At 43.0% G+C, this 288,358-nt stretch overlaps 1 protein-coding gene and 2 long non-coding RNA genes across 7 annotated transcripts; 2 read left to right on the plus strand and 1 right to left on the minus strand.

Annotated features, from left to right (window-relative positions):
* Positions 1–84,233: 84,233 nt before the first annotated feature.
* Positions 84,234–176,916, minus strand: Klf7 (KLF transcription factor 7). 3 transcript variants are annotated; one of them, XM_039084860.2, is made up of 5 exons: positions 176,788–176,916; positions 176,339–176,578; positions 134,634–135,264; positions 96,943–97,066; positions 84,234–90,535 (listed from the first exon to the last, which is right to left on the minus strand). In XM_039084860.2, exons 2-5 carry the CDS (start codon positions 176,438–176,440, stop codon positions 90,484–90,486), a joined length of 909 nt encoding a protein of 302 aa, XP_038940788.1. In that variant the 5' UTR covers positions 176,441–176,578; positions 176,788–176,916; the 3' UTR covers positions 84,234–90,483. The 3 variants fall into 3 exon arrangements, with proteins under 3 accessions (XP_038940788.1, XP_063123454.1, NP_001386610.1); XM_063267384.1 differs by having other exon boundaries at positions 134,637–135,264; positions 176,788–176,914; NM_001399681.1 differs by having other exon boundaries at positions 89,885–90,535; positions 134,637–135,264; positions 176,339–176,805.
* Positions 176,911–236,463, plus strand: LOC103690543 (uncharacterized). 2 transcript variants are annotated; one of them, XR_010054801.1, is made up of 2 exons: positions 176,911–177,077; positions 232,937–236,463. It is a non-coding gene; the product is annotated as an uncharacterized LOC103690543 (long non-coding RNA). The 2 variants fall into 2 exon arrangements; XR_010054800.1 differs by lacking the exon at positions 176,911–177,077 and adding an exon at positions 198,450–208,304.
* A 6,106-nt stretch (positions 236,464–242,569) lies between these two features.
* On the plus strand, positions 242,570–247,219 carry LOC120094693 (uncharacterized). Of its 2 annotated transcripts, XR_010054802.1 has the most exons (3): positions 242,570–243,483; positions 244,031–244,166; positions 247,047–247,219. It is a non-coding gene; the product is annotated as an uncharacterized LOC120094693 (long non-coding RNA). The 2 variants fall into 2 exon arrangements; XR_005489166.2 differs by having other exon boundaries at positions 244,031–247,219.
* Positions 247,220–288,358: the final 41,139 nt, after the last annotated feature.

Consider the following 288,358-nt stretch of genomic DNA (forward strand, 5'->3'; position numbering starts at 1 on the left):
ATTAGCCCAAATGCTTGAATTACCCTAGATGCCTAGAACAAATGAAACTCAAGATGGATGATCAAAATGTGAATGCTTCACTCCTTCTCTAAAAGGGGAACAAGAATACCCTTGGCAGGGACTAGAGAGGCAAAGATTAAAACAAAGACAGAAGGAACACCCATTCAGAGCCTGCCCCACATGTGGCCCATACATATACAGCCACCCAATTAGACAAGATGGATGAAGCAAAGAAGTGCAGGCCGACAGGAGCCAGATGTAGATCTCTCCTGAGACACAGCCAGAATACAGCAAATACAGAGGCGAATGCCAGCAGCAAACCACTGAACTGAGAATAGGACCCCCGTTGAAGGAATCAGAGAAAGAACTGGAAGAGCTTGAAGGGGCTCGAGCCCCCATATGTACAACAATGCCAAGCAACCAGAGCTTCCAGGGACTAAGCCACTACCTAAAGACTATACATGGACTGACCCTGGACTCTGACCTCATAGGTAGCAATGAATATCCAAGTAAGAGCACAAGTGGAAGGGGAAGCCCTGGGTCCTGCTAAGACTGAACGTGATTGTTGGGGGGAGGGCGGCAATGGGGGGAGGGTGGGGAGGGGAACACCCATAAAAAAGGGGAGGGGGAGGGTTTGGGGGATGTTGGCCCAGAAACCGGGAAAGGGAATAACACTCGAAATGTAAATAAGAAATACTCAAGTTAATAATAATAAAAAAAAGTAAGCAATTAAATGGAATAGAAGGTGCGGTGACCTCAGGATTTCTCCCTCCATTTGGATGGTGTATCCATCTTCACAAGTGGGGAGAGGGCTGCTGGTCTCAGAACTTAAACAAGTCAGTGTATCCTGACAGGTGGGGAAGAATTTTATGACTGGACTGCATTTTTACCAGAATGCCTCAGTCTGAGTCTCCCTCCTTAGAATAAAACTGCCATTTTCTCTCTGGTGTTTGGAGATTGCTCTACATACATCCGAGAGTTTCTGTGGTTAAAGCTCTGACGGGCTCTGCAAGACCAGCTCTCTTGTGTTTATCTGTGTTATCCCTGCCAGGATTCTGTACCAGATTGTGCCCCACACCTCCCTCATCCTGTGGTACTTGACAAGGGACAGGGTTGCTCTTTACTCTGAATATCCCTTGCTCTCCGTTCTAGGCTTTGTACCATACTCCTGCTTCTGTCTGCAAAGCCTGCTCTACCCCAGTCCTCTTCTTCATAGCACTGTGTACAGCTTCTGGTTGTGCTTTCATAGTTCAGAACTGCAGGCTTTCAAAATGCCGCTAATGAGAACACTTCCCTGGCCTGGCAGATGTGGCAGGAACCAGTGGTGGCTTGGTTTGGCTTGACTGTTTCTTTTTAGAGATATTATCAACTGGGTTCATTTCTTGTTTGCTTTAGCTCTTTCTTTTACAAGATTAGGACTTATTATTCTTGCATTCTAACATTTTTATTTATCTAATCTCACAGACACAGCTTCTAATCTGCCATTTTCTCAGAAATCAATCTTTCATTTTTCCTTCCCATCCTCCCCAAAAAAGAAGAGTTGAAAAAGTCAGATCCAAAATAATCAATACAACCAAAAATGAATAACAACCATAAAGATGTAGGAGAGTTAAAGAATTCTGTGCACGATGTATCAGCTCATGAGTTTAACTCCACAACAACAGCTGATCAGGTAGGGACCCTGGAGAAGACGAAGAAGAAAGATGCACTAGGATTAGGTGGTTTCATGTCCTAAATGGCAGATCCCCCAAGGCTCTGGAGAACACCAACATACTTGAAAATGGTTTAAGTGTGTGTGTGTGCGTGCGTGTGTGTGTGTGTGTGTGTGTGTGTGTGTGTGTGTGTGTGTGTGTGTGTGTGATATGTTGTTGCAGAGATTAGCCTGGAAAGATTGACTAAAGTCAAATATTTGTAAAGGAAAAGGGAGTCCAAAAAGTTAAATTATATACTTTGCATACATAAACTGAGTAAGATATGAGTTGAACCAGTGCTCATAAAAATTAAAAACAAAGAAAGAGAGATCATTAAAAAGGTTGAATGTGGCATCCATTTGAAAATGGAGATGTGAAAGAGGCCGATGTCAATAGGATCAAGGGACTTTCATCTCTGCCTGGGAAAATATTCAAGTGCATAACTGGCCTTATGAGCGCATGGAGGCCAGAAGGAGAGCAAATTGTAAGCACGAGGAGCTCTTTGACTTGAGACAGGAAGTAAGAAGCTCAGAATTATCCAGGGGAGGTGCCAGTTGCTTTTCCTTTAGAAAAAAATCACATGTCAAGGTCATAAGTGACTTTCATTTAAACCTCATTTTCCAAATTTTATTCAATGTAGAGACTTGGCAAAAACCTTTAAAAAAAACTGTAACAACTACAGTCACCACCAGCTTCCTCTTTCCCTCACGCTATTTACCCTATGACATTTACTTTATAATTAGGCTTGCCAGTCTATCACTTTAAAGGTTGACTATTTTCTCTAAGGCTGTTACTGAAAAGATTTGTTTAGGAGAGAATTCTTATTTGAAATAAATCCTTACCTTGAAGCACAGCATATAAGTCAGAAAATACGGCTGTCCTGTCTGATTTGGGTAGGAGGCTGGATGGTGACTGTAGGGTAACCCACCTTCCTTCATTTTTTCTTGCAAGCCTGGGGACTTCACACTCACTCACCGTGTGTTGTGTGGACAGAGCACTGGTCTTAGCTTATAGTGTGTTGAATTCTTAGCTGTTCAAAAAAAAAAAAAGGTTCCTAGGTAATTTGGTGATCTTGACACCAAATTCCTTCTTCTATAGATAGTTTGAGTAGATTTCAGAGTATAAATAACCTGGAAAACTTGTAAAAGCACTGATTCTTGGCCACATCAATAGGTCAGTGGTGAAGTCTGGATTTTGTGTGTTTGACAAGCTCCTAAGAGATCCTGATGTTGGTGGTCCCTAGACTCCTAAACATCAAGTACCAAGAAGCTAGATCAATGAATGTCCACATTAGCAGGCATCAGACTGACCTGGAAGGTTTGTTCAAATGTATGACACCCCATCTCAAAAGTTCTTAGGCCAAGCCAAAACAATTTCCAAGGACTATGGTGTTGGAACTGGAGAAACAGACTCATAATTAGGAAAAAGCTGCCACTAGTTGTGCAGAGAAACATTTATAATTTATGTATTTGTTGAGTAAAAAAGGGATGAAATACAAGGAAAAAAGACTCTTAGAATCTAGCCCAAAATAAAGAAAAGAATACAACATAATGATAAATGCTGAAATCAAGGCCAACTGTAACTGAGGCAAGCCACTGACTCACCCGGAGTGGACTGGGGTGGGGAGGGACATAGAGAGGGAGTCTCTTTGTTCTGTTAAAACATCAGCAGAATTTAAAAGTGGCCCGAGTGCCAGAGTGACCTTTGATCATGCAAGAATTCAGAGTTTGGGATTCTGTTAATAGCCTTGGGCTCCTTGTTCAAAATTATATATATATGACATAGGCTGTATGATATGTTATAGATTTTTTATTGTTATAGGTATATAATATATTATTTTACACACACACACACACACACACACACACACACACACACACTACATTGTAATTTCAAATATCCTGAAGTAAGTAGAATGGGACGAGTTTAGAGTCCGAGGCTTTGTCAGTAGAGCTTGGGAAGTTGAGCCTAGAATTACTCTTCTTCTCCCCAGAGACTTAGAGTTTAATCCAGAAAGACATGGTTGTCTTTGGCTCTTTGCTTCTGATAAAAATCAAGTAACTGCTGATAGAATCAAGTCACCCATTAGAGGCAGAAATCTTCACACCCCTGCTCTTATTACAGTCGGTTTCTTAAGACCAGCATTGGGAAATGTTCCCTCTTCTAAAGACCTACAAATACAACTGGATAGGGTTTTTTTGGAAATAATGATTTGGAACCCAAAATATCTTGGTTTAAACAGAAAAAGAAAAGTGAACTTGGTTCATTTAAATAAAATAAGCCTAGAGGAAATTCCAGGCCAGAAGGATCCACAGATTCTAGAGATCTTATAAGGGTTTAGCAGGTTCTTATATTTAATCTTGCAATGGCTTTTTTTCCGCTGAAGGTTAACGCTATCTAACCATGTTCTTTCTTTGTGGAGGCCACCCCTTCAGCTCATCTTCAATATGACCTAGGGAAGAAGGTGATTCTTTTCCCCTGTTACAAATACAGTCCTCAAAGATGAACTGCACTGTCTTCCTGGATTTTGAATCTGCAACTGCTCTAGTCTTGGTCACAGGCTCACTCACAGACCAGCTCTCTAAACCACAGACTGAGACAGGAAATGATGTCAGGGCGTTCATATGGGAAGAAGAGTAAGAATATGCTGGCCAATCAAAAGTCAACCGAAGAAGAACAGGGCTTCCCATGCCTTTCCACACTTCCAGAGTCAGAATGCCACACTTTTCTCAAAGGAAAAGAGCTAATTTGCTTCTCCTTGTGGGCTGAGCATACATCCAAAATCAGAGTCCCCTAAAGGAAAGACAGAATCCTCTGCTCATGGTGTACCCTGACACATATTCTTCAAGTAACTGTTTCATGGACCACGTTTGTGGGAGATGCTTTCAAGAAGTGTAAAGAACAAAATGCTAAGAGAATTTTTGCCTCAAACAGCATTGGAGGACATTAAGCCAATTAAGGCTTGTAAAAGACGTATGCACGTGTGCATACGCACATAGAATAGAATGCTCTTCTAGCAAATGGGTCCCGAGAGACCAAACTCATGTCATCAGCCTTGATAGCAAACACCTCCATCAGCTGGCCCATCTTCTGGACTCGTAAAAGTACTTTCACTGATGCTGATGTTTCAAAGCAGAGCTATTGAAATACTTTGGACCACCCGTTCATTTCCAGAATAATGACTAATAATAGGACACTCTCAGGTCACTGAGACACTTACCATCTTCCCCTGCGGTGACGTATCTTTCTGTCTCTGATAGAATTTTTCAGTGACTGGTATTACCAATATTCCTCTCTTTTAACTCCTAGTCTTTCATCACTCTGTTATTCTGGAATCCAAACGGTATCACTGAAAAGGCTTTTGCCCCTCAGGAAAGACAAGGAATGCAAAGCTGGGGCATAAAGGAAAATGACCAAGTGCAAATAAAAGCATCTGCACACAAATCACAGAAGTCTCTTCTACATCCCTGCCCACTCAGCTTCCGCACACACATCGACATTAATTCTTCACAATTAATTAATTGTCATGAGAAAGATATAACATATCTTTCTCCTGTAAAAACCTCTATTGGTCTCTTCCCCGTTGTTGCCTCTGCTGGAATTTTCCCATAGGTATCTCTGGTGTTCTGCAAGCTAGCTATCCACTCCTTTCTGTAAGCTGGGGTCTCTGTATCACACAGGCACGTTTAGTATAAAGCAAGAGTGGGTTATCGTTGCTCCTTAAATGTTATTTCAGAGAAAGAGGGAACAAAAAGACACAATAAGTAGACTAGTTGTTTGAAGTTATCCAAATAAATCCCAGCCAAAGAGGACGAAAGTCAGAAGTCATAATCCAACCAGAAAGCATTAGGTGGCCTGGGGCTACTCATCTCTTTTTCAGACTGATATCTTCAAATCTTCACCAGCTTCTTACTGGAGGATGACCTTCAGAGGTTAGCCATGACACAGGTCACCATCCACTGAAATTATGGTTGGCAGACACCAGTAATCTTGCTCTGGGTTGAGGTCCAAAATGCTGCACCAATCACTAACTAAACTGTCTTTTAGTTTCCTAAAATAGAAAATAGATTATCCATCCCTGGGCAGGCAAAGTTTCCAGTGTGTTCAGTCACACGCTGTTTCTCCACTTGCCTTTGTTATCTCTCTGCAAATCCATTTATCCTCAAAGGTCACTTTGAAATGTCATCTCATTCCCTTCTGTGTGTCTTCCTCTGGTTTCTGAGGGGAACTGCCTCCCCACTGCTCCTCTTGAGTATGGCACCGAGGTGTCTTTAGTCCTTTAGGAGGTCATTGTCCTTATCATCTAAGTCAAATACAGTATGACAAGACCCTTCCCCCAGCTATGACTCAGAAGTGGCTATGAATCTTAAATCATTTGGTGTGCGTCAACATCAACATCTCGGAAGATAAAATGGTGTGTGTGTGTGTGTGTGTGTGTGTGTGTGTGTGTGTGTGTGTGTGTAAAAATACCATGTGAATTTGAGACTAACATGTCCTTCATTTTCTGGTAGAGAGACAAAAATAAGTCTCAAGGACACTCTGAAATGGCTGAGAAGGAAGGGAAGCTGGAGGGGGACAACTGCTTCTTCAGAAGCTCAAACCAGGAAATATCTGCATGACCCCATGGTCTCCTTCAACAGATTATCTGGGGAAGACAAAAGGCTTCCTTCCAGGAATTGATAATAAAGATGCAAAGAACCAAAAGCTAGAAAAAGCATCCATTAGGAAGCTGGGTCCAGAGGAACAGGTTCAATCCTTGAATAAATCCCAGTACCTGTGCTTCACTGCTATTTTAATGTAGACCTTGTAATTCATCTCATACTTTTTATCGTTCCTAGAGTTTCCTGGGAGAGCTGTGGGCTATCGGCACTACACTGTCAGAATAGGCTGCCTCTGATCCCCCTGCCATGAAGGAGGAGAGCTGTGTTCCCAAAAAAAGCTTTCATTAGGGTTTCTCTCCAGGGATGGAGACAAAGGACACATCCAAACAGGTGCCACCACAAGGCCCTGCTTCTGCTTTGTTTGTCTGCAGCCGGGCGGAAGCCAGGTGTTATCAGAGCTTTTCAGATGTGCACCTCTGACAAAACCCAACATTTCTAAAGGATGAAAATGTGACTGCTTTAATATGAGGCCAGAAAAGAGTCAGAGAAATGCTCTGGCCACTCTTGGGTGCTACCAAAAGCAGAGCTCCATTCTTATTTGCAAATATTCCCCTGGCCTCTTCCTCCTGAGGCCATACAAGCAAGAGACCCCAGAGCTAAACCCAGGCTATCGCTGAGAACGATAGCTGCAAAGGGCATCTTTAATTAAATGTCGTTCCAGTTTGGGAAAGGTTGCCATGTGGTGCCTTAGATCATTACGATTATTTATTTATTTGGGCGAGCTTGACACACGTGTCACAGCATGTATGTGGAGGTCATAGGGCAGCCTGTGGAAGCTGATTCTCCCCTACTACATGGATTCCAAGGATTAAACTTTCAGAACATCAGGCTTGGCAGCAAACACCTTTACCTGCTGAGCCTTCTCGCCAGCCTGCCTTTTTAAATAATAGGGAAAATGTGAATGTATTTCTCTAGAGAAAGAATAATTTTCAGGTTTTCATCTTTTTTCAAAGGATCTATAACCTTCCTTCCAAAAGGCAGAAACTAATGACTCAAAGGGACACTAGTTGAATTTAAGCAATTTACCTAATTAGCTGAGTTTAATTCAGTAAATGAGAATATTTTGTCTTTGTGTAAGAAATCATTTTTTGCTGTTGTTATTTCCAGGAACATTGTTGATAGAGAAATCTGTCATCCCATTGTTTTTCTACCAACACAAGCAAGACTTTCTCAAATGCATTCATTCTTTTGGGCCAATTCAAGTCTCTAACCCTCCATAATTCTTAAAGCTGCTTTTCAGAAAGGACAGCTGGCCTTCTGATGTGAGTTCAAGCAGAAACCTTTGATATCCAACTATTCTTCAGTTCTTTCTGAAAGCAGATCATTGTTTATCCCAACACTCACATAAGGTGGACTCTCCATACACAATTGCTCTAAGGACCAATGGACTCAGGGTTGTTTCCACTTTGGTGCTCTCTGCCTGTGTATAGCTTCTGCGTTGTGTCCCCTATCTTATCTTGTGTAAATAAGGTTGGCGCCTCTTCCGGAGATCCCCAGGGTTGAATTCTACTGGTACCAGGTTCTCATTACAGTAATCGGCGTCTGTTACCCGCCTCGGGACCAGCAGGCAAACATGATGATAACAACTCCCCACACCAGCGGCCTCCCCGACCTAGTTACTTATTTTTAATTAAGATGGCTATGCAACACCTTCCCATCTCCTTCAGGGATTGCTGTGTTCCAGTTTGAAAGGGACTGAAAAAGATGGCTCTGTGCACCCAAATCTTTGCTTCTAAAGACAGGAGGCCATGTTTTCCGGTTGGTGGTATTGGAGGAGGCATAAAGCAGGTGTTTTCCAGGAGGTGGCAGTGCGCTCTAAGGCAGGCTGGGCCTGCCTCCTGTATCACCCGAAGAAGATTGTAATTGAGACACAGCATTGTAACGCATTCCAACCCACACAGCTGTGAGTGTCACCTCAGGAAGCTTCTTCTGAGTTTCAAAGTCACAGTAACCTGGGTAGGGAGATGGATGCATGGGGGGCACAAGGCAAAAGTGGGAGGATGCTCGGGGAGGCAAATCAGGGACACTTGGCTTTGTTGTGAGCGGAGTTTCAATATCGAAGAGCCATGGGCCACCCTGATACATATTTACGACTGTTCCCAGGCTCACCTCTGAAGACCAATAAAAGGAAGCTGAAGGGCTTTTGTGTTGTCTGCATCTTAATTCAGGTTTACAAGAAATATTCCATTACCCTAATTCAGAAATCAAGCATCCTTCCTTTATAAATGAAATGTCTCCTTGTCAGGAGGGGTGAAGTGTATGGTGAACCTGTCTCTCCCTGAGAGGTGTGTGTGTTGGGGAGGGGCACGGGTGATGAGAGGAGAAAGAACTTTGACTACTAGGTACCTGTCGTTCCAGGTGCCCGTCACTGACATCTCAGGACCAATCCAGGGAGAGCGGACCGAGGAAGGTAGGAGAGGACTTTTCCTAGCTTTGGTCTATTGGTGGAGGTTCTGGTTTTCACACATGCAGTGGTAAGAATGAATGAGTCAGGGGCACTGAGATGTGGGATGTGTTCACAGAGAGGGAGGTTGACTTCTTCTCTTCAAGTCTCTTGTGTTTGTTTGTGTATTTGTTGACTTATTGCTCTTTGAACCTTGTCTGAGACCCTGATGTGACAGAGAGAACAATGAGGTCCATTAGATGAGTTACTTGAGAAATCTATACAGCAAAATTAATATTTAAAGAGAAAGAGCTTAGCCTTTCTTTACCAGTGCTCAAACATATCCAGAGACTACATTGTTCTAATTGAGTTCTGTCTTCTCTGACCCTCTCCCATGGGAAACTTGTTCTGTGCTCACTGAAGAGATCATCTGGAAAACTTTCCCTACCACATACTTATATTTAGTTCTAAGAATAATCCAGTTTACAATGCACAAAGTGCCATTCGTATGCTGTACCCATAGCACTTGAAAGATGACTACCTTTTCATTGGCATCTATTGTTTTATTTTGTATGTATGCTTACATGTGTGTGAGCACGTACATGTAAGTCTATGTGGGTTCATGCAGAGAGACAAGGCTAATGTTGGGAGTCTTCCTCAAATGCTGCACCTTAATTACTGAGGCAAGTTTTCTCAGTTAAGCCCAGAGCTCACCTCTATGGATAGTCTGGCTAACTAGCTGGCACCAAAGAGTCTATCTCCACATTTCAAATGTGAGCATTCCCAATAGGCTGCCATACCTGCCAGGCAAATGTTTTTAAAGTCAGAAAACAAAGCAGATTAACATGCAATTAAGAGAAGAAAATTGGTTTTGAAGGCTAGGTGATGTCCTTTCAACACTCTACTATCAAGAGGCCAATCTTTATTAGGTGGAAATCAGACTGCATTCTGGGTAAGAAGGAAGGTGCACTCAGTTTTCAAAGCACGAGAAACAACCAAATATAGAACATGACTGTGGGGTTGTAGCAACTCAAAAAACAAAACAAAACACCACCACCAACAAAAAAAAACAAAAACAAAAACAAAACAAAACAAAAAAACCTACCAACAATCAACTCAGAGGAAGCAGAACATTCCCGGATAGGTGGACATTTACTGTATAGTCTCCCACAGAAGGCAGGTGAAACATGAAGACTCCACTGAGTAGCACATACCACAGAATAGTCAGAACACTAAAAGAACAGTGATCAGAAACACTACAATACAAATTATGGAAGAAAATGATTGGGTAACCCTTGAACGTTGTGGTGTGGTAACAAAGCCAGATGAGCAAGGTAAATTGATAGATGATAGGTCACAAAGGAAAGCATGCTAGCTCTAGTCAGCCTACACAACACAAGCACCCTAAAGAGTACACAGGCAGAGCGGTAGGACAACAACCAGACTAATGTGACAGAGACAAGCATCACAGTAAGAAGGATGCAATATCCAACTTCAGTGATTTCTTGTTTTATTCATCTGTGTTTACCTCTTATAAGGTTTATAAATCCCCTTGTAATTAAATTATTTTCCAAAAATGGCTTTATATTTAAGTCCTAATTCAAGAAATGAAACATGTGCCTGATGCTCAAATATCCCAGGTAGTTCCTATTGACCATCTGGCAGGCATGTGATATCATTAGCTATATTTAAACTCATAAATATCAGCCAAGAAGATTGAGGAGGTGCCAGGATGATACAAATTATTCATGGAAAATGGTGTCCCATTGTCCAGAAAGGGCACAAACCTGAAAAGCATCTCATTCAAAGTCAATTTGTACATGTGACAATGTCCCTTCTCTCCATCACAGAGAGAAACCTCAAGTGTGGGAATCCCAGATAATACAACTTCAGTGTGTGAACAAGCCTAAAGCTTTTAAATGCTTGGGTTTTGAGATGGGATTCAGTTTTGCAGAGCGGCACGGGATGCTGGTGCATGGATGCTAGGACACTTTTAGATCAAATGATCACTCACCTTGGTCTCTCTGTGCTTCCTGTTGGATATCTGTGTACTGTATTTACTTCCAGATCTGTAGGAAGCATTTCCCTGTTGCTTTCTTAGCTTCAAAACATAGGACAATGGGCAGGATCTGATTTCATTTTGTCTCAAACCTTAGTACTTTAGCAGTGGAGCAACATGTGGTGAAACATCATAAACTTGGGTCTTTAGTTTGTAGGCAAAAGAGGCTAATGAGGTAGTCACAGAATAGGGAGAGTTTCTAGATATTACTTCTTTCCCTACTAAAGGAAGAATGGAATCACAGGGCTTAGCACATACAGGAAGCAGGAACTGAGGTGACAATGAGTAACTCTCATCATTTCTTATGTCCTTGTAGTGACTATTCTGAGGATAAAAATCTAGAGAAGGAGAAATTGATTCTACCTGAGTCATGTGCTTGGTGGTACCTAGGCAGTAAGATCTCCCAGTAAAAGTGTCGATAGTCCCTGTAGCTTATAGTCAGGACATCTGAGAATACATTCAATTAGGAAGAAGCATGGAAATTAGGCTACTGTTAGAAAGGAAAGATGGGTGGGGAGAATCCAAAATTCAACACACACACACACACACACACACACACACACACATACATGCATGAAAGCATTCACATATACACGTGCACACACACAGAGTGCTCAGACATACAATGATCAGACAAACATATACATACATGCACACACAGACACAGATACACATATACATATAGAGTTCTCAGACAAACATAGGCACACATACATGTTCACACACACATGTACACACATGTATATACACATCATACACACAACATGCTGAGACATACCTAGACACTCAGATATGTTCAAACATACATACATGCACAGATATGTACACAGTCCACACATCACCCTCTCCACACAAAGAGTTCTCAGATACACAGACAAACATGCATGTATACACAGAGCTATATACATACTCCACACATTCTCTCTCTCTCTCTCTCTCTCTTTTTCTCACAAACACACACACACACACACACACACACACACACATCCACAGAGAATGCTTGGACACAAATATATATGTACACAGAACCCTGACACATGTGCTCAGGCATACATAAGTGTGTATACACATATAACACTCAGACACACACCGAGTGCTCAGACATAAACACATATACACACAGTACTTAGACACACACAGAGAGTGCTTAGGCATACATGTACATATATACACACAGCACTCACACACATAAGTGCTCAAACATACATATGTGTGTGTGTTTACACACAACACTGAGACACACAGAGTGCTCAGACACACACAGACATAAACCCAATGTACACATAATACTCAGACACCCACTCACATAGTGCTCAGACACACAGCACTCAAACATATACAAGTTATCATACACACATATGCACACACACATATAGCTCTCATATACACACAGAGTACTCAGCCACCAACATGTATACACAGGCACACAAGCTGGTCAGAAACATACATTCGTGAATACATATATATACGCACACACACAGACACAGACACACATGTGTACTGCCACCATCATATAAAACATATAAAAGAAGCAGAGGATAAAAGAATGAGGGAACCCAGAGCTCCCTCCATTCTTGCAACTGTAGCTGAAAGACTCCCACAAGCAGAAGACCCACTGGCTTGGTTCACCTTCTGGAAAGTTAATATGATGACATCAAATTTAAAGACCTCCTAAAATTTAGGAGAATGAATCCCACAATTTCCTTCATATTTTTTCCTGTTTTTTTAAGAAGTCTCACTATGTAGCCCAAGATTGCCTTGAACTCACACTTTTCCTACCTGAATGTCCTTTATATTGAGATCACAAGGGTATGCCTCCAACACTGGTTGCTTCCAGGAATTCTGGATAATCAATATCCCGTATAACTTAAACATCAACCCTGACTATTTACTGCCATCAAAATCCTGTCTTGGAAGACATTGGTCTATCCCAAATCTACATAACATCTGACCAGAAGGTCTAATGATCTGTCCTGCTTCTCACTTGTGTAATTGGGTGTGCATGAAGCTAGCAGTGTGGGCAGGCTGTACATCACCCCAGCTAGAAAGTGTAAGAGACACTGTAAGTTAACTCTGCCTTTCTGTGGGATCTTGCCATCTCATGGGGAGATGAGCCCTCTGTCAGCAAGGGTCCCTGAATGTGGAAGGACAACTTCCTTGCCAACCCTGCTGAAGTTGTTGACTTAAGCCACACCAATCTGGATTCTGTCCATTTTCTCAGTCTAACTTAGCTGAGCCTTGCTAATACAGCTAATACAGCTGTTTTCTGTTGTTCTGACATTAGACGCATAGCTAGTGTATTGTTCCTTTACCCCCTCCAAAAAAACACTCCTACCTAGAATTATGGTGTGCTATGTTTAGAAAAGATTCCAAAGCTCATGGATTTGACCGGGCAGCAGTGGAGACTCAGCAAATGAGCAAAATTGATATAACAGCCAACCTTCCCAATTATCTAAACCAACCACATTTTAAGGCAAGAAATTATTTAGCTCTATTCCTACTGGAATTACAGGCACACGTTCAAATGCAGATGCTTCAACTTACACATAATGAGATCATCTTCAGATATTAGAACCCTTTTTGTAAAACGGAGGTAATGTTTTTTTTTTTCCCAGTCTTGCAAGATGGCTGTGAGAATTTGAGATATCGAATGTATGTCACCATGGAACTTAAGCTGTAGGTTCTTATGTTCAGCCCATGGATCTTAGTTTTGCTGCAAAATTTTGGTGGACTCATGGTACTTCCCGAGATAGGAGGCCAGTTTCTTAGGGAGGAGTCTATTCTATCACATATGGCCTCCCTAATCTCCCTCTCCCTCTCTCTCTTCCTCTCCCTCCCTCTCTCTCTTCCTCTCCCTCTCTCTCTCTCTTCCTCTCCCTCCCTCTCTCAATCTCTCTCTCTCTCTCTCTCTCTCTCTCTCTCTCTCTCTCTCTCTCTCTCTCTCTCTCTCTCTCTCTCTCCTCTCTTTCTTCCCCAGTTGTACTTCTTTCGAACAAGTTTTTGACAATTTCCTACATTTGTAATGGTCATGTACTGTGAAGAAATTCACACCTGTGACCCTCTTTTTTTTTTTTTAATCTCCCACTCCTACAAACCCTGTTCCTTTTTCCAATCACCATTCCCATACTCTCTTTATTTTTGCGTGCAGGTCTTGTGCAGGTGGCCATAACTGCTGAATGTTCATCTTTACCTCAGCCATGCTATATCCAGAAGACAGTAGCTCATAGCACTTCACACTTTCAAGCTCTCACAATTGTTCCACAATTGTTCATGATGTTCCTTAGGTTTTGAAGGGGATAGCATAGATGTCTCACTTATAGCTAGGAACTCAGCAGTCATTTTTTCCAACACTTTGATGAGCTTTTGTATTAATTGTCATTCATTGTAAGTAGAAGCTTCCCTGGACAAAGTGGATAGAAGTGTGGATCTAAAGTCATAAAATGAAATATTTACCAGATACTTCAACTATATATCCATTTCACCGTGACATCCCAAGCCATAGGCTTTTGTAATATTTACAATATCAAGTAGATATTTCTTTGTGTGGAGCAGGTCAAGAATCTAATTATAAAGTAGTTGGCTACATCAAAACAAGCATGCCACTGTCGCACCGGAGAGAACATTTGCACCAGGGTAGATCCACCAGAATCATAGATCACAGGATCCCTAGACCCATCAGTATCGTCAGTCACAGGATCAATAGCTAGATGAGAAAGACTTTTCTTTTTAATCTTTTTTTTTTATTAACTTGAGTATTTCTTATATACATTTCGAGTATTATTCCCTTTCCCGGTATCCGGGCAAACATCCCCCTCCCCCCTCCCCTTCCTTATGGGTGTTCCCCTCCCAACCCTCCCCCCATTGCCGCCCTCCCCCCATAGACTAGTTCACTGGGGGTTCAGTCTTAGCACGACCCAGGGCTTCCCCTTCCACTGGTGCTCTTACTAGGATATTCATTGCTACCTATGAGGTCAGAGTCCAGGGTCAGTCCATGTATAGTCTTTAGGTAGTGGCTTAGTCCCTGGAAGCTCTGGTTGCTTGGCATTGTTGTACATATGGGGTCTCGAGCCCCTTCAAGCTCTTCCAGTTCTTTCTCTGATTCCTTCAATAGGGGACCTATTCTCAGTTCAGTGGTTTGCTGCTGGCATTCGCCTCTGTATTTGCTGTATTCTGGCTGTGTCTCTCAGGAGCGATCTACATCCGGCTCCTGTCGGTCTGCACTTCTTTACTTCATCCATCTTGTCTAATTGGGTGGCTGTATATGTATGGGCCACATGTGGGGCAGGCTCTGAATGGGTGTTCCTTCAGTCTCTGTTTTAATCTTTGCCTCTCTCTTCCCTGCCAAGGGTATTCTTGTTCCCCTTTTAGAGAAGGAGTGAAGCATTCACATTTTGATCATCCGTCTTGAGTTTCATTTGTTCTAGGCATCTAGGGTAATTCAAGCATTTGGGCTAATAGCCACTTATCAATGAGTGCATACCATGTATGTCTTTCTGTGATTGGGTTAGCTCACTCAGGATGATGTTTTCCAGTTTCAACCATTTGCCTACGAATTTCATAAAGTCGTTGTTTTTGATAGCTGAGTAATATTCCATTGTGTAGATGTACCACATTTTCTGTATCCATTCCTCTGTTGAAGGGCATCTGGGTTCTTTCCAGCTTCTGGCTATTATAAATAAGGCTGCAATGAACATAGTGGAGTACGTGTCTTTTTTATATGTTGGGGCATCTTTTGGGTATATGCCCAAGAGAGGTATAGCTGGATCCTCAGGCAGTTCAATGTCCAATTTTCTGAGGATCCTCCAGACTGATTTCCAGAATGGTTGTACCAGTTTGCAATCCCACCAACAATGGAGGAGTGTTCCTCTTTCTCCACATCCTCGCCAGCATCTGTTGTCCCCTGAGTTTTTGATCTTAGCCATTCTCACTGGTGTGAGGTGAAATCTCAGGGTTGTTTTGATTTGCATTTCCCTTATGACTAAAGATGTTGAACATTTCTTTAGGTGTTTCTCAGCCATTCGGCATTCCTCAGCTGTGAATTCTTTGTTTAGCTCTGAACCCCGTTTTTTAATAGGGTTATTTGTTTCCCTGCGGTCTAACTTCTTGAGTTCTTTGTATATTTTGGATATAAGGCCTCTATCTGTTGTAGGATTGGTAAAGATCTTTTCCCAATCTGTTGGTTGCCGTTTTGTCCTAACCACAGTGTCCTTTGCCTTACAGAAGCTTTGCAGTTTTATGAGATCCCATTTGTCGATTCTTGATCTTAGAGCATAAGCCATTGGTGTTTTGTTTAGGAAATTTTTTCCAGTGCCCATGTGTTCCAGATGCTTCCCTAGTTTTTCTTCTATTAGTTTGAGTGTGTCTGGTTTGATGTGGAGGTCCTTGATCCACTTGGACTTAAGCTTTGTACAGGGTGATAAGCATGGATCGATCTGCATTCTTCTACATGTTGCCCTCCAGTTGAACCAGCACCATTTGCTGAAAATGCTATATTTTTTCCATTGGATGGTTTTGGCTCCTTTGTCAAAAATCAAGTGACCATAGGTATGTGGGTTCATTTCTGGGTCTTCAATTCTATTCCATTGGTCTATCTGTCTGTCTCTGTACCAATACCATGCAGTTTTTATCACTATTGCTCTGTAATACTGCTTGAGTTCAGGGATAGTGATTCCCCCTGAAGTCCTTTTATTGTTGAGGATAGCTTTAGCTATCCTGGGTTTTTTATTATTCCAGATGAATTTGCAAATTGTTCTGTCTAACTCTTTGAAGAATTGGATTGGTATTTTGATGGGGATTGCATTGAATCTGTAGATTGCTTTTGGTAAAATGGCCATTTTTACTATATTAATCCTGCCAATCCATGAGCATGGGAGATCTTTCCATCTTCTGAGGTCTTCTTCAATTTCCTTCTTCAGTGTCTTGAAGTTCTTATTGTACAGATCTTTTACTTGCTTTGTTAAAGTCACACCGAGGTACTTTATATTATTTGGGTCTATTATGAAGGGTGCCGTTTCCCTAATTTCTTTCTCGGCTTGTTTCTCTTTTGTATAGAGGAAGGCAACTGATTTATTTGAGTTAATTTTATACCCAGCCACTTTGCTGAAGTTGTTTATCAGCTTTAGTAGTTCTCTGGTGGAATTTTTGGGATCACTTAAATATCCCAGCAACCCACATAGCACCTCTTCACACTATGAAAACTGGCCAATGGGGAGGAGGCTTTTAGCTTTGTTCTAAGAAAGCTCTGTCTAGTCTCCATTCTACACCATCTATATCTGGTAAGCAGATATAGAAGGTTCTCTCCCTTAAGCAGCAACAACCAATGTCATTTCTTCTCTCATATGACAACTTACCAAATGCCAGAACACAGCTACTCCATGGCTTCTAGACATCTCTCTTCAGACACTTTTGGGTTTGTTTCTCTAAAAATGTATTTCCAGGCAATTCATCCAACTATGGCCTTTATTTTCAAATCTCTGTCAGTGTTCCTTAGCAACAAGTAGGTGTGCCATGAACAGGCAGTCTTGAGTTTATGTATCTTTGGATCTACCCTTTAAGTTACAGTTTATATATAAATATATAAACTCATCTATATGAACTCAGTATATGACTCCTTCACACTCTATACATCCTATTGTGACCTGGATACCATATTGGAACGTGGAATACCCTACCATATGCAGCTGAAATGATAAAACCTTTATTAGGAGCCAAATCATAGAATAATCAGCTTGTGAAATCCCCAGATTTTGTTTTTGTAGCTAACTATTGTCAAGTCATGTTTCTTTTGAGCTATTATTACCAATTCAATGTTAATCTAGTTAGAGAGTCATTATTAATCTGGTTACATACAATCTTATTGCTTAGGGCACTAAGTCTACTAAAGTCTTTCAGTGCCCTTGTTCTGTCCCCTGTCGCATTAGCTATTTCTTCCAGTTGAACTGTCAGTGGGAAGCAGTGATCCCCATGCTGCCTCCATCATTGGCCAACATGATGGCTAAAGGAGAGGTGAAAATCAACCTCCAGGGTGGTAAGAATCCACATATACTCCTTGGGCATGTTGTGTTCATTACTGTGGTGGGCCCTCATTAGATATTTGGAGAACTATCTCTACTCTTTGATATGACATTGAAAGGTTTTGTCTCTAGGATATGGTTTTACACACATGAATCCTAAAGATTTGCTTCTTGACTAAAATTGATTGGTTCAAAATATCCTTGGGAAAACTGAATCAATCAAAATATTCCTTCTCCTGAACAAAAAGTTGGGATGCTGGAGTCCAGTCTAGTCTCCTGAGTGAAAGAAAGAGGGAGTATTTATAATGTTCAAGAATACCGAATTTACAATTCTTCTCTACCAAAGCCTAGAGAATAGAGAAAGAACCTTGAAAGAGGCACAGAGAAGAGTCTGTGTAAATGGATGGCCTTAGTCCTCTGTGGCATCCTCATCCTTTGTAACACAGCCTCTATTTTATATTAAGTCACATTGGTGGAAATGATGATGACCTGAAGACAGAAAGCCCAAATTAATTCAAGTACTTTCTCATTTTCATAACCCCTTGGTTCATCAAAGCCACCTTGAACCAAGGTGACTCCTGCCTAACTCATGCTCCATCTGTTTATTAGTTTGTGGTTTACTCCAGTCTACCCAGAGGACTCTGTTTTAAGTCGGGTGTTTGTAGAACTTAAAGCAATGCTTTTCTTGAGGAGATGCTTATTCAAGAAGTTGTCATGGAAGAGAAAATGAAGAGGAAAAGAAATACAAATAAGAAAGTAAAGTGTTAGGTGGTCTCAAGTTGGTCTTAAGTACAGGAGGATCTAGAAATAAACCACATTATACATTGGTTTTAGAATAAAGAGAAAGGGATGGAATTTTGTGTCCCAGTTTTATGGCCAGGGCAGAGAGTGGGGCTAGGCAAGGTACTTCACATCAGCCTGTAGCTATTCCCTAGAGAAATGGTGAGGCTTTAAGTTGTGACTAGCATCTGGGGAAGGGCTTTGAAGCCAGATAAAGGTTGTGAATGGAGTACCAAGATGGTCAACACCACAGTTATTTATTATAATTATAATGCTGCCTTCTTTACTCTCTTCAAGGACAGAGACTAACAAACCTCTCAAAACACACAGGACCTGATAAATACCAGTTATCCTTTTGTCACTGTATCTGTCTTTGTTAGTGTTTTAGTGCTGTGAAGAGACACCATGACCATAGCAACTCTTATAATTGGGGCTGGCTTACAGTTCAGAGGTTTAGTCCATTATTATCATGGCAAGAAACATGGCAACACACAGGCAGACATGGGGCTGGAGAAGGAGCTGAGAGTTCTACAACTTGATCCACAGGCAGCAGGAGACTGTGGGCCAGACTGGGTGGAGTTTGAGCATATGAGACCTAAAGCCCACCCCCTCAGTGACATACTTTTTCCAACAAGGCTACACCTACTTCACAAAAGGCTACACCATCTAATACTGCATTGCCTATGGTCCAAGCATGTAACACATGAGTCTATGGGTTATTCAAACCACACAGCATCAATCTTTATGTCACTCTGTAAAAATGATGAAGATGAGAGACATCTATGTAAAACAGGGGTAGCTGATGGTTTCTGCCATGCTTCTGTACCTTAGAGTGGGGACCTCTGACTTTGTTGCCTTTATCTGTTTCTCCTTCTTCCATGATGACAGAATGCTTGATTTCCCATTGGAGAAAGCCCTGATTCCTGGCACAGATGCCATTCTACTCCAGGACTTAATCCTATTGCTTCCAGATGTCCATGTTTCCACACCTACACGAATTGCCTTTAGAGTGAACACATGATCCAGTTTGGAACAATAAATGCAGGGAGACTCTCCCTAGGGGGGGTTGGTGAAAAGTTCTTCCTTGGTCTTATTAAGGATTGGGAAAGATTCCCGTTCTTCCTCGCCCACTCTCTCCCTCCCCCTTCCCTTCTCTCTTCTCACTGGCATTGGTGATAACAGAGCTGTGAAGCCATTTCTGGAACCTGAGCTAGAGAGCAGTCTTGGAAGAAAGATATGACATCTCAATAGACAAAAGGCCCTCATAGCCATGTTGCCCCCTCAGAATATGGTGGATCTCTGCCTTCAGCCATATCTAAAGTCATAGTCTCTTGAGTCCAACTGTGTGTGAATCAAAATTCCACTATTTGCCTTAGCCATTTCAAATAAGGCTTTGTTTTTTGAAACATAAACTATCCTAAGTGATAGACTACAGGGAGTGGGAGGAGGAATGGATTACAGTCTGGGAATGTCACCACCCACTTGTTTTTGGCAAACTTTCATGTGCAAACCCTCCCCTAGAGTCCTGCAATTTGTTCACATTTTAAAACAGGAACAGACAATACAGCATCCATGATAATGACTCGTGCAGCATCCTGACCTGACTGTGAGTGCCTTCTCTTCCACTGGGTGTGTCTGACTTAAGAATTTTGTGTGTAGCACATTGGCCCCTGCAGTCATACTGGCTTCATTTGGAAGGCCTCCAATTGCCAGCACAGCTTTTTGTAGAAACATCTCCAAGACACACGAAGAAAATGACTTCTTCTTCTTCTTCTTCTTCTTCTTCTTCTTCTTCTTCTTCTTCTTCTTCTTCTTCTTCTTCTTCTTCTTCTTCTTCTTCCTCTTCCTCTTCCTCTTCCTCTTCCTCTTCCTCTTCCTCTTCCTCTTCTTCTTCTTCTTCCTCTCTCTCTCTCTCTCTCTCTCTCTCTCTCTCTCTCTCTCTCTCTCTCTGTGCGTATTCCTTCTTAAGTTTATATTAAAAAAAAAGTTTTGTTGAAACAGCATTTACATCCTTCTGAACACCTTTGGAAATAATCAAAGGACTGAAGATAGCTTAGGTGTTACTTAAGAGTCATTTTATAATCTCTCTCTCTCTCTCTCTCTCTCTCTCTCTCTCTCTCACACACACACACACACACACACACACACACACACGTCTAAGAACTGACTTAGGAAGGGGCTGAATGCAAAACCTCATCCTGGCCATGCATAAGACCCAGGAACCCGTCAATCAGCTTATCTTCATCTTCTTTCTTTCCCACAATTTTTCCTGAGCTCTCTTGTGAGAGGGCTGTGGAATTTGCCCACTCATGGAGGTTATTGTGCTCCTAGATGGATCTTTTAGAAATAATAATCTCAGTTATTATCATGGTTAGCTCTCTCTCTTTGTTTCTTTTCTTCATTTACAGTGCCTAATGCCATCTTTGACCAGATGGAGAATGCAATTAAAATAAATATAATGTAATATAAAAATAAAACAGAACATATTGCTTTTGCAGGGCAATCTGGGCCCAAGATTTTCTGCAGTGGAAATTACTGGCTAAATAAACCTATCTCCTCATTGACACAAAGCTGCGAGAAGAGGCAGGTTTCAACAAAAAAGAGAAAGAAAATGTGATTATTTCCTAAATCAAGGCAAGAGAAGTTTTGCCCAAATGGAAAATTATTGAAGTAGAAAGGTTTTTCCTTTCTATCTTTATATAAACATCATCAGAAAAGTCAATACCACAATGCAGTGCTACAGGGAGTGAAAATAAATGGATGGGGTCATCTCGAAGAAGCTTCCAGTTTAGTCGTGCGGAATCCACATTGGTGCAAAGGAACCGGAGCTGCACTCCAGGTGACCTTGAATAAGGAGATATCACAACTGTATTCTGGCTATGTGGTACCCTGTGCCCCTCCCTGTGTTGCCACATCTGAAATTCAGTCTCGCCAGCAGACATTTCCAAAAGAGAACAGATGGACTATGGCCGCTAACACTCAGTCGTTATAGGTATTATCTCAGTAAAGGTATACAAGCAACACACACTCAGATGTGCAAACATGAGGATTGTTGGAAGGATCCATGCTTTTTTCTCTTACTTAGAACGTGACAGTCCTGCACTCTTGGAAGACGGGAACAGAGACTTGAAACCTAGGACCCACAGAGTCCCAGCAAGGCTTCGTGTGGCTGTGAGTCATTGGCTTCTACCTCTTTCCAGGCACCACCTCTCTCTTTCTCTCATTTCACAGTAGTCTCTTTTCACGAGGTGACCTTAAAAGAATGTCATTTCCCCAGAGGGAGATTCTTAAAACACTGATTATCACCCCAGATTCAACATCCTGACAGGCTCTAAGATTGAGCCAGCTATCCATCTCTGACCTGTAAAGGAATTATCTGTTATTGCAAGTACAGTTTCAAGAATTCACCCATTTGAGTGGGTGGGTCATTCTCAGAAAAGGCACATCTAGCCTGGCATGGTGGTACACACCTTTAATCCCAGCACTCAGGCAGAAGCTGGTGGCTCCTGGTGAATTCCAATTCAGCCTGCTCTACATAGCAAGCTCCTGCACAGCTAGAACTCCATAGAGAGGCAGGGAGAGAGAGAGAGAGAGAGAGAGAGAGAGAGAGAGAGAGAGAGAGAGAGAGAGAGAGAGATCAAAAGTTCTCCCATTATGAATTTGTTCCAATTAATTAAAGATATTTCAATTTTCTCACTTATAATCACTTCTGTGATTACAAACCATAAACTGTATTTTCATTCTTTTCTTCATGACGTATCTGTTCCTCCTTTCTAAAACTTGAAGGCATGGCTGATAGAAGCAGATCAGAAAGCTTATATCCTGGGGTGGGAGTGGGGGATCTTCTGATAATATTTATTCTTTTAAACTCTTTCTCTTTGAAGGCTATGCACATACCAAAAGTTGATAGAGACAAGGTTTACCTAAAGGATTTCTGATTGTGGATAAACAAAGAAGCTTGAAAAAGGTTGAAAGGCCATCTTAGACCTGTTGCATGCCAAGAGGAATATCTGCAGTGTTCTTTGAAAGCAGAATAAATAATCATGCCACAAAGAAGCCTGATTCAAAGGCACTCAGGAATATCTGTTGATACTCTGGTCACACGATTTTCTTTTCTTTTCTTTTTTTTTTTTTTTTTTTTTTGCTTCTGTTGAATATTTTGAGTGCTAATATGAGGAATTAGAATAATCTATTTCATTAACATTTAATAAGGGTAAATCATTTTGTGAAATATAAAGTTAACCATTTAATCTTTGGGTTCATCTCATGGGTTGAGTATTATTAATACTTTGCAGGCAGAAACATTAAAGTCGAAGGGAAGTTACGTGGCCAGCCATAGACACACAGCTAGTGAGCCTGTGAGTACAGTTACCCAGCTCTGTCCACCACTGGAAGTGTGTCCTCATGTGGCTATTTCTGTATTAAATTCAGATCTATTGTACTTGGTTTGATGGCTGCAGCTCACGGAAAGAACAGCAGATGCACACAGGATCTTACCTACGTAGTGATTTGAGCTCCAATCTTTGGGAAATCTATCTACCTTTGTGAAGCCATTTTCCTCACTGCTGATAAGGGCACCAAACATAAGTATCTTTCCAAACTACGGAAGCGATTGAGAAGCTTTATAGAGAGAACCCCATAGGTTTAATTTTCTCTACACTCGGCCACCAGTCATCAGAGCAATGCATCTGACCAATGCAACAGAGTAAGATATTGTTTCCCTTGACATCCAAAGACAGCTTGGAAATGTCGACAAAAGTTCAGGTGACGTAGAAGGGGAAAGTTAGCTCTATTTTTAATGGCTGGCATTTTGGCTCACAATTGACTCATCTCTCTCCCACTGCCAGCTCCTACTCCCTGCCTGCCTCACTCTACCCTCTTTCGGCAGCCAGAAGCTGATTCGGGGTCACCTTCCGATTAGATCCCAGAGTCTTCCCCAGCCAAAGCATACCAGCATCTTATGAAGAACATACGGCTCTTGACTGTGTGCTCTTGACTGCGCTGTCACCCGGTACTGGCTCTGGCCTTCAGATGCCCTATCTGTAAGATGACAGGGGTGAAGAAAAATATCTGCTGGGCTCTTTCCAGTTTTAATGCTCATCGCCCAGAGTGAGAAAAGACAACACTTCTCAAGGTTTACCCAGTCTACTCATCCAAGCCTTTCCATGGCATTTTTTGGCAGAGAGAACACTAAAAAGGTTGTCTGCGCACCCCAGTCTCTCCTGCTTTCTAGGGCTGACAGATGCGAGGTTAATACTCAGTGAGAGCTGCAAAGTCAGGAAGAACACAGCCACTGAGACCCACTTCCCACGTGCTTTGCACATTCCAATGTGACATTTGGTGGCTTATTCTGCATGCTTTACTCAGTTCTACTCTAAAAAGACATGTACTTTAAGGGGCTCCTCATTCCGAATACTTGAACAAAGCAAGACCCACATGTTCTGCGGCTCCAGGTATGAGAGACTTTTAGATCTTGCAAGCTGGAGTGCCTGTGGGTGGGCAGTCGGCAGCTGATTTTGATGTAGCCTCTGTCCTCATTACGCACCAGGGATCAGAGGACACAACCTGGCCAGCACTTGGAGTTTTCAGTGCAGATTGTTGAGATTCCAGCTTTATTACTTACTTGCCGTCTGATCCTGGGCAATGTTTGAACCCCAGTGTGCCTCACTTCCTTGCCTGCAACAGGAGGATAACATGCATTTCTGCTTTGTAGGGTGGCGGTTAGAATTAGATGGCATTGCCCACATAAAATACTTAACAGGGCGCCTTATTCATACAAGCATTTAAAACATGGTGGTTGATATCATTATTCCTCCAAATATTTGTTCACCTACACACAGCAAATTCAAGAAAAAAAATCAGTTTTGGTTGTAAAACACAAAGGCCAATATCCCTATTACATAAACAAAACAATTATGGTTTTTCCATTCCTTTGAGTTCTCAAGCAAAACCATGGGTATAAAATTCAGAGCAGAGCCAAATTGAATTTCCAGGAAAGTGATATCTAAGAAGCTTTTAAGCAAGGGAGAGGTCTGTTGGCTCAAAGGCATAAACACATCTTGCTCTTGGAAACAGGATAGGAGCAGATAGCATGGCTGGCCTCTGACCACTTTAGAGAACTTCCACCTGCATGGAGACAGAGGCACTGGTCAAATTTAGCTCCATTCCATGTCTTTGCTCTCTGCTTCTTTACCTCTTTCTTCAATGATATTTCTGCATCCCCAGAAGGAGCGTGGGGGAAACTGGGTGCTGTTGCAGAATGAGGCAATGATGGAGAATGCAACAGTGAGCCAATCATTTTCATATCATAGGCATTCTATGTAGGTGCAAGAATGTTTGCCCATGTACAGCGGCCACCGATATAAGTAGCTATTAGAATCAGACAGACAACAAACCCGAAGCAAATGGATCTCAGTGACTGTTGCCACACACATCCATTGCACTGTATCTCCTTGGTTTATAAAAGAAGTACAAAGTACAGAACTTTAGGTCAAATATTTTAATCAGTGGAAATTTGTCCAAAAATATTGAAACACCATAGAATCCAAGTCTCATGGGCACTGGCTGTAACAAGGGCTTGGGGCTTGCAGGTAAGATTGGCTTTAGAGAGCTAGAGGGAAAGGAGGCTTAGAGGTTAAAAGCATTGACTGCCCTTCCAGTGTTCTGTAGTTCAATTCCCAGCAACCACATGGTGGCTCACAACCATCTGTAATGGGATCTGATGCCCTCTTCTGGTGTGTCTAAAGATACATAAAATAAATTTTAAAAAAAATTTAGGGGCTGGGGATTTAGCTCAGTGGTAGAGCGCTTACCTAGGAAGCGCAAGGCCCTGGGTTCGGTCCCCAGCTCCGAAAAAAAGAACAAAAAAAAAAAATTAAAAAATTGGATGTGGAGAAATCAGGAAAGGAGACGCAGTGGCAGACTTTGATATTTCTGGCTTTCAAACTTATGCTTTCTAGAGAATAACTGATACGGAACTGGCTCACGTCCAAAGCAGGATAACCACAATAAACATATAGAAGGCATCTGTTTCCAGGCATTAAATAGTCAGTGAGAGGATCCTAGACAGGAGGGAAACTACAGGATTTACAGCTAGATGAATGAAACTTTCCTTCCACAATGAAAGAAGTTGGATCCCAAGTGGAAGTGTTGTCTTGCTGAATTAAAGGGGTCCAGGAGAGAGCTTTAAGTTGCACATGTGTCACACACTGTCATTCATTGGATAGGGTATCAGCAATGAGAGACTTCCAAAAGGTGATGCCCTGAAATCTGTTTCAGGGTTTGTCATTGATACTTGGTAGGCTGCGCTAGCATTTTTCATGGCAGGATTTAACAGAGTTCAGGAAACGGGTAGGTGCTCTGGGTCTGAGACCTAAAAGGAAAAGACAAGAAGGAGCTCTACTAGGAAATCCTGGCGCTTTGGCGCACCTAGAAAGAACTCACAGACAGCAGATGACCAAGTGGCGGCAGGCTCTTGCTCCCATCTTTATAAAGCAGTGTGTGCTAATGGAACAGGGAGAGGTGGCACAGACGGTGTCTGGAACACAGCAGGAAAGTATCCGCAGAACACTGGTCACCCATTGTGGTGTTAACTTGAGTGGAGTTAGACAGCTGTGGTCCCTTGGGAAAGTCATCCACCTGTCAAACTTTTTGAGTGTTGATTTTACATAATAAAAAATTTAAAGTGCTTGTACACATAGATTAAAGTAGATAAGACAAAAGAAAGGAAGAAAAAAGGAAGGGAAAAAAAAAGAAAGAAGAGAAGGAAACAAGAACTCGCAGGGTAATTGGGCTTCCAAGCTGAGAACCCGAAAAGGCCTCACTTAGGGAATAAAGAGTTCATCCTAGAAAAAGACCACACTGTAAGACTAAGGTCAAAACTAAAATACACAAAACTAAAATAGTTGTCTTAAGTCAATTAGTTATCAATCAAGAGCCAATAATCAATAATTGATAATCCTGATGGAACTTTATGTGTTCTCTACTTACTTGACTGTTTCTCAGAGTGAAATTCAATACACTTGCAAGATGATATACTCTGGTTTCTACAGCCTGTTGTTTACAAGGTCCACCAGGCAAATGAAAATTAATAGATGTTGGAAGAGAAAGGAAACATGACTGGAAAATGATAATCAGCTTAGACAAGGGAGACAGGGGCATGAAAGCTGTCATAGCCATGCTCTGAGACAGGCAAGAAAAGGTGGTCACAACGAGTGTGCTGTTGGAAAAGATCATCAGACAGGAGGAACCTGTAAAAACAATGATGGAACTCTTCGTGAAAGCACAGCGGGAAACGAAATTTTCACCATAGTATGGCTGAACAGCACATTGGAAACTGTAGGAGAAAGACTGACTACGAAGCCGGGTCAAGAGATAACTTGGAAAACAGGAGAAAGATGTGTGAAGGTTTGTGGTTGGAGGGCATCATGTAGTCCATAAGGTAAGTGTAAAGAAAAGAGGAGGAGGAAGAAAAAGTGTACATGAAGAGTTAATACCAAAGTTACCCCAATTTGTACAAATAGGTCAGTAAGCCTAAGAAGCTTGACAAACTGAAGAATCACAAACACCATATGAGCTAATTTGTAAGTGGGCCCTTCAAAAGAGCTGTGTGCTTAGAAGCTGAGTCCACAACTATGACTCCCAGAGACAGGAGATAATTGAGGGCGATATCACTGTTTGGACACTGGATTACACTCTGGGATTCTATGATACAATATGTGACTTTAAAACAACACATTATAGAGCTCAGAAGAGAGGAACTTGAATTTATTCACCATGAAGCAGTCAAGAAACCTTAAGGTTAGTGGATCTGCCAATCGCCTTGGACTAATAACTAGTCAGGATATACGTGAATCAAAGAAATTACATTGTACCTCATAAATATGTATACTTATTATGACAGTAAAAATAAATTAATACATAGATACATTAAAAATCTTTTAAAATGCCAGGGGAAGGGGTTGGGGATTTAGCTCAGTGGTAGAGCGCTTGCCTAGCAAGCACAAGGCCCTGGGTTCAGTCCCCAGATCCGAAAAAAAGAAAAGAAAAAAAAATGCCAGGGGAAGAAAAGAAGATGTTAAAATTCAATAGAAAAATGAAAGGGGAAGATAGTATATTTCTTGCCAGAAACTGCTTGGGTAAAAAGATAATGCGAGGTCATCTTTAAACTGCTCAAAACAAGTTAAATGATGCTTTCCGTGAAGTCTGTACACTGCGAAAATGTCATTTTAAAAACAGGGTCTGGAGTACATGTTCTTAGACAAGTGAACTTGAGAGAATGCCAACATATGGACACTCGAACTAATGATAAAGAACTCCTTTCCCAATCTGAATGAAGCAATGACTGCCAAAACCTGTATCTATAGAAAGAAGGGAGAAAATATAAATTACATGTGGTATGAATTATAAAATATAATTTTCACTTAACTTGGTTGTAGGCAGCAAACTCAAAACAGAAACGAGCCTTTTGACTTTCATTATTGGGGAAGATATAATGGGTATAGAGGCAACAGCAGAAAAGTGTGATTAAAGCAGACTGTTATTGTTATGGCACTCACAAATCTTATGTGAGAAGTAGAATATTAATTTTAAATAGTTATGATGAACTAAGGATACATCTTCGGGAAAGGAATCCTCCAAGCTGAGATCATGGATGAAAGTGATGGTATCACATAATAACCTGTTAAAGCAATCTTTCCTGTCTGGACTTTAAGGCCCACATTCACAGTCATTTGTAGCCATGCATGTGCGTCTAACAGCCAGCGTCCCCTTAGGGGAGGACACGGGCTGTTTTTCTCTCTCTGAGTTTGGGTTCTCTCACTTAAGCCCGGGTAGCAAAAGGATACATTGAGAGGAAAGCCTGGAGGAGAGCCTGAGGGAAGTTCCATTGGGGGTGTGTGTGTGTGTGTGGAGTGGGGGATGGGGGATGGGGAAGATGAGGAAGAACAATTGTCAATTCATGTTGTTGAAAAATGCCATAATGATTTTTAATACCCTGCATGCTAATTTTAAAAATGAATGATTTTTTTAAATGCAAATTATCGGTCTGTTCGCAGACTTATTAGATCGGTAGCTCTGGGTAATAGAGCCACCGACTTTGATTTAAGATGGCTTAGGGTGGCTTCAGAATCACTGGCTTAGAGCAACAATAAACAACCCCAGAACTGATGAAGACATATTTTTAAATGACAGTAATAAGGAAGCTAAGAGGCAAAAATAAAATAAAATAAAATAAAAACGGCATAGCTTAGACAGGAAAATCTGCCAAAAGACCATAGTTATTAGACACTCGCGGGTCAATATCAGCAAGTTAAATTCCATGAAACATAAAAAACTATATTGTGATTTAGCCCAGGAATACTGGGGGGAAAAACAAGCAATGTAAGGGCACATTATACAAAAAGAGAATAAATGTGCTCACTAGAGGTAGGAAAATATTTGACAAAATTCAACATCCATTTGTTATAAGTATTTTCAGGAAGCTAAAAATACAGGGCAATTTGTCTCAACTCAGTGAGCGAAGCCGACGGAAACTCAGTTTCTATAGCAATCGGCAGTGAATGAAGGAGCGATGCAGTCTCACCACTCACAGTGAAATCGCCCTGGAAACCTTAAAACAAGGAAAAGAAGCACAAAGGCTGCGGAAAGGAAGAAAACCAAAGTAACTTCATTCATATATGCACATGATTATGCATAAGATGTTCGATATATTTCTATAAACTAGTGGAAAACAAAAACAAAAATATTAAACAGCTGTGACGGCTTCAAAACCCACCAAGGATGCAAAAGTTAATATAATTAAAATTATACTAGAAAATGAGTGATATTTGTCTGATGGTAAGTTTATACCATGTCAGAAAAAAACACTATTACTAAGTTAATTCCTCACAAATTTCTAGGGGTGCTACACAAAGTCAGTCAGAATCCTGGCTGACTTTTCTGTGTGAAAACCAACATCTTATACAATGACAGAGACCGGTCTTGGGAGAAAGCACTTTTGAGAAATGTGGGATGCTTTTGCCTGCTACACAGGTGTAATACTCAACAAGTGGGGCTGTTGTCGGGCTCTACAAAGGAGGAGCCAGGCACAAGGAAACCCAGGAACAGACACAGACAGTCAACTGATTGTTCTTTTATGATGTAACAAGGAAAGGATCTTTTAAACAACGAAAAACCAAAATACTATGAACTTTGCTCTCAACATGCAAAAGAATTATTCAAAACAGCCTGTGTATTCAAAGGAAAGGGCTCAGGCTACCTGGCTCTAAAAGAAAACGAAAAATAATCAGAGTTTGAGGGCTGGCTAAGATTTTTTGAGACAAAGCTCAAAAGTACTACTCAGAAAAATAATCTCAAAATGGAAATGCTCAAACCTGTATTTTTCTCTTTCTCAAGATATACGATTGAGTCAATGGAGAGAGAAAGCTCAGAAAACATACACTAGTTTTATTTGACAAAGTTCAAATTCATAATTTAAAAAATAACTTCAACGAAGTCACAACTAAAAGATGACTGAATTTTAAAATAGATTTAAAACAGGTATTGCGTGAAAGGAGATGCTGGATGGTAGCCAACAAGAATGTGGAAAGTGATTAAGACCCTTAGCATAAAGTTAAGGCTCTAAGGAAATGTCCAGTACTCTGGAAATGCTCTCGGTCTGGACTAGGGTGTCGTCTATATGAGTGTACAATCTGACAAAATTTGTCTCACTTTCTACCCAGGACTTATAGCTCGCTGTGGGTAGATTTCACAACACTTTAAATATGTACACACAGCCTGTCCTTTTCTTGCTGGCTTGTAGCTATCTGGATATTTGCTCTTGAGAGTCAATTTGCCTAAGCTGTTGGTCATTTGGTGGTTTGTTTTATCTTTCCCCCAACTCTCTCTTGCATTCATCACTGCAAACAGTCTTTTGGATTTGGGAGAAACTGTCCTTCCATTAGTTTGAAGATAGCTGGGGAGCATGGGAGGGTGGAAAGGAACAGTTTAGTTCAATTGAGGCGAATATAGCATTGGAAGAGGGGGAATTCATGGGACACCAACTGAGCAGGACTGATTAGACTGCTGATGTAGAGGAGGACACAGAGAGGGAGTAACAGGGAAGTCATTCTGGGCTCTCACTGCAGAGAAGGCAGAGCCTAACAAGCTGTCACTCATATTAAGGATCGCGCTGACTCTTTTATAACAAAAGATAGGTTAACGAAAAGTAAGAGCAGACTCGCATAATCAAAACTTTATGACAATGGAGCTTTCAGAGATGAAGAGACAATGATCCTGAGAAAACTGGCAATTTTTATGCTTAGGTTCAATGGTCAGCTGTGTGGGAATGTCAGTGTGCAAGGAGAACATGATTTAATGGTGGCAGGCTGGGAGGGAAATCCAGGAAGTCTTGTTCATTTGGGGTTCTTTTTCTTGGCCATTGGTATAGCATTCCTTCCATGGAATTCCTACTTCCATTCCTACTCCTATGGAGTAGGGCTCTCTGCAGCAAGAGTCTTTGAGAACAGAGAGTAACTTCTCTGAGGTCTCTAACTTCCTGATTGAAAGAAGAGTTCTATTGTTCGGGTCTCTGCCTTGGAGAAGCAGAATTCTGGTTCCTATGATGGGTAGGGAAAGGATGGATGGGAGACAGACAGGGAAAGCCGGAGAAACCATTCTATTTACTCCATTGAAAGTACTCCAAACCAGCCCCGACCTAATTATTCTGTATTGTGTGGACTGGTTTCTTGTTTTTTAGACTATGTTGTGCTCTGGGGGGCTCCGCTTCACAAGCAGCTTTTGATTCCTTCTTTTTTATTAGATTTTTAAATTTACATTTCAAATGTTATCCCCTTTCCGGATCCCTGTCCATAAACCCCATCCCATACCCCCTTCTTCTATGAGGGCGTTCCCTCAACCACCCCTTCCCACCTCCCCACCCTGACATTCTCCTATACTGGGGCATCCAGCCTTGGCAGGACCAAGGGCTTCTCCTCCCATTGGTGCCCAACAAGGCCATCCTCTACTACATATGCAGCTAGAGCTGTGGGTCTGTCCATGTGTACTCTTTGGATGGTGGTTTAGTCTCTGGGAGTTCTGGTGGGTTGGTATTGTTGTTCTTATGGGGTTGCAAACCCCGTTAGCTCCTTCAATCCTTTCTCTAGCTCCTCCAATGGGGACCCCACTCTCAATTCAATGGTTGGCTGTGAGCATTCGCCTCTGTATTTGTCATGCTCCAGCAGAGCCTCTCAGGAGACAGCTATATCAGGCTCCTGTCAGTATGCACTTTTTGGCATCAGCAATATTGTCTGGGTTTGGTGGCTGTATATGGGCTGGATCCCCAGGTGGGACAGTCTCTGGATGGCCTTTCCTTCAGTCTCTGCTCCAAACTTTGTCTCTGTATTTCATTCTATGAATATTTTTGTTCCCCCTTTTAAGAAGGACTGAAGCATTGCATTTTAGTCATCCTTCTTCTTGAGCTTCATGTAGTCTGTGGATTGTATCTTGGGTAATTAGAGCTTTTGGGCTAATATCCACTTATCAGTAAGTGCATAACATGTGTGGTTTTGTTTGTTTGTTTGTTTGTTTTGTGATTGGGTTACCTCACTCAGAATGATATTTTCTAGATTCCTTTTTTAAGAACGGATGAGGATAACTCTGTACCTTGCTGTACACGTGAATGACACCATTTATCTGGTACCACCCATAAGGTGTATGTGTTATCTGAGAGTTAATATCAGTAATTAAAATTTAAATAAAAGGTGTGTCTGTCTCAGTCAGCACTCTCAAGGAAAACAGGTCACTCTGGCCAATTGATGACATAAAACTGAGGTATCTTGTGAATTTCCAAGTGTTCAGTAAATTCTGACATGGAGGATAGACACAAGCATGTCATCTAAGTTTCCGACATAGCATGCTCACAATAGTCAACATGACAAAGAGCATCCTCGGGGGTCTGTTATGTTCCAACACTGTCTTAAGTGAAAAACTGAAAGACAATCTTCATTAATCAGGGAATGACATCCAAGAAGGATGGATTAGGGCAGGGAAGGGTACAGGTAATGGCTGACCAAAGGTGATGAGTTCTTTTGTGCGCAAATGGACTCAAAGCACCTAAGTGAACCCAGAAAGGGAGTTAAGGTGGACATTGTTGAATAACATCCAGAGCACTGAATCTAATTTCTGTTCTGTAGGAGAAACTTGGGTTGGTTCCTGTATATCCCCTCCCCCCTTTTTTTCAAACTCATCCACAAAATCAGCTCATTTCCTCTGACCCTACCTTTAAATTCTTTCAAAGTAATTTCAAAGTGCCTAAACAGTAACTTGGTTTGTATTTCGAAACTGGCCATACCTAAACACAGGTCAAACTCCATCATGCCTGGCCATGGTGGGATAAAAGAGCCTGTGTGTTTGTGGTTAGGCTGACCTAAATTCTAATCTTTGATCTGCCATTTGGAAATCTTCTTGTCTTTTATCAGTGTTGTGAGATATTATGTCATAGAGAACTCAAAATTAACCCCAAATGCTTAACATGTAATCTACATCGGTAGCCTGGTTTTCACATAATGAAGGGAGTGAGTTTCACCAGCTAAGCATGGTGAAATCATGAATGAAACAGCAGACCCTGGACTCTGTTTCCCTCCTCACTCTCCCCAAAGCCCAGGACTTCTTTTTTCATCATCATATCCGCTCTCAGGAGAGGATGTGACATCAGTCCATGGTGTCTCTTTGTTAAGGAGTTTACATCATCCTCCTCTTTGTCTGCCCCCGGGGACTTCACATTCCAGACCTGTGTAACATCAGAAAGAACGCACTGGTTCTGGTTGCAGGCTTTGTGAGCTTGTGAGAGGGTGGCTGGTGCATGGAAGGGCCCTTCCTGGGGCCAATGAAATCCTACGCATTTACCACTCGTCTACCTTCTTCTGGGCCTCTCATCCTGCGGCTGAAAGCAAAGGACACTGTCTCATCACATCCAGTGTTCATGGGTCCTCTACCAGTTCTCTGGGCTTCTTTCTCCCTTCCTCCTTGACAAACTTCCTCCTCCCCCAAGCTATGTGGATTTATTTTGTTATTAGTAATAGTAATTCTCCAAAAGAGACAAATGGGGGGGTGGGGAGCATTTGTCTTTTATTTACTATTCTTTAGGTTAAATGACCACAGGTTAATTAAATTGAGAAGTGTCCCTCCAGGGATATACAAGGTCCCTGGTGGTCCAAAAAGGTAATAAAACCATGGTGAAACTGAAAGCATTTATTGCATGCTGCTTTAGTCTCCACAGCAGGCAGCATCGGCCAAATACAAATTTAGTTAATTATTGGGTGATTCAGAACAGGTTTTCTGGGAATTTAATTATCAAAATGGTCTGTATGGTAGTCCTATTGCTGTGGGGCAAATAACTTGGAGTTGTCCAAGGGCCAGTAGCCTCATGTCCTGACTAAGCACATCCACCCAAAAAAGAGAACGTGGAACAAAGAATTCTGCTGTGCTTTTATCAAAGAAAATGTCTATCACAGCAGCAACTTCTCTTAGAAGTGTGTGTGTGTCCCCGTTTTCTTTATTCCTTCTCCTCTCTCCCATTAATTCATTAATTTTGTAAGTCTCTACCAGAGTCTTAAATTCTCCCAAACAATAGGGTAGACATCCCCAGCATCCGAGCAGCAATGAAATCAATAAAGACTTTGGAGGGAGGCAAGAAGAATGGTACGTGGTAATAGCAATTATTCACTGCAAGCAGCCTAACCCATTTTTAATTTAATTTGGAGTGCCATTATTTCAGGATTCCAAACGCTAAGGTCATTTTAATCATGCAGATCCCGTCTTATTGAATAGTGGCAGAGAATTACTTTGTGTGTGTGTGTGTGTGTGTGTGTGTGTGTGTGTGTGTGTGTGTGTGTGTGACCCTGAGTTTGCAAGGACATGCTGGGCAAACAGCCAAGGTGCTATGTGCTCAATAATAATAATAATCTATACTTGACGTTAACGTGATGGCTGTTAGTCGGTGACGATTCTGATAGGAGGAGTACCTCCTCTTCAGACCCCGTAGCCATTTGAATTAGTACTTTGGTGAATGAGGAACATCACTAAATAAACTGTCTCTCTTGTATGGTACGAAATACAACCTAAGACAAACAACAGAAAAAAAAGCTATGAAGTAATTAAATGTACAATGGAGAGGGGAACAAAGGATGATGAAGGTCTAGGGAGAGAAATTTTAAAAGTTTGATTTTGCAATGAAAGAGAAATATCTTTGCTGGAGAGCTGGCCTCGGGTGCATGATGAGCAAAAACCTATTTTGCTTTCGCTGGAAAAAGGAAGAAGCTGGAGGTCTACCTGGTATAAAAAAGATGAATAGAGATTTTAATCTTCATACTCTGTTCTCTTCCCAGATAGCTGTAATGGCTTAAATTCGCACAACATGCCAAGATGTTCACAAGCTTTTGCATATATCAGCATTATTTAATTTTTTTTGCCACAAAGCCTGAAATACACATTTCCCTCCTTCTATAGATGCTTTTTTTCTCCAAAGAAATGTGTTTAAAAAGAAATGTGTAATCTGTTCTCAGATATCAAAAACACACAGCAGGAATGAAGTGCTCCCCTTTCCATCCTGTATCAGATGTTTTCAACAACTGTGGAGACACTTTGTTTGGTGATGCAAATAGTCTGTTTTAATAAAGAATTGGAAGGGGAAGTCGCTCAGAGTCACTGTCCTGGCTTAGTGTACACACAGCTCTCAGTTCAATCCCCGGAATAAGGCAAAGCAGAAAAAAGGAGGCGAAAGCACGGGGCCCACGCATCATGGCTTAAGCTGGTAATTCTTGCATTTGGGAAGCTGATGAAAGAGAGTCTACCTCCAGTCCAAGGCCAGCCTGGGCTACAGACTACCACCCTGTCTTCAACAAGACAAAGGAGTGCAATCTCAGCCTTCTGCGTTCGATGTGTCATGACTTAAATGGCTTTCAGGGTTCTCGGAAGAGACTGCTCTACCAAGTCACTCACCTCCTCTGTAGAGGGCTGCAAGTATTTAAGTAAGTTTTAAAGGCTTGCCTCGTTCCAATGGACCCAGGTGGAAAATGGACTCTTTCCAAAGGTTTTGACAAGGAGCTGCAGGAGGATGGGGATGCCCAACTAGTGGATACTGTGTCTATGCTGCTTGGCTCAGTCTCTGAACATGTTGAAAATGGATTGCTGTGTGACATTGAAAGGCCCTATCTGTCTTTCCTAAAAAGCCTCTTCTAGAAAGTGTAGGCTTGTCATTCTGGTCACTATCTCATGTGACAAAATAGTCAAGATTAAGAAAACAGAACTAGTAGTACTAATTGGCAGGAAGACATACACAAGGTGATTAAAAAAAAAAACTAGTGCAAAAACATTAATTCCTCCAATTTGCCTCCTAGGGAATGAAGACACAAGATGATCAATAATTCAAATGCCCCAGCAAAATGAGAACATATTATTGACCCTGAAGAACACAAAGGTTAATTTATTTGGAAAAATCACCTCTTACCACCTGCTCTGGATAAAGAAATTACATTAAACCTCATGAGAAAAATGGTTACCTCCCTCCCACATCATCTCAACATTTGTTGTGTATTAGAAAGGAGTTCCTTTCCAGTGAAACTGATAGAGAGATGTTTAAGTCACGATCCTTACATGTCTTACTGTGTATGTCTTAGTTTATCCTTAAGAGAAGCCATGGGGACCGAGAATATTGCTAAATATAGACAATAACAAGCACATTTTAGAGGGCATACAGACTTTCTGGGGGACTGTTTGTCTATCTTTTTACTGGTTGTGGTTTGCAAATTTGGGAGATTTAAATCATACAGCATTAATTATGAAGTTGGTTAATGGAGAAGCCTAAAAGGCTAATTCATCTACCATTGTAGCTTCTATTCTGTATCTCCACCTGAGATTGGTTTTCAAAGGAATTACTATGTTTTATCCAATTTATAAATGCTATGACATTTTTTCAAACTATTCCCAACAATTCAAATAAAAGAGTACTAAATTTAAGTAATGATTCATAAACATTGGATCTGAAATACGATCATGGACTCATTAACAAACATTTTGGTTTCTTCTTCAAATCTATTTTAGAATGATACACAATATGGTGGATTTTTTTCTTTTTATGATTACCCAAAATTCATCAGGTAATAAATCTTCTTTGGGTAATAGAATCAAATTTCCTTTCAGGAAGTGCACCTCCCCTGTGTATGTGAACTCTGTTGAGGTTTATACATGGAGCTATTTCTTGTTTGCTGGACAAATGTTAAGAACTGCACCAGGTCAGCTGAACTTTCCTCTCTGTATGCTTGAGCAGGCTGCTCGCCTATCCTAGCAGAGCTTGGTGAGAGCCTAGGCACACCTTTAAATAAAGCAAATGCATTCTAGACTAGTCACCTCTTTTATTGTCCTTAGATCTTTTTCTTGGCGTTTCCTTCACTTCTCTGCACCAACCCTGCCATCTCCCTCCCAGCCTTTATACATCTCTCCATCCTTTATAGTTCTCACTTTGGATACGTCAAATCCAGTCCTGATTTTCTTTATTTTTTATTGGATATTTTAAGCATTTACATTTCAAATGTTATCCTCTTTCCCCTGTGTCTCATCCCCTATCCCCCTTCCCCCTGCTTCTATGAAGATGCTCCCACTCCCACCTCAACCCCCTGGCATTCCCCTATCCTGGGGAAATGAGCCTTAACAGAACCAAGGGCTTCTCCTCCTATTGATGCCAGACAATGCCATCCTCTGCTACATATGCAGCTAGAGCCATGGGTCCCTCCATGTGTACTCATTGGTTTAGTCTCTGGGAGCTCTTGAGGGCAGGGGTCTTGTTGGTTGATATTGTTTTTCTTCCTATGGTATTGCAAACAACCCCCTTCAGCTCCTTCAGTTCTTTCTCTAACTCCTCCATTGGGGTCGCTGTGATCAGTCCGATGGTTAGCTGTAACCATCATCTGTATCAGTAAGGCTCTGGCACAGCCTCTCAGGAGACATCCATATCAGACTCCTGTCAGCAAGCACTTCTTGGCATTAGCAATAGCGACTGGATTTGGTGGCTGCATGTGGGATGAATACCCAGGTGGGGCAGTCACTGGATGACATTTTCTTCAGTCTCTGCTCCACTCTTTGTCCCTATATTTCCTCCCATGAGAATTTTGTTCTCCCTTCTAAGAAGGTCTGAAACATCCATGTTTTGGTCTTCCTTCTTCTCAAGCTTCGTATGATCTGTGAATTGTATCTTGAGTAATCCGAGCTTTTGGGCTAATATCCACTTATCAGTGAGTGCATACCATGTGTGTTCTTTTGTGATTGGGTTACCTCACTCAGGATGATATATTCTGGTTCCATCCATTTACCTAAGAATTTCATGTAGTCATTGTTTTTAATAGCCGAGTAGTACTCCATTGTGTAGATGTGCCACATTTTCTGTATCCATTCCTCTGTTGAAGGACATCTTGGTTCTTTCCAGCTTCTGGCTGTTATAATTAAGGTTTCTATGAACATAGTGGAGCATGTGCCTTTGTTATATGTTGGAGAATATTCTGGGTGTATGTGCAGGAGTGGTATAGCTGGGTCCTCAGGTAGTACCATGTCCAATTTTCTGAGGAACCTCCAGACTGATTTTCAGAGTGGTTCTACCAGCTTGCAATCTCACCAACAATGGAGGAGTAGTCCTGATTCTTGAAGCCAAGAGTTCTGAATTTCTGATTTAAAGACTCTAAAATGAACTGGAAGTGTTCTGATCAAGGCTTGAGGGGAAAAATGGCAAGGGATGCAAGGGACTAAATACTTCAGCTGTTGATTCCATTTTTCCTTTGTATTGTTTTAAGAAGCATTCAAGGTAGAAAATAAACACGGTCATGGAATCTCTCAACTAGTCCCACAGCCTCTTGAAGAAGGTGTCAATGTTTAACCCTCTCCGGTATTTACCTTTTTGTGTTCTGTACCCTGGATGGCAGTCTCCCAGCCAATCCTGTTGTTAAAAGATTAGTCATGGTTATCACACCAAAAATGAAGCCTTGCTCATATTTCTAATTGACATCTTCTTTTGGTGTCTCCCTTAGAAATGAAACCCGGAAATTATGAACGAAATAAATCTTTAATCCTGTATCATCCCATGACAATTCCTTAGCTTTGCAGACCCAAAATCTGTTTTCAAATTAGATGTTTTATTAGCTTTAATGTAGTTTCTAACCTGATTAAGACTCTAGGCTGCATTTTGTAATTTGGGTTCATTCATAATTTTACTCTTCCATAAATTATTGTATGAATAACAGCTGGAGAAGATCATCCTGTCTGCTCTGTTCTGAGAACTGAGATCAGAACAGCAAGTTAACACAGGCTTTCTCCTTTGCTTAGCACATAATCTTCTTGAGCCACATGGTGGTTGAAGCCTCAAGGAAGGCAAAGGAGAAAGGCAGTTGATATTTATTAAACATAAACTCTGCCAAGCACTATGCTAGGAATGTATCATACTTATCTTAAAAGAAATAAATTAATGTCTTGAGATGTTAAATAATTTTTATTTACCACACATTTATTGAAAATTAACTATGTACCAAAAACTGGGCTAGGCCCTAGAAATACAAGGATGACTAAGCTGTTACAATAAATGGCAGAGCTATGAATTAAAGCCAAGCACAGTTATTCATAAAGCTCAGACTATACTAATTAATATGTCTCTCTCAGTGTATCTCCTCTACCAAGTTTCACCTTTCTTGCCTTAAAGACAAGACTGGCAATTCAAAGTGTTTATTTCTCCAAATGTCTTACTAAGCACCAAGGCAAAGGATTCTTTATCCATACTTGTTGTTATTGGTTAATTTTAAATTAGTAGAATTTTAAAGAAAAAATAGTTAGATTTGCACTGGATTTTTTAACAGACTGTAAGTAGGAAACATATAATACAACATCATTGTATCAACCAGCTTTTTGTCACTGTAACAGAATACTTGAGATAAATAATTTAACAGGGGCCAGAGATTTTAGTTCATAGTTGCTCTCCCCCTCTGTTGTGGTTTAGTAAAAAGACAGGATAGAGTGGTAAAGAAAGTGTCATGAAGCAAAGCTAGTCACGTCATAGTGGCTAGGAAGGATAGAAAGAGCAGGAAACAGAGACTATGCTTCTGAAGGACATATCCTCAGTGACATATGGCCCTCAACGAAACTGGCTTCTTACAGTTCCTTTCATCTCCCAGAAGTCTGCTTAGCAATGAGTCTATCAACAGATCGATCTATTGATGAATTTGAAGCCTTCATGACCGAACCATCTCTGAACACTGCTACACTGGGGACCAAGCTTTCAACAAATGAGTCTTCGGGGGAATATCCGGATCTAAACCATCGTAATAATCGTGTGCGTGCGTGTGTGTGTGTGTGTTCATTTCAAAAGATAGACATAAAGCGCATTAACCTGGTTGGAGGACTGTGACAGTGGTATTATAAAGAGGGATGCCAAGATGAAATAAAGTGGGAAACATGTTAGGAAGGATGAAGACGACAAAGAAGGAAGGAAGCAAGAGGAAGGAGAGAACATCACTTAACTGTTGCTATTATAATACCACCTAATACGTTTTAGAATTTCAGTAGTTTACAGAATTAAATGTCTATTCCTACCACATGTGTGGGCCATCTTGGAACTGGCTTAGGCAGACTGAGAACATAGTCACAAACTACAGATGGGTTCAGACGTGTACCATGTTTCTCCTTCTTAGCCCAGAAGAAGCTTACACACGTATGCTTCTGTGCTGAACAGGAGCTCAATGGATGAACCCAACTATGATAATGGAATGATATTAATGTCCCATACAAAGCAGTTCTATGGCCAGCCTCAAAGTAAAGTGACTAGAGGAATGTCTGTCCACCAGAACACTATGGCATGAGTGTGGATATATAATATATATCACTACAGGAAATATTTGTCACCAATACCTTCATGTACAATAACAGTAGGTAGATATCTGTATGTGATAAAGATACAGATATAGATATACGCATAGAGCTGTAAAAGTAAGGAGAAAGTACAGAAGTGCATGCTGACAAAAAATAATAAAGTGAGGACAATGATTAAGCAATCTTGCACATCTAAATTCCAAAAGGAAACAAGAATAAACAGTAGGAACAAAAGGGAACCATTAGTAGGCAGAAAGAGTGTCACTGTGAATAATTTTAATTAGCCACTTCCATACTTATTATAGGGAACAGAGTACAAAAATAACATAGTTCCCTCTTTATCTGAAGCTCATCAATGTATAGTGTTTTTGGTTTTGTTCTAAACAAAGGTAAGGGAAACCCACTATGTGTGCAACGACATGACGTGTTTCTCCTCTAAGTAATATTCCAACATGGTCAATAATGTCAAAGTGTTAAGCTCTACAATAAAGTGGTGTGGGACCTAGTCTGGCTCTGTGCTGTGTGATACTTTTTTTCCCTTTTCTCAATGTTTTAATTTTTAATTAGAATATAATTACATTATTTCCTTTTCCATTTCCTCTCTGTAATCCTCCCATGTCCTCACTTACTCTCTTTCAAAGTTATGGCATATATATATATATATATATATATATATATATATATATATATATATATATATATATGCATGCCTGAGTCTTTCAGTGTTGCTTATATGTATATGATTTCAGGACAGAGCACTTGTTATTGTATAACAAATTAGGAGCTCATCCCAGGGACAGATGCATTCCTCTCTTAGGAATCATTGGTTGCCTGTTGTTCTTTGTCTAGGGCTGGGAGCCTTTGAGACTTCCACCTTCCTTGTTAGCATATTTACTGGTTTCATCATTGTTGGAGTCTTATTGAGGCAGCCAAATTACTACAATATCATGGGTATAGCGTCCCTGTCATTTATGGGCAACACATTCTCATGCCAAACTTCCCAGTCTGCTGTCTCTTGATATCTTTCCAGCCCCTTCTTCCTTAATGTTTCTTGAGCCATAGGTGAAGGAGTTGTGATCTAGACATATCAATTGGAGCTAGGCATCCCACAAACCAGTTGGTTTTTTGTATGTCCAACTATAGTTTTCTGTATTTAGAATGCAGTTAGAAATTACACAATTCTAGTAAAGAATTAATTGCAAGCTCTCCAGTAAGATTCATAAGTTCATAGCTCTGGGTAGATGGCTAGGTTTCCATTATAAGATATGATTCCCCACCTGTGTAGTAGACCTTAAGTTTAAATTATACAGCTGTTGGTTTCTCCCAAGACATAAGTGCCCCTATTGTACCTTTAGGTACATCTTGCTGTGCTTGCTATTGTGTGTCATGAGCATCATATCTAGGTAGAACTGTTGATTTGGGAGCTTGCATAGCACCTTATGGTCATGAAAGACAATCCTCAGGACGGAGGCTCTAGGGTCAGATCCAGGTCACAACCTTTGAGTTCTGTGTCTGAAGTATATGGTGTCTTCAGCAATTCACCAATAGGGGCTTACCTTCAACCTCTGTTGAGTAAGGTAACCCAGACCCAGAAAGATAGATATCACATGTTCCCTCTCTTCTGAGATTTCTAGCTCCAAATCTTCCAATGTGAGTACACAACCTGGAGTAAACAAACAAACAAAGCCCAGGAAAGTAAGAATAGGACCGTAGGAGGAGGGGAGCCCTAGAGAGGTGAATAGCAAAATGCTAGTGATATGAACAGGAAGGACATAGGGAAAATTGAGAGGGGGCTTTAATGAGAAGTGGAGAGGGAAATCAACACATAGAGAGGGGGGGAGGAGGGATGAATAACACTAAGGATATTTGGGAAAACCTTAAAGAAACATACCATTTTATATTTGCCTAAACGTACATATAACACATATAACTACGTGTGTCTACATTTAGACATAGCTGAAATAAAGTTACGGCATCTGGGATGACAGTGTTTCCCCGAAGACCATCTGACCGAAATACAACACCAGGCATGAGTCGCCCCATTTCATGATGTTGGTTGAATGTCTGAGGGACCCCCAAACAATATAGACTGTTATTGTTGCCTTTACGCTGTGCTACTTAATGTGCTAAAGCCATCCCTTCCGTACTAGAAGTATAAGTAACATAGCAGAAGAAAATTCACACAAGAAATTTGCATGGGAGCTGTTTATGGAAATGTACAAGTGAAAAAAATGTAGCTCAGAGCACATCCATACAAAAGACTTTCATTTATCCATAGGCAAATGGGCAGAGTATTAGGGACATATCTTAACAGAACAATGTGGAACCAATCTCTAAAACACACAGGAACTTTGTAGGCAAGTAAGAAAATAACAGGAAACCCCAACTACAACAACAACAACAACAACAACAGGTAAAGAACAGGAAGAGGCAACAACAGGTAAAGAACAGGAAGAGGCAACAACAGGTAAAGAACAGGAAGAGGCAACTGACAGATAGGGAAACTGAAGTAACTAGCATGCACTCATTTATCAAAAGATACATTATAATCTGAGAATTGCAAGGCTGGTCTGTTTCTTTTACAAAATGAGGTACCGTTATTACAAAATGCACCCACTTGATTGATCAAAATCAGAGAGTGCTGCTGATAGGAATGGGGGGAAATTTTCATCTTCACTGATGGTGAGTTATAAATTGGTGAAAGCATCCTGTAGAACATTTAGTGAAATGAAATATGAGTACACTCTCATGGCTCAGAAATTCTCTAAGGAGAGTATGTTCTAGAGACTTCTCAGAGCCACCAGGAAGCAAGCCCAGAGGGGATTGTTGCGACATTATCAAAGTACCACAAGAGCAGAAGCAACTAAGCATCTACCAGAGAAGCTGGTTCTCTAGATAGCCACTAGCACGGTGAATGTGTGACATGTGCTACTAGGAAGAGTCGGAGACACTCTATACATGCTGCTCCAGCCTGCAAGACTCAGACACAGCACACAGGAGTTCACTGACAAATGTACAGATGTCAAAAGTATGATTGGGGATAAAAAGTAAAAAAGAGAGAGAGAGAAAGATTTCTAGCAACACCTTATCTCTTCATAACTGTGTGTGTGTGTGTGTCTCTGTGTGTGTGTCTCTGTGTGTGTCTCTGCATGCGCGAATGTGTGTGAGAGAGAGAAGAGGAGAGAGAGAGAGAGAGAGAGAGAGAGAGAGAGAGAGAGAGAGAGAGAGAGAATGGGTGTTTATGTATATATGTGAGTTGAGTGTGTGTGACTGAGTGTGTATGTGAGTGCATGTGTGTGAATGTATAAGAGTGAGTATGTGAGTATGTGTGAGAATGTGTGTGTGTGAATGTGTGTGTGTGTGTATGTGTGTGTGTAGGTGTGTGTGTAGGTCAAAGCAAAATGTTAGATAACATCATTCTCCACCCTTTTTGAGACAGTCTCTTGAACCTAAAGCTCCCTGCTTCAGCTAGTCTTCGTAGCCAGCAGACTTCTGGGATCTCCTGACCCTCTTCCCCCAATGTATTGGCTATGGACATCCATTCCAATGCCATGTTTTCTGTGAGGTCTGGGGATCTGAATTCAGGTCTTGCTTTCCCAGCAAGGGCTCTTTCCCGCTGAGCCGTCTCCCAAATCCCTATGTTCAAAACTTTACAAAACACTAAACAACAAGTATACACCTTATTATACAAATGAAATAAATGCACGGGCAGTGAATTAGAAAGATCTGTGAAGCATTATTAATGGAACTGCCAGAGGGTATTGATCAACAGAGAAATGGGTTTCAATGTCAAGAGCCCTGATAGCCTTATGGCTCCCAGATAAAGGTACAATTTTGGAAAGTTGTGGCACCTTTGTGAGATAGAGCCTTGCTCTGAAAAAGGGAAGGCTATTAGAGGGATTCTTGAAGTTGTATAGCCCGCCCAGTTCCTAGCCACTGTGTTCAGACTAAGGACACAATGTCACAAGCGCCTTCCTCCACAGTTGCTTTCACAGCTACAGCTGTTCTTGCTATCATGGTTTCCATGCCACGGCGAACCAAACTCCAGACTATGAGCCAAAATCATCCTTCCCTAAAGTCGCTTTCATCAGACTCTATGCCACGCCAACGAGAACAATTACTAATACAGTAACCAGAAAAAAGCAGAGCCCTCAGAGGACAGTGGCGTCCCATGAACTGTGGCTACCAGGTATTTATACTGATAAACAACAGCGCTGTCCCTCAAACAATTCTTTCTACAGCTTCAAAAGGTGTTCCAATTAGAAACTTTGTTTTTGAGTTCCCAAAGAAGTGCAGCAACAGTGGGTAGGCAAGATTCAAGGAGAACAAGGTCATTTATAGATTTTCCTTGACTCGTTGTTTGTTTCTGTGCAGTAGTAGGACAGCATCGATGCAGAAAGATATTCTATTGGTTCTAACAAGTCTGCTGCAGATGAGTGCACAACGGCATTTATGTACGAGAAATTGTTTCCTCTTCGTTCCCATTCAGCGGCCATGATCTAAGGATTAAACACTCTATCAAATAACTCCGTTTCTGGCCAGATAGTTGATTGCCAGGAAATGAGCAGCTTAAAAACATTCCTACACAAGCCAGGCAGCTCCAGATCTCTCTCCATCTCCTTTTTAAAGTAATAGAGATATTAAGAAGGCCGTGAACCTTCAGCAAGTAGTAAGTTCGGGCGGAACATCGGAGGCAGCACCTCAACTAATTGTAATAAGGCGTTTTCCTACTGGTTAGGGGCAATGGGCTTACAGGTCCCTCTTTATTTTAAACCTGTCACTATGTTGCTTGTTAATAAATATGAATAGGACTGGTTGTGCAAAGTCATGCTGTGAAGAGGTGATCTTCCAAGCAGAGATCCAGCAGAGATGATATCTAAGGTTCTGAAGTTTGGGGTTCTCTCTGTGTCTCTCTGTCTCTGTCTCTGTCTCTGTCTCTCTGTCTCTCTCTGTGTCTCTGTCTCTGTCTCTGTCTCTCTCTCTCTCTGTCTCTCCAGTGTTAGAGAGTTAACTGAGGGTCCCAAACAGGCTAACTACCTTTGAGGAACCCCCTAACCCTCTGCTCTGCAGTCCTAACACAGAGCGCAAGGAGACACGCACATCTGGCTCTCTTCTGTTTAAAGTACGGGTGCCAGCTCTTTGCCACTAGATGTATATTTAGCATATTGGAAGGAAAACCACAAACAAGAATTTTACATAGGAGTTAATCTGATAATTACATGGATATCTGAAAGCCAGACAGGAAAGGGTAATGAAAGCAATATAATTAAATAACTTGGATAAGGCAGAAAAACTGAAGGAGAGAACTGGAGAACCAGGGCTAGGCTATATCAAAGAAGGGATTCAAAGAGAACGTTGATAAGGGATCACATTCCCTTTCAAAAGACTGACGGGAGTTAATCCCTAAGCGTCCCTTAACCCAGTGCTCAGGTTCAGATAGAATCAGATTCTCACTGAAAAAAGAACAGAAAGAAGTTATGTTGGCCCACTCCCAGGTCAATCCATCCAGTTCCAGGGGCTTGGGAACAGAGATAAACCACAAGAAATTGGGACTCCCTAAGAATGCTATTCTATGAACATCAATTACGTTCAGTTAACTGGTGTCAATGTAGCATTTCTACTTGCCAAACCCTTCTAAGATATTTCAAAGGCCAGGAAAATGAAGCTTTGGGAGAGCAAGCATCATTTCCTGGAGGTCCCAGATGGTGAGGTTGAGGGGTTAAGTGAGTCGCCTCAGGCCACATACTTCATTTTGAGGTATCAGGTGCCAACATGGGATTATCTCTCCACGTCTGACTCTTTGTACAGCAAATAAACCTTTCTGAGGTAAAATGCATCATATGGCACCTGCTGTTCATACGATGTGAAGGCCTCTCCTGAGGAGCCTAGACCTCCTGAAATTCATCTTTAGAGATACCTGGAACACGGTTATCTAGGGCTCCCCTGCCGAGGGTGGGGTTCTCATCCTCTTTATTCGGCAGCAAGTACAGGAGGCTTGTTTAAAGCACCGGCGTGATACGGGTGTGAATTGGCATCAGTAGCTAGATTGAGAAAGTCAGGAGCCAACGCTCACCTCCTTTAAAAGGTAACTTGTCATTTAAGAAACCAAGCACACTTCTCCCTGTGTGGTAAAGGTCACAGTGTCCCAGGAACTGGAAGGGGCAAGAGGGCAGAACGTAGTTGGCTCATTTGGGGTTTTTGTTTTGTTTTGTCTCTTTGGTTTTATTTTTTGTTCCTCATTAATTAATTTATTTATTCACTTTTCATCCCGATTGTAGCCCCCCACTTCTCCCAGTCCCCACCTCACCTAGCCCTTTCCCCGTCTGCCTTGCCTGGTATCAGTGGGAGAAGCTGTGCCTAGTCCTGCAGAGTTGGGCTTTTTTTGACCCTTGAACAACCCCACTCAATGGCCCTTGAATTTGAATCTTGTTTTTCTTGTCTGTGAAGAAGAGAAAGTATTTACTAGAAAGTAACAGTCTCTGTATGTTAAAAGCTAAATTGTACTCCTCTCTGAACCCCCAAAGGTCCAACCCCCAATATCTCTGAGCATGACCTTATTTAGAAATAGGAGTTTTGTTGTTGTTGTTATTGTTGTTGTTGTTGTTGTTGTTGTTGTTTGTGAGGCAGGGTTTCTCTGTGTAGCCCTGGCTGTCCTGGAACTCACTCTGTTGACCAGAGATCTGCCTGTCTCTGCCTCCCAAGTGCTGAGATTAAAGGTGTGTGACACCACTACCAGCTTTAGAAATAGAATCTTTACATATATAATTGGGTAAGGGTGTATTTTAGTATATCTGGTATTAGAAGAAGAAATTAGGCTGTGGATATAGTTCAGGGATAGAGTGCTTAGCTAGCAGGCATAGGGACCTCAGTTGAGTCCTCTGTGTCGCAGTAAATTAGGCAAATAAACAAGCAGCACATAGGACACAGGCACTGGCAGGAGAGATGCAGAAGAATGTCTTATGCAAATCGACTCGACAAGCCACAGAATGTCAAAGATTGCTGGCGAGCCCCAAGAAGCCAGAAAGAGGCTCACAAGGCAAGGGCCCTTCCCCATGAACTTCAGAAAGAAAGTGGCCTTGCCATCTTCTTGTTTGTAGACTTCCAGTTTTCACAACGGTAGAACAATATACCATGTGTTCTAAGCCACCTAGTCTCAATACTTGGCTACAGTATTAGGAAATTACCATGCCGTCAGTATTAGAACCAATGGCCCCAGAGCACACACAGCAGGTCCTCCATCCACACATGACACTCTAAAGTGAAGGAGTTATACAATATGCGGACAACTCCCATTTGCTTGGTGGGTCTTGGCTCATGCCAGAGCAGACAGGCATTCTCCAGGTGGGTGTCAGAACTTATCAGGTCCCTCGGGGAATCTCTGGGATAAGACAGGGCTGAGCCAAAATTCCAAGGTCTCAACTAGACTGCATGAAGGGACCGAAGCATAGGCTACCATTTATTAGGAAGAGCTGAATTGTTCTTCTTCAAGGAACACTAGGTCATAGTGTCAGGTCTGGCCTAATCTCTGCTGCCCACCGATGGACTTCATCTCTCTTGCAGGATCAGTCATGCCCCAGGTTCTAGGGCAACCGAGTCCTTAAAAGATGTTGAGGGGAGGTTCTGCTCAGAAAGACTTTTGGAGCAGTACCTGAGAAAGGCTCTGGAGCCAAATAGGCATGTCGTTCCCTAAATCTTGGTTTCCTCCTTTGAAAAATGGCCATGAGCATAATTACATCCTTCTTGTTGGTGGATATGCTGTCCTAACCTAGCCAAAGCTGGAGCTCCGATCTAAACTCATGGATGCTTCCCCATGTCTCGTGGGCCTGACATCTTTCTTTCACTGTGGTTGGAGATCTGGTTCCCACCTGTTCTCCAGCACTGGAAGCTGCCTTCTTAATCTAAGGCCCAAGCCTTTGTCTCGAATTCTTGCCTAACAGCTTATTTAGAACAAGGAGGCTTTTGCTGCCTCCTCCCCTACTAACAGGGAGGAATCTGTGTCTGTAGCCCCGCTTTCTTCCTAAACATACGCTTAATGCTATTTAGCTGCCAGCATGTGCAAAGGCTTGAACTCTCCACCTTTTTATGGTGTCCCTTCTCCCCCTCCCCTTTCTTCCCCCTTCCATGGTATATGTATGAAATGTGTGTGCTCATGTGTGTATGGTACACATGTGCATGTATGCATGTAGAAGCCAGAGACCAATGCTAATTCTCTTCCCCCAACACTTTTTTTTTTTGGACACAGGTTCTTCCACTAAGACTGCAGTTCACTGATTGGGCAACACCAGCTAAGCACAAACTCAAGGCTTCTCTGTTTCTACCTCTTAGCTGCTAGGATTACAAATGTGCACCAGTAGGCTGGGGACTTTTACATGCTTAGTGAGGATCCAAACTTGGGTCTTCACGATGGCATGGCCAACCCTTGACCAACTAAGCCATCTGCTCAGCCCTTCATAGAGTCATCTCTGGTCCTCTGCCTTACCTTCTCCAGTGACGCTAAGCGGTGGGGCTGTCACCCACTGCCGCCAGCTACAGCGGATGTGCTTTATAGTGGCAGATGCGTTGTCGCTGAAAAATATGCGAGGACATAACTCGAGCAAGGCTCTGACATCTCTTTTTCGCTCTAGATTTCTGCAAGGACTTTCTAACTAATAGCACCCTGTCTCAACTTCACCAAAATGGCTTTCCTTGTTTTGACCCACAAAATTGTCAAAACACTAAAAACATGTGGGGCTGCATGGGCCCTTGAAAATATTTATTTAATAGTGTCAAACCCATCACTCATATGGTGCTGTACTAGATTCCATGATACGGTCTTATTTTATCTTAAACAGAGCAGGGCAGCAACATTGGGAAGCGAGTCTGCTTCTTTTCCAGTTACTTAGCTCATTTGCATTAGCTGCTCTCTCTACAGCGTCAGTGGATGCTATTCAGAAAAAACATCAACAATGCACCATAAAAACAAACAAATAAAAACTCAGCCACATTTAATCCCTATTTCCCCCACATTTTGTTATATTACTGTTCTTGTTGCTCTGATAAAATGCTTGGCCATTGCAGCTTTAAAAAGGAAGGTTTTACTTGTCTCCATATGAGAGGAAGGGTCCAGGAAGGCTGAGAAGGCTTGGTACAATGTAGCCTATCGTTATGTAACAGCAGGTGGGAAGAAAAGCGAGAGATGAATGGTAATGCACCCGTTGCTTGCTTGCTTGCTTTCTTTCTCTCTCTCTTTCTTTCTCTCTCTCTCTCTCTTTCTTTCTTTCTTTCTTTCTTTCTTTCTTTCTTTCTTTCTTTCTTTCTTTCTTTCTTGCCTCACCCTCTTATTCAGCCTGTGTGGTGAAGCAATCTACGTTAAAGGTGGGTCTTCCCTCTCAGGTAAACATTTATGGAAACACACTCATAAACATGCCCTGTGGCATGTCTCTGAGGTGACTCCAATTCTGGTCCAGTTGACAATGAATACTAACCATTGCATACACAATATGGATAGACAACTGAGGAGACAAATGTGTAGGGAGAAGGCTGTTGAGCTAACATTAGCTAACTACTAATTCTGTTTCATACTCTGCAAATGTATGCCATACAAATAACATGACGGGATTCCTCACAATAAATTTGCAAGTTAAGTATTTATCATATCCTTTCTGCATCTATATGAAGGAGCTAAGGCACCAAAGAGGTTAAATAATTTAATCAAGATTCAAAACCTGCACACGCTATGATTTGACCCTAAGTCAAAGACTGACTTTGCACAATAAGAAATAAAACTCTTATATTGTTTCTTCCCCCTTTTCCAGTTAATTTTGGTTCCTACAGCATGGCAGAGTTAGCCAACGCATGCTCTTTTCAACTGTACTCTGTGACATTTGCTTGTGAGAGCCATAGTCAGTCAATGATATCCTCATTGTCCTGGCATAGAGCATAGTCATGGTGGCCTTGGGAATGAGGCTACAGGAGCTTTGATTCAATTCCATTACCAACCTTGAGAGAGGCTGGGACAAGGGAACGAACGAACTGGCCTCCCAGTGGAGTGGGCAGCTCACCACTGAGGGAGCCCACCCTGAGAGGTCTAGGAACTTGGATGAAATTTTTAAGAATGTAGGTAGGAAATGAATGGCAAACAATTTTCCATCTTCCTACCCTAATCAAAGAAAATGGCTTTAGGAAGCTAAGCCTCTACCCCTGTTCCTGTTTATGCCTTATAAATCTACCTCAGGTAACCTTTAGGGGATTAGAGTGGGTGGATTACCCCTGGCAATGACGGGAATTCCATCCACCGGCCAATTAGAACACACCCAGATCTGCCAGGAAAGTGTTTTACTCACTTGACTTTATTGGCTTCATAAAACAAGTGAAAGAAATCAGCAAGCTCACCATCCTGGCCAAGATGTAAGGCAAACCGGAGGCAGTACAGGCTCCTGGCTGCTACCCTTCTCCTAGCATGCTGTCCTGATCTATCACCACCTGTACAGCAAGCACCCTGTGGCCTCAGGAAGACATCAGCTCGTGATGCAGATCCCAGATTCAGTCTCTGCACCCCTGGGTGTGTGACCTGCATCCTTGGAGAACTCATACTGTTATTCTGAGTCTCGGCGTCCTTGTCTGTCAGTTTCAGGTGAAGCCACTTTATACAAGCTCGAATGTACATAATTTAAAGCCTTAAAGGAAGCCAAATACTGAGATATGCAAAGGATCGCCTTGACTCTCTCATTACACTCCTGGGTTGGTGTTTACGCCTAAACATAAATTATCTTTGCTATTATTGACTCTCTATTGCAAGTAGTGAAGAGAGAGAGGGGAAGGAAGGAGAGGGAGAGAGAGAGAACATGTGCCCCTAGCTTGCCTTTTCTTTCTTTGTCACTTCTTAAGGTTTCCGGGAAAGGAGCAAATAGAACAGAATGCCTTTGTCCACCCTCTTTCCCCTCCCCCGACCAGAGATGCACACTTTCTAACCCCTTTTGTCCCCTCCCCCATCCTCATCAGAGCAGTCAAGGATGTGAAAGCTGAGGCCAGTGAGTAATGCCAGGATTTGCCTGACCTTTGCCAAGCAGGGACAGTTCATGTACTTTTCTGGGGTCCACCACAGGCTTTTCTGAACCTGTCCTCAGAGGCGTCCTGGCAAATCAGACTGGTAGGCTGATGCTGTTCAAGAATGAGAGCAGAATCAACCCTCCTTCCTGAAAACAATATATGTATATGTCTTTATCCCACTGTGTTCAGTGCCCCAAACAATTACTGACCGTAATTAACCGTCCAGAACAACAAGGACATTCTATCTTTCTCAGCTGTACTGCTATGGCCTGTGAGCAAAGGGCATTGTGCCTGAGCAGAGAAAATCCCCTGTGTGGATTCTGGGAAAACACGACCCTTGCCACTTCCCTCCAACCTGGAGAACCAACCCCTGTTTATTAAGTTGGAGTTTCCTTTGGGGCAGAGTTCAAAAGAGAGGCAAGAGAACTTGTGCTTAAGAAAACTCTCAGTTTGTCCATAATTTCTGACAATCCTACTGCTTCGTGGGCTATTTTACCACAGGCTGGGTCTCCTGCAGGCGCATCTCGGGTTGGGAGGCTTCCCACGGCCTTGATGCTGTCAATATTGGAGCACAGTCAGTTAAAAAAAAATGAGGCGGGGAAGCAAAGGGGTGAGAAGTTACCATTCTTTAAACCACCGGAGGGTTCGCAAAGCCAACTTACCAAAATAGCGTACAAAAAAAAAAATTTTTTTTTGAAAAACAAATTCACCAGCAAACAGTTTCTCCTGCTCCATTTATTTCAACTAGTGTGGTATTAATAGATCGCCTAACAGCAGGGAGCAGGGAAATAAATGTATTCTCACTCACAAGGGAATGACTAAATGACTCACAAATGCAAAAATAAATAAATGGTTCCCCGTGAAAATCTGAAACTGTATTACCCCAACTGAAACAACGAAGCTTTTTAACTGTAACCTAACATGCTAAATCCGATCAGCTTTATTTGAGGCCACAGATAGATCGAGCAATCAATCTCTGTTATCCCCGGTTCCTTTTCATCTTCGTTTGCTATTTTTCTTCCTACGAGACATTTCGGTTCATTTCCTCAAGCCTTCTTCAGTTTAATGGCTGATTTTCCCACCAGGAAAAAAAAAATATCCCACTTCCTCCAGAGGGAACAAAGGAAAGCAGAACCTGTAAGGAAGCTTTAGAAGGAGAAGTCTTCAGACTATTCAGTGAAGAGGAAGCTCCCCGGGGTGAGAGGAAGATGACCCGGTAGATAAATACTGGGCACCCCAGCTTCTCTCAAACCTTCTGTTAAATGTTAACAGGTGCTGCCTCCCGACACTATAAAAAGATCAACTTTTGTCTCCTGTATAATTTGTGAACAGGTAGGCCCCGGAGGGCCTGAATGAGGTCATGCCAATTAACTCACCGGTTCCTGCAATCAGAGTGATAATGACATCCTTAGCAACCGTGCTATCACTATGGCACCACCCTCTGCTGTGAAAACCCTCTTCATCTAAGCAGGTTAAGGGGTGCCTGGCCAGAGCTGTGATCCGGGACCCTGCAGGCTGAGGATTACATTCACCTCTCCTCCTCACCCCCGCCCCGACCCCCGCCCCACCCCAGGGTCGCCCAGACACTCCTTCCCTAACGCGAAAGAGGAACGAGGGAAAAAAATCAAATCCAAACAAATAAACCAAACAAACAAACGAAAAACTCTGTCCGTCCACAAAAGTAGAGGCTCGGACTCTCCCCAGAGTCTACAGCTATTATGAGCTGGCTCTTCAGAACCATCCTAGTGAGAGGAACTATCTCTATGAGCCTCATCCGCCTGCCTGCTCCATACATATTTACCCCTTGCTTTAAAAATCCTCCTAATGGGGCTGCCTTTGCCAATGGACGCTCACAGCTCCTTCACAGGATGAGACTGCATATGCTGAAGGCAGGAGAACAGAAGGCATTGCACTGTCCAAGATTAAAAGTGCTTTTAAAACTCAGCTTCCTGGGACACACTGACTATATATGACAACCGGGACAGCAACCAAGAATACATCACGTAAGTGGGTAATTATCTCAACAAACGTAAGCTCTAGACATTTCGGGTTGAGTTCACATTTATTATGTGAACCCTCTGCCACCTGCCTCTTGGTATATTAGCTATTTGGGGAAAACTAATGAAAAAAAATGTGAGACAAATCAGTATATCCTTACTTTTAAGGAAGTTCAAATCTGTCTGGGAAAAAGGCAAGAGAAAAGGAGGAAGATAGAGACAATGCTCCCAAACCAATAATATGACTAAAATGGAAAGTAGTCTTTAGTGTGTGGAGTTCTTATAGATATAGACGTACTTAAAACATCCTGTCAGGACATTTAAATAGGTATTACAATGAAAAGCAGGAAGAGAGGAAAGAGGTGAGAAAGGCAGCAAAATGGAAGCCATTATATAGAGGCCAAGGAATAGCTAACACTCCTCAGAAAAGCAAAGAACATGGCTAAGTAGATGTTATCCACCCCCCACTTACCTGAGGTTTCATGTCCCAGTAGCGTCAGGTACCGGCTGTCAATCATGGTCTGAAAATATTAAGTGTGAAGTTTTGGAAATAAGCAGTGTGCAATTTTTGAACTGTGGTTGTGAGGAAGTCTCCTACTGTCTGGCCGCTTCCTGTCTGAATGACACCATGAGCCAGCATACATGAAGGTGTGAGTCTTACCTAGCCATTGGTCCCTTGGGAGCTGTCTCAGTTGTCAGGCTGTCCTGGGTAACACAGGGCTTATGCTCAAGATTGCTCTATTTCATTTAATAATGGCCCCAAAAAACTAGAGTAATGTGGCTTGCAATTCTATGTAGTCCATTGTTTTAATGTTCTCTTATCATTAGTTCCTATCATTAATCTCTTACTCTGCCTAATTTATAAACTAAAGCTTATCATATATATATACATATACACACTATATACATAACTATATGCATACACATAGTATATATACACAGTGTGTATATTTATGCATATATAGTATTTACACACACACATACAGGGAAGACATAATATACACAGGGCTTGGTACCACCTGTGGTTTTGGGTGCCTACTGCATGTTTTGGAATATCTCCCTTGGATAAGACGGAACTCTTGTACATTTCAGGACTTCCCACTTGGTTCTAGTATATGAGAGACTCTTTACCAAAAACTTCAAAGAAAATGTTTTTCTTTGCGGTTTTTATTTTTTATAAGCTCCTTCCTTTGCCAACAGAGTTCGCTCATTCTAAAATAATAATACTAGCACAAAGTAGGTTCTCTACAAATGTGTAAAGCAAAAGAGAAAAGGGGGAAGAAAGGAAAGAAGGAAGGGAAAGAAGGAGAGAGAGGGAGGGAGGGAGGAAGGCAGGGAGGGAGGGAGGGAAAAGGAAGAAGAGAAGGGAGATGAAGGAACAGAGGGAGAGATAGGGAGCAGGGAGAAAGAAGAGAGACAGGATGGGAATAAAGGCAGAGGGGAAGAATTTGCCAGTTGTTTACTGACTAGCTATCACAGGGCCACCTACACTCTCTCAGGTCACTTCCAATTGTGTTTCAGATAGTGTTGGTCCCAGTTAGGAAGAAGTCAGACAGGTCTGAGGAAAGGAAGGCAAGAGGGAGGGCAGAAGGAGTTAGTTGGGCACGATGGAAACTGCCAATGCGAGAAATGTATGTGGAACGGACAGTGTCTAGCAGGCAGAGCTGAAGACTGCATTTTCAGCCTGAGTCCTTATGAGCACATGGGTGGCAGCATATGACAAGCCTATGACTTCAGAGATGATTTGCAGAGCCAATGTTATCTGTAAAGTCAGCAGTTAGCATGTGTTTCTTATTGGAGGATATCAATTCTCTGTTTTCCTAATTAATTCCAGTAACATAGATACCCAGAATGCTGTATACCCCTCCCTGATTGCTGGGCAAACATTATTGAAATGTCAATATTTGCTCTTTTTCCTAGAACATCATTGTCAACAGCTGCAAATCATTTGGGGGTGCATCTCTGATATTTAATGTATGGAGAGTGCCGATCAAAGCTAAATCTCTCTATTCTTCTCCATGCTTTCTCTGGTCACAGATCTGGCTGACTTACCAGCCATCATTACGGTCCACAAATGTTCCTCTTAGTTCCTGCCACCAATACCTGCTACAGAATGCAACTTCCATTTGCTCTCACAAGCCTTATGAGAGAGAACCTAGAGCATCGTTGGGCACTGACAGTCTAGGTCCTTACTCCTCCTCGTCAGTGCATAGGAAGTGGCAGCTCACTTTGCTGTCTCACTACTTGGCCCTCCGTCTCACTTAGCTTGACTAAAACATCCATTAAAAGCCCCAGCAACCATCACATGGCTTCATTACTGCAATGGTAACTACATATAACATACATTGGGACAATCTTGTCCCCATGTCAAACGAGTACGCAATTCCTTTCTCAGTGTGTTTGTTTTGCCTTAGAGAGAAGGGACTTTGTCTTGACATAGTTATTGACCTTTTATTAGGACATTCGCCATGACTCATCTGGAAAGATCCTCCCTGCCCCCCCCCCCACACACACACACACTTATTTGTAGGTATTTGAACAGTTGGACTCCAACGCTTGGTTTCTTCTGGGAAAGTTCCCGTAGCTTTATTTTTTGAAGCACATGTCCTGTTACCTCATTAAATTATCATGTATTATTCTGGACATGAGTGGTCCCACTTTTTTCACATTATTTTCCTGTTCCCACTAGGAAAGAATTCTTGACTTGGAATCAGATCACATCACTGGTGTATTACATCAGTCAAGAAAGAAGAGCCTCAGCCCTTAGCCCTCCTGTCCTTCCTCACCACAATGCCTCTGAAGATAACTATAACTGCTTTATTCTTCCCAGCTATGTTGGTGGCGATCCGGGTGTTTTGACCAATCACAGGACCTGTAATGTTTCTCAGATGTGATGTGACTTGCTAGCTAGTCATATTTCTGATTAGCTATCACGGGGCCACCTATACTTTCAGCTTATTTCCAATTGTGTTTCAGATAATGCTGTTCCCAGTTAGGCAGATGATCACTGTAATTTCTGGTAATGAAATGGCTAGGGAGCCCAGCCTATGCTGGGAAGAGAGCCAGAGCCCGGCGCTTTGTGAGAAACTGTGTTATGGTCTAGGACAGAGAGATGACGCCAAGGAGCTGGTTGGGCAATTACAGCAGAGATCAGCTTGAATCTTGATCGACTGCCTATTTATACTTAAGACTGGTAGCATTTTGAAGAGACAGCCCTCCATGAAAGCAACTCCATAGAGAAGGCAAAGATACTTGCTATTTTTCTCCTTAATGTACCAAAGAATCACTATGGGGCTTCCACAAATGCAAAATTACTTCCTTTCACCATGAACAGCAATGGCTTCCTGCATAAAGCCAGCCGGGTAAGTTAAGAATGGAGCCTTTGAGCAAGTGCTGTGGTTGGAATCCAAAATGTCTCACCGCTGTTGTAAGCTCATGCTTACAGTGTTTGTTTCTCAGCCAGTGGCACTGTTTTGGGAGGTTCTAGGAACTTGGGGGAGGGGTTCTTCGGAAGTCCTACCTGGCCCCTGATTCCTGCCTTTTTCTCGGCTTCTGGGCTGAGATGTGAGCAGACTACTAGAGATTCTCACAACCACGAGTTGAGGTGACCTTCCATAATGATCTGAAAGCATAGGAAACTGTGAGCCAAAATGAATCCTTTCTCCTTTTAATTGTTTTTGTCAACAATTTTGAAGCACATGGAAGCAATTATTGCTGTGAGTTTTTAATTTGCACATTGTAATTCACATATTTTGATTCATGATTGTGAGAACTTTCTAGAAAGAAGGAGAAAGAAGTAGCACAAAAGAGGATTATCAGCTTTGTTTTTCATACTTTCTAACACCTTGTACCTTGAATATAATTGTCCATTTCTTTTAAAAGTCCAGTGAAATACTGAAACCCAGATCTAGGTGGCTTCCTTCTGGCATCTTAAGTATGTCATCTAGAAATGTCACCCAACCACATAGCTATGAAGAGCTTCAAGGTAGACACCCATCAATGTTGAGTTTGCTTGTGTGGAGGAAGTGGTGTTTTGCTCCCAACAGGCTTTAGACCAGGTTCAGTCAATGAAAGAGAGTCCAGGGCCGGGAGAATAGAGGGCCATGAGTAAGTCTGTCTGCCTTAGCTAGCAGTTTACAGTAATGGCTGTGTGTCCTCTGTGTCTCTAGCTGCCTTCCTGCAGACCCTGGATTCTGTAACACTGACTTTCTCTAGGCTTCTCTAGGCCTAAGTGAGGCAACAGCTCTGGTTAATTTCTGAGTTGAATCTCCACTTCCTGTGTGGCTTTGCCTCTCTTCTATCCCCCACACCTCATCCCCCATCCCCACCCCGCACATTACTTAGAAGGAATTCAACTTTTCTAAATTGATCCTATCACAGCGTATAGTGTCACAGATCCAGATTAAATCTTTAATCAAATGTCAAGTCAACTTATCAAAAATTAAAATTATTAGGGGAGAAACAAGAGGAATAACATCAATATCTCAGCTGTGCTTTGCACGATCCTTGCTGCAGCCAGTAGCAGTAACTAAGCACATTGCTCATATTAGCCAATCAAATTCTCTCAAAGCATTCCGAGCTAAGTGCCACAATTATCGCCCACATTTCTAAAACTTTATGACACATTAATTGTAAAAAATACTTGGTCCATTCATTCTTTTTTGAGTAGGTTAATTGTATAATATAATGGGCTTCTTTATAACATTTTTATACATATGCACAGAGCACTCTGATTATACCCAATCCCTCCCCATGTTGTCTGTCTCTTATCTCTTTTTATCAATGGGGATTTGAGACCGAGAGAGTTTAAGTAACTTGACCATGGTCATATGGGTATCGAAGGTCAACCCGCTGCTTGGAAAGCATGTTCATTTAGTGCCTTCAGCTTGTAGCTAGCCCTTCTGTTCTAGTTTGCTTTTTGTTGCTGTGATAAAACATCATGACTAAAAGAAAGGTGAGGAGGAAAAGGTTTTTTTTCACACCTTACAGATTATTGTCAATAATTGAGAAAAACCAAAATCAAGTCAAAAGTTCAAGGCAAGGACCTGGAGGCAAGATCTGAAGCAGGGATGATAGGGGGTGGAGGCTTAATTGTTTCCTCTCCATGGTTTGCTTAGTTTGTTTGTTTGTTTGTTTTTTAAAGATTTATTTATTCTATTTATGTGAGTACACTGTTCCTGTCCTCAGACAGACCAGAAGAGGGCATCGGATCCCATTACAGATGGTTGTGAGTCACCATGTGGTTGCTGGGATTTGAACTCAGGACCTCTGGCAGAGCAGTCAGTGCTCTTAACCGCTGAGCCGTCTCTCCAGCCCTTAGTTTGTTTTCTTATACACCCAGGATCACCTACCCCCAGGTAAACTACCCAGAGTGAATGCCCCTACAGGCTTGCCTATTGGTACTCTTATGGTGGTAATCACTCAGTTAAGGTTCCAAATGACTCTAGCTTATGTCAACTTGACAAAAAAAACCTAACCAGCACATCTGTGTCAACCTGACTGAAGATTCTGACAACATCCCACACCTGTGTTGAGAAGATACAAGACCCAAAGAGAGCGACCGTTAAGGACCCCAGGCGGTATATTTTTGAATAACGCTGCTCTCTCTAATCCTTTGAGGGCATCCCCTCTGCTAGAGACATTAAAACATGTCTTTTCTATGTTTCAAGACACGCAGGAAAGAACAACTGTTGACAGCTATGGGAGACAACTATAACCAGCCTTCCTAGGATGCAGCGAGGGTGAGAAACCTGCCTTCTGCGCACAGCCCTCTGCGCAGGTGTGGCCTGGAGATGGCAGTGTATTTTGGCCCCATGAGCTCTGCTTCAGCTCGTGCCACAGAGCAGCTTCTGGAAAGGACGGAGGCTTTGATCCTCCATACCTAAAGGCTGAAGGAGGAGCAGCAGAAAATATTAATAACAGCAAAAGAAGAAACCTCCTTAATTGGAGGAGGGGAAATATTGCAAACAAAGAGAGATTTTCTAGACTCAAGTGGCATTCTTCCCACAGGCACCCCCCCCCACACTTTCCTTTTCTAGAAATATTTTTTTTAAAGAAGAGTCATTGGTCAAAGAATCTCTTTCTCTCTTTATTGGCCTTTTTGTTGGTATTCTGTATAAGTTTCACCCCCACAGCTACCTGGCAGAAGCCAGGTATGCTCCGCCCCACAGTTGCCTAGCAACAGGCAGCTGTGCCTGACACTATAGAAGGGGGCTGCTTGCCCCCTCCTCTCCCTCTTACTTCTCTCTTACTCTTTGTCAATTTCTGTCCTTGCCCCCTTCCCACCACGTGCCCATGGCCGGCCGCCTTTCCTCTCCTCTCCTTCTCTCATTAAACCTCTCCACGTGGAACCGTGTCGTCTTGGTGTGTTTTGTCCGGGCACGGGCCGAGATTTAAACCCTAACACTTTCTCTTTCCATATATGTATATGGATTCCACATATAGATATGGTATGAGCTCTATGGTTTGCCTTTGAGACCTATTAATTTAAGAAAAGAAATAAAAAGGTATTGGATGCATAAGGCAGAGCACAGAGGGTGAGAGCAGGCCAGAGAAGGGTTAAGACTCGCACCACGTGTTCGAACTCGATTTCTGGCATGGATCAAGTTCATGTTCCTCTCAGGATCCGGTTTTGAGAAAAGGAAATGACAATGTGCCAAGTATACATTCTAAAATGACCATGTAGTATATTAACATGCTCCTGGGGCCTCTGGGGACAGGCGTAAGGGAGAGCCTACAAGCTCCCTAGTTGCTGGGAAGTACGGAAGCGGCCTTCACTCTAAGAGTCCAGAGAAAGAATGGTCAACTAGTGATTGCCCCAGGGACAGCCTACTCAGCCTGTGGTTGATGAAATTCTTTGAGTTTAAAAAATTCTACTTCTTTTTAATCACTCTTTGCTGTCAATCCTATCCACAGACACTGGCAACGAGAGGGAACTTAGAACCCAGTAGCCTGGCCTGTTACTACTGCTTTCTAAGCAGCACTGACATGCCTTGCTTTGTATTGGTTTTGGTAGTGTGTTTTATGTTGAGTACACACACACACACACACACACACACACACACACACACACACACACGAGATGTAGTTTTAATTGAGACCCTTCCAATTAAACTTAGTTTACACCTGTGTCTGATAGGTGCCGCTCTGTAAAGGGGGTTGGGTGGGTCTTACACGAGCTGGGGAGCTTCCTTTTCTGCTAGCTCGGTGTAGTCACATCTTTTTATACCCAGAGTCAGCAAGCGCCTTCAGTGCTGTAGTACTGAGAGCTATCTGGGATGGAGGTTTTCTTTAAAAGGGTTGGGGGGCGGCACTTGCATGCAAACATTATCGTTACCTAAAATGAAAAAGGGAAGCCATCCAAAGAAAAAGTCCTATGAAACAGATGTGCCCGCAATTTTCCTTATTACTAAAAAGGAAAAAGAATAGCAGATGAAGAAAACAGAAGGCTCTGAGGCATGGTCTGAAAGACAAAGGAAATGGGGGTGGGGGTGGTAAATGAAGGCCTAACACCCAGAGCCTCACCTCAGCTGCAATTATCACGGGCATAGTCTGCTCTGACAGGGGAGACTCAGGCTTGATACAAAAGGGCTTTTTTCATTTCGGCTTCCTAGAGTTTGTGAATAACTGGCTGTCCAGGTGTCAATTACTCTGCTTCCTCCAAACACGCTTCCCCACTCCCCCTCACAGCACAAGCACTTAAGTGATAAAACCCCACTGGGTCCTCCGCAGCTCTCTTCTACCTCCACCTTGCAAGGCTGGCCTTGGTGGTCTAGAGTTAGGAGGTGGGAAATAGGAAAAGAAAGGCTGAGGGTAACGAGAAATTTCCACTTCAGAATTGAACAGCCCTCCAGCCTCACCTGGGACTAAAACAAAGTCCCTTACTGCCTTGCTCAGTGAGCCTGTCAATCAAAGACCTAGACAAAGGGCCATGTGCTTCCTTAAGCCACTGCAGACCTGCTAGAATACCTGATGGTGGGCACATGAAAAGCCTGTAGGCAAGAGGGACACCCTGACCTACAGGAAGGTGGACTCTGACTTGAGGGCCTCCAGGAGGGCACTCACTGTAGAGTGCCAGTAACTCCTTTCACTCAATGCTCTCCCCAAGAGAGCCAGAGAGTCCATCAACAATGAGTTGTCAAACTGAACAAAAGCCACAAGTTACACTGATTCTGTGGAGTAGCCCAAGGCAGCATGCTGTCACGGAAACTACACTAAATCTGCTTTCCCCTCTTACTCTAGTACATAGGGAAAGCTCCCCTCATCGGCGGCAAAGTGCCTAGTATGAATTTGTGTGCTCAAATTAAACTCCTATAAGCATATTTTAACGAAGCCACGTACATCGGTCACTTCTGTCAATGCTAGAAGTTGAAGGAACATTGGAATGAATACAGAAGTTACAGAAATAGAGGACCACACACCTGTGCCAAATGGATTTATCTAACTCTGATAATTTGCAATGATTTGGAGTAAGAGCCGATCCTGGAAAGCCCCTCAAAGAAGGCAGCAGCCTTCTTTTTGATTTGGAAAGGCAGCCAAAATAGAAATATAAGGGTGTAGAAAACACCCAGCTTCTTACATCGCTCCCCATTTGGAGGCTTTTCTCTATAGGGACTTCATCAAAGTTAGCATCTGAGACAAATCGGTGTGAGACGACCTCAAAGTGTTTGGCTCACAGAACTAGGATTGTCAATGTTAGCATTTTGTCCAAGCTCCACCCCACAGTAACCTGGCAACAGCCAGGTATGCCTGACTCTTTATAAAAGGGGTTGCTCTCTCTCTCTCTCTCTCTCTCTCTCTCTCTCTCTCTCTCTCTCTCTCTTTTCTGTCTCTCTCTGTCTCTACTACCCACTTGACTCTCCTCCCCATGCCCTGAATAAACTCTTTTCTATACCATACTGTCCTGTGTGTGACTGGTACCTCAAGCGAAAGGGACGCCTCAGCATGGGCCTGGGGAGGCATCCCCTTTCCCCCACACCTGACAACACATCCACCAAACATATTCCTTCTCTCTTTATCTTTTTATAAAACACAGCAGACTGTCCTAGACTGTCCTGTTCTTCATCCTGTTCTTCAGTTGTTTCAAGAGAGAGCAGCACAGATCTAGATCTGGGTCTTCCTGTGGCTTCTCATCAGTTTTAGAGGAAATGTGTGTGTGCCTGCACACACACACACACACACACACACACACACACACACACATGTATGCACACACAGTTTACAAAATGCCATTCTCAGTCCCAACTCTCTTCTTCCTCAAGCCTGAATTTCAGCCATACCCCTCCTACCCTCAAACATGAACTTACCCCTGCAGATCTCCATTCCACCACAAACCTAGTTATAGCCTTTTTGATGTTCCTGTCCAATCAAACATAATTTCTTTTAGAAAGCTAATCTGGCCATCCAGGCTAGCTTCCTTCCTGCCATGTGTCAGCAGTTCTGCAGTCTGTGGTGACCATGCAGGCAGGTGAGTCACGGCCCTGGCACTCAGGGAGCACCCAGTTTGGTGGGACAAGACACCAACCTAGCAAGCATGGACATATACAAGTGTGATAATTAAACATGAGGCAGATACTGTGTGGAATTAAATTATGAGCTGGCAAACCCCACGGGCAGTGAGGGGCAGTGAAGGGCCATGAGTAGCATAGGCAGGTATCCTGCTTAAGGGAATGGTCAGAGAGTGTGAAGCCCTTCCTACATATGTTCTGTAGCCTGCCCTTCCCCATCACAGGCAATAAGCAATATTGATAAGTGATAAGTGTATCCTCCAGGTGGGATTATAAATCTATTCATTTCCTCATGCCCCGCCATTTAATCTGGTGTCTAGGATATGTTGCTTGAGAAATATTTGTTTGGTAAGTGCATATTAAAAGGAGAAAGGGCCAAGTTTAAAGATCACCACAGTGGTCAAGTGAGAGCTTATGATGAGAGCTGACGGTGTAAGGGATGTAATGTGAGACTACATGTGGTACTGTAGAGACCAAAGGAACTGGTGACTAACTGGAAAGGGGAGAGCATTCAGAAGAGAGGGAACCTTCCTTCATGACTTTGGATGTAAATTTCAGAGAAACTTGGAGAGCAGCAGCCACCCATTAAAACCCTTCTGGGCCCGCAGTGAGGTAACATTACACTGTTCCTTGCTGGTATGCTGGATGACCAAGTGTAGTCAATGTAGACACAGCTGCGTGTCACTGTCTAACCTGGCCTGTGTACATCTCCAGTCAGGATTCTCAGTGCACTGTTTCCTCTTGCCCTTGGGATAGCAACACCTGAAACTTCTGTGGATGTCATGTATTAAAGATGGGAGCATCTTCATGACCTGGTCATGACCTGGCCCCTGAATGGGGTCCAAAACCAAACCTGCTCTTCTCTATCCCTGAACATCTAAAACTACCCGGAGTTGCTTCAAAGTCGAGAAGGGAATAAGATTCGGGAATTTAAAGAAGAAAATAACGGCTTGGGTTTCGGGGCTGGGAAAAATGATCAATTTAATCTTTATAAAGCTGAAAGTTTTGGAGAAGAATGTATAGAGGGAGTGGGAAAAACTCGTCCAGACTGGGGATGAAGTAGACAGATAGATACAGGTGTCATCTGTAGTAAAAGTGAGATCATGGGAGTGGGAAGAACTACAGATCACAACATCTGGAGACCAGGAAGAGGAATAGACCCAACAGAACAGTGGAGCTGAGAGAGAAGACCAACATGGCAGGCAGCAAGAGACTCAACATCCCCCATTCCCACTCCATGGCAAGGCCAGGAGGAGCAGAATGCTGTCAGGATGCTGGTGGTGCTGAGGCCAGGGCAAGAGCACAGCGAGAGTCGAAGTCAGATTGTACGTGACGTCATGAAAACACACGGAGGCAGTGTGAATAGAAGCCTTCCCATGAGCTTCCAGAGGATACTGAAGCAGAAAGCTGAAGATGCCTCTCTCATGAGGGTCCGGAGGGTGAGCATCCATGGGATGAACAGTTTAAAAGATGTGGCTAAGGACATGTCTCATCAGGGACTCTTTTCAGAGGACTCATCATCATTGAATGAAAACACAAGTGCTTTGACTTCAAAAAGGGTCAAAGTATAGAAAGAAAGGAAAGGTTCCAGGCAGAGGCGCAGGTGGCAAAAATTTGTCTCCACAAGGACCAGTTCTGCCATTTGGGCAACCTACTCCTTAGCTCTCCCACCAGCCTGTAGTTCTCATCCCGTTTTAAAACCTGTCTTCCTTTTAACATTTCATGTCTCCAGTTCTACCAACTTCTGGCCTCCAAATTTTAAGACAGTGTCTGGTGACAATGCTTGGGACTCAGCTGGCACTTGAAATAGGTGTGATAATCAAGTGAAAACTGGACAAAGATGCACCCTCTTCCCCACTGAGACAGGACCTGAGGGGTCCTGAACTGCGAGGCAAGCTGCTTCTCTTGAGTTGTAAATTCTCAGATGTCTGGACCACTGGAGTGGGAAAGGAAGATCTCCTTTCTGGCCCTAGTACAAGCCCTGAAAGATAATAGAAGCTCACTAAATGTCAGCAGCTCTCATATTAATATTAACCATTTCCCCATGGAGGGGACTTGTTTTTCCCCAAAAGCATTACTATGGACTCTAAAGCCAAAAGATCTTTCATGGCTACAGCTAAAAGCCAGGACTTCCATGACAGGGATATTTGCAGGATCGGGATGGAAAGGGGGACAAGATGACCACTAAGTCTGGGACTCCCCAAAACCAGGGTCCTCTTTGCACTTTCATCATTTCTCCAGGTGAGGTGGCACCCTCCGGTCGGACCCGATAAGACTGGAAGAAACAATGAAGAATACATACAGCCTCAAACTTGCATTCTAATCTTGCATCACTCTGTTACCCATGGCTTCTAAAAAGCCTTTCTTTTGTGCCTCCTTTAGCCATCATGAGATATTAAACTGAATTCCAATTTATACCTAGTGTGATTAGGCTAACTGTAGGCACAGGTTACAAAACATGCTTACCCGCTTGTGTAATGTTAAAACTCTCTGTCCACTTTCTCTTTTTCAATCATGCATATGATTGAAAACATCCCAATCCATAAGGAATGAGGTTACCTGGCCCTCTCTGACCTTTCGTGGCTTAGTGATTTTTAAGCACAGGAGCATGTTTGAGTCACCAGAAGAATCTTGGGAAATGAAGCTCCACCTGACCCAAGATCATTATTCTGGAAGTCTGGGGTATATTTGGGACCCGTGTCTATGCTGAAATGCCCTGGGGTGTTCTGATTAATACCCATCACATGGCCCAGTTGCCTCTCCTGCTGCCCCATCTGGGGCTCCACTCAGGTTCTCAGCCTGCACGTCATTTACCAACATCTGCCCTGCCTTGGAGGGCCTGGGGCAGCTGCACGTGTTCTTTCTTGGTGTGGGCCAAGTGAGGGGTCTGTTTCTTGCCATCCTTATTAGGTTGAAGCCCTGCAGCCAGACATCAGTGCAGTGCTTCTAAAAAGCCATGTGAATTTGCCTTTAGAAATGGTTTCTGTATTTTTTTTAAAGAACCATCTATCTTTCCTTCCCTCTCTCTTATGAAATTTCGTGTGGGAAGCACATGTCCTCAAACTTGGATTGCTGATGAAAGAGAAGCTTGCTGTGTGGGTGAGGCTTTAATTCCCACAGCACTGGACATGGAAATATGCTCCATGAATTCCTGCTTCCCCTCAGCTCATGTGTTCTCAGCATCCCAGAGCCGTGTGCCTTACATTGGCATTGAGTGGCTTTGCTCTCCCCTCTAGGACATTCAGGACCCTAGAGATACATGTGTAGCTCAGAGCCTCCAGGAAAAGATCAAGCGATTGCTGATATGCCGTATACTCTTGAGGGATACTGTGGGACACAGATGCTCCCCGTTGAGGTGACAGACCTCGTGTCATCTTTGCACCACCAGAGGGTCACAGCAAATTAGTATTTCTCTTGATCCCTTTCAAAGAGAGGAAAATCTGTCTCCAGATCACATTTAAATTCTGGACTTACTGGCTATCTACATTTGATACTAAATCATACCCTGTCTCATAAAATCAATGATCATGCCTTTCCGTTGTTCCATGACTTTATATGAGGACGAATTACACTGGACCCATTACACACACACACACACACACACACACACACACACACACACACACACATCTCCCCACCCCTAACCCCCAATTACAGGAGATTACAGGACTGTCCATGGCTATCAGCCTTTCTCACAATTTGGAACCCTGGGGGTCTTCAGCAACTTCAGATCAAACGAACAAAAGAGCTTAGAATAGCACCGAAGCACTTCCTATTACTGGGCCAGTGTTGGGAATGTTGTCACATGCAAATGTCACCAACACTTGAGCCTTGTCCTTAACTGGTGGCAAAAGGTGATAAAGTTAGTTAGCAAAAATATTCCTATTGTCCAGGTTGGCTCCCTGGAAACGGTCAGTCTTTACTCTATCAGGGGCTTCTCTGTAGACCTCACTATCTCAAAGTCCTGAAGCTTCCTGAATCCTAGAAATGACACAGGAAAAGAAAGAAGAGGTAAGAACAATAAACCAAGAAAATGGTTTGGGAGCTTTCTTACTTGACTTACAACTTACATTTACACAGATGTTGCAGCAATTGCCTGGGGCCTAAGGAGCCATGCAGTCTTAAACACAGCTGGCAACCATGTGAATCAGCATTGCCCAAACCAGGATCCACCACTTTAATCTATTGGGCCTCGCAGTAATTTTTTAAACCAGCAAAAATTGCCTATACTTACTATGTATATATGGCGAATGGCTGAACCAAGCTAATTCACATTTGCATTCCATCAGCTCTGTTTCTAGGAATGTAACCCTTGGAAGTAAAGAGTCAAAGGTGCAAAGATACCCATTTGAAAGTTTATGAGAGCCAGGCATGGTAGCTCACAACTGCAATCTTAGCACCAGGGAGGTGGAGGTAGAGGAGGGTGGGGCAGTATTAAGGAAAGTCTTGGCTGAATAGTATTCCATGGTGAGGCTTCATGAGAAAGGCAAAGCAAAAACAAAACAAAACAAAAAACAAAAAAGCAAACAACAAAAACCCCAAAAACAAACAAACAAAAAAAAATAAACCAAAACAAAAACCCAAAACATAGTGTGTTGGTTACATTTTTAAACTGCTATTCCATGCTTCATCGACTCAAAGATACCTGTAATTTAAAAAATTCCCTGCCCATAAAAAGGAAGAGTGACTACTGGTTATCATTGGCAGATTTTTTTAACTGTAAGAAACTAATTACTTTCAGAGATGTTATACTAGTTTTTTTTTTTTAAAAAAAACTTATAAGTGATAAAATATTTTCCCTTCCAAAGTGGACATTTGTGTAAAGGAGGCAGGTGATAACCTCAAGGCCACGTCCACTATGGCCCCCAGAACTCAAAGTCCACCATCAGACAGTTTTCTGTGAAGCCCATTTGCCTGACTGAGCCCCTGTGTGAGCACCATTTTCAGTTGAACTTAGCTAATAGGGTCAGGAAGAACGCTGGAGGCCTTTTCAGAGAAGTTGCTTGATGGGGAGACAAAGGAGACGGAACAAGCTGGACGTTATGTGTGTGAAATGTTCCCTACAGGCTTGAGTTGTGAGCATTTGATCCCAGAAGGCACGCTGGTTTAGATGCTGGAACTTAGGAGGCAGAGCCTAGCTCGAGGAAGCAGATTAGCGGGCACACATCCAGCATGGGTCCACGTGGAGATTTTACCCTTGGCCATTTCCTGTATCACTCCCTGCTTCCTGGTTCACTATGATATGACTATGCCTTTCTATCATGATGGATTGTACCCTTTGAAACCATGACCCTAAATAAATCCTTCTTCCATGAGCCATACATGCTGTCATGTGTAGATGCTGTCATGAATAGTGGCCACAGTTCTGGTTTGTTTTGTTTTAAAGTTACGCCAGTGGTATGTGAAGGAAGAGGGTAACTACTGTGATCATGGAATAAGGAAAGGAGAGAGAAATCACAATAAAGAATTTTTGAAGCAATCTATATAATTTATCTTCTTCACAGTTGCACCAGTTTGGTATGTGGTGGCCCTGGGGCTTGTATTCCCTCTAGCCTCGACTGCAGAGCCAAACAGCAAATGCTTAAAAGGAGAACTCAAAACAGGAGAGTGACTGCTTGAAATACCTTTTTTTTGCATTTAATTAGATTACATTATTTAAACAGTCATAATTGGATGATAAGCAATCATTTAAATTTATTGAATGTGCGATTTTTAAATTCCCAAGCATTGTACCAGGTGGAATGTTATTATCAATTAAATTAGCCTTCCTACCACTTTTGTTCTCAATAACTTTGCAGCCTCTACCCCTGTCATCTGGAATTTTAGTAGCACCCAAAGTAACAAAGACTCTGTGGTTACCTGTGTGTCTCTTTAAGTAAACGAAGTGACAGCTGTTCCCTTGTCCACACTCCCCTGCCCCCTTCTTTCTTTACAAAGTAATTTCATTCTGGCCATTTTCATTTTTATTCCTGAGCTGTTTCTTTCTACACACACACACACACACACACACACACACACACACACACACACACACGAGAGAGAGAGGGGGGGGGAGCTTAACTCCTAGTATCTTTCACAAATGGACTGCACAGTCTCCTCTAGTGCTCGCCCCGCCCACCCCAATCTGTTCTCTCTTCTTCCTCTTGGTTTCATCTCTGTATTCATTTCCCCTTCAAAAGCTGTTCTCATCCTCAGCATCTCTCCTTTGGCTCTCCTCATACCACGGCATCTTCCCTTCGCTCGTCTTCTCTACTCACTTGATTATTCTCCTCTGAGCTCTCATTCCTCTCTCCAAAACAACTCAACCACATTCTATTCTTTTGGTCCCTTTCTCTGACAATTTGTCCATTGTGGTCTAAATATACAGGCATAGGAAGATACAGAGAGGGAGGGAGGGAGGGAGGGAGGGAGGGAGGGAGGGAGAGACAGAGAGACAGAGAGACAGAGAGACAGAGAGACAGAGAATATGTCAGGTTCATTAGGGAAACCCCTTGTGATCTTAAGACTGTGGCCATCATGAAACAATTCCTGGTTAGGCACACATACCCTTTTAAAAATTCAACTCTAGGTTTTTCTGTAGCTATTTTTCCTAATGAGAAGGAGAGACTGTTAAATTTGGAACAACTCCATGCACAAATATAACTCCCAGGAGACTGTTTCTTAGGCAGTTTATCTTCCAAGGCTGCCTTTTGCTTGAGACTCTTGTTTTGAAGTCTTTCCTCTTGTTGATACATAAACCAACTATGAACCTAAAAAAGAGTCTAGAATTATACTCAACTCACAAACAAGAAACCTGGCTGAGGATTCAGCCCTTACTGTATTTGAATTGGCTTATTTACTTCTGAATTGTGGATCTCGAAGCATACATAGTTGGAAAGGTCCTTGGCAGGTTTTCCTTTATAGACTGGGACCCTGAAAATACAAAAGGCTTGTACTTGTACTGGCCGTTCAGCAAACACTAGGCAATTTAAAATTTAAATTGACTAAAAGCAAAAACAAAATATGCATCATTTCTTAGTAACAGTGGCCATTTTTGAGCATTCAATGGATAAAGTGGCCAGTGACTACCAACATTGGACAGAACAGTTACACATTCCACATAAGCAGAAAGATCAGTTGGTCTGACATCGTATGGGCCGATGTTTAAGAATCAGGAGCTCGTGCAAGCTAAAACCCAGTGCACTACAATTTTCTTTTTACTTTGTGGTGGTTTACAGTATAGAAACTGGAGAGGTCACATACAGCAGGAAACAGAATTAAGTACAGTTTCATAAAGCTGATTGCTCATGTAAACGTGAGTTTCTGCTTGCAAAGCGTTTTTCATATCTGTCATCGTATTTGGAGCCCTGTGTAGAAGGAATGACTCGTACTCAACATCCTCACTCACAGAGAAGAGATTCGTAGCTGAGAGAAATTAGGGCTTGCCCAAGGCCAGGTGTTTTTTGAACTAGACGCAAATTCGAGTCTCCTGTCCAAAATCCCTTGATCTCTGTCATGTTGAAATGTACCAGGAAGATGGGAATTAAAAAAAAACTGATCAAATGTATGGAGAACACATTAAAAGCCAAATGCTGTGCCAGTGACCTCAGTATGTCACCTTATATAGCCTTCAGCCCGAGTTTCTGCCTTAGATGCCCTTCTGAGTGCAGCTCAGGCTCAGAAGCAACCACAGCCGAGGCAAGAGGGCGGAGCATAGGGGGAGCCAAGGAGAAACCAAGACATGTTGGGTTTGTTTTAGAGAGCAAGAGCTCATGACCGGTTGACTGGAGAGGAGAGGGAAACTGAGGAAGCAAAAATATCTCAGTCTTTTTGCCTAAGGAATTGGCTAGATATGGAAGCTCTTTCCTGACACCGTGCATATTCCTCTATGAAAATCAGGAAAGGATGCTGCTATTAAAATTGCCATGACCCCTTATCAGCAGGGATAACTCATCTCTGGTCATAGGCGCTTCCATCCTGTCCCCAGCTCTGCATCCTATGTCCCCTCTATAGCACCTCTCTTTCTGGGTGCTCATTCTCACTGGGTCTTAGTTCAAATGTCACAACCTTAGAGAAACCTGTTGTAACCATTCTAAAGTTCACTGTCACGTGCCTTGTCTGTCTCCTTGTAGTGCTGTACCAGAATTTTAGCTGACACGTTCACACAGTATCCTCCTCAGTCATTGTCTAGGGGCCTTGTCAACTCCACCTGTTGGTGTATCCCTCAAACCTTGAACAATGTTTGGCATATTATCACATTGAATGCTATGTGATTTATTTCATTATTTCTGGACTTCCTTTGCTCCACAGATGCTAGGTAAGGTAACTAGGTTAAGGGAACAGAGGGGTGTAGACGTCTGTTCTACTACTTGGTTTGATTTGTTTTATGCCTCTGGGCCGGTTTCGTGCCTCTGGACTTCCACACGTGCAGTTCCCTCTCCCTGGAACGCCTTTTCCTTGCCGATTTTATTTTCCCATTTTGTGGCTTAGTTGAGCTTCACTTCTCTCTGTATACCCTCTGCAGTTGCAATCCTCTCCTTTGGCAGGACAGTTTCTCCTTTAAGACCTGTGTGTTTTTGAGCAATGTGGATCTATACGTCCATAATAAAGCTCATATTAAAATTATAGCATTAGGTTGGGACACTAGCTTAGCTGACAAAGTGCTTACTACATGTTGAATTGAGTTTGATTCCCAGAACAAGTGTGTGTGTGTGTGTGTGTGTGTGTGTGTGTGTGTGTGTGTGTGTAAAATCTGGGTTTGGTGGTGTGTGTAATCCCAAAGTCCTGGGAAGGCAGAGATATGTGGATCCCTAAACAAACCTTAAAAGGTGAGCCCCAGGACACTGAGAGGCTCTGTCTCAGAAAAACAAGGTAGACACTACCTGAAGAAGTCTACCCCGTACACACACACACACACACACACACACACACACACACACACACACACACAGAGAGAGAGAGAGAGAGAGAGAGAGAGAGAGAGAGAGTCATGATCCCAGGGTTGTCTTCCCATGATTCCCCTTCTAGAAACGGCTACCTTCCACTTACACTCACGTGGATCTCATGTGGATATCACAGGCTCCATTTTAATGATCCTGTGTCTTTGTAAAACCACACTTGGCCCTTGCTGATTCGTTGAGGTTCTGCCCCTAACCGAAGAGGAGGAGGAGGATGCCCTTAGTCAAGAGTCAGTGGGTATAGGGTTTTGAGCTCTTGGCCCAAACAGAGTCATCAAAGGCTTTCCCTAGGAATTATGGTATTGCAACCAAGAAGTCAGCGTCTCTGGCTTTGACAAAGTGCACTTTATAGCTATGACAGCCCCATTTTCTGATATGAAGGCCAAGGAGTAGAAGTTTTTATAGAGAGAACAGTGAAATAAATGAGCGGAGGGGAAGGCCTGAGCACTTGAGTTCCTAGTCTGAATGTTTCTAGAAGTATATTCCACTCTATATTCCTGTAATGAAGTATGTATATGCTAAGATACTTACAATGAACTCTGCTTTGTGCAAGGCCCCTTTATGTTGAGTTTCTGTCACCACCAAGGCAAGTGAGTAAGTATAAACACACAGTTCTAACTAATATAAATTGCCTTGTGCGTCTTTGAATTCCCAGTGTTTAGCACAGTCTTTAGCTTAGCATAGACTCATTAGCTAAATTAGTAAATTAATTAATCCCAACTCCTGTATCATATACAACACCAAACAAAAAATGCCTCCTCTTGTAAAAGAGCAAATACAATGGTGTAGTTGTGTTTCAGCTTGTAAAACAAAGCTGCCTGCTTTACTCTAAACAGAGTAGAGCATATCTTCAAAGCGAGCAAGTCTACAGAATACTTTAACTCAATTACAAACGAAGATTTGTTAGGCGATGTGAATCTTTATACAACCTATCATTGTTGGGTTAAATTTACTTGGTATGGGCTGAACAGCACACCAAGGAGAAAGAAAATTATTAGAGTTGCAACGTATTTTTTTTTTTTTAATCTCAGGCTTCCTATTTAGGGTCCTGTAGCCAAACCTCCCTGGGCTAATGGAACCTCCCTGGGCTTCAGTGTCCTTCAAATACAAAGGAGAGGTGGCGCTAAGGATACAGGCTTAGATGGAGGCTGCTTTCCTAGTCCCCTGCCATGAGAACGATTATTTATAATCTAGATAATAAAGCAGTAAAATAAGATGTGCTATCAGAGTTGTAACCACACTACCGCCTGTGATCAGTGTGTGACAGTCACTGTCAAGTGTCTCCTAGAGGAAAAACAACTCGTTTGGTCCAGTGTTAGCAAGAATGAGGAGTGCCTGAGTCTAGAGCTACAGCACCAGCTAAAAAGGCAGGCGTCTGTTACTGGGCAGGGAGCGATGGCAAAGACTGGAGGCTTCCTGGAGCTGGTTGGCTAGCCACCTTAGTCCAATTTGTGAGCTCCAGACTGAGTGAGAGGCACTGTTTCAAAATAAGGTAGAGAAAGACAGAGGTAAGAACTGACCTTGACCTCTGGTCTTCACAGCTTAAACACATGCATGCATGTACACACACACACACACACACACACACACACACACACACACACACACACTAAAAACTGAAAGTTCCTCTTAGACCCATGTGGGGATGATTTGGAACCCTTGGTGTCTTTCCTTTCTCCATCTTCATCATTTCTCCTTGAAAGCTGCTCCTCCAGGCAGGAATGTTTTCTAACAACAGCGTGTTGGCCCTGCTTACATTTTATTTTGAAGGAAATCCAAACCAGTGAACAAGCAAGTAAGTGGAAAGGCATGCTGTTGGGGAGGGGCAGGCATGCAGGGATCATTCTGTTCAGATCATCTAAAAATACATCATCAAAGACACTGTCCTCCGAGGGTGGGGCTTGTGGAGAGCCGCTGGTTCAGGGTACCAAGCTCACCCCAACCTGGAAAGGAAGGAGAGACCGGAAGCCACCCAGCTTAATCACAGTCCCTCTACAGGACCCGTTTTCCTACCCTCTTCCTGCCAGTGCTCTCCAAGAATTGTAGGAAATAGAGGTCCAACGTGGAAAAAAACAACACTTAGCAAAGAAAATGATAAACATTCCTACCCAGGTCCCGTTTCTGAGAACACATTGAATTAGTTTTTGAGGAATTGAGTCATCGGAGAAATGACCAGAAGGAAGCCGGGGAAAGCCCACCTAGTAGCCCCACCAACTACTAGGTAGACTCTGAGGCGGTGGGGGCACCGTGTTTGGGAACCCTGAAGGGCAGTCAAAATGACTAACAAGAAAACCGCACACGTACTAGGAAACTCCCCCAGTGATTAAAAACTTTGTTTGTGATAATATGCATACTACCACAGGAAGCATACAAGGACACCCCGATGTTTCCCTTGTGTGGACTAGGGTGATTCCTGCAGACATCTTAAAGAGCTGAGAGGGGCCGGAATAGTACAGGTGGTGGATAATTCATAATTAGTGTGTGCTCAAGTCTCCTCAATGCTTGTAAAATTAATCTTAGAATATTTTTGGAAGTAATTCTAAACTGCAAGAGGAAATCCTGTTTAAAAGACCTGGTGCAGGAGGGGAAGTGGCCTGGTGTCTCCCTCCTCCTATGTCTTTTTTTTTTATTTGCAGTCGCTGCAGCACTGCTGAAGGAACAAAGCCCAGAGAGGCCTAGCAATGGGCCTCAGGCCACACAGCTCACCAGAGGCACAGCCGGAGAGCTAGGGAGATAAATCTAGAGCCTTCTTCACCTATCTTTGTCTTCTAGTAGGCTGTTTTACACATGACAAGAAAGGCGTGTAACGTAGACACAGATCTTTGTCCTAATTGGAATGGAATTAGGGGTTTTTCTCTCACTGTGTTCTCTGCTCTTGGCTCTCGTGGAGCTGCCTTGAAGAATCCCTATGTTTCCCTCTGTCACAGGTGGATGTCACAGGTACGAATGAGGAGGAACTCATCTTTCTGTTAAGGTGAGTAGGCGTGCCTTCCCTGAAGGTAGGAGTTCACCATGAACTGTCAGCACACAGAGTTCAGCTGTTTGCAGGGCTAGATGGAAGGTTCTAGTAGTTTATCTCACTCTGAAAGGGCAGACCTTGTGCTATGCCCTGTGGAAGAGTCCCTGGGTAAGATGCTTTGCTCCTTCCTCACCTATGGCTTACCTATGACTACCTGAGCTCTAGAAGGATGAACACATATTCCTTGCCAGGGTTGAGTCCCTGGCCCTGAACAAGCAAAATTGTTTTCTTTCAGGAAACCAGAATGGGGGACCAGGAGATTATCAGCTTCTGTGGGGAGTCAGGTGATAAGTCATGCCAGGAAAGAAACTCAAAGTGGGGGAACTGTGGTGGAAACTAACATTGCACCATATGCAAGAAATAAGGAACCAAGGGAATTGGGAGACACAAATGAAGTGGGGAGGCAGAAAGGAGGGGGAAGTGTGGAAGGGAAAAAGGAAGGGAGGAGGAATGGGGGGAGGGAAGAGGGAAAGAGAGAAAATCCTTACATTCCCACAGGGAGTATTTTTCCCACAGTAGCTTTTCCACACCCCCACCTCTGCATCTTTCTCTGAATCCTGGATACAACGGTAATATGTGGGGGTTTTGTTTTTGTTTTTTGTTTTTTGCCTTTCTTTGCATGTCTTAGAGAGGACATGTTGGCTTCTGATTCATGGAAAAGCAATAGAACGGAAGATACCTTGCTCTGAGCCAGGTGAACAGGTGCTGGGAAGGGGTGCCCCTTTGAAAACAGGGGAACCAAACACAAGGCTACAGAAGAGAGCGAGTGAAAACAGAGGAGACGGGGTGTGGGGAAGGCCACCCATCCCTGCCTGCTTGTGAGCCCCGGCAGCAGGGGAAGATGGCTGACTTCCAGACACCCATCGACTCCCTGCCCAGCCAGTTGCATTTTCCATCCCCCAGAGCCAATCAGCTGCTCATCACGGCTGCACGGGGAGAGCATCAAAGGGATTTAATAATGGTTGGCAAATGTCAAATTACATTGAATCTAAACCAAATTCCAGACATTTAGGACTGTGCAGTCATTAACAATCAATTAGCGCTCTCACTTTTCAGTCAAAGCATTTTTATGCTATTTCCTTTCCAGGATCAGGAAGCATGCTTTGCCTGCCCCCTCCCCCACCCCCGCCCCCAGCAGTAGCAGGACAAGGCATGGGGCGAGCTTAGTCAGTGGAGGAACAATTGAGTCTCTGTTCTCATTGTGGCTTTACTTTCTCTTATTTGTTCTCCCGATAGAATTTTTTCAGGAGGAAACGTTTCGAGTTTGTACATTCCGTCCTGCAAACGTGGCTTTGGGGAAGAGAAGTCGTCTTTCCTCTTTTATGGGCAAACACAAAGGAATGAAAAGCAGAGCTGTGGAGAGTCATCCACACAACGGTTTTCTCGAGTTGGACACTAAGGGGTCTGTGCACCGAGGAACCACACATTCCAACCACAAGGGAGGGCGTTCTGTGAACTCATGTCACCTCTAACGGCTCAGCGCTAGGTGCAGGGGGATCACATTCCAGCAGCAGGGCCAGTAAGCACTGACCACAGAACAGGACATTGCTCTATTGATTACTGTATATCTACTTCATCCTTCCCTTTCCAAATTAGATCAGATTTATGGCAGGCCCCTTCCTGTTCCCCAAGCCGCCCACAGCATCTCCATCCTGTAGGTCAGGTGAAGGGGATAAGCAAGAACCTGTATATGAACATTTTAAGAAAGAACTTTCATAATCCCAAAAACTCCCACTCTGTTTGTGTTTCTCTATTAGGGCTTCCAGAAATGTTATTTTTAGAGTAAATTTCTCAAAATATGGAGAAGCCCAGATTCTACAACTATGACACATAGTCCTTCCCCTACAGTAGTTGATAAAATATGGACATAGAACTAGATTTAACTCAAAATGCTTTGTTGACAGACATAAATCTACCGCGCTCTAACATAGGGTTCCTTCAGATGCTCAGTCCTAAGTGTCTTCGAACGGTGAAGAGAGACTTGGCTGAAGATAGTGTCCCTGGCTCCTCTGTAGCACAGGATGGCCCACACTGTGATCTTATACCCCGAAGAAGGTGAGTCCTTTGGACTCAGTGCTTCATATTCCACTTAAGGCTTTGTCATAGCACGTCTCTGTGCAGGGTATCAGCTGCCAAGTGAAACAAGATGACTGACTCAAGGCCAACAAAACGAAGAGTCATAACTTCAAGGAATGTGCCCGGAGAGAATCACGCTCAGAAAAGGGGCAGAGAGGGGATGGCCACAGGGTCAGAAAAGGGTGCCTGCTGTCAAGACTGAAGGCCTGAGTTGGATCTCCAGAATCTATACACCAAGTGAAACTGATTCCCCAAAGTCAGTCTCTGTCTCTGTCTCTGTCTCTGTCTCTGTCTCTCTCTCTCTCTCTCAAAAACAAATGAACGAAAATGTATAAAGGAAAAGGCCCATGGAGGTTCCATTTCAGCACATCTTCAGAGGGAGCTGTCTGTGACTTTTTTTCCTTCCACTCTGAAGTCACCTAAAGTAAGGGGTAAAGGAGTGTCTTCACTGTGACCAGCTCTAGAAGACACAACTCTAACAAGAGATGCACCAAGCTAGCAAGTCACAACTGCAGCTGTTTGTAAATCAATATTTTTACAGAGCAAAACCAGGAAAGTGTTTATTTGCTTTATAAAAATATTACTTTGCTTTGCTATCTGATTCTTTCTGGATAGTGTCTCTGATATGAGGGTGCCCTGGAATGACTTGCCAGAGTCTGTTAAAAATATCCTTGTCTAGCCCACAGCACTAATTCCTGGCCATTATGGTCAAAATAAAGTCTGGAATGAAACAGAAAATGGTACTTATAAAACAAATGCTGGCTGAGTCTGATACCCGTAGTCATTGACTTCCACTCCAAGAAACATTGCACGCAGTAGTCTTCTGCATACATTTAAACTGAGGTTAATACTATTTTCCATCAGTGAAGTGAGCCAATTCAAGCCAAATTAAAATATATAAAGGCAGGTTTATTGGTAAGCTGCTCTTGCATGGGTTCACAGCTCCCAAGGAAGGAGTCCAGGAGTCAGGAGACAGAAGGGAAGGAGAAGACAAAGAGAGAAAGAGCATGATGCATGAAGAGAGAGAAAGAAAGCAGAGAGGGAGAGAGAGTAGAGGGGAGAGACCAAAATGCCTGAGTTATAAAGGGAAGAGCTTCTGGAAGAGGGGAAGCCCAGTCCCTGCGCCATAAAGTTCAAGGTAGGGATGGAATATGTCAGCTATGCCCTGTAACAGGTAGGGCCTGAGGGATATTCAGAGAACCTGGAGGCCAGGTCTGCTTTGGTACGTAAAATATACACCTGAGTCATTTGTCTGAATCCCAACAGTTAATTTCTGTTTAGGAATTAATTATTTCATGTAAGTCAAAGCCTACCCTACAGTGGTAGGACAGACTGCAAACTAAGGGAAGTGGTTTGCATTTGGTCATGTTAGAATCCTGTCTCTCTAGGATTCATGAGCTGACTACTCCGTTATTACAGATACTTTATTGTCTATGTGTCGTAAGGAATATTGACATCTGTAGAACTGACTCACCTTACACAGCATGTCTTCTAAGTGGCCGGCTCGCTGCCTGGCACAAGTACTTAATATGTGAAGATAGGCTGGAGTCTGCCGTGTACTTCTCAATTTTATGACTCCATGAGAAACCAGAGAGCCACTAATTGCATTTGTTATTTATTACCATCCTAAAATTTGCGGAGAAACAGAGACTTGAGTTGGGAGGTGACTGTACAGAAGAGGAAAAGAGAGTGCAAAAATGCTGGAGGAAGATGGGCCATGGCACTGGGACCGTCTTAGAGAGGGGTGCCCAACGGGGATGTTGGAATTGGTTCTAAGCAATAGGAGGACAGAAAGATGGGTGAGAAAGGAAAGGAAAAAGAGAATAAATGCAGAGAGAAAGGAAACAGCAGCATACAAAGCTACAGGATCCCAAGACCAGAAATTGAAAGTTAATGAAAGCCGAGGTTTAAACTTTGCCCATCACTTAGTACTGTTGTCAGGCACTGGGTACCCTCTGCTATGAGTTCACCAGAGCACGTAAACATTACCTTCCATTTATCATTTTCATTTCTAATAGTTGAATTCTTTGATCAGAAAGTCTGCATGTAGCTCCCATACATCTCAAAATAGTTTGCGGTTTTAATGCCAAGAACAGAATATGTCGTGGAATAGCAGAAAATACACCATTGCTACTTTGGCTCTGATGTTATTTAGAGTCCTAAATGATGTGCCTTTAAATATATCCCCACTGGCTCAATCATCTTCAACAGTCTAGAGAGCCAGTTGGCTTTATACTCAAGAGACCAGGGTTTTGGAAGCTGTCACTTCAAAAAACAGAGTCAAGCTGCATGGTAGTGATATGCAATCGCCAAGGTTATTTATCTAGAGGTGACCCGTTCCTCAGTAGCTGTTCCTTGAAGTCAGCTCTGCAGACCTAGGCTCTTGAAGATGCTTCTTTTGATCACATGGGAGACCTTACTGACAACAAATAGTGCTTCAGCCCCTTGATCCCCTGGTTGCCCCATGGCCTGGCAGGAATGGGTAAAGTGTAGCCTGTCTGGCTGTTTATCCCTCCAAAGTCAGCCACTATTTCTGTTTGTTTCACCTATAATGTCAATACCTCTCGTCATCTCTGGCTTTCGTGTGGAAGAAAAAACTCATGTTTATTAACTCATATTAACATGTATCCGTATTAAGAATCCGTAAGACAGAAAGAATTGCTTCTTTTTGGCTAGTTTAGGTGACAAAACAGGAAAGACCTTATGCAAAAATAGAACTGTTGAATAGAACATGAAGGATCTGCAAAATGATTAGAAAAGTATTTAGGAGTCTGAGTTGTGTGTCTGTGTACACATGTGGGTATGGATACTGCCTAGCGACCGAGGAACCTCGCATGAAGGTGAGTCCATTTTGAAAATGGACTACCCAGCATGCTTTGCTTTTCAGGCACTGAGTATTATCCATGGAGCAGGAATAAAGGAAGAGAATTTGTTACTGCCGCTTCCTACTCGAGGCTCCTCTGTTCCCAAGCTAACAGCGTACACAACATATATGTGAGCCCACCGTGAGAATGTCTTCAGAGCTGGGTCTTCTGCAGCAGAAGTGAAGCAGAGCACACACATCTGTTTCCCAAAGAAGCCTAGAGGCTGCAAGAGCACTCCGTCCGGAAGTAACGTCCCATCAAATCAGTCTGTATTACATTCACATGCACTTACTTTTAGATTCAATTTGAAATGTGCTCCAAGGAGAGGCATAGGGGCTAAACAATTAGCTAAAGAGACACGGTGCAGCAGACACTTCAGAGAATGGCAACAGACCATGTCTCTCAAGTCCTTACAGCAATTGGGCATTGTAATGTAATTCAAAGACAGGTAGTTAAAATTTGAGTTATTCTCTTATTTTCATTTATATTTTAAAAGAAAATAGTTACCAAACCAATGGTCTGGGAATGACTTTACTTAGCACAAACTAGAACCTAAATTTAATGCTTTAAGAAGCACATTGATTTCTGGGTGTGGTGGGCAGATGCCTTTAATGCTAGCATTCTGAAGGCAAGCAGATCTATGTGAGTTTAAGGCCAGTCTGGTCTACAGAGTGAGTTTCAGGACAGCCAGGGTTACACCGAGAAACCCTGTCTCAAACAATGCTAAGCATAGCAAAACACACGAAATAAAAACCAGCCAAAAGCACACTGATCTGAAGAAAATTACTAGGAAAATAGTTACTAGTGCAAAGGTATCACCAGGTTCGTGAAGGTCACACTTAAATAGCTCTAGCTGAAGAACCACAGCCAAGACCAGTAGAACTCGGCTACCTATCAATACCCCTGGGTTGACGTCATTGTGCAAAGAACACACTGTATGAACCTGCACAACGGAACTCTCTAAACTCCACTGACTCAAGTAATACAGCGGCATTGGTAGACAACTCCAAGATGATTTGTATTCTGGGTAACTTGAGGGTTTCCTTCTGTGGTAAGTGGGGAGGAATGAAGGAGATGGTATCAGTATTGATACTGATGTGATTTGAAACATTGAGGTAGCTCTTGGTTTCCCTAAAGCAGGGACACAGAAAGTAAATGTATCAGGCTAGGAAGCAAGGAACTGGGGGCCACCTCTGTCATGTGTGTAATGTGGCACCAATAAAGATCATGGACCCTCCTTAAGCCCCAGTTTCTTTCCTTATTTTTATTAATTATTTTAACTTTCAAAACAGTATATGTTTATTATAGAACATGATGTTTTGAATTGAATGGTGGACTTCTCAAATCACCCTAATTAGGATACTATTTCACATACCACCCATTTATTTACTGTGATGAGAACATGTCACATCTATTTTGCTTGTGGTTTTCAAGAATATAATTATTTGGGACTGGAGAGATGGCTTTGTCATTAAGATGACTGATGTTCTTGCAGAGTTATGTTACGTTTCCAGAACCTACATTAGGGAGTTCACAACCACCTCCTTCAGCAACAGATGCTCCAATGCTGTCTTCTGAACTCATGGAGCCTGCACTCACACATGCACACACATGCATGCCCCAACCTCCACAAACAGAAAATACTAGAAACAAATCTTTAAAAGAGGAGTGCATTTAAATCGACTAGAGTCCATATGTGGTCCAACAGATCTACTGAACTTCCTCCTTCCCACTGAAATTTTGTCTCCTTTGATCATCATCTTGTCCACTCAGCCCCACTCAGCTCTTGTGGCCTTCTGCTTTTGTGAGTTCAACACAGAAGATTCTCTCTATAAAGGACACCTTGCAGTATTTGTCCTTGAGGGTGTCCATTTTCTCCACTTAAGAGTCCAAATGGCTATGTTGGTGGACAGTTTCTATTCAACCTATATACTCTTAATAGAAAGCTGGAGGTAACTTAGGGAAATGAAAAATTCTCTGAAAACAGAACTAGTTTGTGTAGATTTTCTTGGGCATTTTATCATTAAAAAATGCCTTGGTTGTATGAATAGCTAGAGCAAAATCAGATGTACTTTTCAAAGGTAATAAAACTCAAACCAGTTAATACGGACAGTTTTGAAGGTTTCAGATGAAACATTGAAAGCTGGGAGCTGAAGTCAGGGAGTTGGCACATCATAGGTCAACCGGAGACCCATCACTTTTAGGTAGCCTCAAAATCTTATTTTAGTTAAAAATTGTAACCATCTCCTCTTCTAAATCTGTAAGTGGAAGATGAGCTAAAAACACTAAATTATTTATCAGTTCCATTGAACTCTGCGTTTTCTGAGACTTCTTAGTGCACCGTTCTCCACTGGGTACATAACCTCATATTATAACTACAGCACACTCAGCTTCTTCCCATCCAAGGGAAGCCAGGTTACCCTCTCAGACTACTGTTGGGTTCCAGTTGCAGGTTTTTATTTTTATTTTCTTAATTAAGACATTCCCAGTCTCATTTTTCTGATCTGCTAAAAAAAAAATCAAACAAAAAGGCTCTGTCATATCCAAAGAGAACAAAGATCACAAAACAAACAAACAAACAAAAAACCAAACCAAAACCATAGAACTATTCCACATAAAGTATAGTCTTCCAGGGCCAGGCGAGCAAAGCCCAGAGACCGGAGCTTCTCTCAAATTTATACTGCATAAAATGGATGCCAGCAAGATTTGTCAACAATGAAAGGTGCTTGACAACAAGCCTGACCATCTTGACATCTTGAGTTTCATCTCTGAGACCTACATGGTGGAACGGTCTCCTGAAAGTTGTCCTCTGACCTCCACATACACTCCATGGTGTGGTGTGTGTGTGTGTGTCTGTCTCTGTGTGTGTGTGTGTGTGTGTGTGTGTGTGTGTGTGTGTGTGCATACTGGCACTTGCACATGCATACACACAAGTAAAAATGTTTAAAAAACAAACAACCCAAGTCTCAAGGCCTGTGAGATGGCTCAGTGTGGAAAAAACAAACAACCCAACAAACAAGGAGTAGAGGAGTGAGCCTTGTCCCAGGGTAATGTTGCAAAGCTATCTTTTCCCTTCCTGCTCAGAGAAGCTTCCAGAGAGTAATTTTGATTATGAGAATTAAATTGCTCATCTGCTGAGGCCAAAGCAGGGGACTAAGGAGTTCCACCGTTTTAGTGTTGTGTCTTCCCTCACTGGGTCAAGTTATTGCCTTTCAGCTACATTTGGGCCACTCCCCTGCTCAGAGGTGGTAGTGGAGAATTAAGACTTTCAAAAGCATTTCTCTGGCTCCAAGCACCTATTGTTAACATCACTGGACTTTGAAGTGGGAAACCAGTCTGGTATCACCCATCTATCTCTTGGCAGCTCCCAGCCCACTCCTCATACTCATTGTCCAGGAAGCATGGCCTGCTCTTGTAGCAGGTTCAGTCCCTGTAGCCATGGTTTCTAATGTGGACCCTTATTGATGCTTTTCTTCAGGTTTATGCCACTAGGGGTAGAGGATTTTAGTCATCATAGCCATTTTAGAAAACCCAGAGCTTGAGAAGAAACCCCCAGGAGCTGTGTGTCTCCAGGGACAGTGTTTATTGTTGCTTCCAGTTAATAATACTGCTTACCCGGGAGACTGGCTGGGCGAGGAATGCTGGTTCCTCTGAGTCCCTTCCTACCTTGATGTGCCTTCTAAAAGCCCAGCACAGAATCCATGTCAGAAAGCTCTTCCTTCTGAGAATTCTCTCAGATCTCTCTTCTCTTCTGCTCCTTGGGGTGCTTGTATCTGTTCCTTCTCTGTGGAGCCACCTGGGTTTTCCTGCCCTGCTTGGTCACTTCTTGCCCTTTCTTACCCACTGTTTCTTGTACATACCCCCTCATCCTTACCTCAGGGGTTCCCTCAACCTTCCTACCGCCATGCCTTCTCCACAAACCGCCTCAAATGATCCTTTCTAAACACACTCCTGGTTAATACCAGCACAGAGCAAACTGCCCCTTTTCCCTCATCAAATAATCTGCTTTCAATAAGCCTCACCCAGCTCCCTAAACAAATAGCACTCCATAATCGACCTCATTCGAAAATATTGCTTTTCATAACCTCTAACCATTTGCCATTTCTCCTTTAATTCACCATGAAGAACACACAGGCACACTCAGATGCGTGTGCACATAAACTTGCAGGCGCACATGCCCGAGTACACATCACCAGAGAAAAATGACAGTTTTGCCTTCCCTTCATGAGAAAGAAAAGTTGTTTGAAGAATATAAGGAGCCACTTGTGTCTACTTGAGGAGTTTCTCCCTCCTAACGGAATGAGCTGAGGGGGAAAACAGTGAAACCATTCCAAGGCCAAACACATTCTACTTGTTTATTACACATATTACGTTCTTAAATAAAAATGCGTCACATAACATTTTTGCATAGATATCTTACAATATACCAATTTAAAAAAGAATTATGAAACAGACCAGTAACAAAAATAAATTTTTTCTTCATTAATAATTTTGTAACATTAACATACCACCATCATATAATACAAATAATAGTTTTAAATCTTAAGACTTTTGTACAGCAAAAAAACTTGACAAAGTAATATATTTATATATATATATATAAAAAGCTTAAAAAAAATAAAATGTCAAAAAAAGGCATAACCGAGGGCTATAAGACTGGGTACTTCTGTGATATATTATAAATACCAGAGAAGGCCTGAGAGAATGTGACAGGGAGGTGGGGGGAGGGGAGGGGCTGGGAGCAGGTCTTTCCAAACACACTTGTTAGACACGTCCGGCAAAATGAAAATGTATAGTGCAAAATTAAATGTCTTCAAGCAACTGTGAAGAGGATGATGGAGGGTAGAAAAAAAAGTTATGGCGGCTGGGAAGTCATGTGTTAAGAGCAGGAAAGGGAGAGGGTTGGGGTGTGGCTGGGAAGTCTCGTGTTGAGAGCAGGAAGAGGGGAGATGGGTGGAGGCCAGAATTGGGGGATGGTGTGGTGGTCGGAGGGAAGGAGGGGAGGCTCTGAAAACATTAGACATTTAGTTTGCCTCTGTGTTAGCAAGGGGAACTTGGCCCTAACAGGTGTATTTTTTTCCTCCCTGGAATGAAGCAGAAGTGAAAATGGAAGAAATCAAATTGTCTGAGCTTGGGTCAGGAGATGCATGCTGGGAAGCAAAAGAGAAAAAAAATGGCCATGAGCCCCCAAATCTTTAGGACCTTGGTTTACAGAAATTATTCTACCTCTGGTCCCAAAGACTAGGATTGAAATGTCCCCTATCCCCACCCACTGCCCCTCCCCTGAATGTGGAACTAACTCCCAGTGGTATGCTTTGTATATACTGGCGTTCTAAGCATTCATCCCCCCCAAAAGAGATTAGGCACTGGTGGCTACCCCTCTTATACCTCAGTAGCCTGTTTCCTTCTGCGAAGGTACAGTAGGTACATGTGCACACCCATGCCGGTGTGTGCACACGCACCACCCTCATTATTCTGACGTGGGGTCCTTCATATGGCAGTAGACAGAAGCTGGGCTCAAAGCAATTACGATTCCAAAGCTCACAGTTGAAACCAAAATCGTATAAATGGTCCCAACCAAGGATACATCAACCTTCCCTCATGACCAGAGAGGGAGCCCTGTTTGGAAGAGTCTCTTGTTTGGGATATTTGCTAACTGACAGCTTTGATCTCACTCCCGCTGTGGATACCTGTTTCCCAAGGACTTACACGAAAATGCAGAACACCTGAAGAATACAGTACTATATTGGAAAGATGCTCGTAAGAAAGTTAGTTGCAGCTTAGCCATTCCCTTTCTGGGATCTGTTAGAGGAACCAAGAGAGGAGATTTACGTGTTAAAAACAAGAAGCCCTGAAGCTCAGGCATTCGTCGTGAGATACCACATTTCATAGGAGCAGATTTTGCTTCCTCTGACATATTTCTGTTGTCCATCTCAAGTGCTTCCAAAGATCCTCAAAGAGAAAAACAGGCCATCAGGAAGGGCAGCAATGGATACTTAGGCGGGGCCCTCCGGTTCCAAAGGAAGCATCACCGTGTTTCCCGAAATGCAACCCAGACACTCAGAACCAGGTATTCTCCTGCCCCAACTTCTGCCACTTCTATTTAAAAAAAAAAGTTGAGGGAAAGTTTTCATTAATTTATTTCAGCAAAGTCCTACTTACTGAATTTTCACTTGGAAAATATTCTAGGTGCAAGATTTCAGCCAGATGTGAGGTCTTTTGTTTTCAAAGGGAGAAAAATCAGACTGATTTCTGGAGTCAAATGGGTTGTTCATATTCTCCTCTTTCCTTCTGAAGTAACACACGCAGAAGAGGAAATATAAGTAGTCTCCACTTTTACTTTACAAAGTGACTTCCACAGAGAAAATCACTCAGAACCATGAAAAATAATCACGCCGAGATTTGCACTAGCAAACCGTTTCTTTGGGACGCAGAAGTGGAAGCTGCAGGCAGGACAGTTCTGAATGCTTGAGTTAGCCAAAACCCCCTCCCCATTTGTTTCCCTTGGATGCAAATAGACACAGATCATTTGGAAGCATATCCCAAATTCAAGTCCCTAAACAAACTCTTCTCAAATTCCAAAGAAGATTTAAAAATAAAAAATAAAATAAAACATCCTAGGAATCCATTCTGCTCATCAGACATGAGGTTGGCTCTCTTTTTACCCTGTTATCAGCAGGCAATCGAAGGTGGAAAAGGGTAGAGGTGTGCGTGGGGAGGTGACAGCAGGGAGAGAGGGGAGTGGCCGAAGGGCTTTGGGAAGGAAACCGGAACGGACAGGGAAATGGCCAGCATGAAGGTCATTTGGGGGTCTCCAATATTGTTTTACAAAAATGCAGCTTTATCACGGAATCCAAACATCTCTTTTTTTCTGGACAAAGTACTCATCTGCACAGGCCTGACGCCGGGCCAGTAAGCTGAGAGTGGAGGAGGCCAGGAGCAAGGAGCAGCATTACAATGTTGGGTCTCCACGCCCCTGAAGGTCACGTGGAGGAGGAGGAGGCGTAACTTGAAGTAAAGAAAGTTGCCAGTGGCTTAGAACCGTGTCTTCTACATAGCCAACTCTGGACCCTGGATAGAACGCTCAAGAGGACAGCCTGTGCCACACTGTGCCAGGCTTGCCCTGTCAAATTTGGGATCCCCTTGGAATGTTAGGAGGTAATGTCTTAAATTGTGAAAGGGATTTCGTGTTTCAAATATCCGTGACACTATTCTAGATACCCAGTCCTCTTGGGAGCCAAGTTCACGTTGAGGTTATTTCTTGAAAAACTTGCTCCCTCCAGAGGCGTCAAGTGACCACCTCTGCTGTTGAGAAAGAATGGAGGCCATGTCACCGACCTATTTCTAAAATGTCCAAGGGCTGCCCGCCCCGAGCTGAGGACTGGTTATCCTCCCCAGGTGTTCATCGGGGCTAGAGAAGAACAGATTCAAAGCCATGCGCTTAGCACCCACCAAATTCTCAGGCCAATTCCCACAGTCAACAAAGGACTCGGAAGCAAGCAAGCACCATCATGGTATCTTAGCGCATCCTGCTCCAAGAGAAGTCAGGAGCAGAGCACAAAGACCTCACTGATACAAAAGAGAAATTACCAAACGTTTCAGACACCAAAGAGGACCAAGGGGCCTTTGTTCTGCCACATTCAAATGAAACCACAGATGACAAGGGGGGGGGGGGGGGGGACGAACAGCAACGATTACTCTTTTGCATTTCTTTCTTTTTTTTTTTTCTTTTTCTTTTTTTTTTTTTATAGAGCCTTGCATTGGTCAGTACAAAAAAAATTAAATTAAGTACTATAAACCTTAGTAATGACATTTTGAGAGCAAGAGCAGCTCCAGCCTGGGAGAGAACATCTGTAAATCGTGGCAGCCATGGCTTAATGCCATCCCTGGCGTGTGCGTGCATTCATGCTGGACACTGACTGCTACAGAAGGGGGAAAAAGAAACAGAGCAACAGAATCTGGGCAGTCTAAAGTTTTCATCTAGTGCACTGACTGGAGGCGCTACAGTTCAATACAGGTGAGGTTCAAGGTCCCTCACACATCCTTCATCCAAACAGGATGCAGCACACATTCAAATATAATCCCGTGGTGTGCCCTGGTGGACTGGCACCTGTATAGTGCACTCCATTGCAGTAACGAGATTGTCAGCAAGCAGTGCTCCAGAGCAGTCCTAAGTCATGTCCACTTTCAAATCTTTGGAATAAGTCAGATTTCTTTTTTCTTTAATTCCCTCCAACTAACATATACATAATTGCTTCTGGCAAATGGGGTGTGTGTGTGTGTGTGTGTGTGTGCGTGTGTGTGTGTGTGTATGTGTGTGTGTGTGTGTGTGTTTACAATGGTTTCTTTTTTTTCTCTTTTTTTGGTCTAAATTGAAAAAGTATAATAAAAAAGAAATTTCTAAAGGCTAGACCTTGAAATGCCCCAACTGTCCAACGGGAAGCTATACAGCATTTGTGACAAAGCGGTCCCTTTACCCTCAGACAAGTAGATTCAACATTTCAGTAAAACCAAAGTTGTAGAAAGCTGAGAGAGAACCCAAGTGCCAAGGATCTTGAAGGCTGCTGTCATATGTGTTTGTGATGCTTATAGTATTATTATTATTATTTCCTTTAAGAGACTTCAGTTTTGCATCCCAAATATGTATGGGCGGCATTTTAACAGTCAGTGGGTAGTGGGTGAAACAGTCAGAGGAGGGCAGGAGGGAGCCAGCTGGTATGAGGAGCAGCAACCGCGGACGGACCGAATGCCATTTTTGTTTGTTAGACGTGTCTTGAAGGGATGGTCCCAGAATATACAAAATATACAATCTGCCTTAATACCCACCCCGCTCGCTTGCATAGGCCAGTTAGTGGTCCTAAAGGCAGTCTTTGGAGTTTAGGCCACTGCCAGCTAGCTAAGAATGCGGGAGGAGAGAAACCAACATCGGGTGTGTGTGTGTGTGTGATATGCAAATGAGCAAAATAAATCCCTTGGAGTCAGCTTTCAGGGTAAATATGAGGCCTCTGTTGATCCTGGGTGCTCTAGGTCACAAGCCATGGTGGGTCTAGACAAAAGAACAACCCCCCCCAAAGAAATCCCCCCTTTACCCCTAGAGACATTGTAAGAGAGACACCTCTGCCCTTTCCTTAACGGACAACCTTCATTCCCACAATGGCATTTTGAAGTATGTATTTAACAAGTGGGTACCATGATCTCAGTGGGTGAGTGAGGGAGGGATGGGGTGATGTTTTGGGAAGCCTCTAGACGTGGGAGGCATCCGCAGGCTCCCCCGCTCCTGGAAAGAGTGATATTTTTGGCTTTTTGTCAGGTCATAACCCAGAGTTAGATTAAATACGCAGCTGCCCTTTGAGACTAGCGAGACTATGCTGTAACTGGTTATAGGGTAGCAATGACAACACAGGAGCTGCTCACTGCGAGCTGAGGTCATCACGCCTTAAGGAGGGATGAGAGAACTCTGATGTCCCGTCTGATTGGCTGCTTCGAGAGCTAGACATCCAGGTGCCGAGAGAGTCCTGGAGAGGTTTAGTCCATGGAGACAAGATAAAACATTTAAGCTTCCAAATAAGCTTTTTTTTTCCTTTTTCAAGTTTTCATTAGCAAAAAATCAGAGAGATTTAAAAAGAAAAAAATCTAGCACTGGCAAGAAGGTGAGGCTCAAGGGTATACTGTGATTTATCGTCAAGGACTTTATTCTCTTGGCCACTTTGCAGTCATGCTAGAAGTTTCCAGAATCCCTAGTGCATATGATGTGCGAGAGTCAGAAAAAGTAAGAAAAGAAAACTCCTCCCTCGAGAGTAAAGTCTAGAGAGATGCAGGCCAGAAATGTGTAAGGTGTAAATCCATAGTCTGCCGCCGCTAAGGCCGTTGGTAGCGATTCAAAAGATCTCAGAGGTCCTAAGAAGAACCAAAACCAACCGACAGTTCTGTGAGGAAGTCTGACGTACAGAATAGCAGGACTTTGCACACACAAAGGACAAATAAACCAGGAGTTAAGTTTGGCTACCAAACTGCAATTTGGTTTTCTAGGTCAATCTCCCCCAACTATTTAAAGAGAAACATTAGTGCTACACATATGCAACCGTAAGATGTTGGATTCTCTGAGCACGTTGCACTGAGAAGTAAGTTATGCAAGCCTCTCGGACTGCCGGCCACCATGGAGACATCTGTTTGCTTGGTTTTCCCTTGGCAACAGCAGGAAGAGATCCAGTAGTGCTGGAGTCAGCAGCCAGTGCTCGCCCAGTTCACCTGGCTTCCTCCTTCCTTGTCTTCTATCATCTGGCTAGGGCAAGGCATAAGAAATAGATGTATATACTTTAAATATAGTTGAGTGCATGACAGTGGGTATGTGTGTGGGTCTGTGTGTGAGAGGGTGTGTGTACGTGTGCGTGTACATGTATGTACACAGAGGTTTGTAAGTGAGAACTTTCTTCTGCGAGGCAGTGCTCCCGCCTGAAGTCCAGTCCTCTGGTCACGGCATTTCCTTCGGACATTGGCTGCTGCCATGGCAACTCTGGCCTTTGCGGTTGTTTTGCTCTTGTTGTTGTTTACTTTTGTTTGTTTGTTTTTTTTAAATTTTGTTCTGTTTTGTTTAGATATGTCTCTTCATATGGAGAGCAAGATGATCAGACCTGGAGAAACACCTAGAATGATAAAGAACAAGTGTGTTAGAGAGGTCTGGCTACTTCAGCAAATGATCAGTTCTAAAGAGATAGCACCTGTGAGTTCCAGAGAGAGGAGGCGTCAGCTCTGGTTAAACTGCTTTAATTCAAACCCTAGCTCTTCCAGTCACTATGTGGCTGATAGGGACCCTTGGGGCACGTCTCATACTTTCATTTCAAGGATTAAGCAAGATAAGTATTAGAATATCACATTACAGGCTGGAGAGATGGCTCAGCGGTTAAGAGCACCGACTGCTCTTCCAGAGGTCCTGAGTTCAATTCCCAGCAACCACATGGTGGCTCACAACCATCTGTAATGGGATCTGATGCCCTCTTCTGGTGTTTGTAGTGTCTTCTGGAGACAGCTGCAGTGTACTCATATATTATAAATAAATCTTAAAAAAAAAAAGAATATCACATTACACAGATTAAGATTTCAATCCATGGTAACTTATGATTAACTGTTATGGCAACAATAGCTATCTAAGAAGGAACAAAATGTGGACGTGAGCTCTAAGCACACAGCTTGCTCATGTACTGAGTATACAGTAATGGATAACTGGCCTGTATCATCAGCCAGTGGAGCACTGATGTTTCAACACCCAGAGTGCAGTCTCGAGCTTTATAATGAAAGCCTAGGAGTGTACGGCCTGGAACTCCAGGGCCACACAGGCATAATATACTCACACCAAGGCAAAGAGCAGAGAGCAGTGCTCATAGGCTGAGTATGTTATCGAATGTGGGCACTGTGCTTGCATATCTCCAGTACTCTCTGACATCTCCATGGTGAGTCAGTGAGTGTGTGTGTGCACGCTTGCTCGTGGGGGCGCATGCATCTGTCTGTCAGTCTGATTCAGTATGTGTTGAGAGCTGAGTTGAGGCTACATAGGTGTAGAGTCCTGGAACAGAGACTGGGGCTGAGGCTCTTGGACTAACAGTTGGGGCTTGAGTTCCATAATGGAGCGCCTTCCTTGGCAGATGTTACGGTCATCCTCCTTCCTCTTTACTCTGGTAGTAGACACATGATAGTCTCTTGGGTAGGAACCCTTTTCTGTTCTCAGTAGTATAAAGCCGACTTTCCTTCTAAAGCGAAAGCCACGGCAGCAGTGACTGCTAAGCAACAGTCACGTGACCCGAGAGGCCAAAGTGGTTCTATAGCTGCCGAAATTACTGGAAGAGAGACATGTTCCTTCCACTGGGAATGCTAAATTGCTAGGAGATGAGCTTAGAGCTGCTAGTGTGCCCATATTGCTGCTGTGGAAAAACCTGCTGCAGAAGGAAGTGGGCAGGGGAAAGAATTTGAATGGTATCTGGGAACTCGGGTTTAGCCAACCTTAAAGACAAACTGAATTCCATTACTCATAGTTATCTGAGCTAATAATCTAAGCTAGTAAGTAACCTTTTACACTGACATCGGTCTAACAGGTTTCTGCATCTTACCAATAACAGTGTGGGCATTTCCATGTTCTAACAGTGCACAATATCAGGCTCTGGCTGAAGTAGCAGTTACAATGCATGTAAGTCAACAGCCATGCATGGGCCGGGCTGTGTGCTCTCTTTCCTTAAGCTAGCCCTTGCCTTCCCTATAACGACATTCCTAGGCATCCCTGTAGCCTGAGATGTCTCAACCACTCAAAATCCTTGCAAGGACCTTAGCAAGCTATCCATTCGGGTTTGCAGAGTTTCCTGTCCAAAGCAAGACTTCCCTATGTTTGCTCATTCTTAAACAAACAAATCACAAATCCACCCTGTTCCCTGACCCCATACACTCCACACCCTCTGTTTATGCCCATTCCTTAAATAGGCACATGTGTACAACAGGACCCCAGGAGATGACGAGGAAGAAGGACAAAAGGACAATGGAAAACTCATGGAATGGGAAAATTACAGCAGGACAATCCCCTGAAAACAGTACCAGCCTCAGAAGCTTATCTTGGCCCTTCATTTGGAGTGAACAAGTTATCTGGGCAATCCCCATGAAATAGTGGAGACAGATTTGATGTATTGTGAAACCGTGATAAAGCTAAGCGATCTGAGGAGAATTCAGCTTTGAACTTGCACGATTCTGTACTGTCATGGGGCCTACTGTTTTCCTTCCTTCCCTCAATCCCCCTCTTTGCCTTTAGCATCTAGAGGCTGCCCACGCCATTTCTGGAAACTCCAACTCTCTATCATCAAAGCAGAATCCTTGAAGATGACAGAAGACAGAGCAGCCTGTAGGATGGAGAACTGCAGTCTCCAGCAGTGGGTGTGAGCAGCCTCTAGCCCAGCAGTTCTCAACCTGTGGACCGCTACCCTTTCTTGGGGGTCACCTACGACCATCAGCAAACACAGATATTTGCATTAGGATCCATAACTATACCAAGATTAAATTTATAAAGTAGGATGGAGATAATTTTATGGTTGGGGGTCACCACAGCATGAGGAACTGTATTAAAGGGTTGTAGCACTAGGAAGGTTGAGAACCACTGCTCTAGAACCTAGAAAAGGGCAATAAATAAACTCCAGACCCTAAAATCTCTAGAATAGAAGACAGGCTATCAACACCTTGACCACAGCCTAGGAAGAGGGATGTAGGTTGAACTGGAAGCTATAGACTGTCTAGAGAATGATTTTGTAATGTAAATAAGCATGAGACATCTGTTGTCACTGGTTGCTATGGCAGCAACCTAGAGCATCAGTGGTCAGGGTAAAGCTAGGATCCTAGAGAAATCAGGAGAATGGGCACTTGGGATCCTGTCTGTCTTCAGGGTATGTGGGGATTTGAACTGTCATGTTAAGGAGAGGCCCCTAAGGGGTTAAGCCCCTTTACTTTCTAGGTCCTGGGAACATGTCCCTGGTGTAGAACATTGTTCATCCACTCATGGGTGTTCTGCTTTTCCTCTGCTTCTTCTATAACAGGACATCTAGCCACATATGTTCAACTATCTGCCCTTATCCTGCAATAATTTTTCAGGAAAAAAAGCCAAGCCCTTTAGCATGTTATGAAATATAAATTGTGTACCAACTGACCCAAACAGGCATCTTCATTTGCTCAAATTCCAGGAAATGTTTGATATTTAGACTTAGAACAGGTTCCCCACCATTAAGATTTCCTCTCAAATTCAATATACCAGGTTAGGTACTTAGTTGGGACCAATTTATATTTATCAATTTATACTTACTGAGCTCAGCCTAGAAATAGGAAAGAGAAGTAGATAAACTGGGCATCTAGAAGTACAGAATCCAATCGTTTTAAGCGTACCACACCCCAGTACATATTCATAATGACTCAAAAGCCCACTGACCTTACACAACAAGGTCTTTAGTGATTGTGACTGCTGTATTATAGAGGACTGATGATGCCCACCAGTGTTCTCTTGCTTATGGTCAGGACCCTTTAGAGGCTAATACTTTTCAACACCTAAAGGGTTATTCCTGTCAGTACTAAAACACCCCCACTCAACTATCCAAGACCATCTACCTTAGTAACAGCCCCACCTGGATTCTAACAGTCTACTTAGGAGGCTTTTCTGTGTGTTCTCTGGAGAAGTGAGGGCCGATATGCCACCAGCAGTAACCTCATGCTCCCTAGGCTGTGAAGCACACATCCCTCTGGCACTGCATCACTTGGTGAGCTACAGAAGGTTGTGTTTGACGGTGAGGCCACACTAATCATCGCACTGGTTTTCCCTCCAGCCTGAACCTGAAGCCTGAGTGTCTTCGTAGGCCAGGCAGGGAAAGTATACAATGCAATGGGGCCAAGTATAACAAATACGCAACACCCCCAGACTGTCTCTTTACATTCGTGGTAAGGCACCAAGTATGCAGAAATAGTACTCTCTGTAAGAGGAACTAACGTACAACGTAGAACACCAGACATCAAATGACTTGCTCTCATGTTGAACAGGCAATAGGGAGTGGTGGGGATAGTGGAAAATCATCACAATACGTGACAGTTATTCAGCTCCAGTCCATGACAGCCATCTGGGAATGCAAGCCTACAGTGGTCAGATACAATCGTTCTAGATAAAAATATAAATACAGACCTGTTTTATATTTAACAACCTTCAGCATGAGCGGAGAAAACAAATATAATTACTTCATGTGTTTTTAAAACTTGCACACATAAAATGAAAACATAAATTATACATGGTATATGTTTAAGAGAGAGAATGCTGACTGCTCACACTCTGAGGTCGCACCCCTGCATTGTCACCGAGAGAAGACAACAGGGAACAGGCTCCTGCTACCAGGTGCAGATATCCTCAATTTCCAAAGGGCAGTGCCACCTAAGGAATGGCAGCTTCCCCTCATGCCAGGCCTTCCTCCCTTCTGCTCCGGGGCCTCATGACAGGTCTCAGACCTGTCTATTCTTGGCACCCTAAGCAGCAAAATGAGAGGTACTGCCTGTCATAAGACACTAGTGAGTTCCAGCCCTCATTCCTGACGTTGAAAATGGACTCCTGACGGAGGGCATGGGACTCTGGTGGACTCAAAATCTCCCTAGGTATCACCTCACGGCAGAGTCTATCTCCAGAGACCGCAGTGTGCTCTGGAGAGGAAACCAAAGCAAATGACTAACAGATGACCCATCGCTGCTATTCCCTTCACACCAAACAGGCTTGGAATATTTTCCCACATCACCCACATGAGTGGGTGACTGCTAATGTATCGGCTGCTCAAAGTTAGGGATTCCTCAGCGTGTTGAAATGGCAATTTCTTAGTCAGTGCTCACTCTCCAAAACTCGCAATGCCTGAGCCTCAACACCCCTGAGATGGGTACCTTCTGTAGCTACCTCCAACCACTACACTGGGACAACTCACAAAGAACTCATCTGCATCCTGGGTGATACAGTGGAAAGGTCTTCTGCACAGGGCCGTGGCAGAGTCAACACCTATAGGCTTCTTTACTGGCCAAGGCTGGCAATAACTCAATCAGGGACATGAGAGACAGAAGTTGAAGAGACTGCCAAACACAGAGACACTGACGGGGACACACGAAGGAGGAAAAGCTGCTGCCCTCTGCACATTCCAGAGGCCTTCTAGGGACTGGGATGGATACTGAACCAGGGGCTGTGTTCCTGGGTAGCAGACACAGCTCTCCAGGCAGCGGAAGACAATAGCTGTGACAGACACACTTCCTCCAGCCTGGGGGGAGGTTATCACTGCACACCAGGAGCCATAGGCTCTTTATTTAGTTCTCAGAGGATGAAGATAAGAGGAAAATAGCCTCTTCAGGAAGAATGGGGGAGGGAAACCAGGACTGTCCTTTATGTGCAGCCCAAAGGAACACCAGGCCAACTTGGCTTAGCATGGATTTGGACATCCTCACCCTACTCTCGAAGCAAGCAAACCCTCAGAGGAAGGTCTGGCCAGTGGGTAGTGCAGGTGTGGAGCACAGGGACTGGGAGAGGCAGGAAGTAAGGAAGATCTCATTTCCTTCCAAGGACAGCCAGGCCTCCGTGAACATCCTGCTTCCCCCTCACCCCCCTCCTGCTATCCTGCAAGCGGCTGTCCAAGCCGAGGGGACCCTGAGGCTTTCAGGGGCTTTATTGTATTAGAAGCATTTTTCTCATCATAACTGAGACCTTTAGTATTGCATTAAAAAGATGGTTAATTTTCTTAAGCTTCCTTTTAAACACAGAAATAGGATTAGAAGGGTAACGTGCTCAGATGCAAGCCCATTATTTGATTATGTCTAAACCTAATCCTGCCTTCACCTTGGCCTGCAGAGTCTCCATTTTGGGGTTTATCGGCTGATAATGCCAGGGCTGTCAGATACTATTACTTGGGTACTATCTGTTGCTGCGTGATCCTTCGACTATCAAATACTGAAGGTTTGAAATTGAGTTACAGGATGCGTTTGCAGAGTATTGCCATCTTTGGACCCTTGAGCATGTCTTCAGCAAGGAAGGAAGAGTCGAGATGTCCAAAGAGTAGGCCCATCTCCAATAATGCTTCAGGAAAAAGCCTTCCAAATCGGCCTTTTCCCTATTAACCAAACTTTTTCTTCTTTTCATTTGAAAGATGAACAAAGGTAATATGAATGATACCGAAAAGGTGAGAAGAGGCAACTTCTATTACCTTTTTCAAGATGCTGTTAATTCTCTGCCTTATCATCTTACCTGCGTGAGGAACAACGTCTTGTTTGTACCTAGTGACTGGCACTAGTTCAAAACCAGCACTGAGTGAATGCTACATAACCGAACAGAGAGCCTGAAATTGTATTACACGAGAGACTGCATTTTCTCACTCTTTCAAGCAGTAACCCAGTAAACCGTATTGCCAGGCTCACAGAGTTGGGCATGAGACAGGCCTGTTACTAGACCCAGTTCATACATACATACTAGCCTCCAACCTACAGCGCTACCTCCCTCCTCAGTCCAGGAGCTTCTAGGTCGCCTTACCTGTCGCAGTGGTTACACTTAAAGGGCTTTGCACCTGTGTGTTTCCGGTAGTGCCTTGTGAGCTCATCGCTCCGTGCAAAACGCCACTCACATCCTTCCCATGAGCACTTGTAAGGCTTCTCACCTGCAGAAGACACAGAAGGACCATGGTCAGCAAGGAAGGATCTCATACCCGCTGGGTTCTGCTGCCCGGTGGCTAGTCTCAGCAGATGACCTCTCAGATCATTTTTGGTAGTCTACATTCTCTAAAGTAGAATGTTACTTAAAAAAAAAAAGCCTCCTAGTGCTGTGTGTTTCTTTTGTCTCTTTCCTTTTTTTTTAACCTTCAAACCTAGGACTGTCATTTCGGTTCCCAGAGTCAGGGCACTTCCTTCAACTGGTGAGGGATCAATTTTTATTTATTTTCTATTCCCCGGAGCACTCCGAGCCTCACGGTCCAAGCAGAAAGGAAATTGCTATTTTCATCTGAACCACAAATGCTTCTAATTCTATTTTTCTCAAGAACCTCCAGTAACTTACCATTTCAGTCTTTTTTGTCTCTCCCTGCCCCCTCCTCTTCCACCACAAACCATAGCCAGGGATCTAAGCGAGGAGACAAACACCTCAGCCTCCTGGAACCCGTGTTCCTTCCAGTAAATATGACTGGGTGGACAGACAACAGGACCATAACTGAGAGGGAGTAAGACGGAATTACTTCCCGACTCCCAGCATTCGTGGAGAAACTGCCCAGAGGTTCCCATGACTCAGTGGCTCTTTTAGAGTGTTCATATTGGACAGTAATATACATCATTGCAAAATATTTTAGAAGTCAATTTGTAGAGCATGTTTTAGCCGCAGGGAAGCTGCTGAGAAATATGAAATTCGAGCACTGGTGCCCAAGTGACCTTTCCACAGAATAAATACAGATGGAGTATACGTACGGACAAGTGCAGGACTTTTTTTTTTTATAAACCCATCACATCTGTCACCAAACAGGACAAATATTTATCCTTCCAACTATATAGTGAGCTGGTCCTAATTAAGTAGAACAATAATGTTTATAGATCCATGAAATCATGAAGTGGAGTCCCTGCCCACCAAAGGCAGAGGCGCAGAATGGTTTAGGATTCAAATTCCAACCTATGGGCAAGGCTGGTCAACCCTGGGTGACTGTCTAACCTTGGGTAAATTAACCAAGTTCTCCATGCTCCTGTTTTCTCAGGGATAACAACAGTGTGTTCCCCTAAAATATTTGGAAAGATTAACAATGTGGCTATGAATTACATATTAATTAGAAACAGTAGTTAGCACATGGGAGACTCATATAATCAGTAAATATTATAAAGTATGTAATTTGAGGTCTGGGGAGATGGCTCCCTACAGTGCTTGATGCATAAGCATGGGCACATGGATATACACTCCCAGCACCCATATAAAAGAGCTGGGCACACCTGTGCACACCTGCAATCCTGGCACCAGACAGGTGAGACAAGCAGGTTCCTGGAGTTCACGAGCCAGCCAGCCAGTTTGCTTAGCCAAGCCGGTGAGCTCCAATGAGAGATCCTATCTCCAAAACCAAAGGGGAGGGCAATTGAGGAAGACCTGATGCTGACCTCTTCCCTCCACATTCGTGAACAAACAGTTGCACATGTACCTGCATGCACACATAGACACAGCTACAAGAACACATACATACATATGTATATATAGGCATACCTCCATATCCACCCCCCCCACACACACGCACACACGATTTCAGGCTACAGAGACTACACATCCAAAGTATGATGTATGCACCCATCTTCCTCCATTTTCAACAGCTCCATCTCCATCACATGTCTTTAGGAAGACATTACTCAGGCTCTGTATGTCATATTTTTTCTTCCCACATTTTCTTCCCTTTAAACTTGACTGCAATACATCCACGATTCTCTTTTTATATCATGTAAAATCAAATCTAACACGCTTGAAATTCTTATGAGCCCACTGCTCTACAAGACCCTGTGCAGAAGAGGAGGGAGACATGAATTTCTTTCAAAGGGAACCAAGAATACATAGAGTACTGAGAGCCTGGAAGGAAAGATTCATTTTTGGAAAATGTGTGTGTGTGGTGTGTGTGTGTGGGGTGTGTATGTGTGTGGGGGTGTGTGTGTGTATGTGTGTGTGTGTGTGTGTGTGTGTGTATGTGTGTGTACCATCAAACAGTGTTGGGTTTACCTTATTGCTAGCTCCTTGATATAAGACACTAGAAAGCCTATACCTGATGAAGGAAAGAGAAGAGACATTCTTTTAACTTGGGAGGGACTTTGCTTGAAGTCACGATTCTGTGCCTTCATCTTCACTGTGAGTGAACTTATTAGTAAACCCGTGATTTTGAAAGAAGCTATGGTGCATTCAACAGGCACTTACTGAGTAGACAATGAACCCCAATTTCTTGCCTGACTCCTATATTTGCATGAGCTGCTTGTGGGGAGAGAGGGGAGGGGGAAACCTCGTCAGATGTCAATTAAAAACACTGAGAGCTCATGGCTCCAGACAGTCAAGGCTGGAGCCAATGTAGTCAGCTTAAATACCAAGAAACAGGAAGACAGTTCAAGTTTGAATAGCTCTTTAGTATGTGGGTAGAGGAAAGACAGAGTGCACTCTTCAGGAATGTTCAGAATGAGAAGGACACCATAGGAAAAGCAAGACACCCAGGGCCCTGTCCGAAAGCCTGGTGGGCATAGTACTTAATGCTATGAATCACTCACAGCTTTGTTCTTTCACATGGAGATCTGATAAATAAATATGGAAATATGAACAAATTCCCTAAATGGCCAGAAATTCAAAATGCCTTCCAGTCCCAAAGATATTCAAACAACAACAACAGCAACAACAACAAACAACAAACAACACTGTCTAAAGGCTGGAGTTTCCTAGTACCAGGGACCAAACCCGGTCAAATCACAACAAAGAACTGAGAGAACACCATGAAATTCCACAGCAATAAGCCGATATCCTTTGCTCCAAATCACCCTCAAACTGGAACTGGTTGGTCCAGCATAGTAACCATGTTGTGAAGGACAGAGGCAGGTGTTTTGTTTCTTAAACAGATAACACTTAAGTTTTAGTCATTTTCCCTAAAATCCCACAGTTGCCTGATTCATTCCCTGCACACAGCAGTTCTATGCAGAAAGGAGTTCTGAGTCCCGGTGGCTGTGACACTTTTGTCACAGGGTAGAGTGAGAGAGCAGGAGGCTTGATGTGGCTCAGGGTCCATTCTCCCAGCACTGTCTACTGTGGTCAGGCACTGTGGGACAGAGCAGAAGGCAGGCCCCTTTGTGACTGGCATTTTAGGCACAAAATTATATTACGGGTGACTCACTAGGCTGATTTTGTTTTTGTTTTTTTCCCCTAATGTCTAATCAGTTTACCTTCAAGTTACCATTTTTGCAAAATACTCACTAATGAGAAAATTTAAATAATCATGAGAGAATGAGAGAATTTAGCAAAACAAAGGATCTGTGTCGAGACCACATAGAGTTCAGAGGTCAGAGGGGCAGAAAAGACATAAGGAGTTGGGACTACACCTCCCCATCCAGGAGCAGGGTACTTGGGCTGCAGTTCTTCCGCGTTCGGTGTCCAGACGCTTGGGTTGGTCTGTACTTGTGAGATGGGTTTGTAAAATTCTTATAGCATTTCTATCATGGCCCAGACTCCTTCTCTATGGACCCCGACTCCCCATTAGATCTGAGGCGGGGACACACTGATACCTAAAAGTCACCAGTTCCTATTCGATGAGTGTACCTGTGGGAAAATTCACTCACTCAGTAAAGGGTTTAACCTTCTTTCTTTATAAAGGGATTTCCCTGTTTGGAAAAGAAAATGAAATTAAATGAGAGAGAAGGAGAAAGGAAGGGAAGGGAGAAAGAGGAATTGAAGTGGGGGGGGAAGTAGGCGGAAGGGTGGGGCAGAGGGGGTACAGAGGAGGCGAGAGAGAAGGAGAAGAGGGAGAGAGAGGGGTGGGAGCAGAAGGAAGAGGGTGGAGAGGCATAGGTGGAGGAGAGGGGGAAGGAGAGGAGGATGAGAGAGGAGGGAAGGAGGAACAATGGGGAAAGAGAGATGGGGTGGTGGTGGCTGCTCAGCTCTAAGTGGAACAGGTTAAGCTGTTATGCAGTTCTTTGTCCCACCTGACCATCTCCTTCCCCCTGTCTTGTCTATACAGATATTCCTCCAGGATATAAAGATGAAGCACACGGCAGGTATGTGGCACCTAGAATGGCTATACCATTCAGCTTGCTGCACCCCAAAAGTGAGCAAAAATGTCCAGGAGAAAGGCTTTCCACACAGGTAGATTAAGGGACACATAAAACCTTGGTGGATCACATAGTAGATATAGGCGTCCCATTACAGAGGCGGCTCGGAGCCCAGCTAAGCGCCCAGCTCACCGTGAAGGGAGGAGAGCACTCTTCAGAACCCCCAGATTTCACACTGAATATCAAGAACCACTTTCCCTGCCTGGCAATCACCTCAGGAAACTTGTTTCTCTGGGGGAGGCATACCACCTCAGAGGTGATTTACAGCTGCATGAGGGCTCTTAAGGAGAGGTAAGGGTGCCTGAGAAACACAACTGACATTTATCGAGGTTGAATTACAGCAAGAATTCACGCACTTCCACAAAATGGATCTGAAATGGAGTAGGCTCCAAAGCAGCATGGTATTCTTCCTCCTTCTCACAGGGCCACTCTCCCTAAACTGTGATCAGCAGACGTGATCGATCAAACGCCATCATAAACGCTTTCAGAACATGCACCCTAAACATATGTAGATTTATTCATGAATTATATAAATGTACTAAAGTGCTACTATGTTAGGATATTGTAAAACCTATATTGAACAGAGCAATTAAAAAGAATGAGGGCAAATTAAATATAAATAAAGCCACACATTATTCTTCTTGCATTCAAAAAGACTGTAAATTAAATATAAATAGAAGTGATACATTTTTCCTGCTGCATTGAAATGAAGGAGTTGCACAGCCTGGCTTCTTGGGCTAGGGTCCTAGAAGGTAAAGGGAGTTGCACAGCCCAGCTTCTTGGGCCAGGGTCCTGGAAGGTAAAGGGAAGCAGCTGCTTCGGCCCTATGCCACTGGTTGGTTTCCACTCTTGGCCTGTAAGCTTATTCTTCTTACAGTAGTGAAAGAAACCTTTGGAAACTCACATCACAGCATGTGTCTCTTTCAGGGTACCTTGACATATCATAAATCCATACAATTGGCTTCCTTGACATTCCGTGGTGAATTTTGTCATAAGCTTTTGGATTTTGCTTTACAAATTTGAAAACCTTATTCTGAGGGCTGGGGAGATAGCTCAGTAGGTAAAGTCTTTTCCATAAAAGTATGAAGACCTGAGTCTGGAATCCCTAGACCCACGTGAAAATGTAAGCATCGTGGCATCTGCTATAATCTCAGAGCTCAGTGGGTGGAGTCAGGATACCTGAAACTCGCTGGCCAGGCAGCCTAGCAAAATCAGGGAGCTCTAGGTTCAGTGAGAGACGCTCTCAAAACAAATGAGGTATAGAGCAACTGAGGACGTTATTCAATACTCAACTCCACACGCACATATGCACATGTGCATGTTCTCTCTCTCTCTCTCTCTCTCTGTCTCTCTCTCTGTCTCTCTCTCTGTCTCTCTCTCTGTCTCTCTCTCTGTCGTCTCTCTCTCTCTCTCTCTCTCTACACACACACACACACACACACACACACACACACACACACACACAATTTTTCTGTGAAAGGTGGCTATAGACTACACCAGCCTACCAAAAACATTCTCACCTTAAAAATGGTGAAATCTAAGTGTATAATGAATGGTCTCCTATCACTCTCAGAATAAACATCCCAAGGCTACAAGCAGTAGATGATGCAGTCAGGATGACCTGAGCTACCTTTCTCATCTCCTCTACCAACCTCCCCTTCCAGGAATCACCACCTGCCCCTTTGCTTCCTGCATGCACTCCCACCTCAGGGCCTCTGTCCGCCCTTGTTTTGCTCTATGCCGGGAACATTCTTGCCCTGTCACATAATTCTTCCTTCAGACTCTGGCTCAGAGTATACCCACCCTCTGTTTAAAAGTCAGTAAAGGGTGACACGGTGGCACACACTGTCATCTTAGCATGTGAGAGGTGGAGACAGGGCAGGGGGATGCAGAATTCAAAGCCAGCCTGGACCACAAAGGGAAGCCTTGTCTGTAAATGAAATGGAATGAAAACAAGGTGTTTCCTAACAATTGTTTCCTAATCCACAGCACTTGGTTGCTTCTAAATGAGATGGCAAGGTATTAGTGGGTGCTATCATTCCCTTCCTCAGCTTCAGGCAAGTATCCGTTTCCTTACTGCAATGCCAACAGCCCTGAGCATGCTGTCACAGGTTCTCTGTATAACATACCAAATTAACAACAACAACAACAACAACAACAACAACAACAACAACAACAACAACAACAATATCCCCCAAACCTATTGCACCTTCATTGTCAACGAAGACTGGAGTCCACACAGGAGAAAGATAGCTCCTGTGAATTCTAAGCCCTTGCTGCTGTAAGAGGTAAACCGTGCTTGGCCTTTTAAATCTGACATTCCTTTTGAAAGTAGACTAAAATGTGCTCCACTCTGATGTATTCCTTCACTGTCAGAGGTTGCTTCTATCTCTTCCCCATCTCTCAGGGCCTAAAGAAAGAGTCCTGACCATCTTTACTTCACACAGACAACCGAGGCCTCCAGCGTAACTGACCTCTGGAAAAGTGTCAGCTTATGAAGACCATTTGTAAGCCTCTGGACCGGACCAGAGAGCAACCCTGGTAGAGCAAATGCACCGAGCTTCAAGTTCACCTTTAAGATACAGACGGTGCCATGAAGGATGAGCATGAGGCAGGATCATGTGCTTGGGGAGGTTTTTAAGAGCCTTGTGAATGAGCACTGTGCATGCAAATATTCTAAATCCCCTTCCTGATTGGCAAAAACTTCACTTCTAATCCACATCTTAGAAAGAGAAGAACGTTGACATGCCTGGAGTTCTGCAAAGGTTAATTTGAATCCTTATTTATTTGCAATGTGATTACTAGGCACCTGGGCACGTCCAGGTTAGGGTCCTTTCAAGACTTGGATTAAGAATGTGGGAATCTCTCAGGCCAGGACACGGAAAGGATAAAGAAGACCTGCAGAGGCTCCTTTTCCCTTTAGGAACAACAGTCAGCCATTAGCAAAGAGCCAGGGAACGAATCACAGGAGAGACAATGCCATGAGGCCTTTCCTAATTTCAGAAAGAACAACCTGCAAACGTCCGCTCTGCTACTCGGCAACCCCAGCTCAGGTTATGGGAACTTCAGTTAAGAAGTTCCAATACTGAGTTACTGATAGGTTCTGCTTTGGAAAGTTGTCAGGATTTCTCTGTGATTCTAGCTGTATCTTAAGTAGTTTCTCTTTCTCTCCAATAGTGAATTAGCTGACAGAGAGAAAAGAAGACAAAAGCTATACTTCTCCAGAACATCAAAAGCATCTGCAACAGCTACTACAGAAAATGAAGAGCATCTCCACTAATCCCCATTCCGCACTGACCTCTCACCAAGGCCTCGCTGGTGCCAGGACCTGAGCCACCGCAGTTACACAGAGCATGGATCCATTTTCAGGGCAGGTCACTATATATCCTATTTTCAAATTCATTCTTCAAACAGCTTTAAGGCAATGGCCAGCTTGGGTTAGCTGAACTCTTCCCAGCCTTGGTTGTCTTTACAGTGGTTGTTCAGAAATAAATAACTGAAGTCACATCCTCAAGGATGTACAGGTCCTACACCAGAACATGGAGATGGGACAGGTCCTGACTTACTGTCAGGGCCTCTGGTCAGGACACTGGACACAAGCCCCATGTGGATGTGCCTCCTTGAAATGCCCTAAGAGAACCAAAGAGTTGAACCTAGAGTTGTAAAGTGGACCTAAAGAGCTAAGGCAGTGCAAAATGTTTGTACTCATAGCAGGACCATATTCCTGTAAGCTTACCACATGGATTCAGATATGCCATCAAAAGTAATATATTGTGGATTTTAAAGACTCACTCTAAAAGGAGTGGAGAACATGATGTATCGATACATTTTTTCATATTGATTTTATGTTATCATATCGGTTCACATTGGTTTATGTAAAGTATCTTGCCAAAATGACTTTTACCTTTATTTTTTTTAATTTTTGGCAGAGCTTTGTTTGAGCTAAGCAAAAATTCTTGCCAGTGAGCTGTAACCCTTAGTCTCCTTTTTACCTAAGTAAGATTTAAAAAACTGACTCCATGGCTTACATACATTTCTGCTCTGGACTGAGCTTCACACAAACCCCATGACCAACGCAACCTTAAAGGTTCATCCTCCTCCATTTTATCATCTTCCTGCCCATGGCACCCAAAGCCTCACACCCAGTGTTGACATTTCCATGTTCTTACGTGTGGGAGAAGCAAGCTTTCTCCCACACTCATAATCTTGCATGAATTCTCAAATACAAGGTAGCCACGCTCAGTTATTCTACTTTGGTGTATCCTCAAACCTCCTCTTTTCTCTCCCCCTGCTCCTCTTAGTCAGTCCCACTCCCTGTCACTTATGTCTCTGTCTGGAAGGCTCTGGAAAACTCCCTAAATGTGAAGCCATCCCTCCCTAGTTTAGAAGATTTTCCTTCTTGTTGCTACAATGGAATTGATCAACCAAGTCACCCAAGTCAATGGAATTGATCACCCAAGTCACCCTTCTATGAAAGAATATGCTCTGAGAATCTCTATGCATGCGTTTTGGAGCCTGATCAAGTGATATCCAAGACAAGGTGTTCAGGCGAAGGCAGTAGGTATGTGTGGAAGGAAAGAAACTTTGTTAGGTTTAAACAGCAACATGTGCAAAGGGCCTAGGAACAGAAGATTGGAACATTAAATCAAAAGACTCAAAGAAGCCTTCTCTGATCTCTCACAGCCAAACTTAATAGATGGCTGGAGTATCTCCCCAGCTAGAGAGCAAAGTTCACTGAGATCAGGAACCATGATTAATGTCTTTACCTTATTCACAAAGCATAGTATAAACCTCCTTCCTCTGTGTATGAGTGAGTGAGTGAGAGAGAGAGAGAGAGAGAGAGAGAGAGAGAGAGAATAAACATACATACAAAACAAAAACGGTATAAAAATATTTTAGCCTCTTTGTAGGGCTTCATTAACTTTCACCATTGAAAGTTTAACATATGTAATAAAAATGTCCTCCTCCATGATGTATTCCTTCACTGTGCCTTTAACATATATGTTAATTTTGACATATATATGCTAATGTATATATTCCACAAAAGTGCCATAAAAGGCTCAACATAATTTTTAGTTTTTGTCTCCCATAGCAACATCTCGTGTGGTGAATAATCTCTTATTGCGGAAGGTCTCTCAGTTCCGTTTGCACTAGAGGCCCCTTAAAGTCCAGGAAAAACAGTTGGACTCCACCCTCAGTCCTCATGTGAGGACTCTGTAATCCCAGCTGATGCTTCAGAAGCCATTGTTCCAGAGGGGAAAATGTCTTACTCTAGCTCTACTGGTGTCATACAACAGCAGCGTGTCCATATACAGTCCAGTAGTAGTGACCTTCTTTAAGACTTAGGAGTTCTTTAGGCTGGAAAGACGGCTCAGTGTGTAAATGCACTACCAATGTAAGCCTGCAGCCTGATGACCCAAGTCCAACTTCTGAAACATGTGTAAAACAGATGGATGTGGTGGTGTACATCTGTTATGCCAGCATTCTACAGTGGGATAGGAGGCGGAGACAGGAGAATCACCTAGAAGCTGAGTACCAGCGAGCCTAGAGTACACAGCACAGTTACTGTGAAAGCCAACTTTGCCACTGACATCCACATGCGCTTTGGGGCCTGTGCTCATCTGCTCTGATGAAACCTAGTGTCTTACTATAACTTGTGAACTACAAAATCCGACTTGAACAGGAGGTATTACTTTAATCTGTGGTGGGGACAGCAAAAAGGATCTGGACCATGGGAGGCCAGGGAAAAGGTAGGAGCAGAGTCCCTTGTCACGTGTATATAAGTGAGGGCAAGGACACAGGGCTTCTTCAGGAGGCTTACACTGCAAGTGGGGAACACACCGAGTCACTCCCTGGCTTACCCTGCCCTGCACATCACAGACAGAAGAACACACAGAAACAGACAATTCCTTTGCAGCCGTGTTCCACTTTTTAGTTCTTTATTCACAAAGCATAGCATAAACTTTAGGAAGCAAAGTGTCAGGTTTGTCGTGACTGTTTGAAATGTTGGAGGAAAACTGGGTTTGTCATGAAAACAAGGAAACGACTTAGATACTGAAATAAGTTTAACTGTTGAAACTTAAGCTTTTTCAATGGGGAACATGGGATTCCATCACACGTGCTTGGAGACACACCTCACATGGGATTCCATCACATGTGCTTGGACACACCTCACTGAGCTTCCCATAAGCCAAAGGATGTCAAAGGATAGTCACAGGCAAGTTTCTTGTCTAATTAAAAATGTACAAAGTGTTCTAATATATGTAATAAGTGTTCTAGTGGGGCTGGGCAAAGAACAACCAGTGAATATCAGACCCCCAACACTGCAAAGCCCCACACTGAATAGGACAGGTGTGCTGTTACTTCCCCAAGACTGTAGGCTCATTTACACATTTAGGCATAAAGCAGCAATTCAAGGTCATTCTTGGCTACACAGCAAGTTCAAGGAACCCCAAAGAGAGGGACAGAGGCGGGGGTGGGAAGGGGTGAAAACAGACAGCACCGTATTCAGCATTCTATGCTCTCAAGTTATGAAACAGGAAATGATGACCTCCTGAACTTGAGGCAGTTTAACTACTACTTTTTTTAAAAAGGCACCAAGATACTTACAAAAACATTTTTCTTGTTTTGTTTCTCCATGGTTTGAGTTTACTTTTAAAACTTTCTTTTCACCAGCTATTTTGGAGATTAATCTAACAAAAAACATGAAACTTAAATATATTTTGGAAATCTAAATTATACTTAGAGACTTAAATACATTTTGCTGATGACTGGTTACAATACAGTTACAGACTAGGTATATGTTAAATTTGAATAAAAAGTTATTAAAGCATTAATCTTTTTCCTTTCGCAAAACAAGTTCACCACCATGTGAAATAATTTCAAATTAATGCATAAGATGTTTCTTCCATTTACAACCACAACGATTCTTCTGTAAGTCAAGCTCCTACCATTCATGCTGACATTTAGGTAGAAATTTGACTGTTAAAAAATATGAGCTTCATTTAAACTCACCTTTGGTCAATCCCTGGGATTTGCTTTCAAACATAAAGATCACCACAAAGTATTAAAGAACAGGCTCTTAGCACAGCAAAACTTGTAAAGGATAAAATCATTCATCCTTGCCTCTCAGACAATGCCTGGATCCCTAAAGAGACAATCCATTTCCAAGACTGACAGCCCCAGAGTGTGTATCCAATTGAATATCGCGATGAGTTTATTCGTCTTGACTGGAATTTGGTAGTAAGAGAAGGAACATCCAAGTATAAGTAAGGGCTGGCCTAAATGATACCCCACCGTGTGAGGTGACCGGTGCTTGGGAATCGTGGAAAATAGAAGGGACTGGAAGGACAGGACAGGTGAGAGAAGCCAGAGCTGAGAAGGCAGACTGAGAATGCCGTATCTAGCTGATGATATCACAGACTCCAAACGGCACATCGAGCTAATGGCATCGAATGTACTGCCGTGGATATGCTGTACTTTTCTTTAGTGCTGACTAAAAACTGAGTAATACCAGCCTGAATTACTATTAGGATGAAGAGTTAGCTTTTTACTATGCATGTCATAAATATAGAGAGATGATATATATTTTTTAAAAAATAGAACAGGGTTATCAAAACCACTTGGAGCTGCTTTTCAAAAGCATATATACTATCAAATGGCTGGAATCAGCATCCTGAGTAAGTGTTGATTAAAATCATGATGGTATTAATTGTTTTTCCCTGAGTATACAAATTCAGACGGTAGAGATAAAGCCTAACCTCAGCCATTTTCGTAAGATAGTTTGCTTTAAAATTTAATAAGTAAAAAAATGTAATCCTATTAAACCCCAGAAAGCTCAAATTCAATAATTTACACAGAGGTGATGGAGGTCAGATGCTTCTTCTGAATGAGCTACCTTTCAACAGAGTATGTGCGAATCTAACTTCTTTAGAGGCAAATGTCAAACAAGTGAAGGGTTAAGTTGTCAGTAACCTACACCAATCTCTTCCAAAATGATCAACAGTTTTTCCAGAGGTTGGATCTCTCTGTTATCTTAATCAGCCCAACTTTCTATTTTACCTTAGCATAGAAGTCTAAGACAATATTAACCCCAAGATGAAAGTCTACATTTCTTACTTTTGACCAACGATAATGTAGGGCTGATGCTGTTCCCATGCCACTGTCGAGGCATTTAGAAGAGGGCGTCCACGAAATTGTCACCTGCCATTTCCAAAGTGTGGCCTGCCCACCCTCTCTAAATACCACCTATCTACACCACTACTTATTGGAGTGTCCACTCAATATGGTGTTTGCTTCCCATGTCACCCCTTACTGAAGCATTTTACTTTCCCCCCTAAATTTTGGTCTTCTCTACATCTCCAATCTTTGGCTCCCTACTTTCTATTTCTTGTAGATGGTTATTTTTTCATGGTACAATATTCTGTCCTGATTTCCCCCACCCGAATCAGATGTAAAGAATTTTTAAACAGGGACATTTTATACTTGCAATTCAATGAATACTACACATATAATAAATACTATATGCTATATTCTATATAATAAATACTATCCCAAACACTGGTACAGATGTTTTGCTGTTTGCCTCTTTCACCAGGAAGTGTCTAACACAGACTCAGATACATGTCTACACCCAATCCAACACTTGCTAATTAACAAGTCAGCGATCAACCAAACTCCAATAGTACAAGAGGCTTGTTACTGCCTTGCCTCCCAGATCCCACAGACCTTTAAGATGGATTATCTTAAAGATAATGGACTCTTCATCTCTGTCCACAGTAAGCAAGCCAGGTCAATCTCAGACTTCTTCTCTAATTCACGGATAGGAAAAAAAGAGGCTCTGCTTTGTAACACACACTGGGTTCCAACAGCATTAGTTCTAATATGCACCTGCCAATTACATGGCTGGAGATGAAAGTGAATGGGAAAGAATTGCTCCATCAGGGAAATCCCAGATGGAAAGAACTAGGCCCACAGAAATACTGCAGGGCCCAGTGTGTGTGTGTGTGTGTGTGTGTGTGTGTGTGTGTGTGTGTGTGTGTGTGTGTGTATGTGTGTTGCCATGTGGAGAGGAAAAGCCTTCAACTCATTAGGACCATTAAGGCAGAAGTTCCCAAAGGAGAGGGGACATACTGAAATCTGAAGGATGTCAGGGACAAGGGCATTCTGAAGAGAAGAACCAATGTGAAAAGGCCCAGGTAATGATAAGCAGCAGTGGCTTTTCATAGCAGAAGTGAAGGGTAAATACATGGGGAGCAATGGACAGACAGATGGTAACAGCCAGACCAAGGGGCCTTAATTACTAACTGATTGTCTTGAGGTCAGAGGCCTTGAGCCAGTCTGTGATACCTTTATGTTTGGAATGTGACACAATGTATGACCTTCATACTTCCAGAAGCCTGTCACTACCACAGGCAGACTATCCACCTTCCCTATCCCCCCAGTTCCCGATGCTGCCCCCCCACTGCTACCCTCTATCCTTCTGTCCTTCCTCCTCTTCTTCCTTTTGTGGCCTAGAAGAGACTAAGCATACCGAGAAATCCATTTGCAAGCCATAAAATTACAAAAACCAATGGCAACACCAAGTGTATCCATTTCAGGGTTTCCAAGACATGGAAGCCTGGAGATCTGTCAGAGACACTCACACTCATGTCTGTTCTATCTTCTGCCCTTTCTCCCACCACTGTCTTTTCAATCTGCATTTGTCCTCTGTCTGATGCTTCCTAACAGGGATCAAGAAAACTTGATGATGAAGTCCTCCATGGAATCGACGTTAGTACACACAAGACCTCCCCTTCCCCTCAAATCTGCAAACAATTCAGCGCAAACACCTGACACCCACATATGCAGAAGCACCCCCACACAATCTGTCAGACTACAGAGCCCTAACCTCAAACAGCCTGAATTTCTTCAGTGCTAAACCCACAGCTATAATATTTTCTCTTTATTCTTGTACTGAAAAATGAAGGCATCCTGGAAAGAAAATGTCAATGCAATTTGACTTTGCATTCAGGAAGGAGAAAATGTGCAAGAAATATTAGCATGTGGCCAACCTGACCCTATAGACTGGCTCTCTCAAGGTGCTGATTTCTTATCTGCTCCATACTATTCCAAAATAGTACTGTATTCCCACGAAATACAAGATATACACGAAGCTTCCAATCAGAACTTCCTCCACTTCACAGGGATCTAACTTCCACACACTTATTTTGATTCCCAAAGCACCACCAACTAGAATACACTAGGGATTGCCCCTCAGAAACCATGGGCCACATTAGGAAATTCATGAGCCAAGCATTTAATATTAGGAGGTCTGTATTATAGGCTAAAAAAAGAAACTACTTTTAAGAGCAAAAGCTTATAGCAGCAACCGTCTCCATTTACATACTTCTTAGCTACAGTAAGATCCCCTGACTGTTAGTTAGACCAATGACAGTAAGACTAAAGACCAAGTGAGGATCCACGTACCTATCATCCAAGTGCTACAGACGCTGGGGCATGAGCAATGCAAGCTCAAGGCAGATGGGGCTATAAAGCAAGACCCTGCCTCAGAAGGTCTCAAAAAGGGTTGGGGATTTAGCTCAGTGGTAGAGCGCTTGCCTAGCAAGTGCAAGGCCCTGGGTTTGGTCCTCAGCTCCGAAAAAAAACGAAAAAAAAAAAAAAAAAAGAAGGTCTCAAAAAGTAAAGTAGTAAACAAGTTGTTCTTGCATACAAGACACCTTTCTGCAGACTCTGACAATGTGACTGAAAGGGAAGGAAAGCAATTGAGTGAGCAAGCAAGCGAGCAAGCGAGCAAGCAAGCAAATAAATGCTCCAATGCAGTTGCTGGCTGATGCACGACTAAGCCCTGGCTGTTGAGACAGGAGTGGAAAGAGGACTTGCTAGGAGCCATCTTGAATAATGGGGACAAGCAATTCCTTACACATGGTCCTTCAGGACAGGGAACGCAAGACAACGGTAACTCTAGGTGTTGAACAACTTCTTAGAACAGAGCTAAGAGCCCAGGCTTCTTGTAAAAGAGGGAAAAAAAGAATCTTACACAGAATCTTCAGCTAGCTTGAATCTTGGACACAAAAGCTCTGTTAAGGACCCAATGAACTTATAGGAAACCAGACAAGCAGATGAAAAGGATCCATATCCGATGACCAGGACCTACGGCATAAAAATTATTCCATCACTCAATCGCTTTCCTTCCCTTTCAGTCACATTGTCAGAGTCTGCAGAAAGGTGTCTTGTATGCAAGAACCACTTAGTAGAAACACATACACATGCATACATGTACCACATAGGCACGGTCCTCTCCAGCAGGAAGCCTGGGTTCTAGTCTAGCTCCGGAGGTTACTATGCATTCTTAGGAGAGTTATGTGGTTTGTGAATTAGCTCTCCTCAACTAAATAGAGTTAATTCCTTCGTTGGCATCAGGTCTATTGTGAAGTACAGAGAAATGATGTCTAGAGACCAGTGGGAAGGGTCTCTGGATGACAAGCCCCGAGACTGCTGTTTCATTCAAGAGATGCTCCTCCGTATCCCAGCTCTTTAACACATGACTAGGTGCTGGTTAGAAAAGTAAAGGGTTTGGGCACTACAACATAACCTCCACACTGCATTTATAAATATAGCCCAAAGTCTAAACGGTACTCAACTACGGTGTGTGACTCACCGATGTCACATATTTCATTCAGTGAAATGTGTTTCCCTTTCCTAGATGCAGAATCAAACCCTGAAGGGATGTCTATGTTTTTGCCCAATACATCTAGGTATCTATCCTAGTGGGGGAGAGAGAAGGGGAAAGAATGAGAATGAATGTGGGGGAAAGGAACAAATGTTCACCTGGACAAGTTTAACAATTAATGTGTCACTGAGGAGTCACCTTGAATGAGTGGCCTAATTCTACCTCTTTTTAATGGCTGATGGTATTTTACAGATCATGGTGGGATAGGCCATAGGTTAACTCATTCATCAAGCACCTTCTAGAAACTGTATCCCTTAAGACCCTGAGCTGCTTTGTGGATAGCCTGTTCTTTAACCCTCTCAATAGCCCCCAATGAGACAGTGGCCCCTTTGTTTTTCTAGAGGAGAAATGAAGCCATTTACCAATTTACCTAGAGTACGAGAGAAAGAATGAAGGTTGCCGACCAGGCAATCTAACCTTAACTTACGTAACATTCATAATCACGACATCACTGCCTCTTTCAACAATTACAATAGAAAAAGAAAATGCACCTTTACACTCCCTTTGGAGATATGTTCTGATAAATGTTTCAATGGGAAAGAACATCAGAGCTACTCACTTAGTGGTGCTTTTAAAACATGAAGAAGCAAAGGGACGTAACCCACAAAGACTGGAAGCCCTCCTCTCCAAAAAGGTTTGAGGCCTCATGTATGGTGTACAGCATAGCAGTGCTACTGGCTACAGGAGAGAAGTGTGGGTAGGCAGTCCATTTTTCTTAGACAAGACTGCCTGTCACCTTTATTAGCATTTTCTCATTTTGCTTTCTCTACTTTCTCCAACATCTTTGTTACCTGAAACAGTTCTAGGGAAACCAAAACCAAAATGCCACAGGCCAACTACAGAGCAAGTAGTCATTCTTCACCAGTGTCTGCGATGGCTGTAAACCTTGCCAGAGACTGTTTCCCACAGTTTCTCCACAGGGATCGAGGTTCTCTCATTCCTCAGACATATCCTCTCCTATACCTGGCCCAAGCAAAGAGAGGAACTGAGCTGTGGAAGAGTGTTCTGTGGAAACATTTGATCCTGCAGAGAAGCTCCTTAAGATAGAAGGTAAACAACCCAAAATAGCTTCAGGAAGTCCCTGAAATTGATCAGATTTACTAGGCCCCTCCTTCCCAAGAATAAATAGTAAAGACTGATGAGAGTTACCTCGGACAAGACAAGCTGCAAAAAAGGACTGGGAGTAGACCCACTGCCTAGAACAAAGAGAAACCAGAAATGTTTAGATCAACTGAAGCACCTGGAGAGGACACACTCCAATCTGTTGAGCTGCCTGCCTGTGGGCTATACAGTGTGTACCAGGTTCCCAGCCCCTGTGAGTTGTCACCCATGCTGGGGTACACTGCATAGGCTGCAGCTATCTTTGAGTCTTTCTGTTCCTGTAAGTAACCTCAAGAAAACTCATTGGTTCACAGGTTGGTGGACTACTACTGTGCAGATGTATGCTGCATCTCCTCAGAAAAAGTCTTGTCACACGCCAAAGAGATAGATACACAACGTGAATAGAGAATAGGGAGAAGGCAGAGTGTGCAGGCTTTCCGAGTCTTCAGCACTGCAGATGCTGAAGGATTCCGATGTGATCAATCTGTACAGAGATGCATCCTAAGTGTACAATACACACAGGACTGCAGTCCGTGAAATGGGGGAAGAAGGTAGTAATAGGAGGAATATAAACTAGCTCAGTAGCTATTTATATTGATTACATTTCAAGTTATATTTTGGATATGTCAAGTAAATAAAACAGTATTATAATTAATTAATTGGGGCAACTAATTGCTTTTAATTGAAAGTGGTAGAAAAAATTTAATTATATACATGGCCCCCATGGTTTTCTGTTGAAACTTCTTATCGCCATGTTTAACATCTTGGACTTCACTCTATGAGTGTGGGACTATGAGCTTTAAAATGGGGGCCGGACATGATCAGGATTAAATTTAAGATGTCAGTAGAGATGGGCTGAAGCAGATGCTGGTTTGGGGTGAAGAGAGCAGGGGACCCTGGAAGGTTCTACAAGCATCCCAGGGAGAGAAGATAGTGGTTCCAACATGGATTTTACCATTCACAGAAGTTGAGCTGGAAAAAGTGGGAAGACAGAAAACATACGTAGACAGCAGTGACCTTAGAGATGGCCATTGGTTGAAAGCAGGACTGTCTCCCAGGGCTCTGCCATGTGCAGCATGGCCGTGCCGCCACTAATGTTTATGGTTTATCGAGTATCCTGAGGTTGCAGCAGCCAGTGTGCACGAAGCGCTTCTTCAAGAGACATGCATCATAGATGCCCTGGGGATGGTGGAATTAGAGCACGTTACTCCAAAGTGCTTTCTTTCTGAAGAGCTCAGACCAACTACCTCCAGTTTCTGTTAAGCCAAGAAACACTTTGGAATGCTGCCGGAAATGATGATAGTAATTGATGCTGAGTCCAGGAAAGAGGCTGAGAGTGCAGCAAATGGGACCCACTGGACTGGAAGGGGCGGGGTCTTTGCTATCGGTACCCTGCTTCTTGGTTTCCTTCCTAGGGAATTTTAGCACAATAGTGCGGCGGGCAAAAAAGCTTTACAATCACGCCCAGGCTTCAAGGTTGGCTCAACTCAATGACCACTTAGTGCAGACACCTACCTAAGCTCCTGCACTGAGAAAATCCTGCCTTCCCCGTAAGCGTTCAGCGAAATAGCCCAGATAAAGAACCACTGGACTCCCCAATTTTTTCCACTGACTTCCAAAAACTCGGTGTTTTCCCTCTCCTCCAGCCAATATTGATTCCTCAGAGAGGGCGCTGGGTGGAAAGGAAACTAGTCCTCGGGTCGCAGGTGAGGAAAGCACAGGAAATCTCACAAGAAAAGTGAGGTGGGCATTTCAGTGTTAACTGCACAGAGAGCAGAACACCAGCTTGAGGCTGCCGTGACATCGGAGGCCTGCTCCTTCCAGGGCAAGCATTATCATGAATAATTAAAGCCAAGCTCTGCTTATCAAAATAAATGAACAAAGGATTCTCTGACAGAGCAGTCCCTGCCCCCACCTTTTAAAGGCTGTTCAGGAGACCATTTTCCCAGCTCCATCTCTTCCTTCCACCCTGAGCATCTTCAGAGTCCTCCTTGTCAATTTGGCTAAATTAGCAAGCCTCCCCTCCATATGGACTTGCAGCCGTAAATCACAAATATGACTGTGCGTAAAATTATATAGCATGGGCCCAGTATAATAATAAACACATTTATATTTTATAACTGCTGTTTTCTCCACATCCAGGCTGCCTCATTGCCTGGGCCCCAGAGGTTCCCAAGTACTCCCCGCCGGCCCCCCATATCCAGTCTCTCTTCAAGTACCGTCTCCCCCATCTCCCCCGTCTCCCCGCTTGTCACACTCAAACTATCTGCCAAATGCCAGCCAGATCTTCTTTGTGCTGTGGCGCCAGGCAGGAGCTCCATGGGTTCCTGGCCCTCTATGCAGTCACACTCACAGGAGTAATCAGGTGACTTGTCAATCCATGGCACTGTGGGCCCTTGACCCACAGACCTCAAAATCTCAGTGGTCTGAGTCTCAATCACATCTGAAAGGACTTGGCGTTTGGACAATGTAGTTGTGTGTACAAAGATTTAATGCCTCAATAGAGCAAAAGCTGTTCAGCTAATTTTAAGTATCGCTTTATTCATCTCACAACAATCAAAAAAAAAAAAGTGTAACAGTGTACCCGTGATAACTGATCCAATAAGCTTTGTGCACATGGCCTTGCAGGAAGGGTGCACACAGCGTTTTCCTTGGCTGAAAAGGGTCCTTTCCAGCCCTTGGCTTTGATCATTAAACATCCCGGTTTTGGAAGAAGGAGGGGACAGCAAGGAAAATCACAGGAAACTCTGTGGCAGCACGGCTGGGAAACAGGGACACACAAGTGGACTAGTAAGTGCTCTAAATGCTTAGCGGCAAATTCCAAACAAGCCAGACTCTATTATCAAATGGAGATGGGGGGTGGGGCATGCCAGTTACAATGGCTTCTGACGCTTACTTCCTGGCAGGTAGGACAAAATGAAAGGGAGAAATAGATTTGAACACACAGTGATTCATGGAAAGAAAGGAGCACACAAAAGAGAATGCACAGGCGCAGTCCTCAGAAGGGTGAGCCCTCGACAGTGACACTTGCTGTCCATTTTGCCGTCTAAGAGTCTGCCCTGGTTGGTGTTAGCCTCTTCCTTTTCCTTCAGATCTCTGGAAGACAACGAAGTACCCACTGTTCTGCTATTCCTATACCTGCTTTAGACAAGATGGTGCAGGACAGTCATTCTTCTTCACTGTGTGCCGTCTCTGAATACAGAGGAGAGAGATCACAGCACACAACGGCCAAGTCTAGCCCAAGTGAGTGCTCCTGCTCATTAGTGCACACACGGTTTCTGCATTTCCCAAGCCGTCCTCTTCTGAAGACATTTAACTCATCCATAACGGCCCTCAGAAAACGGGGCATGGGGGCAGGGTGGGGATTCACACCAAACAGAATTATTCCTGACTTGGTATTTTTCATATAAGCCAAAGTAAAAGCAAAGAAACCATTCTTTCCAACACAGCCAGGAAGACTCAAAAAATCAGGATGAAAACCTTGAATGAAATCCATACACGACATCCTTTCATTTCCTTGCAGTTCCTTCATTTGATTTCCCGGCTTTATAACCAAAGGCAGTGGCTACTAAGGGGCCAGGGAGAAATTTCTCTTTACACTTCTTGCCATCGATTCTCTGCACCTTGCATTTGTTTGCATCTTTCAAACTAGCTTGTGGTTGAGAATATCCACCTAAGACTGAGCACTACCCAAGGCAACCCATGGAGAGAATGCACCAGACACTCTGGTTTCTCCGCTTCTGTGAATCTGTCAGTCACTGGACAAGATGTCACTGCCTATGATTGCTGGCACGTGTGTGTTACGCAGAATAGAAACCAGCAAATCATTTATTTTCCCAAACACAACTAAACACTCTTGGTCTGTGTTGTCAGGGTTCCCCAAAGAAACAACGGGCTCTCAGCGGAAATAGCGTGAGAAGTTCTGCTACAGTCACCAGTGACTGCAGTTAGTAATCTTCTATTGTCCTTTTCATCTGTAAAATGGGTATGAGAATAACTAACTCAGCAGGTGAGAGTTAAATGAGAGGATGCGTGAGAGAGAGAGAGAGAGAGACCTTTGTACGCTACAGACTGATGTAAGGGACAGTATTGCTTACTTGAGTGTTTAAATGATATAGAAAGGCTATTCCCAGACTTGGTACCAAATTGCCTTCTCACCCTCAAAGCCAGCCTAAGCCACAATGTCTCGGCCTCTCCCTTCTTTGGCACATCTGCTGTGGGGAAGTGGCTAAATAACCATTGCATCTACAGGTCATCAAGATAAATATTACTGATTCCCAACAGAGTCTAAAACTATGGTCCAATAACAACTGTGATCCAAAACATGACACTTACTGTGACCCCACGAGGCCGGCTCACTAATGGCAATCTCTCCAAGTGGCAATGGATAAGCTAATCTGCGTGAAAGCCACAGATGTCACGTACTCCCTACAGCCACATTCACATGGATAAGAGCAATATTGTCGGCAGTATTGTGTCCAAACAGCAAGAACAGTGGCAGACAATTATAACAGCATATCGTCCATTGTATCTGGGGAGAGCATGTCTGACAATCTTATTTTCTACGCACGTGAATAAAGCTAAAAGAGTCAATGCATAATTCACATCTCCTCACAAAATGCACATATAAAGTGCATGTGCAGTAGACTGTGTCACTTAAGTCCTTTTATCCGAAACAGCACCGTTCTCCCTACAAATTCCAAATACTTCTAGGCTATTCCTTATGGTGCTATTGCAGATCTTAACAGTGAATGACGGAAAACATACTGGAGCAGCAAATCAAATACAATGCCAGGTCTCCTCAAAAAAAGTGATATTTTCAGGCTGGAAATACATTGCTCCTATTTCTGTACTGTAAGAGTTAATCTTTTTGATAGCAGGGAAATCGGTTTCATAAATCTCTGTGGGCACGCCACACGAGCAGACAGGTACAGAAAGACAATACCACACGGTAGTGCAAAGCGCGTGTCCGGATCTGCCAGGCCCACTTCCAGCAAATTACTGCCCTCCCATATACCAGCCTGGAAACTCATGTAATTCAAACCTTTGCCTCAGCAAAGTCTCAAAGTGTTACAGGTCAGGAGCCTTCAGCAAAAGCAGTATGGATGGTGTTCACGAATGTTAATCTAGAAAGCTAAGCATCTAGCAGGTAAGGTGATCTCCTTCACCTCCTGAGGGGGGAAACAGCATATGTTCTAAGTCTCAACAGAAATAATAAGGTACATAAGCATCTATTTGGTCCATATTGTTAAAGACCATTAAACAACCTGGATGGTGCTCTTTCTTTTCTTTTCTTTTTTTTTTTTTTTGGAGCTGGGGACCGAACCCAGGACCTTAGCGCTCTACCACTGAGCTAAATCCCCAACCCCCAGATGATGATCTTAAGTGGATAGGAGATACTTTTCAAGTTGTCTATAGCAACTTGGAGAGTAGTGGCGAGAGTGTTATCAGACAACTAGCTCTCTCCTCAGGTGTGAGGCTGTTCTGGGCATCATGGGATATTCAGCAGACTCTTAACCTCTATTCACCAGATGCCAGTATTACCACCCTCCACCTCTACCAAGATGACAGAAGAAATGCATTCCTCAGACCCGGGCAGATGTCACCTGTGGGGAAACTCTCCCCACCCTTGCCCTGGAACCACTGTATTAAGCAACTGATGATCTCACATTTGTGAAAACAGCAAGCAACTGAAGGTTTGCCTTCATGTGTAGTGGCCTGTTCAGCCATGAAGAGAAGGCCTCAGTTTCCCCTTGGACTCCTGACTTTCATGTTCCTGTTGAATCCCCATTAGTCTCAGTGCTTTAGAGTCTGGAAACATGTATCTGAGTAGGTCACTACCGTAGTGAGAAGGTGGCCATGTAAGACAGTAAACACACAATGCCCACCTAATCAGCAGAGTGGGTTAGAATTCAGCTCTGCTCCCAAGCACAGGGCTGCACCTACCCCATGCTGGGGGCACCAGTTCCAATCCCCACAAAGGAATGCTACAAGCGAGCACTGATCCATGCCAGAAGTACGATCCGATTCCTCTTCCCAGATATCCCAGCCGTCTTACCTGATGTAATAGGTGTTAGCATTGTGAGGCACGAGCACGGGAAGCCTGTTTTTAGGACTAAGGAGTTGAAGCAGCTATGTGGTCCACCTCCTTGCTTCACACCCCAAAGAAGACTTGATTCAATACCTGCATTTTTATAATTGCTTTAGAAATTGGGATCTCCAAAGACAAGAAATCTATTTTCTCAGAGAGTACAGAGGGAACTCAGAAGTGTGTACTGATGGTCACCTGTCACTGGGACTAATCACAACCACCCGAGACTTCAAAGGCCCTACCTTGAGCTTCCTTGATCAGAAACACAGTGTGGCCATATTACCATATCCAAGTAATGGAGGAGACAAATAGGGCCAGGTACAAGAAACCCTCAGAACTCCTTTGGGATTTTTCAATTCACACACTGCTTAAGTCGGCTAGGAACAATCTACAGCATACATTTAAAACGTTGCCATTCCTGCAATTTGCTACCAACAATGACTAAACCTTCCAATTACCAAAATTCTTCCCATCGGGATATACAACTTGCATAACCACAAAGTGATGTTTTGACCTTTGGTGGTTCCATACTAGCAAACGGTACACCTTGTCAATGTATAATATTTAGGAGTGATTAACAGCTAGAACTCTTAATACAGACAACAGGAACAACACTGTACCTGCTCTGGTATCCAATAAAGGTGAGATTTGTCTCTGGCTTGCTAAATGCAACTAATGGCTAGCTGGTTTTCTGTTGACCAATGGGACACACCACAGTCTCGACATCACCTAGCAGAATGTGAGTCCACCCTGTTAAGCACAAATGATTTCCCAGAGCCTGGACTTAACTTACAGTGGAATGGCCTGCACCTCCGTCAGAGTCTTCCTTTCATACTTCCGAAAGGGCATAGTGACCTCACTAGGATAGAAAACCAGCAGCATCAGTAAGTGTCAAGTTAGAGTGAGTTGCCTTTGATCACTATTTCTGTGTACAGTCACACGACATGCTCAGAGTTTTCTCAATAAAACAGCTCCATCCCAGGGGAAAGAGCTGTCTCTTCAAGGGGCCCCAATTTACACAGACTTTCTCAACCATTTAAAGTGGATATCCTTGGAGCATGACTTCACATCTGAAAAACCCTCCTCACACTTCCAGTGAGAATTTCAGTAATGATGAAATAGAGACTTCTACTTGAACAGGTGATATCAACTGTAATTATACATTTTACTTAAAAACAAACAAAACCAAAAAAACACCCTTCTTAAGAATCCCAGAATTATCTTCAAGTTTACTTTGCTTCATATCTGGTCACTTGTTGTAAGTGATCGAGTTGTGTAAAATATGCCTTATAATTCTTTGTGGCTGCAACAACATACTGTCCTTAAGCCTAGGATATGCGCTGTGCACATCAGAGGAACAAAACCATAATGCCAAGTCAGCAGGGTCCAGAGGCCTTCCTTTATTACTTGGTAGGGAACAAAACCACCGGGAGAAAACCCATTATGTTTTGGTTCACTTTATTTTATACTTTGTGCACCGTGAATCAACAAGCCTTACAAAAGAATCCTGTCCGTTTAAGAGAGAAAGTGGCACTACCCTTGAGACGCTTGGGCTGCTGCTTTGTTAGTGACTTGGTAATTTTAATGTTTGTGCAGATTCTCCTGGTGCCTCTATCAAATACCAGTGTGTAATGTTCTGCCAGATTTTTTTTTCATAAGAAGGCCCAATCTATCATTTATGTGATTGGTCTTTAAATGCCTTATTTCTTTTAAACTACACTCATAAGGCATGCAGAGAAAGGAAAGACTTCAAGAGCCTAATGTGTTTTTCAGAGCTAAAGGGTTTAGTGGAGAAAGCGGGACGAGGGGACGCAGGTGCCAGACATTGTGTAGAATTCGCACTTATGCTCCATTAATTGCCAGCATATCTTCCTCTCCTCTTTCCTCCCCTCCCCCACTAAATCCCTCTGGAAAACAGCAGAGCAGCAGGCCCAGACTGGTACCCAGCAGCAACACCAGGAGCAGAAGTAGCCAATTACCCTCCAGAATACAAAGGGGGAGGGGGGAGAAGAAATGATGCAGTTACCTAGCAACCAGAAGGAGCAGAAACAGCTGTGTAGCAGGCCCAGGCTGGTACCCAGGCAGAAGCAGGATAGCCAATTAGCACACTGTATTTAATGCTGATGTGGTTTCCTAGTAACAAGCTGTACAAGTCTGTGTGTTGAATTCTCTCCCCCACCCCACGTTTTCCTCAATCATGCACAGTATTACTATTTGCCCTAATTACTGTTTCTCCTCTGCTTCAAGCAACCATTATTTTGTCCCCAGAGAAATTGGAAGAACTCAGAAAAAAAATCTTCTGTAATGACAGTATTTAGTTTCAAAATCAGTTTAGCTGTAAGCCTTGAAACGCTAAACAACAACAAAGAATGAAGAAAAAGAAAAGCCAGCGATTCTCCTTCTGCCTAAACGTCTAGGGAACCTGTGAAACCTTTTCTACATGAAGTGTTTGCATACAAGTGGAATAAAGGTATTTCTAATATGTCGTCCTAGCATTTGCCATGCTCTGCATCCTCAAATAGGCCGGATCCTCTCTGTACTTGAATTTATTCATATTGATTTTCTGATGCTCGCCTGAACACTAGGAACATAAAATGTCTTATTACCTGTATCACAGAAGGGAGATGGATCTTTTGTTGCTCTTTCTAAAATACCAATACTAGTTCCAACAGGCTCATGAACAATTGCGAATTCAATATGAGCAATCATTTCCTTCCTACAAGTCGAGGGGAGTGAAGGATACTGTGTATCCCACTGTAGGGAAGCTTCTACTTCATGTTATCAGTTCATACCACGCAATGAATCCCACTGAGGCAAGGTTGAACACCATGAACATACAAATAAGACAGAACAACTTTTAATATGACTTTTCTAAAATATGTCTCCTGCTATACTTGATGATATTCGGCGGAACATGTATCAGAGTGAGCATTTCCTTTATATTCTATCCACCACCACACACTGGACAGTTCGACTTTTCAAAAGTGTGCCCGTCAGAATACTAGGATCTTCCTGCTGACATGACACAGATTGAAGAACAATGCAATCTTTTCTTTCAGACCCCCCCAATATGGAAATGAATGCTCCAGAGGACCATGTTTGAAAGAATAGCACACCTAACTGGGCAATGCCCTATATGGAGGAGAGATGCTCCTTCTTGAATGCAACAGAAAGACTGGCATTCTTCATGATCTTTAGCTCATCTGGTGAAAAGGGTGGACTGCTTTGTCACAATACACCTGGGAACCTTGAAAGCTAAGTTCCTGAGAACAGAATGCACCACTTTCCTGATTTCCATATATTTAGTGTTCATCGTGGCTATATTGTGAAGGCAGAAACAACCAAAGAAACGTAAGTAGCTGTTATGACTCTAAGTGAGTTGTTCATAACATAAAAGAGGTCCAAATTATAAATGCATTTTAATCTGTGCACATAAACAAAAACGATCTTACCTGGGTGCAGATCCAAGCTTGGGGGAGAGAAAAGAGAAGATACAGGTCAGAAGAGAAGAGAGCCTTCCAAAGAGGCTAGGTTAGGACAAAACTGTTTCTCGGCTCTGTAAGGAACTGTCAATGGGTTATTTCTTGATCTTCGTTTACCTGAAGGCTTGAGCCTCATGCATCATAGGCTCTGAAAACTTTAGCACTGAGAGTCTGAGAGCAGAGCACCTACAAATGGAGGATAATGCCAGCTTTGCCTCACCAAATAACGAGCACGTGAAAAGCTGCTACCATTGGATTATTTAAATGGTCATGTCTCCACTAACATTTAGTATGATAACTGTCATGCCAGTATATTATCTGTACACAAAGCTGGAGAGAAGCTAGTCTTAGGAAAAGACAGAGAACCCAGAAAGGGTGATGAAGAGTGGAGTCACTTATATACATACATCATGTCTCCTAGCTGCCTTAACGATTCTTGATATTCTATAATCTCCTATGACCGAGAATTTTAAAAATTAAAAGAAGAAATCACCCTATTGTTTTCAGTTACATGTAAGCCAACAGTCAGCCTTATTTGCTGCTACTGGATCCTAATTTAAGGAAGGCTATAAAGAGAACTGGAGAAGGGGACCTAGGGCTCTGCCTCAGCTATCTGGGTAGGGAGTGCAGAAGAAAGGAATTGAGATTTGAGGAAACCAGACTAACCAGGGCCTTCAATATGCTCCCATTAGGAACTGTCTGGATGGGAAGGGTCAGGCTTTCTATGTGTCTAGTCAGCGGAAGCCCAGATTCCCAAGCACCTCCATTGGCTTCTCAGAATTCCTCTATATGAAAAGCTGGTTTCCCAGTGATGCACTGTCAAGGCTTCAACTGTAACTTCCACGAGATTCAAATTAACTAAATCGAATGAAACAAATACCAGACAAATACTGCATGTTTTCCCTCATATGTGGAACCTAGACCTAGACTTAAGTATAAATACATCCATGACATGAAAGCAGAGAAAGACTAGGCGTGGATAGGGGCTGGAGAAGTCTAAAGAAGGAATGTGACCAACACAGGGTAATCAGGAGAATGAAGAAGTCACTCACAGACAGTCTAGTTACTTACATGCATGGACACACGCACATACATGCACACACTCAGAGACATGGAAAGCAGAAGGCAATATATGGGTATATGAATTGGACAAGTGAAGGGATAGGAAGGGGTGAGGAAAGGGAAGGGGACAACTACAATGAGAAATATATGCACACACGCACATACACATGCCCACACAAACACACACATACTCTAATATATCCTCCCTCTAAAACAACAATAGCAAAAACCAAACAAACCACTTTTTGTACAGCTCAGTCAGCTAAGTGCTTGTTCTGCAAACTTGAGGATCTGAGTTCCACCCCAGTGCCCAGAGAAAGGGCTGGACGTGGTGGAAGGAGTGCATTTGAAATGCCAGCACTGGGGTAGAAGAGACAGGAAGAGGAGGCTGGCAGGCTAGCCAGCCTGGTCTAATCAACCCGCCTCAGCTCACCTTGAGAGATCCTGTCTCCAAAAAAGGGTGGAAAGCTTCCTGAGGTTGCCCTTCGGCCTCCACACATGGGTGTACATGCACATGTGCACATGTGCACACACATCCCCCAAAGACACGTTGTTTTCCAAGGATGCTTTTATCTGTCATCTTTTTACTTTGGGGGAAGTGACCATGTCCAAGTAATTGGTTGTCCTCTAATTGTTTTTGACTCTTTTTCCCAATTCAAACTGAATCACCTCATTATTGTTCAATTGCAGGAGATCAGGTGACTTAGAAAATCTATTGTCTGCTGCCAGCAAGGTCCTTTAAGAGCACCTTACCCCTCTAACATCTACTCCTTACAGAGCACCACGTCACTTTCCTCAAACCTGCTGACATGTACACAGGGGGACTGTGATCATCATGGCTCCTCCTGTGCTTCCTGTAACAGAAAACACCCAGCCGCCATCCTGACTGTACTCTCCCTTGAGAAGAGGTCCCAAGTCAACAATGTTAGGAAATTGCATTTTAAGCTTCTGTTCCAGAAGAGACACATTCTCAGAGATGAGGGTAAGGAAGTGCTTCTAGTAGAGTAATAAAATACTGATTAATTTCATGTTTCTCTCGTTTTTGGCTCTTGTATTTTAACATACTTATTTACTGTGTGAACACCAATTATCCATTAAAAGGACATCTGGAATAGGCGTCCCACAAAGCCTGTATTTATTACTATGAGTATAATGATAAAATTAATGTGCTTATTGTGTATATGCAGAGTTTAAACCATTCTACCCAACATGTGTTTGGATAAATTTATCTTCATAAATGTTTAGAGATTTCACATTACTAGATTATCATGTGGTGAAATCTAGATTTCTCAGAATCATACAAGTCTCCTATTAACTGTCTCCTGCCACCTCATTTTAGAATCTTCAATTCAGGCTCCCAAGTCTACTAAATGCAGACTATTAAACTCTCCCCCCTGGTAAACTCAGCCTTTAACCCCTATTCTGCATCCCGTCCCATAATAGAGGCCTAAATGAGTTTCTGCCTCAACACTGGATAAATGTCATTAGCAGCCATGTGTCTTAGCAACTTAAAGGCCCCTTTAATGTCTTTAAATTGTCCCCATTTCAGTTACTATTGTATAAATTCAAAGGAATCCTATCTACGGCACTGAGGCAGTTGAAAGTGGGCCAATAGGCCCCCTGCAGTCTGATGCTGAGGTATTTAATTTTATCCTGCTGATATGCCTGACCTTGAATTAGGTCTTCTATTTATATAAATTAGTGTATTATAACATTTCTGTCATTTCAAAGCATGAACAGCATCACTACACATCCCATGCAAAAAGGGAAAAGTGACTTTTTAATCCCAAATCTTCCATGCTGCCTCCTCCTCCTCCTAATAAAGCCCTTGCACTTATCCAATGCACATTCCTCCTGAGGATTCCTCAGAGTGGCCTTCCCTGTTCTCTGATGGCGACTGAGTGGCATGGTGCCTCATACCTATGGGCAATGTGACAGTCAATCTTGATTCTCAACTTCATGGGATTTAGCAGTGTCTCAGGTTGAAAATCTCTTAGCGTGCCTGTGGAGGGAATTTCCTACATGTTTAACAGGCAGGAAGACCCGCTCTAAACATGGCCAGCACCATTCCATGAGCTCAAGTGCCAGAGTGAATAAAAATGAGAAAGTATAAGTTCCAAGATTCATTTCTCTCTACTGCCTAACTGCAGTCACAATGTGATCAGCCATCTTGCCTGCCTGCCCCCATCTTGCCTGCCTGCTATGATCCTGCAGCCATGATGGGCTAGCCCCTGAAAGTAAGAGTCACAGTAAACTCTTTCCTCCTTAAATTATCAAGTGTTTAGTTACAGCCACAAGGACAGCAAGTACTGTTAGCCCTTAATACCCACTGGAGGGATAGCTGAAGATCAAATAAAGGGAGCACACAACTGTCACACTGGATGAAAACCCATGGGCCAGGAGATCAGGTCACACTGTGACTCTGCAGAGCCTGCTCTGTCTGCCTACCCTTCTAGACCTCAGTTTCCCCTGTGTGTGATGTTTCTTGCCATTCTTATTCCACAGAGATAGTGATTAATACTTATCATTTAAACAAACAAACTGCAGTATCGCCAAACAAGTTCCTCCTTAATCCTAATGGTGAAGACGGTAATGGCCATAAAGATTAACAGCTGGGCTTGCTATTTCCTTGTTCCCAGTCCCAGGGACCGAGAGAGTAGCATTTAAGGTGGTTCTAAGTCTTGGTTTTAAAGATGTTTTCCTTGTCCATCCATAGTCAATAGCATTTTCATCTCCTCTTAAGAAGAGGTTAGGAAGAAAATCTTACTTCCTCGTGTCATTAGAGCATGAAAGTTAAAAGCTGAGAACAGAGTGCTGTTTCTTGATTTAAATCCTTGCCCTGTGAGCTGTGCGATGCTGAGAAAATTATCTGACTTTTCTGATCATTTCATTTCCCATATGTAACTCAAGACAGTACCCGTGTCATTTAACATGAGAACTGAAGGGATACTATTCGTAAAAGATTTGTGTAAACAAGAACTGGCATACAGTGGTACTTTTAAAGTGTCTGTTGAACAGGTAAATAAACTAATTACGTTCAAATTTAAAAAAAAGTTTGCTATATATAATTATATGTGTATTATATGTCTATCAAAATTACTTCTGTTTACCTCCCAAACACCCACACCTGTCCCTTTGACATATCTTCTCATTTGGAATAAACCCTATCACCTCTTCAATTACAACTTCCCCAAAGCAGATGTAAGTGCCAAAGTCAACTTCACTCTTGTGTTCCCTTTGCTGGAAAGCACCCTGTTACACCTCTCAATGCAATCCTATCCCCTCTTGTACATTAAATACCTCCCTCCAGCACTGCCGTCCTGCAGAAAGAAATCTCCAAGAAGCACCCAAGAGAGCAGGGCCCCGTGAGTGACCCAGAAACCAAGATTTAATTGCTGATCTCTGTGTTGACTTTGTCTGCACAACTTACTCCTAACACAATGAACTCAGACATGCCTTTCTGTGAATCTCCAAACAAGCAATGCTGTCTCCTGTATAGGGCACTCTTCCTTGGCAGTCATTTCTTCTGAGAAGTGACCAGGGAGAAGTGGGAAAAACAGCTTTGTCTCTGTGCATAAGACTGCTCTCAAGAAGTGAAGAAGTGCATGCTGACAGGAGCCTGATATAGCTGTCTCCTGAGAGGCTCTACCAGAGCCTGACAAATACAGAGGTGGATGGATGCTCACAGTCAAGCATTGGACAGAGAACAGGTCTCCAATGGAGGAGTTAGTGGAAGGACTGAGGAGCTGAAGGGGTTTTCAACCCCATAGGAAGAGTAACAATATCGACCAACCAGATACCTCAGAGCTCCCGGGGACTAAAGTACCAACCATGGAGCGACATATGGCTCCAGTTGCATATGTAGCAGAGGTGTCCTTGTCAGGCATCAGTGGGAGAGGCCCTTGGTCCTGTGAAGGCTTGATGGTCCAGTGTAGGGAATGCTAAGGCAAGGAGGAGAAAGTGAGTGAGTGGGTGGGTAGGTGGGTGGAGAACCCTTATAGAAGCAGGGGGAGGGGGACAGATAGGGGGTTTTCGGAGGGGAAACTGGGAAAGGGAATAACATTTGAAATGTAAATAAAGAATATAACCAATAAAAGAAAAAAGAAAAGGCTGACCATGTCTTAACAGATTGTGTGGTACTAGGAATGAGTACTACGGGATTATTTTCTTAAACACTGGAAGCGAAGTTCCCCTGGTATTCAAATGTAAGGGTAATTCAGATGGTTGTGGACAGGATGGGGAAAACTATGGCCACAGCGAGGCAATAATCGAGAAAGATTATCACAAATATCAGAAAAGGGGGTGTCAAGGGCATCTAATGGCATGACTGCTGGACAGCTGAATAAACTACATGTCAACACTATACACACCTCCCTCTTCCAAGATCCTTCTCAGCATTCCTGGCATCTAGTTCCCTGCCTCGTTTTCTTGCCCCTCAACCCTGGATCCCATCTCTAACTTCCCCTCCTTTAGAAAACAGTATTTGGGTCCAAGTTACCAACTTGAGCATCATCTGTTACAAAAACCAACCCCCCTCAAAAAAGAAAAAGAAAAAAGGAAGAAGAAAAAAAGCCCACACCTCATTGCTTGATATCCTTTGGGCCAAAAACTTTGCAGAATTCAGCATTTTCAAAAACTCCCAAAGAAGAAGAAAAAAAGAAGAGCGAGTGTTTTTCCAGCCCACTGAACCTCATCTGTATAGAGACTAAATAAATAACATTTTAAAAATTCCTCGATGTGAGCAAATCTGCATCACCAACAATGCACTGTGTTTATGTGGAGAAGACAGAGGCGCACACATTTTATTTTACTTCATTTCACTTTGCAACTGTGTCTCCTTTCCAACATACATCTAGTGTACACACATATATATATACGTGTATGTATGCATATATGTATGTATGTATGTATTTATATAAAAACTCTAGAGAACTCGAGGCCAGTATCTCTCCTTTCTTTGGGATCCCTTCCTCAAGGCCTTTCTTTTTCTGTCCCCAAACACCAGAAAAGTAAGAAATATTTCTACCATCTTGGAGTGAATCTTATCCTTCAATATTTTGCCTGGATCCATCCACGGCCCATTTTTTAACTTCATTTCGACGGTTGGTCGGTCCTCTCACCACTACGCTCCTTCCATCAGCAAGCAGACCCTCCCACCCCACACCCCACTGCTGCCTACCCTCAAGCTCTCTCCAGCCCACTCCCTTTATATGTCGGCACTTAATCTGATTTTCCCCTCCATGCCTTTTTCATTACTTAGTTCATCCACAGCACATAAATTAGCGCCTTTGTTTTCAGTTCCCCATGTGCCCCATTCACACCAATTCCAAATAAATACTTGATTCCCATCCATTTAATCCAAACTAATTCATATTCCCTCTCCCATCCCCCACCCCTACTCCTGCCCCACTTCTCATGCATTTCTCTCTCTTACAGCACTGAGTCCCCTCCTTGTACTGTTCTTGTCTTTCGGGACCATTTAGATAGAGAAGATTTTTGTAGGCTGGATAGAGACTGCTCCCCTTGCTAGCTTAGGGAAGTCCTGTCCTATATCACTGCCAATTTCCACAGGCTAGAGCTCGCAAGGTCAGTTTAACTCTGCACCCTGGTGTCCATGAGCATCATCCCTCCCCACGGGCACATCAGCCCCTGGAGTCAGGAAAGAACACTCGCTCCACTGTGAACGCACTTCTTCCAAATGCTTGGGTGCAGAAACATCAGAGACACTGCTTTCTGATCTTGGAACACCCATGTTGAAATTTCTTAGGCATCAGACTCAGTTCAAACGCAAATCACTTTTGTCTCATAAGCACCTTATATACATCATCTGAAGGTAATATTTTATAACAGTTTTTTCTTTATCTGCATTTTGGCTGTTGTTTGTGTAAAAAGCCAGGGGTGGAATTGCCTACTGGTGTCAAATGGGGATCTCAAAAAGACTTGCAGAGGGTCTGCAGAGATGACTGTTGGTCCAGTGTTTATCACATAAGCATGAGGATCTGAGTTCTGATCTTCAGCGACCACATAAAAGAAAGGATAGATGTGATGATTCTTAATGATATTCTGCTATCTTAATGATATTCTCACAAATGGTGCCTGGTCCTCATCAGAGACCTTCCTCCAGCAGCAGATAGGAGAGGATGCAGAGACACTCATTAGTAATTATGTGGAGAGAGAGTCTAAACCAGAGATCTTCATGGGCTCCCTTCCCTCAGAGCTCAGGGAACCCGGAGGAAAGGAGGGAGGAAAAATTACCCAAGTAAGAGGGGATGGAAGACACCAAAATCTTACTTCCCATGATTCAGCGGGAACATGGCCTCAAATGGGCTCACAGAGCCTGTATCAGGTCCTCTGCATATAACTTTTGACTGTTAGCTTAGTGTTTCTATGGGACTCCTAACAGTAGGAGTCAGTGTATCTCTGATTCTTTTGCATGCTCTTGGGATTCTTTTCCTCCGAAGGGATTGCCTTGTACAGTCTCCATATGGAGGTTTTTGCCTTGTCTTATTGTATCTTGTTTTGTTGGATTTAGTTGTCTCTGAGAGGTCTGCTCCTTTCCGAAAGGAAATGAAGGGGGAGCAGATCTGGGGGAGAGGGGAGGGAGAGGGAGAGTTGGGAAGAGTGGAAGGAGGGGAAACTTTGGCTGGGATATACTGTATGAGAAAAGAATCTATTTTCAATAGTAAGTAAGTAAATAATTAAATAAATGAATAAGTAAATGAATGGATAGATAGATACATATAGAGATAGATAGATAGATAGATAGATAGATAGATAGATAGATAGATAGATAGATGATATATATAGAGAGATAGGTAAGTAGGTAGATAGATTTTATACATAGAGATAGGTAGGTAGATAGATGATATATACGTACACACACACACACACACACATATATATATAGAAAGAGAGAGAGATAGGTAGATAGAGAGCTGATATATAATATATACATAAATAGATGATATATATAGAGAAAGATAGACTATATAGTAGATAGATAGATAGATAGATAGATAGATAGATAGATAGATAGATAGATAGATAGATAGAGAGATGGGTGGGTAGGTAGATAGATAGATAGATAGATAGATAGATAGATAGATAGATAGATAACAAGTAGCAGTGTACTTTTATAATTCCAGAGCTGGAGAAGTAGAGACAGGAGGATCCCAAGCATTCACTGGCCAGAAAGCCTAGCCAATCAGTGAGCTTCATGTTCAGTATGAGAGTATTTCTCAAAATCTAAAGATAGGAAGGAGATTGAGGGAGGCACTGAATGCTGACTTCTGGCATCCATGTGTGAACACACATGCACAACCCCCACAAACACACATACAAACACTAAAAAGGAGCAAGATTTTGGAACATTTGGGGTTTGTGGTCAAGGATACTCAACCTTTCTGTAGCTCTAGCTGACCGACTCATCTCTAGTTTGCATAAAGCTGTTTCAGTTATCGAGACCAGTGTCACCATCAGGAATGATAACCCGAACCACCACAGCAGTAATAAGAACAAAACAACTCCTACTGTTGTTAATAAGCTACCATGACCTGCCACGAGAACTGCCCATTCAACCTTGGAAACTATCTGTTATGTGGACACGATTACCTTTCTTTATAGATGAGGAGACTGAAGCTCAGAGGAACTAATGTCTATGAATCATAAGTCTAGTAGTGACAGAACACAAACCCAAGTGGACTTGGCTATAGCGCCCGGCTCATAACTGCTATTCAGTACTGCCCTTCTCATAAGAACACTAGCGAGGCCAGTAAAGATCCTTTTGAGAGGGATGTTGGCACTTCCGTTCATTACAAAGCAAGCAGTTGCTGGAACTGTGCATAACAACCTCCACCTCGGTATGCACTCTCAGTAGCCGGTTTTAAAGGACAAACCCCCAAGTAACATATCAGTCATCAGCCACCACCTGGATATCTCTGTGGGGTAACAGGTGGAAAGAAGAAAACGATCTGGATTTTTACCCACCACTCCCCAAATCTCTGTTCCTCCAAACTGCCTTGAAACTACACAAGAGGGAACCTGTTTGGGGTCAAAAATTCAGAAAGGTATCTATTCACTGCCATGCATTTCCCAACCCAGCACGTCTCAACACTCTTGCTTAATATTGCCTTCTCTGGTTTCCTTGGGGCACAGGAGGAGTGAGCTGTGCATTGCAGCCTGGAGGTACTGTAACATCTTGTTATTATTTTCTTCTCTGACTCAACAAAGAAATAAAAATTAAAAGTTGAGCATGGTATCAAGAGAGGGAAAGGACACACAACACAAGGAAGCATTGATGTTGGTGTGGGGAACTGGAGAACTTGAGCTGGAAACGCAAAAGCTGTGCTAGGGAGACCACTGCCCAAACCTAGCAAGAGTCACGCAGAGCTCTTGCTTGGTCCTAGGGGTGTATGCCTAAGTTAGGACATAGGAAGCAATGCGAGTCCTCCTCACTGCATGAGGAGTACCACGGATGCTCAAATCTATGGCTTCATTTTCCTTCAGGAAAACTGTTCACAGTCTCACGAAAACATCACGGGGTCCACCCGAACATCAGAGCTGAAAGAGGCCTTCGGGGCCATATTGTTTGACAAATGTGGAAAAAGGGGCTCAAGCAATAGACACACAGTCACAGAGTTAGTCGGTGGCAGAGCTAGAAACGGTACCAAGGTTGTCTGACTTTCTAGCCAAGGTGACTTCCTTGGTGACACGGGGTACAACAATCACCACCACCACATGCCACCACACTCCCATGCCTCACCCCAACCCCAGGTTGGATGGGCTGGTTTTAGGCAGGATCTCACTCTGCAGCCCTGATTGTCTGGCACTAACTTATGGAGCTGAGACTGGCCTAAAACTCATAGAGATCCAGCCACTTGTTCCTTCTGCCTTCCACAACCTGGGACTGAAAGGCCTGCACCACCATATCTGACCCCAGTCATTGCTCTTCCCTCATAGGCCATTACCCACTTACCCTGAGAACATTCGCTCTCTAATATCACTGGGGAGTCCCCATAAGCAGTATATAAGAACCATACAAGTGATACACTGTTAGCAACTCACTTAAGAACTACCAATCCCAGTAATTGCTCCTAGTGGCACTTCAGCCGACCAAGAAGAAACATCACCCCAAGCTCCAACCCCAGAACTGAAAACAAAGACCATCTCAAGGAAAATGGCCATTTCCTTCTTTGTTGTGTGAACCCCTGACTTCCAAATAGTCTCACTGCCCCAAAGACCAGTATGATTCCTTGGGATCAGCACAGAAATTCTGAGTAAAACACCCAGAGCCACAGTACTCCCCCACCCATCCTTCCCACACACACATAGAGCAATGTAATCACTTTAGCAACTTCTCGGTAACAAGCTCATTAAAAAGCAATTCTGCCATCTCCCCATAAAGCACGCGCCAGAGAACAATGCAAAAGAGGAGATGCCAATTAATTATAGAATGATCACATCTAATGAACTCTGAAACCCTCCTGCTGTTGGTGACTTTGATAAAAAATCAGGGATGCTGGGAAAAGAGTGGATAGGGACACCCTGGCTACCTTGTTCAACTGTGAATGCTTTGAAATGAAACCCTTCAACTTTTAATGTTGATCAAACCTGCAGAGACACACTCACAAAACAATGGCCAAGGCCAGCATGGAGGGACTGGGGAATGTCACGTAAGTCTGTGAGTCCTACCACCACTATCCACTTCCATCAGCCTCAGGACTGCCTAGTTCTCTGCTGGGGTTGGCATTGCTTCTGAAACTAGCTCTCTCCTCAACCAGGCAGTGACAAATCCATGTCCTAAGATCTTAGGGTCGGAAGTGAGTCACTCCACTTCCTCTCTGTACCCTCCTAGCGAGCATGAAGATAACTTCTTATAAGAGAAGCCCATCCCACCACAAGGGGAACACACCCAAAAGAGGAAGAAAAGACCTGCGGCCAACTTGTACCACTACCTGTGTGAGTCCTCTGGTGGGCCTTTAAGTGGGAGCTTTTTGTATAAACTTTCCGGCACCCGTTAAACTGACAGCGATGGACCCTCTTCTTGTTTTCAGGGCATGTGTCAGCCCCTCCCCCTCCTTGCTCACTGTCACTCTGTCCACTCTTAACTGCTCCAGCTGGTGTCACGGCTGCTGCGGCCGCCACCCCTCCCACCTTCACTGAGCTGAGGGAAGCCTTCTTGGCCACCAGTTTCAACGTCACTGTGCCATCCACGGCTGAGAGAGTCTGTGAGGTTTTGACCAGATGGCGGCTGAGCTCAGGGGATGAGGGGGGCGTTAATGAGGTCACTGCGTTGAGCTGGGCCTGGTTGACGGCTGTGTAGCTGTCTAGAGAAGAGCTGGTTGGCTGGAGGCTGAGGCAAGTCTCAGATAGCAACTTGTCCCGAGAGAGCAAAATGTCCACTGCAGAGCTCTTCTCGCAGATGGTGGCTTCCACTGGGAGCAGCAAGGGGTCTAGGCGCCGGAAGCTCTCTTCAATGCACGGGGGAGGAGAAGCGTGGAGGAAGCAGTCCAAGTCCTCGCCAAAGGTCTCCGAGATCCGCCGGGGTTCTGTCTGGAGGTAGCGTTCCAACTCAAGGCATGTCTGTGAAGGAAGGAAGGAGAGAAGTAACCATCAGAGGTAAAAGACACCAGGAGACCATGCGTGTATTGACAAGCAAATGGGAAGGACAAAGAAGGTGCCTAGTACCTGAAATGCTCTTGCCTATGCTATGGGCCTGATAATTTGGTATTTACTCTTTGAGTATTTCTGAAGAGTTCAGCAGAGCCACATGGAATGACTTTAACCATTGTTGTAGAGAAACCCAGGGCCCCAGAAGGACTACCTTATACTTTCAAAATTCATAGAACCCCAACATCTAAATCATGATCTCTTCATTCTATCCATTCAGCAGGTAAGACACTCCAACCATTCCTAGGGCTTTCCATGTAAGCAAGACACAAAGAGAAGAAAAGACTGTACAACATGGTCCCATTAATTTTCAAAACAGACTCGATTAAGTCACAAAACTAAGTCAACTTTACAAATTGATCTGCACAGAAAACCATAGCTAACCAAAGAAGCAACTTGTAAAGCTATTAAGGCAAGAGCTAAGCCAACAGCCTCAGGTTGGGCCTGGGTTCCATGACCATGAGGAATAGATATCATTCTACGGAATGCCTATTATAAAATCCTTGAGACATAAGACAAAACCCCTATTACCCATACAGTACGTTATAACAAATACAATTGCTCTCCACTGTGTGGCAAGGGCATGGGCCTTATGATTGCTTAGCATCTCTGACTATCCAGTCAATGTGAGTTCAAAGACAGCAGTTAAGACCTATGAAAGGTGCCAGGTATGGTGGGATATAATTTTAATTCCAGTATTCAGGAGTCAGGGGGCAGGCAGATCTCTCTGAGTGTCTGGCCAGCCTGACTTAAGTAGTGAGTAAAAGAGCCATGAAAGACAGAAGATTATAGCACAACATAAACTTTTCACCAGGTAGAGAGAAACCAAAAAAGTTTAGTTTTAGCAAAAAAATCTTCTACCAAGGTGCTAAGCCCTTGCAAGATGATAAGGACTTGGTCAAAAGTAAGTCTGTATTTCAAAGTTCTCTATTTTGCTACTCCAGACTCTTACATAAAATGAGATTGCTAACTTGCACAATCACCTCACCTCCACCCTCTTCCTCTAAAGGCTTCAAAAAAGAAATGCTAATGGCAATTCAAAATATGACTAACTCCAGATTTACTGCCTCCACGATGCTTCAAATCAGCTAGTGTTCTGGTTATAGGAAGTTATTCTGTTCAGAACATATTCCGATGATATACCAAGTCATGTTGTGTCTGTCAAGGATTTTATTTTGGTAACACTTAAGCCAACCAGTTTTTAGTCAGATTTCAGGTGAGTCTTTGCATTTCTGAATAAGAACCAGATTCATGACCAAAAAAGGAGAAAAAAAAAATGAGCTTTGGGTTTCACCGCTGGTGTGCAATGGCATGAGCTGATGAATGGTTTCCATAGTCACTCAACATTCACATTACAAGTATTCATACAACTACCATGCCTGAAGCAAGGCTCAGGGATTTATATGATAAAGATGTGATTATAGATCCACGTAATGTGGGCACAGAGCACAGTCATAAGCTGAAAGTGGCATGAATTCACAAAGCGGGGTGACTGCAAATGCACTTATAAGTTGTTAAGGGGTCAGTGTGTAAGGAACTCTCACTGTCTAATGTGTGTGGTGCTCTCTAAGGAAGGCTTACTTGGAAGCTAAGTTCTGATGCTTTACTTGCCAACTTAATAAATATCTAGCTTGGTTCTCCCAGGCACTTTATATTACAAACAAATAACCCAATATCTTCTCGGGTTTAGAATATGCAATACCCTCTCTGGACCCCTTTCTGAATTCTGTGCCTGAACATGTCCCCTTTCATTTTTCACCTAATGGGTGTGAATTTTATTACCATCTTTCCACTGTGGAAGCCCTCGGTCAGCACCTAGTAGATTCACTTCTTGTTATAAAATTCTAACCTTTAAGCTCTTAAGCTCCCCTCTTAAACTGTTTCCCACCAAGTACAGTGCCTGGCATCCAACAGGTACTTGGTGTTTATCAAAGATGCAATTACTCTGTACTACTGCTGTGGTCATTATATCTCCTCCACTTGTCAAAAGTCAGTTACCCCAGTAACTGCCCCACCCTCGATCGATATCTAGTGAAGATTAGAAAAAAAACAAAAAAACAAAAACCTGGAACATAACTGTATATGTAGTTAGTTCCCTTCCTCTGTGTATGCGCCATCAAAATCTACGTGCCTCTCTTAGTTCTCCAGCACCTTGTAGATGTTTTTCCTGTTATGTTATTATTTTATAACTGGTTCAGTAGAGGAATCCATCATTACTGGGAGCAAGGAAAAGGTATGTTAATGTCCAGATATTTGGAGATTTTTCTAGATATCTATTACTGTTTCCTGGTTTTATTTCTTTGTGATCAAATGACAGACTTTATGGGTATCAAGCCCTTTAGATTTACTGAGGTTTCCATTACAGTGCAGAGGTATGGCCCATTGTGCTGAGGCAGGCAGTTTTAGAAATGACCACTAAAACATGGCTTTGAATATACAATCAGAATCAAGACTGTTTCTTGCCCTTTTGCCCAAAGAGGAGAACCAGAGATTTGAGAGGCTGACATGCTCCAGGTAAAAGTCAGCTGAGTCATGGGTTACTGGATGTCCTTGGGGTAGTTCTCTGTCTCCTGTGCAAGGATTAATGTGACACACCTGGTTGCCGTTGTCTGTGGAAGGAGTTTTACTATAACCCTGTCTATTTATATAGATTTCAATTCAAAGATGTGAAGTAAATAGATTGGTCTGAGGTTCAGATCCCTTCAGATTGTACGTTCTGAGAAGCTGGAATATTTTAAACACACTCAGATACTATTATAGAAGGATTTAAAAAACAGCCTTCTCAGTACCTCCCAGGAGTCTCTGCTAGGAACGAGGAAATATCACAGCTTCTAAAATCTGGGCTGCTTCAAAAAGGCTGTAATTTGTAGGATATCTTCCATGACTGTCAATCAGGAGGTGCAGAAAACTCCACACAGTCACTATGAGGAATTTTTTTTTGTCTTAAGAAAACTAGTCCCTGTGATATCCATTAAAAATAAATACAAATAAGTAGCTTAGATGAAAGACAGACTTTCAGCAGGAACTAAGATGAAGAGTTTAAAGAATTTCCTGTCACGAGTACAGGAACTAAAATGTTACGGGTAAAGAGAGTGTTATGATGAGATTACATCGAAGGAAAGAGCTCACTTGCAAAATCATTTATAAACATCTGTACGACTGCTTTAACCAATGCCTTCAATGTTCAATTTGAAATGGGGTGCTACTATGTGTTCATGGGTTTTAATAGTATCAATTCTACATACCCATATAGGTATATACAGAAAGAAATAAGTTTATATTATGTACAAGTATACATACAGGTATCACCTATAACTCTTCTGTCTTACTGAAAAAACTTAAAGGTTAAGATAGCCCACTAGCAATGGCACAAAAGCTGGGGTTCATAAATATGACCATCCATCAGAGGGAGGTAGAGCACACTGGAAAACCACGTGTTCTATGCACTGGGGCAAAAACTATAAGCTAAGCATAAGATCCCATTGTCTCAGAAAATAATGAAAATGAGGGATGGCCAGAAGGGAAGCAGGGTGCTGTCTAAAGAGGTCTTAGTGGCCAAATCTGGACTATGAGGGGACATTTAGTTAATGATAATGAATTGTAACCCACCAAATAAAACAAAACCCCATGCTACCATAAATGAATGTTTAAATAGAGGGAAAGGCACAGTTTTTCCTTGTATAAAATTATAATTTATGCTCACAGGTTTTATATATTACCAATTCTACATACCCATACAGGTATACAGCTGATAGGAATTTTAAAAAGAGTCATGAAACAAAGAACAAAGCAATAATGATACAATCACGACTCATCAATGGAAGCTCAAGTCAAGAGACAGACATGTAAGAAACAAGGATTTTTCCTCTCAAAGGATGGATGCCTCAACCAGACGTTAAGTCCAAAGACAAAACGTGGTATCTTCAGAATGGGGAAAGAGAGTGGATACCACCTGAACCACTTGATCATAGTTGCATACCAGTGACAACTCATATTGGTAACATGCATCCTCTGTAGGACATGTTCAAAGGGGAACTGCATTATTCTGTGGTATTCCTGCCTAAGGAGCATAAACCCAACCTAATCACGAGAAAACATCAGGCAAGCCTGAGTAGAATGCATTACACAAAACAACCGGCTGGTTACAAATGTCAAGGTCATAAACTATAAAGAGGCTGAGAAGCTATGACAGACTAGAAGAGATGATATAACATTTCAATACAATGGCTCTTAGATCAATAAAATATTGGGAGAACAATGCAATTCAAATAAGATATATATATATATATATATATATATATATATATATATATATATTAGCTAATGGTATTTTCCCCAATGACACCTGGTGATGATAATAATACCACAGTTAGATACAGTGAAGGGAAGGAAGAATGAAAGGGAGCAAGCATCAACAAGCTAGTAATGCCTCTAGGCTATAAATCTCAATAGAGTTCACATGTTTCTTTCTATTCTGTGACACTCCAACCACTAAACTCCGGGTCTGGGTCAGCAGGTGTCAGTTTGATGACACAAATTATGCCTGTCTGCTATATCACCTTGCTGATGGAGGCTTCTTCTATCTGACCTAGTAATACAACTTAAGGTTTGATCCACTGCATCAGCCTGACTCCTGAACAAACCATTACTTTCAGCAAAGGGAAAGACTCTTTCCAAGTGCTAAATGATTCTCTTATATATTTATGAGTCACAGATAAGCTCCGTGAAGACTGTGATATCCCACCTCTGAAATGCATGGCTTCTCTGCCCAGTCTCCTAGTAAATATCATCTGAAAGTGGCTCTGAAACCATCATCCTAAAAGCTCCTCTAATAACTCGCTTCATGCTTTCACAGCCCTTTTGCTTGTTGAAACAAGCTTGTTAAAGGTAATAATCCAAGACCTGGCTTTAGAAAAAGAACAGAAATGCGCTGGTGAACAGGCTCCATGGGTGAAGGCGCTGGCAGCCATTCCCAACAGTCTGAGTTTGGAGTTTGACTCCTAGAACCCATGTTGTGGCAAGAGTGAACTGATCTCCACATGGGCACCTTGACATGACCCTACCCCCCCCCACACAACACTTATATACACACACAGTAAATGATTAATAAAAGTATTTTAAAAAGAAAAGACTTCAAACCTATTACTGCCGTACACTCTGCTTCTATGACAAGTTCCAGAAACCAGAGTTGAAGGAGAACAACACAATTCCAGTCTTGTAGCATATAAGCCCCATCGAAAATTCCCCTCCCACTGGCAGTAAGCACTTACTGTCCTGGGTTCAAGAGAAATGTAAAATATTTGGTTATAGGATGCCAAAGTCGCCAAATAGCTTTTGTCCAACCCATGCCTACTGCATCATGAACTATTCCCAAACCTATCAATGCAGAGGGCAAACTGTTACATCTCCCCTCAACACCTCCCTACAGGGTTTCTCTTGCTCATTTTTCTTCTTGACTTTTCCCCAAGTCCATATACTCAAAGCAACCTTTCCCCTGCCCTCCTACTAATCATTCTTCACTCACATTTCAGCATGGTGCCGATCTCCCACAGGAAGGCTGGTCTACAAAATTGGTACTGAGAAAGTGGACTGATTGCCTGATTGACAAATGTTGAAAGACACTCCTCACCAAGCCTGGACAATGAGACGTATCTGCTAAATGAATCTAAGTGCAGACACACTGGTGGGATGTCTGGATATTTAAGATTATGATCTTAAAAGCACAGAGTGCAGATTCTAGCCTAGGCTTCTCCCCCCACCACCACTCAGATACCTTTTAGGGCAAAATGTTTTAATTTTTATTCTGGACCTCAGTATAAAAATGAGACAAAGACATAGGTGAAGTATTTTTGCTACTACTTAATAACCGAGGCATGACGAGTGGCCCAAAGTCTTGGATCTAAATGTATTCAAGTTAAAAAAAAAGGAAAAGAAATTACATTTTGCTAATGCTTATTTTTCTGGAATAATGCAAAGTCAAAGGAATAAAAGGGCAGCAGTCAATACCTAATTTGCTAATCAATCCATGGTCATTTGTGGTCCCCTTGCCAGTTGTCCATCGTCACAATAATCCCACTTCCCTTGCCTAGAAGGGTCAAGAGTTAAGCCTACACAGAGATAAGACAATTTTAAGGAAGACATATAGCTGCAGAAACATGGAGAAATCCAGCCTCCCACTTCTTGAAACATGCAAAGTCCTGCTTCCTCTGAGATCAGACCTTGACCTGGTCTTGCTCTTAATGATGGTAATGACTACTGATGACGATGCTCCTGGCAAGGAAGGGGTGAACTCTTGTTCCAAGCAAGAATGTTCACCCAGGTAATTACACACAGGTGAACTGCACTTGGCTGCCCATGGGAACCTCTTCCTGCCAATTATTATATGTGGTTTTGCCACGTGCTATTAACCACAGTGCCACAGTCCCTAAAGAGGCTCATAGAGAGAAAGAGGGGAGCAACCTTTTGCTTTCTCCTAGGAGGGCCCTAAAACTCACTGTGTGTGTGTGTGTGTGTGTGTGTGTGTGTGTGTGTGTGTGTGTGTGTGTGTGTGTGTGTGTGCTTTGAAATCTTCAGACACATCCCAGAATGGAAATTCAGCATGATACCAAACAGGCTACTGATAGGAAGGGAATCAGGTTCCTTTACTGGAGACATTTTCTAAAATATTCTTTCCAGAGGCTTTGTGGGTGTGCTTATACTTAGACTTTTTATCAAAAAAGACTTCATCCAACTCCTGAAATCAACAAAAAGATTCATACGGATTGATATGGGTAAGAACTTCATGGGTTTTCTCTCTTCAAAGGATAGGATCAAAGATGCTGACATATTTCCACTCTTTTGAAATTAGGGCAGAGCTGAAAGGTGGAAAAGAACCAGTGGTGTTTAGTACCATTTTTCTCTGAGGCTGGATGTGAAGAGCCACCACAGACAAACCCAGGAAGCCTGTGGGAGAACCTCAATTTCCGAGCACTAGAACTCTGTCGCCTCAACACTTTAAAATGGGTTGAAGAAGAATAATCTGTCACACAGAACATCCTTCAGGGCAGAATGAGCAAAGGAGCCAGTGTCCAAGCCACCTCCTACAGGCTTAGAAAGTCAGACTCAAGACCATTTTTACCATTTCTTGATTTTTATCACCAGCACATTAGCATAGAAATCTGGAAAAGAATGGATTCTGCCTAGAAGACTCCAATAAGCAAGATACAGTATAAGTAAATATCTTACTTCATGCGTTAGCTACTAGGTTTAAAAAAGAAAAACCCACATCAACAGCACACCCATTGGTAAATAGTATTATTTATTGCTGTCAGATCTGCTGAACTCCACAGAACAACCAGGGTACTGTAGCCAATGAAATTCCTTCTGACTCTTTCTCAGATCCACTGGTTGCCAGAGCTGAAACCAAATTAAACATCTCCCTCTAGCAATTTGTAAATTCTGAGAAACAATGCTGTGAAAATTAATTCTAAACAAACACAAAAGTTAGGAAATTTATATCGAAACCTCTTTAGTGCCTCTCCTCCCCAAATCATTTCCAACATACAAAGAAAATATTTGTTTGTATATTTTTCCTTGGGGAAGCCAGGAAGGAAGGAGATGAGATTAAAGGCCTGGGAAGAGGACGGTGTCTTTGAAATTACTTCCCCTGGGTACAAGATGTACAGCATCCTCAAATACCCCTTTGATCTTCCAAGGGATTTTTAGTTGCAACGCGAAAAGTGGATCCTACAAACCACCATGTTCCAAATTTGACACGAAAGTCACGCAGTGCAGGCAAAGCTGGATTTTGGGTTCTTGAAGGAAGATTCTAGGTTTCCCTCCTTGTCCAACTAGAAATGCCTGATCCTGCCTCTTAGCAACAATTTTCAAAGTAATAGTATCAACCGGAAGCCAGATGGACCAAACACAAACAGACTGACAAAACTCGGTTCTTCGTAGTTTTTTCTGGGTGCAGCCTCCCAAAACAATCCAATGTGAAGTCCAGTCAGCCCTCAGAAAGGTTCCTCACTGTTCCTCAGACACTGAACAAAAATTAAGTTCCAACTTAGGAGTGATTAAGATACTATTGCACACCAATAGCTAGACAGAGAGATGATTCCTTGTCTCCTCTAGGCATCTCTTCCAACCAAGCCACCATTTAGGACCAAACAGGTGAGAATACTATTTGCTACTAAGTACCCTAAAACCAAGTTTCATAGATGTTCCAACTTTAGTCATTATTTCATTCTCATGCACATAATAAACAGCCTGCCTTAAGAGTTGAAGAAAATTACTCTATACACTGCTGTCAAGAGCAATGGTCTATATCTGAAAATTAAACAAAACAACTCCCTAAGGTAGTGGTTCTCAACGTCCCTAACACTGTGACCCTTTAACACAGTTCCTCGAGTTGTGGTGACCCCAACCATAAAATTATTTTGTTGCTACTTCATAACTGTGAGTTTACTACTGGTAATGTAAATATCCGGTATGGGACCCCAAAGGGGTCTCGAGTTGACAGTCCTAAAGGAAAAAGTAAACTCCAGTTGGTGACAATGCTAAGCCATTCCCAGACAGGAAGAAGAGCTTCTCACAGAGCCCATGGACCTGGGGAAAGACCTCTTTTCTGCAAGATGGTGTCCCAAGAACAACAATGAGCCTGACGGTTTTCGGCGTCACCATTAATTTTCCATAAAGAGCAGTTTTCTTGACGAGCGAGCGCTTGTGTCAGGCAGGGCCTGATGCTTCGGAAACCTGTAATTATTCTTGGCTCCCCACCCCCCACAGCCTCTGCACCTGTGTCAGTTCAAGGCACCAGCTGGCCACGTTGTGCCTCCTGCCTCTTAAGAGAGGGGTGGGAGGGGGGCATCACTGAAAACCCAAACTCATGCTACTCACTTCCTCCAAAACGCACAAACAAAACAAAAAATTTTAAACGCACCAATCGCATTCCCTACCCCCCACCCCAACATGCCTTGCCAAAAGAAACAAATAAACACTAATTGGCTAGAGAGCTCTCTCTCATTCAAACTAAAATTACTGAAAAACACAGTTAACGGGGAAAGGTCTGACAAGGGGTTATTAATCCTGTTTTACAGCTCACTCGTACACAGCCCACCCGTTCCGATTAACCCTGTACGCACACTCACACACCCTCCACAAACTCCAGGGGCCTCCTTCCTGTCAGCGGCCAGGATGGGAACATGCCGAAACGATGACATCATCTCCCCTTCCTCTCCCAGGTCACTGCTCAGCCTGACTGGGGCTACTGGGATTATTTCTTATTTATTTAGTAAAGTCGTTTCACTGACACCCTCCTAGAACACTGTTCCAGCCTTCTCAGTTGGGTTAATTAAATATGCCCTTTCTCTACTCTCCGTAGTACACACACACATACATGCATACGCACACACAATTACTTCTTTGACTCAAGGCACCAGTGCACACATGTACCGTGTCCTCCTCTCCCTCTCAACAGCTTGAATTTCCCGAGAAGAGGAGGTTCAAAGTCCACTGGGACCCTCGGTGGCAGATGTAATCTAGTTGCTGACAATCACAGAAGACACTCAGAATGCAGCTTCCAGGAACCTCTGGTGCAGAATGTTACAGACAATGCAGGGTACGGGAAGAGTGTTGTACTTCCTCAGACCATGGAAAATGCCAGCCAGGGGCACAGGAAAGCAAGCCCTAAACTGCTTTTCTTGCCCAACAGATTTTGTGTAACTGTGTGCCTGAGGAATCAATTTCCTAAAATATTTAAAACGGCCACGTGACAGAGCAACCTTAGCCTCTCTGAGCTCAGTTCTCATCTACTGGAGGAATGGGGTGAACTTCTGAAGCATGCACTGTCTGTGGGACATGGATGGCTTGAAGTAGCAATGGGAAGATCAGAGCAAGACGGAAACATAGAAGGCAGGGTCAGAGTATGAGACGCCCACTGTGAGGGGAAGGGGTTTGGAGACCTGGACTGTGGCATGAGACCCCAACGCCTCAGACACTCAGTAATCCTGGCTTACAGAAGGCTACGATCTTGTTTTTCTTGGCTCCTCAAGGTTATCAACTTCATAAAGTATCTCAAACGTGAACTTAGCGAGAGTATGAGTGTGACAAAGACATCTGGACTCATTCCTGACTGGTGGCCTGCCACATCCATTTGTTCCATGAGTGAAAGGGTGGGCGAATGCAGGTATGAATGGATGGATGGATGGATGAAGGAAGGAAGGAAGGAAGGAAGGAAGGAAGGAAGGAAGGAAGCAGCTCTGATTCGATCGAACAGCCATCAGTGATCACAATCCTGGAGACAAGCGTCCAGGAATGTGATGAACTCAAAAAAAAAAAAAAAAATTCTTCACTGAAAAACACCAGAGACAGGGTGGCTGTCCGTGTTCAAATTTCTTAGGAAGCTTTAACTGTAAGTATCATGTCTGCTTCAGGGCTGTTTAGGATACGTTTATATGTTTACAGTTCAGAACAAATCCTATTCTAAGCTGAGAGGAAATTTTACTTCATGGAGTAGCCCTGGAATATGTACCTGAGTGGAAGAAAAATCCATTTCCTTGGCCCACAGAATTGCCATCTCCCTTGGCCATCTCCTTCTCTTGCTTCTAAAACACTGAGAGCAGCAGGTTGGACAAACAGACACCATGCTCTTCTTGCCCCCCCACACACACCCCGGCCTGTGAATCTGGCTCACTGTCTACTTTTTCTGCCTCACCCCTCAGCTTTCTTTCCCCAAGCAGGGTTCTTGCTTCTCTATAAAGCGTGTGAACCACATGTTCAATGGCTCCTCTTCAAACTTCTGCTGCTAATTCACTAATGGCCTGCCATCCTCTACTGCTTCACTATGGCCCCCGCTGACCTGCCTTTCTCCCTGTCTCTCTTTCACTCACTGCATTCCTTGGGCAGACATCATTCTAAGAACAAGTACCTTTCTGAGCCTAGTACCAGTTCCTGCCCTCTGACTGCCCGGTGTGTAGGCTCCTGGGTTACTGCACATCAGCACTGTTTAGCCTAGTATGTTTCAGTTCGTCTTTACCTACACAGTCCTTCTTTGGCTTGCCTGAACAAACCAGCCCAGAACGCCCCACCCATTCATCTCCATACTACTTCGTTTTATGTGCAACTTAGTGTTTACAAAGTTCCGGACTGATCTCGGCTTTCCGCTTTCGTGTTGAACTGCCCATCTTTCCCTACAAAGAAGAGCAGTTCAGAGAAGAGACTCTAATGTACCAATTAGCCCTGGCACACAGCAAAATGCCTTTAAGGAGCCTCTAAGATACTCTGGTTGAATGAACAAATGAAGCTATGTCTCAACTCAGAGTTTTAGGTAACGCTTGAGATGATCTCTGGAGCCAGGAACTCCATCCTAAAATGGCATCACATTGATGTGAAAGGTACCATCATTTCGCCTAGAAGGCACCTGCTGCCGATTCACACTCATCAAGCAGGAGGGAAAAAGTCTCCGCTGAAGACAAAGAAACCTTCTTGGCTTGCCCATTCCAGACAGATACAAACACCTGCCTGTTTCTTCTCTGCAGTCCGTATTGCATCATGAACTTCCAGTGCCACTCAGATCAACAAAACCCACCCCTCTCGGCACCCACATGATGGAAGCTTATTAACCGCTGTCCTGGGGGAACAGGGGGACAACGGAGAGGCTCGACCCACTCTATAGCATTTATTCCCATTGCTGCTATCACTAATGGGATGTCCATGACGAAGGCTAATCTGCCCACTGGACTCCAAAGCATGAAACACCTAACAATCTGGCCTCAAGGATTAGCAGCAATATAACCATCAAACCATAAGTAAGACGGTTTTCCATGTAAGAGTCCATTGCAGCCTGGACATGTCCAGCCACCACAGTTTTCTGCCATTCAGACCCATTCCGTGGGTGAGGTCCTTCGAAATTCTTTTGTTGGTTCCTTTGTCTATCTTTCCCATCATTTCCTAACAAAGAAGCATCTTCTTCCTCTCTGTTCCCTTTCAGAATTTTACATAAAAAAAGATATCTCTACTGAGAGGTACTATTTATTTCAAGGCATTATTCCATGGGTACAGGCTCTCAAACACTGGAAGTGAGCCAAAATTCAATTAACAGTGGATGGCGTTTGAACCAGCCTGAGCTGGAGGTGAAAATATTGAAAAGTGTCTGTACAGGATTCCCTTGAATGTGTGTACGTGTTTGCACGCACACTACTGACAGCAAGCGTATATTCCTTTTAATGCATTTCAGATGCCTCTTCCTAAAGCTGCCATGGTTGTGAGTCACAAACCTGTTCCCTTTCGAATTCATTATGTTAGGCCCTGGGAATCTTCCACGGGCTGCCTGGGAAAAGATGAAAGAGATGGTTCTCCACCGTGTAAGGAAAAGGCCCACTTCTGAACCACGTGTGAGGATGGTGCAGGTTTCAAATTAACCATCCAACCCAAGTTGACAGGAAGACTCAACTGCTGGGACCCTGAAGTTTGGATTCCCGTCACTCTGGCACCTCACTTAACCTTACGTGGCTTGACTGATATCGGATGACATGCACTTTCAAGCACACCAGACTCTCATTGAAGAAGAGACACTAATTTGAATCATCACTGCCGTCCGTCCTCTCTCCCCCTTTGTTCCTGTCTGAACCAATTTCCATAGAGTTTCAGAGACATCATCAGCCCATGCGAAGGGGAACTCCCAAAGGAATGAGAACTGCATTAGCTGTGGAAGGGAAATCTAATTTCCAATCCAGTTGCTTTGTTGTTTCAACCTCCAAGGAAGGTTGCTACGTATGCACAACCCAAATTAAGTTTTAAACCATTACCATGATAAAAAAATTAATAATAATAATAAAAACTCTCAGGAGAGAAAAATGGCCCTTGGTACAAATCTCCTCACAGGATGAAGGTCAGTGCCACAGGACTTTGTGGGTGGTCTGAACTTGAGGTTTCAATCATTTTGTCCAATAAAATAGCTAAGGACGTGCAAAGCATTGCACAGGACACTTACCACTTAGAGTGAACTAATTCTTAGTCAAACGAGGTAGTAATGTAAGAATTCTTAAAGTATTTTGTTGACATACCTCACAGAAACATATTATAATGGCCCAAATTACAGATTTCTCTTTGGTATGACAAGATAAGCCAATGTGATTTCCTAGTGCCCTACTTACTGGAAGAAGGCTCATGGCAAGACACCAGGGTGACTACATCATTAATTAACCTGAACCACATACCAGAACATCACTGCTAATAAACTCGCCTATAAAGAAAACATGTTTTCTCTACTGAGAATCCTGGAATGTGGGGCCCCGGCAGACCCATTACCTTAATTAAGGGGAATTTTGATGTTTTGCATGAACGTCTTACCATTGCAAGTTTGGTCAGATTTGGTTTGATCTTCAATGACTCAACATTCTTCTTTGCACGTTTTGAAAAACAAAAGTGATATCTGCACTCTCAGCATTTGTTAATGCCCCCATGAATGGAAGGGTCACTGTCTACAGAGTTCTTAAAAGTACACTGCGAGCTGACATTCCCTGATTTACTGATTCAGAAACCTATAGAAACCCACCATTTCTCTCTACAAACAAAAACCAAAAGAAACTGGCAGACAAGGAACAAAGTCATAACGAGAATACAGAATTTTTATTAATGAATCCAATATTTTGAGTGTAGGACTCTGCATATTCGATCCACACAATGTGAATCACCTGAATTATTTTTCAAACAGAGTTAATGTTCTGAAAACCACCTAAAAATGTTTATCAGTATTTTCACAATCTCACACCTGGGAGTCCCCTTGTGAGGCCCTATAGGCTTCTAGGATTAAAATTGCAATTTATAGGGAACCTGACCTAGTAAGAAAATTGGTATTTCCACATTTACACAGCTAAATCAACAGTAAACCCAGAAATAGAATCAAAAGGTTTCTGGCAAATAACAATTAGGTTCAACAATTCTGGTCCAACCTGGACCCCTGATTAAGGATCTCGGTGGAGTCTAAAGCTTCAACACAGGATTCCTCAGAAATGTTTGAGGAATAAGAATTCCCGATGAGGGAATGGGATCTTTCCAGCTCCAGGAAATCTGAGGCCCTTGTCTGATCTCCTTGGGCATCCCATCAAACACTCTCGAGCACACACACACACACACACACACACACACACACGGGGGAGGTGTGTGTGCTAGAGAGATGGCTCGTCAGCTCATTGGTTAAGAGTTCACTGTTCTTAGAGAGAACACAAATTTTGTTCCCAGTACCCCTGTCATGCAGTTCCCAACTGATCACATCTTGAGATTCAGGGCAATCCAATGCCTCTGGCCTCTGAGGACACTCAAGTGTACACTCCTACACAGATACACATGGATACACATAAACAAAAATAATGAAAAATAAGATTTTAAAAATAATTTTTAAAAAAGCAGAGGAGGGGAAGGAGGAGAAGAAATGGAAGCAATGGAAAAATAGAGCAGCAAGCCTCTTCCTTCAGAATGTGAAGATCCATCAAACATTTGCCCCTGCTTTCTACCTGGAATGTGAGCATTACTTTCAAAGCATCTTGACTGTAATCATCTGGTAGTAACACACTAAACTGGGAAAGGACACTGTAGATGAAGTGTTGAGTGTAGTTCAGACATGGGTGGTGGCAGATCATGTTAGCATCTTTGGGGAAAGGGATAACCAGACTGTCCTGAATAGGAAAGTCTTTCAACTTTAGGACTTTTTAAAGCATATATTATCAAGGGCAATATGGAGCAAAGAATGTAGACCAAAGTCAGGAGAACTTTCACCAGATCCTTTTACTTAAATTGTGTGTCCTTCAGTGAGTCACCTTGAACTTATCCAGCTAAAGGTGTTAATAAAACAGACTAGCTATATACAATCCTCTTCAATACCATAAAAATCCCGATTGTAGATATAATGAACTTCTTATGGCCAAATCTTACCTGTCTATAAGAAACTAAGTACGATGGAGATGCTATTTACCGGTCTGATCCCACCACACATAAAAGCCCAGGAATCTCAATCATTGACTTGAAACTACAGCATCTAGCCCATCTCGCAGACAAAGTCCAACTGTTACCCTGTCACAGACAGTATTATTTCTGTACATAACTGCCTGTAGGCATTCAGTCCTCTTCCTGATAAACCAATAGTTCTCAAATACAAACAGGGCCAAGGAAAATAAGATATATTAGGGAAAGGGATAAGGTGGCAGGGAGGGGTAGGGACTGTGGTAAACTGGATGGCATATACCATCTCAAAGAGAGAGAGACTACAATAGTTTCAGCTGGCTGATATCATGTGGGAAATGAAGACCCAATGTTGACCCCTGCCCCCCTTTTTAAAAGAAGCTTCAAATTTAAGGCTATCTAAAATGTCCTGAGTGCTTAAACTATTAAAAACTAGAATGTACAAGACAAGCGTATGTCCCGCAGGAGGCACGGAGGCTTCTGTTTGAAAAGGAGAAGAGGGCGAAAATCCAGGCACATCTGTACTGTTCTTTCCTGCTGTGGACTCTGGCTCTGAGGTACCTACCAACTAGGAAAACCCAAACCATTCTCCATTTCCTGAGGAAATGCCCCTTTGGAGGAGAGACCCGCTGGAAGGGGTACTGAGCATGCGGCATTGCATGCTGGGTAATGCAGTCCTGGATGCAATCTCTATTCCTGAGCATCTCAGCACAGGGATACAAACTTCGGAGGCAGTAACAGGCAGACACCATGACAACACACAGCCACCCTGAAGCTTCAAACTTCTGCTGAGCTCAGCCCGGTGTTTGGTATAATTAGCCGCTGTTCAGTAAAGTAACTTTTATATGAAAACATTTTTGTATGCAATAAAACAGTCATTTATGAACTTGATGCCTATGTTTTAATGTAATTTTTTGGTACTCTATATACCTTTCATATTTAATTGTTTTATACAATTTCCTATGTGTACACTTTGCATATGGACAACTCAGACTGCTCACCTCCCTAACAGCCATGTCTACCCTCCCCACAAACCTCTCCCACTTTCACGTGAGTTCATACCTTTCTGCTTTGTTTTGTGAACCATCAAGATTAACCCGGGCCATCCATATCTGGAGCTACACCTCTTAGAGCCCGGTGGGCTCAGCAGAAGGTTCACAGCTAAAGACATGCTTTTCGGGCTGGAGAGATGGCTCAGCGGTTAAGAGCACTGACTGCTCTTCCCAAGGTCCTGAGTTCAATTCCCAGCAACCACATGGTGGCTCACAACCATCTGTAATGAGATCTGATGCCCTCTTCTGGTGTGTCTGAAGACAGCTACAGTATACTGATATAAATAAATAAGTAAATAAATAAATAAAATATTTTTAAAAAGACATGCTTTTCTTTCAACTGGATGACAAATGTTAAAGATTTTTATTAGTACAGCCATGTCTGTCTCTTATTGCATGTTCTTCTATGAGGGGACTGAGACTCTCTGAGAGGTAGGACTGTCTAATAGGATAATGACTGAGGAGAAAGAAGGTTCTGGTGGGATGATAGGCTGCTATCTGAATGGTAGTAAATCATTAAGAAGCAGGGCCTCTGTCTTTCACTGCTATGAAAGTATTTCAACACGCGCTTTGTGAATTTCTACTTTTTATTTTAATCAGGCACTGATGGGAAACTGAGGGGCTCCTGTACCTCCTTGTAAGTTACCCATGGTGTATTATACTGGTGTTTCCAATCCAGCTATGGCAGCCAACGGCCCTTCTGCTCCTGGATAGCCATTCAGGATCAGTCAGGACATCTGGCTCAGGAGCTGGGACTGTGTTTGTGTTTAGAAATACAAACAACAGAAGGTGACCTGGCATCTATGTAACTAATAACTGGGATGGACTCATTGCTAGGGCAACACAGAAAAGGAACCAATGTATGACAGTGGAATGACAAAGTCACACTTGAGGTAGACCCTGACAAATGACAGTGCTTTTGCAGCGTGGAGGACAGGACAATGAAACTCTAGAAGGGTAGGCCCCACGGTACAGGTGAGGAGGCATCAAGGCCACAGTGTGGACTAGGGAAAGAGTTCCAGTCTAGGGGATCCAACACACATGATCCAGACTGGCAAGCAAAGCACCAGCCAGGCCCGGAAAAGGCCAGGGGCACTCAGCTTCGGGTCACATGGTTGGCTTCCTCGGTTCTGCTGCACTGGGACATCCTTTGAAAGGCTCTGGCTGCTTCTCAAGATGTTCAGTGGCAAATCAGGGAAGTGGTATTTCTGAAGCTACATTTCACAAAGGTTTCTCAGGCATCGCTTTTCCAGATTTGTAATCCCAACATAAAGTACATTCATAACAAACACAAAATAGAATCAAACCACAGTAAGAAATCAACACAGATATACCCCTACCCACAAATATCTTTAAAATATATGTGTGTGTGTGTGTGTGTGTGTGTGTGTGTGTGTGTGTGTGTGTGTGTGTGTATGGGGAGAGAGAGAGAGAGAGAGAGAGAGAGAGAGAGAATGAATGAATGAATGAATTAGATCATGGGAATAACTTGTCCCCTACACAAAAATTTTTCATACAAGGAGAAATCTTCCTACAAAACCCTCAAAAAGGTTTGGTCAAAGATCCAACCACAGGTTCATGGCCTAAGTGTGTTTTTCTCTTTTGCAACATCTCACTGTGGATGTTTTTCTGGCTTTCTACGTGAAGAGGAAACCTCTCCCATTCCTGTAGGCCGGCAGTTTTTGACCCGTCTGTGGCAGCCAATGGCATTCAAGGCTCCTGGGAGCCATCACCAGATGCAGGGTGGTGCTATAGTTCCAGCTAGGGCACCTGGTTATGGAGCTGGGACTCTGCTACAGCTCAGGTTCAATGCTGGCCACCTAGGAAGGGCTCCAGACAGAGCTCCCTCATTCACCATAGAGTGCTCAGGCATGCCTGACCTTTGAAAATCCAGCTCCAGCCTGCAGCTTCCAGACTGAAAACAAAAGTCCCAGGGCTGCAGGGAGTTGGAAGCAGCTCACTGCATGCTCCAGGCCCAGCCCCCACACGCTTCTCTGTGACTGCAGCTGGCAAAATCAATACAGCAGCATTATGGACTCTGCAATATCATGAGAGAGCTTCAGTACTACCTACATGGAGCGAAGTGGGGGAGAGAGGGTGGCAGATGCAAGAGAGGATGCTATCGGGCTGGAGAGATGGCTCAGCCGTTAAAGGCTAGGCTCACAACCAAAAATATAAGAGAGGATGCTATCTTACACTAACCATGCCAGGGAGGCAGCAGCCCTGACGGGACAACAGAGGAACCCTGTGTTCCCTTAAAAGGGAAATTCTCCAGGTCCAAATGTTGTCACAGTGCACTAAGAACAGCTACCCAGGCAAAATCCAGGAGGCAGAGTGCTGGTATCTGGTAGCTTCTTGAATGTCGAGGAGAAAAATTCATGCCAAGGGGCTAAGGCAAAAGTTCGTAAAGTGCATCAAACACACATGACGTCCCCTCATCTGCAGCGATACATGCTTCAAGTATCTCCTGTCACTAATTTTCCACTCAAATTTCTTGAGTCGCCTTCAAGCACCAAAATGAACACTTTTGTTTTGTTTAGTTTTGCTTTCACCAGGACAAAAGGCGGAGAAGACATTATTAAACCTGTGCCAAGACATTTGGCATTGCCATCTTTGAGTCATTTCCACTTTGCCTAGGACTCTAACCCCAATGGACACCATTCCCACTGTTAGGTCTGATGATTCAATCCCAAGGTCAAAAATCACCACCAAAGCCCATAATTCTCAGTGAAATGAGACTCCTAGTGTTTGCCTTCATGAGAAATCACGTTGTCTTCCAACACCACACCTCAGTAGTGCTAGTGACAAGTGTCACTAAGGGTGAACAAATTAAGTTTTCAGATACATTGCACTCCCCGTGTCCAAGTCACAGCCTCACTCAGCTTCTCAGCTTCTCGCTTTTGAGTCTAAATAAAAGTGAAGGCATTCCCTACTGTAAACCAGACATTAGTTCAGTCCATTTGCTGTTAAGGGAGAACTAAGTAGAATCAGACTCCAGTAGCCTGTTCTGCTTGTTAACATTCACATCTGTCAACAGATAACAATGGCATCCTGCTGATCAGGCCTCCAGCAGAACTTCAGGACTAGAACATTCACCACAATCTACCTTCAGAAACTACCCACCGCCACGATGGCCACAAGCCACCTGCTGCTTTTGTATTTAGGGACTTTGGTGGTGCTATTCACTAACGCATCATCAGGGTCTCCTCTTGTCTAGCATGATTTACTAAGTCACATAGAGACATCTATCAACTTTTCCTTTTCTTCATCCCTCTTTCTCCCACACAAGGGAAGAAAAAGAAAAAAGAAAAAAAGAAAAAGAAAACTTTAAACAACACATTGATTCAATGCTAATAACAACATTCAATTCTAGAATGTGGGAGGCTCATTTTTAGAACAACCCCTCTCTACCTCAGACATTAAAATCTACTCACTTTATCTAAAATGGAATGGTATTTGTTTATAATCCGAAGGCCTCTTCGAATAATGTCTAGATTGTTTCTAATGCTCCTTACAGTGTACGTGTTTAGAGCTGGCCACTGGGCCACATTCTTAGGAAAGGATTTGGAATTACAAAAAAAAAAAAAGGGATGAGCACATGCTCAGTTACAGATGTTACTGTCTAAAAAGTTTTGACCTATAGTTCAAATAGATACACAAGGCCACCATACTGAAAATATGGAGGGTGATAACATCTTGGTTTAGCAACATGCAGCTTAACATGGAGAAAGGGATTTTATACAACCTAAGGAGATTCAAAATAATGAAACGCAGATGTTCGAGAGTTCCAAGAATTATCAAATATCTGTTCCATTTTAGAGTCTTTCTGAGTAGTAACTATAAACTTCTGGGGAAAATTCTGAGAGATCAGTTTTGGGAAGATGGGTAGGAAAGTTCCTTGGCTATGTCAGATGTATCCGTGGACACCATCCACTCTTGGCAGCCCATTGCTTTCCTCCTGTTCCAAATGATACTTCACTCTTTCATATTTATTTTCTTCTCTTCTTGTCCCACCTCTACACACTAAGCTCCATGGAGCAGGGCCAATGCCCCTTTGTTTCACTAGTGTCCTCAAACACACTCCACAGAGCTTAGCCCTGTCATCGAAGAAAGAGAAGAGTCAAGGGATGGAAGAATTGAAGGAAGGAAGGAAGGAAGGAAGGAAGGAAGGAAGGAAGGAAGGAAAAAAACAAAAAAGGGAAACTCTGAGTTACAGCTGTAGATGGAACAGGCACCCCTTCCTTGTCAAGCATCCACTGGTTTACTAGGGACTAGGAGTATGATGTAAAGTGAAAAAGAACAGGCAGGTAGCAGGTGGGCAGGCAAAAGTGTGGGAAGCCAGGGAATCTCGTGTTCTAGTTGCTCTGTTTAAACTACCTGCCCACTAAGACTCCTGGCAAATGCTCCTTTCATTTTCCCTCCATCTTCTTCTTTTAGGCAAAGTCATTCCCTACATCATTCCCTTTAACTAGCTCCATTCTACCACTCTCCCAAATACTAAGAGGAAATATTCCCTTGAGTCCTACTCCCGAGCAAGGACAATGTCTGCTGGCGCTGATTTCTAGTTCCCTTCTCTCCCTCAATGATCCTTGTTTTCCCCAACCTTCCCATCACATCCTCTGGAAAGCTCCGCCTTATTTTAGCCTCCATTTTCTTATGGGAGGTGTTTCCCTTGTCCTATGGTTCCAAGAGAGCTTCACTGACATAAGGAAACCCTGCTCGACAGAATTCCTTCTATCCCTTCACCCACTGCTGCCCAGGAGAAATGAAAGAAGGATGAGGAAACAGGTCAATGCATGACTCTCCTATCCTGTCCCTACCCATCTCTCCCTCTCCCCGGAGAGCTGTCTTCTCCTGGGTCTACCCCCTTCACGAGCCCAGACACAGTGACTCCACTGAGCCCAGATAGCACAGACAGACAAACAATAAGCATCTGCCCAGTGGAGGCTCAAGCCAGGGCAAGAAGTGGCTAGAGATAGGGACATGGGGCTGAGATTGCTCCTGCGGTGTCTGTGTGCGGCCTGGGCAATAACACAACTGGTATTTGACTTGCACCTGTCTAGCTCCCGTGTCGTCTTCAGGAAGGCTCTAGGAAGAAGAAAGGTCCATTTATTGCCCCTGCTGAAAAAGCAGCAAGTATTATTATAACGCTCTCTCAATGGTCCAAACCTCCTAAGAACCCTGCTCTCATGTAAGCTAACACATATGACTACACACACACACACACATACACACACACACATACACACACACGTACACAGACACAGACACACACATGTACACACAGACACATACACACATATATACACATACATACACATATACATGTACATACACACACGTACACACAGACACACACACACATGTACACACACAGACACACAGACACACACACACATGTACACACATAGACACACACACATACACACACAGACAGACACACACATGTACACAGACACACACACATACACACAGACACACACACATATATACACATACATACACATATACATATACATACACACATGTACACACAAACACATACATACACACACACACACACACACACACAAACATACACGAAGACATAGCTGGCTCATCATTCCATTACCTAGACTGCTCTTTAAAAACTAAAAAACTCTTCTTCCTCCCCCAAAACTGTCAATAAGTGTTCTCATATGGTTTTGATTGAAATTTTATGCACTTCAGCATCCACAACAGATATTTTTTATTACTTTGTCTTGTACACAGAAGGAAAGTGACTGGCTTTTCATTTTCAGAGCAGAAAGGTACAGAGGCTGGGCCCCTCCCCCACCTCAGCCACAGCCCTTCTTTCTCATAAAGGCGAGGTTTTTCTAGGCATTCCTCCTACCACACCCACGCCTCCTAAGAAATGCCTCAAAATAAAACAAGTCTTAGGATGAGTGTGTAGGCCCCATTGGAGGAGGCTAAGTAAAGGACACATAAGTCCCTTTGTACCCTTTCTGCAGCTTCCCATGAGTCTGTAATTATTTCAAAATAAAAAGTTCTTTAAAAAAGAAGCAAGTCCATGCTTTAAGGGCCAAGGCACAGTGGGGGGGGGTCCCTAATGTAAGAGAAAGGGGACCTACTTAGGGAGAGCAAAGATTTACAAACATCACCACTTCTGGCCTGCCTACTTCTATGGTCCCAGCCAGTTTTTGAACTATTTTAGGATGTATTTGATTTTTAAAGAACATAACAGTGTTTTCCAATGAAGCTAACTGTCAGAGTTATGAGCTTTGAATGTTGCTACTTGATCTGAACCATTTAACATTTTTAAATAGTTGAGCCTTTTTATCCTCTCTTAAAAATCAAAAGTAAATCTTCAAAGTATACAAATATTTAAGTTTACAGAGAAAGGTACAGCTCTCCAGATGGAGTTTATCCAACTCATAACTCAAGCATTTTATGGCCACACTTGCCTAAAAATCATATTGGTGGCTAAACCTAGTTGCATGCTCCAGTGTTCTGTAGCATTCCTGATGCTACAGCTCAGGTTCGGGAAGGTGAGCTAAATGTGCGTCCCAAGAAATCCCTGGAGAAGTGTTCAGGAGGCTGATGACTATTAGCCCAGCTTCAGCTCTTGATGACTATTAGCCCAGCTTCAGCTCTTCTTCCTTGTGGAAATCTACAGCCTAGATCAATCAGAGCTGTGAACTTCAGAGACCCTCAGTGGATTCTACCTAAAGTCTATCTACTCAAGCAGACAGACCAAGAAAGTCCTGGTAGATGACACAACTGCCCAATGTCATCCTGAAATTCAAACTTTCACTTTGAAAGGACATGAAGGGACAGCTTTGCCTAAGCCAAAAAGATAAATGGGCTAAATGCCCAATGGCCCAGCATCCAAGCCCAGTCCAGTGTTTATTTGAACATTTAATATTGTTATTCTACCTCCGTTTAACCAGGGAACTACAATTCTTAAATTCTGATTGTTTTCTCTTTTTAATTTGTTTGTTTGTTTTAGCCCCTCTTGAGATCTGTCAGAAGATTTTTGTCCCTCATAGCAGCATCGGGCTGGCAGTAAATGGTAGCTTACCCTTTAAATGGGCAAATACCATACACAGCCAATGTTATCACCTCTCCATTAACTTCATTCTGCCAGACTCTCTCCTTGGCTCCTAATATCCATGCCTATGGCAACAGCACTCTTCATTTGCTAATGTCTAGCATGCCAGGAAAAGACTCTCCTTAGCCCTTCTATCCAGCAAACTCCCCTGTCTAAATTCTTGGTGCCCTGATCATGTGCTACATACCCAATCTTTATTCTACCATCACCCACAACCACCTCACGTAATGTCTTTGTTTTGCTTATAATCACGAGAGAAAAGAAATGTCTAAACACCCTTCTTGCTCTACCTACAGCATGTGGACTTTCCAGCAGCTAGTAAGGGCGGACATCTGCTTTCTCCTAGGTCACATCTAGTCACATTGGTTTCTTAGACAAGAGTAAGAAATCAGAGTCAGCGACATGGCTCACTGGGTAAAAGTACTTTATGTGCAAGGCTGACAAGACAACCTGAGATCAAATGCCTAGACACACACAGACAGACAGACAGGCAGACAGACACACACACACACACACACAATAATAATAATAATAATAATAATAATAATAATAATAATAATGTTTTAAAATCTTGTAAAACAAAGAATAAGAAATTAGCGGCATGTGTTTTGGTTGCGGGACACTGAGACATAAATCTCAAAATGATAAACTTCCTTCCTGCTGGGTAGCTTTCATAGTGGAAGGCACTATCTCCATAGCCACTGGTAGAGAAAAATCAACAATGGACCTACCCAGTGGTAGACCCTACATACTGCAAAACCCTGCCCAGCAAGCTGTACCTACTGGTGGCATGACCATTATGGAGGTAACCAACCACCTTCCGATTTGATTTGAGGCCCATTCTTGCCTGATACTATCCAAAAGTCCATAGCTAGGTAGGTCACAGGCCTTAATGTAGAACTTTCTGGTATTGTTTTGCTAAATGCTCATGTTGCCAAAACTGCCTTCTAAATAGGCGTTTATACCCACAGATTAGGAAACTCCGAGTTTTAGTCAGAATGGCTTCTTTTTCACTGGGCAGCAGTCAGTGCCAAGACCAATCACTGGTTACCGATCACTGAGAATGAGTGACTGCTGAATGCTGGCATAGTTAGCTTCAGCTGTCAACTACATAAACCTAAGGTCAGCTGAGAAGAGAGAACCTACTGAAGAATTACTCAAATCAGACTGGCCTACGGGCTTGTGTGTTTAGCATTTTCTTAATCACTTTCGTTGATGTAGGAGGGCCCACTCCACTGTAGGAGGTGTAATCCCCTAGGCAGGTGGGCCTACATAATAGAGGTAACTGAGCAAACAGAGGGAGCAAGCCATAAGCAGCATTCCTCCATGGTCTCTGCTTCAGTTCCTACCTCCAGGTTCCTGCCTTGGCACCCTTTGATGACAGATTATAACTTGTATACCAAAGATGCCATTTCTAAGTTGGTTTTGGTCAGTGTTTGATCACCAATAAAGAGTAAACTGGGACAAGTGCTGGGCCCTAAGTGGGACATCTAAATCAGCCATCCATCCCCCTTGACTCGGGGAGTATCACAGGGAGAGGGAGAATAGGGAGGAGCAATGCTGTCTCCTGGATACGGCAGGACTGCAGTACTCATGAACTCACAGCAGCTATGGTTATCTGCACAAGATCAAACAAGTCAACATTACATCACAGAGCAGGAAGTGTTTAGCAAGCACCCAGACCTAGCTGAGGACCTATTTGGCCGCTGACGGCAGGGAAAGGTCAATTTTCTTCTGGGGTATGGTCCTGGTAGGATGTCTGTGCTCCTGTGGGCAATCCTCCACGAGTGTATATGCAGGCAGCACAAACTGAACTCACTGAGTTACTGTGGGGGGAGGGGCAAGAGGGCATGAGAGTGGAAACAGGTGCTGTGGGGAGAGACCTGAGAGGAAGTAAATTGGTCATGTATAAAAGTGACAAAAACACAGTGTTATTAAGATTTGGCAGGATTTCTTGTCTGTCATTGGTATTAAATGATTTTCTGAGGGGGAATAAAAGGTAACCTGTATCAATACCAATGCTCCCCACTCGGAGACGTCACTCTCTCCATGAGTACTGTCATTAGTTAGGTTCTTTAGGGTACCAGACTCCCATTAAAACAAAAAGTCCTTAGGGATACCTTGCACATGCCTGCCCTTTTAAAAAATATCTGCGAACTGTCTAAGAAGTGATGAACGGCCTCTCCTATAGCACTGGCCACTGTAGATACAGCACTCTGGCTATGTCCCTGGTGACAGGAAGACATAACAAAGTCTCTCCCCAAAACCCAAAAGTCACCTCACTCCCCAGTGTTCCAGGGGACATGAAATGAAAATGTCATTAGTGTCTGACACTTGATTCCCAAAGGCATAGGACCCACCCTGAACAAGAGATAAATAGAGCTGCAGCCATGAAGACTTCACAGGACTTGGCCTGCCCAGTCAATGTAGACTCTACTCCTTTCCTACCTGCAGGAACCCCATCCAAGGTCACTATGTCTCCTTCTTTCCTACCTTCAGTTACTCTGGACCTACCAAGGTTATCTCTGGCTGAGCCCAGAGGCCATAATCCAGCCAGCCACATACTGTGCAGCGCCTCCCTTAGAAGAAAGGGTAGACACTTACAGGATTGTCAGGACGGGTCTCGGAGGTCCAGTAAGTCCAGGACTTCCTACCCAGGTGAGTGCCTGTCCTATCACAGAACAGCATGTGACAGTGTGCATTGTGAATGAGTCACTGAGCCACACAGGTCTGCCTTCAGAGCAGAGCTCTCCCTTCCACCCCCAAAACCTAGTTTTTCTTCTCTGCACACACACCACACTACCAGACAAGACATGTGCACACGCCTACCACAGCCCAGAAAACAGTAGTGAAGCTTACATCCATGTGTCGCTCAAGCACTGCACTCCTGTTATTACGGCGCCTGCACTGCAGAGGGGAAAACAGAGTTTGATGGCTTGTTGTGGTTTATCCTTACAAGACTAAATCCCTCAGATTTTCCATGGCACCATCGCTTCAGTCTCATCCACGATCCACATTTCTATCAAGTTAAAAAAAAAAAAACCTATCTGTAGTGTCGTTCCTTACTAAAGCTGCACGTGTTTTAAAATTTCTTATTAAAAATGTCCGTTCATATGGGACAATCGTGAAAGGAAAAACATGAAGTTAAAAACGAATAGTATAAACTTTGAACCAACGGTCTGCCAATCAGATATCCTGGATCTGAAGCCTGTTCTCTTCATCTTAAATGGTAATAACAGTGTTAGTAATGCGATTGAAAGGAAGAAAAGAGGGAGCATGGAAGGAGAGGCTAAAGGCAGGAGCTACTCCAAAGCTCATTTGTCCCTGTATTAGAAGGATGTAAAGAAGCGGAGAAGGGAATAAAACTGTCTCCCAAGGTGATTCTGTGTAATTTAGCACCGTGCTCACAAAACCCCTTGGAGTGCAACCCACCCTCCCCTAAGCATTGGCTTAAGTAAGCCATGCTGAACCCACACCGTGCACCATGCACTGTGCACACATGCAAATGCGTTTACATTATTGCAAAGGGGGCTCAGGATTCTTGAGAGGCCAATCCTGGCTTGGACTTAATGACCCCTAAAGCTCAGCTGGGTTATTTGCAAATCGAGGGGGAGGAGAAGGGAGGCCGTGAAATGTCTAGAGCTCCTAAAGTTTTAATCTTTATAAGCCTGGGTCTCACGGTGCAAAGGCCAGAGGAAGAAGTCAAAAGACATACACCTTGGGCAGAGCAAACAGGCTGCAGTCCACTTTTGGTTGGTAGGCTCCTTTTACACCTGCATCCCGTCTATCTTTACCCCTTCTTTCCTTCTTTTTCTCCTTCCTCGCTAGAAATATTTTATAAAACATTTTCATAGCAATCCACTCTGACGGTAATGAAAACGGCACTTGGAGTTTCAAACTTGTTCGAACACATACAAAAGGAGAAAGGGTAGAGGGAGGGGAGGAGGGATTGGGACTGACCTTGAGTCACCATTTAGCAGTCAGGAATTTTACAAAAGAAAAAAAAATAAGAGATTGGAGAAAAGAAGGGGAAATACTTCATATTACTCAAGTCAGAGGGGAAGCTTTAAAGAAGGTAAAAATGACCCTGAAAAAAAAAATCCCCATCTGGGCAACAATAGTGATATCCTTAGTAGCACAAGGAAGCCAATATAAAAGAGTAATTCCTTTAAGCACCCCTAATGTAGAAGATCATCCTGAAAGCGCTGGAAAATGAAGGCCAAGTGGCGGGCGGGCAATTTCTGAATGCCAATGGTAGGAAGACGGCAGAGCACTTGAGACCTGGAAAGGACTTTTTACATAAAGAGCATCACTTCTTTAAGCGAAATAAGTCCCACAAAGTCAATTTCCATACAAAAAGAAAGAAAGAAAGAAAAGAAAAACAGGCAGCTAAAGCAGAATTCTGTACATGTTTCTACATCAGGGTTTCTAAGAAAACCCCTGAACTGATTATTCACACACACACACACACACACACACACACACACACACACACACACACAGTGTTTTCCCACCATTTGTTGGTTTAGTCTCTGAAAGAGGCAAAGGAAATCATGACAAAAGCATTTTTGTTAATGAGTATGCGATGCCTGATGGGGGAAAAAAGATTTCAAGTGGTTGGTTTTGTTTTTTTACTTAATTTTATTTTCTCACTTAATTTTATTTAATAATCTATTACTTTTAAGTGTCATCATAAATAGTACTAAAGGGGTTGAGGAGTTTTGAGTTTTTGTTTCTCCTTTTAAAAAAATAAATCCATTTTACTCCCATTTAAAACAAGAAGGAGGCTGCATGCTTAGGAAACTCAAAGTCAGTTTCTTTCCAAGTTGGAAAATGTTGCAGATACCAAGAAAGAAAGAACACTCAGGAGCAAGTATTCCGCACAGGCGGGGGAGGGGCAAGACAGATGGTCTTTTCCACCCCATATTTCCATGATCTACAACAGAACCCGGATGACTAGGAAAAAGTGAGATGCGATTTGGAAATTGCCTTATAAAATAGAATCAGTCCCAAACAAAGACGTTCAACATGATGGAGAGATTAAAAAGAAAATTAAAATGGACCCTGAGTGATGGAGAAGTCAAGACTGTCCCTAGACAGTAACTGTTAGGAGGTGACAGTGCCTCAGAGTGCTACTAGCTTTGGGCTCAATCCCAGATGTATGCTGTCTGGGCCTGTGATCACAAAGGAAGGGGGATACGAACTTCGGAGGTGAGATTAACTTTACAAGTATGCCGTCCTGTCCAGAGACATCTAAAGTATAAAGAAAACTGGAACACGCATACTAGTCAAGTAAGACACAACTTCAAGCCAGTGAGCTTCCTGTTTGTGTATCTGATACCACCATAGTTCTTAGCTCCATCTCCATAGTAAACCTGAGGGAGGAGACTGGAGAGGGGGAAAAGTGCTTGGAGGAGGAACACAAGAGGAGAAGCTGTACATGGCAGAGGCAAATGCTAGAACTACGTTGCACACGGATGCAAAGTGAAGCAGAAAAATTAATAACATTAGGAGGAAAGTCCTCCTCTGGCTCAGGTATGCCTCGTTCAAATGACTCACTGTTTCAAGAACAAATTAAATTATACTCTAGTTAAATGAGTTACAGAGAATTGGGGAGGGGGGGTGAGATGAGGAGGAATCTGTGCTAAAAAGGAAAAAAATAACTTCAGTGGTCGAGTGTGACATTAAATTAAAAAATACCCACCCCAAAACAAAATCCCCCAAATACCCAAACCAAAACCAAAGAAGAAAACTGTTACATCAACACCTGAACTTCTAAAGAAAGCCCTGAATAAGATGCGGCACAGGAATCCTGGGACTTCCATTGTACAGACAGGGAAAGTTCACACAATAGCAGCTTCACTGTCCACTCTAAAATACATGTTTGAACATCTAAGGCTCATAGTTTCTTCCAGATACTACTCAAAGGAAGAAGTTTTTTTTTTGTTTTGTTTTGTTTTTTAAAAAAGGCTTTTTCTATTTCTGAGTATTGGTTAATACAGTAAAAAAATGAGTAAGCTTACAAGGATTGAAAGTCTAAATCCAGGGGGGAAACAACATCCTGAGCACTGTGCAGTGCTCTGACACCCAGGACAGCCCGTGAAGTGGAGGAGGGATGAGAACGCCTTCGCCCAGAGTCATCCGGAAGGGACACAAGTAGCCAAGGAACACTTTAGGGCAGAGGTTCGTAGTCTGTGAGTCAAGACCCCCTTTGGTCACATAGTAGATGTTCTGCTTATCAGATATTTACATTACGATTCATAACAGTAGCAAAACGACAGGTAGGAAGTAGCAAAAAGAATTCTACTGCTGTGGGTCAGCACAACCTGAGAAACTGTATTAAAGGGGCGCGCGCAGCGTTAGGAAGGTTGAGAACTGCTGCTTCAGGGAGACTGCCACCCTCCCTATTCACGGGGACCCTCCTAGCCTGGTTTCTCTGTCTCTAAGAGCACAAGAGACGCAAAGTCTACGAAAGGAAGGAACGCATTCTACACCAGGCCGGCATCTGTAAAATAAACCTCTTCACAGGTGCCGAATTAAACCTTAAATTCCAAGATAGACTCTTTGAGTTTTATAGCAGTGCATGTGCAGCTAGGCCCCTCCCCAAGAGAAAGCTCCCAACATGAACAACCATATCAAACGATTGCTTTTCAGAGGCCTATTCGCAAACACCCCACTTTATCACAGAAAGAATATTTCTCATGTATGTGAGTGCTTCCATTATGTCTTATTTGAAGGAGGAAAATGAAATAAAATTCCTATCTGAGATATTTATAGATCTCATAAAACCTGATTTGCTCTCAGAAGCTGCTGTAGGCTCAGTCATCAGGTAAGCTGGAAATGGGCGGTGTGGTAACTACCACTGTATGATGTTATATGGGCCTAATTCTGGCTCCAACAGGGGAGGTGGGGAGAGGGGAAGGGGGGAGGGAGAGAAGAGTGGGGATGTAGATGGAAAAACCTCAGGAGAAGTAACTTATATATAAGACGGAAGCTAAAGTAAGGAGGAAAAGTCCGATATCTGTATGAATAAGTCAAGAAAATCCCAAGGGCGTCAATCACCCTAGGTCCAATGTCTGGGATCAATGGACTCCTTTGCCTAGTTCTAAGTACTAGGAACATTTGCTGAGTCACTTATATGCCCTATGCTGGGTCACAGAACCAGCTCTTAGGAATCAATAACTCCATTCCAGATAAGGAATAAGGCTTGGCAACGACCTTCCCAAGGCTCCAGGTAGGTGTCCATGGAATCTGTGTACAAGACACTAGAACCTTAGGAGCACCTGCAAAATGCATAATTGAGAAAACCAAGGTTCAGAAAGCAATATCTACAGGCTGTTGAAATCCTCACAGGTCTCCTGGTACCAAGCCCCCGTCCCCCAAACTAAGGGTCAGAATACACGTAACACCTGAAAGTGTTGGAGGCCTATCTAGGTATGGATTCTGTCAAACCCCTTTCATGGCATGTGATTTTAGGTAAGCTACAGGCTATCTAAAACCACAGTGACTCCATCTGCAAAGTGGGAAGAAGCAGAAATCTATGTTTTGCATGGCTACATAAATGGTAAAATGAAATGAAATATAAACTCAAAGTAGACAATCTTTGGCAAGTATCTGACATGTATTAGTATTGTTCTGATGTTTTGTACAATGATAAATAGTAACCAGATGTAAGGAGGGAAGACGTAGGCATACTCCAACACCACTTTTGCAACTGGTTTGCTGTTCAGCCACTGTGAGATCATCTCCACCTCGAGCTCCTCACCCCTGAGTAGGAAATTCTGGAACATTTGCCTGCTTCTCAGTTACACACAGAGTCAATGGCAAGAGGCCATGAGCCCCTCAGAACTTTTAACTTCAATACATCTGTTTGTGGAGATGCTCATAAACAAATATAAAACTCTTTATCTCGGAGTAAATTATCTCTTGGCCAGTAGTAAAGAACATAAGAATCTTGAGTCACAGGGGAAGACATACAGTTAAGGACAGACAAGTTTTGAGCCCAGAATTCATCCAGTGACTCGATCTGACATTGAGCAGAATCTCCTATGGCTCGCAGGAGAGCTGCTGTGCACACAGCCTCCTCACAGACCTGCAGTGCCCTAGGAGGAGCTGTGCCCCTTGAACAGGCACTACAGTGCCTGATGAATAAAACATGAAGACTTGAAATGTACGGGTAGGTAGAATCTATTTCTGTTCTTTCGTAGATTGTGGATATCTGCCGCCTCTCCAAAAATAAGCACCAAGACTATGTCCACTCCATTGGATTCTGCTCGCTCCACCCTGGAAGGTGAATGTGAGTAGGGTCAAGAGCAGGCAGGCACTCTCTTGCAGCAATCGCTCCATGGCTAATTGCCATTTTCACAGCTGGGCTGAGCTTTCCAAAAGGCATCCTTCAACTTTGAGCCCTGAGCTCTTCTCCTGGTGGTCTCTCTTGCCAACCATGCCCCTTCAAAGATAGTTTATAGATAAAAGGACAAAGCTCCAGGAGATATCATTTTGCAAACATCACAGTTTGAGAAAGAGGCATTTCTAAGGCTTCTTTGTGAATGTCACCACAAGCTCATAGTCCTTACCACAGGAGCCAAGCTTTGCATGATTTGGAGGCTGCCTCTTTGCCCGAATGTCCTCGGTAGCGATTTTTCTGCAGTTTATTTTTGTCCCTCTTACTAGAAGGATGGCTCCTTTGAAATTTATATATATATATATATATATATATATATATATATATATATATATATATATAAACAAAGTCTACTTCCAAACAGTGTGCTCAGAAAAAGAGAGAGAGAGAGAGAGAGAGAGAGAGAGAGAGAAGTGGTACCTAATGTCTATCTGTATGATAGACAGGCTACATGCACCCATAAATTCCTTTAAAACCATGGCAAGAGGTTTTAAACTAAGGTAAGTGGAAAATCCTGAATGCAGACTTACCGAGGATAAATGATCTGAAATGTCATATAACTAGATATTAAAAGCAGAACACCACAAGGCTTCCAGAAGTGGAATCTGACCAGGTTAAGCAAACTCAGGGTGGGTCAGAGGAAATGTGAGCCAAACAGAACTGCCTTAGACACACCAAGTTTGGAAAGCCAAAATATGAAGGGTGGAACACTTAGGCAGTTACCCCTAACCAATGAGCTGGATGAGGAATAGTTATCAGCTCTGTTCTGCTGTGTTAGAAATATCTGGCAATCTTACAATTCAAATTATACAAGGCATAAAACGCTCTGACGTAAGGGTTAGGCACCTGTGAGTGGTGTTACACCTCTGTATATCAATGGTTCAAATCCGTGGCTGCATACTGGAATCCACTAGAAGCCTGACAAATGTGGAAGTCTCATTGAGTCTCCCCCAACAAGACCCCAAGTTACCTGGTCTATGTGACTGAGAACCACCGTTAAAAACACAAATCTTAAACCATAGCCACAACAAGCATCCAAGTAACTTATGGAATGTCTACTGGAGTCAGTAAACCCCAAGAGATTAAATATTAAAGAGTAATTATCAAAATCATAACAACTATGTTTTAAGCAATATAACCTAAGTGGAAAATGTGACAAGAAGAAAAATGTTCTATGGAAATAAAAGAGTTGGACACAAAATTGTGAAAAAATATTAGCAGTTGCTATTGAGTAAGGGAAACAGTGAGCTGATTTCCTAGAAATATAGTAACTATCTAAAAGTTAAGGATATAGAATTTAGACCAGCAGTTCTCAACCTGTGGGTCACAACCCCTTTGGGGCTCAAATGACCCTTTCACAGGGATCACCTAAGACCACAGAAAACACAGATGTTTACATTATGGTTCAGAACAGTGGCAAAAGTACAGTTATGAAGTAGTAACAAAATAATGTTATGGCTTGGGGGTCACCACAACATGAGGAACTGTATTGAAGGGTCGCAAGTTAGGAAGGTTGAGAACCACTGATTTAGACAAAAAGAACAGTGGAGGGGAAAGAGATGGAAAAAGAGGTAAAAGGAGAAGAAGCCTAAACTAAAAGCAAAGGCGGTGAAAGCGACACACCTCTTTTGGATGATATCTGCCACTCCTAAAACAGGGAGGATTTGCTAATGTTATACAGGCCCAGTCTTGGAACAGCTTGATACTTAGAGGTTTTGGACCCATCCTGTGTGTAAAATGGAGGCTTGAAAGCTGACCACAGGAGGTCACTGAGGTAGGAAGGCCATTCCAGAGCACTGACAGAGGGAACCAAAAGGCCAAAGGTTAGTTTGGTGCTAACATACCAAAAACGGGGCTGGGGATTTAGCTCAGTGGTAGAGCGCTTACCTAGGAAGCGCAAGGCCCTGGGTTCGGTCCCCAGCTCCAAAAAAAAAAAAAAAAAAAAAAAGAACCAAAAAAAAAAAAAAAAAGAAAAAGAAAAAACAAAAAACAAAAAACATACCAAAAACAACTCTACGGGAGACTTAACACTAATTTTATATATCAACTCCTAGGATTCTTCAGTCTGGAACTTCATTTATTCTAGGGTATACAGAGAGTTGTATAAGATGGCTAGTTAGTGAAGCTGGATCCTGAGAAGGGTCACCGTATCCACAGAAGGAACAGGGAAGACAGGGAAAGAAAAGCCAAAGGTAAAAATCAAAGGGACGGGGCTTTGAAATGTCCTCAGCTATGGCAATAGTGAACAATCCTAAAAACCTTTGTGGCACAAAACTAAGGACCCGAGAACAGCAAAACAGAGTTCTGGGAAAATAAGGAAGAGTTCAACTATGGGGGAGAAACTTCAGCTTCTCAGTCCTTGGCACAGGACAACCATGGGGTGAGTTCCAAGGAGAAGCTCTCCCTTTAGGACCAGTGGGGAATATGAAGGGTAGATGAGCAAAAGAGGAGTCTGCTCTCCCTGAGATGACGGCTGTGTGAATATCCATATTCTGTCTGTGACACTGAACCTTCCCCTGCTTTATGAGAAAGAATAGTACCTTTTGCTTCACTTTATACAACATTCCAATCTTGCATCTACCCACAGCTCCAGAGAAGTTAAAACACGTAGGAAAAGACTTAGGAACTGGGCCATGAACAGGTGGTTGTTTTACACAGTCCCTTGGTTTTACACAAGTTGTCACTGTCACGGGGTCAGTTCACAGTTGATGCTTTCTATACAACCCAGGTCTGTCTTTTATCCAACTTCCGAGGACATACATTTTGATGCACCTGCCCATCCACTTGTTACGATTTAAATGCCACTCCTTCTTGTGAGTGGCATTATTACCATGGGGGCTCTTGCTTCTCTCCACACAGAAAAAAAAAAGCATATTTTTATTCTTTCAAAATCACAGTAGAGTACTGAGAGTTGGAAAAGAATTACATTAAACTACTCTATGCTTTGATCTAGGGCCCAGGCAATGTCAACGTGTTTGTTTGTTTTTGTTTGTTTGTACTAGTACCCAGAAATAACAGGAATATTTTCTCGTGTCTCTTTGAGATGGTAGAATGAGAAATAAGCAGTGATTTGAAACTTCCTCCAGTGTCAGCCCTGGGTCCCAGAGTCAGCAGGGCTAACAAGAACCTGAAGCATACAACACCTCCTTTGGCTGCCACATCCCACAGTGATTCAACCCCAGTAGTTCAGGGTTAAATAAACCAAAACCCCCTTCAGGATTTGAAATGATAAGATTTCAGAGTCTTCACTCTGTTACAAGCCAGAGGCCAGGCTTTCAAGATGACCCTCAGGAAATGTTAATGAGTCCATATTCAGAAATAGATACTGCTTGTGGCTCTACATTAATTGTTTTAATTACGTCAAGTCATTTCCGAATGACACAGACACAGACGCCATTTCCTGGACATTATGGACATGTGAAGTCACACTGTTGCTTACCAGCCCCGAACATGACCTGAGCTAAAAGCATGTCCATGACAGAGCTAAGCAAATCTCATGCCTGGTTTATATAAACAAGTCCATGAGTTTAAAAAAAAAAAAAAAAAAAAAAGACAGGACAGACATTGTCTGTTCAAAACAGTACTGAAGAGTTCATTTTTGCAATGGTCTCTTATTCTCTATCATTTCATTTTAAATGTGGCCTCTTCTAGAATGAAGGCACTGTGGGGCGGAATCTACATCCTTTTTAATTTTGCATCACCCAAATACAACAGTCTGCATAAATAAGGGGTTAGGAAATGAAACATTTAACATGGAGTAGACTTAAAATAGTTTTATACATAATATTTTATTGAGCGCAAAGTCTCACACAGTCACACTGGGTCTACTGGCAGCTCAATCAGGAATGGCTTCCCCGTTCTCATCTCAAGCAGGTGGGCATTGAGACTCATTTTCCCCAAGGCAGCTGCTGACTCAGCACACACACAAAGGAGGTGGCGGACAGAGCTCCTGTGACCGAAGATGGGACAGACAGATTGCAGTCCACCAGACCGAGTTCTTAGGTTCACACTGAATGACAAGCTAGCATCTTTGGCCCAAGGCAATAGAAATGATGTTGCAAGGTAAGAAGCAGGGAGCATCAGGAGAGGAAGATCAGGACCACTCAGGCAAACACACGTCTTAAAAAAGTGGCAATACTTTATTGGGGGGACATGAGATTTAATAAGAATGTTTTTTTTTCATGAGGATGTTCTAAGATGGGCATGAAATACAGGGAAAAGAGTAGTGTTTTCTAGCTCGTCAGTGCTATTTATATACATTACTGATTAGGTGTCATTAGGAGCTGTAGAGTTTTCTGGGTCCTTTCTTGGCAGAGTGGGCTGGCAACTGAGGTTAACACATTTCCACCTGTTTATGCTAAGCAAGCACTCAGCTGGTTTGGGAGAACAAAGAGGTGAAATCTCTGCCCTCGCCATCCCAGCATTGCTGTTAAATTGGGGAGCTGTCCTAAACTTTCAGCAAATCCTAACTCCAACATGCATGCTGGTGGAGCTGCTGCTGCTGCTGCTGCTGCTGCTGCTATAACTGTAGCTTCAGCTGTAACTGCAACAGCAAGGGAGTTGGAGTCTCAGCACACAGCAAGTGAGCCAGCATCGGGGAGGCACTGTATATATTCATCAGTGACGGATCCAATGTTAACCAGAGGTGGGAATATCTACCAACGAGCTGGCCGAGTATCAGAGCAGGTTTCCCACCAACATGAGCTGGCTGGGTCTGGCCAAAGTACACTTCGTACTAAACGAGAGGGATTCTGTGAAGGGAGACTCTTCAGAGCCGTAAGAGAATGGCTATTAAAAGCTCCATTCCGACCCTCTCTAAACTATCTCCATTTAAGTGGAGAAGCAAATTAGCTTCAACAGGCATTTCTATTTAGAAGGGGGCTGGGAGAGAAGAGCCCACATTTGAACACTTAAGGTCTCCAATATGCCCATCCATAAATCATCTCAGGGCAAAGCTGTCAGCCTGTATCTTCTACTTTGCCTTTTAAATGGATAGGACCCCCCCTCCATCATCCCTCTCTCCTCAGGGTGATGAGTAGGGGTGTGTGATACATGGAGAACAAAGAAGGGTGAGTTCCTTTCCCTTCCTAAGGACAGGTGTAGTAGCAACATCTGCACTGACATCTTCTCTTACTTTAAAATACCAAATTGCACACAGGTAGACTGAAAGGTTATGTGGCCACATGAAGCTGTGTGTATGAAAAGAACATAAAAATGAGTCTATTACAGAAAGGCTAAATGTGTGACTGATGGCACTCACACGTGCTCTCATTTTTTAAAGCCACGTTTATGAAGTGGCTGCATCTTCATAAAGAAAAGCTGGAGAATCTGGGCAGTTTTGATTCTGTTTCAAATTTAAAAAAAATATGATTTACAGGAATTGACGAACACACAAATCACATACAAAAAATAAATTAAATAAATAAATAAATAGCCAGCTATTTTATCCTTTCAATGTGGTTACCAAGGCTCCTTTGTGTCTACAAATTTCTCAGGGTGGTGCTGTTGCCAAGAAATTCTAATTCATGATAAGGTTTTCTGCAAATTGGGACAGTGGCAAACCTGCGGATACGCAGACCCTGCAGTTTGCTTTGTCTTTCTGTGTGAGACAGCACCTGGCTGCCCAGCCTGTGGAAGGCAATGCAAAGGGAAGATCACACAGAGGGAGAAGCAACATGGTGCACGGACCAAATCCCAGCTCCTGGTACTATGAGGCTGTTCTTGGAAGGCAACCATTTCTGTAGGTTTTCCTCTAGAGATGCCTCATACCAAAAGCCCTCATAAAAAGTGTTTCAGGGTGCCTGAATCTGAGATGAAATTGCAGAGTTACAGGGACACTTTAGTCCTTACAGACGCCAAGTGTGCCATTAGTTTAAAACAATGGGGGAACGGAGGAGGAGGGAAGAATGTTCTATGATTTATTTATTTGTTTCCAGTAGCAGTGGAAAATTTTCTCCAAGCAAAACGGAGGCCTGAAATTGACCCCGTTTGCCAATTATGAATCAGCATTAACCACGATCCTAATTCCATAGGAGTTTTCAAGTAAACATGTTTCTCGGTGGCATGTAGGAGAGTTAAGTGCAAATAATCCTCAGTGTCATTACTTAGGCTGTCCTTATGAAACGGCATGCTGGGAATAAAGAATCTATAAAAATCGTACCCCTCTGTAGAGTCTGGAAGAAAATGAAAGTGTTATATGTGAAGTGCTTTCTATTTTCTGAGTCAGCAGTCAGTTCAAAGAGTCCAACTTCCCTTGTGACATTCAGGATGCGTCTCCCGTCAGCATCAAATGGTACCCAAAAATCTACTCTAGCGTCTGTCCTAATCTTAACTGTTTGCAACTTTTGATCAAACAGCTTTTGAAATATTTCCTCTAAGTTTTCAGAGAGCTTAAAGCTGGCAGCCTTCAAAGTGGTGTCAGCTGAATGCCATAAATAAGGGACCACATAAGCGCATAAACACGGCGTAATTTACAGTTACATGACACGCAGAGATGACATTACTTGGGCCGAAGGCTTGAGAATGCAGTTAGAGTTCAGAGCTGGAGAGCTGAGGCTCTGGGATGCCCATCTGGGTTTTTAATTACACCAGCCATTCTTGGAGTTGGAATCCCGGTTGAGTAGCCCTGCCCAAGAATTCACGTTAAAGTGACACAAGGAAGCACTGTCTCCATCGCTGTCTTTGTCATGGGCTCACATAGCAAAGTATCCCACAGCCTAAGTTTGAAGCGACGTCTACGCACAGTCCCTCCTCAATTTCCCAATGCACAGATGTTCTTGGGCTTATCATTCAGAGCCATTCTCTAGAAACCAAATTAGATTATCAGGATATGCACCCCACCCCCACCCCGCCGTGTGCATCTCCCCGAGTATATTGCTCACTTTAAGAAAAACATCTAATAATGATTCCTCATTTGACCTCTAAAATATGATTACCCCAAGAGCATCGGAAACTTCCTCCTGCCTGGGGTTTTTGTAGAAACCTTCTTGAGCTGTTTTGAGCAAAGGAGTCTCAGAATTTCACCATCTGGTTAATTTTGAACTAGCAGTTGCATAAAACCACCACTACCCCTTAGAGTCAGAAGCAAGGGGGGCTAGTGTGGGGATGGGGAGGCAGGAAGAGATAAGGCTAAAGGTTTTGTCATCAGCAGGAACTCAGGGTCCTGGTCACCTTTACACGAGCAGCTGTGAACAGTCCTGAGCAGACAGCTCCTGGCCATACTACCTTGTTTAGAAGTGCTTGCCCGCAAGTCATGTTTCCATGTGGACTTGGGGAGGGGTTTTAAGATGAGAGAAGATGGCAGTTGGAGACGGTTGAGACAAGAAATAAGAAAGAGGGTGGAAGTGAGAATTCCTTTGCCTGGCGATGAAAAAAAAAAAAAAAAAACAACTAAGCTAGAGGTTTCTACAAGGGGGAGGAGGAGAGGAAGAGCAGAGCTGGCTTCTGGGGAAACAATAGATCTAATACAACCCCTAATTGTCAAGCCAGTGATGTTTCCTTGAAGCTGTGCCTTCTGGATCCTCTAGGCCCATCTAGAAAAGCAGGTTTCCTCTAAAGAAGCCCCCCCACCCCCAACCCCAGGAGCAGGTTTTACTACCCTGAAAACTTGAACCAAAACAAAGTTGTGTGATTCATCTGGAGGGAACGTTGTAACAAATAAAGCCAACTTTCTTCCCTCCAACACTGCTTAACAGTTAGTCACAAACAAGGGCTGCCTCGGGCAGGCTGACTAAATCAACAGATTCCCTTCCCTAACCAGTCTAGACTGTAGTTAATATGCAACTGATTCCACACCAGTGGGCTGACAGGGTGAGAAGGCTGCTTTAGAAAATGAGATTCTGGCAACATTTTGGCTTACTTCATATCAAAATAAAAAGGAAGAAAGGATGTGGGGAGATCCCACATGAGACATGCTCTTGTTAAGGACGATAGGGAAGGATGTATTAAAGAATCGATGTGAGTACTCTGTCTGTGTGTTTAGTAAGGGACAGCATCTCCCAGCCTTCCAACTGGAATCCATGCCCTACACAGACACACAGACGACACACAGACACAGGCAGCCGATACCTGGAGGAAAACTCCGCAGCCTCCAGCCAGGCAACAACTAGTAACAACGGCACAGTGTGAAGAGTGAGCGTTTTACCACTGGCTTCCTATACCATGAGCTCAACACCGCTTCCTAAAGCAGCAACTGTTACATCCCAGCCTCAAGCTGGCAAATCCTGCTTTGGATCCTGGCAGAGGAAACTCAGCCGTTCATTAGCCTTAACAAGCTGCTGTCACGGAGCAGAGAAGTTACAAGAGCAGCCACACACCAAGGATCGCAGGGCCCTCCCCAAGGGCAAGGGTTTTTGGGTTTTTTTTTTCCTCCTCCAGGATGGACTGTACAAATTCACACTCCGAACCGTGCAAATCCAGACTGTCTTTCTGGACTTTCCACGGTGCACACTGTAGAGTTTTTAAACACCCATGGTGTCCCCTATCCCCAACCGCCCCGCCCCCATCCACCACCATCTTTCCTGCAGAATGTCCCCTCAGCACCTCCTAATCGCTGCTGGAAAAACCACTGTTTCCGCAGCAGACCCAGCACTTTCCACTGACCAGCACTTTCTTTATTCCACTTCACAAAGCCCAGTGAACTTGTCCCCCAGTCAGGCTTCAACGTCCCTGAGATGCCAAGCGAACTTGGCACCGGTACCCTTTAGCATCCTAGGAGTTTTCTAAACTAGTCCTCTAAGACAAAGTAGGGAAGCACAGAAGCACACACCACCCTTTGTCCAAGGTGGTGCTAACCTGAGAGACACCCCAAACAAATAAACAAGACACAAGGACACAGTAGAGGCTGCTCCTTCTGGAGGCATTAGCTGGGGAAATGTACAATGCATTGTCAGCCTAAGAGAGATACATCTCGTCTTCCTTGTACATATCCTTAAGCGTCTTTTGTCACCTGGCTTCTCTTCCTACAGCTCACCTTGTATAATCTAAAAATCAAGCTCCTGTTCTGAATTGACACTCGCTAAATCACTGGGAAAAAACACTCCATGCCACCCTCACCCAACCCCCCTTGACGGTCCTCAGGACCAGTTGAAATAGATAAAGCTGATTTAAGTACTAAGACCAGAACTCCTGCATCTAGGAACGTGGTATCCTGTCAACCATTGCTCGACCACCTTCCCACCCGGCTCCTCCAAACCCCAGAAGTTCGCCAGCAATTCTCTTGCCGGGGGACAGCGAGCCGACAACGTGTGCGCAAGGATGTGTGTTGGTGACAGAAACGCAGGCAGCTAGGACCAGCTCAGCTCAGCACACTAAGGGGTTAGGGGTGGGTGGAGAGGTAAGCGCATATGATTGTTTCACAAAACATTTTAAACAACACACAGCCAAAAAATAAATAAATAAGAAAAAAAGAATTAAAATGTTTTTCAACTCAAAGCCCACACCAAATGCAGCCCCTGCGTCTCCGCCGCCGCCACACGATTTACACAAGTAATTTAAATCATTCACCTGCTGCCAGGTCTCCTCCAGGGATGGCAAAGCTGAGAAGTAGCCGGTGTCGTGGACAAGTTGTAGCTCCTGGAATATACTATAACTAGCCAACACGTCCATGCTGCTGCTGCCGGGCAAAACCGGAGGAGAAACCCTCCCCCGAGCTCAGCTGGGTCTGTTTGTTTGTCAGTCTGTCTGGCTCACCCCCCAAGAAGGCAGACATCCAGTGGCCCTTTTGTTTTGTTTTGTTTCAGTCAACTAAAAAAAGGAGAGAAAAAAAAATCAATGCAGGAGAGAGGGAGAGAGGAGGTGAGAGAGGAGCGAGTGAGTCGGGTGGATGGAGAGAGGGATCCAGCGTGTACAGTGCAGATGACTGCCAGGAAAAGGGGACTTCACGGGAGTAACAATTCCCTTCCAGGGCTCTAATCACTCCAGCTCGTGGATCAGGAAGGGGGACGCAAACTCACTGACACGAAGCTGCCATCTATATCTGCAGCGCTGTTCGCTCCTAATGCAATCTTTGCTCTTTATTTTGGGAGGTTGCATTTTTTTTCTCGCGATCGCTTCTCGCCCCCCCACCCCTTCCCTTCCCTCCCCACCCCCAACCCCATCCTCGCTAGTTTGTAGTCCCCCCCCTCCCCCTTGTCTCCTCCTCCTGCTCTTCCCCCTCCCCAAACTCCCTCCCTCCGCCCTGCTTTGCGCGCAGCCGTGGGATCTCGGAGGAGGACGTCCATGAGGCCGCGTGTGACCATGTAAGGTAAACAGGGGGCTCATGAAGTCACTGAGGACCAATGCGGCACTCGGAGCGGACCCTGGGGCGGGGCCAGGCCCCGACGGCAGCCGCCGATTGGCGCGCTGCGGATCTCCCTGCTGCCTTACAAGGCGGTACAAGGCAAGCTATTTTTAGAGGGCTATATAAGGGGGTAGAGGAGTCCGCCAGCCGGCCGGGGAGCTCGAGCGCTAGGGAGGGTTGCTGCGACACTTGCGCTGGCTCCCGGGACTCCTAGGCGGCTGGGCTCGGGTTGCGCGCTGGCCTCCGACCCTAGCTGCAGGGCTCGTCCGAGCCGACGGCGCCCGGACCCCGTGCATATCCGAGGGAACGGGTTGCCGCGGTGGCCGATCGGGAGGTGCGGTCCCCAGTCCTGGGTTAGGATGCCTCCTGCGGGAGTAGCCGGTAGAGCGGCGGTGCAGCCGTCGGGGGCAAGTAGCTCTTTGTACTCGGCATTCCTGCCAAGCATGGGGAAGAAGGGTAGCAAGGGAGAGGCCAGGCTCAGAACAGCGTCACGTACCCCAAACTAAAGCCCAAAAGCCAGTTCCGAATTCCCCACAGGGTGCAGAAATGAAGTGCCAGAGGAGGAAGTGCCTCACAATGGCAGAGAACAAAGGCGAGCTGCGCGGAGACTTGTTTGTGCCCGCCCCCGACGTTGCACGCTGGCCCCGCCCCGGCCCGCGCGCCTCCGTGCGCGTCGCCGTTCGCCTATCGCCCTCCTGTTCCCCTGAACGGAGCCTAAAACCTGGCCAGGAGTCTGATGTCTAGCATATTAGAATGTGCATGAAGAAGAATAGGAGGAGAGTAGGTAGAATTAGGGTGCAGGTTGGAGCATGCAGCCAGCTAGCAGATCCTTACAAGAGGTTTATCCAGTAGCTTCCTGGAGGAGTGTGCATAGCAGGGGTAGAGCAAGGCTCTAAAGATATCGAGATTCTGCAAGCTCAGAGATGGAAGCCTGTGCAATGCACGTGGTTAAGAGTTGCCCAATTGTTTGCTTGACCTTAAATGGCTAGTATGGCTTCTCCAAAATACACCGAAAGCTGGACTACTTTAGGAATAACTACAGAATTCAGTACTTAGAGACAAGAAACATCCTTGTACATTCAATTTCATCGTCTCCATATCATTCCCTTCTGTTGATAACAATATTAAATTAGTTTAAAAAAAAAAAAAAAAACAAAAGATCACCCATCCCCCAGAGGAAATTAAATAAATTACTAAGATTTGAGAAAAACTGGTTTATTTGCCCTTTAGTGCCTGAGATTCTCGTTAGTCAAAGAACAAAACTCACTGTATTAATTCATTGAGGTCTTGCTTACAATATGCGGCCACCGATTAGCTCCATGACTTGAGCAAGTGGCAGTGACGGCCTCTGCTTCCCAGGAACAATCACAAGAACAAGAATGCAAATCTCTGCCATTCTTGTTAGAAGAAGCAAAATGCTGTTTGCAATTCTTCTAGCATAGTATGTCACTGTTAGAGGCACTAAATGTTAGCTGTCACTGTCCTCAGACTTTAAGCAAGGAAATTAAATAGTACCTGAACTAATAGTCTCCACAGGGAACAGGCCAGGGTTTAGAAGAAGAAAGTGAGGTAGCAAAACCTTGCAATTATTGGTTAGATCTCACCCTGTCCACTCTTCCCCCAAAGCTATCTGATTGTAAGTCTTGGGCAGAAATCTATTGAGAGATCCTAATGCAGATGTGTACATGCGTAATAAGAAAACGAAAAGAAAAAAGCAACCTTGGATACAGCAAGATCACATAATTTGCTGTTTAAGACTCAAGGCAATTAAATTATTGTATTTTATATTTATACTATTACTATTTCTATTTGGTTGTTTTGGATTTTGTTTTTGTTGTTTTCTTCAAGGCAATGTTTCTCTATTTAGCCCTGACCAGTCCTGTAACTCATCTTTGTAGACCGGGCTGGCCTCAAACTCCTGCCTCTACCTCCTGAGTGCAGGGATTAAAGGTGTGCTCCACCACACCTGGCTTATTGCAAGCTTTGATCAATATATATCTTAACTTTGGAGTTTGGAAATTTGGGAAATGTTGATCACACTCTTCGTACATCGACATTCTATGTGCCCAGTCTCCTTCCACCCTCAGCATGCCACCCACATAGGGTTTTCAACTTAGAAGATGAAGGTCTCCAGGCTTAGTATATAAATTAACGATGGTCAGACAAGCAGAAAGTGACCAGGCAGTGTGCTTCAAGTCCTGGAGAGTCTGACTTATAAGGCTTCTGCATGAGCTCTGCATGGCAAAACATTGAGGTTTTGGTTTTAAGTTCATATGTGTTTATTGACATTGCTCTGGTGGGTTGGAAGACTGCCGTCGAAGCTTTCCCTGTGGAACTTTCAGGCACCCAGCCTACAAAATGAACAAACAAAACGACGTTTTACAAAGTAAATCCTACAAATTAGACTTGGAGGTCTTTTTCAAAATGTTATAGGACATTTAAGAACTCATTCTAAGGGGTGTAGGCAACAAAGTGCTCTAAAATGCATGGTTTCAACATTCGTCATATTTAGATATTGTAATTTTTTATTTGTTTTTAATTTACTACCTTCCCTTTCCTCCCTCCAACTCCTCTCATGTCCCCTCCTGTTCCCTCTCAAATTCATGGTCTCTTTCTCTTGAGGGGTGTGTGTGTGGTGTATGCTTAAATATGTAAATATAACCTGTTCAGTCCATTTAGTGTTTCTTGTATGCTTATCATTTTAGGGCTGACCTATTGGTATTGGCTAGCCAATAGGGAGCTCAGCCCTGGAGAAGACTGTTTCTCCTGCTCTCAGCCTTCGGTTTGTTTTGTCTACAGGGTGGGGCCCTGTGAGATTTCCCCCTTCTCTGTTACCACGTCTATTGATATTCTGCTTGTTCAAGTCTAGGCGCGATACAACCCCACAGCAGATTTCTTTAGTCTTCTGGCTCTCAGGATCTTTCTGCCTCTTCCTCCTTGATGCTCCCTGAGTCTTGGATGCAGGAGTTTTGTTGTGGATATAGCAGCTGAGGGGAGGCACCCCCAGATTACTTGTTCTCTCGGATTTGACAAGTTGTGGTTTTCTGTTCTGGTATCTGACTAGCAAAGCGACATTCCACTGATGAGGAGTGAGAGCCACCCTCATCTGTGGGTGTGCAGAGAAGGTGGCCGAATGAAGTGGCAGTAATGGGTTCTCCTGTAAGATCCTGGTTAGTTGACTAGATCTCCCTCCTGTTGAGAAGCCTTAAGTCCAATTAGAGAGCTGATGGTTGCCGGCCAAGATGAGAGCCCTTGCGGTTACCAACCATGCTAGTTGTTGTGATTCACAGGCTGGGTGCCCTTGCTTTCCTCTCTTGGAAGCTTGGATGGTGCCTTCCCCTGCTGTGAAAACTAATCCTCAGGGAGCAGTCTTTCAGGTCAGATCTAGTTGGGACCCTCTGGGTGCAACCTCCGAAGTATATGTTTTCAGCAATAGGCACCTGCCTTCAACCTCTGGGTGGCAACCAAGGCCAACCGAAATAACCTAAATTGTTTAGGTCTCTTGGACTCCATTGGCCAGCAACTCACAAAGAGGTTTCTCATATATTGGGAGTTTTGTTGGGTATTTTTAATAGCCTAGAAATTCTAGTTTCGTATTGCAAAAACACATGAAGTATCCCGATATATAAAATGATCAATAAATTAAGACCATAAGGGAACAAAAATAACCTGCACTTTTATGACCCACAAATCAAAATCCTTTGCAATATCTGGTATTTTTTCAGCTTTTCACATCAGGTTTTTACTACTATGAAGCGTTGGTCTGTTTTAATGGATGAAGATAATGGAGTTCAGACAATGCATGTATTTTGCTCATCGCTCCATGTCTATTTAGTACCGGAAGTAAATTCAAATATAGGTATTGCTCCAAGTTACCTACATAATCTGTCTCCTATGCAAACACTGTCTTTGGAAACACTGATGAAAGTATTCCCAATAATAATGGCTGGGAGTGGCAGTGCATGCCTTTAGCATCAACATCTGGGAAGTAGAGAGAGCCAAATATCTGTGCTCAGGCTAGCTAGGGCTACAGAGTGACAGTCTGTCTTAAATAAGCTAGTAAATAAAACGCTTTGGAAGTGGCACTGCAGGAACCACACAAGAATAAATAATACTAACCCCATGAATTCAGAAATAGGAATATTTTTTTAAAATAATAAAAATGTAACATGGCTGGAGAGATGGTCAGTAGTTAAGAGTGCTTGCTGCTCTTGTAGAGGGCCCTGGTTTGATTTCCAGCACCCACACGGTGGTTCAAAACCATCTGTAACTTCGGTTCCTGATGCCTTCTGACCTCTGAAGACACCGGTCACACAAGTGGTCCCACATGCAGGCAGAATGTTCATACACATAAATCTTTAAAACGTTTTAGTTGACTATGTAAATAGGACACAGTTTGAATCTGAATGTCCTCCATGGTCTCATGGTTTGAATTTTTGACCACCACCCTCCCGCCCCCAGCTGGTGACGCTGGTTGAGAGGTGGCAGAGCCTGTAGAACGTAGGGGCTGACTGTCCACATTAGATCGCAAGTGGGGGAATCTCTAAAGATGTACCTGCCTAGTCTGGTCCTTCTCTCTTTGCTTCACAGTTCAGTAGATGTGACCACTCTATTAATGTCCTACAGCCACAGATAGAACCCTCTGTATTAGTTAGGGTTTTACTGTTGTGAACAGGCACCATGACCAAGGCAACTCTTACAAGGACAACATTTAATTGAGGCTGGTTTACAGGTTCAGAGATTCAGTCCATTATCCCCAAGGCAGGAACATGGCAGCATCCAGGCAGGCCTGGTGCAGGCAGAGCTGAGAGTTCTGTATCCTCATCTGAAGGCTGCTAACGGAAGACTGACTTCCAGGCAGGCAGCGAGAATGAGGATTCTTAAAGCCCACTCCCACAGTGACACACCTACTCCAACAAGGCCACACCTCCTAATAGTGCCACTCCCTGGACCAAGCATATACAAACCATCACACCCTTCCCTGTAGAGACAGAATGCAGTCTCTCCAAAACCATAAGCCCAAATAAGGCTTTCACGTGCTATAAGTTGTTCTGAGCAATGGAACTTGGCATGAAAGTAGCAGATAGGAGACACATCACTCACAGATGTAAGTAAGGCGTTCATTACACCAGATAAGTTCAGCTTCATTTATACATGAGTGCCTTTTCCTACTGTGCTTCGGACTGGTAGAGCTTCCTCAAGGAAAAGCAACTTAAAACAGGGACTGGATTTTAGAGCATTGGTTTTTTTTTTTTTAATTAAAGGTTTGTTTGTGATTTTATTGGGAGCTAAAAGTTGAAGTTAAATGCATGCAGCAGTAAGTGGACTCAGTGGTTTTTAAAACCAAGAGTAGATGAAATGGGGAAGGAATGGTGGTAGGAGAAAAAGAAATCGTACTTAAATGTAACATTGTACTTAAATATAAAATTCTAAAAAACAACAAAAAAAAGAAAATTTAAAAACTCCCAAGATGCCTATTCTGTGTGGTGCTGGGGGAGGGGAGAAAAGGTGTCTTTGAACAGCTCTCTGCTAATTATAGAATAAATAAGATCACAATTTTATTGACTTGCTTTGCCTATAAAATGCAAAGCACCTGTCTGGGGTGTGGAAACAGTATGTCAACAGTATGTGTTGTGTTATGCTGAGAAATTTGAGTTGAAACTGAAGCAAGATCTTCCTGGGTTACCCTGGCCCCTCCTTACCTCCCTTGAAGTTGTGGCAGAAGTTGAATTCTTTTCCTCCAAAGTGAGCCATAGCTAGTAAGAGTGTAACCCTGGGACTTCCCACTGTCTCCCCTAAGAGCCTCATGTAGCACACATCCTACCCTACACTGGCAGAAACGTTTCAGTAGTAGGCCTTGCAGATTTCCCAGTTTCAGTCAAATGTTCTTTGTTCAATCCTCTGTTGTTCATCAAACCTAAGCACAAAAGTGCAATTTTCCTTGGGTTCTCATTCTGAAGGGCCTCATCCCACACATAACTTTGCTTAATTCAATAAATCTGATGTCCTTTCTCTTCTAAGCCAATCATTTCCTATTAGTATATAAGACATAAACCATACAATGGGAGGTGAGAACTAGTCATATCCTAAGCCACTTTGTCTAATTTACAGCAAAATTAAAAAAGTGTCATTTTGTAAAAATGAGAGACTTCATACATTTCTTCAAAGATCTCTATCCTTTCATAATCAAAGTCTTCTTTTCCAATGCAACAATAACCTTGCCTGTTAATTTTACCTTCATTTTGAGTTCAACTCTGCTGTTCTCATTTGACAGTGGCTTTCTGACCTTGCTCTCATTGGCATTATGAACCCTTCTACCTCTTGCAAGATCTGCAGTTTCATCATACAACAGAGTTGAATGTATTTACATTATATTGCCTTTGTCTTCATGGGGTAGGGGAGAATTAAGGAGCCTTTGAATAAGAGACCAACTTACCAATGGTCTTATCATCAATAAATACTTTCCATGCATAGATATATCACAATGAGACTCATTAACATGTCTAATTAATATGCAATAGTAATTTTAAAATACTTCCAATTATCATGACTCCTTTCCGTCTACACTCTTTTTTTTTTGGTTCTTTTTTTCAGAGCTGGGGACCGAACCCAGGGCCTTGTGCTTCCTAGGTAAGCGCTCTACCACTGAGCTAAATCCCCAGCCCCTCCGTCTACACTCTTACTAAAAGAAAATGTAAAACCAGGGAACATTCTGTGGTTGCATCATGTAAACAAGAGTATCTAGCAAGAGGAAGAAGTAGATTAAAAACAGAAGACAAGATTTAAATGTGGAAGATGTAAAGAGGGGAGAAAGAAAAGAGAGAATTGCCCCTGTGATTCAAAGTCAAGAAAAAAGAAATCAGCTTTCTGTGACCTCTCGTCTTGTATTAGTTATTTTTCTTTGCTGTGACAAAACACCATGACCAAGAAAACTTACAGAAGTGTTCAGTTTTGGTTTATAGTTCCAAAGATTTGGAGTCTGTGATGGTAGTGACAGTGTGGCAGCAAGTGGCTGGCATGGTGGCTGGGGCAAAATGCTGGGAGCTCACATCTTGAACTGTAAGCATGAGGTAGAAAGTGAACTGGAAGTAGGGGAGTCCTTAAGCTCTCAGAACCCAACCACAGTGGAACACTTCCTTCTGCCTGTAGGGAAAAGATGTGCCTCCTTGAGGAACGTGGCCACTGTGACCATAGTGACTGCTATTGTCTATACAAAAACAATTTAATTCTATGTGTATTTGTCTTAGTTAGGGTTTCCATTGCTGTGAGGAGACACCATGACCAAGACAAGTCTTATAAAGAAAAATGTTTAATCGAGGCTGGTTTACAATTTCAGAGGTTTAGTCCATTATCATCATGGGAGGAAGCATGGCAACACCCAGGCAGACATGGTGCAGGAGGAGCTGAGAGTTCTACATCTGATCCAAAGGCATTCAGGAGACTGCTGTCTTCCAGGAGGCTAGGAGGAGGGTCTGTTTGTTCGCCACTGTAGGGCTGGTTCTGATGCTGTCCTGTTCCCCAATTGGTTCTTGATCTGTCAATAAAGAAGCCATGGGTTAGCTGATAAATGGAAGGAATAGGTGGGACTTCAGGGTCCCTGGAGACGCAAGGGAAGAGAGACAGAGTTGGCCACACTTCTGAGGGAGAAAAGGTGACCAGTCATACAAGATATTGCTAGTCTTGTAAGGTAGAGCAGTGGCCTCTCCTACAGGTAGGCAGTCAGGGATGTAACTGAGTGACTAAGTTTAAGGTAGGTGGGAGGTACAGAAGTAAGAGTATTGATAAGGGCATGCTAGATGCTAGCAGTGGGAATTAAATAATGCCCAGCAATTGTGCCAAGAATGAACAACTCTGTGTGTGTGTGTGTGTGTGTGTGTGTGTGTGTGTGTGTGTGTGTCTTTTATCTGTGGATTCAAGGGAAACTGAGTGGGGGCTAGTAGTGTTGCCTATTCCTGCAGCTTAGGCACGGTAACAAAAACTACATGCAACACCCCACAGTGACACACTTCCTCCAACAAGGCTTCACCTATTCCAACAAGGCCGTACCTCCTAATAGTGCCATTTTCTATGGGTAAGCTTATTCAAACCACCACAGTATTCCTTATGAGTTTTGTGAGCATGGACCTCACTCTCCACATGGGTTCAGTTTTGGGACACTGACATGCTGAGAACTCTGAAGGTGATTGGCCAAAAAATTTTGGTCTTGGTTGAATTAACCAAGAACACTTTGCAAAGCTCCTTCTAATGTTGCTTCACGTGGTACCAGTCTTTCTGTTTTTAACTTTTCACAATTCTGTGTTAATAGTTTAATAGAACATTTATTTTAACATAAAATGGCAAAGCCAACACAGAACATTGAAGCTTGCATTATCCTGGGTCATACATCTGGGTAAAAGGATGACTTACGTGAATTGTTGGTTTCAAGTGTGGGCAAGGGAGACAACTTGCTTCTCCTCCTAACTTGAGTGATCTATTGCTTAACAGAACTTTGTCTACCATGATGGAAAAGTAAAGAACTCAAGAAGGCAGCCAAACCCCATTGTTAAAGATGTGTAGCCCAGTCTCTATGTGGTTTAGATGTTTAAAGCCACTGTTAGGACATGATTCCTATGAAAGCCAATGTCATTAGTCACTTATCTAGTTGTGAGTACTAGCCCTTAAAGCACTAATGAATATACAGTCATTCAGAAATATACAGAAATTCAATCGGTCCTTCAGCATACATTCAGTAAAACACTCAGTCTAACAGCATATTGTGTGAATGGCATAGGTTGAAAATAAGATGATAAACATAGATATATCACCAGAGTCACACAGTAGTACTCTGTCCTAGGAACTAGACAAGGCACTAGAAACATCTAGTCCAGTGGTTCTCAACCTTCCTAACTTTACAACCCTTTAATACAGTTCCTAGTGTTGTAGTGACCCCTGGCCATAAAATATTTCATTGCTACTTCATAACTGTAATTTTGCTACCATTATGAATCACAGTATAAATATCTGATGTGTGACTTCCCCCAAGGGGGTCGTGACCCACAGGTTGAGAACCACTGATCTAGTCTCTGCTTCATGGGACTCAGTGCTTGCTTCTGTAGCATTTCTTCCAGATAGCACTCGGTTCCCTTAACAGTGGGGAAATCTCTGCTGGCACACAGGGTTGAGCCACTATGACTAAACCTGGTAGGCTGATTTTCTTCTTCTAAGAACAGTATCAGAAGCCATTAGGGGGTTTCTGAGCAAAGATTTAAAGAAAGAAACCAGCAGGAAATGAGAAAAGATTTTTCTAAATGATAAAAAGTGACTTTTACTGTAGATGGACAGAAATGCCAAGCCAGGTATAAAGGTAGTGATAAATTACACTCCCATGTTTTGGGGATTATTTCCCATTGTGAATGTGAGGCAGTTTTATATTTTACCCTGAACGTATTTTGTTGTGACATGTTGAATGCAACACAATGTTATTATTAATACATTACATATCAATGTCACTTTTATTGGAATATTATCATTTTTCTTTTAAATGTGCCATTTCCAAAGGGTTCCTTAGGTCGTTAATAGTAGTTAACAGCAGAATGCACCTCAGATTTTGTAATGGAAATCAATGGGAAAATAAGATTGATTTGATAGAAAGTCTCTGTGCTGCAAACTTTGCTGACAATGCCCATTTCTTAAGTGAAGGCTGCCTATTCCACAAGTGCCCGATGATGAGTTTTTATGTATATGATGGATTTGAGTAATTTTGAAGATTAATAATGTCAGCAGCAGGTTTTTTTTTCTGACCCAGTGGCTTCTTTGAATGCTACTGAATTTTCTTTACCAAGAATGCTTATTCGAGTGGGTAGAAAAATCTAGTGAGTTGCAGTTCTTAGTGGTGATCACTGCTCTTCTCAGGAGGAGCCAAGCAGAAACTGGGACATTCTACTCCACAGCGTCAGTGGAGACAACTGTTCAGTGCTCATCTGACACTGTTTGCAGTCCTCCACCAACTCTCCTATCTTTGCTGTTCATATTGGTCAAAGATGGCTTTAAGTAAATGTGGTCATGTTTTACCCTGGGAGTCGTTTCATTTTGGCTCTTTGACAAATGCTGTTTGCCCATATTGTTGCATACAAGTTGGGGTGCCTCTGCTTGGGAAGACAAAACAGCCCCATTTCACAAAGACCCAAAGCAAGGCAATCCAGAGAAGACTCCTTCCTACACCCAACCTTCCAAATGTACTTCTACCCTATCTCCCTGTGTCACAGATTAATTTCCCTTTGCTTTGTGAGTACCAGTTCTCCCAATCCGAGGAATGGCCACTCCAGATCAGTTCCTTTATCCAATGTCCTTTCTGCACACTCGTTCCATCACAACCCTTTTGAGGAGACAACTTTGTCTGAGAATCATCTAATCATCCTACAGAGATTGTTTTTACCATCTGTAGAAACATATCAGTTTTTAAATAACATATTCAATTTCGGGCTGGACAGATGGCTCAGTGGGTAAAACCTTTGGTCCACTAGCTTGAAGATGGGATTTAGATCCACATCATCCATTTAAGCACCAAGCAGACACTGCAGCCTGCCTGTAATCCCAGGGTTCAGGAGTCAAAGATAGGGGAATCACTGTAGGAAGCTGGCTAACTCCACTGACTGAATCCGTGAGCTTTGGCTTCAAATGAAAGACCCTGTCACTTATTATATAAGGAGAGTAATCAAGGAAGACACGCAATGTCAAACTCTGATCTCTGTCTGTACACAGATTCACACATATGTGCCTACCTAGGGACCTATACATATCTGTGAATACACACACACACACACATACACACACATACACACACACATGTGTACATCACACAGCTATGCATTCAAAGAATAAAAATAATTCATTTAAATTTTCTAATAAAATATGTTTTATTTTAAATAATTATTTAAAATATTTATATTTTATTTATATTGAAACTAAAAGTTTTAAATACTATTCCTCTTTCTCCAGTAGTTTAGACATCATACCAGCTTCTATCTAATTGGCTAAACTAAAGAAAATGTTACTTCAAATGATGTCAAATAGACTTCAAGGAATTGAAAGTTCTAAGATTTCTAAGAAAATCTCTGTGCTTTCGGGTTTTTGTATGTATCCTACAGCTCCAGATTCAGCTAGCCATGAAGCAGAAATCTCTCATACACCCAAAGAATGTTTTCAATGGGCATCAACATTTTTCTTTAGTGATTCTCTAAGCAATACAGTGAGACAAGTATTTACACAGCATTTACATCATATTAAGTATTAAGAATAAGCAAGAGATGATTTAAAATACACAAGAGGATGTGTGGAGGTTATATGCAAATACTCTACCACTCTATATAAGGGCATTGAGCACTGGGGAATATTAGTATTCAGTAACTGCATTATCTGTATATATTAATACTATGTTTAATGTATAGTATTCAGTATGTATGTTGCTGTTTTGGGTTTTTTTTTAAGGCAAGCACTCATTTTATGGTTCAGGCTGGTATGAATCTCATTATATAGCCCAGGCTGATTTCAAACTTGTGATTCTCTGGTCTCAGTCAGTCTCTTGATTGCTGAGACTACTGTCATGTGCCAGCACACCCAACCTCTTTATTTTTCTGTAAGGTGTTCCCCAGTTGTGTCAGCATCCCTTCATTATGACAAAGTACTGAGAAAATTTAATTAAATGGAAGAATGGTTTACGCTGGCTTGTGGTTTTAGAGGGTTTTTTGTCTTATTGTTTTTGTCTTTCTTTGGGCCATGGTTGTTTAACTCATCTCTTTGGGTTGCACAGTACCTCATGACGGGAATGTGAGGAGGAGAAAAGCTAGTCACCTCTTGGCAGCTGGATGTAGCAGGAAAGAGACAACAAGGATCTCCAATGTACAGTCTAGGGCACACCTCTCCTGTGACATAAGCTTCTTAACTGGGCCCTACTTCCTAAAAGTCCCACCATATCTTAACAGCTCCACAGACTGAGGACCAAATCTTTAGTAGTGAACCTTTGTAGGTTTTAAAGCTAAGTCATAACACAAGTCTATCCAGCAAATACTCATGTTCATATTTATTACATTTTAAAAGAGAAACTGTATGATCTTAATATCACATTACACAATACAGTGTGAAAAGGGACTGTTTTTATGAACCAGCAGCAATTCTGGTGAGGAAGAATTTGTTAACTACAGCTTCTCCCACATCATCAGAGGTTAAGATGCTGTCACTAAATGACTTTTAAAGATCGCTTGGTCTTAAAAGAGAGCTCCTTCAGAAGTTTTAAGGTGAGTATTTGGCAACCTTGAATTTCCCCTTTCTTATTTGCCCTTACCATGGCAACCCCTGGTCTGTGATTTCATTTTCAGAATGGACTGACTTAATACAAAATTGCCCTTGGTAACATGTGGATAAACCATGGTATCAATTTTTATTTAATTTTATTCTTGCCTATTACTTCTACTCCAAGAGAATCATATGGACAAGTGCAATAAAAAAATAAGATCTTTAATACAAAAACCTATTCATATTTAAATAAAAGACAAAAGTCATACATAAAGGGAAACTGAAAAAAGAAATATAATAGATGCCCATTTGATAATCTAGCTAGGTCTCCCATTAAATACCGATCATACTGTGATTTTTTTTTTATAAATTAGTTTCTGGTAAATTTGCTTTGTGAATCAATGTCCCTAGAGCGCGTGCACACACATACACACACACACACACACACACACACCCCAAAACAACAACAACAACAACAACAACAAAAATTTAAAAAAAAACTTACCTCTGTGAATTTAGTCATTTGACTTTTAAACTGGTGGAAGAAAACTGAGCTACAGGTTTTTTGCTTCTTGTGAGTCCACTACCCAGATTCTCTCATTCAACACTATATAATTTCAATTACTCAGAAGGTACAGACAACCTGTTCTGTCAAGTACTACTAGGTTGGGGATTGGGCCTACAATGCTGAATGTGATGCTTCCACTTTGAGAACTGCCATGTTAGCTGAAGACAGAGCTAAATGAAAACTAAGGAGAGTAACACAGCTGAGGTGATTGATCATTACGGCAGATTTCTTTATATGTAAAAGAACCAAAATACTAGTAGAAACAGAAATGGAGAAAATCATGTTGAGCTGCCAAGATAATAAGAAATTCTTGGGTGGAAATCCAAACGCTGGTCAGATTCCTCATGGCATTTTCAGTGAGTGTCCTAGAACTTCATGTTCCCAACATTGGCTTTTAGATAGTGTTTCCACACCACGATCAGGCTCAATGTACTACCAGCAAAGGTAGACCAGATGGCTGTTGGATGGACTCTCCCACCAAAAATAGACAATACAGGCAAATGGTGCAAATATCACCAAAGCAGGATAAACTCACCGAGCCTAGTTCCTGCAGAGAAAGGGAAACCAGAGCAAAGTTTAACCACTGCCAGAATTGTATGCCACTAAAATAACTCTATGGAAGACTGAGGCTGGAAGATAAGTAGCAAACACAACTGAAAATGTGAGCAAATGAGAAATTTCAATAGCTTCAAAAAGCTAGGTTTTCACCTGGCATGGTGGTACACACCTATAATTCCAACACACTGGATGTTGAGACAGGTGATAGCAAACTCCTGACTGAGATCAGTGTTGGAACACTTATTTAGCATGTGCAAGACCCTTTGTTTGTTCTGCTTTTCTCTAGCATTGTGGGGTGGAGGGTGTGGGAGGCTGAGAGCAGCAATATGGTAAGGGGCTGGGGTCAGAGACCAATAAACAGCAATATAGGTGGCCCTTAACAAGGAAAGGACTTTTAGTGTCAAAAACTCGTGATTGGAGTAAGCTTCTTAGCCATTTCTGAGACTTAGATGATGTCTGACTTCTCACATTGGGCATAGATCTGTCTTCTGTAGTTCCTGCCATCCCAATATGTCCTTTTCCATTCCTGTACCAACCCTTAAAGACCATATTGACTGCTACCAAATCTTCCCTGAGTCTTCCTAGTACCAAACATTTCCTTTTAAGCTATGTATCTAGGTGCTGGAGAGATGGCTCAGCAGTTAAGTGCACTTGATGCTCTTGCAGAGAACATGGCACCCACATGGTAGCTCACAAACTCTGGTTCCAGGGATTATGATGCCATTTTTTGGCCTGCTCAGGTACTGCACATGTGGGATACATTTTGTGTGAGTCTCTGTGTGTCTATATACACATTCATATATATTTATTATAAATTATATGTGTGGGTATATCATGTGTGATTTATTATACATTATATACATACATATTATAGGTATTATATATTGTGTGTGTATCCATATTCATGTGCATTTACTATATATTATATGTATATATATTATAGGTATTATATATATATATATATAGTGTGTGTGTGTGTGTGTGTGTGTGTGTGTGTGTGTGTGTGTGTGTGTGTGTGTGTGTGTTTTCAGGCAAAAGACATGCATCTAATCCTTTGGTTCCTTTAGATGTACTTACTCACATTTCAATCCCCACTACAAAATAGAATTCCAACTATATTTCTACCACTTTAGAGTCAGTTGTTGGACACTGTATTTCTATTAAGGTGATTTCAATCTAATTTTTCTCAAGTATACCTTAAGTTAACTTAAATTAAATGAAATCAGATAAAAACCTGTAGGTTATTTTTTACATGTGCTGCTATCAAGACGATCTTAATCTTTGTTAGTTTGTCCCCTTTAGGACTTTGTATCATTAAATATCACTTAATATTTTGTTTATGTTTCCTATCTGTCAAGGTCTTTTTAGGTTCTTGATTTTATAGTTTAACACATTTGCTTCCCTTCCTAACTCCATGCCACTTAGGCCTACCCAGTGGATGAGGCTGAGAATTATGCCAACATACACAGGCTCGCTATGTGCCTGGCCCTGTGTAAGGGTTTTACACATATTATTCTGTGCCTACCCTGGTATAGGCACAACACAACCTGTATACCCACTGTCCATCTACTTAAAATAGTGGGGCACAGAAAGGTGAAAAGAGCAACTCCAGGCTGCACAGTTCTGGAGAGAGAAGGATATGGAACAAACCCCAAAGCCCGAGTGTCTTGCTTGCCACACCACTGTGCTTGCCCTATCAGGACTCTGAGGGTGGTGTCTCTGGATGACACTAGAATCTTCCCAAACCCTTTCTACCCTGAGCTCAGTCTGACTTCGTCTAAGCACTGGGCTGACCGATCACACACTGTACAGCTCATCACCTCACCTATAAACGATACCAAATGTACCAGTTACATTTATTGCTACTTCGAAGGAATTTCCTGACAAGCAACAGAAGGGAAGAACCCAGTCTCTTCTACCTCATAGTTTAAGGAGATAGGGCCCAACATGGGAGGGTGACTATGTGGGGGGCAGTGCACTGTAGCAGGAGGCTACAGCTTTTGCTTCCTCTCCTCCTTGCATCCTGATAGAACAGGAAGCGGAATATGGACAAGGAGTGGGATCAGCTGTCATGAGCCACTTCTTCCAGAGAGAGTGACTGTCTCCTAAAAGTCTCACAACATTCTAAAGAACCACCAGCTTGGGACTAAGAATTCAAATACATGCACATTCAAGCACCAGCACCAGCACCAGCATAAGTTTCACTGGCTGTGTTGCTTAGAAATATTGTGTCCCCAATCCTCCTGCCTATACTTGGGTCATCACTCAGGCAGAGCCATTACGCTGCTTGGCCTGACTCCTACTTAAAGCAGAGGTGTTGATCCCTAGAGCATATTGCTTATCTTTCTGAGTCCATACACTCTATGAGTTTAGTTGTAACTCTTAGAATTTTGTTAAGGTATTATGTCAAAATAAAAATATAATCATGACTTAGAAGATTTTGGTGGGCCTCCAAGAAGGCTGCTATAAGAATTCCCACAGTGTTCAGGGAATGGGGGTTTCTACCTTAGGTCTGTCTTCTGAATCTCCTTCATATTTTCCTTAAATGATTTTAAAGTGGCACGACTCACTCTGCTTTAAAGTTCCAGACTAATCTATACCCTTTGCTTATAATTGCTCTCTGGCATGTGCCTCTCTGACCAACTTTCCCACATTCTTTTGTAAGCTGAGTTTGCTGAAGAAACTGCAGGATACTCAAGCAAGGATCTTGACAGTCTTCTCTCTCTCTCTCTCTCTCTCTCTCTCTCTCTCTCTCTCTCTCTCTCTCTGCATATGCACTGAGAAAAGTCAGCACAATTGAATTTCAGTTTGGAAGGCCCCCCCGTCTCTGACCCGCTTCTCTTTGGAAGTCAGGGCAGACCTTGCTCTTCCAAGTATGGCCTTTAGACCTGCACCACCAGACAAGCTGGCAATGTAGAACAGCAACTCCATCTAGACTTACAGAGCTGCAAAGTGCTTTTGAATAAAAGTCCCCAGCAATTTCTACATGCTAAAGTTAGAGACAGGAGGCAGGGGAGAACACTCAGTGGATAAAGCACTTGATGTGCAAATGTGAGGACTAGAGTTTGGATCCTCTGCACCCACATTAATGCTTAGGGGTAGGGGACATGTGTGCTGGGCAGTTTTATAGCATCAACTTGATGTAAGTTAGAGTCATCTGAAAGGAGGGGACCTCAGCTGAAAAGAAGGCCTCATATAAGATTGAGCTATAGGGTATTTTCTTAATAAGTGGTTGATGGAGGAAGATCCAGCCCATTGTGTGTGACACTATGCCCGGTCTGATAGTCCTGGGTTTTATAAGAAAGCAACCTGAGCAAGTCAGTAAGCAGCTCTCTTCCATGGTCTCTGCATCAGCTCCCACAGCCAGGTTCCTGTCTTTGTTGCTTCTGATGGTAATCTCATACGTAGAGCCATGAGTGTAAAACCCTTTCTTCCCCAAGTTGCTGTTGGTGATGGTGTCTCATCAGATCTATGGTTGTCCTAGTTAGGACAGTGTGACACACTCCTGTGGTCCTAGTGCTCTCTAGGAGGAGACAAGGGATTGCCTGGGGAAGCTGAGTAGCTAGGCTTGCTGAAAGTGCAAAGATCTGGGTTTGGTAAGACACTCTGCCCCAGCAAATAAAATGGAGAGCTGCCACCATCAAGAAAGACACCAGATGGCAATCTCTGGCTTCCATACACTCATATGAACACAAATCACACACACACACACACACACACACACACACACACACACACACACACCACACACTCACCATACCACATACACTACACACACACACACACACACACACACACACACAAGCCTTCTGAACTTGTATGTAAGTAGCATCATTAATTTCTAAGGCAACACCATCACCTACTTATTCTTCTTGACTTTGAGGGTAGGGGCTTATTTTCCATAGCATCCCGTTGCACCAATGATGCCTTCTCTGTCATAATTAGTTTTTTTGGGGGGGTAGGGGGGCACTACTGTACCCGTTCCATTACTGTAACTTCCAAGAAAATTCTTATTTGTTCCAGATTAGATATTGGATCTGGGAATCATCATAATACCTCTTCAGCTGAATAAACAGCCATACTTCCAAAGCAACACTCCTCTTGCCACTATTCTTAATCCTCAGGATAGTTTCTAATATTGCTAACCCTACAATACTATATATATATAGTCATATTTCCTTGTCCAATAACAGAAGTTATGTAGACATTGATATAGTCAGTATGGCAAAGCCCTGCTGTCTTTGGCCTATGTGCTTTCCACTGAGCAACTTGAGCTCCGAGGTGTTATTTCAGATTTCCACTCCATGCTGGAGGGTTCCCTGGACCAGCCTGCATCCACTTCTCAATGCAAACCTGTACTCCCCTAGCTTCTCTAGCTAGATGTGGTCCAAGGTATACTTCTGGCCAATAAGGTGGAAATGGAAATCTTCTTCTGGCATGCACAGGTTTCCCAGAGCTGCTGTGAAAAGTACCAAAATGGGGTGGGGGAAGGGCTTAAACAGCGGTAACATCATTGCACTGCTCTGAAAGCTGAAAGCTGAAATTGAAGTGTTAATCAGATTGCTTCCCTCTGGCCAAGGGAAGGCCCAGTTCCAGGCCTCTAAAAGTGGCTTATGGGTGACTGCTTCATGTTTACTGGGCATTCTTCCAGCATGCATGTCACTGAACCCACATCTCTCCTTGTCGTGAGGAAACCAGTCATATTGACTCAGGTGCTCACAGATGACCCCCATTTTAATTTGATTGCAACCAAGATCTTGGCTCCAAAGATATCCATTCTCCCAAGGTACAAGGGGCAGACTGCAACATGTCCATTTAGGAGGAGCTCCAGCTCAAACAACACTGAAGGAGTCTCCAGTTTGGGGAGGCTTCTGTTTTCCTCGCAGATGGGACAGCCAATCCACATCTTCCTTGTGCCTTTCCTGTCTACCTCAGTTAGCTAGAGATGCTCAGCCACATTTTAGTTATGAAGGGACAACCAAGAAGACTCAGGGTCAAGCAAAGGAAAAGAATCACTACCTGGATACTTTCCTGCACTAGAAAATTAAGACTGTGTGCTGACAGATACTACATTTATATTTTCCTATTACTCTAGCCAAGCATTTCCCTAAGATAGTACATATTGCTTTTCTAGAAAACATTTGCTACCAGATTATGTCTACAGATGCTTTCCAGTGAGAGGGCAGTTGAATGAATTGAGGACTGAAAGTAGGAGCCCTTACCTGCTTTGGGGGCACATGCTGAAGGGCAAATGCTGAAAAGGGTGTGAGTCAGGAGGACCATGGGTTTAGAGCCAACCCGGAGTGTCCACACCCTTGCAAACCCTTTAAATATGCTTTCTAAAAGAAACATCTGGGCTGAAGTCTGAAGCCTGATTACAAATTTCCATCTATCATCTTTGAAGGTAGTTCTTTTTCTTTCTTTCCCTTTTCTTTCTTTTCTTTTCTTCTTTCCAAAGAACTTTTTTAGGACAGAGTCATGGCCATAGGCAGTCATGATGAAGTCCTGAAGAGGGAGAGCATAAGAACAGATAGCAGCTGTGTGCCATGATGTGGTCCTCGAGGGGAAAGAGACAGAAGCTTCGGTTCCAGAGAACAATGGGGATGGGAGGTGTGTCTTGCACATACAGATTATTGGGGGGGAGGCAGTAAGGGAGAGTAAGCTCCACATAATGTAGCCTAGGCCACAGTACCTAACCTACTGCAGGTAGTTACAAGACAAAAAGGCACTGGGTAGAAGTTAAGTTATAACTAGGGGTTATCTAGGCATCAAAGGGGCTGGACTTACATGAGAGTAGAGAAAGGCAAACTCTTCCTCAGAGTTGCTAGGCCACCACAGAAGTTGGTAGCTGGTCTTAAGGGACTGCTTGGGTATGATATGCCTTTTGGGAGGTGGAGCAATCAGAGGTTCTAACATTACCCATGGAGCTGTCTTTGCCCTAACCCTAACCCTAACCCTTTGGCTCCACTTTTTCTTTATTCTTTCCCGAGACTCATGTTGCTCAGGCTGGCTTCAAGCTTACAGTGTAGGACAGAGTGATTTATTCCTGTTGTTTCCACTTCCCTGCGTCGTGGGATTACAGTCTTAGGCCATCACACTTAAGATATTTGGTATTTAGGGTTGAAACAAAGGCTTCAAGCATGCTCAGTAAGCACTCTGCCACCGATGTTACCTCCCCAGACCTCTGTGTTCTTAAGGACAATTCGGTGTCATCACACCTGGGAGTTGCGCTTGTGCTCCCTTTACAGAGAAATTGTATAGCGCTCTCTGAGTTCTTTTGCTCTGTTTCTTGAGCTTCATTAGACTCTTGGCTTGTCTTCTTCCTTATGGGGTTCAGCTTTTGAAGGTGGCCGTTGTTTCTCAGCCCCCAGTGGGTTTCCTGGAAATCTAGTGAAAGGATCCTACTTGCTATTCGTAGTGTCTTCACTAAAACTGGTATGAGAGAGAATGAGGTTATGACTTGAGGTTACCCTCAGCAGTGGAAAGTTTAGCAAGTCCCTCCATGGATTAGGATGACTGAACATGGGAGCATCTCTGCAGTTCAACTTCAAAGTCCTCCACAGAACTCCAGTCCCTCTCAATGTACTCGATCCTGCAGTGCTGTCTTAGCGTTCTTCAGTGAAAGTGGTTGTTGTAGTTTCAGTGGTCACACTTGATAGAGGTGTTCTCTTGGTGCTCTGTGCAGGCTATGGTCTGTGGTCCTCTAGGCAGAAGGCCTCCTAAGCGTCTGGCCCAGTGCTTCTCTTGGAACCCTATTTATAGCTCTACCTCCAGCAAGAATCAACTCTAATGAAGACTTGTACTCAACATTCAGTTCACCTATCTCCTGCTTCTTGGCTCCAATGAATGTCAGGGTTTGAACAAATTTGGGTTGATTATCTTTATTTTTAACCAGAATCCTAATGAGAACACATTTACAAATAAAGAGTCTCCCTTCCCTTAGAACAGCTCAGGCATTTAGTATTTTATAGCAAGGACTCTAAATAATTGAATAACAAGGTTTTAGGCACTGCACTTAAACGGGACACATGCATCACATATTCAGTGTATGAAACTCACCAAGAAATTCTCAGTCCTTGCATTCTTAGCCTGTGTGATAGATGAAATGCCAGTGCTATAGCCCTATAGGAGAGAGGACACTTTCTGCCTATCCACACGCTGAAACAAATCCAACTCACCCTTGCTCTGCCTGCCCTTCAAGACTCCAACCCCTGTTTTCTTAGTATTTATTTCTGCATAATCACATGTGCATGTGCACGTGTGTGTCTGTCTGTCTACATGTGGGTATGTGCACCTGAGTATAGGCCAGAGGAGGATTTAGGATCCCCTGAACCTAGAGTTATAGGCAGTTGTGTACTACTTGCTATTGGTGCTAGGAACTGAATTTGGATCCTCTCTAAGAGTAGCACACTTAGCCACCAATCCATCTCTCCAGCCCCATCCTTGTTTTTTAATGCTAATTCCTTTAGTCAGTTACCACAATGGTTACCTGTCTCCTCCTTCATTTGTACAGTTGTGGCTGGAGGGAAGTTTAGTCAATTTATTTGATTTGGTTTGTGTGGTCGTTTTTTTTTCAGACAGTGTTGCTGCTATGTAGCCCAAGCTGTCCTGGGTTTAGGTGAGCCTCCTGTCTCAGGCTCTGAAGTGAACCACTAATTTTATTCTAGTCCAAGCTGTCCTGGGTTTAGGTGAGCCTCCTGTCTCAGGCTCTGAAGTGAACCACTAATTTTATTCTAGTCAGAGATATCCCTAGTAAAAAGTTGTTGTTAACAACAATGCCAAGCAACCAGAGCTTCCAGGGACTAAGCCACTACCTAAAGACTACACATGGACTGACCCTGGACTCTGACCTCATAGGTAGCAATGAACAGCCTAGTAAGAGCACCAGTGGAAGGGGAAGCCCTGGGTCCTGCTAAGACTGAACCCCCAGTGAACGTGATTGTTGGGGGGAGGGCGGTAATGGGGGGAGGATGGGGAGGGGAACAGCCATACAGAAGGGGAGGGGGAGGGGTTAGGGGGATGTTTGCCCGGAAACCGGGAAAGGGAATAACACTCGAAATGTAAATAAGGAATACTCACGTTAATAAAAAAAAAAGTTGTTGTTGTTGTTGTTGGGCCTTGAGGATGGCTCAGTCAGTAGAATTCCCACCATGAGTGTAGTACTTGAATTCAGAACACTAGCATCCCCATAAAAGCTGAGGAGTGGCATACATGTAAAATCATAGCACTGAACACAGAGAGACAGACATAGATCACTAAGCTCATTGGCCAGTCAGCCCAGACAAAAATCCATGAGCTCTGCTTTAATGAGAGATGTGTCTCAAATATAAGGTGGACAGAAGGACCCAGCATGATGGCTCGGGAGTTAAAGGTGCTGGCTACCAAGCCTAAAATCCCAAGTTTGATCTCTGGAAGTTGTCCTCTGACCTCCTCATGTGTACACATCCACACTAAGTAAATACAAATATTAAGATGGCAAGCAGTCAAGGAAGTCAGCCAACGCCAAGCCCTGGCCACACACACACACACCCGACTATGGTCGCATACCTACACATGCATACACCCACATGTACATGTATTTAAAACACACACACACACACACACACACACACACAACACACTCGTGCTTGTGTTTGTGTGTGTGTGTGTGTGTGTGTGTGTGTGTGTGTGTGGTTTCTTTCTCTTTTCCACCAGGAAAAAAATCATTGTGTTTGAGAGTAGATCAGTATGTCAAGTTTTCTTGAAATATTCTTGAAAGCCATTTTCTGACTGAGATGTCTAGAGGGCATATCTAAATGGGGCCACCAGGTAAAAAAGCAGGACAGCCTCACACACTTAGGAGGCATGAGAAGGAATAAAATGGAAAGGGGAAAAAAAATCTTATTAGGTTTTATAGGTCAGGGAAATCCTTTCTAGCCTGGATTTCTAAACTCTCTGAATTTTAATTGAAAGTATTTCTCCAGGGTATTTACTTTAACATGACTGTGCACTCTCAAAAAAATATTCCCTATCCATATGAGAAAAATATTACAAATATTCCAGGAAGACAAGATTGCATTAGCAGGAAGAGTTGATGATGTGCCCCTTCTGTGTGGGACAGTCACCATAAATTGCTGGCAACTATGGGATGCCAAGCCTATGTGGAGCATCTCTGCATATGGGGGCGAGGGTTACAGCGGCCCCCTCCCCCACCAAGGACTCACCATTTTAAAATTTAAAAACAGCTCGTTTTTTTAAAAAGAGCAATATTCCTCTCAAGATTTATGGACATCTACACCAGAAAATGTCCCCAAATTAGTAAAAGGTGAGTTTGAACAGATTTGGAAATTATTGTTAGAAATGAATGAAAACTAATGAATAAAACTTTAAGCCACTTTTGTTTTCATTTGGTGTTCAAATGCAAAGTACTGCTTCTTCTTTTTTACTGTACATACACACATTCCAAAAGGCAGACATTCTCTCTCTTTCTCTCTTTTTTTTTTTTTTTCCGGAGCTCAGGATCAAACCCAGGGCCTCTACCACTGAGCTAAATTCCCAACCCCCAAAGGCAGACATTCTTAATTGTTCCTTTGTATCCCATGTAAAACCAACTGCTAAGTATTATTCTCCATCCTTAAAGAAACCAATCCATGTTAACATTTTTGTCCATTTTTTTCTTTCTGAATGTAGGCTCATTACTTCAATTTTTATTGCTAGTTATTAATGAGGATTATAATGCCATACTGGTTTAAATACTGCCTTTGTCTTTCTGCCTCAATATATGTTTTTATATTATATATTTTCATCTTCATTGTGTTACCGAAGCACATATTTGCCCTGAAGTATCTGAAGTACGTAATATGCAAAAATCATTGAATTGAAAAGAAAGTGAGGTCAGGAGTCATGAAGAAATGTCCTTTAGCCTCCCTATGCTGGAGTTAATTAGCTCGTGTCTGATCATGTATGCGAAGGAACACACAATTGAAGTGTGACTTGGCTGTAGAACCTGGTTTCAAAATGTGCTTTTGTTCGAAAGTCTTTACACCTTATAGTGCATTGAATGGTCTCAAAGCAAACCCACCCGGGTGAGCCATAGCTTTTACTGGACAGTTTTTTAAGAAGTCTGAGTGGGAAGCTTGGCAAGCTTCCTCTGAGCAGGCATCCCTGATTGCCTCTCCCAGCTCTGACTCGCTTTCTACGCAGGTGCCCCAGGGAAATCTGCTCACTGACAATACAGCAGAGGCTGCCTCCTTCCTGCTCTATAGTCCTGCCTGCAGTGGGAGTGAGGTTTCCCTCTCAGATTCCGAGCTGAAAACCGGGTCTTAGCATACAAGGAAGCTCAGTACGTTCCTATTCAGCTATCCCTGGTCCAGAGCTCATAGCTATGGTGTCTCTCTTTCCTCAGTCTCATTCTGTCCCAAGGAACTTTGCGGCATCTGAATCTCAAAAACAACAGTGCACTGACATAGGCAAGGCTCCACTCACAGCATGTGGAGCAGAGAGTGCTTTGACCCAGCATGAAATGCAATGCTAGCTGGGAGTCGAAGGATGATGGAAGCCATTCTCTCTTTGAAACCTGCAAGACTATTCACTTCCCATGCTAGGGTACAAGTGACACTTTCCAGTATTCGGCCAATTGATTCTAATTTTAGCTTAAGCACTCTCTTGTTTTTACTCTCCGTTTACATTCAGACCTAACAACTTCTTCCTTGGTAAGCTCTGAGGCCCAATTGCATGTGCCCAGATTTTACACATATGTAGCATTTCATGGGAACAATGATTGATTTTCTTTTTTAATAAAGTCAGCTAGTGTAATGGTTGACTTGGGAGTAGACATCCAATCAGGGTGAATTTCAGAATGTTTCTACAATTTAGCTGAAGAGATTGGCTCTAGCTGCATTGATCTAATTTTGGGCATAGCCAGGCTGGGAGCCTGAAGTCGCCATGTTACAAGAATGAAGCCAGAGAGGAGCAACAGGAAATGGTGAGGCAAAGCTAAGAGATAGACCCACCTACCTTGCTGAAGACTGAATCATACTCATCTAACGTTTCTCCTGTTCTTGTCATTTTAGTTATAAGCTCAATCTTTAGCCTGAGTAACCTTTCATTGAGTCCTCTGTCACAACTTTTATAAAATGATCTCCTAACAGATTGCACAGGACAGTTGTTTGTTTGTTTGTTTGTTTGTTTGTTTTTTCCAGAGCTGAGGACTGAACCCAGGGCCTTGTGCTTGCTAGGCAAGCACTCTACCACTGAGCTAAATCCCCAATACCTATACAAGACAGTTTTATGTCAACTTGATACAAGCTAGAGTCATCAGAGAGAAGGGAGCCTCAATTGAGAAAATGCCTTCATTAGATATGCTGTAGGCAAGCCTGTATAGCATTTTCTTAATTAGTGGTTGACGGGGGAGGGCCCAGGCAATTGTGGATGGTACTGTGTTGTGTAAGAAAGCAGACTGAGCAATCCATGAATGGCAAGCCAGTAATTAAGCAGCACTCCTCCATGGCCTCTGCGCCAACTCCTGCATCCAGGATCCTGCCCTGCTTCAGTTTCTGTCCTGAGTTCCTTTGATGATGAACTGTGACATGGACGTGTAAGCTGAAAAACTTCTTTCTCTCTAATAGCTTTGATCATGGTGTTTCAACACAGCAATGGTAGTGCTAACTAAGACAAATATCTCTTTTTGCTACATATATTGTAGAATAATCCAGTTATTCACGGTATTGTTGTAAATTGAAAATGTGGTAATTTACATACAGGAGCTTTCAAGAGTGCAAACAAAAACGAGAAAGACTGTCAGCATTCTTCCATAAAGGTGACATCCTATTGAAATATTTTTCTTCCCATCATGATTGAATTTGTCATACCTTCTTTTGAACTTAAATTAATCTCAGGAAAACCTACCACTAAGTGAATAAGCCTAAAGCCCTACTCTTCTCTAATACCTCTTACACTATCTGTTCCCAAATTCCAACAGATGTACTGAAATGTCTCTTTAGTCCATTCACTTCTTGTCACTACTTTGACCAAAGTTGTCATTAGTTGTTATATGAACTGATAAACTTGGATTCCGGTGTGGACCACTGAGGAAAGAAAGGCAGGTTGGGAGTACTGATTATTTACTTGCCACGTGACAAAATATACCAAACATAATGACCCAAAACAAACCAAAATAGATTGAGTTATTCTGTAGTTTCTGTGAGGTTGTGTTTGAGAGTAGCTCAGCTAGATGGTTCATTTAGGGTCTCTTGTAGTTAAGGTGCTGGCCAAGGTTGCAGGCATCAGGGGCTTGGCTAACGCTGGTCTCCTTCCAGTTTGGTTGACTAGAAAAGGCAAGGTAGGGGTCGAGTTCATGCTGGTTGCTAGCAGGAGGGGCCACTTGTGACAAGGGGTATCTTTTTGGGAGTCATTTTCATGACATAGCAGCAGCCTTCTCTTACAGTGAGTGGTGTGCAAAAGACTTTAAAGGAGCCACAGCCTCTTCTAAAAACTAACTTTGGAAGACAAATGCCATTACTTTCACAGTGTCATTTGAGGTATAATGATCAGTGCTCTCTGGTGTGAACAGCGGTACCCAGTGGTGAAAACACTAAGAGCTGTGGTCGTCTTGGAAGCTGGCCACAAGATGCTGAAAACTTCAGTTTGGGGTGTTTGGTTTTGCATGTAAACACTTAGTGTCAAGGTAGACTCTAAATCGGGTAACAAGCTAGATTTATGAACTATGGTACAGATACGCAGTAGGAGTCATCAATACAGGGAGGGTTGCTAAAGGCAGTGATCTCCCAGGCATAGAGAGGCCTGTGAAAGACAGAACCAATGATATTTAAAGATGAACAGAGTAAGGAGGGCTGCATGCAGAAGACAAAAAATTCAACAAGAGAAATGGAAGGCCAAGTAATACCATCTAAACCCAAGGAGTTCCAGGGGGAAAATCCCTAAGATTCCTCTGAACTCTAGAGTTCTCTCATGTCAGGCATAACTGTAACTATTAATTTTATTAAGGGATGGAGACAATTGAAACAGAATAGGGGGGAAAAAAACAAAGAGGTCACAGGGATTTTTCTGTCTAACAGATTCATTAAATTTCTCATTCTCTTTGATAGGGCACAGGATGTATGCCCATGCACTTGCCTGTGGAAGTTGGAGAGCTACCTCAACTGCCTTTCCCTATGGTTTCCCCACCTGACTTCTAGAGCCAGGGTCCCCTCTCTGAACCAGAATTTCCCATTTAGGCTTCACTGGCTGGCTGAGAGTTCCAGGGTTCCTTCTGTCCCACTCCCCCACTGGAATTACAAGTGCAGTCTACTACACCCAACTCATTCATGGGTGCTGGAGATTTGAACTCAGCTATTCATGATTTGTAGAGCATGCACTTTATCCACTTGTCTTCTCTCTGTTTTGTCCTTATATTTCTTCCATTTTTTTCCCAGTCACAAAAGACTAAGTTGTCATCTAAAATGTCATACCTGATATTTTAGGACAAAAGAAAGAAAGAAAGAAAGAAAGAAAGAAAGAAAGAAAGAAAGAAAGAGAGAAAGAAAGAAAGAGAGAGAGAAAGAAAGAGAGAAAGAAAGAGAGAGAGGGAGAGAGAGGGGGGAGGGAGGGAGGAAGGAAGGGAGGGAGAAAGAAAGAACCCTATTAATTTTATTAAAAGTAAACTAAAAGAATTGTTTTGTGTTTATCAACTTAATGTATTCGTCATAGACTATCATAGTTTGTAACAATTTTGCACAAATTGTGTTTTGGGTTGATTTTTTTGATATTTTGATATTTTGATATTTTGATCATTATAATTCCAAGAATCAAGCTTTAGGCCACAGAATTCTATGAAGTATGAGTATGAACTACCATTAATACATTTGAATTTTTTTTATCTTTTTGTCTTTGAAAACCTTCAGGTTCTGTCTGTATGACTCAAGAGATTTGTTTTGTTTTATTTAGGGCAATTTTAGCCAATCTATTATCTATTTATCCTGCACCTGGCCAAATACATTTGCTCTGACCCATTTCTTAGACAGCTGTTTTCTGTTAACTTTCCAGGGAGAAAAGTACTTGGTCAGCCAAAGAAAATACTGCAAGTGCCAGCAAGGGAATCTTGCATGATAACTTAGCAAACCGATTCTATTTTGACCCTCTTCATTCTGTTTCAGAGCATTCAAATTCAAGTCCCTTCAGGTTGGACTGAATGAGGAGGAAAATATCCAAACTTTACATTAACCCATAAATAACATTCTTCCCATACAAATGAAACCTCCAAATGGAACTAAAGCCTGCACTTCCAACTATCTTAAAGCTAAGATTGGAAGTCCTAATATACCCAATTTTCTGCCCTCTCTTTCCTTCATTACAGAATTGGCACAGGAAACTCTCTAATCCTTGCTGGAATCCTGCCATCTCTGGCAGAGAGCAACGGACTCTTCAATTGTGACACAGTAAAGCATTTCACAAAGCTGTGGAAGGACAGTTCTGGTGAAAGAAAGCTACTCTCCAGCAGTTTCAGCCCTGACTTAGCTGTTGTAGTCAGGGTGGCCAGAGAGCCACCCCCTTAGGGAATGCTACAGTTTACAGATTGAAATTGTACCTCACCCACATTCAGGTGGTGAAAACCTACCTTCCAGTGCCTCAGCTGTGACTGTGTTTGGGGGTGGGAATTTAAAAGAGGCAATTGAATTAAAATGGGGTCATTACTATGGACCCTAAACTAGTGACCTTCTCAGACACAGAGGGAAGACTAAGAAGGAAAAAATGATTACCTATAAATGAGAAACAGAGAGAGAGAGAGAAAGAGAGAATGCTCAAAAGAAACTAATCTTGACAATGCCCTGAACTTAGATTTCAGCTTCTTGAACTATGAGAAAAATTGTTTCTGCATTGAATGCAACCATTCTGTGACATGTGGTTGTGGTGGCACTTGTACACTCCTTCACTCAGCAACAGTGATGAGCAGCAGTAGCTCCATGTCTGTGTTATTGGGAGGCTGGCTCTTTGAATCCAGAAACTCAAATGTAGTAGCCAGTGAGCTCCACGTCTGCACCTCTTGGCTAATCAGGCTTCTCTTTCTGAGTAGATGGAGTCTTCCCTCCTTGGTTATTGGTTATTTTCTTGGACTCAGTTATTTTCAAATCCATGTACAAGATATTATAACCTAAATTAGTCCCAGCAGGAAGTAGCTAGAGAGCTAGCTTCTTTCTGTGAACGCACACATGCATTAATAACTGATAAATATTCTAATAAGTGTTTTAAAGGTCAACAAGAGGCAGATTCTTGGCAAGGCAAAGAAATCGTGTACATAAGCTGTGTGTGTGTGGGGGGGGGTGGAATTCAGAGCCTGTTTATGTTTTCCCTTTAGGTCATGTATGGAGGCATGAGGATTTATATGACTCCACCAGGAATAGTGAACGCCTGTCCTGGACAAGTTGGTAGAGACACTTTTCCCTTTAATTCAGAGTGTGTGTTTGAGAAAATTTCCACAAGAAATGTATTAAACACAGGAAATGGAGAGCATTAACTTAGGAATTGAAATAAGGGGGACAAGGTGACTTCTTGGCGTGCATTACATTATCCCACCATGTCTGTAGGATTTGGCTTCTCTGGGATAGCACCATTCCATGCAGACTTCCCAGCCTCTCTGAGAAGGAGGGGATAGAACGGGTGGGGAAGAGCCAACTGACAGATACTGACACAGGATTCCCAAGCTGGTCCTGCATCTGCCACCTAGAGTAGGACTCTAAGTCCTGGTGAGGTGCTCCTCTGAGCATGCGTCTTAAAGCACACCTGCATTCTTCTGGAAGGCATGCACTTGTTCCACTTGCTAATGCAGTGAGTGTGTGTGTGTGGGGGGGTAGCATTCAGTGGTTTTACTTCCATTCCTCCTTATTTATAACCATAAATACAGGGACAAACTAAGGCAAAGGTCTCCTCCTCTTGGCATCCATAGGAAGCATATTGGTTCAGCAAATCTTCCATTTCACTTCGGTTTATTCTTCTTTGTGCTAAATTTAAGTCAAATTAAAATCAATTTTCACTTCTTAAAATGGTAAGTTTGAGGTGATCTGCTGTAACGAAGCCCTTTATCTACCTGATCTCTCTTAAAATAGCTTTTTACCTGAGCAATCGGGGAGTATGAATTCTGGGTTGTGGGATTTACTGCCTCTGTCTCTTTTTTCCTTGTTTCTGCTTTCCCCTTGAACACTTCCAGAGTGCTTAAAGTAGTTTTGTCATGTAGACATATTATGATGTAAGATCTATAAAGTTATTTTTCTTTACAAATCGGACATCCACATCTAAGTGAATTAATAAACATATCTAAGGTTTTTTTTTCCTCTCATTGGTGAAAGTGAACTTTGCAGTTCAGACCCAGACAATAATGTTTGTATTTTGGGTCAAACTGCCTATTTTGCCCCGATGAATGTGCATCATAGTCAACTCCAAGGCTCACTCAGTGCACTGGAGACAGAACACACATCCCATACTTCCTAGCATTCTCTATGCTATGATCCACAGTACCCACTTTACAAGACAACTGGCTATGTGTGCAAGGTACGCCTCCGTCATGAAAACCAGTATTGTCTTTCTATCTATCATAATGGTTTCCAGAGAACACAAGTCACAAAATCCTGGCATACAAATGCAGAAATCATGTTCTAGTTCAGACGTTGCTCTTTCTAGTTGAGGAAACCCAGAGAGATGAGGTGTCTTCTCACCCGAGGTCATCAGCATGCTAAGGACAAAGCCTACTGAACTACGTACAACTGTGCCCTTTGGGTTTCAGCTCACTATGTTTATCCCAAGCTTGAGACATCCCTGGCTTTCATTTCCTTTGTCCTGGCTTTGGCTTCTATCTACTGCGTTGTTGTTGTAGTATTGTCACATCGTTTCAAGGCATGAATGACAATAGGTCCCGGATAAAAATAAGATCAGAGCACAGAACAGCTCTCCTAACTCCCCAGGCCCAGCTGTGTCTGAAAAAGCATAAAGACATGCACTGCAAACAGGACACTACACGCTACTCACAGGCTCTCTTCCCAAGTAGAACATTCTCAAAGGATGATTTTTTAAAATGTTTTTACAGATAAGATAGAGAAAATGTATGCGTCTATTCAACTTTAAATAATCATGGATAAGTGAGAATAGAATTTGTTTTAGAAACCAATAGAGCACAAAATTTGAAAAAAATGAAAGGCGATACTTATTTGAAGAGGAGAGATACTTCTGAAGTTTGATATACACTTAACTAGATGTAAAAGTCTAAAATAAAAACAGTTGTAAAGAATGATTTGAGACAGCTGCTGCGGTAAATGTGACACCAGAAGATGCTCAGCCGGTGAGAGGTGGCCTTTTAGGGAAAGGTAAGCATGCTCAAACTTTTATCACACTGTACTTTTATGGAAATATGTTACAATGGAAAGACGCCCATGTGAAAAATCATAAACCTTTGACTACAAATTGAAGATCTATAATTTAAAATGTTTTATGCCTATAGGAATCTCTTATGCAGGCATGTCTGAGTACCATGTGCTTGTCTGGTACCCACAGAGCTCAGAAGAGGGTGTGGCATCCTCTGAGACTGGAGTTACAGCTATGAACTGTCACGTGACATAGGTGCTGGGAACCGAACCTGGATCCTCGGGAACTGCAGAAAGTGCTCTCAAATACCGTTCCACCACTCCAGCCCCCACTACAGGGATTTGGAAGAAAATATTTACATGATGATTATGGTGGTACAAAGGAAGTGTACTGAATCTGATCATCAAAACACAACTGCATATCAATAACATCGAAGGAACAGTAAACTGAGCTTCAATGTATAATAGGTTAGTATATGTGTGACCTAAAAATATTTAGTTATAATTTACTAGATTACCTCATGCTAGATGACTGCTTACTGTCTTTGTCAATAACCTATTGACCAAGTAAAATCACCAGGACAAAAGAACCCATTGCATTAATTTTTCATGTATTTATATTTTTATGGCTTCTCAATTTGCACTCTTTGTCCATAAGAGCAATAACTAAGGTTGTAGATTTTGTACTTTCTATAGAACATTTTCATACTGGGAGGAAATAGTGGCCATCCTTAGAAAAATCTTCCTTTGGCTTAATGGCCTTAGATTCCTTGTTGGAACAAGACAGGGTGAACTTGGTAAAGTGAATGCAGACCCAAAAACTGCACAGTCTGAGATATGAACTCCTTGGGATAGGGCCTAAGCCCCATACAACCCTTTCCATGGTCAAAGACAGAAACAGGGTGTGACGGTTTGTATATGCTTGGCCCACTATTAGGAGATGTGGCCTTGTTGGAGTAGGTGTGTTACTGTGGGCATGGGATTTAAGGCCCTACTCCTAGCTGCCTGGAAGTCAGTTTTCCACTAGCAGCCTTCAGATGAAGATGTAGAACTCTCAGCTCTGCCTGCACCATGCCTGCCTGGATGCTGCCATATATCCGTGATGATAATGGATTGAACCTCTGAACCTATAAGCCAGCCTTACAAGGATGTTGTCCTTTACAAGACTTGCCTTGGTCATGGTGTCTGTTCACAGCAGTAAAACCCTAACTAAGATACAGGGTTCTAATTACTCCCTCTGGGGAACGGGGTGGGGTAGTAACCTTAGGAGTCAGATGTGAAAAAAATGTCAAGTTCCAAAATAATCCTTATAACACAGGAGTTATACAGGCTATTAACTTAGTATACAAATTATATTCTAGGATAATATAGACAAGTATTCAAAATCTTCATTAAAAATCAAATATGTAAATGCATATTTATCTCATTTCTATAACCTGATCAACATTATAAGTAATAACTAGATAATTATGATGTGGAGGTCTTAAGTTCTATTTCTGCTAGTTATGGAACACCAAGGTACAGCAATGAGGAGTTAGCTTTTGTTAAAGTAGTTATGTGGGAGGCAGCTAATAAGAATATATTGACATTATATACACTTGTTTTTCCACAAGAACCACAGCAATCAAATCACATTAAACTTAAAAGAATGCACTACGATACTTACTACCTGAAGGTGACCAACAGATCTTCTTTAAGCAGCTAATGGCGGAATTAGGAGAGTAATGTTTGATTTGCCCACAAAACTCATTATTTCTTTTTCTATTCCTGGGATTCATTTATCTCACTTATCTGTGGCCTGTTTAGTATGGATCTAGGTCAGTTTTAAATGAGGAAGAAAAAAAAGCATTTGGGGTAATGAGAAGTCCATATGTTAAAAAAAAAAAACCACCTGTAGATATAAATAGACTGCAGGCCTTCCTTAAGTCACAAACACCACTTATGAACACAGGTGTATGTGAGCAGAGCCCCGAAGAGTGCGGAATTGATCCAGCCAATGTTATTTGTGTAGGTTCCATTAATGAACAGAACCAATGTTTGAATGGGAGGCTCCTACCACCCACTTACTGAATTACGATGAAGAAATAGTAAACAGAAAGTCCCAATTTTTATATTTAAATCCCTGAATATTTGAATGCTAACTAATATACCAGCTAAAATGCATATGTATTTTTCAGATGTAGACACCTCAGAGTCTATGTCAGTGGTTCTCAACCTTCCTGATGCTGCGACCCTTTAATATAGTTACCCATGTTGTGGTGACTCCAAGCCATAAAATTATTTCATTGACACCGTAATTTTGCTACTGTTGTGAATCACAATGTAAATATCTGATATTCAGGATATCTGATGTGTGACTTCAAAGGGGTCACCACCTACACTTTGAAAACCAATGATCTACATAAAAGACATGTATGAACCATCGTGGGTCCATGAGTGTATTAAAGAGGGATAATCTATTGTTCTTCATTTGAGGAAAATCGAGTTTTCTGTATTTGTAAGCCTGTTTCCAGAATGAGAAGCAAACCACCTATGTTTGGTAAAGGAGTGTGTCAGTAGAGCATCACATTGGCTCGTCTGCACAGCCTTTTCTGCCGACACATTAACATGTCATACTATGCAGCACTGGCTGCTGGATATAAAGTGCATTAGCTCAGCTCAGTGTAGCAAACCACCGGGGGATACCATATGGATCTATTCTCCTCTGTCTTAAAAATGATCATTTACACAATCTTCCTCAATCTCTGTCCATTCTGGTCTTGTCTCCACGATGAGCAGTCATCTGTTAATTTCCCAAATAGCCCCTTTAACAAGCCACTTCCACTTTTCAAGCCCTGTGTGCTGCGCTGCATTTAGTTGGAAGTTAGTCTGATTTGTTAAATGTCTAAGTTCCCATCGTTTATGTGGTTTTTTATGGTCTCTTCACATGTTGCCTCCATGCTAATTGGTTTTTTTCTCAATCTTATTTCCCCCCAAAAGCACTGTTATTTTTGCTGTGAGCTGTTGGTTTTGGTTCTTTGGTTTTTTATTCCTATCTAAAATAAGAAATGGAGATGAAAGATCATCACTTCTATGGAACATTTCTATTCACTTATTATACTAGTAATGTAGTATATCTGTCCAGTAATTATTATCCTTAAACCAGTCTCTCTCTCTCTCTTTCTCTCTCTCTCTCTCTCTCTCTCTCTCTCTCTATATATATATATATATATATATATACATATATATATATATGAATATATTTAACTGTGGTGGTTTGAATGCTTGTTCACAGACACTGGCACCATTAGGAGGTGTGACTTTATTGGAGGAGGTGTGGTCTTGTTGCAGGAACTGCGTCACTGTATAGGCAGGCTTTGAGGGCTCCTAGTGCTCAAGTTCTGCCCAGTGTGAAGGAGAGAGTCTCCTTCTGGCTGCCTTTGGATTAAGAGGATCTCAGCTTCTTCTCCAGCACCATCTCTGCCTGCCTCTGAATCTATAAGCCAGCCCCAGTGAAATGTTGTCCTGTATATGAGTTGTCTTGTGTCTCTTCGCAGCAATGAAACCCTAACTACGACAGTAACCGAGCCTTCCTATACATTTTATCATTTAATCCCACCCCAAACACCCACTACAGATACCGATCGACTGGAAACTACATATTGAGTAGGGACCATGTCACTTTGCCACCCAGTTCTCTCTTTTACTTGCCATCGTCCCGTGTACTTCCCCAGTACATAAAATCTGCACAAGTACGCATCAGTGTTGTAAGAGAACAATGGCACTAGTATTAACTTAGTGATGCTAACACTGTAAGACGAACAAATAGGCATCTTCAGATCCGACCAAAAGCTTAAGCAGCATTTAAAACTTTGTTTGTAAGGGGGAAAAAAGGAAAATGTTTACTTCCTGTTTTGGGAAAGAATCTGACTGTCCCTGTAACGCAGACTCCAAACAGCACTGTATTCTGGTGCTGCGGGGCTTGAAGGGAGAAGTCAAAGAAACGGAAGCCTGGCTTTCATCGTTAGAAACGTGTGATCTAACCACAGAGCATGACCTCCAAATGAAACACCTTATAGGTGAGTATATGGCATACTGAGGAAAAGATGAGCTGTGAAGGTGATTTCTTTTTAAGATTTATTTATTTATTTATGTGAGTACACTGTTGCCACCTTCAGACACACCAGATCCCTGTTGCAGATGGTTGTGAGCCACCATGTGGTTGCTGGGATTTGAACTCAGGACCTCTGTTAGAGCAGTCAATGCTCTTAACCACTGAGCCATCTCTCCAGCCCATGAAGGTGATTTTTAAATGGGAAGCAGAGAAGAGCAATCCATAAACACCTTAATAAGGAAGGCCTCCTAGAAAAGATGGGTTTGTACCTGCTTGTCAGAGGGCAGCAGATGAGCAGTGGTGGGGGGACTTTGGAGTACTAGAGCCTTCCAGAGAAAACCACAGAAGGGGAAATGGAATCTACTGAGGAGACAACAGAAAGTCTACAGGCAAGAGAAATCCCAGTGATGAGAGAGCAGTCCAGAGAGGATGTCGGTGCGGGAAGTTTGTTAAGCCTGTGAAAAAGTTGGACCTGTTAATGTAAGCATTAGTAACTGTTGTTAGAGGGTCATCAACTGTGGACTTGAGGGCAGCTGGTTTTGCTTTTGAATGTTTTATGATCTGGATAAATGAAAGAAAATCACAGCAATCAAGTGACATGCTGTTAATGTATGCACTTATATACTATGTGAAATATATAATATATAATATTCAGTAAGTCATGTGTATATAATGTATATATGTGTGTAATATATATGTGCATAAGCCATAAATACATATACATATACATATACATATACATATACATATACATATACATATACATATACATATGCATATACATATACATACATACATAATACACACACACACACACACACACACACACACACACACACACACACATACATATACGGCTTAGCCTACACTGAGCAGCGCCTCCTGGGAAAGGAAAGGAGATCTGATGCTATTTTCTCCCACCTTGAGCATGTACAAAAGTTGTTCCTCCCATGGATCACTACCAGCTATTGACTTACACTTACACTTGCCTTTCGTCTAGGCAATGTTCTATAGATCCCCCTTAACTTCCTGTTCTTCCCAGACTAGTGACCCAAAGCATATCCAGAACCTCCCATTACTTGTGATTTCACTTTTCCTGGTCAACCATGTTCGGAAAATATTAATATCTGTTTTGATTTTTTCAATAGATCATATTCACATGACATTATATGACATTTTATCCCAATTGTTCCATTTTTTTATTGGTTATAGTTTATAATCTCATACTGTGACCAATTCATAAATTAAACATCATTACAGGTATGGGTCAAAAGCACAGTTCATACAAAGTTTGAGTCTACTCATGGCTCCAGGCATCTGCATAGGATTGCAGAGGGTATCCCCACCGACTAAGAAGGATCTGCTGCTACCTCAGGGGAAAGAGGAATTCATTTAGTACCCATACATCAGTCTAGGGAGACCCGTCTATTTTCTCTACTAAGCTCTATATAAACTATCTTACTCTTTTCAATACCCTACAGAATTTATACTCACCCTTTTGGGGAACATGGCCATTGTACCAAGTGATGGATCTACTCAGGAGTTAGTTTGTCATATCTTGTTACTTGTTTCATAATGCCATTCCTGAATCACTTGTGTCTCTAACTTCATAACTCTTCTAAGAACACCAGTGTATTACATTTTGGGTATCATCTGATATCTGTCTTTGTTTTCAGGTACACAGTGGGCATTCAATAAATGCCCTTCCATCAGACCTAATTTTTAAGTCAAAGGAGAAGTCAATGGTTTGTAATTATGTCTAAATCTTTGTGACTGGAGAAGAAAAGAAGTGAACATGTATTTCAGCCTTGAAATGGCATGGGAAAAAATTTTTCCTCTGTAGCAATTTTAGTAGATGATATTAGATTTACCATGTAGTGGGGATCATGGAAGTGCAATACAAAATCCAAATGACAGTATGAAATATATTCTGTGTGTGTTCACAAAACTCCATGGGATTGATCACCATCCCCTTGACGGAGTTAATATGAACTCCACTGGCAGTAACCCATGGACCTCTAATAGAATTCACCGATGGGAAATAGTAACAGTTCCTATGGAAGTATTACCTTCACTGCCAGTCGTGATCTATGGATGACAGCCTCCCAGAAAACACATTGACACAATAGGCTGTAATGGCTCAGATGGGGCCTTTATGTGCTATCGGGCCAGTGATCCGCAGACAATGTCTCACTGGGAGGTTTCTCAATTGCCTTCTCCAGAGCTTTTTCTCATTCTCCCACAGCCTGTCCAGGTACTTTCCCTGAGCTCAGGGACATCTGCCTGTGCTCTTGGACCTCGAAACTTGCCTCAAGTTATTTCCATTACACTAATGAGCCCCAGTAAAGCCAATGAGAAAATGAAGGATAGCTACAGATGAAAGATCTTATCTAATCTGAAATAACATAGGAATAGCTGTGTTTGCTTAGGAAGTATAATTAAGCCCCAACAATCAGGGTTGCATTTTATATCAAGTCCTGCTGGCCAGTTTGAAGACTGCTTTGTTCATACCTAAAGAGGTTACGCAATGTCTGTGCCTGCCAGTCATTCAGTCAATGGGTATTTGATGCACCTACTAATAATCATGCATGGCATATAAAGTAGGTCTACATTGTAGCCCAGTGTCTGAGCCCAAAGAACTTTCAGTTGAGGGCAAAAAGGTAAAATTGACCAAGTTTACCACTTGGGACTGAATAGCTGAGTTGCTGTATTTCATGTACTTTAAGCTGTGCACAAGTGTGCATTTGATGCTGAAAAAAATCATTGTTTGAAACATTAGCCCTTTAATCAAGAGAAACAATGGCCACATGACACAGCACTGGACAAGAGATTGGGCTGTCCCTGGCAGAGAAAGTCAGCTAGTAATAGATACTGAAAAGCCCTGACTCACATTCTTAAGGTAAGTCAAGGACATATGAGAAGGAGGATTTGGGGAAGGGGAGAGATTATTAACATGTATTAGCATCAATCATGCCCCAGACACTTGACAGATTGCCCCATTTTACCTGATCACATGTCTAAGAGGTAGTGATTGCTAGTCATTTCACACATGAACGGTGGCTCCCAGAGATTACTGGTTTGCATAAGGCCACACAAGTAGACAATGACAGAGTCAGGCCCCAAGCCCAGATCTGTCAACTCCAAGGCTTACACTCCTTTTGCTCCATCATGCCAGCTCACTTTGCTTCATCTTGACCAAAGCACATGCATAACAACTGTACCTGCCCCCCTGTTGAATAAGCAGAGTCCTTCGATGTTGTCTCCTGACTCAGGGATAGGTGAGAAAAACGGAAAGCAAGAGGATACAAGTGAAGGACAGACTCAAGTGGCACTTTCAACTAATTCACACAGCTAAAGACAAGCCTGATTTGTGCCAAGATGCCATGAAATACATCAGTCATCCATCCTGACTGGTCAGTACAAAGCCAGTTAAGATCTAATCTATGTTTTAAAATATCATCACTCGAATTGTACATAGGATGATGAAATTTGAGTACACACGCTGTTTTCTTTAGAAGAATTATGTTGCATCTGAATGCATCTCTAAATACCAAAGAACGCAAGCAAATAGTACTTATGGCTGGAGAGAAATCCACGCTAAGAAAAATTCAATTCCAGGGGTAGCGACCAGCAAGTCCCAGATGCCAGGAAAGCAAGAGGCTCCTGGGACCCAACAGGGATGAGATTAGCTGAAATGTCCAACAAAAGGGAGGGGGAACCTGTAGAGACCATGTCCAGAAGTTAGCAAGGCCCCCAGTTGGGGGATGGGGCCACCCACCCTTCTCAAAATTTTAACCCAGAATTGCTCCTGTCTAAAGGAAATTACATAAAATATCCAATAAAAATAATAAAGGAAATAAAAAGGATTAAAAAAGAAAAAAAGAATACAATTCTTAAAATCGTGCACAAACTATTTAAAAAAAACCCTTAAGACTATAAGAAAACACACTCAAGGTTTTCATTGTAAGTATATATGACTGTCTTGATTTGGTGAAATGTGTGACATCAAGGAATTATTGTTGTATTTGTTGTATATGTATTTAAAACATAAGTGATCCTACTCACTATACCTTCACCTTCAAAATCTAACTCTTTAGACACATTTTAACAAGTTACTGGACATTTGCTTTTCTCTACTTATAAATGAACATAAAATATATCAACGATATATTTCTGTTTTTTAAAAATGAAGTAATATAAGCTGTTGAAACATTTTACACATATTGTAGCATGGATGTCTTCTCTTGTCAATACATAAGATCCATTTTGATCTTTTTAGGAGCTACATGGTATCTGTGCATGACTGCCCAGCAGTTTCAAATATCATTGATTATACAGCGTTTTCAGTGTTTTGATGTCTGATGTTGCCATAAACACCTTTGCACATTTTTGCACACATTTATGAGTATTTTGATAGGATATTAGAAAAATTCTCTAGAAGTATCATGTGCCTATTTTGTAGACATTCTTGATTTTATTTATTCTTTCTCTATGTAATTTACTGATGCATTATCGTACCAGTATTACATGTAATGGTTAAGAATGCATTCAGTGTAGGTTTTGGTTATGTATAATTTCTAAATATGATGTAGCCTTGATACCTGCGCAGTTCACTCTCAGTCACGGTTGATGGTCCCCATGGGAGGGAAAAAATCAAGCATTATCCACATAGGCTTTGAAGCCCTTCCAAAACTCATACTAGTAATCTGTAAGGATGAAGTTTAAGTAACCAGAGAGAGTTTTCTGGAAGACCTGGAACTTTAGCTACAGCTTGAAACATGAAGACTGGTGTAACTGAAGGAGTCGAGAATGTAGAGTCAGGACCATGGACAGAGCAGCGATGGGCAGGATGGGATTAGGAGAGTGGGTAGGAGACTCATAAGACCTTAAGAAGAAAGCTTTGAAAAACAGATAGGAAAGTCCACATGTAGCATAGAAATAGGAAATCAGGACCAATGTACAATCTTGGATAACTTTTGCAAAACTGGATGCCATGTCAAGTAGATAATACCACAAATAATTAAGTGAATTAAGTCATAATTAAGTGCAAAACTGCATAAAATGAATGAACGTGGCTTATGGCTACCACTTACAGAGGCCAACTCTGTGTCAAGACTTCTAAGGGCTCTACATCATCTCTTTTAATCTTCTGGAACCATCGTTTAAGGCTACTCCGGGTGTATCTTTTGTCACTATGTATGATTTAAGTGTTAACACATTTACTTTCTACAACTTCATGAAGTATTTCTTCCCCTAAATGGGACCCAGTAGGATTAATCTATTTAGGATTGGGCAACTATGTGGCAGAATCAGAATTTGAGGCCACAAACCTGTGGCAGATATTATCCAGCACCCCAACTCAATCCCATGGCTTCATTCAATAATTATCACACCCAACTCTCAGAGAGCACCCCATTGCCTGTGTGGAGGCAGGACTTGCTCTGGGCTGAAATGAAACCCTCTAATAGAAGCTGTGCAATTCGGTGTTTTGTGCTTTGGAGTTCCAAGACTTTGTTTGATATCTACTTTTATCACATACTGAGTGACCTCAATTTCCATGAAACGTTTTTATAAGGTAGGGATGTAACAGTGTCCACTATATGGAGTCGTGACATGTAACGGTACTTTTGAACACCACAAAAGAACCAGAAGTACCCAAGTTATTTTACAGAAAATGCTCTAGCACTTAGGAAGGTATTTATAGATACAAAGCCCATCTTGATGTCAACCGCCTGATTACCTACTTGGAAGGAACCTCCAGAGTGGAAGATATGCAAATTCTTAACTATAGGCATTTGAACATTGCAGTCCATTTTCATGGAAGACTGGGTTCTGAGGTGTTCTGTCCCTATGTTCCCTAGAAGCCATCACTAGAGAAGGAGTGGAGAATTACCATGCAAACCCATAGAGCATTCTAGGATGCTCACACTGAAGGGAAGATAAGCATCCTTGCTGATAGGGGTATGCTAAATGTTAAAGTGCCTAGAGTTTGTGTGCCACTCACTGGATGTATAATGGTCTTCAGTATCATCAAGCTGGCAGCAGAACAACCCCGCAGGGGAGATTAGCAGGATGATTTCGTACTTTAATGGATTCCTTGAAACACTTCCTAGATAACACCATTATTTGCATTTTCCTGGTGCTAATCCAAATGTTGAGATTCCACTGGTTTGGATAAGACACACAATAGGTTTGTGCCAGTGGGAAGTCAAAAGAAAGGCGTCACAATACTCATCCTTATTACTGTAAGTGCTTAACCTAAATAATTAAGCCTATATAGTTAATAAGCATTGGGATTCGTGGACCTGTACTTACAGACAGAGTAAGACAGAAAGTCAACCAAATCTACACGGGAAAGGTTACAGGAGACTTATAGTCAGGATTTATCATACTAGAAGGCAGAAGTTGAATATTCAGAGTCGGAATGGACTTGGATGTGTTGTTTTGTTCTTTAATAGGAAGGGGGCAAATCCACCTTAGTAAGACACTGAAAAGGAGAAATCCTGACTGAAAACTGATGTGGAAGGAGTGTCAAACCCATACCCATCAAACCACTCATGGCCTTAGTTCAGATCCATAAAGCTGCTCCAACCCTCTTTACCAAAAGCCATAGGAGCCCTTTGGAACCACCCAAGGTCCAGGCTAAGGACATCAGTGCTGGCATGCAACTGCCCCAAGGCTGCCTGCCTTCTGCTTGGCTCTGCCCCTGTACTTAGGCCTCCACTGGAAGGAAAGGAGGGCCCTAATCACCACTGCTTGCTTTCTCTGTGAGCAGCACGTGTTTTCAGAAGGCTACTTTCTAGACCTTCTAGAATACTCACAGAACCTTCACATTACCTTCCACTGTGATCTTTACTGACTTCTGGCTCTGGGAGAAGGAAGCCCTTCACCATGCTTTCTTAACCCTGGTACTTCCCACACTTGGGAGATGCGAAGCCATGCCAGAGTTTAGCCCCAGCTGCTTCCTCTGTGAGACGCCAGTACAAGAGGTGGCATTCGGTCTGGATATATGGGTATCAGGCCATCAGGCCCAGAAGTGGACACACACAAGGGGCTTTAGGAAATTAGCTTCACTGAACATACATACAGGGAATGGACTTTTCCTTAAAAGCAGAGGTTCTTCCCTCTGGCATTTCTCGTGCGTTTAATGCGCTGAGCAGCTCAAGACTGCCTGGTGCTATGAAGCTGGATTTGAGCGCATGGCCATCTCCCCCAGTGTCTGAGGCACATGGGTCACGCCACAGCGTAGTTTTCAGTACTGGATGACCCAGAGCCAACAGATTAGGACCCAGGACCTTAGCTCTCCACCTCCTTACTTCACTAGCTTGCTTCTAGACCGAGACCTGCAGCACGAGGAGGAAGAATACTACTTACCCTATTGGAGAATTACGAAAAGCAAGTGGCATCGCACAAACTGCTTATTATGAGATAGGCTGAAGAGAATTCAGAGTCTTCTGACTATAATTTCAAGGCACTCCGTGTGGACTTTTTTTTCCCATGGTCTTTGAAAACCTTTTTAAAATAAATCCTACTCACAGATAGCACAGTGCAAGCTCTCACCAGCTGGGTGGCTCACACCAAATCAAATAACCGTTAGGTAGCTAGATCAGATATTTTTCATCGGAGTGTGTTATCATCTCGTTCTCTGTTCTGGCTCTGAGGCATCTCTGCCCCATTGCAAACCACCAACCTGACAAAAGATGCTGAAGTCACCCCATCCTGTGTCAGTTTCTCACACTGTTCCGGCATCCAGCAATGGTATTCAGCAAAAAGTGTACAGCCGAGTAAGGCTCGTCCACCAGACAAAGGGATGCCGACGCGACGTGTTTACGAAATGCTTCACACCATAGAAGCTGGCCATTCTGACAGGCATATTTTAACAGGAAATAAGGCAGCTTGCTTTCCAAAATGCTTGTTCTTGCATCTCATAACCAAAGAAGGAGAACCACAGATTTTTTTTATTGGCCCATAACCTTTCAGTTATGTGAGTTTGGCACAAAATGACATCTGTTAACACAGCAGGCTGCCTCTTGGCATTCCAGTGATGGCTATATTAGGGCCACCACAGGGCCCAGGCCTGCCATAAGCCCTTCGTGAATCAAAGTGCCACTAATTTTTCCCTAATAAAAACCACAAGATGGTATCCAGGCTGTGCTTTTCAATCTATATTGTTCTGCCATGCAGTAGCAAGATCATGAATTTTAATTGCCTACTGAGATTTGGTCCTATAACCGCACAATGGGCCCGATGCCACTGTGGAGAGAAGGGTGCAGAGTCAGTAGAGCAGTGTTTTTACAGGAAAATTTGATTGCAGTAAATCCCGACGACTGAGAATAGATTCAGCGGAGGGTTCTCATTAAACACGAATTCTCCCTTTCCCCCCTGCACTCGCTTCACCTTCTCGAACATTTTATAAATCTTATCTTACATGACTTACAATAGGACTAAAACATGCATCTTACTGCCTTCCACAGACACTGGTAATAAAAGGCAGAGATAGTGGGGATCAGATAGAGGAGAGAGAACAGGAGGCCGGTGTTGGCTGTGGCTTCATCAATAATTCATCATCTCTCAAAACCGAGGCTCCCTTGTAACTTCCTCTTTAAACTGATGTTTCTCTAAGTCTCCTAAGTAGCCAGCCTTGAAGCAAGGAATCTGGACCCCTGACTTGTCCTTAGTCACCACACCTGTGGACACTTCCTTCCTTCATGTTTGTCAACTCTGGTCTTTACCTTCACCCCTGCTACATCACCCTAATAGGACCTTTCTCATCTGAAAACTGGCAGAGCAACTGCTTGGTATCCCCGAGTCTCTGGGTATTATCCCCAACACCACAGAAAGATAAGATCATTAGGAAACTGGGTCCCCCCCTGTTGTAGGGTTACAGGTTGGCAGCTCTGGTTAGAAGCAAATCTGGGTTAAATTCTGCGCAAGCCACTTGCTAACAGTGTGGCCCCAGACAAGGGATGTAGCGCAACCATGCATCATTTTTTAAAATGGAGCTGACAATTCCTACTTCAGACAGTGTTGGTTCCAATGGTCAGTAAAGTAAGCATCAAGTCTCTCATTATATAACCATTTGGCACCATCTACTTCTCCTTTGCTTTACAGACCTTCGATTTCCTCTTACTAAAATAAAGCTACGGTGAGATTATCTTCTGTTTCAAACCCTATGCTAAGTACCAGACAAACACCAAGGAGTTTCGTCTTTTGAGCAAGGCTTTTTGTGATAAGTTGCTTTCCCAACATGCCTCTTCTACAATAGCTCCATAGTTCTTCCTGGTCTTCCTGAACACGTGTCTTTCTCTGTCAGCACAGTTCATAGTTCACAAGTGATGTCATTCCTTTTCCTTTCATCTCTGACTGATCACCATCATCTGGACATACGCACTTTCCAAGGTTCACCTCAAATCCATTATCTTCACTTTTAACCCAGGCTAGCCTCCCTTCTCCACAGGACCTTGTATTTGATCACTGCCATCACCTACTGCCAGTCCTGCACTTCTTCTTCCATGGATCTCTCTCCTATTAAATGAGGATGGCCTTCAGATCCAAGCCAGTGGGCCACCTTACAGGTTAAATGACCCTAGGATAAAAACCTTTGGACTTTCAGCCTCTAAATATAGTCCCAAAATGCATGCATCTTGTGTGACATCTATAATGGTAGGTTTTTATAGATGGTACAATATCGAATGTCAATTTAGTAGCTTTTCTGTTGCTGTGATAAAACACCATGACCAAAGTGACTCATAGAAGGATGTGTTGATTTGAGCTTATGGTTCCAAAGGGATAAATGTCCACCGTGGCAAGGAAGTGTGGCAACAAGCATCAGGCTAGAAGAATTCACATATTGAATTCTAAACAGGAAGCCAAGAGATCATGAACTAGGCTTTAAAGCCTCAAGGCCCACCTCCAGTGACATATTTTCTTCGGCAAGGTCACTTCTCCTAAGTCTACCCAAATCATGCCACCAACTGGAGATCAAATATTCAAACGCCTGAGCCTTTGGGAAAACAAATCATTCAAACTAGCACAGGCTAAGAAAGGAATGAGAAAACCAATATACTGGCTTGGTAGTCACCAAAGAGAGCACTGGTAGGGCATCATTCTCAGGAAAGGCTCCTGCTGAATGGACAATTCTTTTCTAGATGTTCTTAGAGATGAGGAAAGTGTTTCTTGGTCTGTGGGCATATGTCAATAAACAGGCAAAATCCTAGTCTCACAAGAAAGACACCAAGGAAGTGTTATCTACCCCACCACTGGAGAATTAAGCTGACAATCATAGGCCCGCAACTGGATCACAGTTTCCCATCACAGAATTCAGACCACAAGATAGTTGTGTCAAAAGAACTGTTTAGATAGAATGGATTGTGAACAGTAGCAAATGAAGAAGGTACCAGAGTATGAATGGATTCTGTTTTACAGAAGATAAACCTTTTTACTGTTTTTCTTCCATCTTTACTAAAGAAACCATATTCTTTCTCCAATCTATAAACAGAAGAGTATTTGTATTTGCAAGAGTGAGGTCAAGTTTCTCATGCCCAGAAACCAGAACCCAAGTGCCAGAGAGTGGGAAGAGCTGTACTATCCCAGGGGGTCAGCATTAGGAATTGGAGGAAGAACACAGATTCTAAGAAAACTTGTCATAATGACAGCAAAAGGGCACCACAAAGAGGACAGGGTAAGATGAAAATGTCCAAATCAAGAATCACATATCTCAACCAAAAGCAAAGAAACCAGTCAATCAAAGCAAAAGTGTGGCTATTATCACCTTCGTCATCATTATCTCTCAAGATGAATACTGTCCTTTCTGAACCCTTTGGCCTTAGATGTGTTTGGAAGTCAGAGTTTTTTGGAGTTTGGATACATTAATTAAATAGGTTTTAGTGCAATATTTCTGGAGCAAATGTCACTAAGTGAAATTAGAGACAGTCAACAGCTTTTGTCATTTAGGTCAGGCGTTACTGCTTAGAACATTGCAATACCAATGTACAAACAAAATAATTTTTTTAAATGTTGAAGCATCTCAGAATTATCAATAAGAATGTATAGACTAAGGATGGCTTATAAAGTTGTGGACACTGTGTGAAGGCCTCCAAACCCCAGGTGGATTGACTCTTGGGTGATAGTCATCACATCTACTACAGAGCAAGGGAACTGGAACCTCGGGATGCTAACAGACGTTTCACTGTCACCTGATACTTCACAGCAACCTGTGGACCTCAGCCCTGAGTGGCTAGTTTGTTTGATTAACCTAGCTCTTAGGTTAGCCTCTAAAGCAGAATGATTCCCAATGGCAGTGTCATACATACTTTGTACTTGCCTTTCCTTTTCTCCACTGCCCTTCCTCCATTGCTCCTCGTTAGCCCAAGAACTCTCCTCTTTTCATGTTTTATGTCCCATGTATTTACTCCACTTCTTTCTCCTCCCTCCACCTTAAGATCTTCTCTTCCCTTCAGTTTCTGTTTCATATCACACACACACACACACACACACACACACACACACACACACACACACACAGGTTTTCCACAGGAGAGGAAATATATGGTATTAGTTTCTAGTGTAGAATTTGTACATGAGTGTCCCATTGTTCTTGACCAAGTTGAGAGTCACATGGAAAAGCCACTCAGTAAGCCACAATTTCTAAGAAAATTCTGATTTGACACAGATCCTATTTTTTTTCTTTTTTTCGGAGCTGAGGACCAAACCCAGGGCCTTGCGCTTGCTAGGCAAGCGCTCTACCACTGAGCTAAATCCCCAACCCAAGACACAGATCCAATTTTGCTACACTCTGATGTTCATATTTTCTTGTATTTCTGCCATACTGGCATTGCCATTGACTTTCAATGGTCTCTTGATATTCTGAAACTCTTCCTTAATGACCATCTTACTCAGGCGCTCTAGAGCAACAAAACTAATATGAGAGAGGGGGGAGGGAGGGAGGGAGAGAGGAAGGGGGTTGTTAGATTGGCTGACATAATACATATGTGCATCACTGTCGGCCTACTGGAAAGGCTGGCAAACTCATATCTGTTCCATCCACAGGGCTACATGCTTTAGCAGCCCCATCTAGTGCTGAAGACTTGTTTTGAAGGCATCCACTGGTCTTCAGTTCACACTGGAAGCTGGATTCCATGTCAGCAGAAGTTGACAACGGCAGCAGCAACAGCAAAAGAAGAAGAGGAAGAGGAGAGGGAGGAGGAGGGGAGGGAAGAGGGAGAAGAGGAGGAGAGGGAGGAGGGAGAAGAGGAGGAAGGTAGAAGAAGAAGGGAGAGGAAGAAGGGGAAAGGGGAAGAGGAGGGGGAGGAGGGGAAGGCAGAGTAGGAGTAGAAAAAGAAGAAGAGGAGGAGGAGGAGGAAGAGGACAAAGAGGAGGAGGAGGAGGAAGAAGAAGAAGGAGAAGAAGAAGCAAGGAACAAAGGCAAACAGGCAAAAAATCTGGGCTACTAACAGAAAGCACCACCCCATCCATGTCTCCTCCCCTTCGATTAACACTTCCAGGAGACACTCTTACACACACACACACACACACACACACACACACAGAGAGAGAGAGAGAGAGAGAGAGAGGGAGAGAGAGAGAGAGAGAGCTCTCTTAGTCGATCCCAGATCCAACCGATGTACCAACAACACAACTATCACAGTGACTTTGAGTTATATTTAAGCTAATAGAGCCTCGTATTCTAAAGTCGATCATTTATACTAGCAACCTTGTCTTTTAAAGGTACATATTTAAGGTTATTTAAAAAGTTATTTTGATTCTACAATATCACCAGCAATTCCCTGGCCCTACAAAGGCAGGCAGAGGTAATATATTATTTTAAAAATCATTTTTAAATGACATAAATGAAAATAAAAAGAGCCCATGCTTCCTTTGGTCTGCAGATTTTAATCTATGTATTATTGTTGTGGAGGTGGAATTAGGCAATATTTGCCGATCTAAAGTGCCTAAGCAATTGTCACTGTCTCTGAAGGTTGCTGCCTAGCTTTCTCATCTGTTCCCAACAGAGTCCTGAAGCTACCCCTGTAAGCAAGGTGCAGTTCCAAACTAGAGACTCCGCAGGATCACAGGATCATTAGACCTGTGGCCTGGGCTCATTCTTCCAGCATAACCCTGAGCGGTGTCTCCCCCTTAATCATTCCTCATAATGACAAAGTCAGCTGAAACTATGTGGAGAGAGGCAGGGAGGCAGATAAAAAGAAAGAGGAACCATCTTTCTTTCTCGCCTGATCTCTTCCCTGAGCCTCTGTACCATCTCAATGACCTGGGTTCTAGCACCATGTAACATTCAGATAAATATATATCTTAGTCCACTTGAGAGAGGGAGTTGGGTACCATGGAATGAAGAGAGATTTCCTGATGGTATGATGTGTATGTGTGTGTGTGTGTGTGTGTGTGTGTGTGTGTGTGTGTGTGTGTGTGTGTGTATGCGTGTGTGTGTGTGTGTGTGTGTGTGTGTGGAGAGAGAGAGAGAGAGAGAGAGAGAGAGAGAGAGAGAGAGAGAGAGAACGAACACAGGGATTTATATGCTACAGCATCAGAAATCAGTTCTTTCCACTATAGAGTCCTTGGTTCCAACTCAGGTCCTCAGGCTTGCACAGCAAATGAATTTACCCCACTGAGCCATTTCTGTTTCTTTGTTATGAATTTGTCATAATTCCTTTACGAAGTCCTGGGAATTGAACTCAGACCTCACACAGGCTGGAAAAACATTCTCCCTCTAAGCTCCAGCCCCAAGCTCAGAACAATTGTAAAAAGTAGTAATTTCCTAAATATTTATCGTCAGGAAGCCTCTCTGCATTCTGTGGTACCCAACCCCCTCTCTCGAATGGACTCTCTTCTTGGGAAGTAAATATCTGTTTATCGGCATGTGGTTTTCCCAAACATTTGTTTTCTGTTACTTAGTCAAGTCACTGTGTCTTGACTCGGATTCTCTGAACCTGCTAAGATGTGGCGTGTGGGCTGGGGCAATGAGAAGCAGTGTTCTAGCTAATATGTGTGAGGATTTTCACTCGGCCACTGTTAATGCCGAGGAGGATGAGCTGCCAAAATCTCCCTGTGATGAAATGAAGATATCTGTGGTTTCCTATTGCACTACTGATAATTCACTGTGGTGTGATGGGATTACACCACGGCAATGGCACATGTACGTCACACTTGGAAGATGCTATTTATTGACTTAATGTGGATATTATTGCCCTTGTTTATCACAGAGAAGTCTCTTGTAGTGATTTGAAATATAACATGGTTGCCGTTAATCATCCCGAATACAAAATGCCAACTTTAAACTGGTTACACTGTATTAAATACTCTTCAAACCAGAAAGCAATTTGATTTTCAAGTTTGTAAAAAGCTACATGTGTCAGATTGAGTGTAAACAGCGCTCAGAACACAAATCTAAGTTTCTCTATAGCTAGCTTTAGGTAATGTAAGCTGTATGGGTAGATGGCTTCTGGGTAAAATGATTATCAGAAATTTTAAATTGTTCTCCCCACAACCAGGAAAGAGCCTGTTTTCTTGTTTGTTTGTTTGTTTGTTTGTTTGTTTCTATACTCACCTTGAGGACTAGTTAATAATTGTATCCATATTTTCAATATTGAACTCACAGGAATTTGCCCTTTAAATGGTGGTAGTGTCAAACAACAGCAGGCAGCGAGCGGAGAGGGACGATGCTTTCCCTGCCCCTACACTGTTCAGTTGTGTGCTGTCCCCATAGCCTTGTTTGTTACCAAGTTGTGAGGCCGAAATTACATTTTATAGATCAAAAAACTTTGAGGGAGAGGGGCTCCTGCTTTTTTCTCATACAACAGAATGGGACTAATAACAAAAATCGTTCACCACGTGCACACTAACTGTATAGCCCTTTAAAAATCTGGGCTGTAGTACAAAGGAAAAGTGGCGTGTGGCTTTCTACAGAACACTGACTTTGCAGGGAAGAAGGGCTTGGTCCATCTTTAACCTGCCTTTTTATTAGTATTATTAGATGCAGGACAGTTTATCTGCATTGTTAAATAGCTGAGCTTTGAGGGCTGCTCCTCTGTCTCTATCATTTATAAGGAAAATAACTCAGTGGGTAGTGTTTTCGCATCTTAAAAATGTATGCCACAGTTCCGTTATTTTAAATAGACTATTTTAATTATAGAAGTAAAACATGCTCCTCGTAGGCAGCCCACAAAATACACGGGTGAAATCAAGTCTCTTAAAGTGCCTCAAGGCTGTGTTTTCAAAAAGCTCTTGTAGCCATTTTGAATGTTAAAACATTCACTTAGAGACTCTTGTGCCTTTTCTTTTGACATGAACTGATGAGCCAAGGAGGACGGACCCGTGAAGTTAGGTAACTTGGAGATTCGATGTCATTTCAAATTTGACTTCTGTCCCCTGCACTTCTCTTCTCCAGCATATTTATTTGTGACCACTTTGCAGAGAGATTAAAATGAAAATGTATGAAGAGTCCCAGAAGGTAGTCTGCTTTGAAAAGCTGTTTACTTGCCTGGGGCCTGGTTTGGGAGGTGAAAGGTCAGGGGTAGTCATAAGAAAGCCCTGTGGGCTGTCCATTCAGTTGAGCTCAGTTCTCTTTCATCTCTGTTTTTGTTGACGCCAGCTGTGCCTACCTTAATCCTCCCTGTGCATTTACATCTCTTTTTTTCCCTTAATAATCAATTTATAAGCGAACCTTGGGAGGGGACTGTAGGGACAAGGGAGCAATGGCTGGAAGCAGGGTTCAGGAAGAATTAGAGGGAGAAGAAACCTATCAGGTAAGGAACTCCTGATGAAATGGCAGTGTTCACCGGCATGTTTGTCGAGACTTGATTTGAGAGCATCAGTGAATACCATGAATCATAACCACTATCTCAAACCCAAACCCAAGGGATGCCAGTGTGCTAAATGTCTTGTGAGGATTTCAAATTGCTTCCCATAAATGATCTTTTTGCACAATGAAACAGATGATGGGTGGGTTCCACGATTCTGAAGCTATTAAAAACCAGAAGGTAAAATACAGCTAGCAGAATGCTTCCCACCCTGCATCACTAAGATGTTCTGCCTTAACCCCCCCTTTCCAATAACAAAAAGTTTGAGGTGAAATAGGGGTGGGGGTTGTGGATTTCTGAACCCTGGTGTGTAAACAGAGGGAAGCTGGTGATAGAAGGGGAAAAAAAATCAGTCAGTATGTCCTGGTCAAGTTTGGTCTAAAAAGCCAAGAATACAATATGAACACACTGACCAGGGAAGAGGCTTTAAAAGAGAAAGGTACACAAAAATAACAAGAGTCCCAGAAATGGACCACAGTAGGCTAACTTCCTGAAACACCCAGTTAGCAGTCTTTTACATGGCTGAGGGTTAGATTGGTACGTTGGTGCTTGGATAATGCCTGGTTGTGGCTTCACCTGTGGAACGCAGCACTTTGGACTCTCATGCTGAGGTGTAAAGAAAAAGGGGTGCTGCTGCTGTGGTCAATCTACAGGGGGAAAACGGGGGTGGGGGTGGGGCAAGAAAACATCACAGCCAAAGACTACCTTATCGATGTTGAAGGAATTTTCTGTGCATTATTGCTTGTTTCTTTTGCAAAGGAGAAAAGCGTCTTTAATATTAATCTCAAAGGTGGGGTAGGGTGGGGGAAAGAAGACAAGGCTGCCTCTCTGGAGACACTGAAGCCCTGGCTTGATGTGTTGGGTAGGGAAAATGCTGGGTGCCCCTCAGTAACCCCTGGCAACAGCCATTCCCAGAACAGCTGTCAAGCAGTGACTTAAATGGATGACCCAAGTGCTGGCTTTGTTTTTTTATTTGGCTGCTTGTTTTTTAACCCTGATGTATGCCTACGAACACCTGGGGACTCTCTTTCTTTTGGGGAGAAATAAGCTGGCATATATTTTATGTTCAGAAGGTACTTTTGCTTAAATACCCAAGAGAAACGGCTTCATTGTCTATGAGCACCAAAAACCTGTTAAATATATTACTCTTAAAAGCCCGAATCCCAAATTTAGTGCTATCACAAGTACCATCATTCTAATTAATGCTCTCTGCCGGAATTTAAAAAATTGCACAGCAGACAGGAAGGCTTCATTTCTCCCCCTCCAACCCTTGCCTTCTCGTGTCAGACGACTCGTATTGAAACCCTAACTCACACACCACTTGGATAAACTGAAGGCAACCGTGGACCCTCTCCACACCTCTGTTGGACATTTACAAACACAAAACTTGATATAGGACCTAAGTGGAGGAGCGAGCTCCAGGGGAGGCACTCAGCATGCTGCCCAGCTCCTCCTGATCAGTGCCAAGAATAAGATAGCTGGCCATGCCTTACTTAGTAAGTGCACAGTGCTAGAGACTGTCTGACGATCACTAGGAAGAAATAACTGGGGCTAAGAGCCTCTACCACAAGATTTCCTTATACTTCGTCATTTTGCACCTTTACAAATGTCCTTCTGAACTTAACAGCCATATTTTTTTATCATATACCACTCATGTACATATATTACAAGGGACATATAAGTTAAATCACTTAATGAATTCATAAACCTGCTCAGCGGCTGGGCCCAATTTTCCTGAATACCTTTTTTGAGTTATCAAAGCTCCAAGACCACCAGGAACACTGCTGATCCTGCAAAACTGCATTCATTAAACTCGCTGAGCAAGAGAAAGCAGCACCTTGGCAGAGTCTCCGCACTTTCCTGAGGGGAAGGAGGAGGGGGCGTGTCGTGTCTATCTGGTGTAGGGTGGGCACAAAGTGGTCTGCAGCAGAGCTCAGAATAAGCGGAACTGGGCAGGGGTAGGTCTGAATTTGTAATGAGAAGAGCTTCTCCAAGTCTTCTTGTCTTGCAACAAACTGGACTAATGTGAAAAAGCTCTTCAGTTGTGTCTGCTGTGTATTCCATGGCTCAGATAGTTCACCTACTTCGTAAATTTTATGCTATGGTTTTGCAAGTAGTGATCACTGCTTTGATTTTCATCCACAGTCATTCACGTTTTCTCTCAAACAGCATGCATGATCTGCACCATTAGGGACACTGGTACTGATGGAATCATTTCACTAGTTGCATTTCTTAAAATGCCTCACAAAGCAACTAATGGGAAGAAGGGGCTTTGTTTGTTGATTTGTTTTGGCTCATGGTCTAAGGGGTGGCCAGTCACAAGAGGCAAGCCACAGCAGCAGGAACTTGAGACAGCTGATCATGTTGAGTCGGCAGTCAGTCATAAAGCAAACAGAGAAGAATCCTGATAGTCAACTTTCTTTTCCTTCCTTTTTTTCAATTCAGTTCAAGATTCTAGCCCATAAAATAGTGCTACTACATTTAGGGTGGGTCTTCTTATCTCAGTTTCCCTTGAAGATATGCTCAGAATTTTATCTCTCATGTGATTCCAGTTCCTGTCATGTGATTGTTTTCTTCTGATTCTTCTAATTAGCACTAATTTATTTCACCGATCTAAAAATTTACTACTTTTGCAAGTCATTTCCCATAAGGATGGAATCTTATCTCAGAAGAAACTACACAAAAAACAAAGCAAGAAGTGTCTTGATCACATGTCTTAGGTTGTTATTGCTGGGATGAAACCCCATGAGAAGGGGGAGGGGGGAAAGGATTTATTTCATTCACAGTTCCACGGAACAGTTCATTATAAAAGAGCAGTGAGGAAAGAATCCTAAGCAGGGAAGGACCCTGAAGGCAGGCTCTGATGCAGAGGAAGGAGCTTCGTGTATTACCGCGGTACCTGAGCCTTAGAAGTCCCGTATGGTGAGCAGAAGCCAGACTCCCTCCCTTCCTATGCTTGACAGCAGTTCAAATTAAAACATGCTAAGTAAAAAGAAAATTATCTTTTGAGTCTCCAACAACATTCTGACTCCCCTGTGACAATTTTTACTAACTGCACATCAGATAGAGGGCTAATACCCAAAATATATAAGGAACTAACAAAAACTAGACATCACGAAAACAAACAACCCAATTAAAACTTGGGGTACAGATGTAAACAGAGAACTCTCAAAAGTAAAAACTCAAATGGCTAAGAAACTGTCAAAGAAACGTTCAGCAGCCTTAGTCATCAGGGCAAATCTGGTCTACTTTGAAATTTTATCTTACACCTATCAGAATGGCTAAGATCAATAAAACAGGTCTCAGCTCATGTTGATGAGGATGTAAAGTAAGGGGGACATTCACCCATTCCTGGTAGGTAGGCAAACTTGTACAGTCGCTGTGGAAATTAGTGTGGCTGTTCCTCAGGAAGATGGGAATCAATCTACCTCAAGATCCCGCTGTACCACTCGAGCAAATACTCAAAGGATACTTCATTCTAACACAGAGACTTATTCAATCATGTTTATTGCTGCTCTATTCAGAATAGCTGGAAACTGGAAACAACTTATATGTCTCTCAACAGAAGAATGGATAAAGAAAATGCAGTACACTTACACAATACAGTATTACTTGGACAATTAAAAACTGAAATCATGAAGATTTCAGGCAAATGGAATTAGGAAAGAAAGATCACCCTGAATGAGGTAACTCAGACCCAGAAATACAAATATAGTATATGTTGTGTTTTATAAAAAGAAAAAGGCAGGGATATGTTTGGTGGAGACGAAATATGGTGTGGGGGAAGGGGGCCCATGCTGAGGCATCCCTTCCCCCTGAGGTACCAGTCACATGATAGTATCATATAGAATAGAGTTTATTTAGGTCATGGGGAAGGGAGTTGAGGAGGTAGGAGAGAGAGAGAGAGAGAGAGAGAGAGAGAGAGAAGACAGAGGAAGAGGAGGAGGAAGAGGAAGAGGAGGAGGAGGAAGAGGAAGAGGAGGAAGAGGAGGAGGAAGAGGAGGAGGAGGAGGGAGAATAGAGACTGGCCATGAACTTATGTAGAGAGAGGAAGGAGGGGAATGGGGAAAGGACAGAGAGGGAAGACAGGAAGACAGACGAGCAAGAGAGAGAGAGAAGGGGGCAAGCAGCCCCTTCTATAGTGAGTCAGGCACACCTGACTGTTGCCAGGTAACTGTGGGGCAGAGCCTAGAGGAAATGCCAACAGTATATATTCACTTATATGTGGATGTGAGCTGGTAAGTTCATGACAACCAAGCCTCTGTAGAACCACAGAGTAATGGACTACTGGGGGACAGATAGATCTCCCTAGGAAAGGAAAATGGACAGTTATGAATGGATGGGAACAGCAGTGTATCAGGTAGGGATGAGAAGAGTTGGACGGAGGGAATACAGAGTCAAATAAAGAGGTATTTGAGGGGTAGTATGAAAACCTAATACAAAAAAGCTTCCTAAAATATATCATATATAAAAGTGGTATAAATGAATTGCCAAATAATGAGGGAGACAGAGCCACAACTGGACCTCTTTTGTCACCAAACAAAGACTCCAGTTCCAGGAATAGAATTACATCTAATTGAGTTGTTAGCCAAAGGGGACTCATGGGAACCCACAAACAACCCAGGCTGTTGCCAAAACTACAGGCTGCTCTCCACAGGCTGACAGCAAGCCCCCGTTGCTGTAGACAATACCTCCACTCATTGAACATAGAGGAGTTGAGCCAGTGCCTCTATAGAGCCTTTGCCCCCTGCTTGCTAGTGTCTTTGGTACAGAAAGGTACTCTTCTTACTACCAAAAGAGAAACATAAACACCAACCCAGCTACAAAAACTTTGCTCTACAATGGTGTCCTGCCTGCTAAATACACTGGGGCAATGGCACCATAAAGCTTGTAAGAGTAGCCAACCAATATTTGATTTGACTTAAGGTTTCGAGAGACATGACCCATACCCAATGCTGCTTTGGTGACAAAGAGCCTGAAACTAGATGGTGACCCAGGGGAAAACCAAATACTGTAATTCTACTAAGAGCACACGCCTTTAAAATGACCCCTGATGGCCTTGCCCAGCCATCTTCAGAGAAACTTCCTCCTCCAGTAGATGGAAATAAATACAGAGACACACAGCCAGCCTCATGAAGAGAGTGAGAGACCTTAGAACACTAAATGGGATGTCTCCATCGTATCTCTCATTTCAGGGCTCAGAGAACCAGTGGAAGAGGAGAAAGAAGGAGTATAAGAGCCAGAGGGATGGGGGACAGCAAGAAAACAAGGCCCTGTAAACCAACGGGACTGATGTACACATGAACTTACAGAGACTGAGGCATCGTGCACAGGGCTTACATGGGTCTGCACCAGCTGGGGTCCTCTTGCTGCAAGGAGAAGCAGACACATGCCCCGAGCCCTAACCAGAAGCATTGATAACCAGTCGATGGATAACCACTTGCAAATGAAAACTTCGTTTTCTTCAAGGGAGTTGCACTGGGGAAACAAACGACACTGAAGGGTAGGCTGCTTGCACTGCAGTAACGACTCTGAAGGGTAGGCTGCTTGCACTGCAGTAACGACTCTGAAGGGTAGGCTGCTTGCACTTCAGTAACGACTCTGAAGGGTAGACTGCTTGCACTGCAGTAGTTGGTCAAACTCACTGGCATCCTTGGGGGTTCTTGTCCCAAAATGTTGTCAGAGCTTTGTTTTTAATCTTATTTTATATTTAAATTTTTATGTGTATTTTTTCCTCTTTGTACTCCTCAGGTTCTTGGGGTATATACAAAGGCTTTCAGTTTCGTGTTACAGGCAACGACTGAGCGTGAGAATGAGTGGCTCTCTGATTCTTGTGCCCTCTCTTGGGCTCTTTTACTTGGGCTTGCTTGTTTTGTACTACTGCGATGTGTTAGTCTTTGTTTTGATCTAATTATATCTTATTCTATTATTACCACTTGGAAACCTGATTGTTTTCTAGTGAGAGAGGGAAAGGGGATGATCCAGATGGGAGGGAAGGGAGGTGGAACTGAAAGGAGTAGGGCGGGAACTATAATCAGAATCTATTATGCGAGAAAAAAATTTATTTTCAATAAAAGAAAAAACAAAGAGGCTGTATATTTGATGTTGTAAATCCCTAGAGGGAGAACTGGGCGAAATCGTGAGCTTCATGACACTCTAGTGAGGAATATAAGCTGTGTCTCGCCACGATGTTCCTTGTTACTTGATTTTCCTATGCATCTTAGAAGAGCGATGGTTCAGAGGAATGACGGTGAATATGGTCTAGTCCTTAGCCCTCAACAAAATCCTCCTTCACCACCAAAACAAATCCCTTGAAATAAGTTCCGAGCCGTTCACTAGCCTTTGAGCTGGTCAGCAGTATAATCTCTCCCCTATGGTATTCCTATACAAGAAGTTCATGTGACCAACCTTAACACTGTATTTGTTTTCATCTCCACTACAGTAAGTTCGGATAGTCAAGAGAAGACCTCTTATCCACCCAGATGCTGCTCAACTTTGCCATGTCTCCAAAAGACAACAGTGTTTGATCTGCCCAACTGAATTAATCTGGAAGGAAAAATGTCCTTCAGATGAGCTATTCAGAAACCCTTTCTGTTAGCTATTGCTGTTTTCCTGTTCAGTTCTTGGGGAGACTTCACAGTTTTAATTTTCTTCCCCAGACTAAGTTACTCTTGTGTCTTTCATCCTCTTTCTTCAGATTAATTAATTACAAATTAATCTTCTGATGTGGATATGTGCTTCTTCTCTGTTGCATGTGTCTTCCTCTGAGTTAGGAACACAGGAAAGTAGCTATGATGCGAATAATGTTCTAATCACTGAGCAGTATACACTGATCACCACGAGTCACAGAGGGGTGAGTGGATGCTCAGACACAATTAGGTCCTTCACCTTTGCTCAGGGAAATGACAATTTTCCTTTAGTACATGTGCATGTAGTTACATCTTCATAGACATATTTTTCTTGCATTCATTACTTAAAAAGAAATGAAGATGGTTAATATTCTCAGACTTTGTCCTTTGTTATTTTTTACAAAGGAAAATGGGTACCCCCACATCACTAATATTCCGAGCATATGTTTCCTCCCCCTGCTGGGTGATCCACACCGGGTTTGCTTTTGAGTCAGGAGATGTCTTTGACTTTTGGCTACAGGGTGGAGATGCTGGAATAACACTGTGGACACTTTTGTGTGTTCATTGTGAGCAAATCCCCCACCCCCATCCCTTTCCTAACCAGATGTCAAATGGGTCATGTCTGAAAACACAGTTCAGATTTCTTTATTACAGATTATTCATTTTATCTGTATATATCTTTAGCTGAAATTATCCTGGGGAACCTTTGTGTTGGAAGCACAAAATGATATGAAAAGTCAAGGTGCATTTTTTTTAAAGCAAACCTAAAAGCTGAAGGTAGGTGTTGAAAGCAGAAAAATCATTCCTTGAACTCCCCAGGAGTTGATCAAAGAGGCAGCCATAAATTGCAACAGAAGCAGAGATCCACTCTGCTCTGAAAGCCAGCCAGCAACATTGGAAATGTTTTCCTATTTATTCCATTAATTCTGTGATAGCAATCTCTACTGACAAGATTTGCAAATCTAATCATTTATTAATGAAACCTGTCTGGTGGATTGTACCCAAGATCCTCCTGAGGTCCCAGCCTCTATGTGACCACAGCCCTTTGCTAGCTACAAGCTTATTGTCTTGACAGAACGTGACATTGGAATTTCTGAAACTGTCAGGAGAGAGCCAACTCAGTTGTAGCTTATGACTATATTCAAAGATGGCCGCCAGGCACAGCCTTGCTCCAAGGACCAGCCTACTGGCCAGTTTTCAGGATCCACACAGCAAGCATTGTTTCTTCTGTCTGCAGAGAACATTCTCTGTGAATCCCAGCCCAACATGTGTGGTTTTAGGTTTTGTTGCAGACAGGAATGAAGAATTGGACCTGTTTTTGCATTATTGTTAACTCACCCTGACAAAGATAAGGTTGACCCGACTCTTGACTAAGACATTGATTTTTTTTCCTAGAAATTTCTCTGTGGTTTCAGATACTTCCAAAATATCACCCCGTTTCCTTGGCGACCATCTAAGCTTTATTCCCTATGAACCGACATGGCTTGATTCATCAGTGAACAGCCAGCAGCAGCCACACAATTTACACGCTTCCTAAAGATTTCCTGGAAAGAAATCCCTGCCCTGAGCTCTTTCAAGGGCTCTGTTTTTGATGTCTCACAGAGCATAGCTAAAAGTGATAATAATAATAATAATAATAGTAATAGTAACAAGAATAACAACAACAACATCCTGTAACAAGTCCACAAGGAACAGCAATGTTGATGGAGATAATGAAATGCAGAAATGAAAACCCCTTACCAAAGCTCCCTCACATGTGCCTAAGCTCTGTTCATTAATCTGTGATAATTAGGCTCTTTTTTGCAGAGGTTAACAGCAGTGGCCCATGGTAATTAAGAATTCTATCACTACCAAAGGGATTGAAATGCTTCTAGTGTGACACCTGTCCAGCTTTTAGTACATGTTATGTTTACTTTAAGTATGGATTTCCTATGTAAGAAGTATGTCTGTCTGTGTGGGGTATGTGTGTGTACAGAGAGAGAGGGAGGGAGGGAGAGACACCTATGATCTTATATTACTTTCTTCAATGAGAGTTAACAAAGTTTTTTAATTGTAATCTAAATAAAAGAGTAACCTATTGCTTGGATCATCAATTTTTTTGGCTTGGCTGTATGACCTTAGAGAGGTATCTGATGCCCTTTGCCTCAGTTTCTCTATCTGTAAGATGGTGTGGTAATAGACTCTTTTAGAGTGCCATAATTTAATAATGGTAACCATCAGAATTGCTAGCATTCCCTGATGATATACATTATGCCATGTGCTGTTCTGAACTCATATGTGTCCTCAAAACATTTCAGAGCAAAAGAGGTTGAATAGGCTGCCAGGACCACTTAATCCAAGTCACTCAAGAACAAACTTCCTCCAAAGGGTAGTTCATTAAACAACATTCTCTGTTTCCTCTAGAATGAGAATTACTTACACCTCATAGCAACTTTACTTTGGTAATATAGCCATTTGGCTTAGGCTGGATATAGTAGCGTGATTCCATCCATGATAGACTCCATTAATAGAGACTCACAAGATGGAGAAGGGAGCTGTTTCACCTCTGTGCAGTTTTGGTTATTAGGCTAAATGAAGTAAGAGACGCAAAGGTCTTATTGCAGCACTTGGTGTATGTAAGTGTTCAATAAACAGTAGCTGGTGTCATCAGAGATGTGCACTGCAGAAGCCAAGAAAGGGAATATCGTGTATTTCCCTTGCAGATTTTTATGTACATTGCCCATCCCCTTACCTACAATGGATGTTTTCTAAGCCCTTGGTAGATACTGTGAATGGAGCAGAACATACACCTTTCCCTTCATATTCAGTCAACCGTAGATATGATGTACAAAAGAAGATGACTCATATCCTAGGATGGTGGCACAGTCTACCACGTTACTCAAAACATCACATGATTTAAAGTGAGAATATTTTACTTCTGATTTTTCGATTTTATATATATATATATATATATATATATATATATATATATATATATATATTTGGTTCTTTTTTTCGGAGCTGGGGACCGAACCCAGGGCCTTGCGCTTCCTAGGTAAGCGCTCTACCACTGAGCTAAATCCCCAGCCCCTCGATTTTATATTTTTTAATTATGGTTGACCACAGGCAACTGAAACCTCAGAAAGAAATATACCTAATAGAGTCTAGACTATAGTCATTTCTAAATTTATTTAATATTAGTTTTAAATATGTAGGTGTGCAGTTTGTGACATCACAGAGGAAAGAAGAGAGAGGGGAAGAGATAGGAGATACTTCATCTTGTCAATTGACTTAGAATCACTTAGAAGCCACCTCTCTGAGCTTGTCCATAACGACGGTTCCATGAAGGTTTAACTGAAGAGCCGAGATACACTCTGAACTTGGTCAGTACCATTTTATGGACGAGGGTGCTGAACTGAATAAAAAGGAGGAAATGAGGGAGAGAGGGTGCTAAATGCCAGCGTTCACTGCTGTCTGCTTCCGGTCCACAGACACCCTCCTGCTTCCGTCACAGCTAGAACATTCTTACCACACTGGACTGCGATCACAGCTGGGAGCCACAGCGAACCCTTTGCTCCATACAGTGCGTTGGTTGGGTATTTTTTTCACAGCAAGGAAGGGAGAGAGGGAAGAGATTTCTAATCCTTAAACACCCCAAAGGCTGAATTTCAAAGGCCTCAGGTCTCATGAGGGAGAGTGATTTTGCCTGTATTTTGAGGGTTTTTTTTTTTTTTTTTTACAGACTAAGTCAAAAGGAAAACTGACATAGAGCTGCCTTGCCCCCAAAATAGGGTTCATTTTTATCCAGTGTTTCAGGACTGCCTCCCTGGTGGCTTTAGTCACGCTCTAGCGAAGGCTAAGAGTGAAGGTTTCAGTGGCGACATGAAAGCCCCACACTGGAGCCTGGCAGAGTTTCCATAGCAGCTGCCACATCCATTAGCAGTTCCCAAACCCTCTCCCCAGATGAGTGTGCGAACGGGCAGGCTGGCACTTGCTTTTCCGGATCCTGCTTTGACTTTTATTGGGGGCAGGGGGGCTTCTAAAAGACTGACACTTTCATGGAAAGAAGAGGAAGAGAAAGAGGAGGAAAAAGAGGAGGAGGAAAAAGAGAAAGAAGAAACAAGGAAGAGAGAGAGAGAGAGAGAGAGAGAGAGAGAGAGAGAGCGAATATGAATCTCTGTCAGCACTATACTTGAATTAAAGGTATTCCAAGAAATGACCTGGAAGTTCTGCAAGATCTTCAGACAGAAAAATCATTCGCAAATCTTCCTGCCGTAGGTGAGAGTGGACTGACATCCAAGTTTCCTACCAGTTCAGTTTCCTCCTGGTTTTCTTTGTAAAAGCAGCCTTCAGCTTGTGCATGCTGACACCGTTGCCTGTAACATCGAGCGACTCTAAACCCATATAGTCTTGCTCTCCCCAGGTGTGGTGAAGAAGGAGAGACAGTTATTTGCAATAAGTGACATATTTTTGGCAGGGTTTCTTATTCAAACATCGAAAGGAGATAGAAGCTTTAACAAAAACTAAGCAGTAGCATGCTACTGTCACTTGCTATTCTGTAAACCTGTTTAAAAAAAAAAAAAAAACAAGGGGTTAGGGATTTAGCTCAGCGGTAGAGCGCTTGCCTAGCAAGCGCAAGGCCCTGGGTTCGGTCCCCAGCGCCGAAAAAAAAAGAAAAGAAAAAAAAAACAAAAAACAAAAAACAGGCCATTGGATTGTACTGAATTCCTTACCACACCACATCTAATGGTCCAAATCAAATGACTTCACTCATCCAAGACAGAATTAGGTTGCTTATCTGACCTCCTAAAAAAACTCAGAAGAGAGCAATGACCAGTCCCCAATTGTTCTCCATTTCTGTCTTCCTATTTGCTTGGTTAGAACACCCACTATCATACAGAAGGAGGTGTTTTGGTTCTGGAGTCACCAAGAAAAGGCAATTAAGATCTTTAAACTTATCTTGATGTAATTTGGTTTCAGGCCAACTTGTTTGTACTGGACATTTTGAAAATTCATGTCAATCTCCTCATATTGCCTGGCTTCCATCATATGAAGTATCCTTGTTTTCCTTTTGCCAGCTTAACCTGAGAGAAAGTAAAATCTCACCTTTATCTCTTCTCCTAGGTCTTTTTCTCACTTAGTCTTAACACAAAGGGTCCTTTTCTCCCAGTTTGGAGTGGTGGAGCTGCCACTGTAGAATAAGAAATCTTCATGCGCTGGGCCTGGCACAGATGAACTTGGAAGGGAAATTACGAAAGCAGACATGGTTTGGCTTTGCCGTAAGAGAAAACCAAGCTCTAACAACGACAACAAAGATCGAAAGAGAGAAAATGATTCTTCTTGTTAAAGTAAATTAATTAGTTGGATTTATATGAGGAGACAGAAGGGAAGGAGCCAGGCTGTGTCCCACATTAATAACTCCCTCAGGAGAAGCCAGATTGGATTGAAAGAAGAGGACGGGGGAGGGGCCTTCATGCCACCTTGGAAGGGAAGGATCTTGGGTTTTCCTCTTTTTGCACTCTGTCACCCCTGCAGACACAAGCACACATCCCGAGTCTGACATGAAAATGATGTCATCTTTCTTTTTGACTCACCAACCAGACTACATTAATCCCCTACAGCGTGAAGGCCAGCAGGAGGCTGCTTAAGGGACTTCAGGCCTGTGAATAAATGATGACCCATTGGTTAGGGGGCGGTAGCCTAGATACATTCAGGATGCATTAAAGCAATTAGCTGGGAGAGAAGTCAGAGTACAATTTCCAATCCCCAAGAAGGACCAGGCCATGCCTGGAACTGGGTGGGGAACTCTACAGCTGTAGGTTGGTAAGAAACACTTAGCAAAATGACTGCCCAGGAAAGGATCGTGAGTGGAGTCCTGCCCTTTGGCCTGGTTTCATGCTGCCGCTGCTGAGTGAGGAGAGGGTTTCAGGATGGTGAGAGCCAGGAACTGGATTCTCCTGTAAATTACTGCGCTTGAGCCAGCCCCGTCACAGATATTTCTGGATTGCGGCTTGCACACTGGTAACCCTGGTTGAGTCTGGTCCCAGGGATGCTTTTGGCTTGGCCAGAGCATTTGCTCTGGCCCAGTATTTAAAACAACAAACAAACAAACAAACAAATTCAAAGCAGTATTTTTAAAATTCAGAACAGATTTTTAGATCGTCTTGAAAAGCCTGCGGTGTGTTGATGCTGGGTTGGCACAACTGCCTGCCCCCAGGGGGGCTGGAGTAGCTATGTGGCTCTCCTTGTCGCCCCAGGTCTCTCTCTTCCCTGTTACCAAAGCTCCTCGACTCCGCTCATTTACATGTATACGGACCCCTGCCTGCCATTTGAGTTTCTGATCTCTACTCCATCAATTGATTTCTTTCTTTTACTTCCTTATGTACTGGAACAGGAGCTGTAAGGATCAGGTTGGCCTGGACCTAAATATGTAGTACACGCTGGCCTTAAACACAAAATCCTTCTGCCCCAGACTTTCAATTCTGTGATTCTAGGCACCCACACACCACCAGGCCATCTTAGACTTCTACCTGAAATGGCTTCTGAGTTTGGGTCAATCAGAAGTATCAGGTGAACTCTAGAACTTCCACGTCTGTTTTCTTCATAGATTCTCTTTAATCCCTGCTCTCTAAAGGGCTTTCATCTATCGGACCTTGCATATGAACCCTCCTGTAGGCACAGCCATGACTCTGAGTCTGTGTCCTTCCCAGATGAAGCTCTGTAATACACTGTTTCAATGCACTTAGAAACAGCAGCTGACTGTGAAGTAGCCCTGAGAATAAGGAGGCATGGGAACGGGGTTTAATTGCAGAAATGTGGGCCTGTGTGGATATTCATCAAGGGAAGAGCAGCCAAAACTATCCTGAGCTAAACACAATGCTTCCAGGCAGTCTCATCTTCACTTCAGCATGAGGAGATGTGAGACATAGCCCCTAGCTCCTAGGAACAGCCAGCCAGACCTCCCCCCACCCCTCCCTTCATATTCCTTCTTCCCTGATGTGTGCTGTGTGCATCTCTGAGACAGTAAACTCCCCCCACCCTCACCCCCACACACCGTTTTTGTTCTTATTCGAATTTTCAATTGGAAATGTCATTTAAAGACAAGCAATTGTGCCAGTGACTCCAGGAGATATGGTCCCACAGCCTGGACTCCCTCCTCTGAACCCTCAGATGCTTTTCTCACCTCTTGCTTCCTCCACTCTCTTTCCCCCAACCACTTAGGCCTAACAGGAATGAAGTGCTAAGGGGAACTTCCCTCCCTTTCCCCCTCCCTTCCCCTGCCCCCTCTCCCTCCCTCCCCTCAGCTGCACTACATTTGGGCACTTCTAAAAGGCTTGTCTCATTCTTCAACTGGCACCCTAGTCCCAGTAAACAATCACATTGTTTAAAACTAAAGGGCAATCCGTGTTCTGAAGGTGGCTGAGGGCCTGTTTGACTACTATGCTCCAAAGATGAGAAGGCACTGAAAAAAAAGTCCAAGGTACACAGTCAGAAAATGAATAATTCAACTTCCCTCACACGCCGAATTAACCTTGACTTATTTCTTGCTTCCCCGCCCCCATCACGCCGACTTTTGCCTCTCTCCAACTGGAGTTGGCTGAAACCACCCAAGCATGCATTTTAATCCCATCTGGGAACGTCTTCTGCTCTATTTGGATCACAGAACATGAGAGCAATCCGGTAAGTACGAGTTCCCCACAGGAAGGGGGAAGGGGTGTCCTGAGAAAGTCTACAGTGAGGGGTGCTTGGGGCATCATCCACACCCATGAAAGATGACCACCAACTAGCTTTCAACTGATACTGACAGCCAGAAGATGAAGCAATTCAGGATGTAGGGAGCCTCAATGTTTCTATTTTTGTATCACTCATTTTTCTTGACACAACTCCCTGCCCCAGCTTCCTTATAGTACTGTCAAACAGCAACACCTACCACCTTCACCCCGCCGGGAAAATAAGAATCTTCATCGGGTTTTAAAAGGCAGGCGGAGAATGTTCTTGCTTTCTTAAAACCAGCTCACCTCTCACAGGTAGAGTGTGGCAGCATCATGTGTTCAGCACAAAGCCGCATGTTGCACGAGTGCTTATGTGCGTGCGTGCGTGCGTGCGTGCGTGCGTACGTGTACGTGCATGTGTGTGTATGTATGTGTGTGCGTGTGTGCATATGTGTGTGCACATATGTGCATGTGTATGTATGTGTGTGCGTGTGTGTGCATGTGTGTGTGCATATGTGTGTGTGCATGTGTGTGTATGTATGTGTGTGCGTGTGTGCATATGTGTGTGCACATATGTGCATGTGTATGTATGTATGTGCGTGTGTGTGCATGTGTGTGTGCATGTGTGTGTGCATATGTGTGTGCATGTGTGTGCATATGTGTGTGCAAGTGTGTGTGCATGTGTGTGCATGTGTGTGTGCATGTGTGCGTGTGTATGTATGTGTGTGTGTGCATGTGTGTGTGCATGTGTGTGTGTGTGTGTATAGGGGGTGGGCAAGTCCCCTGACATAGAAAAGCCCGTTCTTCCAGGAGATGCCCCGTTTGTCCAGGAGATGCCCCTAAGGTCCTTCTCTTGACCACTTTAAAGGAAAGGTAGAAATAAGTAGGGAGACAAACGTGCTTGACCAACTCAGAGAAAGGTCTAAGTAAGTCACTGGACGTGTGGTGCTTTTCTTGGTTATGCTGTGAGAGAGAGTCGACAGGCATGGTGATGAATGCCTGTGGTCTTTGCTCCTTTGAAGGCTGATGCAGAAGGATCGCTTGTTTAAGGCTTGTCTGCATTACAGAGTGGGTTCAAGGCCAGCCTAAGCAACTTGGTAAGCATCTGTCTCAAAATAAAAAGTACGAAAGGGGCTGAGGAATCTAGTTCAGTGGTGGTTTAAATAAAAATGGCCCCCATAGGCCCACAGGGAGTGGCACTATTAGGAGGTGTGGCCTTGTTGGAGAAGGTGTGGCTTTGTTGGAGGAAGTGTGTCACTTGGAGACAGGCTTCGAGGCCTCAGAAGCTCAAGCCTGGCCAGTATGTCACTGTCACTTCTTGCCAATCTGGATGTAGAACTCTCAGCTCATTCTCCAGCACTATGTCTGCCTGCACGCTACCATGCTTCCTGCCATGATGATAATGGACTCCAAAACAAAACGGTAAGTCAGCCCCAATTAAATCCTTTCCTTTATAAGAGTTGCTGCTGTGGTCATGTGTCTCTTCATAGTACTGGACTAAGACAAGTTCAGTGATAGAACACTTACCTACCATGCCCAACCCTCAGTCCTGAAGAAAGAAAAAAAATGCTGTAGCCGTTCAAATGGTATCCTTAGGGGTATTAGGAGCTGAGGCAAAAGGGAATCTGGGTTGAAACTCGCTCTTGTTAACATAGGCAAGCTAACTTCTAGAAGAATGTTGTAGATATTGTCCAAGAAAACGTTCTGCAGTGGTGGAATGTCCTATAGATGTGTTGCTCAGTGTGAAAGCCACTAGCCATCTGTGGCCACGGGACAGCTGACTTGTGGCAATTTACTCTTTCTTAATTTTAAATGACTTACATTTAAAAGCAGCTTTGGGTAGTGGACAGTGTCAGAGGAGATGGCAAGGCAGAGGCAGCATCTTCTACATCACTTCTCAATGAAGCAGCCTTAAGAATGTCTATCTCCAAACACTTCATTCAGAAATCCCGTCCGTGTTCTCCAACAGGAGGAAGGAAGAAGCGAACACTAGATCGAGCTTCCTAGAGGTGCCAGGCCTGAGGAAAGCACTTCCGAATTTGAAATTGAAACTCCGACTCTGCTATAAATAGTGTCGCCCGTGGGTGCAGCTGGGGAATCTGCAGGTGACAAATTGAAGTGTGTGGCCAAGAGTTACAAGACGAATAGCTGGCAGAACTGGAATTTTAGTTCCTATTATAAATAAGACGTATTGTTCTCAATGCTAACCTCATTGAGAGAAAATCAGTTAGCAAGTTCACGGCTATGTCGGACTTGATCTTTGGCTACTGGATTTTCTTGGGTTAGAACTGAAAATAATGGATAAAGGAGCGACCTATGTTCTTGTGCTTGTTGGTATTAACAGTGGGACACACTCAGGTCTGAAGTGGTCCCTCCCGTGATTTTCCCGTGATTTTGTTGTTGTTACTGAAGGAACTGAAACCCAAAAGAAGTCCATAATTAGGCAAAAAAAAATGTGTCCCAAGGAATAAAATCCCCTTCCCCAGTGGGGAAAAACAAACAAACAAATAAAATATAAAAAAACAGCCTCTGAAACTATCAGGGTCCCTAAAGGAGAGCAGGCTTTCAGAGGAGGGTCAGTCTAGCACCCCTGGCTATGGCTGATGAAGAGAAAGCATTTTCCTGCTGCTAGCCATTCACGGACAAGGTTGGTGTTGATTATAATTAGAGCCACCTTTCTAGGAGGGGGTGGGTGCTTCCAATGCCAGCTCTGCATTTGCATCTGGCAGCTGGGACGCTGCCACCTGGCCTGCTCTGTTCTCCAGAGACCTCTCAGCTGCTTTCCCGGGACAGGTGTGATGGGGGCAAGGGAGGGAGAAAACAGCAGGGACAGCGACCATCCTGCAGGCAGCCATTCACAGTGTGAGTCTGCCCTGCTCATGCAGCAGACTTCTGCTATTCCAGGACCCCTCAATGGCTGCTCGCTTTCTAGACCAATGGGCTCTGGGGTGATAAGTTCAATCCCCAGTTCTGTCAAACCTGCAGTTTCTTCCATGACCTACTTTCCTCACTCTGTGGTACTGCAACAATGCCTTGCTCTGATCCTTGTTTAGACTCATTTTTTGCCTGCCATGGTAGGAAGCCCAGGCTTTTGCCAAGCTCTCCCCCCACCCCACCCCCACACCCCTTGAATCCCTGACAAGTGTTGATGGGAAGAGAAAAAAAGAGAGGGGGAAAAAAACAAGGGAAAGAGAGTTTTTAGCTCTCCCATAGACTCTCGGGCTCCAGAGGGACCAAAAACTGGCCCATCAATAAGAGAAAAATCAAGATGTGCTTCTCAATTCAGAGCAGAATTGGAATCTGAGCCTGTTCCTCTCTAGCGATCTACCTTTCACAGCCCACCTCCATTTCCTCAGGGATAGTGAGAAATAAGCCATGCAATGTCAGGAATGCTCTGGACCCCACAGCATCAAAGAAAGTGCTGCTTCTGAAGGATCAGACTTCAAGGAAGATTTCTCTAAAAGCATGTCCACCATGTCTTGGGTGAGCCAGCCCAACAAAATCCTTTTCACACTCACGGCCCACACCTATTATTGAGAAAGTGGAGTGATCAAGGCCCAGAAGAGTCTTTGTGCTCTGTGAGTCAAATGTAAGATCTGCAAGCAGACACCAGGTAACTTGACCCAGGAAATAATACAGAAGAACAATAAAACCATAACCAGCCTTTATTGATTGGTTTCCATTGCCACGACGGTCCTGCGTGCTTTTGAATTTGTGGTGTGCCTTCTTGTCCAAGACCCCTGGATACAGATCCTGCGGACGACCTCATGTCATAAATCCTGGGGTGCAGGGCAGAGTGCCTGGTTCCTAAGGGGCCAGCTTGGACCTGCATCATCAATCTCTCTAGAGCCCGTACCTGCCATGGACTCTGGGTCTAGCTTTAAACTACCTTCAAATGCCGCCTTCCAGTATTTTCTCATCTCATCTCAAATACTAGGATGACTTTGGTAGACTGTGACCTCCACGGCCTCCAGCAGTCTCTCCTCTGGCCACCTCTGTGAACCCTGAGCTGAATTCACCCTGGCTCCTTCCCCCTACTTGAACCTGCCAACATACACTCTTCTGAGACACCCTCCCTGTTTCCTCTCCTAGAGGACTGGGGCTTTCAAAATGACCATGCTGGTCTCAGGGTGGAGGGCATCCCAAACCCCAAGTCCCTTTTAGTCCAGGGTGATGTGTGCTTTGGAAAATGTAAAGGGAATTCCAGAGATTCTGAGAGACTCTCCTCTGGGAGTAAAATAGAGGGCTCCTCAGGGATGTCCTTTTCTCTGTGTCCCCTCTCCCACTATATCTGCTCCTGAGTGAGGATAGAGTTTAAAGCTGTACTGTGTGCCTCAAAAACCACAGAATGCACTCACTTTGGACCTACTAAGAACATAAAGGTGGAAGGAAAACTCCTGGGAACTTGCTGTCATGAAACAGTTCCCTAATCTGAAATGACTAACTTGCAGGTTTAAAAATTACTTTGGGGTTGGGAAGGTGAGTCAGTGGGAAAAAACACTTTCTGTGTATACAGGACTCAAGTCTGTATCCACAGCACCCACATAGAAAAAGCCAGACATGGCTGCAAGTACCTGTAATACAGCACAGGAGTTGGGGAAAGGGGTGGTAGTAGGGGCAGGATGATTTCTAGGGCTTGCTGACAGCCAGCCTAACTAGGTACAAACAATCAAACAACGAAGAAACCCAGTAAGCTTCTGGGTCAGTTTCAGATTATCTGGTGTTTGCTTATAGATCTTGCATTTGCCTTATAGAGCACAAGGATCTTTGGGGCCATTTCACTGGTTCCTTGGTCACTTCACTTTCAGTAACAGCCGAGACCATGAGTGTGACCCTGTTTCAAATGGATACGGCAGAGAACAATAGAACAGAATAACTGTTATCTTTCTCTAGGTGCTATGAACACATGGGTACACAAACCTGGGCGGGTGCACACTAATTAAATCACCGGTGGTCAATTAATCATATCTTTTTGTTACTTTTAGCTGAGAGCATCTACTGGATGGAGTTACCCACCCATGATCAACCCTCAGGAGGCTATGTGGCAACTTCTTACTCAGTGTTGGTTACCGCCATCCATCCCCGCCCTTCCCCATCCAACTGATTCATCTCCTGTGCCTCTCCCCAAATTGCCCCAGTAAAGACAACCTGTCCAACACTGCACCTCACTTCCTGGCCTTAGCACTCGTCTCTTCTGCACGTTCCTCCTCATCTTCACATAGCCATTTTCTTCTCTACTGAACTCAAGTGCCTCCTCGCCCAAAAGAAGTCCCTCTGCAGCTCAGCCTTGAGTGAACCACCCAGTAATTTCCCTGCACACTATGTATTTATGCCCTTCATAGAACTTAGCACTCTATAGAAGTGTCTTGTTTAATACCTCTTCGAAAAAGATTGTTTTAACTTCCAGCTATAGAATGAATGCCCAGGGCTTAAAATCACCTGCAGTGTTTGTGAGTTTCAGTGGGTTCTCTGCCTTTCCCCCCTTCCCACCTCCTATTCCTTCCTATCTCTGTTCCTTCCTCTACTCTCCCTCCTCCTGATTTTGGCTGATGTGCCTCAGCTGAGCTATTTTCCAAATTGTGAGAATCACTTTGTATGCAATGGCTGACATCCTAGTTGGGACATCTCCAATGAGGCTTGGCTTTGGTTTTGTTTTGCTTTCTTTTCTTTTCTTTCTTTTTCTTTCTTTCTTCCTTTCTTCATTCCTTCCTTCCCTTCTTTCTTACTTCTTTCTTCCAAGCTGGCAATGCACTCAATATGTAACTGAGGCTTTTCTTGACTTCCTGATCTCCTGCCTCTACCCCAGTCCACCCAACAGTGTACATCCCCACGCCCAGCCACCATTTGGTTTTCAGTAATTCCTTTAAATTGAGTGCTTCTGTGGTACATCATGAGGGTTTCTTAGCTTCCGTCCTTGTTTCCCCGCATCATTATGGTAGCTTTTAGTCTTTCAGACATATTAACATATGCTTGATTATGCTCACTCTCAGATGTAAGTGACCCAGTTTTAAAACTCAAATAAATAGTAAACACAAGGGCCCGGCAACTTGACAGAAGCCTGCCTGAAGAGAGTAAATGTACTAGGAGGGCCTGAGAAGGAAGATTTGGAGAAACAACACCTCCCCTTTCAGGTTCAAAGCCACTCAGGAAAGCTTTGAACACCTGCATAAGAGCCTCTGCTCTGGTCTGACCTCTTCCTTCAGCTCCTTGCAACCTCTGAAACCTACCAGCTCCTCCTGATGATGCTGTCAAGCAAGATGACTACAACTCACCCTCCCTCCAAAGGAGGAGCTCTACCCCTCAGTGAGCAAAGGAAAAGGGGTTCTCTAACAAACAACCTAAGACAGAAACATCAGGCAAGAGGTTGGTGGCATAGGACATCCTTTCCTGGGGTAACTGGGCACCTTTCAGCTCCAAACATGTCTGCTGGCTGGTTTGTCTAGAACCCGGTTGCTTTGGATGCTGAGCAGTCACCAGGACCAACAGGCAAAGCTCTTTCTCCATCCTCATCAGATCAGAATAGTACAATCACACCCTCATGGGTAGTTCTGTAGGAACTGAAAGCAGAGGAAATATGGGTACTTCCTTACGATGCTATTTCTCTCTAACCCCTCCCACACATGGCTTTCAGCACTGGCTTCTTCTAAGTGACCACCACACGTCTTTCCATGAATTCTCTCCTTTGTGCCTTGTGAACTCATACATCCATATCTGTAATTTACAATAAAAAGACACCCTAAATTATAGACTACTTAAAGAACGAAGACCAGAGCTTGACACCTGCTCCTGCCACAGAGGCTTCAGAATGTCTATGTTGCTCGTCCCTAATGAACTGTGGGATTAGTGTGAATGATACCCAAATAATTGCCTCCCTTCCCCAAAGAAACCTAGACAACTTCCACATCTGGTCTGCCATATGATTCTCAAGTAGACATCCAAAATTACATTTTCAGAGACAAGGGGGTCGGGGGAGGAAAGGTATCAAGAAGAAAATCATATCTGGGTCAAAAGCCATGAATGAAATTAAGAAACTGTGTTCTGAGTTCCGGACTCACATGATCACTGTGGGTCAGCCATCAATATGTAGATAGGAAAAAAAATAATTGGCATAAGCTCCTTGAAATTTCTGCCTATAGGCTCCCCCAAGGAGGCCTCAGGGAGATTCAGATCGCGTTTGAACAGCCAGGGTTTGATAATGAGAATTGACATTCTAGTGTGTACTACAAAAGACACTTCCCTCCTGGAACCGAGAAAAGTACTTTAATCAGCCAAAAAGTTGCTGCTATAAAAAGGGGAGGAAAGGGGAGGAAAGAACCCCCCTCATTGATTGTTTCTGCCCTGTTGCTAGGCCCTGCTCCCACCAAATGTGCAAGCCCCTCTGGCATTAGCCGTGCCTACCTCATTAATACCATTTGTTCACTGCTATGCCAGAAAACCCAGCTGATTCCCAGGAAGCGAGGTACAGAAGGTGGCCCAGGGTTTCCGGGTGCTTAGGCGCACAGTTCACACCTCATGTGTTAGGAACTCCCTTGCTTTTCCAACCACTCTGAGGATCTGGGAAATGGGAAATGGGCTTCCAACAGAATGGTCTCTGGCTCCTCCTTGCCTGGTCAACCCTCCAGGGCGTCTGCATGATAGTTATTAGTTATAAGTGGGGGGGGGGGGGGAAGATCAGAAGCAAAGATAAAAAGGTTAAAATCACATATGAGATGTGGTGAGTGAACAGACCTTGAGATTGAAAATGGTAAGTCTGAGAAAACCTCCACCTTCGCCGGCAGAAGCTAAAGCTAGAACAAAGCAGGCGCTATGCCCAAGGCAGAAAATTAAAAATTGAGCAGCTTCCCTTCTGAGAGGGGGACCATAGGGTGAGTTTGCTACATATTCGCCTCACCACCCTCTGTTCAGATTACCTGCTAGCATGCTGATTTCCTTCATCCCTTGCTTCAAGCTGAAGCAAACACCCTAGCACCAATCAGCATGGATGCTAGTACCGTCCACAAGACAATAATCCTGGCAAGGTTTAGCGAGGCGTCCGATGCTCTGGCTTGGGGTAAATAGCCACATGCTTAGTACAAACAGCCAAACTTATCCTTGAATCTATGTCGGAGTCCAAGGACATGTCCCTTCCTGTGTGTATCCTGCAACAATTTATTGCCCTATGTGGAGTACAAAGACAAGACACCCTTGGTGTGGGTAAGAGCATTTCTGAAAATCCAGCCCCAGAGGACCCTATGAGCCATAGCAGAAACACATGGCTTCTCTGTAGCTTGATGTTTCCCTTTCTTCTGACTTTTTTCCTTCCTTTCTCTCTTCATTGCTTCCCTCCTTTTGCATCCATGGTGATAGGGTTTATATCCAGGGCCTTGCTCATGCTAGACAAGTCCCTTTGAACCAGATTCCTGGATCCCTGCTTTATTTACTCTTTCAACGGTGTTTACTACAAGTACACTACCCATTAAATTTGCTGTATGAAATAAGAAAAAAGCGAATTGGAATAGATAAAAGAGGTCTTGAAACCCAATGATTCCAGCTTGAGATGCCCTTAGAGAAAATCAAATGGCCTTCCCTTGAACCTCCCCAGCGCTACTGGTTTCCAGATTCTCACAGGAGTTCAGAAAAGGCAGTTTGGTTTTGTTGACACCCAGAGTAGCCACAGATTTCTATAAAGTGACAGATGAGAACCCAGGCAGATGGAAAAGGATGGCATACAACGTTTCTAAAGCATGATTGTCCTGTAAATGTTCCCTCTGAACACTAGAAGAGAAAAGCTACTCTGGTACTCTGATGCTCTGGTCTGAATGCTTGTGTTTTTACAAACTTCACAGGCTGAAGCTTAGTCCAACTGCAATAGTCCTATGCAGTAACCGTTGGGCAATGCTTCCCCAACAGGATTGCTGCCCTATAGAAGGGCAATAGTGTTGTTTTCCTTTCCACCTGGGGGGAAGCAAATAACATCCCAAGGAGTAATCAGGAAGTGAACCCTTACCAGACACCAAGGCTTCCAGCACCTTCAGCTTGGATTTCCTGTCCGTCAGTCCTGCCAAGAAGAAATTTCTTTTGTTTGTAAGCAATGCAGTCTTATAACTAAAATTTTATATTTTATATAAAAATATAAAAAAGCAACCCATTTTTATAGCAGATGGGATGGATCAGACTCCCCTGTCCTCTGTTCTTTCTGTTATAAAATCTAGCTAAGGAATATGGTAAGCCATCCTGCCAAGAGTGGTACAGAAACAACAATGAGAATTTAAGATAAAAGGCCAAGGAAATGGGCAGAAAAGAAGAGCTGAGACTAAAAGACACTACAGAGAGAGCCATTAAGTGAGTACCATGCCTCTGGTTTATCTCCTTTGCACACAGAGCTCTCAAAGGCTCCCAGCTGAGCTTGGTACGGTGCAGAATATCGCAGGGAGAGTTTGGGTTGCCACGTAGTGAAGAAAAGTTGAAGCAGAGTCTGGAAAACATGAAGTCAGCCAATTACTATTTGTTGCCCTGGATGCTCATTTTCCCTGTGCCTGTCTATGGACATGGTCATGAATATTTTTAATGATGACCTATACTACGCTGGTCAATACCAAGGTGGAGAGCTGTCATGGTAATGACAAGTTTGTATATGTCTTCTTTTGATGAGAGAGGGAATTTGAACTGAGATGAGAGCATGGGTTGCAAAAGTAAACTCTTCAAAATATATGTGTCTGGCAGGTCGGGACCAAGCCATCTTGGGGTGGTGAAATTCAGCCACCGTTGTGAGACGCTACTTAGAAAAAAAATCTAGTACATTCCTAGACAAACTATTCTATTTGTGGCTGACTTTGACTAACTGCCTGCCAAAGGTAAAGGACTTTCTCCAAAGGCTTGAGTGTGCCTAGGCTCACACTCAGGGTGAGTTGGTAATGTCAGGATTAGCTTTTCCATATCAAAGAAAGAGCCCATGTGGCCACACTCTGGTCTTTGTTATCCTATCATCATAGCCACAGTAGAAAAGAAAATCAGTTCAGATACCAAAATGAGAAGGAAAAAAATGGATAGGCATTGTGAAGAGTGGGGGTGGGGCCGGAGATGAATAATAATAGCAAAAAACTAAAAACAAAGTGAATAGCTTCTTCCCAAGACTGCTGAAGTGCAATAGCCAAGCTATTCCTATAGAATGAGAGTTCTGCATCTAAAGATGGAGCCCTCATTCTTAAAAGGGGAAATCACAAACATCTACCTATTCAATACTGGGACTATGCCAATCAAATATCAGGCACTTCTCCCAGAAGAGGGTATAAAGGAGGTGAGACTGCAAGTTCAGTTCCCTTCTAGACCTTAAAGACTCAAATTCTTGATCTGGGGCTGCTAAGCTAATTCTCATTACTGAACAAGTTAATGAATGTGTAAAAGCAATAATACAGGAACCACAGAAACAACTCATATATTAAGTATATGATTCCAACAATATACAGAATGAAAAAATAAGTTTAAACAGAAAATGTCGGTGAAAACTGTGTGTTTCAAAAATTCTAAGGAAGGCTCTCCTTGATTGACACCATATACTTTTCTTTTCTGTTCTTTGGTTCTGATCCAAGTGGAGCATCCTGATCCAAATATAGATAGAAGAAAGAAGGGAGCTGTTTCTTACAAGACCAGCTAACCCTCAAAGTGTTAAAAAAAAGTTCTGTTTTAAGTGGAAAGATCTAGATTGTTTCCTGTAAGCTGCTTACATTACAGAAAAAGAATGAAGGTCAGAGTAGTTGTATATGGTCATGTCTTAGTTCAGACTGTTACAAATTATCATAGAGACTGGCTTAAACTATCTGAGGTCTCATTCTCTATGAATAGCTGGGATATTACAGCTCAACAATCTTGAAAGAGTCCTGTTCACTTTGCCCCTAGTTTTTGTTATTGTTATTCAACTTATCCCCTCACTTTGGTCCATTTATTCCTTTCCATCTTGGCAGTTACAATGGCTTTATTTTCTGAGATAACAGTTGTGATAGACATATTGGCCACAACATTTATTTCTCACAGTTTTAACTGCTTGGATATCTCAGATGTGGGACTGGTAAGACCCTCCTTCCTGACTTGACAGTGGGTGTCTTTTTTTTTCATATCTTTAAATAGCAGGGGAAGGAAGCAAGCTCCCTAGTGTCTCTTCTTAAAGGGCACCAATCTAGTTTTACTAGGTCCCCATCTTCATTACCTCATGGCTTCCCCAAAACTCCAATTACAAATGCCACCACTTTGGGAATTTGGATTTCAACAAATGAGGGGGAGGAAGAAATAGCTAGCATACACTCTATAACAGACCAAGTTAATGTCCTAACCATTACTTTAGAGGCTGAGCACAATGCCTTACACCTTGAACTTTACCTCCAACTGGTTAAATAACCTTGTCTCATTCCTGAGAACACATGTGCTTCAGCTTCTCTCCATTTAATATCATGCTTGAAACTCCTGAAACTCTCCCAGTTGGTCCTGTGATAACACTTAACCTACACCAAGCTGTCCTTTGGATGCTAGACATACAGACATGCAGTGGATAGTGAGTGGGTAAGCAAGGCGCTCACCTTATAAAGAGAATATTGGAAGCATTAGTTAGTGGAAAATATGTAATTTACTGATCTTCTGTGGAAGATACACTTTCCCTGTTTTGTTATTCTTTCAAACGGGATTGAGCATCTTAGAACACGTTCACTGTCATGGTGTTCCGTTATGTATCAGGATCAGTAATACCAAAGCATTAAAACTAATAGTGCTGCAGTACAGCAGCTGGGTACAGGAGCGCAATAACTGCTGGTCTTGAATATTTTCCCTTTTCTGTTTCTTGCCACTCCTTCCTGAGTCACTCTCTTTCCTTCCAGGTTACACAGAACATCCTATCTCTTTGGATGTTGAGCCAGCAGGTTGTTAATTACCTCCTGTGTGTAAGTCTTGTATCTCCAGCTGATGAACTGGCCATTTGAGGACAACCACTATGTCTAATCACTTAAGAGGCCAAAGAAGTGATAGGCTCAAAATAGGCTCTGACAAAATATCTGGATGAGTAATTGGCAGCTTGGATAGTTGGAAAGTTGCTGCTCCGTTAGAGCTCACCATTTGACCCCTGGCTACCCTGGTGATGCCTGCATCTCCTAAACTATCAGAGATAACTTTGTTCTGCTTCTCCTAAGTAAATGCATTCTCTCCCATAGCAGGTGTTAAGTTGATATTAAGTTTGTGCTAGAAACTCAAAGAAACCATGACAGAAAAAAAAAAATCAAAATGCAAAGCAATTCCTTCTGTGGAAAAAACATCAAAGAAGATTTGAGAAAACCATTTTGAAAGTGGTTTACAGAGACAGCAAGACCACCTAACACCAGAGACAATCAGATGGCAAAAGGCAAGTGCAGGAATTTAAAGCAACAGAAACCAAGACTACTTGGCATCATCAGAGCCCAGTTCTCCCACCAAAGCAAATACTGAATATCAAAACACACAGGAAATGCAAGATTTGGATTTAAAATCACCTCTCATGATGATGATAGAGGACTTTAAGAAGGACATAAATAACTTCCTTAAAGAAATACAGGACAACACAGGTAAACAAGAGGAAACACAAAAATCCCTTAAAGAATTACAGGAAAACAGAAACAAACAGGTGAAGGAATTGAACAAAACCATCCATGATCTAAAAATGGAAATAGAAACAATAAAGAAACACAAACGGAGACAACCCTGAAGATAGAAAACCTAGCAGAGATCAGGAGTCATAGATGCAAGCATCACCAACAGAACACAAGAGATAGAAGAGAGACTCTCAGGGGCAGAAGATATTATAGAAAACATTGACAAAACCATCAAAGAAAATATAAAACACAAAAAGCTTCTAACCCAAAACATTCAGGAAATCCAGGACACAATGAGAAGATCAAACCTAAAGATAATAGGTATAAAGAGAGCAAAGACTCCCAACTTAAAGGGCCAATAAATGTCTTCAAAACAATTATAGAAGAAAACTTCCCTAACTTAAAGAAAGAGATATCCATGATCATACAAAAAGCCTACAGAACTCTAAATAGATTGGACCAGAAAAGAAATTCCTCCAATCATATAATAGTCAAAATACTAAATGCACAAAACAAAGAATATTAAAGCAGTAAGGGTAAAATGTCAAGTAACATACAAAGGCAGGCCTATCAGAAATATACCAGACTTCTCAACAGGGACTATAAAATCTAGAAGATCCTGGACAGATGTCATACAGACCCTAAGAGAACACAAATGCCAGCCCAGGTTACTGTATCCAGCAAAACTCAATTAACATAGATGGAGAAACCAAGATATTCTATGACAAAACCAAATTTACACAATATCTTTCCATAAATCCTGACCTACAAAAAGATAATAGATGGAAAACTCCAACACTAGGAGGGAAACTACACCCTAGAAAAAGCAAGAAAGTAATCTACTTGCAAAAAACCCAAAAGAAGAGAGACACGCAAACATAATTCCAACTCTAACAACAAAATAACAGGAAACAATCACTATTCCTTAATATCTCTTAACATCAATGGGCTCAATTCTCCAATAAAAAGACATAGACTAACAGACTGGATATGTAAAGAGGACCCGGCATTTTGTTGCATACAGGAAACACATGTCAGTAACAAAGATAGACACTGCCTCAGAGTGAAAGGGTGGAAAAATGGTCCAAAGAAACAAGCTGGAGTAGCCATTCTAATATCTAATAAAATTGACTTTCAACCAAAAGTAATCAAAAAAGATGAATAAGGACACTTCATGTTCATCAAATGGAAAATCCACCAAGATGAACTCTCAATTCTGAATATCTATGTTACAAATGCAAGTGCACCTACATTGATAAAAGAAACTTTACTAAAGCTCAAAGCATACATTGCACCTCACACAATATTAGTGGGAGATTTCAACACCCCACTCTCAGCAATGGACAGATCATGGAAACAGAAACTAAGCAGAAACACAGAGAAACTAACAGAAGGTATGAACCAAATGGACTTAACAGATATCCATAGAACATTTCATCCTAAAACAAAAGAATATACCTTCTTCTCAGCACCTCATGGTACCTTCTCCAAAATTGACCATGTAATCAGTCACAAAACAGGCCTCAACAGATACAAGAAGATTGAAATAATCCCATGCATCCTGTCAGATCACAACTAAGGCTTGTCTTCAATAACAACTAAAACAACAGAAAGTCCACAAACGCATGGAGGTTGAACAATGTTCTACTCAATGATAACTTGGTCAAGGAAGAAATAAAGAAATTAAAGACTTTTTAGAATTTCATGAAAATGAAGGCACAACATTTATGGGACACAATGAAAGCAGTGCTAAGAGGAAAACTCATAGCTCTGAGTGCCTCCAAAAAGAAACTGGAGAGAGCATACACTAGCAGCTTGACAGCACACCTAAAAGCTCTAGAAAGAAAAGAAGCAAATATACCCAAGAAAAGTAGACATCAGGAAAGGATCAGACTCAGAGCTGAAATCAGCCAATTAAAAACAAAGAGAACTATACAAAGAATCAACAAAACCAGGATCTGGTTCTTTGAGAAAATCAACAAGATAGATAAACCCTTAGCCAGACTAACTAGAGGGCACAGAGAGTGTGTCCAAACTAACAAAATCAGAAATGAAAAGGGAGACATAACAACAGAATCTGAGGAAATTCAAAAAGTCATCAGATCCTACTACAAAAGCCTATATTCAACAAAACTGGAAAATTTTCTAGACAGATACCAGGTACCAAAGTTAAATTGGGGTCTAAACAACCCCCATAACTCCTAAAGAAATAGAAGCAGTTATTAAGTCTCCCAACCAAGAAAAGCTCAGGACCAGATGGGTTTAGTGGAGAATTCTCTCAGACCTTCATAGAAGACCTAATACCAATATTGTCCAAACTATTCCACAAAATAGAAACTGAAGGACTACTACCCAATTCCTTCTCTGAATCCACAATTATGCTTATACCTAAACCACACAAAGACCCAACAAAGAAAGAGAACTTCAGACCAATTTCCCTTATAAATATTGACGCAAAAATAGCCAATAAAGCTCTCACAAACTGAATCCAAGCACACGTCAAAACAATCATCCATCATTATCAAGTAGCCTTCATCCCAGGGATGCAGGGATGGTTCAATATACAGAAACCCATTAATAATCCACCATTAAACAAACTCAAAGAAAAAACACATGATCATCTCATTAGATGCTGACAAAATTCAACACCCCCTAATGTTAAAACTCTTGGAAAGATCAGGAATTCAAGACCCATACCTAGACATAGTAAAAGCAATATACAGCAAACCAGTAGCCAACATCAAACTAAATGGGGAGAAACTTGAAGCAATCCCACTAAAATCAGGGACTAGACAAGGCTGCCCACTCTCTCCCTACTTACTAAATATAGTACTCAAAGTCCTAGCCAGAGCAATCAGACAAGGAAAGGAGGTCAAAAGGATACAAATTGAAAAGGAAGGAGTAAAAATATCACTATTTGCAGATGATATGATAGTATATTTAAGTAACCCCAAATGTTCCACCAGAGAACTATTAAGCCTGATAAACAACTTCAGCAAAATGGCTGGATATAAAACTAACTCAAATAAATCAATAGTCTTCCCCTACTCAAAGGATAAACAGGCTGAGAAACACCCTTCACAATAGGAACAGGTAATATAAAATACCTCGGTGTGACTCTAATCAAGCAAGTGAAAGATCTGTATGATAAGAACTTCAAGTCTCTGAAGAAAGAAATTGAAGAAGATCTCAGAGAATGGACAGACCTCCCGTGCTCATGAATTAATAGGATCAATATTGTAAAAATGGTCATCTTACCAAAAGCAATCTACAGATTCAATGTAATTCCCATCAAAATTCAAACTCACAGAATTCCAATTCTTCATGGAGTTAGAAAGAGCAATTTGTAAATTCATATGGAGTAACAAAAAACCCAGGATAGTGAAAACTATCCTCAACAATAACAGAACTTCTGGGGGAATCACCATCCCTGACCTCAAGCAGTATTACAGAGCATTAGTGATTAAATACTGCATTGTATTGGTACAGAGACAGGCAGGTAGATCAGTGGAATAGAATTGAAGACCCAGAAATAAACCCACACACCTATGGTCACTTGATCTTTGACAAAGTAGCTAAAACCAGACATGGAAAAGGATAGCTATTATTTCAACAAATGGTGCTGGTTCAATTGGAGGTCATCATGTAGAAGAATGCAAATCAATCCATTCTTATTGCCCTGTACAAAGCTCAAGTCCAAGTGGATCAAGAACCCCTAGATAAAACCAGATACACAGAAACTGAAAAAGAAAAAGTGGGGAAGAGCCTCAAACACATGGGCACCGGGGAAAATTTTTTTTTAAAAAAAGTGATTTACTACCTTGATTTCAATGAGAAGTAGCCAGATTACAATTTACCTCCACATACAGAGATAAAAAGATCTGCTGTGCATCTGGCTGACAACCAAAAGCTGAAGCTTCCACAGGAAATTCCAAATTTCCAATTCAGTTAGAGCTGTTAGTTGGAAGGGTTTCTTTTCTTTGTCTTAAAAAAGTAAGTGTGTGTGCCTGTGTGTGTGCATGATATTTTTATTAATTCTTTAAGAATTTCATACATTCATGCAATATATTTTGACCGTAATCATTCCTACTACTCCTAGGAGTAGTAACTACCTAGGCCAGTCCTCTACCCCTATACTTCCCCCCAACTTTGTGTTCTCTCTCTAGGTCTCTCTGTCTCTCTGTCTCCGTCTCTGTCTCTCCTTTCCATTTTGGAATATTTACTGGCCTGGTCTTTGTGTATAGTATGAAGGCAGCCACAGCTGCTGCCCTGTCATCCCCAGAGCACAGCGTTTTACCTTGGTCCTCCCCAAACTTTGGCTCTTACAGATCCTTCTGGCCTCTTTTATTTGATTGTCTCTGAGCCTTGGTGAAAGGGATGTGATACAGACGCCCCACTTGTGGTTGAGTACTCCACAGATACTTATTCTACATAGTTTGACCAATTACAAGTTTCTGTGTTAACTGCTATCCACTGAACAAAGAAAATTCACTGATGAGATCTGAAGGCTGTACTGATCTGTGGATCTAGACATGCAAATTTAGATGAATGTCCAATATATGTTCTTTTAGCAAACAACAGTAGATGATTTACCCCAGGGATCTATGACCAGATTTACTGTACAGGTGTGCTTCTCCTCTTCCTACACAACAGGCCTTAAATTCAATCAGAAAGAAGTTGTATTAATGCAACTATTGTATCCATGTGCATATATTCCCATGATAGCCAAGGTAACTCTTAGGAAATAAAGCATTTAATTGGGAACTTACTTACAGTTTCAAAGGTGTCATCCATTGTCATCATGACAATGAACATAGAGCTGTAGCATTAGCTGAGAGCAACATCCTGATTCCTTAGGCAGAGAGGGGGGTAGGAGGGAGGGGAGGAGAGGGAGAGGAAGAAGAAGAAGGAGAGGGGAGACACTCTTTGCTTAGAGCTCTCACATCAGGATCAGTTCCCCCATTGCTACCCCCTTTAGCTACGTACAGCCCTTTCAGATCCTTTAAGACTCCAGGTCAGGCAGAGTCTCCCTGGTTTGGTTCTTAGCTTGTCCATTCTGTCTTATCCCAAGACTGTGTTGCCTCCTACAGGAAGTACAGATCTTGCCCCATAAGATACATCATGTAATTTATGTCCTAATTGAGAAGCACAAATCAGCAAACAACAATGACTTTGCTAAGCTCTCACTTGGATTCAAACCATATGCGAACATGGTTGACCAAGGATGCCAGAAAAAAAATCCCCCATTATAGCTATTAGATATTTATTGAGACTTGGAAAAACACAGTTCCTCTGTATTGAGCATATTTGTACTACATATTCAGATGCAGCTACATATGCTGGTAGGGAGAAGGGATATCTGAGTCAGCTTGTACCGAGACAGGATGGGACACCTGAGAAAGACTGAAGTACATTGATAGAAAATGGACGGCCATGATAGTAAACTTTGATAAGAAGATGCATGGATGAATGGGAAATTAGCCAGCTTTTAGAATTAGCAGAGATCTGAATACCAAATGCACTGTGCTCTTATTCTTGTTCTCCTGCTGGTAAAGTTTAAAGACCATTTAGTTGTACCAGAGTCTCAGATATTCCAATCTCTTTGTAGAAGTGTCATGAAATATAGGATCCACCAGGACCGGTCCTGTTGTCTTGTCAGTGATCTAGTGACCAGAAATCAGTCACCTTGTCACCAACACAAACTTGAGCATGGGTTCTCCTTCATGCAAAGAAACAAGCAGTTTTTTTCTACCTCACCCACACTGTCCTTCACTCCATGGTGAAGGTTACCTTTCTTATCCACTGCCTCCCATGGCTCTTGTGTAGATGGCAGTAAGTCTGTAGTCTACAACAAGCACTCAACAAAAGACTCGTCATCTGATGTACTCCAATGTCCTTATTGCATTCTGTACAATTCCAGCCCAAGAGCTTGACAAGTGAACATTACCATAATTCTCTCTTCACATTTTCACTCATCCCAGACATGCCTCTGCTTTCCTCCCTGGCTTTCCATTTCCTTCTGTGGTTAGCTTGGGCCAATCCTCAGGTTTGGGGTGGAGAGCCATGAATCATGAACATGAGTCTGTGGGAACAGCCCCACCCCCACCCCGGGCTCTGCCTCTTGTTCTCCACATCCTGAACAGCCACCCAGTAGGCTGCAACTCTGACTCGTCTTCCTCCATGACCAATCCCTTCAGGAATGCGTTTGTGAAATCTAGAACAATCTTAGGGGTAAGGGAACAGAGTTATGGCTTTTCCCTCTTTATGTGCTGAGCTGAAAGAGAGCCCCGAAGGCCTGTGAATGCATTCTAGAGATCTGAGTTCCCATGCTGAGTTATTTCAAGCTGCTTTGGATCCAGCTTCCTCACATATAAATGAAGAATGCTCATAGTGAAGCTATCACATAGCTATAGCCCAGAAGCATTTTAGTAGAAAAAATTTAGAAAGAATATGAACATTTTCTCCCTCAGGAGGTAGATTGTTAGAATAGTTGGAAACATTCAGCTCAGGTGAGTTCCAAAGACACCCTAACTATTCGTTTAGCTTCATGGAGACATCCACTCCCTCTGATCAAAATCTATATGTCCAAGTCAAACCCATTTTCCTGAATCTGAGAATGAAGAAAAAATATTAAAAATAGAACAGGTAGCTGAGAAGGGGCCAGAGGCAACTGGACAGGGACAGGACTAAAGAGTCTTCTCCACACTGGTTGGCACCTTCTTTATAGAGTTAGCTTTGAATTCTGCAAGGTTACAGAATGCTCCAGCCCATTAGTGCTCTGTTAATAATTGCTAAACTCACAGCACGCCATCTTAACACATAGTTTAGAGGGGGCATTATTTTATTTTACTTTTTAAATATAACACTTCTATTAATTCTTCAATAATTTCAGAAGTGTATTTTGGCCATATTCACCACCAACTTCTCATAGACCCTTCCCTACTTCTCTCCTCCCTCCCAGATTCATGTCCTTTATTTGTTTATGTTTTTAATAGCCCACCAAACCTAGTTTGTGCTGACTAGATACTCCTGATTCTGGGGCCGTGCACTGGCGCACAGTCAATCTACCAAGCACCTTACCCTCAAAGGAAATTGTTTCCACTCTCCCTCAGAAGCTGTCAACTGGATAGTTTCTTAGTTAAGGATGTGGGCTTGTGAGCTCCTTCTCCGGCTTACTTTTTTGGAAAAGGTAAGAACTTCTCTGTTGAAACAAGAGTTGACCTTGTTTAGCCTTGAGTTTCCCAGGATGTGATGTTCTGCTGTACAGGCAAGGCAAGGCAAGGACAAGGTCGAGCATGCTGTATTCATCACTTTAAGGCATTACCTTAAATGTAATGTGTCAAGTCCCTATCATTCTGAGTCATTGGAGTTCTTTTCAAAAGCAAGACAGTAAGATTGAAGAAAGACATTTTTTTTTGTTTTGTTTGTCTATTTGTTTGTTTTGGACACAGGCTCTCACTGTGTAACTCAAGCTAGCTTTGAATTTACTGCCATGCTCCTGCTTCAGCCTGCTGAGGAGTGGGATTACATGTGTGCACCACCACTCATGGGCATGAGAGAGTACTATGATGTAATCTTGTTCTCAACTAATGCCTGTAAGCTCTAAGATGTTTGATAGTAAAAGTAGCCCTGGTGTTTGCCATCTTCTAAGATGAGATTCTGAAAGGATAGGCATCTGCTTCAGGGCTGTCGCTGGGTACACATGTGGGAGCTCTACACAGTATGGAAGAATCAAGGACAACTGACCAAAGCTGAGCCTGCATTATTTGATAACACTGTGTATTCTAGAGCCACATCCCCTCTGTGAGATCAAGGACACAGTCTCCTGGCCACAACATTCCTGTGGAATGATTGGTAAGGCTCACACGTCTCGGTCTGCAAAGGAGAAGCCAATGTAGTAAGCTGATTGCAACAGTGCTTCTATCCTGATATCCTTGCCTTAGCCTCAGCAGAATATTTATTTCCCCATGCCTTTAGCTGGAGCCGACCTTGAGATTCACTTTGGCCAACAGAGCACTCACTGTAAGTGACAGTGTGCTGGTCGCATGCCTTAACCTCAGCTGGAATTAAGCTCTTTCCCATGGGCTCTACAATGACCACATGAACAGTAAGTGCTTCTGGAAAGGTGTCACATAGCCCAGCCATCCCATTGCCCCAGCCAAAGAACTATTTGAGAAAGGAGTAGAGACTTCCTAGACCAAAGAGCCTTCAGTCCACCTAACAATGACCCCAGGTATATGTATGAGCTGAAGCAAGACCAGACAATGTGACCCAGAGCTGTGTAATTGCCGATTCATAGGTTTGTGAGCACACATACATACTTATTATCTTATGACACTCAGTTTTGGGGTAACTTGTTAAGAGCAACAATCAGTATAGTTACTCCTCGTAGCGGGTTGATGCAATGACTAGACATTTGCATGCTCGATTATCCCACCGATTTTAACTAAACATGTATGATGCAACAGGTCCTTCACAGGGATACATATCTCTGTTCTTTTAAAGCTGCCGTTGTTGTTGTTGTTGTTGTTGTTGTTGTTGTTGTTGTTGTTGTTGGTTTTGGTTTTGGTTTTTGCCTTGGAGCCAGGATTTCTCTGTTTAGCCTTGGTTATCCTGGAACTCACTCTGTAGAACAGGCTGGCCTCGAACTCAGAGATCCATTTGCCTGCCAGAGCTCATATCCTAATGAGCACAAACCTAATTGAAGTAAATAATTATATTTCTAACAAAATATTGTTTAGCAATAAGTGGTATATGAGACATTTAAATGTATAATAGGTTCTGGAGAGATGGATCAGTAGGTAAATTACTTGCTATACAAAGAGGAGGACCTGAGTTCAGATCCCTACCAGCTATGTAAAAAGCCCAGCAGCACTGTAACATACACCAGTAATCCCAGTGCCTACTTGGCAGAGACAGAGGTATCCTTAGGGCTTGCTGGCCAGCCAGCCAGTCTAGTCAATCAGTGAGCTTCAGGTTCAGTGAGAGATCCTGCTTCAAAACATAAAATGGAGAAGCAATAGAGAAGGACATTCAATGTCAACCTCTGACCTCTGCATGTGCACACACCGGCACACACAAGCACATACGCACATACGCTCTTAAAAATGTACATTCATAAAAATTAAATAAATAAAACTTTAATATAATAATAATTTAAAATTAATGAAAAGGCATGGTACAGTGACAAAGCTTTTAGTTAGGGAAGCCTCAGTGAAGAAAGTTGTCGATCTGAATGTTAAGAAGATTGGAGGAAAGGGCTGTTAAGCAGAAAATTTAGTAGTGGAGAAGCACTGAGGGCAGACCAGGGTATGTGAGGACCAGAAAACTGGAGGAGGGAGTGATAGAGGGAGGTAAAGGACTGAGTATGTTGAATGAAGAATTCAGATTCTATGTTCCATGTACTAGGTGAGCCACCCTTTGCTCTTAAAACAGGAAGTGACACAGTCAGATTACATGGGTTCCTCTGGCTGATAGGGATAGAGTAGTTATGTTTGCCCAAGAAGGACTAGTGTGGGAGCTGAGTAAAGGGCTCCTATAATAACTCAAACTGGGCCAAAGGTGTAACCAGGGAAGTTCAGAGGAGCATGTTCTGGAAAGGAAGTGGTGACAGCAAGTGGGGTGGACAGGATGTGGAAGTAGAGACAGTTGAGAAGGGAATCCTCAACCTTTGTTCAGTAACCACAGGCTAGCCCTTCAGCCTGAGATGTCCACTACAAGTAGAGACCAAGTGTTGGGAGGGCAACACTGGCCTCTTGATCTGGAAAGGGTTACTACTAGAGGAATAAATTTAGAGCCTGGGTGTGGGAGATCCTGAGCATGAAGGTGATAAACTCTGGACTGGATGAGGTCACCAGAGGCAACTAAAAGAGACAGAAACCCAGGATAGAAACCTGGGACATGCTGGCATACACAGGTTAAGTAGTTGAGAAGGAATTGGCAACCTGGGACATGCCGGCATATACAGGTTAAGTAGAGAAGGAACTGGCAATGGAGCCTGGGGAGCAAGCTGACATCATAGACCCAGCACGGAGGCCATATCAAGTTGTGCAGAATACTTGCAGCAAACCAAAAGGCTGAGAACCTTTCAGGTACTTCTGCAGCTGGCAAGCATACGAATGCCCTTTGCCCTCCTTGGGGCAGTAGTAACTCACAGAGCATGCAGTGGATTATGAAATTGTATTTGAAACTCTTGCCCCTGCAGTCTTCTCCTTTGGGTAGCTGATAGTTCATTCCAAGCCCCACCCCAACTCATCTTAATCCAGCTGCTGTCTAAGCTCCTGGATGCTCCATAGTCCTGGTTATATACATAATGACCCACCAGGGTAGTGGGCATCTGAATCCCTGGGAACTGCAGCTCCATAATGATAAGGGTGGCATATACTTTGTTCTTGTTCTAGTCCTGCTCCTAGGATGGTTCTTAGTTACAAAGAAATTCCTATAAATATTGGGGACATAAAGGGACAGCAATGACATCTCTTCCTATCCCTCCATGAATAGACACAAAGCATTTGGCCAACATTCCACACATTGGAGCTTCTCTGGGTGGTATACTGCCTTACCTTTCAATCTTTCTTGAATGGGACACCGTTGCTAAAGTCAGTTCACCTGTCCCTCTGGTGGCTTCCTAGATGCTGACTTCTCACCTTTTGGCTGAAGAGACTCTTCCTGGTGACCTGTGCCATGTCTACAGTCAGGACCAGTCACGTATACCTGTGTATATACCCCCCCCACCAGGATGTCACCTTTAAGGTTTTTGTGAGCATTCACCCATTGTGGAGTTTTCCTTCTTCTTGGTATTCAGCTCACACATCTGCAAGGTGTGTGTGGATGGATAATAGGATGGGATTCTGTCAGCTTGACCCAAAGCATTGTCTGTATAAAAGTCAATGTGATGATATCTAGCCTGGTATTGGGGAATGTGTGCATGACTTTTTGCTACCTACAGAACATTTCTTTTAGCATGACATTTTGTCCTCAATGTGCCAGTGTGGCTCTATCTCAAAGCTTTGCTTCCAGTAGCTGATTTAGACCCTTTCACGGGAAGGCATTCACCAGCCATTGCAATGGACCAAGAACAACTTCCCCAGCAACTTGAATATGATTTTGTTTTCTGGAACATGGTATGTTAGAAAGCAGAGTGCTGAAAATTTAACCTCATCTGATGTGAACAACAGACCAAACTTTAACCATTATGTTCATTCTCTCTCTCTCTCTCTCTCTCTCTCTCTCTCTCTCTCTCACACACACACACACACACACCCTCCCTCTCTCCCTCCCTCCTTCCCTCCCCTCCCCCATCTCATTCCCTCCCCTCCCCCATCTCATTCCCTCCCCTCCCCCATCTCATTCCCTCCCCTCCCCCATCTCATTCCCTCTCCCCCACTCTCTCAAATTCCATCTTGCAAAGGCTTTGGAAATGGTGGTGAGCTTAAGTCTGTGACTACTGCTATAACCTGCTACCGTGAGGAGCTCATATTTGCTTGACCTGTGAAAGGAAATTATCGCAGAGTCAAAATCAGATTTCAGCAGAAGTCAAGACACATATTAAATGTGATGCTTCACAGCTGAACACAAACCTCCTGCTCCCACCTCCAACAGGCTGCTCGTGGCTGTGTGCAGACAGACACTTAATAAACGCTTTTGATGACGGTCCCTCTGTCTTAAAAAGGAAATTAGATTGTTCTGACAGTATCACCTCATCGCTAAACGGCTAGTTATTAGCCAGCAGCCTGTGATCCTCCAGGTGTTTGAAAACTGATTGCTTCGTGTTCTGCATTCCTCTAGTCCACATTTCGAGGATGAGCAGCGACCTGTATAATTCCCAGTGTAGGCAATGTGTTTGTCCCTTATAGGTCTTTGGGTACTCAAGGGATATACACACAACTTCTGTTTTGTAATAGTTCATTCACACACGTACACGATTTAAAAACCACTCGTTTGCACATCCTCTTTTGATTTAAAAAACTTTCCTAAGTTCTACATTGACTTAATGAAGAATTTATTGGTGTCAAGTATGTAAGGAAGGGCGCTGGCTAATGTCTGTCTTCATGGTAGCTAGCAAGACAGAACACTATTCACTTTCTTCTGGAGTTTAGCATCTAGTGATGGTAATTTCCTATTGTTGTTAGAACTGTGGGTGAAGTGAACAGGTTTTGTGATGCAGAATAAATGGGATGGCCTTTCTGAATTGGAAAATGTTAAGCTGAAACATTTTTTAAAAGCAGGAGAAGGAGGAGAAGGCGGTGAAAGGAGGAAGTAGCTAGAACAAGTGCCCTGTAATGAGAAAAGGCTTAGCTTGTTCCTGGGCTTAACAGAAAGTAAAGGGCAGTGAACTGAAGAGATGTCGGGTACCTTATGGACAGAGTGCACATGCATCCCAGCTTGCAAGAACAGACATGGTATAGATCTTTGTTCCTGTGCAATTATAAGCAGGACCTCCATTCACTCTCAAAAGTGGCCTGGTTTGCATGATGTATGGTCCTACTTCTTAAAGGGCATGTCAAAGAGTTAGAATTTTATAATATGTGAGACAGGAAATCATTGGAGGGTATGAGGCAGGGATGTGACAGGCTAGATTTATGCCTTAGGATCGTTTTACCTGAAGACACAAAGGGGTCAAATGTGGATGTAGAAAGAGCTGGGAGAATGTTATAGGGACAGAGGGAGTAGCTGGTGATCCACAGAGCACCGTATTGTAAGATATGTTACTGGTAAATAACATTCCACCTTCTTTCTCTGTATCTCCCAATGATGGTTCCAACAGGGAAACATAGGAAGTCAAGGCACACTGACATATACGGGCTAGGTCCTTATCCCACTGTTTCAGGGCTCAGCCACTACTCTTACCCACAGGAGTCACAGAAGAGAACTGTCATACCCGATGGGATAGCATACAGTCTAACTGAAGGTCACTGCAGGGATACAAGGCTGCATTCCCTGCCTACACTCTCAAAGTCATTCCAGCTCAGAAGTTCTTAGGGAATACTCAGGCCTCTGCTGCAGTTGCACCCCATACTGTTACCCTAACATCTCTGCAGTTGTTGCCCCTCAGAGCGCACCCCCAAATTGCCTGCATGCTGATATCTACTACAGAACCTGGGAACTGGGAGATGTGTCCTGTGATTCCAGCTTTCTTTAAAATATATCGTTGGTGTTCTCTCTCCTGAACTCTCTGTATCTAACCAAGAGTTGCCCCAGGTGCTACTGTGTGCATGAGAAATGTTTTCCTGTTGTCTTTTATGTCCTTTGAGAATGAACTGGCCCAGTTTGTTCTGACCTGCGTAACTTTACTGTAATGGTTGCATTGGTTCATGATGCCAGCAACCTCCTTGCTTTTAACTGCATCCCAAGTATTTATTTCAGACCTTGTAAACCAACAGCACGTTAAGATCCTCATTTTCTATTTCCCACATCTAGGTTTTATTTTTCCTACTTGAATTATTTCCTTAAGCAATGTAAATTCTTTTTCTATTTCTTTGTTTTTCGATGAGATTATTCCAAGTGATCCTATATAATAATTTAAAATGAATTGATATAAATTACTGTGGGGCTCTATTTTTATATATCCCATTACCGTTGAGAATATAATTTGTCATAGATGAAATCATAGTCTACCCGTCCCTAACTATGATTAAAAAAAAAACTGATTCAGGGCCATTAGAATAAAACAGGGAAAAGTGGCAGCCTTCTTGAAGTAACATCCTAAGTCTTCACTTTCTCACAGGTGAGAGAGAACAAAAGCATGTGTGACTATGAAGCAGGAAGAGTGGTAGGTTTTGTACACTGCCAGCCCTGGGGCTTGATATACATCTTTTCTGGTAGTCTCTGGTCTGGCTTCAAGCCACAAACTGCCCATCCACACCATGGTTTATAGTAAAGGCACACAGGAGAATGGAGTGTCTCCGTATACTTGATAGTTTAATTCTCTCCATTCATTTGTTTAACACATACTTTCAGTATCTACTATAGTTCTATGTTCAGGAAGCACTAGGTTAGGCACAGAGTAACCTAGAACACAATGGTTCATCACAGGCCCACTTGTCAAAACTACCCCCAGGGTAGTTCTATTAAGATATAATAGATTCCTTCAAAAGTAGGACTTAATGGGGAATCTTTAGGAAATTAGGAGTGTGGTCTTGAAGGGGATCATGGCTTCAGCCCCTCCTCATGCTCCTGTGCTCCTTGTCATGAGATAAGCATTTTTAATCCACCATTGGTCATGTCTAGCTTGTGCTCTAGGACAATGCTTATGGAGAGCCATTACAACTTCCAGTGTCCTATGAATGGGCATAGTACCCACCTTAAAAGAGTCTATGAAGATCAGAAGAAGCCCTAGTGGAAACTATGTGTGACCCACAGTATGCATCTGTCTGTGAGCCTTTTGTTTGTCTTCATCACAGAGTCTTCATTCATTCACTTACTCCTTCATTCAAAAATAAGCATTTGTTGATAAGTAGATTGTGGAAGGCTCTGTTTTAAGCTCTGAACATAGCAACCAAACAAAAAGAACAGCGTACCTGAAATTATACAGCTCTATTCTAGAGGAAAGAGAAGGTAATGAATAAATAAAAAGAAAGCAGGCAATGATGAATGATAAGATTAAAGTTAATCAGGAAGACAAGATAGGAAATGAATGTGGAGTGGGGAATTGGCTCGACACTAAATAGCCAGAGACAGCCTGAGATAGCAGAGATGGAGCTGAGACCTAAATGACGAGGAGATAATTCAAACAAGCATATGAAAGAAGAGCTGTATAGCCCAGAGGTAGGCAAGAATGGCGTGGAGGGCTTCGTGTGTATAGTAGGAAGGATAAAGGCTTGGGTCTGACCATTGTGGGCCTCTGAACTTCTGTCATAGGATCAGTGCAATGGCGAGTTCTCAGAGAACTTAAAGCAAAGGAGTGGGCCTGGCCTCCAAATCTGGTTGGGATGGCTTAGGATGCTATCAGGAAGGAGGGTAATGGGATAGCAGAGGGATCAGCATTTAGAAAGCTATCTTAGTCATCCAGCTGTGGGATAGGCCATGTTGGACCAAATGGTAGTCACAGCATGGGAAGAAGTGAGCAGATGCTGGTGTCTCTCAAAGACCACAAGATTTGAAGCAGAGAATGTTAAGGAGCAAGTGTGTGTATTTTGGAGCCAGTGAACTTACTCCAAAATAGCTTCATTGCTAGAAAAACAACAGCACATCCCATAGTCCAACCTGGCAGCCCTGGAAGGCATTTCAGGATTCACCTCTAACTACAGAGATGTTACAGCATAGTAAGTTGAATTGTGTCTTCCTCTCTCCAAAATAATATATGCTTGAGTGTTCGCCTCTTGGACTGTGCTCCAGTTAAACCTAAGGTCTTTACAAAGGTGATCAAGTTAGAATGAGACCCTTAGGAAAGTCATGTTCTAATATCCAGAGAAAGAGAGAGGGGCAGAACATGAAGGTAGTGGTCAGAGTGATGATGTAGAAACCGAGGAACAGGGCTCCCTGCAAACTGTGGGAAACTGGAAAAGAGGTATAGAGTGGCCCCAAAAGTAATGGCCTAGCAGTATAATGTCAATCTTAGCTTTCCATCCTCTGTTGTTCAAGACACCCAGTCTATGGGACCTTTGCTGTAGCTGACCCAAGCTAATTCAGGCAGCCAGTGTCCCAGAAAGGGTAGTCACCAATATCGACTCTGGTAGTTTCCTTTCCTGTATGTAAAAGACAACATAGGCTTCTTATAGAACTATATCAGCCATGGTGAACCACCTCCCCAGGTATTGTACTCAGTGCTTTCATTGTTTGAGACTAAAATTTTGTTGCCAGAACATTACCAAGTAGGAAAATAAAAAAAGAGAAAGGAATGGAGGGAGGAAGGGAAGGAGGAAGAGAAGGAGGGAGGGGGAACATTTGTAACAAAATTCTATGGGACATGTGGTTCTTGAGTAGTAATTGTGATACAAGATTCCATTTTAACCAAGAAATAGAGGAGACAAGGCAACAAACATCAATAATACAATAAGTCTAAGGAAAGTGACCCTTGAGTGTCACTTTCTATCTCTATCCTAGATAATAATGTTCTTGAACACCCCATGTCTCTGTGTGATGCTGATAGCTGGTTGTGAGTGAGTAAATGAGAGTCTTCTTTGGCTCCTCCAAAAGAAGACAAATGGCCCTGAGTTGCAAGATGGGGTTTGATCGGAGGGGAACCTAGGCATGTGGAAGAAGAAAGGTGTGCAAACCATGTCTCTGTGTGCTGAAATATGGCACGCAGCTGCTTGTTAGATAAGCCAGTCTCCATTGTGTTAAGGATGAGAAGCTACCTGGGTCAAGAGACAAAGCTCAGTATAGGCCAAGCAGGGCCTGTAGGAAATGGAAAGAGAACATTGCATGGGAGAAAGGGGGAAAGAGGTTATGCTACCACAGTGGCTGGCTTCTGCAGTAAATGCAGTGAATAAGCCATGTGCTACACCAGTCATCTCGTACTCACATGAGTACCTGAAAGTGTTGAAAACTCCAATCTTAGTTCAAGCTGATTCTATTCCAAAAGCAAAATTCAAGTCATGGATAACGGCGTAGCCACACGCCCCCCTTGCAGATTTGAACAGATCAGTCAGTCACACTGCCGGGCAGGTGTATCTCTTTGTTCACCCCTATCTCTCACACACTGCAGGCTTACTCTAGATACTTGCTCCCTCCTTACATGCTGGATTGACTTAAAACAGATCTGAAACATACTTCAAGACGACGAAAATAGTTTTGCATTAAAAATAGAACTACAACAGCGGCACAGATAGACATTTAAACAAAAGGTAACCAAATCTTCTATTCTTCCAGTTAATTCATTCTTTTAATGCTGTCAGAAACATGTAACTATCTTACCACTAAATTCAAATCTTTGGTTCTAGCATAATGTGTTTCTGATCAACCTTGTCAACTTAAAAAAAAATAAAATAAAATAACCCTTTCTATTTATGCCATTGTAGTAAAGGATTCCCTTCTCCCATGCAGCAAGTCCAGAATAAAAGTGGGTTGTTGCCATAGCAACAGAACACAAGGCAGAGAACTCGAAAAGGGAGGTCTCTGCTCCCAAGGCCGTAGCCACAAGAAAGCCCCAGGCCTCTAAGTGGTGGCAGCCAAGAAAAGCAACCTGCCAGGACTTTATACTGTCAGGTGGCAGCCTGCTGTTAGCATAAGGTTCTGCAAAATTAATTATTTGCATAATTCTGGATCATACGCTCAATGGAAAATAAAAATTCACTCATGTATTCATTGCCATACTTCCTAGACAGATTTTTCTCTTGGAATAGCCTGGCATTAGCTATTTTCTCCAACACCTAGCACACAGGTGCCTTGTTGCTAGAAGCTGCATAAAAGCTATATATTCAGCTACTTGCTGGTTTTCTTCTTCAAGCTGATATTGTTCAAGGATCTAAGGACAAAACAACAAGAACAACAAACTGAGAGTGCTGTTTGGTGAGGAGACCGATGTACGTAACAGACATGTAGCCTTCCTCCCTGACCAAGGCATCACAATTCAGGAAGACAGTAAGCCACACTGGAGAAGTACAGAAAAGGAGAGAGACTAGGGTGCATCTGGTTCTGTTTGGGGATCATCTGGCAGAGGAGACAGCACAGGGGAAGGCCTCACAGTGAAAGAAGCCCCCATTCCAGCAGGGATAGCAGGGGTGGTTCTCTTGTATTGGTCAAGAATCTGTAAGGCAGATAGGGAGGATGCTGAGCTCTAGGTGGAGCGGGGAGAGAGCTGGCTAAGATTTGGGCAGGATATGGGCATCCCTTGCAACTTTATCTTTGGATCCTAGAGCTGCAATTTCTGGGCAATGGAGGCAGAAACATGACAAGGCCTGCTGCCCAAATGGCCTGAACTAGCGAAGAGGTTGCTGGACAGAGACAGAATCAAGAGTACCTGCCTAAAGCTGCCTCAGATACCTGGGCAAGAGACACACAGGAGTATGAACCCAAGCAGGGTAACAACACTCGAAGGCGAGAACGGAGTATCCAAACAATAGAGTCACACAGCATCTCAGGAAGGCTTGTCCTCTGGTCCTGGGGCTACATTCACCTCTCTGTACCAATTTTAACAATAACATTACATAGACTGAGACATGGCTCAGAGGGTAAAGGGGCTTGCTGCTAAGCCTGATAACCTAAGTTCTATTCTCAGTCCCCTGTGGTAAAAGGAGAAAACTCACTTTTGTAAGTTGTCCTCTTTCTTCTACATATACACCATGGTACACACACACACACACACACACACACACACACACACACACACACACACACATACACACTTAAATGTAATTAAGCAAAAAGTGTGAAGAAGGTAAGCCACGCTCTGCCACAGTCAACAAACCCACCATTCCATCACACAGCTTAGGCATTCATGGAGCCACTTGAAACATCACGTTCAATCCTAGCAGCTGAGCTGATGGGCAGGCAAACATACGCCTTCTTGGATTTATCCCAGTACAGTTTCCTATCATTAGTGGTCATGGAGGGTCAGAAAAAGAAAGGAGATCTTTTAGAAAGATTCTAAGCAATATCTCAGTGTCAGCACAGAGTGGCGAAGCAAAGTAAAACTGATAATGACTCTTTCAAAGATACTGTCTGGCTTCTCTGATCCTTCTGGTCTGTCTCTCCATAATATTAATTTTCAGTGCATTCCAGTGGGAAAATGGGAAAGTAGGGTGTGCTTCTTCCTCACAATGGATGAAGAAGCAGGCATGACTAGAAAGGAAACAGAGAAAGCCAGAAGGAGCCAAGCCAAAGCAAGGAGTCTGGCCTTTCCATTTCCCTGGTTTTATCATGTAAGCCTGCTCTAATGAGGTCACTGTCTTGAAGACAGCCTGAGCAGATCTCATCTAGAAGGAGGAAGCAAAGGCCTGGGTAATTTTCCAGATAATTTCCTTAAAAGAAAAAAAAGGCAACCTCTCTCTCTTCCCAGTTGTTTATAACTGATATAATACAGGAAGTCTCGATGCCTTTTAATGAGTTCCCAAACACAAGTTCTGCTATTTAATTTTTTTTAAGCTGTACTTGCCTAAAATATCTCAGTAATTCAAGTGGAAAGGGAGCCTTTTGCCTAAATTATGAAAACGACCTCAATTTATTCCATGTAGCTATGGAGAAGTAGGCACTGCTTGGTATCTGGGCAGCAGGAATCAGTTCCTCCCCTCACAGGGTTGGGACACGTGGGCTCCTGGTTGTTGGAGTGGGGTGACGGGGAAACCCATGCTCAAATTCAATACTGTATCGCTTTCTGCTTTTTCATGATGAATTTGTGTGTGTCTGTCATTGACTCGTTGTTCATCTACCCAGCCTTGCAGCTTCTTTCTGTTGAGTTATAGAGTGGAGATGCAGGACTTAACACTACTGATTGCAGCAACGGTTCACTCAGTTCTTGCTAGAGGATCAGCCCTGGACCGGGCTTGTCTCTGTTGTTTACAGGGAGGGATGACTGAACAGTGACAGTGACACAAAGAAATGATCTTGTTGCTACTTCTCTTCCAATGCATCTGTCCAGCTCTTTGCTGCTAGTCCTGTGTCTGCCACCTTGGGCTTGTTGGCCACCAGTCAGCATTCTTTTCTTCCCCTTCCTTTTCCGGTGCTCCAGGATGGAGGGATTGCCTCCCGATGCTTTCCTTCAGTGGAAACCTTAGACTGCACTGTGGTCCATGGGCTGAAGAGACAAACCCTGTCCTGTAACTGGGAACAGACCTAGAAGCTCTGTTTGCCTCGTAGAGGCTCACAGACAGAAACTTCAAATTTGGGTGAGGATCAGAGGCAACTCCTTCAGGTAGGCATTCAGACTGCCACACTGCCCTCAGTAGTCAGAAGAACCAGAAACAAAGGTGCCCACAAGGCCACTCAGGTACCCAGCTGGAGAGCACCCCACCCGTAAGTCACCTCTGCAGTAGGCATTGAGGAAGGGTCTCTCTGCTGGATTTAAACATCCTCCGAAGGGCAGGGATCTTTTCTGATATAATTCACAGGGATGCATGTGATTAGACATGATTTCCCAAAAGCAAAACGTAAGAGCAGTCAGCAGACTCTATCCCAAGCATGGCCTCTAAGTGGTTAAGGCAGGAAGAGAAAAACACAGGGAGGAGGGAGAGAGAGGGGGATGGAAAACCAGGGCTCTGAAGTCTTTGTTTCTCTCCCATCTGGCCGGCAGCCAGAGGCGAAGATCGAAGAGACCTCTCCTTTGTCCACTGATCTGACAGTCATCCTGTGTTACCACTCGGCAAAATCAAAGTACAGTGCATTCACAGGTTTATGTCCCGAGCTCCAGAGGCTGCTGGGAAATCTACGGTCCTGCGCCGGATGGCAGCAGGGTTCTGGGCTGCATTTCTGCTTTCAAGGTCACAATACAAATTAAGAGAGCTCCACTTTCTTCCAGAGAGTCTGTCATTGTTAGCCTTCTCCTAGTCCTCCATGGGGACCCAAAGCATGCACTCTGTGGCTTTAAGGGAAGAGAGAGCTCTTCCCAGCCCTCTCCATCAAGTCTGGTTAGGCTTTAGCATGTAAACTTCCAGGTCATAAATAATTCAAAAGATATGAAGACAATTTTCTTCCTTCTCCATCTATCCCTACATACAGCATATCCTCTTCCTGGCTTCTAACAGACGCTAATGTAGTCAACTGGCAGGAGATGGCCCTGGTTGCTGACTCACGCCAGGCCTGGACCCTGCCCACTCACAGACACCGCGATCTCCTTTGGAAATGAATGATAAAGAAATCCGGTCCCAATCTGCCTATCTTTCTTCTTTTTATGTCCCCTGTTTCTTCCTCCTTCTTTCCCCTGACGCATCCCTTGTCACACAATTGAGTGGCTCTCATGGTGGCTAGCCACCTACAACAGTTTCACCAGAGATGCTTGGGGGCTTCCCATGATCCCGAGGGCAGCTTCTAAGGTAAATTCTGAGTGCACAGGGAAGAGAGAAGAGAGAATACGCCAAGGATGGGAAGAGGAATGAGACAGACAGGCCCCTTGCTACCCAAGCTGAGAACTTGTCTTTTCATTCAGGCTGAACGTATATTGGGAAACCTGACTGTTAAACCTCTTCCCAAACCAAGAGCGTCTAGGACTCTTGGACCCCCTGATTCAGCAGTATAGGGAGAATGGAAAGAAGGCTGGAGACACAGGTACAAGGGCAAGGACTAATGAGGATAGAACAAGAAGCTATGCGTTCTCAAAGAAAGGACAGAGATTACAGGGAAAGTCTATGTAGCCCCACGGCCTGTTTCCTTTGCCTTCTGCTCTTTCTTTTAGCCGTGAATATTTATCATATGAAGAAGCATTCTCCATCCCAACCCCAGAGGGATTCCTTTAAAATCTTCACGATCATGATCCTCCAAATATTAGTTCAGCTCTAAAGTACAGGGTCCTCTGTGAGGAAATAGATCGTTTACCCTTCTCACCTCCAAATGCTTGTAAAGAAAACACAGTGTCCCAAGCATCGTCCTGTCCATTATTTTGTTTGCTTTCTTCTCCAAACCACCTGAAAAGTACACAGAGGGGTAGCACTAAGCATGTTCTAGAGAGAGGCTGAGCTCCCAGAGAGGACTGGTGGCTAACAAGTCGACCTTACCCATGTGTACCCAGGAAGGGGGAGGCTCACCTGGTAGGTTTATCTATACAGACATTAGGCTTGTGGTTTAGTAAAAGCATAAAACAACAAAGGGTCAGAAGTTTGAGGAGGGGCTCCCCAGTCTGGTGCTCACCTTTGGTCTGAATTCAATGACCTGTTTTGTTTGCCTGCATACTAACCCCCAAGCCCACCACCTCCATATTTGATTGTGTATTGCTCTCCCACCCTGGAAGTTTTTTCTATTCTCCAGAAGGCTAAGGGCAGGAGCTTTGAGAGAGCAAGTGCTCTGATCACAAACCTGCGCTGGCTTTTAAAGACAGACCGTTAGAGCCACCTCCCTTTTATAACCTCCCCCACTGGGGCTTGTTTCTGCTGAGGGTGTTTCTCTAGAACAGCAGTGGTGTCCTGGTTCCTATGAGTTCTGTTTCCAGTTCACTGTACGTGTGTATTAGACTGACTGCATTGTTTTGTGACTCTCCTCGATGACTCCTTTCTGACAAAGAAGGCGTGTACGAGAGTGAGAGCACATCCTCTTTGGAACACTGAGAAGGCACCATGGACTTCCTTCAGGAAGCCGAGAACGGGATGAGATAAGCCCCTGTCCCTGAGCATCCTTAGGTCGTGTTCTCTACTTCTTCCTCTTGATTTATAATTCTACAACCACAGGGTTGCTGGAGTACTGGGGAAGAATCATCTACATAGCACACGGCCTTCTAACAGTTCTTACTCCACTGCCGAGAATGGAAGGCGTGGTTCCCTTTGTCCTTATTTGACCAGAAGGCAAGGCAAGGAATGGTGCCTCAGTGCCTGTGCTGGAAACTCCCCAAATAAGCCTACAGCCCGGTATGGCCTCTTGGCTAAACGTTTGCACAGTTACTCAAATGAAGCTGCAGGCATGAGTCAGGAGGGAGAAATAACCTCAAGAAGGGGGGCAGGGAGGTTTAGGCGACCCAGGGCTGGGAGATGGTACTTTACCGAGAGCTGTGCACAACAGAGGCTCCGGGGACAAACTGTGAGCCCTCCCCCTACGCTGCACCACCTGCCAGAGCCATTTGCAAAGCAGCTTGTAAGAGCAGCTAAGGGAACGAGCCACTTGTCCATCCTCTGTGCGGGAGGCCAACAAGGACTTTAAGCATTGCTGAGAGGGGCAATAAAAAGACATTAAATATTTTATCTGTTTTGAACACTCACAATTTGAACCAAGGTTATACACAAGCTGTGAACCCAAAGCTCTGGGATAGCACTGACTCAGCAAGGTTGGATCGAGCAGAAACATGAAAAGATAAGTTATTGGATTCCAGTGTTAAGCACATAGTAATGAGCAGATCTCTAGATCTATCTATCCTTGCCTTGCAGAGATGGGGTGCCAGCAGCTGGTGGCCACAGGTTATTAAGCCTTTATGGCTTGCTTCATTTTCTCTGGGAGGGAAAATTAAGCTCCCCTTCAGGCTGCTCGGTGCTATGCTCCAAGGCTCTTAAAGGAAAGTACAGTTGTCTTTTGAAAAGTACTTCACTTCAAGTTTCCAGAGGGTTGGTTCCAGCTCATCCCCACACCACATACAGATAGCAGTCTTCAGAAGGGCTTAAATCCATGATGCAAAAAGGCACCGTGTCTGTAATGACTCTTGCCTTATCGTCTGCTCCACATCCTGTCTAGATTGTGTGTCATACCTGCTCTAACGTAAATGGTAGGTTAATAGATGCCAGGCTGTATTGTTTAGGGGACAATGACAAGAAAAAGTCTTTACCAGTCTGGTTCAGTTAGAATATTTTTCTGAGTATTTTAATTTGTAGTTGTTTGAAACCTTAAAAAAAAAAGCAGAATCCACAGATATTGTGCTGGATGGATGAACTAACTCTCTCTCTTCCTCCTTCCTTTCCTCTGTCTCTCCCTCCTTCCCACTCCTCTCCCTCCCAACTGAAGTTCAGACCTTCCAGATGCCATACTTCTTCATGGTTTTGTTTATCTTCTTCTTGCTTATTCTGGATATTGGCATTCATCAACTCTGCTGCCTCAGAGAAATGCTAGAAACAGCAGCTTAAACAACAGGAACTGATTTTCTGAAAACTGGAAGCTTGAAATCCAGGTGCCAATTCCATGGGCCCTTCTGAAGGCCTTGCTCTGGCCTTCTAATGGGCGATTTCCTCTGGCATATCTATGGTCTTTTCTCTATGTTCTCCTGTCTCTTATGGAACACTATTCATAGTAAATTTATCATAATTACCTTCTTTCAAACACCAGTCACATCCAGAGGTACTATATGATTTCAACACATAAGCTTGGGAAGGTCTCAATTCAGTCCATAGAAGTTATGATTTCTATGCATAGATCAATGTTGCTAGGCTTTGCCTGCACAGAATTTTGGCAAATGCAAGAAGATACAGGATCTGCCTTACTGTGCCTGCAGACCCATGGGCACCATCATCTCCTCTAAAAGGTAAAATCAAACACACTGGTCATTTGGAGCAAAAAAGCAAAAAGAAAGAGACATTCAGTATAATAGTCTAGGGAAACAATTCTCTGGTGAAGGAAAGAGAGGAGTTAGAACAAGGACTCTGTGCTCTACCTCTGACTGCACTGTGTCTGGTCCCTGTCATCAGATTCTTTCATTTTGTGGCTCAGTCCTTTGTACAAAAGTGGCTACTGCTGGGTGCCTCTCTTGGTATCTCATGTAAGCAGCCTGTTTGATAACCGGAAGAGTTTTCAATAGAGGTGGAGTTCAGCACTGGACCACCTCAGGTTTCAAGTGAATTCAGGTCACACCTTCCTTCCTGAGTCACTTTCTTGGTCCTTCCCCAAGTGGCCTGGTCATTTCAGGGGTCATATTACCACTGCCCCAGACAAGAGTCCCTTCAAGCAGAAGGGTGGTCTCTCCCTTAATCCCCAAAGCATCTGCCTATTCCAGCCATCCACACCCCCACAGCCACCCTATCCAAGGACAATGATACTAAGACCTCTCAGAATAACTTGTGGCTTCATAAGGACAGGATAGTTAAAGTGTAGAGTCAAGAAAGGGCACTCCTGTGACATTTGTTATGCTTTTTAAAAATATCATTTAGGCTCTTCTGCACTAAGCCCATATGTCTTATTTTGAGATGCTCCTGAGTCCAGCAGGCGGGAGGCATGACAAATTTGGCATTTCAATCCATATGTCCACTTGAATTCCAGGAATACACATAGATTAGGGTCATGTAGCACCTTCTGGTAAGTGGAGTCAGAGGCACATATCTATTCTGACGCACACATAAGGAAACAAGGGAAATTAGCAACAAGAATAGACCAGAAAAGATATCTCTCATCTATCTTCTTTTTATTTCACAATTCAAGCCTATATTTTTAGAGGGTTTTTAAAGGGTTTTATAAGAAATTCTTGATCAAGCAAGATTAGGAGTCAAACAATGAATTAATACTCTTGTGATACACAGGGCAAAGAGCAGTATATAGAGAAATAAAAGTATAAATCTCCTTTATCCAGGATTGCATTGAGTGAAGAGACCTAAGTACACAAAGTGATGATGCACAATGGAAAGACAAGAAGCCTGACAGTTGCATCTGAGAGGGGCAGGCGTTTCATACTGTGCGGATGGATGATCACCCCGTGAAAAGGGTCATGGGGGAGATGACATTTGAGCTTGGACTAGAGTCTTAAAAGCAATATGGTTTCACTGAAGGAGCCTGAGCAAGGGCACTGGAATAGATGGGAAGCCAGGCTAGGAAACACATTGGCAGATCCTGGCTGTGACTGTGGCCCAGGTACTAGGCAATCTACTCCTGAACTGAGGGTTGACAGGGATGTGCTGAGATAGAGCAGAGGAGACAGAGACTGGGAAGGGTGAGTGAGATTGATCTTCTCACCCTGGGTGAGAGAAAGAACAGAGACCAAGGTCCTGATGCTGACCAGCTTTCTGTGCTTCCCAGCCAGAAGCCCTCTTAACTCCCTTCTCCTCCTTCAGTCCCCTAGAGACAGCATTTTACCCCTTTCTTTCTCATGGAAGTCCTGGGTCATTCCAAGAATGTAGCCCTGACCTCTGAACTCATGAAGAAGAATGCTAATCATTTGTGACCAATTGGCAACCAAAAATCCTCACAGCCCTCTGGCTTTGGGTCACCCATTTGCCACCAACCCCAAAGCTGTTCTCCATTGTAGTTTTATGTAAATATATATGCTCAACTGTAACTTGATTAATTTAGGCTTTCGGTCATAGACCTCTGTTCCCTTCTGGATTTTGTAGTGACCTATAAGCATCTTTTGTCTATCTTCCTCCATTTCAACAGCCCTTCCTTTTATTTGTGTATCATCTATTATCCCAGGGGTCACATGACATGGTCTAGGTTAGACTTGCAAGACACTTTATCTGCCTGTCCTTGTTGATATGACAGATACCTCTAAACTTAGCCGTTACATAAAAGACCTTCCCTTGGTTATTTGAACTAGTTCTAGCTTGGTATCTGACATTTGCACATACAAAGTCTCAGAAATAGTCTTCGTGTGTTACTGTGGATGTCACCATACTGTGCCCTACTCTGGTGTGAACTGGCTATGTGATCCTTGTCTTCCAAGTCCACTCTATTCAGAAGAAAGAGCTTGGTCAAGGCTCTACATTGTTCTAGACTTGGGTTTCTTTATGGGTAATTGTTCAAGCTAATCCCCTACCATCTTTCCAGCCTTACCACTCAGATTCTAAATCACCACTGTATTTTGAAAGTATTAGGGATCTTGAGAGTCTGTCTCATAAACCACCTGGAACCCAGTCATTCCACTACCTTTACCTAACACCATAATATGTCCTATGAATACCAGCTAGACAGCCGCTTCCAGCAACACTGAGGCATTAGTCATGGTTTTATGTCATTGAACACATGTAGGCGTGACTTAAGAATAGCCTTAACAGTTAACTATTTTCTTGTGAGCAGAAAGGTTCTTGGGAAGAGTGAAGAAGACAAGGGGTTGGGTAGGAAGCAAGGTCACTCATAGATTAATTGAGCTAGGATAAGTAGAAGGTAACCCCCCAAAGAAATGTCTAATTGTTAGGTTTGATATCAGAGGGGAAAGTCTCAAGCTTTAACAAGCATGAAAACAGCCCAATGACCTTGATGTGGTTGAAAATAGGCACAAGCCAAGAACTGGAGAGATAAACTCTACTTAAAAAGAAACACACGGGCAGAGCAGTGACAGAAGGGAGCTTAAACTAGGGGTAAAGTGATGTACCTAGGAATGGAGAGACACAAGGATTTAAACAAAGTAAATAGATAGCTCAGAGGTTAACGAAGAGTGCTTGCTGCTCCTGTGGAGGACCTAGGTTAAGTTCCTGGCACAAACTCCTATAACTTCAGTTCCGGGGTTTCTAATGCCCTCTTCTGGACTCTGTGGGCACTGCAGGTATGTGACAATTACTAAAAACCACCTGTAGGTAAAACTCCCAAGCACTTAAAAATAAATTGTTGGTGTTTTTTCAAAAGGCAAAGGAGAAAGCAGAGAAGAAACAACTTCCTGAACTACTGCATATGTTCTGTCAGTGTTTGAAAAACCATAATGGTGAGTGTCTTAGTCAGAGTTTCTATTTCTGCACAAACATCATGACCAAGAATCAAGTTGGGGAGGAAAGGGTTTATTTAGTTTACAATTCCACATTGCTGTTCATCACAAAAGGAAGTCAGAACTGGAACTCAAGCAGGTCAGGAAGCAGGAGCTGATGCAGAGGCCATGGAGGGATGTTTCTTCCTGGCTTGCTTCCCCTGTTTGCTCAGCTTGCTGTCTTGTAGAACCCAACACTACCAGCCCAGGGATAGCACCACCCACAAAGGGCTGGGTCCTCTCCCCTCCATCACTAATTGAGAAAAATGCCTTACAGCTGGGTCTCATAGAGGCATTTCCTCAACTGAGGCTCCTTTTCTGTGATAACTTCAGCTTGTGTCAAGTTGCCACACAAAACCAGCCAGTACAGTGAGTATTGGGAAAGAAAAAGAAGATACAGTCTAGGACAAGGGTCCCTGCATTTTATCCTTGGGCTTAGGCAATTAAGGAGTGGGCAAAGGAATGCCATGAAGCCCAGTTCAGCCACAATCTAGTTTGTGCCCACATAAGGATGAATCCTGATCTTATATATTGGATATTTTATCGGACAATTTGGTACCCTGAGTCAAGGCCATTTTCTGAATTCAGACACATGACAGTACCCTTCTCAGCTGTTCTACCAGTGTCTCTGCCTTGTCCAGGATTTCCCTGATTCTATGAAAGCCTCCCATAGGGAAAATCAGACAGAATGTGGAATTCCCATCCTTTCTCCCCAACTTTTAGTCACTGAGAGCTCATGGATTCATGCCCTGGTCCCTTCCTGTTTGCCTGCAGCAGAGATTTCAATGCATCAAAGTGGTTGGCTTTTCCTTCTCCCTGGCCTTGACATCCTGGCACCTTTACTCCTGCTGCCTAAGGTGTCTTCTATAAAATCAACGACCCAGACTCGGTGCCTGATTGAGACTTGTTACTCAGAAGAACCAGACCAGACCCAGATAGGCCAGACTCTGGACAGGGTTGGCAGTGTGGTTAACCAGGAAATGTTTGCAGAAGCTTGAGCATGCGCTTTCTTTTTAAGTCCCAAAAGGCTAAATAAGCACAACAGACCTCTGCTGTGTAATGACTGCCGTAAGCTGCACTCTACAGGGCAAATGGAGACGCTGCTCTGGATAGCGTCCAAAGCTCTTGGTCGTAAATTCCTCCTGGCAGGGCGGACACGCAGTGCCTGTTCTTAGGACTCCGAGTTGGAAACACAAACAAGCACAAGCCGCAATCACATCACGGTAGAATCACACTTCCCCTTTGGAATCACTTTCCCTGGTTCAGAGGCTGCCATTTAGGAGACTGCGACTGTATAAAGCCCAAGAAACGTGAGTTGTTTTCTTCACTACTGGATTCTCTGTGTCGCTAAGTCTCTCACTCAGTTGTGCTTGTGGCTAGCCCCTGAAGGCATGAGAGCCCACACCTAGAACTCCAGCATAGTTGTAAAAACGTCTCGTCTACTTCTCCAGAGAACCTCTAGCTATGGTCCCTAGGTTACCTAACTCCTAATTCCCATCTCTAGTCCACCTTGAACTTCTCTAAGGTTTTTCCCACTAATCACCTCCTTAGACCTAAAATGACTGTTTATTTTCAATACAGTTGTGATTGCACCCTGGAGGGAAGAGTAGTCTCTGGGAGTTTAGGCAAAGCTATCCAAACTTGGATGAGACCCATTGTGCCATTTCTTACCAAAAAGGGCTACTGCAAATAACCAGCACTTCCAAACTCTTGGAAAGTTAATAGACGGCACAGGTGTCAAAAGTCAAAAAGGGAAGGGACCTCTTTTGGTTCTCTGGATCCATCCGTACTACTCCTACCATGGAGCCCTATTTTTTTTTCTTTCTTTTTTTTTTTTCCGGAGCTGGGGACCAAACCCAGGGCCTCGTGCTTGCTAGGCAAGCGCTCTACCACTGAGCTAAATCCCCAACCCCTCCATGGAGCCCTATTGAAGGTCCTCTCTGCCTTTGCCCAGGGCCTGCCATGCTGCTCAAAGTCTGCCCGTTCAGAACAGTTTCATGTTTGCCCTCCCCTATCTTCAAAGTACGTGTTTCCACACTCCAGTATGGATGGCTTCTGAAGCTGCCCTCTTGCCATGTGCAAGCCTAGCATCAATTACCTTTGTACAATAGGCCTTCTTACTCGTGAATTTATTTTTGACTTTCTAAGTATTTACAGAATTAATTCTTTAATACTTCAATAAAGCAATTGAACTCTTCCTTTAGCTAACTTCCTCCTGTTAGTGGAGACTTAGACTTTGAGTCTATACATTTACAGGATTATCCAAGGGTTTTCCTTAAAGAAAATAGAGTGGGCTGATATTACTTCAGCATTAATCGCCACACAAGCTGTAGCCCTAACCTGGATTTGATGCATGGCTGCAATTTCATTTAACCATCACGATGACAAACACATCCTTTACCATCTATAAAGGTTGTCAAGCCTTAATATTAAAGGGGAATAAAGTAAAACTTGTGGCCCAACAAAGATGGCATTGCTATCACCCGGGTCTCATTTAAAGCTCAAGATTTTATAGCTTCCTTAAAGGAAAAATGGCCAGGCCAGGCAGCCATACCAAAGCATCCTTTCTTCTCTCTCTCTCTCTCTCTCTCTCTCTCTCTCTCTCTCTCTCTCTCTCTAATACAGTGGTTATTCACATTCCAATGTGAATAAAAATTAAAATACAGAGTGTTGTATGTTTTATGGCTGATGCAAAGGCTCTTCAAGGATAATTCTGAGTTTATATGATGTTCACATTAGGTGTTGATTATGGGACCTAAAAATATCATCCCTGAGATGTGTCTCTTCTATTGGAAAGCTTTCTTCAATGTGAAGTCTGCCAGGAGAATAGAATGTTTATATTGTTGTGAAAATTTAACCTCTCTCTCTCTCTCTCTCTCCCTTCTTCCCTCCCTCCCTCTCTCCCTCTCTCCCTCCCTCCTTCTTTCTCTTTCTCACTAGTCTTTCCACCTTTTAGAAGGAGAATTTGATCCCATCACCTGGAAAGGACAACTGACCCCTTCCCTACCCAGGTCGTTACTTAACAGCTTCACTGTTGTAATCTGAAGAGACATCTGAAGCATCGAGCTTGGCTTTCTAACCTGCCAACCAGGTACACTGGATGGCAAAATCCAATCCCACCCATCCATTTCATCTCTAATTTTCCAGGTAGAGACCTCCTAGCCCATCACATGTGTCCCGGATTTCCCAGGTTATGCAGCCCTGTTTCATCCTTTACCTCTGCGCAGGTTCATGGCGAATGGCCTGTGTCTTTGGATGACTTTTTCATCTGTGTCGGGGAAAGGAAGGCCCATTAGACAAATCCAATGGGACAAGTTCAGAGAGTTTGTCAGTTCCTGTCACTTTCAGGGCTGGCTGTGCAGTGGAGCACGGACTCGAAACAGACTTGTCAAGATAGGCAGCTCCCTTCTGGAAAGAGTTTATCTCAATTGAGAGAAAGCGTGAGGGTGAAAAACATTTAAGGGAAAAAAAAGCGCTGGCATTTTGGTCTGGGAAGCTGTGAGGAGTTGCTGATGAGTAAGTTGAAATAAGTCTGTCTCGGTCCTCAATGGATTCCAGGTTCAGTAAAGGCCCAATAAAGGAGAGAAAGCTATCCTTTCTTATCAATAATCATTTCCAAGGCTTTCCTTTTATTACTATAAGAGACATGAAAAACAATGTCTTATTTCACTAAGAAATGGACAAGGACTGTCTGTTTCCACTGCCAAGTTCGGTACATTCCTCCATGTAGACCCAGCCTCCTTTGCTGCCTCATTCCTTTGGCAAGCAGTCAGGGATACAAGCTAAGTCCACACCCCTGTTACCCAACTACACTCCTTTTCTCCACCCGCTTGTCAAGAGTTCTCTTCTAAACTGACCTTCATGACACCTGTTCTCCTCTACTCAGTCATTCCTTTCAGAGCATGCACAGTGATAGCTACCATTAAAAAGACCTCACTCTCTGTGTTTCTGTTTTTAGCTGCCAATCTTTTTAATGCTCTTCTTAGCAAAGTTCCTTTGTAAACTTCCTCCTTTTCCAACTTTCTAGAACAATGTTCAGGAAACAGAAGGTTACCAAGGTCACCAGGGACTACACAAAACCAAAGCCAATGCTAGTCTCAGTTGGTCTCCACATAATTAGTTTATTTCCTTGCTCATTTGTCTAGCATCTGGCCCCTCAATAGAACTGTTGTACTATTTACCAGCTATTCCCAGCGCCAAAAATACTGTGAGTCTGGTATATTTTAGGCATTTAGTAAAAACTCATTGAGTGAATAATTCAATTAATCGATTAATCATTAAGGGTTGTAATGAAAGCATGGTTCATGTGGTGCCTGTGTATCAATAGTCAGGATAGAAAGGAAGATCTTTCTGTGCCATTTATTTATCCTCATATTTTCAATGGCCTAGGGCATGATTTTTTTATTCTTAGGAAATGGGTGACAGGAAGATATGGAGCCAATACTCGTGGCTTGTACCACTTAGCAAGTACCAGATTATCCAATTTCATTTTTCTCATTCAGTAAAGACAGTCACTGGGACCATACCTACTGTGCAGATGAAGAACCTAGGGCAAAAAGGGAGATTGAACGGCCTTGTTCAAATTCACTCAAACCTCAGTTCAGTATCAATGAGGACGTAGTGAGGACTCCTAGCTCCCTCCTCTTAAATGCCACCAATTCACAAGACATCCCAGGAGTTGGGCTGGTACAGACAAATGTTCAGTCAGATTTTCTAAAGCACAATCCATGTTCAGTGAAGAATATTTGTGGCAATGTTTTTATTGTCAAAAACCATTAAAGCAATGGGGTAGAATATGATTTTCTTTCTCCTTTATGCTATCACACGATGTTTACAGCCATTATTCACTATATATATATATATATATATATATATATATATATATATATATATATATATATATATAGAGAGAGAGAGAGAGAGAGAGAGAGAGGAATCATACGGCTAAAGGTGCCAGTTAAAACACAAGATGTCAAGTTCAATTGAACTGAAAAGGAAGTACAAACAATGTCTTTGAATAAGTCCATCTCCACTATGGCACGGAGCATACTACTCTAAAAAAAATTCATCTAACTGAAATTCAAATTTAACTTCGGTTCCATAATTTGATTGCTAAATCTGTCAACCTGACCATTTGCTGTCGCCATTCCTATACATGTCCCATAATGCTGCTGGATAGGTTTTGTTGAGACAGATGGAAATGAAGAGAGGAGACATCTTTGAGCAGACTCTGAAAAGATAAAAGCCATGACCTTTCAATGAGGGAAAGAAAGGCTGGTCTGCCTCCCGAGCCCCCCTGAGCCTTACTTCAACACACAGATCTTGTCACTGCAGTTCTGACATTGAACAAGTGTGGACAGTTCCTTACTGCCTCCAGCCTCAGTTTCCATGTCTGCAAAGAAGCAGTAGATTTAATTGTTGGGAAGTAAGCAAGTGCTGTGGGGTGACTGGCTTCCCTTGATCGAGAGCTTTGCCTGATGCTTTTCATCAGAAACTAGAATGGTTAGGAAAAACAAAGCCAGGCAACAAGAGACACAGAGAAGAATCTGTCTTCAAGTGTATCTGTGGGGTTGCATGTAAGATGAGGAGATGGGAGCCAGATGGGACAGTGCACACAGAATGTTTAATGGGGACACAAGAATCCATACTGACCTGCTTTTCATTTTAACAAGAATAAAAGAAACCAGGTTTTTGAACAAAGTGAAAACTTGGTAAGTGGGACAAAAGGAAGAGGATCCATAAATCACTCTCCTTGAAGTGTGTTTAAAATGGTGACTTGAAATGCATGCTAAGAGGAAGAAAATATCAAGACAAGGCAGAAAGATGGTTGGAGTTAGAATTAATGCATTTAGAAGAAAACTTACACCATGACTATTTGATTTAATGGGTATTCTGAAATAGAACAATGGTATAGACTGAATTATGTTCTCACAAATTCATATGTTGAAGCCCAGTTTGATTACATGAAGTCCAAAAGTTGAGATCCAACGTTACTCCAGAAGACAGGAAAGTAAAAAGGGATTGAGGTGGTGGGTAAGAGAAGGGAATGCCTGGATGCAGAGGGCATTAAGTGGGGAATGGGAAAATAGAGAGGAAGCATCAATGGGGACAGGGAAAGGAGGCCAGTACAGCAGGAGAGGAAGAGGGGGGACAGATAATACTAAGGATGCTTGACTAAAACCTCAAAGAATATTTTTCTATTTACCTAAAATTATGCACATACACATATATACACATATATGTTATATGTCATATATAATACATAAGATAGATAGATACACACATGCATACATGCATACATACATACATACATACATACATACATACATACATAACATATAGTTTTGCCACTTGGGCTGTCTAGCAAAACTCCAGTACCTGGCACGAGAAACCCCTATTTGAGTGGTTTCTCAGCATAGTTCAAGAGACTCCCAGAACAGTGTATACTAGTGCTGCCCTTCATGGCCTGCCACACATTGATGATTCGTTCCTATTGCTGAAGATACACATACTTTGGACACAGGACCTGGAAGACTTGAGCTAAAAT

This window comes from Rattus norvegicus, chromosome 9 (genome assembly GCF_036323735.1).
Source record: "Rattus norvegicus strain BN/NHsdMcwi chromosome 9, GRCr8, whole genome shotgun sequence".
In the NCBI taxonomy this organism is placed as follows: Eukaryota; Metazoa; Chordata; class Mammalia; order Rodentia; family Muridae; genus Rattus; species Rattus norvegicus.

Coding starts and splice junctions, on each gene's coding strand:
- Klf7 (XM_039084860.2), bottom strand. CDS start 176,440: ATGGACGTGTTGGCTAGTTATAGTATATTCCAGGAGCTACAACTTGTC. Junction 97,067..134,633: donor CCAGAGGACTCACACAGGTA/GTGGTACAAGTT, acceptor TGTCTTCTGCAG/GTGAGAAGCCTTACAAGTGC. Junction 90,536..96,942: donor AAGTGTAACCACTGCGACAG/GTAAGGCGACCT, acceptor TTATCATTCTAG/GTGTTTCTCCAGGTCTGATC.